Source organism: Ambystoma mexicanum, chromosome 13, assembly GCF_040938575.1.
Source record: "Ambystoma mexicanum isolate Mex_15411 chromosome 13, UKY_AmexF1_1, whole genome shotgun sequence".
In the NCBI taxonomy this organism is placed as follows: Eukaryota; Metazoa; Chordata; class Amphibia; order Caudata; family Ambystomatidae; genus Ambystoma; species Ambystoma mexicanum.
The window spans coordinates 799,039,981-799,328,338 of NC_090938.1; the positions used below are offsets into that span (position 1 = coordinate 799,039,981).

The following is a 288,358-nucleotide window of genomic DNA, read 5'->3' on the forward strand; positions in this document are numbered from 1 at the left end:
CAAAATGTATACCATCAATTTACTCAACAGAAACCATCAATTCACTGGCGATCCCCTCTCAGTTACAGAATCGCAAAAACCAAAATGCATTTCACTCAAGCATCAACACATTTTTCGCATCAATACATTTATTGCACATTCACATATAGCAAAACACTTATAACAGATGCTTGACAGACTAGACAGACACCAGCTGGTCAACATATACCTGCCTTCTAATTATTACCCCGTCATGGGATTTGAACTACCCCTTTATGACGTCTTTAAACGTCATCGTAGCCTAGCGTCCCCCTCTCTGTCGGCTCTGGGTTCAAGTTCCTTCTGACCACTCTTTAAAGCGCAGGAACAAGGCGAATTTACAGTTTTCTCTCGGGTGCCCCCCCGGTATTCCTTACCGTTTTTAATCTCGGGTGCCCCCCCGGTATACTTTTACGTCTTTACCTTTCTCAGGTGCCCCCCTGGTATTCTATTACATTTTAGCTCAGGTGCCCCCCCGGAATCCTATTATATATGTCTTCCTTTTATGCTCGAGTCATTAATCCACTATATACATATATACCGTCTTCTCTACCTCTAACTAATTTATCTTTCTTCGCCACCCTCCGTTACCTTTCCCCCACTTGCTCTAATGCCTATGAGTCATTTGCCAAGGTAACGAGTTTCGTTGTTTCACTCACTGATCGTCTCTTTTCCTCTCTGGATCTCTGGGATCACCGCCCCTTCCTCTTCCCGCTTTATGGTTTTCGTCTGATCCGCTTCCCGTGGGAATGAAAAGGGTTATGCTTGGAAAAGGGGGTTCCTTCAGACCCACTGCAGATTTTGTGGGAGTATATACACTATCACTGTCCACGGGAAGCTTCTCGGCCTACTTAGCCGGAATAGCGAAAGGACTTGCGATGTAACCGAAGATCCAGATTTACATTGCGCCGTTGGTTTAAAGGTGTCTTGTGACTATATTAATCGATTATCAATAATCGATGGGCGAAACCATCCTCTGCTACCAAGTGTTGACGAGGAGAGGTAATTACTGACGGGTCCATTGGTCAGCACTCACCCTCGAAAACTTGTAATACAAGATAGCTGCACCGTGTGAGGACAGGGTGCAGGACTTACATACTCCAGCACAAATCAATACTAGGGACTCAGTAAGTTGGCAAAGGGAAGTCCGTTTAATGATACATATATCAGCTTATGGAAACCAGCAGCATCGCGAACACCTGTCTCGCCCCGACTTCATCGAACTTCAGTACAATAGCCTCTTTTATGGGCAAACTTCGTCATCAATGACGTACACTTCTATAAAAAACCATCATGCAATATAATTGGTTGGGAAAGGTAACTTAAGTATAGGTGTAATATCTGTATATGAAAATAAGGCATACGGATTGGATAACTCTTATCGGGTGGGCGTCTATGCTCATCCCTCTACACCACACGTGATTGATGTCACAAGTACGATGTCTCATTGGTTACAATGTCTATAGGACCCTAGATTACATGGTCCCTTGTGATTGGGCGAGTTACACCCCTAAACATAAGTCTCCACTTTTAATTAGCAGCATGCAGAATAGACACCCTGGTGCCTGGTGTCCTAAGGTTCACCCTGCCTCCCTTCCATCAATCAGTGGTTTAGGGCTATGTGTCAATTAGTTGGCTGGGTATGGCCTCGGATCTGTAGTCTCTTATCGGGAAAAGTTATGGCACCCTCTGGTTCTGAATGACATCAGGCGGTGGTACATCTTCGCGCCTGTCTGGTCACGTGTTGGTCCACCGTGAATCTGCTTCAGTTCTCAGTCTTTTCGTGCATTTGATTCTGTGTTCGCTTGGCCACCTGCATGGGCCTCTCTTATCTTGACCTTCACGGGCGGGCTGGCGTGCTCTGAAGTTGGAGCCTCATGAGCTCATGCTCACCTCCCCTTCTCTGGTTGACCTCGATTTCCCCGGCATGAGCCATCCTTTGTTAAGTTTCGATCCCGCTCTTTTCCTCAGCTTGGACCTAGATGTGAAACTCAGCCAGTTGGGCCTGGGCCGCCTGGGCTTTCTTCTGCTCAAACAAAATGGAGTCGCACATGTACATTGTGCTGTATTGAGATAGACATATATAGTTGGCGCATGCCGCTCTATTCTTCTACTTAAGCATTGCAGGCGGTGTCGATTACTTAGCATCTTGCGTTTCAAGCTTATTTACACACGTTCAATAAGGCGGTTGCTTCCGTCTTGTCTCATGGCACCATTCTCATACGTTTTTACAGTGTCTCTCCCCTTCGTCCATTACAATTCTCCTCGCAATTGTCAATACTGTCATGCATAGCTTTCAGTAGCCACTTCTGGTTGTTTTCGGGGCTGCCTAGGCCCTTAGTCTATTTCCATTGGCCTTCCATTAAGGCCTTCGGGGTCTCCTCGTGGACAGTCTGTAAATACTTGTTGTTTCGTACCAATGGCAGGTACGGTTGTCTGATTGGGTCCCGTGCTGCCCAGGGTTGCCTGGTTATGGGCATTTCAACAGGTATTGATCTTCTAATGTACACAGGGCAGCGGCCCAATGCCGCCCTTTGTTGGTTCAGCTGTTCCTCGTACGTCACATACCACGGCGAGTACCTTACTGGCAACTCGCACTGGGGGGCAGGGGTGCAGGTCATATCTGGGACCTCCTCTACACCCCAGTCTGCAGCCTCCTTTGCAAACCCAGGAAGGTACTTGGTCGACTCTAAGGGCAGGTCCTCTTTATACGTGAAGTCAGGAGGATATGACAATGTCCCAAGAGGGGTTCCACCGGAGGAGGAAGGATTAGGAAAGAAGCAACCAAGAATCGATCAGATGGAAGGCAGCAGAAGAGGGAAACAGATGAGGTAAGTGCTTAAATAGGAAGAGGTGAATGAGGTAAGAACAGCAGAGAAAGAATTGAAGCAACAACATAAGGAGGAAGGAAGCTTGAGGTACGGATCACGGAAGTGAGCCATAGCAGTAAATCAATCCGGGGCTGACCACAGTAAGGAGCACAAGACGCTCCGAGAATAGATGAAGCGTAGGGTAGACCAAGCTAGAGATATACAGGTCACATAACTTCATAGAATGAAAAGGCGCGAGGAACGCAGATCAAAGGGCAGAGAGAGAGAACAGGAGCACCGAGCAAGAAGCACGGGAGGCAAATGATAAGAAAGTGAAAGTAAACTAGAAAGATAGGATATAGAAAGCTTACGGATATAACAGAAGAGGTGCCGAGGAAGACGTGAGGCGAGAAGCAGCGAAGGCAACAGAGACTGAATAAGAACCAGGAACACAGAAAGGGCAAAACTGGGGAGTCACAGAGAAGCGGAGCAGCAAGTAATACTGTGAAAGCACAGCGGCGAAGTCCAGGAAGTGACGGATACAACGCACCGTTCCTACGTAACGGCACGTTGATAAACCGTGGGCGGCCATGTTTGAGGACTAGACTGCGCTGTTAAAGGCGTCCTGTCTGCAATCTCCACCGATGCCACATCTTCCAAGGGCAGCGCCTGACAGTATACCCCCTTTCCTTCGGGGGGGGCCCCGGTTTGCCCGGATGAAGTCTATGGAATCGACTGACCAGCTGTGGTGCGTGAATGTGTCTTCTCTGTTCCCACGTCCTCTCAGACTCATAATACCCTTTCCAATGTACCAAATACTGAACGGTGCCCTTCCGATATCTGGAATCCACCAGGTAGGCGACCTCATATTCTTCAGGTTCATGGGGTCTTCTCGCAGTCTTCCTCGGCATCTGTCTCTGGTACGGATCCTTCCTACATTCCTTGAGTAACGATGCATGGAATACCGGATGCACTCTGCTAAGATTCTTTGGGAGTTGCAACTTGAAAGTGGCTGGGATATAATGGGATACGGTCCAATGTATCTGGGTGCAAACTTACCAGCATCAACCCATCGAGGAAGGAACTTAGTTGATACCCACTCTAAAGTACTGGTCTTCCAGTCTGGGTTAGGTTTCCTCTTGAGATCCCCCCATTTCTTGTAACCCTGTCTGCTGGCTTCCAAAGATCTTACTTTTTAGTACAGGTGGTAGTCCTGACCTCATACATTTAAACTACAGTAGTTTGCTGTAGTGAAAAATTCTAACACATCTCCATATTATGTTTAATCCATCTTCATAAGTATGCATTATAGGAGGAAAGTACAAATCCAAATTCTGGAAAAACTGAAAAAACAGTTGTTGAGACATTTATTTACTTAGGTCGCATATTTCAGCATACATAATTCAATATTGATGGCTGAGAAAATTACACATAGAAAGAATAAACAATCACCAATTAACCTGATCACCAGCTCGGTGAGTTTTGTAAACAATACAGGACATATATGTTAACAATGTTTAGTGCATCTTTGAATAGCATTACATGTCCACTGGTGACTGGAGGTCACTAAATTAAGCCTGTTATAGTCCATACAGTGCAGAATTCAAAAGTGTCTTTGACAAGACATTATTAGCTTAACAAATATGAAGTAATATTTGGTAACACTACACACAGTCAATATAACACAGTACCAGTATAGGAGTGTGGAGGTAACACCCTATACTAATCTTACAAACGTGCCGTTTTGGAAACGTAGGCACATTGTTAAAAAGTCACTTTTGAATTCTGCACTGTATGGACTATAACAGGCTTAATTTAGTGACCTCCTGTCACCAGTGGACATGTAATGCTATTCAAAGATGCACTAAGCATTGTTAACATATACGTCCTGTATTGTTTACAAAACTCACCGAGCTAGTGATCAGGTTAATTGGTGATTGTTTATTCTTTCTATGTGTAATTTTTTCAGCCATCAATATTGAATTATCTATGCTGAAATATGCAACCTAAGTGAATAAAGGTCTCAACAACTGTTTTTACAGTTTTTACAGAATTTGGATTTGTACTTTCCTCCTATGATGCATACTTATGAAGATGGATTAAACATAATATGGAGATGTGTTGGAATTGTTCACTACAGCAAACTACTGTAGTTTAAATGTATGAGGTTAGGACTACCCCCCTGTACTAAATATCATTCCAGCCTTTACGTCCTGCCTGACCACAGGCTATCCTAAGGTTACAAAAATTCCAAAGATCTTACAGCATCTGCTTGTATCTGCTTTAATTCCGAGAGAAGACTATCAATGGCCGGGGTGCATGTAGTTGACGGAGCGGCCCAAGGTATGTGTTGCGGATGGTACCCATAGGTACAGTAGAACGGACTCATCTTGATAGCTGAAAGCAAGGTGTTATATGCAAACTCAGCCTGTGAAAGGAGAGAGGCCCAATTGTCCTGTTCTCTATTACAGAAACATCTGAGATATTGCTGCAGATTGGCATTCAGCCTCTCGGTCTGTCCGTTGCTCTGGGGATGATACCCCAATGACAGGGCCTGTTTCACACCCAATTGTTGACATAGTACAGACCAGAATTTGGAGGTACATTGGGTTCCCCTGTCGGACACTATCGTCCTTGGTAGACCATGTAGTCTCACAATATCACGTAAAAACGTCCTTGCCATTTCTGGAGCTGAAGCCGGTCCGGGAAGTGCAGAGAAGTGAGCCAGCTTACTATAAGTGTCAACAGTGACCATGATAGTGTTCATCTCTTCTGACACGGGTAGGTCTTCTATAAAGTCTGCAGAGATTTGTTCCCATGGCCGAGAAGGCAGCGTGTCTTGTTGAAGAAGCCCAATGGGTCTTCCCATGGTCGATTTGTTTGCAGCACAAACCAGACAAGTTTCCACATATCTCGTGATGTCCTTTCTCAAGGTTGGCCACCAAAAGTGCCTGCTTACCAGCTCCAGTGTCTTCTTTATTCCCTTGTGACCCACCAAGGGCATATCGTGACACCACGAGATTGATTGTGCTCTCAGCGGCTCTGTGGGAAGATACAATGCCTTGTGATGGAAATAAAGACCGTCTTTATTGCTGCACTGTGTTCTCAACTCTGCAGAATTCTTCATCCTTCGCTTTTCTGCCCGGAGTTCTTGTAAGAAGTTGTGACGGTTGAAATTATCCATACCCTCGGCAGGAGTTTTTCCTTATTTTGGTGCAGACCGGTCTCCTCTCCGTAACTCCTTGATAATACATCTGCAACTACATTCTCGCTATCTGGTATATGGGTTATGTGAAAGTCATATTGGGAAAAATAATATGCCCAACAGGCGTGACGAGAGTTGGAGCATTCCATCTGTTGCAGAACTCTAAGGTTCCTATGGTCGGTTCGGATCAGAAAAGGATGGTTGGTTCCCAGAAGTAGGTGTCTCCACTCCTTGCATGCATGTTCTATGGTGAGGAGTTCCTTCTCCAGAACAGAGTAATTTTGTTCGCTGGAAGGCAAGGTTCTCGAGGAATAGGCCACAGGAGGTTCCAACCCATCAGCCGCCTTCTGTAATAATACTGCCCCCAGTGCCCCTCCTGAGGCATCTGTCTACATGATAAAAGGTCTGCCTTGGTTGGGCTGAGCCAGCAGAGGCACCGAGGTGAGCAAACTCTTGAGAGTGTCAAAAGACTCTTGTGCCTTCTGATCAAAGTTGAAGTGGACTCCCTTCTTAAGCAGGGCAGTCATGGGTAACACCAGATTGGAGAAATTGGGAATAAAACGTCTGCTAGTCCCAAAAACCTCTATACCTCCTTGACATTCCGAGGTTCTTTCCATTGGATAATTGCTCTTACTTTCCCCGGGTCCATGCTTATTCCATCCTTGGACAAGATATAACCTAAATATGAGACAGAACTGACTTACAATTGGCACTTCTCGAGCTTGATCGGCAACTGTTCTGTTGAAGGCGACTAAGAACCTCCTTAACCTGTCTGCGGTGTTCAGGTATTGAAGATGAAAACACTAGAATATCGTCTAGGTACACTACAACAGACAGATAGAGTAGATCTGAGAAGATCTTGTCGATGAATCGCTGGAATATCGCTGGGGCATTAACCAGAACGAATGGCATTACCTTGTACTCGAATAGTCCTAACGGAGTGCAGAAGGCTGTCTTCCACTCGTCCCCATCTCTTATCCTCAGGAGGTGATATTCCCCCCTGAGGTCCAACTTTGTGAAAATCTCAGCGCCTTTCACTGCTTCCAGGATATCCCTTATGAGTGGCATAGGATACCTATCTTTCTTGGTCAGACTATTCAATCCACGATAGTCTATATATGGTCATAATTCAGCCGTGTCTTTCTTGGGTATGAAGAGTAGAGACGCACCCGCAGATGATTTGGATTCTTGAATTAGAACTTCCTGCATATTAATGTCCAAGTATTCCTTGAGGGCTCTCCGTTCAGGTAAGGAAAGGGGGTACATGCGCCCAAAGGGTAGGACCGCATCTGGTACCAGATCTATCGCACAATCTTCAGCCCTGTGTGGTGGTAACTGCCTAGGCACCTTGTCCTTGAAGATTTCAGCAAACTCCTGGTACTGCATGGGCACAGCAGAAACCGTCCTCTTGTGAGGGGAATCCTGTTCCTGTGTCTGTATCGGGTCCTTAGCATCGATGCGCTTCATTTGACAGTATGGGGACTCAAAGCTTATTCTATTGGAAGACCAGTCTATTCTGGGATTGTGCTTCCGCAGCCAGGGAATCCCAAGTATTATTGGGAAATGAGCAGCCTTGATCATATCAGACAAAATAGCCTCCTGGTGTTCACCCCAAGAGGACCTGTAAGGGGTACGTCTCCATGGTAATGGGTCCACTTCTTCCACTGGAATCAGAATGTGTTTGGTACGTAAAGGCAGTTGATGTTCTCGGGCCCAATCGATATCTACAAAGTTACCGGCTGCTCCACAGTCCAACATGGCCAGTACTTCTACTTGGGCTTCTGTACATTGCCGTATTTGAACCCTGAATACCATTAATCGACAGTCCTCCGATTTTCCTGTTCGGCTGGCGTGGTTGCAAGGACTGCTGCGGATTCCCCCGACACCTCCCTGCATAAGTGCGGGAGTTGAAGTTTCCCTTACGCCTGGGAGGTACCTCCGGACAATTCCTCAAAAGATGTTTTGATGATCCACAGTACATACAGAGTCCTGCGTCTCTGGCGCTCTACTGGGGTAAGAGGTCCACGGGTTGACCCAATCTGCATTGGTTCTTCTGAGGCTGGAATGTCCTTAATTGGGGGTAAGGAGGGACTCAAAAGCTCTCGTCTAGCTAGGGTCAAAAGAGGGTATGATAGGTACTTCCTTCGCTCTTGCCGTCCCTCACTAATCCGGAACTCAATTTGTAAGGCCAAAGTCACTAACTCTTGAAAGGAGGCGGGCTGGCTACTCGGGCCAACTCATCCTTGATCTCTTCGTGTAAGCCCCGTATAAATATAGTCTGCTGAGCAGAATCTGGCCATCCTGAGTTTGTTGGCCGCTTTTGGAAGCGGGACGCATACGATTGAACATCTGTGGTTCCCTGTCTTACATCCAACATAGCCTCAAAGGAGGAGAACTGTACCTCTGGGAGATCGAACCGATTCTTAAATAGCTCGATAAAACGATCAAAATCATTTAGGGCTGGGTCATTTGCAGTCACCAAAGGCGTGGCCCATGCTAAGGCGTTACTCGTGAGATTGGACACCAGAAATCCTACTCGTGATTGTGCAGACTCAAAGGTACGTAGTCTGAAGGTGAAGTATACGCGACAGGCGTCAAAGAATTCTTTCAACTGGCGGGGGTTGCCATCATATTTCCCACAAGGAAGGGCCATATGGGGTAGATCTCCCCTATGTTCATCACGAGCCACCACATGTTGACGTAGAGCTACATTCTCAGCACGCAGAGACTGTACTTCGGCCGTCAGTCTCTGTATGGCTCCTACCATCTCTTGATACTGTTCCAGAGATGCCATTGTGGAGGTTGGGCGTTGTATTCTGTCATGCAAAGGAGTACCCTCCCGAGCCTCCCCCTCACCTTGCTCCTCAGAGATGCTGTCCCTTGAGTCTGTAGTCTTCTTCCTGCTTGTTCTTCTTGGACGGAGTTCCTCTTCTTCTTTAGGCTTCCGCTCCTTTTTCTCGTGTAAATAGGGTCTAGCTTCCTTAGATGCCACTGTGACCGGATTGGGAATCTGGTCACGGGGAACTCCAGGGAGCCGATCTTTGAACCCAGGGAAAAAGCCAAAGGCACCAAAAAACCCTGGTAGATGGTAAAGCTGGTAGTAGCAGATCGGTATGGAGTAGATGCTGGCAAGCCTTGCACCGATCCCAGATGAACAGTACCCAAGTCCGCAGCCTCCTATGCAAACCCAAGAAGGTACTTGGTCGGCTCTAAGGGCAGATCCTCTTTATACGTGAAGTCAGGAGGATATGAAAATGTCCCAAGAGAGTGTTCCAACGGAGGAGGAAGGATTAGGAAAGAAGCAACCAAGAATCGATCAGATGGAAGGCAGCAGAAGAGGGAAACAGATGAGGTAAGTGCTTTAATAAGAAGAGGTGAATGAGGTAATAATAGCAGTGAAAGAATTGAAGCAACAACAGAAGGAGGAAGGAAGCTTGAGGTAAGGATCACGGAAGTGAGCCGTAGCATTAAGTCAATCCGGGGCTGACCAAGGTAAGGAGCACAAGATGATCAGAGAATAGATGAAGCGCAGAGAAGACCAAGCTAGAGATAAGCAGGTCATATAACTTCATAGAATGAAAAGGCGTGAGGAGCGCAGAACAAAGGGCAGAGAGAGGAGTACAGGAGCGCCGAGCAAGAAGCACGGGAGGCAAATGATAAGAAAGTGAAGGTAAACTAGAAAGATAGGATATAGAAAGCTTACGGATATAACAGAAGAGGTGCCGAGGAAGAAGTGAGGAGAGAAGCAGCTAAGGCAACAGAGACTGAATAAGAACCAGGAACACACAAAGGGCAAAACTTAGGAGTCACGGAGACGCAGGGCAGCAAGTAATACTGTGAAAGCACACCGGCGAAGTCCAGGAAGTGACAGATACAATGCACCGTTCCTACGTAACAGCGCGTTGATAAACAGTGGGTGGCCATGTTTCTTGAGGACTAGACTGTGCTGTTAAAGGCGTCCTGTGTGCAATCTCCACCGATGCCACATCCTCCAAGGGCAGCGCCTGACACCTTCTCATGTGGCCAGGGAAAGTCAGACGATTCCCGATCCTGGGGGTGGTGTTCTGCAGAAGGACCACATTAGGGTGAAGGAGGTCAGGAGGAATGGGAAACCCCCTTGTTCAACTTAAACCCCAACCATCTAATGTCTTATTTAAAAACAGAAGATGTAAGAAAAACTAATTTTACCATTAGGGACTTAAAGTCCCATAATTCCCTAAGTACTGAGACCAAGAACAATATTGCAGGAGTGGTCAGATTGTTAACTCAAATGACCCATGCCTGAGGGAGACTGGAAGTCTTAAAAGGCCCCCTCAGGTGCAGGTCATGACCGAGCAGAGTAAGCTTGAAGAGCAGTGTGAGTCGAGTATGCAGCCGACGCAGAAAATGGAGGACGGAGAAGACGCTGGGACCACTGTTAGGCAGAAAAGAGTGGCCGGTCCTGAGAGGGTCTGTGCCTCCAGAAGCCTAAAGTGCTGAGGTCATGCAGAGGGAAGCATACAGGAGGGAAGCTTATCCTCTGGGGACCTGTTTTGCAGAGGTTTTAGCGAAGGCGAGAGAAGCTTTCCTTCCCAAAAGGCTGTCTCTGGTGGCTGGCGTGCACCAGAGAGCCTCTGGAGCAAAGGAAGCTCCTTTTCCAAGTGGCGCAGGCGATGGCAGACCAGGAGTAGCAGTTTGCTGGGTCGTGAGGAGCCACTGAACCAGAACACCTTCGAGCAGCGAGGGGATCGGACTTGCACGCCTTACCGTGTGAGTTCTCAAACTGCTAGTGACCCCAGAGCGCTCCGAAACCGCTTTCGTGGTCCAGGCAGGCATTTATCAAGTAGCAAGCACTTGCGTATGAGTGAAAGTAATATTAGTTATTGGCCCTCAATTATTGACTTATGTATTGCCTCATATATTTACGCATGTATTGCCAACACGCGGTTCGACCTATCCGGTCTTTCTCAAGGCAAATAGTTTCTCTAAGTGCAGAGACAATATGTACAGTATAACATCAGGGCATTACCACAATAAACATGATCAATTATACACAAACTGTACAGGATTCAATAATCATCCACTAATTGGGAAAGGCAAGATGAAAAAAATGCAAATAGTGAAGAAAACAGTAATCAACATGACAATAAAACCGGCAGACAAGGGAGGCGGGATCATGATCCTTGACACTATTGCATATGAAAAAGAGTGTTTGCGTCTGCTGGGAGACAGGAACGCATTTAAAAAATTGGATCACGATCCGACTACCAGGTTACAAAAGGAGATAAAAAGCCTAACTAGTCATGCGACCACTGAAGAGTGGATCAGCAAAGAAGAAGCTATTTTTCTAAACAAAAAATGGCCGTAAAAATCTGCATTTTATATCCTACCAAAATTCCACAAGGATAAAAAAGTACCACCGGGCAGATCCATTGTGTCTGTGATAGACTCTCTCCTAGAGCCCTTATCTGTATATGCTGAAGTCTTTTTAAAACCTTTTGTACTACTTACTCAATCATATGTCCGGGATTCACCAGACATGATCCGAATCTTACAGGATTTGCGAATCCAAGAGGGGGACTTACTTGTGATGATGGACGTAGAGTCCCTATACACCTCCATACCCCAGATGAATTGTCTGGGTGTGTTGGGAGATGTCCTGGACAGACGGCCAATCCCCCATCAACCTCCGACGGGTTTTGTATTGGAATGCATACGTCTTGCCATGACGGAGAATTTTTTCCTCTATAAAAAACAACTATACAAACAGGAGAGGGGTTTTAGCATGGGGGCAACATTTTCCCCGGATATTGCCAACTTGTACATGGCAGACTGAGGATAAGTATATATCGGGCATTGACAATGCTCTCATTAAGCATCATATACTCCGTCATTACCTGGTGGTATGGCGGAGATATATTGATGACTTATTTCTGATCTGGAAGGGGGGTGAGACCCTCCTAAAAGAATTTCAAGAATGGTTGAACATGCGCGACACGAACATCAAGTTCACTATGGAATACAATCGCAAACAAGTGAGTTTTTTAGACTTAATGATAGTTAAATCTGAGGGCAGACTTATTACTACTCTTCACAGGAAGCCCACGGATAAGAATTCTTTGCTTCATTTTCAAAGCTTTCACCCAGCAGGAAGGCGTCAGAATTTGCCCTACGGACAATTCTTACGCATTAGATGTAATTGCACAGAAAGAGGAGAATTGTTGAAACATGCAGATCAACTCAAGGGCAGACTGTGTGATAGAGGTTATCCCAAGAAATTGGTGAAAGACCAAATGTAAAGGGCCCTAAACACTGATAGGGAGATATGTCTGACAGCACGAGAAAAAAGATCTAATGACAGGATTGTCTGTGTTACAACTTTCAATCCAGTTAGCTGCGACATTAAGAAAATCATCAATAGAAATTGGAATCTCACTAAACAACCAGGGACTCTAGCCAAAAAACCACTATTTGCATTCAGAAAGAGTCAGAATTTGAGGCAAGGACTTGTGCATACGTATAGAGATGTACCTAAGAACGTGACAATTCTGAATCAGTGGGGTTTACCACCAATCACTGGACACCACAAATGTGTGAACTGTGTGGTGTGCCCCCTTACAGAAAAAATGCATGAGTTTAAGTGGGGGAGCAATATATGGAAAATGAAACACCACACAAATTGCTTATCCAAAAATGTGATATATATTATCAAGTGCCCATGCTCATTATTGTATGTGGGTAAAACTACCAGAGAGGTGCGCCAACGTATCTCAGAACACAGGTCGTGTATAAGAAACAAACTGGCGGACAAACCACTGGTGGAACATTATATAAAATTGAACCATAGTGATGTAGATCTAAGATGGTTTGTGCTACAACAAGTAGTGGCGAATAAAAGAGGAGGAGACATGGGTACCTTATTACACCAAATCGAACAACGATGGATTTATAATCTAGATACGGTACACCATGGTCTCAATTTATGAGTAGAGTGGAACACCTTAGTAACAAGTTAATAGCACTAAGAGGTGTGCAAAACCAGAAAGGACCGCGGCAGTCCGGCCGTTATGCACAGTGAATAAACATTTATCAGTAATAGTAGTGCCAGCTTTAAGCACGTGAGTGGAAACACAAAACAGTCCTGTTTCTATGATTAAAGAACATAGTATGGATGGCGGTAATATATGGGCCCAGTGCCCAGACGCCGACAAATGTATGCATAGAATGGACACCACGAGGGTCACATTTGGTTGCAATATAGGAGTGAGAAAACGCTGAGATATGTATGCACATTATGGACACAATTTGTTGGCATGTGGTGGGAATACAGGAATGGGAAAACAAGGGTATAAGAAAAATATTTTCTTGTTTTCTCTAGACAAATGCCGATATTTGATGACAGGAAAATGATGTCCAGTTACAGTGCATGAAAAGCAGGACTGTTAAATAAGAGCACGCTCTGGAGGCCGATGAGACTGTGGTGAGTTACTGAAAACAAAGGCCTAGTAATATTGCTAAGAAGAGACACAGGTGATTGATACAGTTTCTATGTTCCCAGTCAGATAACCAAAGTAAAGAGGGAGACATACCTGGTGGAAGTCGGGAGAAAGCCAGAAGTAGAAGCAAGTTATCTACACAGTGCTGATAAAACTACAGGTACTGAAGGATAGAGACTAGTGAGAGCTTGTGGTTACTAGAAGGTAACATGATATGAGTGAACATTGTGGTTAATGCAACGTACTGATACACTGTGTTCTATTATTTTATAGGCCCAGGTGAAGAAATCACCAGTGTGGTTCTAGTGACGGATTTACTTCAATTTACGCCTTCAAGCATCTCCTACAATAGATGTGGAGGTGATTGAAGGTGAAAACAACTAAGTTATAATGTTGTGGCATACAAATAAAATAGAAAAAAAAATTTGGATGACAAGATACATAGGTAGTTTTTTAAAATAGTGTCTATATGGTTTTATTTAGGTGAAGGAACCCATATCAGTCGATTTGAGGCAAAGGCCCTCATTAGAAGTCAGGCGGTGGACCATGGTGCTATTAGCACCATGGTTCATGCCGGATTCCGCCATGGTGGATGGCGGAATTACCGCCCCATTCCAAGGTGAGTGGGGCGGTAATTCCCCATTCACCTTTTGCCCTTCCCCATTCCCATTTTTGCCCCATAGGGCATAATGGGGATGGGGAAGGCGCTAATTACGGCACCGTAAATTATGGTGCCGTAATTAGCACCAAGGTCGCTTAGCGCTTTGGACTTTAACGCCTGCAAAAAGCAGGTGTTAAAGTGTGAATCAGACGTTAAGGGTAAGCGGCGACGACGGCGCCGTTAAACCCTTAACGCCTGACTTGTAATGAGGGCCAAAGAGTCAACAAGTTCTTTGAAAAACCGTCCTGAAGAAGGTCGAGAACGAGGGGGCGAATATGAAAACCCCAAAAAGACCTAAACATATGTCAACGAGTACAAAACTGTTCTAAAGTAACACGAACAGAAAAACACTTGTATTAATATTCGGGTTGAAAAACTGATAAAAATTAGTGTGATAGCGGTATATGAACTCTAATATCGCAAAGTACTGAAGAGAGAGCTTTTGTTGCCATTATAGACATTAGGGAAGAATGAGTGACTGAGAGAGATATGCATGGATGAGTGTGTTTTTGGGTCAGAAGTAGATGAATTATGTTATTGATTAGTAGAAATTGTTTAAATATCATGTATTGTTTTAAACACGTATAGATTCTTTTGTATTAAAGAAATAAAATGTTGTTTTAGAAGTGAATAATAGTTGTCCTTGTCATCCTATTCACTCTGGTTAAACCCCTTTATATCTCATGTAGATTTTACCTGATGAACCAGAGAGATTAACAGGTACCTCTTATATTTTTGTACGGCTATTGTTGCCTGTCATAGGGCCTCATTACACGGAAGGCGGTGAGCCATGGCGCTATTAGCGCCATGTTTCATGCCGGTAAAATACCGGCACCGCCTTGGCGGAAAGGGGATTTACCGCCCCATTTCAAGGTTGGAGGGGCGGTAAATCCCCCTTCCGCCATTGCCCTTCCCCATTCCCATTTCTGCCCCATAGGGCTCTATGGGAATGGGGAAGGCGCTAATTACGGCACCGCAATTTTGCGGTGCCGTAATTAGCTCCGAGGTCCCTTAGCGGGTTGGTTTTTAACGCCTGCAAAAAGCAGGCGTTAAATCACCAACCCGCAAAGGGACCTCGTAGTAAGGCGGTAAGGGTTAACGGTCACCGTTGCCATTAACGGTGACCGTTAACTCTTACCGCCGTCCGTGTAATGAGGCCCATAGTCACCATCTATCGATATTCACATCCTTGTATACATTTTACCACAATTAATCTTAAACACTGGTCAGATACTCATAAAAGTGAGAAGTATGTTAATTAGTGGATCATACTTTCTCCTTTTAGTCCCATAGGAATGCTCACGGCACTTGTACCGAAATAAGGATCACAGACGCACCACGTTTATCCATTCCTACTAGAAATTAGCTTACTTCACAACTCACGCCAAAGGTGGGCTACCTAGACAACAACTATAGGTCTAAGACCCTTGTTTATATCGAAAAGCGATTTAGTCCACAATATCGTGCTAAATCCTATTTCCTTCACTTGTAGAACCACTTGGTCTAATTTTGCATCCATTTAACCACTCATTGGCCAATCTACATGGCAGCACATTAATCAAGCTAAGGGTAAGTGGCTTTACTAACAGGGTCTGACAGCTTTGTGAACATTATCACCCAAGCAATTTGGCACTCTCGCCAGGAGGCACATGGATATTCAACGTCCCGAGTGTAATAAATATTGTTCTCCCAGTTAATGAGTTAGTTCTAGTTATAGAATCATACTGCACAGATAAACAGGTGGGCAACTATGATGACCAGATGACAGAAATTATCTGACCAGTGATCAGGATACATTGTGAAAAATTTCAACAAGGATTTGAAAATCTATAGAGGGTGACTATGACAGGCAACACTAATAGGCTCTATGTCATAGTGAATGTGAACTTATATTGGGAACATATTGTTGAACAATTTTGAGCTATGATCCAATACTCTTAAGCAGAGATTCTTGTTAAACAACACCTGGAGGGCTTATGAACGGATGTGTGTTTTATTCATTTATTTATTTATTTTGGATTTGTAGAGTGCACTACAGACCTTAGGCATTGAGGCGCTACAAAGGAGATTTACGAAGGCTTGCTTGAGTGTTACAATAAGCTGCCCATGGATAGATGCTTAAAGACAGTTTCATAGGTTACAGTTGCTCATAAGTTACATTACATAGTACAGTGAGTGCATGACATAGTGTGGCATACTCATCCATAATACAGTCAATGGGTGATGGGAGGTTACATATGCAATACAACGCTCTTTGGGACAAACCCTTTCAGACAAACAGCCTAGTTCTTAAGGCCATACGGAAGGCTGCATGAGAGTCGATTGAACTGATCTGGGCTGGGAGGTTGTTCCAGAGGGTAGCAGCCATGGTTGGGAAGCTGGAGCCTCCAGCACACACTCTGCGCGTGTCAGGAAAGTGATACGGTTGGCAAAGGCTGACCTTGAGGGTCTGGATGCTGTTTGTTTGGTGATCCTCTGTGCTAGGTACATAGGTGTCAGACCGTGAAGACATTTATGCGTGAGGGCAAGTGTTTTGAAGACAACCCTTTCCTTGATGAGTGGCCAGTGCACCTGCCTCCTGACCCATGAAATGTGCTCCCTGCGTGAGATGCCTGTTGCGGCCCTTAAGGCATTATTCTGTGCTATCTGGAGTTTAGCCAGATTTTTTTGGGAGGTTCCAATAAAGGGGGCATTGCAATAATCCAATCTATAGCCACTGTTGGCCCTGGCTATAGTGATACAGTTCTGTTGAGACAAAAATGGCCTAACAACATTGATCAATTTAGAGTGCTATGCTGCAGAGGAGGCAATGGCATTGGCCTGCCTGTCCATGATAAGGCTAGGTTCAAGGTACACGGCCAATGTCTTGATCACTTGGGAAACTGTGATAGGAATGTTGTCAATGGTGAATGAGTGATACTTCTTGTCGAGTTTACCCAGTGTGGAGGGGGATCCAACACAAGTTCAGTTTTCTCACTATTTAGGCAGAGCCAATTATCTGCCATCCATGATTGAATTGTGGAGTAAATGAAGTTGAGGGTGTTCATATCAGTTGGATAGTCACCAGAGAGTGGGATGAGCACCTGGGTGTCATCTGCATAATTGGTATAGGAGATGCACAGGGCATCAAGGATTCTGAACAGGGACCTGGTGAAGAGGTTAGAAAAGGGTGGGGGCTATGCAGGAGCCCTGTGGGACGCCACATGTGATAGGACTGGGGATGGCCTTAGAGGAGTCCGAGAAAACCTTCAATACTCTCTCCTAAAGGAACCAGGTTATCCATTCACACCGCTTCAGGGATAAATTGGCTGTGGAGGAGAGATGGTGGCATAGGGTTTTATGATCTACCAGATCAAAGGCCGCTGAGAGGTCTAGGAGGAGGAGGAGCGCCAGTTTGCCTGTGTCTCTCAGATCATCATTTGATTTTTTAGGTGAAGTAGTGCCGTTTCGGTGCCATGACAAGGACGAAAGCCGGACTGGTGTAGTCCAAGAAGGGGGTTGTCCTCAATGCATTTTTGAACTTGCAGGTAAGCTGCTTTGTCCAAGATCTTTAGTTGATGATGTGAGCCAGGCATGTGTTACCCTTACAATTGGATGACTTTATGAAGGCAATGACGTCAGATTCGCTCATGTCAGCGAATTCAAACTTTGGTACTTGGTTGGAGGTGTTACCAATTGGGGGTGCCGTGGGACAGGCTAACAGCGAGAATAGAGCTTTTTGGTGAGCTAGAATTTTGGTATGCAAGGAGTCGAGTTTGTCTAGTATGGCCGCTTGAATTTGGTTGCACCAAGCCTCGTCCTTGATGGGGGTGGATGGGGGAGCTGAGGGCGACTCCAGCTCCCTGAAAATAGCAAAGATCTCGTTTGTCTCAGAGTTGCCATTGTTAATCCTTGTGTTGTATGATGCAGCTTTAGCCTGTGTAATGGCTGTTTTATATTCTCTAGCAATGGCCTTAAAGGCAGTTTTGGAGGTTTCAGTAGGGTTTCTCTTCCATGTGGCAAGCAATGCCCTCTTTTTGGTGCGAAGGTCCATGAGTTCTTGTGAGAACCAGGCATTGGAGTGCTTAGTTTTCTTTGCTTTTTTGGAGGTGAGGGGGGCAATGGTATCTACTGCCGTAGTTATGACCTGGTTCAAAGTACTGGCTGGGAGGACGGGATCATTGGGGAATGGTGGTTGCAGAGCTGGAACAAGCAGGTGGGGAAGGAGAGTATCTTTAGTCAACTTCTTTGAGCGTCCAGAGAGTGCGACAGGGAGAAAGATGGTAGGTTTAGCTGGTCCCGTGGAGGTGTCGATGTGAAAGTTGATACAGAAGTGGTTGGACCAAGGGATAGGGGATTTGGTGGGGAGGAGAATGGGGCAATTATGTTGTGCGACCCAGTCAAGGGTATGTCCTTTAATATGTGTAGGCTTGGTGATGGCTTGGAAATGCCCCAGTGTGGCTAGTGCTTTTTGCAAGGCGGAGGCGTTAGCATCGTTGGTGTCGTCTAGCCCCAGATTGAGATCACCCAGTAATACTACTTTGGTCGTTTTTTTCAGGTTGTCTGAAAGTGTGTGGACGAGGACCTCTTGGAAGTCAGTGGGGGGGGGGCCTGGCAGGCCATACACAAGATGGAATGCAATGGTGGGGTTTGGTGAAATTTCGAGTTTGATGAGGATGATGAGGAGGTATTCTGAATTGGGTCCTAGTTCACCTTGAGTTCTTCTGATGTCGAGTGTCCTTAGCTATAAACCCCCCCCCCCCCCTTTGGCCTACCCGATCCTGCCTAAATATGGTGTAACCAGTATTAACGGCAAGGGAGAGAGCAGGCTCAGAGGTGTCTTGTAGCCAGGCCTCACAAAGAAAGAGAAGGTCGAGCTTATCCTTAACGATAAGGTCATGCACATCAAGAGTGTGAGCTGGGATCGAGCGGGAGTGCACCAGGGTGCAGTTAAGCTGTGTAGAAGAGATGCTAGATGGGGTGGCTGATGATGAGGGTTGCGAGGTCCCTTGGTCAATGGCTGTGGTGGGTGGGGCAACACTAGTATCAACAACATCATTGACCAACATAGCATCAATAGCATCATAGACCAACATAGCATCAGCAGCATGATTGACCATCATTAGTGAGGGGGCAACAGGCAGTGTAGCATCAAAATCATCAACAGCATCAATGATTAACATAGTATCAGCAACATCATTGACCAGCATTAGTGCGGGGGCGGCAGGCCATGTAACAACAGCACAATCAGGCAGTGTGATGACATTAGTACAGATAGAATTTACATGGTGAGCTGTAGTTAATGAGTCAGCAAATGCATCGGTGGGATTTGCATAGCAGGTGGCTCTTTGGATGGCTGTGGATTAGACAATGACAGAAAGTATCTGACCAATGTTTAAAATTAATTGTGGTAAAATGTATACAAGGATGTGAATAACTATAGAGGGTGACTCATACAGGCAACCCTAATGGGCACTACGATATAATGAATTTATCACTGAGTGCGAACCGCTGTTCGGGCAGGGGAGTATCCCCGAGTGGCAAACCTCTGAAGCAGTAGGCCTGGCCTGGGAGTAAACCAGGTGTGATTGAGGGAGTAGTCCTGGCACGGAAATAAACCAGGTAAATGTTGAAGTGCTATAAAGTGGTACTGATAAAGACAATTTAGATTGCTGACAAAAGAACTGTATAACACTGCTGTAGAGGAGTTATATTTCTTCAGAAATACTCAGTTGTGGCTAAACACCCTGACAAAGACAATTATTGTTGCTGTTGATGAACTAATAAACAATTCTTTATGTGAAAAGGATGATTCAGAATCTTACTCTTGCTCAAGGAAGAGAAAGGAACTTTTATTTGTTCTTTGTTGAATTACTGGAGTGCTGGAACTTTCTGTTGTAAAGTTGGAGTCACAAAGAGCTGTGGTGGAACTTTATTACAAACCAAGATTTCCTTGTTTCGTTTAGGAACTGTGGAGCAAAATCCTGCTTGAATCTGGGGAAGGGGAATTCACCCAGATTGCAAGGAGAGACTGTTGTCATATTGCAAATTCAATTGTTATATTTGTGTTCCCTTTGAACTGCCATGCATTACCTTATTGAATTACTGTATGTATAAGTCTGAGGGACAGATATCCTTTGTTAGAGTGTTTCCTTTAGTTTATTTTAGGCAGGAAAATCCTCGTCATGGTAGGGATAGTGAGGCGTGTATCCAACCTTTTTATTTAATAAAATTGCATCTTTTGAAAACCACTCACAAAGTTGTCCGCCTCACATTTCAGACCCCTCACACCTAGTTACTACTTACTTGTTTCCAGATAGTGGCAAAATCAGACTTGTTGCAAGTGGAAAACCCCTGAAATAAAGCTCCAAGACATGTGGCTAAAAGGAAGGTGCCAGAAGACATAGATACTGGCAATCTTTAGTTATTAGTTTTAGTGGCAGGGTCAGATAAAAATAGGTTTTGGACTGAGGACATTTTTCTTTGGACTTTTGATGACTGACGAGCACCCTTAGCTAGTTTTGTTAGGGCAGTGTAAGGGTGTCAAAGAAGGATTCTGACACAAAGGTGGCATGATTTTGGTTATAGACTTTGATTTTGAAGTAAAAAGGGATCATTACTATCCCTAACTTCTAAGAGTGGTTTCCCTGCCTCAAAACTAATACTAAAAGTGTCTGTCAGAACATCCCTCAAAGTAAATTCCACTGGCTTGTGTCAAAAACCTACTTCTGTCCCTCACACTACAACTAAAAAGATAACTAACAGGAAGTTCCTTCTTTAAGGAGAATGGCTCCCTTTTCCTGCTTCTTGGCTGGGGTTCAATGAAATGTTCCTTCAAAACAAATATACCTTGAGGAATGACTCCCTTCCCCGGGCATGCATGTTTCAAACAGTCTTTACACAATGCTCTCTTCCAGCTGAATGGCTCCCTTCTCCTGGTGTGGCTCTGTACAACTGCCAATAGAACCAGGGGGGAATGACTCCCTTACCCTGGTGTGGTTTGGTACAATTCACACCAAGGCCAGAGGAAACGACTACATTCCCCTGGCTTCTTCAGCTTAACTCTCAGTTCAAGACATCTTCTCCTGGTACAGCTTGATACAGTTCCTTCTTACTGCTTTCCGCTTGATATTCACTTTGCCTCTGTGACTTGTTTTCAACAATGTCCCAAAACGTGTTAGTATCCCAGACCCTTCTGTCTTAACTAGTGGATTTATCTCCACCACTATAATGCAGAAGATGTCCTCTATGCTTTGGTTTACTTCTGATGGGGTCCCAGACCCTTCTTGTATGGCAAGTGGTTTCCTCTTTTCCACTGTTATGGTGGACAGGGTCCCAGACCAGTGGGCTTCTCATTCTCACTGTTATGGTGGTCAGGGTCCCAGACCATTCCCTGGTGGCCAGTGGGCTTCTCTTCCCCACTGTTGTGGTGGACAGGGTCCCAGACCATTCCCTGGTGGCCCGTGGGCTTCTATTCCCAACTGGTATGAGAAGGAGGTGGTTGGATGCACTATTTACCCTTCAGGAGTATATCAGTGGTATGCCTTGTGGTAAGGCATGTAGGGATTGCCCGACTTCTTGCCCGTAGCATTGTGCACAGGTCCTCTCCTGCAGAACCCTGTGAGGACTCACACGGCCGACCACTGGTGTCCTCTGTCCTTCTTCTCCTCGGGTCTGCAACCAGATTTAGAATTTCCTGTGCCGAACAGTCACTGCGTATGTTGCTTCTCCCAGCAGGTGCTGCAGCTGAGCTTCGGGCTGGGGTTGACGACTTTACTAGTCCATTGTTATACAATGCCCGTTCTCGAGGGGTGGACTGTCAAAAATCCCTTGTTACTTTTGACAGGTTGATTGCTATGCCTCCACTTGGTCACTTTGTCTTAGTACCTGTATTGAAAGCAGTCTTTGTGTTCTCTGTGTTCTTCCTCATCTTGGTGTTTTCAAGACCATTTGTTTCTTTTGAATCACAGTAATATATGGTTCTGCTTTCAACAAGAAGGTTGGGGGTGGAAGGATGGGATGGAAGGATGGGCTAGGGAACATGGAGGTGTTTTATTATTCTCTGGGCTAACCCAAAGATGGCTGTCCTTGTCCCCAAAGAGGGAGTGCCTCCCCACTAGGTCCTCCCACATTAACCCACCCATAAGGGGACTATCGGGTAGCAGCCTCACCTCTCTAGCCTAATAAGAAGGGGCTCCCCCTTGAGGAGAAGTGCTGACACATTGCAAATCATCACAGTGAGTGGGGCATTTTTCTTATTTAAATAAACGAGTTAAAAATGTCCAACGTGAGTCTGACTCCTTCTGCTATGCCACAGCACCTTGCTGCATTTTCATGCACAGTTTCCAACAGGACCTAGTCTTGATCACCAATTAGAACTACTGCAAGCCATCGTGTCACAGACTCACTCAGCCCAGCGGAACCATTGTCTCAACTGCCAACTCGAACTTGAGGGACACATTGATTGTCTCAAGCACTGATGCTAACAGCACAGAGCCCTTGTCGATGCTGACTCAGCATTAGATCAACAGAAGTCACATCAACATGAAGACAATTCAACCACCAGAAAACCGCAGAGAAGCTCAGTTCAATGTTGTCGAGCCACCCAAGACAAAGGATAAGGTACTACCAAGAGGCCCTGCCTCCCTGATCCACTTTCTGGGACCATAGTGACTTTCTTTTTTTTTCTTTTTTTTTAATTTGTTTTAGTTGCCAGAGCAACTTTTCAAATATTTTAATAGATACATCGTTCCACCATTCGAACTACTAAATACAAAATAAAAACAAAAACTAAAAACACATGTTAAGGAACAAGTACAACAGAGTCAATTTACAAGTCTAAAACTAAGCGACTACAAATCAATGACTTATATTACCACAATGACATGAAAACACATAAAATTCCACGAGACATACAGAAAAGGAAACCCAATAATAACCAAACATCTGCACAGTTACAACAGCTACTGTTCTCAACCATTGCTTACTGAACTGATTGCACTTTACATTTCCTTCACTCGTGGTAGTATCATTCGTAAAAATTGTACTAACGCTATTTGTACCCTTACAAGTGTGTTTGAAAACAGCAGTTGCCATATTTGAATGAATTGAAATCACTTTATCAAAACATCTTGCTCTCACTCCACTTAACGCTTTACATTCCACCAACAAATGTTGTAATGTTTCTCTTTGTTGAAAAACAAGGCAATATCTACAGTAGTTTTGTTCAATTGGCAACAATTTCCTTTTGCAGAGAACCTCTCGAGTGCTCCACAAGTTGACTCTAACCCTTAGATAATCCGAACAGACCTTAGGCGAAGGGCATTTCACTAAATAAGACGCCATAGTTCCATATCGCTTCATTGCAAAGGTAAAGATATTGAAGTCTTTATATTGGGTGCATCTTGTTACATTCATTGCCCAATCTGTTAAAAAATGTTTAACTTTTGCTCGATCAGGATTCAATAACAATTCTGTGGACACATCCGCCTCCACCAGCTTATCCATCACATGGTTCTGCCATATCCTAGGGAATGCACTTCCAGATTTAAGCAGATTGTAGGCTATTACCTCCAAGATGCTTCCACTCTTTAATCCCAACAAACATTTATGGAAAAACGTGCACTGTTTCCACAATGCCTGGGAATAGAGTGATAACAATCCAAATTTGTGGCGTATAACCACTATAAGGACACTATTTGCGAGAGATAATATCTGCTTCCAATACATTGATTCCAGTGCATCCCAATACTCTTGTTTTTCTGGCAACCATCCCTCCACATCATAAAGCATAATCGGCAACACCTTCATTTTGTAAAACAACACAGTATGTTTCAGAGAAAATTTCCCATGCTTATTAATTAAAATTTGTGACTGGGAAATTAGGTGCTGCAGTTTGTTCCGGGCTGCTAACTCGTCGTCTCTCCTAATCTTCCTATTATTAATTGCTAACCCTAAATATTTATACTGGGTAACGCTTAATGACTTGGTGTCCTGAAGCGTCCATGAGAGTGACTGCCTCTTTGCTCCAAAACAGGTGCTAAACCTTATTATTTGGGATTTTGCTATATTAATCACCAATTTGTTTGCATGCACATATTCCACCAAACGTAGAAGCATACGCCAGAGGCCCTGCAGCGGTTGTGAAAACAAAACAAGGTCATCCGCATATAGCAGGCATGGTATTTTCTGAACTCCTAATCTGGGGGTGTCTCCATCACAGTTAATAAATTCACAACCCAGATCTATAATAAAGAAGTTGAATAGAAAGGCTGCCAATGCACACCCCTGTTTTAGGCCACGCTGTGTCACAATTTCCGGTGATAATTTACCATCCAAGGTAGTATGAACTCTCATTGTTGTATTTGTATGGAAGAGAATTATTAGTGACATGAGAGAGTGTGGACAATCATACAGTTTTAACTTTTGGTACAGCAAGGTTCTATCTACGGAGTCGAAAGCAGCTCTGAAGTCAATAAACCCCATATAAAGGGGCTGCCTTTGATCCGCCTGCTGAGCCTGGATCATGTTCAGGGTAATTATATTAGGAATGGTTCCAATGCCCTTTACAAAGCCTGATTGCAAAGGGTTGGTTAGTTGTTTACTCCTCACCCATGATTGTAACTTTCCCAAAATTAAACGACAGGACAGTTTTCAGACACATCCAAAAGTGAAATGGCCCATAAACTACTCGGGTCCTGTCTATCACCCTTTTTATATATTGGAATCTTAATTGCCTGGATCCATAGTGACTTTCCCTTTCCCATCTTTTTCTTCAGGAAAATATCCTTTGAAGGGTGATATTGCTGCAATTTCTTGTCTGATCAACCCTGCTCGTGTACCCATAGTGCCATAGCAAACCAGTCTACATTTTCTGTGCTCTTCATAGAGGTGCTTTTTGCTGGGGTTTTGAGTTAGTTGATTGTATTTTTGTTGTTTTATTAGGGTATATATACATTTGTAGAACCTTCACTGGACATTCTTTTATTTTTGAGTCCTTGTGCTATTGCTTTTTGGGTTGCTATTGTTATCACCTCACTCCTGAGAGTACAGCCTGCCCTTGGTTAACGCTACCACAAAAGGCAAAGGAGGTATACACGTTGGACTGTTTACCTTTATGACTGGAATCACTGCTGGTTTAGTAGTAGCGCAATGCTGAGTAGGCTGTTTAGCCACTACTCATCCCTATACTCCTGCAGAGCATTAGTCCTTTTGTCACAGTCAGGGAGTTGTGAGGGGTCAGAAATGCGAGACGGACACAAAGGTAATTTCTCAAGATTTGCCATTTATTCCAATAAAAAGGGGTCTGATAAATGCCTCACTTTCCCTATCCTAATAAAGGGGTCCCTGTCTAGCAAACTAATATTACCTAGTGTCCAAAATATCTCTGACCCTCACACTAATACACACAACAAAATAATACAAGGAAAATATGACTAACTTCAGTTCAACAAAACAATTTGGTAATTCAAACTTAAAAGTTTGTTAAAGCAATCCTTGCAACCAGGGTTGGACTCCCTTCCCCAGGATCAATTCAGAAATACTTTGATTACAATTCTGATCAAGGTAATACAAAAGTCTTTGTGAACCACTGCATCTTTTTCTGGGATACAACAAATGTCCTTTCCACCACGATTAGTTGAAAATTCAAAACAATTTGATTTTTCCACAATATCCCTCTGGAAAGGATAACTGATTTTCCTTGACAAACACAAGGTCAAACAAATGCAATTTCTCTGTTACCATGTAACATCTTCTTCAAAGGAACTACTTTTTGTCAAGATAGCACTTCAATCTTTCTTAATACATTCAAAAATGAAATACTTTTGTCAGGATAGCAAATCAACTTGTCTTAGTAATGCAACTGCTTGTCAAACAAATGATAAAGTGAATGGATTATCTTAATTCAACAGAGGTTCTTTCAACACAAATATATTTTATCAAACCACCATCTTCTTTCCTGGTCTACTCGCCTGCCAGGACTAACCACTATAAGCCCTTTACTGGTATAGTCAGTCGCCTGGAAGGAAGAAAAACACCTACAACTACTTTCAAACTTGATGGCAATATTAATTCTAATATCCTCCACACAAATCTCTATTGGAAGGAGAGTTGAACAAGCACTCCCTTTTCTAATAGTCTCTTGACAATTTGTGCTCCAGTTTTCCCCAAACTGAGAACTACATATGGAAGAATTATTCTCAAAGGGTCTCTCAACAGCTTCTAGATAGCCTCTTGACGGATATCGGTTTGCGTTACAAGTCTCCTCCAGCTGAGATCTCAAAAAGGTAGAGTACCACCCGTTTTGGCGCTATTATCACCAGAGATAATAGCGCCCCCCCTAACCCCATTGGGTCTATGGACCCAATGGGGAATTGGAGCTTACACTCATGATCTGACACTAATATCGCTGGACCGAGTAGCGGTAACGCTCTTTGCACTGGCGGTATCCCAGCAGTATCATCACCTGGATATCGCCAGACTCCTGGGGAGGGACTTAATCACTTAAAAAGGGAACTTTATCTACTTATTTGATATTCAGAAAATAGTTTCTGCTTTGATTTGTCAATTGTTCGTTATTCAAAATTGTTATATTGTAACAGTTTTCTTGTATGGAGCACCGCAGGGTCAACATTCACATTCAGCCAACTCACCGGTCCTCTGCGGCGGCTCCCTCTTGTTATCAGGCTTCACAGCGATCCTTCAGTGTTCAGTCTGCTTTCTCTCCCGATTCTACGAACCTCTGGTAAGTTGCGCATCGGTCTGGGAGCATGTGTCCTCTTCAGCTGGGCATCTTCTCAGTACTTTTTAACACAGAGAAGGAGGGCAACACACAACTGAATGTAGTTCAAGAAAGGCAGTGGGGAAATCCCATTTACACAAGAAATTTGCGCTAAAAGACAATGACCAAGGAGATGCAGAGTCGGTGTAGAAGACAGAAGGATAGATGGAAAACAACTTCCTGTCCCTGTCCCGTCCCCAAGATTTGGGAAAACTTTCCTTAGGGAGCGCTGGTGTGACGCTTACAAAAAAGGGGACAGAAAAAGAAGGCAAAGAGAAGCCATTTTTGAAAAACCGTAACAACTTAAAGGTTGTTAGACTCCTGTATGTCCCAGGTCACTGTTAAACCTCACAGAGGAATGTAAGCAAATGGGTATAAAAATAGAGTTTGCACCTTGGACTGAAAAAACAACAACAGATCCGAACTGTCTATTATGGGTACACAATGCTTTACTATCCCGTAGACAGGTCGAGACATCCCAGGGTGGCTCTAAGATTAAGATCTGAAAAAGAGGCTCAAAGTAAAGTTGTACTGCTGAGACTCAAATAATTATTTTCTAACAACACATTCTCCCTGGTGGGGATGAGCCAGATTTCACTGAAGACAAACATATAGCCCAAGTTAGCCTTCCAGCAGAGTATTATATAGTAGGACGGGACGTGAGGCCATAATAAAGGACATCTTCTCAGCACGCCGCTTCCCGCTGCACGTACTTTACAATTGTCTGCTCACTTTCACCCTTCATGGTGACTTCTGCTGGAAAGAGTTTGTAATTCAACATTAGAGTGAGGATTACTCATTGAGGCAGAATTATGACAATTCAAGGTCTTCAGCTTTAATTCCTGAAACTTTGAGGGACCAACTTTGTTCTGTTTAGATTACTTCTTATGAAAGGTTCTTTGGGCATTGATGTTGGAGGGACTGATAGCAAAAAAAATGTCAATGCACGGTTGTGATTCTCATCATCTTTTTCTTTTGTAACAGCAATAAAGTATATGACAAAGCTGATCCAACCAAGTTATGGAAATTTAAAGCCCAAAGTAAGATGGCCGCTGCACTGTGCGAAAGGGATGACGCGATCGCTTGACGGTTCAAAATCACATATCTTTTTTTGTCTTACTTGAATTATCATGCATATAAAAAGAGCTAGCGTTTGTTCATACAGCCTGTACTTGCATACTAGGTATAGGCCAACACTGCTGGTTGTAGCAATGGTGAAGAGCTCTGTATATGACCAACTACACTGTTGAATCAAGATACTTCACAATGTTGTTGAGCAAAGTTAATGTTCTGGTAGTGAATGTTCTCAAATGTTATGTCTTCACAAGACTTGTTCTCTATTCAAGAGGAGTTACTGTTAATCTATTTCTTATTTACTTATTCCGATCACCAGCATTGTTAACAGCTGTCAATTCGATTGTATTATGATCACTAATTATCAATTTGTTTCTTGCAGTTCCTTATAATTTAATGCTGTGGGGCTCCTAGACCTTTTTTGTGTATTTTTAGGAGCATGGGGATTCACCCTCTGTTACCCAGGGTAATCCAGACGTGGACCCCTTACTCACTGTGCTTAGAGAGGCCTGACTAGGCTGAAAAACATGTCTGGGGTTGCAGTTGGTACCCTTGTTCATAGGAGAATTGCCTAGCATTTTGGTGCTGGACTGCCTACATGGGTGGAACCAGACTAATATGCAAATTGATATTTCTCCTCTGTGAAAGGTACAGTGAGCTAAAACGTAGTTGTGGGCCCTCCCAAGTCTGCACCTTTCCATAGAACATGTTATTTGGCTGTTTTCATTCTCGATAGTGGCGCTCATAGACCTTTTTGTGAACTTATAATGTAATGCTTTTATGTTGGTTTATATTCTACTGAACTCTAGCTCGATTGCTGCACTGTATTCTGTTCTGCAACTAATCATTTAATTGATAAATGTTTACAATTCTATCTCACACCAAAGTAACAATGTACTTGATTTAAGTTATCTTTCAGTAGCGATCCAGTGTCCTCCAACTGGGGTGATTCAAATTCATTAATTAGCTACACACGATGGGCAAGATCATTTTGCTACTAAGAGAACACCAAATGCCAACTAGGAAAGATAGGAAACAAATTATTATCAATGGCATTGTATAGGATCCCACCTGGACTATCTGGAACTATTTCACAGACAATGGGTCCTGATCCAGGTCTAGAAGTTGACTGAACCCCTCACAAATTCCTATGTTGGATACAAAAACACATGTACCTACTCACACAGCAGTTAGATGCATCCATGGCATTTTACTGACCTCATCACAAATGAGCCCCCTACTTTAATTGTGGCAAGTATACGGAATGTGGAATATGCCACACTTAGATAGGATTGTGAATGTTAGCAAGTGCCACACTTAGATAGAATTGTGAATATTAGCAAGTGCAACACTTAGATAGAATTGTGAATGTTAGCAAGTGCCACACTTAGATAGAATTGCGAAGGTTAGCAAGTGCCACACTTAGATAGAATTGCGATGGTTAGCAAGTGCCACACTTAGATAGAATTGTGAATATTAGCAAGTGCCACACTTAGATAGAATTATGAACATTAGCATGCGTCACATCGAGATAGGATTGTGAATGTTAGCAAGTGCCACACTTAGATAGAATTGTGATGGTCAGCAAATGCCACACTTAGGGCCTCATTACACGGATGGCGGTGGACCAAGGTGCTATTAGCACCTTGGTCCATGCTGGTAAAATACCGGCACCGCCTTGGTGGAAAGGGGAATTACCGCCCTATTCCAAGGTTGGTGGGGCGGTAATTCCCCCTTCCCCCATTGCCCTTCCCCATTCTTGCCCCATAGGGCATAATGGGAATGTGGAAGGTGCTAATTACGGCACCGCAAATTGCGGTACAGTAATTAGCTCCCTGGTCCCTTTGCGGGTTGGTTTTTAACGCCTGCAAAAAGCAGGCGTTAAATTCCCCAACCTGCAAAGGGACCTCGTAGTAAGGCGTTAAGGGTTTACCGGTACCAGTAAAATACTGGTACCGGTAAACCCTTAGCACCTACCGTGTAATGAGGCCCTTAGATAGAATTGTGAAGGTTAGCAATTGCCAAACTTAGATATAATTGTGAATGTTTGCAAGTGCCATACTTAGATAGAATTATGAACATTAGCCTACGTTGCATCTAGATAGGATTGTAAATGTTAGCAAGTGCCACACTTAGATAGAATTGTGAATGTTTGCAAGTGCCACACTTAGATAGAATTATGAACATTAGCATGCGTCACATCGAGATAGGATTGTGAATGTTAGCAAGTGTCACACTTAGATAGAATTGCGAATGTTAGCAAGTGCCACACTTAGAACTGTGAATGTTAGCAAGTGCCACACTTAGAACTGTGAATGTTAGCAAGTGCCACACTTAGATAGAATTGTGAACATTAGCCTGTGTCGCATCTAGATAGGATTGTGAATGTTAGCAAGTGCCACAATTAGATAGAATTTTGAACATTAGCCTGTGTCGCATCTAGATAGGATTGTGAATGTCAGCCAGCGCCACATCTTGATAGAATAGCGAATATTAGCCATTGCCACATCTAGACTACACAGGGAATATTACCAATGGCACATTTAGGCAGAATTGTGAATGCTAGCTTGCTTCGCATCTAGACAGGATTTCGAAGGTGGGCCAGTGCCACATTTGGATATCATTGTGAATATTGGCGTGCGTCATATATAGATAGGATTGTGAATATTAGCCAGTGCCAGATCCAGATAGAAATGCAGAGATATTCAAGCGCCATATCTAGAAAGTATGTGAAAATTTAGGACATATCACTTCTAGATAGCGAGGCCAATAACCAACCCACTTTCAATTTCACCCCTCTGTATACACCTCTCAAACTAACCAAACACAACCACAACCCTAAAGCACAACAAATCGCACAAACGTCACTACACTGCAACAAAACAACCCACTACAGCACACGGCGGCTACTGACCGGAAAGCACCCCCAAGCTCAGCGAACAGTGTTAACCGAACTGAAGCTGTCAACAGCACATCACTGGTTTCTTGCACATATCCCGCTCCTTCCCGCTAACCAGTGCTTTAAGTGGGGTAAGAAATTGAGGGGGGGCCCTCGTTTGGGGGCGTGGCTTTCATTGTGGGCGTGGCCTAAAAGTGCACAAATCATAGTAAGGTGCGCAAACAAATATATAAATGTATGTGAGCATTTATATGTTTGTATGCGTACTACTATGGTGTGTGTACTTTTCAAGCCATATTTTATAAACATAGCAATGTTACATATTTCTATGTTTATAAAAGGTGGCTTGAAAAGTGCACAAACCATAGTAAGTTACGCACACTTGTGTGCTTACCTTACTATGGTTTGTGTACTTTTCAAGCCACCTTTTATAAACATAGATATTTGTAACATGTTTCTATGTTTCTAAAAGATGGCTTGACACGTAAACAATTCAAGGCATCTTTTATAAAGCGTTGATGACGGACAAAACAAACTGCAAGGTGGCTTTGTCCGTCGACAAAGCTTTATAAAAGATGCCTTGAATTGTGCACGTTTCAAGCCGTCTTTTATAAACATAGAAATATTTCTACCTTTATAAAAGATGGCTTGAAACGTACACAGTTCAAGGCATCTTTTATAAAGCTTTGTCGACGGAGAAAGGCACCTCGGGCTCTGTGATCTATCTGCTCAGAGCACATAGATCACTGAGCCCGAGGCGTCTTTCACCCTCTGCGAACCCGCGGGCTCCGTGATCTAATCTGCATATTAGATCACGGAGCCCGCGGGGGTCAGTGACCTGGGGAGGGAAAACAAAGGGACAGTAACTTCCTCTGATGACCCTGATGAGGGGTCATCAGAGGGAGTTACACTGACAGAAGTGCCGCCAGCCTCAGCGTAGCTGTGGCTGGCTGGCACTTCTGTCTGCTTGGCCGACATAATGACGGGCGCATTTCCCGTCGCGGCTTCGGCCGCGGCGGGATAATGCATCCCGCCAATGTTGTGTGGGACGGGGGCCCCGGCTGGGCCCCGGCTCAGCCCCACTTTCTGGAGACTGCCGGGGCCCGGCCCCGGCAGGCCCCGGCCCACTTAAAGCACTGCCGCTAACTCCCGCCCACCCCCTTTCCTTTTCAGATCCGCCAAAGCACCAGGGGACCACTCCGGTGGTGATAGTGCACGGTACAAATATCCTTTAACATTAACATTAACAAATACCACCCAGCGCCCCCCCCCCCCATAACTGTATCTCAAACACTTCTGGTTTACTTAACAGCCCCACATTAATCACATTTGCTTATTCCGCCCCCTTTGTGTCTGCATCATCAATTTACATCAAAATGTAACTCCTGATATTTTCGAGTTTCTTTAAATGTGTATAATCAAACAATAGTGATATACATTCACGTTCTTACTTTAAAATGTTTTGTATCACTTTGAAATAAAATATTTTAACAAAAAGACATACTTTCTGTGTAAAAAAAAGATTAGGTGACAAAAATGCCCAAACTAACCCTAAAGTCTTGGCGCGCGCACAAATGAATGTTTCGGTTGTGTCTTGTGTGTGAGGGGAAATGGCCCGGTCATGATAAAGCGGCGGCCTCTTCTTCCTTCAGAGTAAACAACTTTCACTGCGTTTGAGGCGTGCTTCCCGCCTTTCCGCGAGTCACAGTGTAACGTCATTTCCGGCTCCCGGCGTACGGACCAATGAGAAAGCTCACCGCGTGGTCCAACGGCAGCCGGCCGTGCCCGCGCCTCTCTCTTGGTGTGAGGCGCTGTGGTCCGTTTACTGTTTTCATGATTGCCTCTGACAATGCACGTAACCCTTACGTGTTGACGTCGGAAAAGAACCATTGCAGGTAAGCGTCAGTGCAATGAGAATGTCTGCGCTCTGATGCTGGGGAGCGAAGCTAACGCGCGTAGACCACTCTGGGGGGCGCGGGGCTGGGGTGGCAGCCTGTGCGTGCAGCTCCTACCTTATCACCGCAGTGCAGCACCTTCCCTCACTGTAAAGAGAAAGTCCCAGTGTAAAGTCCTGAAATAGCCTCCTAGGGTACAATGCACGACCCCATCATGTCCCATAAAGCACGATGCAGGACGAGCCTTCAGTGTATTTCCCAGTATAGAGTGCTGCAATTGCCCCATAGGGCAAAATGCAGGGTTTTATCCTGCTCCATAAAGCATACAGCATGACACTTCAGTGTAACATGAGTGCCTGGCGTAGAGTCCTGTAACATCCCCGCAGAGCACTGTGCAGGTCCGTGTAACACGAGTGCCTGGGGTAGAGTCCTGTAACATCCCCACAGGGCAGGTCAGTGTAACACTAGTGCCTGGGGTAGAGTCCTATAACATCCCCGCAGGGCACTGTGCAGGTCCGTGTAACACGAGTGCCTGGGGTAGAGTCCTGTAACATCCCCACAGGGCAGGTCAGTGTAACACTAGTGCCTGGGGTAGAGTCCTGTAACATCCCCGCAGGGCACTGTGCAGGTCAGTGTAACACGAGTGCCTGGGGTAGAGTCCTGTAACATCCCCGCAGGGCACTGTGCAGGTCAGTGTAACACGAGTGCCTGGGGTAGAGTCCTGTAACATCCCCGCAGAGCACTGTGCAGGTCAGTGTAACACGAGTGCCTGGGGTAGAGTCCTGTAACATCCCCACAGGGCAGGTCAGTGTAACACTAGTGCCTGGGGTAGAGTCCTGTAACATCCCCGCAGGGCACTGTGCAGGTCAGTGTAACACGAGTGCCTGGGGTAGAGTCCTGTAACATCCCCGCAGGGCACTGTGCAGGTCAGTGTAACACGAGTGCCTGGGGTAGAGTCCTGTAACATCCCCACAGGGCAGGTCAGTGTAACACTAGTGCCTGGGGTAGAGTCCTGTAACATCCCCGCAGTACACTGTGCAGGTCCGTGTAACACGAGTGCCTGGGGTAGAGTCCTGTAACATCCCCGCAGGGCACTGTGCAGGTCTGTAACACGAGTGCCTGGGGTAGAGTCCTGTAACATCCCGCAGGGCACTGTGCAGGTCAGTGTAACACGAGTGCCTGGGGTAGAGTCCTGTAACATCCCCACAGGGCAGGTCAGTGTAACACTAGTGCCTGGGGTAGAGTCCTGTAACATCCCCGCAGAGCACTGTGCAGGTCAGTGTAACACGAGTGCCTGGGGTAGAGTCCTGTAACATCCCCGCAGTACACTGTGCAGGTCAGTGTAACACTAGTGCCTGGGGTAGAGTCCTGTAACATCCCCGCAGTACACTGTGCAGGTCAGTGTAACACTAGTGCCTGGGGTAGAGTCCTGTAACATCCCCGCAGAGCACTGTGCAGGTCAGTGTAACACGAGTGCCTGGGGTAGAGTCCTGTAACATCCCCACAGGGCAGGTCAGTATAACACTAGTGCCTGGGGTAGAGTCCTGTAACATCCCCGCAGGGCACTGTGCAGGTCAGTGTAACACGAGTGCCTGGGGTAGAGTCCTGTAACATCCCCACAGGGCACTGTAACACGAGTGCCTGGGGTAGAGTCCTGTAACATCCCATAGCTCTCAACTCACACGCTTTTGGCTGGTGTCACCCGCTTTGTAAAAGCCTGACTCACCCGCCAAGCATCCAGCACTCCCATTCATTTCAATGGGCGTCTCACCCGCCGAAAACAAAATGGGGTGATTTCACCCGCCTTTGCAACACAAATGGTTGAGAGCTATGACATCCCCACAGGGCACTGTGCAGGTCAGTGTAACGAGAGTGCCTGCGGTAGAGTCCTGTAACATCCCCACAGGGCACTGTGCAGGTCAGTGTAACACGAGTGCCTGGGGTAGAGTCCTGTAACATCCCCACAGGGCAGGTCAGTGTAACACTAGTGCCTGGGGTAGAGTCCTGTAACATCCCCGCAGAGCACTGTGCAGGTCAGTGTAACACGAGTGCCTGGGGTAGAGTCCTGTAACATCCCCACAGGGCACTGTGCAGGTCAGTGTAACGAGAGTGCTTAGGGTAGAGTCCTGTAACATCCCCACAGGGCACTGTGCAGGTCAGTGTAACACGAGTGCCTGGGGTAGAGTCCTGTAACATCCCCACAGGGCAGGTCAGTGTAACACTAGTGCCTGGGGTAGAGTCCTGTAACATCCCCGCAGAGCACTGTGCAGGTCAGTGTAACACGAGTGCCTGGGGTAGAGTCCTGTAACATCCCCACAGGGCAGGTCAGTATAACACTAGTGCCTGGGGTAGAGTCCTGTAACATCCCCGCAGGGCACTGTGCAGGTCAGTGTAACACGAGTGCCTGGGGTAGAGTCCTGTAACATCCCCACAGGGCACTGGGCAGGTCAGTGTAACGAGAGTGCTTAGGGTAGAGTCCTATAACATCCCCACAGGGCACTGTGCAGGTCAGTGTAACACGAGTGCCTGGGGTAGAGTCCTGTAACATCCCCACAGGGCAGGTCAGTGTAACACTAGTGCCTGGGGTAGAGTCCTGTAACATCCCCGCAGAGCACTGTGCAGGTCAGTGTAACACGAGTGCCTGGGGTAGAGTCCTGTAACATCCCCACAGGGCAGGTCAGTGTAACACTAGTGCCTAGGGTAGAGTCCTGTAACTTCCCCGCAGTACACTGCAGGTCAGTGTAACACGAGTGCCTGGGGTAGAGTCCTGTAACATCCCCGCAGGGCACTGTGCAGGTCAGTGTAACACGAGTGCCTGGGGTAGAGTCCTGTAACATCCCGTAGGGCACTGTGCAGGCCAGTGTAACACGAGTGCCTGGGGTAGAGTCCTGTAACATCCCTGCATGGCACTGTGCAGGTCAGTGTAACTAGAGTGCTTAGGGTAGAGTCCTGTAACATCCTTGCAGGGCACTGTGCAGGTCAGTGTAACACGAGTGCCTAGGGTAGAGTCCTGTAACATCCCGTAGGGCACTGTGCAGGTCAGTGTAACACAAGTGCTTCTAGTGTAACACAAGTGCCTGGGGTAGAGTCCTGTAACATCCCCGCAGATCACTCGGGGCACTATGCAGGTCAGTGTAACACGAGTGCCTGGGGTAGAGTCCTGTAACATCCCCGCAGGGCACTGTGCAGGTCAGTGTAACACAAGTGCCTAGGGTAGAGTCCTGGAACATCCCCGCAGGGCACTGTGCAGGTCAGTGTAACACGAGTGCCTGGGGTAGAGTCCTGTAACATCCCCGCAGGGCACTGTGCAGGTCAGTGTAACACGAGTGCCTGGGGTAGAGTCCTGGAACATCCCCACAGGGCACTGTGCAGGTCAGTGTAACACGAGTGCCTGGGGTAGAGTCCTGTAACATCCCCACAGGGCAGGTCAGTGTAACACTAGTGCCTGGGGTAGAGTCCTGTAACATCCCCGCAGGGCACTGTGCAGGTCAGTGTAACACGAGTGCCTGGGGTAGAGTCCTGTAACATCCCCGCAGGGCACTGTGCAGGTCAGTGTAACACGAGTGCCTGGGGTAGAGTCCTGTAACATCCCCACAGGGCAGGTCAGTGTAACACTAGTGCCTGGGGTAGAGTCCTGTAACATCCCCGCAGTACACTGTGCAGGTCCGTGTAACACGAGTGCCTGGGGTAGAGTCCTGTAACATCCCCGCAGGGCACTGTGCAGGTCTGTAACACGAGTGCCTGGGGTAGAGTCCTGTAACATCCCGCAGGGCACTGTGCAGGTCAGTGTAACACGAGTGCCTGGGGTAGAGTCCTGTAACATCCCCACAGGGCAGGTCAGTGTAACACTAGTGCCTGGGGTAGAGTCCTGTAACATCCCCGCAGAGCACTGTGCAGGTCAGTGTAACACGAGTGCCTGGGGTAGAGTCCTGTAACATCCCCGCAGTACACTGTGCAGGTCAGTGTAACACTAGTGCCTGGGGTAGAGTCCTGTAACATCCCCGCAGTACACTGTGCAGGTCAGTGTAACACTAGTGCCTGGGGTAGAGTCCTGTAACATCCCCGCAGAGCACTGTGCAGGTCAGTGTAACACGAGTGCCTGGGGTAGAGTCCTGTAACATCCCCACAGGGCAGGTCAGTATAACACTAGTGCCTGGGGTAGAGTCCTGTAACATCCCCGCAGGGCACTGTGCAGGTCAGTGTAACACGAGTGCCTGGGGTAGAGTCCTGTAACATCCCCACAGGGCACTGTAACACGAGTGCCTGGGGTAGAGTCCTGTAACATCCCATAGCTCTCAACTCACACGCTTTTGGCTGGTGTCACCCGCTTTGTAAAAGCCTGACTCACCCGCCAAGCATCCAGCACTCCCATTCATTTCAATGGGCGTCTCACCCGCCGAAAACAAAATGGGGTGATTTCACCCGCCTTTGCAACACAAATGGTTGAGAGCTATGACATCCCCACAGGGCACTGTGCAGGTCAGTGTAACGAGAGTGCCTGCGGTAGAGTCCTGTAACATCCCCACAGGGCACTGTGCAGGTCAGTGTAACACGAGTGCCTGGGGTAGAGTCCTGTAACATCCCCACAGGGCAGGTCAGTGTAACACTAGTGCCTGGGGTAGAGTCCTGTAACATCCCCGCAGAGCACTGTGCAGGTCAGTGTAACACGAGTGCCTGGGGTAGAGTCCTGTAACATCCCCACAGGGCACTGTGCAGGTCAGTGTAACGAGAGTGCTTAGGGTAGAGTCCTGTAACATCCCCACAGGGCACTGTGCAGGTCAGTGTAACACGAGTGCCTGGGGTAGAGTCCTGTAACATCCCCACAGGGCAGGTCAGTGTAACACTAGTGCCTGGGGTAGAGTCCTGTAACATCCCCGCAGAGCACTGTGCAGGTCAGTGTAACACGAGTGCCTGGGGTAGAGTCCTGTAACATCCCCACAGGGCAGGTCAGTATAACACTAGTGCCTGGGGTAGAGTCCTGTAACATCCCCGCAGGGCACTGTGCAGGTCAGTGTAACACGAGTGCCTGGGGTAGAGTCCTGTAACATCCCCACAGGGCACTGGGCAGGTCAGTGTAACGAGAGTGCTTAGGGTAGAGTCCTATAACATCCCCACAGGGCACTGTGCAGGTCAGTGTAACACGAGTGCCTGGGGTAGAGTCCTGTAACATCCCCACAGGGCAGGTCAGTGTAACACTAGTGCCTGGGGTAGAGTCCTGTAACATCCCCGCAGAGCACTGTGCAGGTCAGTGTAACACGAGTGCCTGGGGTAGAGTCCTGTAACATCCCCACAGGGCAGGTCAGTGTAACACTAGTGCCTAGGGTAGAGTCCTGTAACTTCCCCGCAGTACACTGCAGGTCAGTGTAACACGAGTGCCTGGGGTAGAGTCCTGTAACATCCCCGCAGGGCACTGTGCAGGTCAGTGTAACACGAGTGCCTGGGGTAGAGTCCTGTAACATCCCGTAGGGCACTGTGCAGGCCAGTGTAACACGAGTGCCTGGGGTAGAGTCCTGTAACATCCCTGCATGGCACTGTGCAGGTCAGTGTAACTAGAGTGCTTAGGGTAGAGTCCTGTAACATCCTTGCAGGGCACTGTGCAGGTCAGTGTAACACGAGTGCCTAGGGTAGAGTCCTGTAACATCCCGTAGGGCACTGTGCAGGTCAGTGTAACACAAGTGCTTCTAGTGTAACACAAGTGCCTGGGGTAGAGTCCTGTAACATCCCCGCAGATCACTCGGGGCACTATGCAGGTCAGTGTAACACGAGTGCCTGGGGTAGAGTCCTGTAACATCCCCGCAGGGCACTGTGCAGGTCAGTGTAACACAAGTGCCTAGGGTAGAGTCCTGGAACATCCCCGCAGGGCACTGTGCAGGTCAGTGTAACACGAGTGCCTGGGGTAGAGTCCTGTAACATCCCCGCAGGGCACTGTGCAGGTCAGTGTAACACGAGTGCCTGGGGTAGAGTCCTGGAACATCCCCACAGGGCACTGTGCAGGTCAGTGTAACACGAGTGCCTGGGGTAGAGTCCTGGAACATCACTGCAGAGCACTGTGCAGGTCAGTGTAACACGAGTGCCTGGGGTAGAGTCCTGGAACGTCCCTGCAGGGCACTGTGCAGGTCTTCTACTTAATTATCGGGTGTGTGGGCGGACCCACGCAGGCGCTTCCCCATCCTAAAGGATGATGTGCACCAGACCCACCAATCAATACTTGTCTCACATAAAGTCACAACTCCTCCCACTGCCGCGTCTGCCTCACAAAATCCAACATCACACTGTTCCTCCTCCTGCCCCTCACCCCGTCACCTCCCAGCAAAGCCTTCCCACTCAGCTCAGCCACACCCAGCGCAGATAACCAAACCCTCATCAATTCTCTCTCCTCAACATGTCTCTCACATCTAAGCAGAAAATGTCCCGCAGTCTCGGGCACCCCACACACCGCACAATCCCTCGTCTCAAGCTTCCCCACTCGATACAGACAGTCATTCAGCCCCACATGCCCTATCCTCAATCGATTCAGCATCACCTCCTTCCCCCCTCCTCCATTCCAGACTCCCCGCATCCACCTTCACCGACACTTTCCCACGAACACCAAACATCCACCTGCCCTTCACCCCACTCACCCACCTCTCCTGCCACTCATCCATGACCCGTCTCACCACCACAGCCTTCACCTCATCCACACTCAAAGGCAGCCTCACATCAACCGCTCCCCTTCTCATACCCTCACCCGCCGCCAGATCCAACAACTCATTACCCAAAATGCCACTGTGACTGGGACCCACGCCAACTCCAAATCCATTCCCCCACGCACACACCGATCAATCTTCCTCCCGATGTCCAAAATCACATCCTTCCTGTCGCCATCCCCTGCCACAATCGCCTGCAACCCACTCAATGAATCTGAAAACATCACCACCTTCTCTAACCCCAACTCGCACTTCCTATCAATCGCCACCAACTCAGCCGTACAAATTGACACATCATTCGTCAATCGTCCCACTTTATACTCCCCAGTGCTTTCCAGATAATACGCCGTACCCACTCTCCCAGACACAGGGTCTTTTGAACCCTCCGTGAACACTGTGCATCCTTCCTTTCCTGCCACATACGCCTGACCCAAATCTTTGATCTCGCCCCACAATCCTCTCTTCTTCGACACCACATTCGCCAACCCCAAACACACCTTTGGAGACCCCATCATCCACCTCGGCCATCTCTCCAAATCCATACCCGTCACAGTCATCAAATCGCCCACACCCCACTCCCTTCTCCCACATGTGAAACCCAAAAGTGCCCCCCTTCCTCCTCCACCGGTCCCTATAATAGTCAAACCTCCAATTATACTTCAAACATTCACCCACCGTATGAGCCACACTCTTCGCACTGCACTTCACCCACCATCTCATATTCAACGCATCCCTCCTCAACCCCAACGGCATCTCCCCCCACAAGCACCTGAACTGCATTCACTGGAGAGGACCTCATCACACCCGAACACACCCTCAATGCCCTCGCCTGTACCCTATCCAACCGCAACTTCTGACTCGCCGTGAAACCCACTGACACCTGGCATCCAAAATCCATCCCACTCAGAATCAACCCCTTATACAACATTCGTAGACACTTCTGCTGCGCACCCCACTCTTCCCCAGTCACCGCCCGCAGCAAATTCAACCTACGTTTACACTTATCCACCATACCATTCACCTGCAAATTCCAGTTTAACTTCCTATCCAAAATTACCCCTAAATACCGAAACTCTTCCACGCTTTTAACCCTCTCACCTTTCAAAACTAAGTCCAATCCTTGCTGCACTCTTCTCCTTGAGAAAACCATACTCACACTTTTATTCACAGACACCGAAAAGCCCCATTTCCCACACCACTCCTCCATACGCACTATCGCAGCTTGCAGCCGACTCTGCACCAACAACAAACTCCGCTCTCTTACCCATACCACATCATCATCTGCAAAGAAATCCACCTGACACCCGATTCCCGCCAAAGCCCGAATCAACCCATCCACCATCACATTAAACAGCATCGCACTAATCACACTCCCCTGCGGCGTCTCCTTCTCCATCTTCCAAACCTCAGACAGCACCCCCCTCACTCTCACCTGAAAGGTCCTGTCAGCCAAAAACGCCTTAATCCATCGAAACATCCTCCCCTTCACACCCATCTCCATCAATCTCACCAGCAACCCAGTCCTCCACACCATATCATACGCCTTCTCCAAATCCAAAAAGAACACCCCCACCAGCTCCCCATCACACAACGCCTCCTCCACACCAGTCACCAACCTCACTAACGGATCTGCCACCGACCGTTTCTTCCTGAACCCACTCTGAAAATCACTCAAACACCTATTCGACTCCATATAAAACCCCAAACGCTCAACTACCATCCGTTCCATAACTTTACACAACACAACAGTCAGTGGAATCTGTCTATACCACTTACACTCCGTCGGGACCTTGCCACTCTTCAAAATCGCCACCACAATTGCTCTCTTCCACAACCTCGGTAAAACTCCACTCTTCCAGATCACATTGAACAATGCTAACACCTCCAACTTACATTCCACTGACAACTTCTCCAAAAATACATACATGACCCCATCCACCCCTGGACTAGACCACTTCCCCTTCCGAATCGCCCCATCCAACTCCACCATAGAAAACAGAACCTCATACTGCTCTTCCCAAGGCCCAACATTTGCCAACAACTCCCGCATCTCCTCCTCAACCACTCCCGTACTTAGTCTCACCGCCTCTGGGAAGTTCCCTGAACTGTGCACTCCCGCAAAATGCTCCCCCAACAAATTCGCCTTCTCCCCATCTTCACTGACCACCTCCAGCCCTTTCAACAACACAGACATACCACCCTGCGGCCTCATCAACCCGGACATCCGCTTGAACTGCTTCCAAACCTCACCCACGCCATAATTACTCCCCAGAGACCCACAATAGCCCCTCCAATATCCGCGCTTTCTTTCCCTAATCACCCTCTGCACCACCTTCGCTTTCTTGTATGCCACCAAATCCTCCAACATTCCCGTTCTCACCGCCCTGGCCCTCGCCTTCTTACGCGCTGCCACAGCCCGTGAACATTCCACCAACCACCAAGGAACCTCAACCTTCCCACCCTTCCCCTTCTCAACCTCCGGAACTGCCGCCACCGACGCCGCTCTCATTCCCTGCGCCAAATGCTCATTCCATTCATCCACCCCCCATCCCTATCCCGAGGAACAATCAATTCCTGACACAATCTCTTATACAACTCCCAATCAGCCTTCCTAAAGTTCAACCGGCTCCCAGACATCCGTGGCCTGATCCCTAACTCACCCCTCACTGTCGCCAAAATACCAGAATGGTCACTCCCCATAGCCCCATCCTCACGCACCTCCCAATCACATTCTCCTGCAATCCCAGCAGACACCCAGGTCAAATCCAAACACGACAACTTTCCAGTCCTCGCATCCAACCGCGTACCCGAACCATCATTCAGCAAAAACGGACACAATTCATCCGCCATGTCCTCCAATATTTCCCCATTCGCATCTGTCCAATCACTACCCCACAACGTGTTGGCACTGTTAAAATCGCCACACAAAACACAAGGTCCCACATGCCCCCTTATCACTCCAAACAGTACATCCACCTCCACCACCTCACACGGATTATAATAATTTAACACCAAGACTTCCGATCCCCCTACCCGAATCCCCGCCCCAATAGCCTCCACTGCTCCATCCACCACAATCTCTCTTACAACCAACCCCTTCCGAACTGCCAGAGCCACACACCCCCTCTCCCCTCCAACCTATCCTTACGAAACAACTCAAAACCCGGAATCACAAACCTCAGATCACCCCTTAACCACGTCTCCTGAACACAAACCACATCAACATTCGATTCCCCACACAGCGCCGCTTTCAACTCCTGCCCATTCCTCAACAAACGCCTCGCATTCCACTGCAAAATCCTCAGGCCGACACCCCACTCTGCTTCCGCACTTTAGTAACCATCCTGAACACATCCTTTTCCAACACATCCACAACATTCAAAAACCTCCTCCCTGCTTCCACCACTCATTTCATAAGATCTGACACACTGACTGACAAATTCCCCTGAACCCGCTCCAGCACTCTCACTATAAAGCACATAAACACTGTTTTCGGGATAACCATCATTTCTACGCCTTTCACCTCTCCCACCACTCTCTTCCTTCCCGCAGCCTCATCCACCACCGGCTCTCTCCCACACACCTCATTCACTACTCGTACCAGTTTCACCTTTGCCACTGCCTCCGCATAAGACAAACCTGCCGCCCTCACCTGGACCACCTCTCACCACCCTATGGCTCTCACCCCCCCTAAACGCAGTAGAGTGCCCCCCCCACAATTCACACACTTCTCTGGGGTCTCCACCTTGCATTCCTTAATATCATGATCTCCTCCACACCTCCCACAATGCCTCTCATTCCTGCACACTCTCGCCACATGTCCAAACTGCTGACACTTATAACACCTCAACGGCATCGCCACATTAACTTTCACACGGAACCTCTGATAACCCATCTCCACCACCTCCGGACACTCCGTTCTCGCAAACCTCACTGCCACAGTCGTTGCCACCACATCCCCTTGTGCATCTCTCCTCCCCAGCCTCCACACCTCCACTACCCCCAAATCCGCCAGCTGCTCCTCCACTTCAGACATATTCATGGACACCGGCACACCATACAACACCCCCTTACACGACACACCACTTTGATCAAACACTCGCACCGCATGTCTACCCAGACAACCCACCTCCAGAATCTTAGCCTTACTGCCAGCATCCGTCCCCTCCACCAACAACCGGCCCCCAGTCACCACTTGCACCCGAGTGACATCTCCCACAGCCTCTTTCACCCATCCAGCAATCACCATCGGATTCTCCCTCTGAAACGTCTTCACACGACTATCAGGCTTCAACACCACCTTCCACACACTGTTACACTGCATCTTCTCCTCCCCAGACACACCACTCCCTGAGGCTTCCAGCCCCTCCAAAGCGCACTTTTCTTGGGTCCCCGACCCTGAGATGCCCCGGACCAGCCCCCCTCCATCATCCCTCTGTGGAGATCTGCTGCGATGCCGTCCCTCACTTCCCTCCCTTCTCCCCTCCACAGGTGTAGATTTCACAGACTGCGTCTTCCCCCTCTTCTCCCCTTCCTCCGCCCCCCCTTCTTTTCAGCCTTCCCACCCCCCTTTGCCATCCTTACCTCCTTCTCCAGGCACACTCCCCCCCCTGCACCCGCCTAGAGAGACCGCTCCGCCTCCTCAAGCCCAGCACCCTCCTCCCAGACACCGCTCTGCCCTGCCTGAGTCCGCCCGGATCTAGTTCCCATCTGAGGAACAGACCCTAGCAACGCAGTGTGAGCACACGTCAAGAGTGCCTGCAACTAGTTCCCATCACAGCACTGTGCAGGTCAGTGTAGCACGAGTGCCTGGGGTAGAGTCCTGTAACATCCCCACAGGGCACTGTGCAGGTCAGTGTAACACGAGTGCCTGGGGTAGAGTCCTGTAACATCCCTGCAGGGCACTGTGCAGGTCAGTGTAACACGAGTGCCTGGGGTAGAGTCCTGTAACATCCCTGCAGGGCACTGTGCAGGTCAGTGTAACACGAGTGCCTGGGGTAGAGTCCTGTAACATCCCCATAGGGCACTGTGCCTGTCACACTAGCAGCTGCACCTCCTCCGAGGTATTCTTCCTTTCCTCTCCTTCCCTCCAGAAGCTCACTGTCTCCAGAGCCCTGGTTCTCTCTAAGCTGGACTACTGTAACAGCTTCTATCTAAATCTGCCTGCCTCTACTCTCTGCCCTCTGCATCTCATCCAGAACAGGACTGTGAGACTTGTCCTTGGCCCCACTGTGCAGGTCAGTGTAACACGCGTGCCTGGGGTAGAGTCCTCTAACATCCCCGTAGGGCACTGTGCAGGTCAGTGTAACGAGAGTGCTTAGGGTAGAGTCCTGTAACATCACCGCAGGGCACTGTGCAGGTCCGTGTAACACTAGTGCTTAGGGTAGAGTCCTGTAACATCGCCGCAGGGCACTGTGCAGGTCAGTGTAACAAGATGAGATGGTTGCCTGAAATAGGCGAATCATCACTGTGGTTGTAGAAGGACAGGACAAAGCTTATTTTGAGCGTTGCAATGCAAGGAACACATTTCTTTGTCCCAAAACCACATTTCAAGGTCCTAGGACGCACCGTCTCCCACATATTTGCACTGCAATGCATGAGGGCATGGCGACAGGTGGGCAGAGCGCACAGAAGGTCCTATTATGCTGCAGCACGCCGACTCTCGCCTCCCCTCCATGTCTGTTCTGGGGTAGATCAGCCAGCCACACGTACCCATTCTCAGTGCAGTTTAATTCAGATTGCAAAGCACATCAAGCGATAAGCGACTTGGAGCAGTGACCTACATGATCTTTTATTTTCAACAATTGATGAGTGTTATGTTTCTACAGAACCGTGCAAAGTATGGGTAGGTTTTTGCTAGTATCCCATAAAGCACAATGTACCATGACCCTTCATGGTTACCAGAGTACCCGGGGTAGTGTCCTGTAGTATCCTGAAACAGCACAGTGCAGTGTGTTGTAATGTAATCCAAGAGCCCAGTGTAGGGCCCTGGAATATTCCCATAGAATGCAGCGTCCTATACTATCGCCAAAGAGCCGTGCAGAGTAAGTGGCGAGCCCTTGGTCATGTATATAATGATACCCTAGGGCACTGAGGAGGGTCCAGAAAGCCCAGCAGTGGCGGGCTGGCCTCAAAAAATAGGCCCGGGAAAAAATGCAGTCAACAGTCCCCAATATGGCATAAAAACATTTGGCACTGAATTGTTAGGCATGCCGCTTGAATACATTTTGGAATATTGGCTATTCCAGCACATCTGTGATCTATTGATTGAGACTGATAATATGAATATCAGCATCAGATACTAACCATAAATCCATGGCAACTCCATAGGAGAACTTAACACGAGCACACTTAGTACCAGATTAACTTCTGATTCTCTCTTTACAACCTAGTAATGCCACAACCAGGAATGGCTTATTACGATATACGTGCTGCTGCCAGACCAAGGCATTCAGTTATTATGTTTGGAAACAGAAGTGCAGAAGATTAAAAAGCTGTCTCTACCAGCAGGAACTTTGTGTTGCAGCTGCTGTTAGGAATACACACATGACCTTTTACCCTGCAGGGCTCATAACAACCTATTTCCATAGTCCTGATTGTATGATGTTTTGAGTGCCATTTGCTGATACTGGACCTGATTGTTGAGTATGTTTAGAAAGTTCTTTGCCATTAATGACAAAGAAGTTTCACTATTTCTGGCTGCCCTCTGGGTGGCAGCATTGCACCAAATATGAAGTGAGCGTATGGTTCTATGCACCATTTTATATAAAGCACTGCTATATTTTGTGCCACCCATCACTATGAGGCAGGTCCATTTCTCTTGGGTGAAGTTTGTAAACTAAGGAACTCAACCTGCATGTATAATGAGATTTTTAGGAATTTGAAAGGTCTGACAAGTCTTGCATTCCAAACCAACAAGATTCTTCCCTTGCCTCTTAACATAGAAAGAATTAATTCTTGATGCAGGATTAGCCCAAGCCTCAATTTCTTCCGAGTCCATATATAATGAAGTGAAGGGGCCAATACATGCAATAACATCACCAGCTTTCAAAACGCAATTGCAAGAGCTATCATCCCTATCTGGGTTAGCTACTAAAAGCAATATAAATGTTCTTCAAATCGTTAATGAATATGTTATTATGAGCATCATTATAGAAATTTTAAAATCAGATATTCACTTCCATTAATGAACAGCCTGATCGCATGTCTCTGTGACAGCCTGGGAAGCACAGGTCAGGCTCGGCCGTGGTTAATCTCCTTCCTTTCCGACGCCCATCCCAGGTGGAACTTGGGTCCTTCCTCTCTACTATCACTCTTTCAACCTGTGGCTTCCCCCAGGGTTCTGACCTATCCCCCTGGTTCTCCAATGTCTACATGGCTGCCCTGACACGTGTGAATGCCACTTTCTCCTCTGACTTCCAGTGTAATGCAGATGACACACAACTCTCCTTCAGGCTCCCCTCAGCCACCTCCTCTACCTCATTCATATCTCGGTGTCTGTCCGCTATTCAGTCATGGGGTGCTGCAAACGACCTCTGCCTCAATGCCAGTAATACTGAGATCGTTTGCATTGGGACTCCTGCACCCGCTTTCCCGCTCTCACTCTTGGCAGCCTCCCTTGGCTCTGCGCCCGCACCCACCTGCAAGGCAAAAATCCTTGGGGTCATCTACGACTCTGATCTTTATCCTCAGCGGGTGCCTCTCTCTGTAACAGCCGCAATACGTCTTCAGCCTGATCTCCTTAAGACATTCCTTTTCTCCTCTTCCGTCTCACGCCCTCTACCCTGCTTTCCCCCATGCACTTGTTTCTCCCCCTCCCGTCTCCTGTACCGTCTGTTCACTTGCACGATCTGAACATCCCATGCCTTTGAAGATTGTCTATCTATCTCCCCTGTCTCCCCTACTTGCATGGTCGTGCCTAAATGCACTTGGAAAAACTGCAGAATCGTCATCGGACCTATTGCTGTTATCTACACTGTCAACTGTACTAGATTCACTTACTCTTCCTTGGAAGACTGTATCATTCAGAAATTCTAAGGCTCTGAATGACTGTTCCCTCCCTCCTTGAGCACTTTGAAAATGCTTGCCTTGTGTATAGGCTCTTTACAAATAAACATTACCATACCATACTGAAATAACAGGGTCTGTGGCTGTCTTGGATTTGAGAGTCTCCAAAATCTTTGACGAGGGCACCCTAGCTGGAGTGTCATATCCCTACAAAAGTATGTTCTTTTGTATCAGAAACTCTGACTTGCACTTAAGATCGCTGAGTTCAAGCTTCTGGCACCAAGAAGGTGCCAATTTCTATGAGCAGTAATCGATTCAGGCTCGCATGATCACAGTGTCTGCAATTTTCAGTCAAAGGGGAGGCCCAACATAAGGGCATCTCTCGGAGGAAGAGGTTATCAGAATGAGAACCTCCTTCACCGGGAAATGAGTTGGAACCTAATCCCCTGAGATGGGGATGCGTAGAGTTCAAGCCCACAGATCAATGAGATCTCGGAATCCATGTGCCCCAGGCTGTGAAGGTTTGATTTAGAGCCGTCTAAAATATGAAGGCCAGCGTATTTAAGGTCTTCAAATTAGCAGAGTCTCTCCATCCCTCAAACAAAGGGGATAGCAAGGTCAGTGTCCCCAATAGCACGAGGGTGTAGGAGAGTAAGGGCCCGTCAAAGTGTGTGTACACACAGTGGTTTCAGTCAGCACCTCACAAACTTGTCGAGTGTGAGAATCCGAGTCGCCCTGATTAGATGGGTGTCAGACACCCTCCAAGGGTGTTTTAGTAGAAATTCACCCCAGCACATTTGCAAGCGAAAGAAAGGCCACATGTGTAGAAATAACTGATGCAGGAGGCCTATAATTCATCAAGGAAACTGTTAAACATGTTCTCTAGTGTTAGAAACAAAACAGATTTTTCAAGAATTGGTCACATTCATTTTAATATTAAATTGTCCATCAGACACACAGCTTGTTGCAAATTGAACCAGTTGACACAGCTGGTTCTAAAAAAAAATGTGCCTACCATATACCACCTTTCTCTAGAATCCCCCCAACAAGCAAAGTTAAAGGCCCTTATAAAAACTGGTGCTGCGTGTGTGTTTTTAACAACTATTGGCAGAGAACACAAACAACCCTGTAATACCTATGTGTGACGGGGCGCATAGCCTCTTGACACACTGGGGGAAGAAAGCAGAGATTAGGGGCCCTATAACGCCCATAGGGCAGGGTGCTTGGCCCATTAATACCCAAAGGGCTGATCCCAATTAAACCACACATGCCTGTGAACCTGTAATACCTGGAGTGCAGTTATTGTTGGCCAACCTTATGGGCTTAAGATGCTTTTGGGACAGGAAACCTTGGTGGAGAAGATTCAACATCTCAAGAGCTTGAGCACACTTTTCAGGCCACTAAAGTGAAGCGCTCCAAGCACTGTACAGCGGCGAGAGTAAGAGTTTGGTGCAAGTGCATAAAAGAGTACACCTTTATCAGGCCCCTGAGGATGAGAGCCCAGAACACGGTCCTTCAATAAATCTCTGGAGAGCCAGGACGCGGGGGGCTTTAATACATCCCAGGAGAGTAAAGTACAGGTCATTTTAACAAACCACCAGACAGGCTTTTTGAGTAAATTAGCTCCCAGTGTAGTAAGTCATGTTGCAGAGTGCCAGCCTCTTACCACTGTTCTCTTGTCTTCCACCTTGTAGACAGAGGTGCTCCACGCCTGCCGGGCTATCCATGCCCCGACTCCAATCTCCTGCCATCTCCATGCAGCCGTGGCCTCTGACTGCCATCTGCTCTGTGAGTAACTCTAGTTTATTAACCGGAGAGCCCTTGAATGTGACCCACACTTGCTCTGTCACTTAGCAGAATGGCATGAGTTGCTTTTAGTTAGTCCAGAGGGATGCACAACACCCACAACCTCCCTTTTATATTAAGTTACTGCTGGTCCTTCAGTCCATTTATCTTACCAGCAAACCTTTTGGGTGCTGGAGGGTGCCTTTACACCAAGATCTAACCTATTTTTCAACTAACGCACCTTAAACTGGCTGGTCTGGCTATCCTTCTAGTTTCTTACAATTTTTTATTCCGTATTTGTAGTAGAACATTGTTTTTGATAAGTAGCACTTGACGACTGACATGACTGCAGTGAGAGAATGCTGCCACTCGTTGCCTTCCAATAGAACTAAATCAATAATGGGCCATGAGCCAAGCATTGAAAGATGAACAGAAGTTTAGGAACTGGGAACAGGGCTGCAAGACTTGTCCTTGGCCTCAAACCCAGGGACCGTATCCCTCCAGCCCTGCAATCTCTCCACGGGCTCCCAGTGGCTGCAAGGATCAAGTTCAGGACCCTCTGCATCGTCCACAAGGCTTTCCAGGGCCAGCACTACATCCAACTCTCTCTTCCAAAATGCCTTCCTTCTCGAGCCCTTTGATCAGCTTGCTCCAGGGTCAGATGCTTCTCCAGGCACAGAGTGGGGGTAGATCTCTCTCCTCTGCAAGTGCCTCCCTCTTGAATGGCCTCCCTGCCCTCTCAAACTTGAGCCAGACCACCTCAAGTTCTGGAAGCAGCTCAAGGCCTTCCTTATCTCCTCTGCTTTCTTTCTCTCTCCCCTGCTGACCTACCTGTCTGCTGCGCCGACAGAGCCTCACTGGGTACCAATCTCCTCCATGATCAGTCTCTCCCTGCACTGCCTCCGGTCCTACCGTGCACTCAGGGCTGTAACTGTAACCTCTACAGTCCCCTGCCTCCTTGCACTTACCCAGAGCCGCCATGCCCTGGTTGCACTTATTCAGAGCAATGCTGCCCTGATTGCACTTCCCCCTTCCCTCTCCCTGGCACTTACCCATCTCCCTTCCCCTTGCACTTTGCGTTGTCGCATTTGCACGATCTGAATGACACAAGGCCTAGTAAGATTTTGTCTTGTCTTCCCTCCCTTGTTCTATCGCGCCTAGAAACAATTGTGTACAGGCGTGTTATATATGACATGACATATATATAGGGTGGTTGCCCCTTCAAAGTGTGAGTACCAGAGTTTATACAGGGTAAACGTTTGAAGTTGAAAGCTACTAGCCAGGCATAAAAAGTCACTTGCCCCCTCAGTTCTACTGATGCGCACAGCACAACATGTATTACTTGCCAAGAGTCAATTATCACTAGACAATGGCTAGTGGCAAGAGCAAATTATTTGGGGCCTGGTTCATACCTTTTAATGCTACAAGTACTACTTTTCCTCTGTAACTCTTGTAAAATATGATCTTTGTTCAGTGCATTGCAGTGGAAAGTAAAGTTTCAAGCCGCTCTCTAATTAGAGATGACCCTGATCGCAGTTCTGAATCGATGGTATCTTTGAGTATGACATAAGGGTGATGCACTGCTTGCACTCTTATATTCTCCTCCTTCCATGCCCAAACAGTTTTTTTCTGGGTTTAAATACATACGTCCTTCCCTATTTTACCTTTTTAATCCCCTCCCTCCTACCCCCAGCCTACTTCTGCAGGACTCTGTCCTGATACATTCTGGTTTCACCATCACCGTCTTGTGGCCAATGCTGGATTTGACCTTTATGGACTTCATTGATTCACGGTGCGTCACCCTTTCTCATGGTGGCCCTGAATCATGCTGTTCCCATCTTCATCTTGTATCCTGGCTTGCAACATTATGTCTTACTAATGAATTCTGCAATTGTATTCACTCACCCCTCTTGCTTCTCCACTCTTTTTGACTGCTTACTCTCTGTTCACTCCTCCTCTCCCTTGCTCCCTTTTCCTATCCTCTCCCCTCGTCCCCTTACTTTCTTCTATGCACTTACTCTATCAGAATTATCCCTGGACCTAGTATGATAGCAACCTCGTCTGTCTCTTCCCTCCTCCCCTTGTTTTTTTTCCCTCCACCCTAACCCCCTCCAGCACTATCTGAAATGTTGTCAGGCCTAGTAAGATAGTCGCTTGTTTTGCTCCTCCCCTCCCTTTCTGCACCCCTCTCCCTCACCTTTTGTTTTTCTCCAGCTCTACCAGAAATGTTGTCAGGTCTAGTACGGTAGTCGCCTCTCTGTTTCCATTTCCTTCCCACTCTCCTCCCTTCCTTATCTATGTCTTATCTCTTGCACTATCTGAAATGTCGTCAGGCCGAGTGCGATAGTTAATTTCACATCCTTAATGTTCATGGTCTGTAAGAATGTCATTGTATTTTCCCTTGTTCCCTCCCTTGCCTTGAGCGCTTGTAGGCGCTATATAAATAACTATCATATCAATTGTGAATTGCGACCACCGAGAGACCCTGCTTCCCTGTGTTAATCTGATGCTTGTTGACCTCACACATGTAGTGTACAAAAAATGAAATGCTAAGTATTACAGCACCACAGGGTCCCACAGCTCTTCTGTTTCTAAATGTTTTGTAGTTATTCCTGTTGGAGGCAGGCCTCACAGGTGGCAGATCATATAGAGAAGAAAGTGGCAAGTGACTACCAGTACAGCCTTTGCCCACAAGTGTTCACTTTTCTGTGTACAGGTATATAGTCGGCCACCTCGGCTCTCTTACATTTTCCCCTCCCACCTCCCTCACCCATCAGGTGGCTAAGAGATGTAAAACCAGAACCATTGTTGTGGCTTTAAGTAAAGGCCATAAAGCTTTATGCAGTGGAAATGTAGTGGAAATCGGGTTCTACAAAGTACGGGTTGAGTTTGGACAGGGAGTGCACAGGTCAAGGGTGTGTAGACTTTTCCCCTCTGGCATGTACCCATTCACTACAAAAGAACTGCGATCTCCTGCAATGAAAGGGCTTGCGCTTCCTCCACCTGCCCCCTTGCGATCCTTACCTTTCTCCCTGGTGCTGACATAACCCTATGCTTTCTTTTTTTCTTCCAACCTTCCCCACCACTCCAGGTGCTGCTGGTGTCCTTGCTGATGTACACACCCCTGGGGCTTGTGGGATTGCGTCTGTTCTCCATGGCGAGTGAGGTGTACGTGTCGGGCACACACTCCGCTGCCTTCGTCACCTGTCCCAATGAGAAGGTAGCTAAAGACATTGCACGGTAAGATTTGTGGGACGGTATCATGGGTGGAAGCCCTGACCTGGTGGCAAACAGCAAAAGCATATCTTTGTATGTGAGGGGGGGAGGGGCAGTTATTGCTACTCATTTATGAAAGAGAACCTTGAAGACTGTTCAGTGAAGCTGGCTTTTGTGGATACCCCCCATGTTTATACGAAGGCTTCCCTCCGGGATTAGGCCTCTGTAACTAATCCGCATTGAGGATTCCTGCCCGCTGCCATCCGTGGAATGGATCTCATTGACGGCCAACTTTGGCGCGTGTGGACCAGTGGCTACCACCCCACTTTTCCCAACCCCTTCCCTGGACAGCTAGGTCAGTTTGAACACTAGCTGCGAGCGCTCTGTCATTTTCCTGCATGTGTGAGTCAGGAGCTCATTGCCAAACTTGTTGTTTTTGTGCGTGCCACGTGCTGCCAAAACGATTGTCCTACGAGAGTTGCATGTAGGCACTTGGAGATGGGATATGGGGATGGAAACACGCTTCAGGTATTCTTTCCCCCTCACCTATTGACTACCCAATGCAATGCTAATCCCATTAGTACCCGCCCCTCTCTACTGTCGCAGATGGCATCCATAATTCCACAATTCACTAAATTAAGTTTCAAGAATGTTTTGCCAACTTGTAATACTTCTTCAAACTCGATTGCGGGAGACACCATGCGATGGGGATTCACTATGATAGGCTTCGGCCTCCTATGGTCGCCCTCCACCCTAGCCCGCCTGGACTTGGAGCGTTGGCACTAGATAGGAAATCCCTACTGTCTATTTCTAATTTGGGTAAATAATGAGGGCTAAAGGCCTAAGCCTTCTCTGCCTCACTCCCTTTCTAATGTCAACATACTCTGGGCATCCCAAAGATGATGTTAATCAGGGTGTGTCTTCTGTGACACTCATTCAGTCTCTCGCTCTCCTCACTAGTCTTTCTCTCCCTTCCCTTTCATCTACTATCTCTTTTTTTCTTTTTTGCCCAAACTACTCCCCTCTCTATCCTAAACTTCCTTCTCACCCTCTACTCATATTCTCGTCCCTCTCTTGCCTTCCTCTTCCTTGTCTGTCTTCCTCTTACTACTTCATCCTCGTCTCCAACTACTCAAATTCTCCGCCCGTCCCTCTTGCCTTCCTCTTCCTTGTCTATTTCCCGCTTACTGCTCCCTCCTTGACTCTAACTACTCATATTCTCCTCCCAGTCCCTCTCTTTCCTTCCTCTTCCTTGTCTCCTTGTCTGTCTTCCCCTTACTACTCCCTCGTAGTCTCCAACTTCTCCCTTCTATGCCCTTCTTCCTCTTTCTTTCTATTTCTGTTTCTCTGTCTCTCACGCAATCTCTCCCTCTACTCTCACTGCCTCCAATCTTCATCTCTTTATCACACATTCCAGCACTCACTTCCACAACAACTACTCCATTCTCTCACACATTACCTCACCTGCACGCTATTGCACAGTCTCCAACACGTCCTCAGCATTCTGCTCCTGTCCACACCCTACTCATTCAGTCCACCACCTCTCCTCCTGACCTCCCCTGGATTCCCTTCATCGATCTCTGGCCGCTCGGGTCTTTTAGACCATACCTTCCCTTCTGACCATTTACTCTCCCTTCCCATTGATCCCTGTTTGCACCTGACCTCTCAGTCTAATCTATTGCTTCCTTTTAACCCTGGGGTCGGGTCAGCATGTCCCATGCTTTTACAAACCAAAAAGAGGGAACGTCTGCCAGGTACAAGGCAGAAAGGCATGGTCTGACAGACAGGGACACCAAGGTTACAGGTATATCCTGCACAAGTAGGGGGTTGCCTTCAGCTGGTGGATTTATAAACATGTGTATTCTTTCATTGAATTCCTGTTAATAAAGAAGCATTGGTAAATCTAACTGTTTTTACCCATTTATAGTGATTATGCATTTGCTACACATGTCATCATATGCCCAGGTACTCGCAGCATTTGCCAGATAATAAAATTATGCCAGTGCCTGGCATTCCATGCCTACATAAAAACCAAAGTTGTTCGTTTTGCCAATGCTTGTTGGGAGCTATTTTTGCCTAAACCTGTGGGCCTCCTAAACATTTTGCTTACTTCCAACTACTTTCTTTGTGTAACTAGAGGGTCTTCCACTGTAGTTCCCGTGCCACTGCAAGCCTTTTTTGATGTGCTGCTCTTATTTAGCCCACATGGCTACCATGGCACTTGTGCTTTTTAAGCCTTCCATTTCGTCCAAGTTGATTCCATCACCATGAAAGTATGTTGCAGAGGTAGACTGGTGGCAGCTTTATTTTATCTTTGACTATACCTGGACTGTAGACACCTTTACTGCATTAGTAGCCCAGTGCACCTACATAATGTAGGTGCACTGGGCTACTAATGCATGGTAGCCATTGGGGTACCAACGTATTTAAGTCCTGCTCCAGGAAATGTTTTGTGGTCTTCCTTTGTATGTGTTATGCACAATAGTCATTTTGGTCATCTTGAGCCCACAAAGGCACCACCAGTTTAAGTTGAATTGAGTGCAATCTGGTTTATAGTCCCCCAGAGATCCCAGACTGCATCCTTTGTGGGAGTGTCTGTGTGGTGGTGAAGGTTAATGCTCAACATGCATGTAATATCCAATAGACCCCAACCCTCCCCCCCCACTAGGGAATGAGACCAGGAGATAAATTGCAAGCAAAACAAATTTATATAAGATATGAAATGCAAGCAAAGAACTCTGCTGCTCGAGAGCGCTCTTCCAAACAGTACACGGGCAGCACATTATGAAGCCCAAAATAACGTCACGAATGATGCAACGACATACAGTATGAAATAAGTTTCAATTGGTTGGCCCACATGGTACAGCATGCATTATAGGTGATGTCACGTTTCAATTGGCTGCTGTGTCCGAGTCGATCAGATGACACGTGGGTCAGCTGGGCTCATCTCCGCAGTGTGAAAGTCGAGCATAGTTCAAGAAAAGTTAAATTTCTGACTAATCTAAACTAAACAATGGATATTGGCATACAGAGAATAATGGTGGATATAATCCATTACATGGATGGGGTGGGCCTATGTAAAGTATAGACAGATATATTGGCAATCCGACCCTTGTATTTATGGGGGTATGGTGGCACAGGGACCCTCTCCCAGGTGCCTTATCTGTGAGTTTTGATCTATAATGCATGCTCCCTGGTGCCTCACGATTCAAACGAATATATAGACAGATAGTTTAGGGGAGAATATACTGCTGCACAGGATTAAGTATATGGTGGGCACTCTGGTGTGGTTCTTGGGAGGGGTCCTGCAGGTAGTTACTTTCAAAGAGAGTGGAGGGCAGGGGGCCAGTGGACCATGGCTTGGCAGGGAGTGGGTAGAGGGGGCACGAGTAGGTCAGCAGAGATGGATGGGCACAGGTTTGGAGCTTGCCGCGGTCTCTCACTCTGCAGTGAGCACATTCTGTCAGTACTCAATACTAACTAATTGCAACAATAAATGGCTCGACTTCTGTGAAAACAAGGCTTGCGCAGAGCTGAGAGGGGGTGGAGGCGTGGTGGGCTGTCTGTGTGCGGTGTCGGAGAAGGGAGAGCTGACATCTTAGTGGAATGAATTTGGGCCTAGTAAAAGATGGCAGTTGGCAGGACACAAAAGGGAGTCTCTAAACACATGGATACATTAGGTTATTGGCATACTAGTCAATGTTGTATTGTGCGAATATGTACGGAAGGGGTGGAGGTGTCTCCCCCCTTTGCTTAAACGTGGTCTACTTGGTGCAGGAATGCTAAAGGGGGTGGGGCGGTGCCACCTCTCCCCAACATTCCCCCCTTTCGTTACTACTAATGTAACAAATACGTTGTCCCATTACGTCCACATTCCTCTGCGACCATTACTGCCTTGTCCCAGGCGGGGGTACCTTTTATTGGCAACCAAGCTCTGCACACATTTCTTAAGCTTTGCCCGCGGCAGGCATACTCTTCAGGAGTGCATGACATATATATACAATCCCCATCCCTGTCTAAGTCCACCCACACCTCCCTGTGATTTTCAAGATCTTGGGGCTGTTTGATTATAGTGTGGTAAAGGTTGTCCACTGTATCCCCTGTTTGGTATATTGCCACCATATGATATTTGGGCTCGTCACTTTCTCCTGTTTGTACTTAGGCTTCTCTGGGATCGTGCGGCACCTTACCATTACTATTTTGGCTTCCAATACTCACCATCATCATCGCACTATTAGGAATCGCTTTAGCACAGCATCGGACCCCTAACTGGTACACCCAAAAGATCAGCAGAAGGAAGACAATGATGGGGACCAGCATTTTCATTCCCAAGCCATGATGGTACCCATTTGAATGCTGTACTGAACCAGTCGTTCTGCTGCGTGCCCCCTTCTTTCTTCATTCTTACTCCGAGTTCATGCACTGCTGTTATTACATGTGAAAGTGTCCCGTTCTCAGCATCTGAAGAAGGTACGAAAGTGCAACATGCACTCCCTTTTTTTTTGGCAAACACCGCCCTCCATAGCTGTGAGGAGGTGAGCATGTACTGGTTCTGCATTGTCATTAGTCTCAGTGCTGTTAGTTCCACCTTGGTGACGTTGAATCCCTCCTCAGTGTTGTTTGCCAGCTGGATCAGCTCCCAGCGCACGATCTGGAGCCATGTGGCGTTTGCTTGAGTCTGGATACTGGGGGATCAGTGATGCAAAGAATGTCTCTGCAGAGTTGAAAAGTTTATATTCATTGGGGATCTATGCCAAAAGGTCAGAAGAGTCTTTAGAGAGGTAGTTGGATGCTCTCTTTTTTGTGACACTTGATCCTTCATTTTGTCTTCAGATAGTATGTTGAAGATGGGGTGGGTGTTCCATTCGTTGGTTGGGGTGCCAGTGGCTGTCTGTTGGGCACCACTTCCCCCATTCTCTTCCGGAATCGCCAGCAGTGAAGCGTTGCCAGAGCACACGTTATGATGGGAGGTGCAAGTATGCCTGTTCGCATATTGGGGATGACAAGGGTTCTGTTGCAGCGGGTGGGTACTCTTCCTTTCCTTGAAAGCACAGTTCATATTTTTCTTCATGCTGGATCTGGATCGGTTTTTCGAGTGCGGTGACCCATGTCCGCTTTGTGATGTGATGTGATGTGTTGAGCCCATGTCTGGGCACATGTGTCTTCCATCCATTGCAAACTCTTATCTGACAAACCACGCCGTGCTTCTGCTTTTCACATGACGGTTGTATCTTGCCATTTTTTTTAAAGCTTTATTTAAACATTTAATATTACACATTGACAACAAAATATGTAATACAATAACACAATGTTCAAAGAATACTTATGCAATTCCATCATATTAGCTTTATCTATAAAGAACAATCAAGAATTGAAATTAAAATGAGAGAGAAAGGAAGAAAAGAAGAAAAAAATAAAATTAAAATAAAAATAAAAAAATGATAATTATTGTTAAACCGCTCCTAGACTACAATAGATAACTAAGCATAGAGATCATTAAATGCTCCCCAAATCCTCTCATATTTGTCAAGTTGCTCCTTTGCTTTAAAGGACACCCTCTCTCTCCTGGATAGCAGGCACAAACCTTGCAACCAATCCTCAGTATTCGGAGAAGCATCACTTTTCCAAAATTTTTAAATTTGCTTTTTAGCCAGGAGAAGGGTTCTATATAACCGGAACATTTTGCTGTTAGACAATCCAATACCCAATGGAATCAAACCTAGCACACCAAGGAGAGGCTCTCTAGATATAGGTAAGCCCAAGACTAATTCCATCCTCTGGAAAACACTATCCCAAAATATCTGTATTTTTCGACATAACCACAACATATGGAGCGTGCTACCCACCTCTCTATTACAGTTCCAATAGGTGTTTACAGCACTCAACTTGCAAGATTTCATTCTCAACGGTGACCAGTATAGGTAGTGATTAATTCTTTGTTGTGTATACCTCAAATCCAAATCCACCTTATACTTAACAGGACCCGCACACACACGATTCCATTCAGAATCTGATAATGAATTATTCAAATCAGAGTCCCAGTTTGCCCTACCACATTGTGGAACCACCTGGGACGCAGAAGGTGTAATAAGCTTATACAAGGTAGACGCAGATAAAGGTACAGACTTAGAAAGAAGGAAAATCGCCGGCGGTGCATGTATAGCAGCATTCAACGGCGAAAACAATAAACCAAAAAGCTCCTTCAAAGCATTATAGCGACAAATCTCAGTTGCTTTGAGCTTATATTTAAAGCGTAGAAACTCAAAGTCAACCATATTCTGACCATTAAATACCTGCCCAATTCTCCAAATACCTGCATTTTGCCCCGTGGCCCATGATATAACCTTATTATTCTGCTTAACAGCCTGATTTGTCCATAGACACAAATCTTCACACAATAAAAACTTGTCACCCCGGATCTCATTACCTTTATGCCATTCCTTCACAACGTGTTTTATCAAAGGTGGAGTGGTATCAATCAGTAATCTTTTATCCATGAACAAAAGCATGTCTAGTGGCGTGTGAGAGGTAGATTCCTTTTCAATTTTAATCCAAACCATGCCATTAATCTCTGCATCCGCCAACCAACGATGCAGTGCACGCAAAGTAAAAGCCGAATGATAACGCCTTATATCAGGAAAACCAAACCCACCCAGATGTACTGGTTTATGTAAAATATCTTTCGGAATTCGCGCCCTATTTCCTTCACCCCATAGAAACCTGCTCATAGACTTACTAATACCCATTAACACACTATTTGAAAGTGGCAGGGGAAGCATGCTAAAAACATAGAATAATTTCAGAAGAAGTGAAATTTTAACTACACTAACTTTACCCCATAGAGGCAGTTTCAACTTCTCTAATTTGCAACAAAGCTTATCTATTTCTGTAATCTTCAAGCGAATATTGGTACTAGGCAGGGATGCCCTTTGTCCCCACTATTTTTTTATTTGTTTATTGAGCCCCTCGCCATTATGCTTAGAAATAACCCTAATATAATGGGTATTCCTTTTGGAGAATATGTATCGAAAGTCCTTTTATATGCAGATGATCTCCTAGTTCTGGTCTCAAACCCTGAACGGTCTTACCCTGAGCTCTTACTGACATTGCAGGAATTTGGTAGATTTTCTAATTACAGTTAATATTGCCAAAACATTGATTTATCCAATTTCTGCGGCATGTCATAGGGGGTTGTTTGATATTGCTTGGGAGATGTGGGCTGATTCGGGTCTTAAATATTTGGGAATTCATGTAAATAGGGATATTGAGCCATTTATTTTCTGCAAACATTATCCCTTTTATTGCAAAAAACGGCTCCTTCAAGAACGTTGCACCTTCAGGCTTGTTGTTTTCTCATCTGGAGGAAGCAGCTGTAGTCTTACTGTGTGTGCCTGGAAGGTGCTCCTGATTCTACATAGTGCCAGATGAACGAGACATTGGGCTTCCACTATTGGGGTCTCCTGAGGTACTAAAAACGTAGGCGTACCTGACGCATGAGGAATCAGTGCACATACATAGCAGCTACCATCCGCGGCCTGCCTTCCAGTGGCACTCATGTCGGAGTACCACTTGTTAGACTGGTCAGGAAGGCGGAGGTCTTCTACCGTGTCCAGCTCCTATCCATGATAGGCGTCATACTGCTTTCCTCTTACAGTGATTTACACCCGGGTGCGCCTGCTGCTTGACTTCAAGGAGGTGTTATTTTGGCGGACTCTACTTCAACCTGGCTTCTCAACTAGCAGCAACATAAGGTATATTCAACCTAGAGATCTTTGTGTGTTGCAGGTTTTGCTCTATATGTCCCTTTATAATCAAACATCAGCCCATAAATATTGCATCGTAGCGGCCGTTCCTATGCAGTGCATTTAAATCTACATTGATATTGTTTCCTCTAGTCGCTGCCTTTTGAGTGGTCTGCATTTATTGCAGCTCACCTTTCCACGCTACAGCACGTTTGTACCACTGCGCAAAGATTGACAGACCCCACAACCTTCAGCAGAATTGTAAGAAAGATTGAGACAGTGCTCACACATGAACTAATCTCTATGAGAGATTTAATCTCAGGCCCTACAACAAAAACAATTGAATAATTTCTTTTTGTTATTGTGGGAAGTTTTCAACTCTCAACATCAATGTTCCCTCTAAGCTGTGCGCATGTGCGCTTGCCCAGCTTCCTTCTGGGTGCCGCTCAGAAGAATTTTAGCAGCGCACACAGACAATTCCTACCTGTTCAAATAAGATTTAATAAGGCACAATCCACAGCAGGTACCTTAGATTTGTTTTCTCTCAAAATGAAGCTAAATTATACGAACTATTCTTGATACTCTGGTGTAACCTATTGACATTGCCCTACTATGCAAGCTTGGCCTTAAAAACCTAAAAACTCTAAACATAGAATACACCCACACGAGGTTAAAAATGAATATGAAAAAGTGGCTCCATGAACAGAAGATATAAGTAAGATATACCTGCATACATCAACTAAATGTTCTTCCCTCCCCACCCAGGATTCTATGCTTGAATCTACCACACTTATACCGTATGACTCCAACTCCGCCCCAAGCCACAATCAGATGTTACCAGACAACCTTGACTCTGCCTACGTTAGCTCAGCAAAAGGTTACAGACTTAGATACAAGTCTTGGTTTATGTTATAATATGAATGACTTTGAAGCACACACATTTCTGTTACTCATGTTGGCTTAGTAAAAGCATTCCCACATTATGTCACCCGAGTGTCAGCTCAAATATCGGGTACTGATTCTAAGTAAGCAGGCTACTAGGATATTTAACCTCATCCCAATGCTTCCTATTCTTTGTACATATGTCACACAAGCTCTTTGAAGAGTTCCCTTTGCAAGTTAACACATTTGAAAACTCAAATATTAATTTTTGCCAATATTACCCTATGATTGGGGAGCAACAGCTGCTGAGGACTTTTCAATATGTTCATGGGGTTGCATTTATTTCTTCTAGCATCCCCATGCATCTTGTTCAATGAATTTCAGAAGAGGGGTCCACAGTTATGGAAGAAGGTAACTCAATATGTTGTAACTGTGAGCATTACTGTAATTGACTCAAAGGGAAAATATATGTGATTTTCTTCAACGAGCGCCAGAAGAAACCTTGTTGATTTTTGTCTAACCTGTGGTGATCAAGGGTGGGAAAAACTATAGGCTGTATTATGTGCCCTGTAATTTCGCTTCCTATATCAGGGTTACAATCAGGGCTCCGATACGATTTTACTCCATATTTGGAATCAACATTTTTTTTCAGGGAGTAAGAAAGTAATTGGCTTTGCCATTACGGATATTTCATGCTTATTGAAATATTTTCTTTCCCCTTCAAATTCCTCTTGGGATCATGCAGTAATATTATTAAAGTTCCTACCAATGACACTGCTCTGATGGTCACTGATTAGAAAATAGATCAGTGGAACTTTGTGGGTAGAAGCAGGGGGTAGATTCCTATATGTTCATGTTTTCCCGTTTTTGTTGGGTACATTGCCCTGTTTTTAATAAAAATAGTATATGCCTCCTAGCTGTAAGGCTGGTTTTGACTAAATGTCACAATTCACAGAACAACATCATAATGTGGATAGTAAGCAGCTGCCCAGGAATTCAGATCATCATATTCTGTGGTGCAGTTATTTTGATGCAATTATCATCCTTACATAGATTATGAGGCATTTTCTCCTGGCCCTTGAATTACTCAATTAAAGTGTCACATGAACTCCTATTGGCATGTTTTCTGACACATTCCTTTCAGTGGCAATTATTCCATTTGCAAACATTGCATAATGTCCGAATTTGTTGACAACCACATCAGTGATTAGCAATACTTGTTTTTTGTAATAAACATGCGTTTTTTTCCCCAATGGCATTAAACACTTTCTGCATTGTCTCTGAGTAGTGTTGACAAATGATAGACACAACTAAACATATTGTTTATCCTGAGCATGCAAAGCTTTTTTGTGCATACACGTTTTTCTCTATGTGCAGGAGTACTTTTGGTAGGTACTATGGCATATCTTGAAGTCTTGGACTGGTTAATGAGCTCTCCTTATAATCACATATTTGATTTTGTAGCCTATGTTTGGAAAAAGAGTTTTAAGATGCTCCTTTTACAACTGATATGTAAAGAAGTGGTTGGGAAGGGGAAATCTCCTTCCAAACTCTTCAGAGATAGTAGCTCACTAACTACGCAAGCTCACAAAGTGGCTTACATCGTTATTCAGTTGCGCACATGGAAAATAATGTGCGCACAAAGGCTAATCATTTCCGCACTTAGAGAAAAATAATTAGAGGGAACATTGCTCAACATTGATGTTGAGTTGCATTAGTTACCAAGGGTATGGAAATTGGATGGTCTTTTTTGGAAAGAAATGTATCTGCTTTAGTTACTTTCTAGCACTCCTCACTGTAGGATGCTAATGTAATTCCTATGATTATTATTGAATTTTCATGCATATTGGAAAGTTTCCTTTTTTAACTTGTGTTTTTCTGCTTTATTTGTTGATATCCAATTATTATTGACAATTTTGTCCGATTTAGATGATTTTTTTTTTTTCCTTTTGTAATATGTTTAAAGTTGAGTTTGTTTTAAATAATATCGTCACATGTTCTGTAAAATTCTGTGAGTTTTTGTATAAAGGATTGATATAAGCATTGTAATAAATCATGAAAAGCCCTTTTGAGTTTGTTAAATTTCATGCTCAGTGAAGGTCTTCATAAAAAAAAAACTGACTCAAATGGCTCAGATTAAGGTACAAATTGTGGGCCTCTACACACACGTGACATTATCTTAAATATACAGAGAACATTAGGACACTATCTGTAAAATATTGATTAGCACATCCAGAGAGGAGTGATCCTTGATCTTTCACTTTTTGTGATGTTTGCGTTCAGAGAAAATGGTGGGGGTGTAGGTAATTTATATACCACATTACCCTTATATCACTTCCTGTGGGGACAAACTTTGCTGTTCCTTGGGCCGCTTTGGCTGCGATCTTCCCCCAAAACCCTTGTATAACCAGACACCCCATAACATATGTGTAAGTCCTGGCTCCTCCTCCCTGCATTTGGGACACTCTCTTGCTTCCCAGCTCCTTTGAATGTAGAAATGACAGCAAGTGTGAGGTATGCCCTTTGCACTATGTACATTTGTATTAACTGTAGTCTGGCGTTCTGGGATACCGACTTGTGATGTTGCTTTATCTCCCCCCCCCCCCCACGCCTTCTCTTCGCATGTCTTCCCCAATTCCCACTCCCATTTGCTGCTACAATTCAGCTCAGCCCGTGAACTGCAGTTCAACAAAATTTCATAGAGATTCTGGACACTGCGTGTCCGCTTCTGCCACTGTAAGCAACATCTCGATGTCATAGTTTTCAATATCCCCCTCCACAACATTTGGCCACCTTCTGCGCAGCACCCCCAGAACCGTGTTATGCAATAAGAACTATCCTGCTTGTATCCTGGCCTCCTCTCGTAACTCCTCAGACATTTTCCACCTTCCTTAATTTCTCAAATCCCCCACCGTAGCCACTCCACGTATCTCCCACCTTGTTTCTATCATGGTCCTATCCCCTTCCCTACCCTCCAGAACCGTGACTATCCGTGTCTGTGGAGCGAGCGGGTCCACTATCCCCATGATCCTAAAGGCCCTGTGCCAGAGTTGAGTGCCAAGTTTCACCAGGTAGTGACTCTGTTGCCGCTCCTTCGTGGGATCCCAGAGGAGGTCTCTCAGGTGACGCTGCAGAAGTGCCGTCTCTATTGTGGGTTCATCTGCCATCCATTTCACCATGTGCTGCATTTGGCACGCCAGGAACTACAGCTCAAAGTTCTGTACCTCTGAAGTGTACTCAGGGCTACCCTGTTGCGCCCGTCCTGCCACAGGAACCCCCTCCACAACTTCTCCAGCTCCCGAAAGAAACCCCCCAGAATTTCATATGGGATGTTTGCAAAGCAGTGCACAAGTCGTGGATATGCCACCATTTTTAATAATGCCGCTCTCCCCACCATTGACAGTGGCAGTTTACACCAGAATCCCCTGAAAGCGACTAGTCACATCTTTACGCGCACTGTGTTATCCACATGCTCTCGATAGGGGTCCCTGTTAATGTTAATACCCAGATATCTAAGGGAGGTCCTGCAGCAGGGCAGGGGGAGATCAGGCAGGTCTCCCTCCTCTTTCTTTGCTGTGGCTGCCAGAGGGAGCAAACAGGACGACTTCTTGTTTATTCTAATACCGGTGAACTTTCTAGAGTTGTCTAGTATATCCAATATATATGGCAAATTCCCCTCCGGGTCTCTCACATATAACAGTATCTGTTGTCTGTTGTTGTCTGCATCGATAGATATCACGTTCCCTATTCCGTCTAGGTCTATGCCCATGTCTCGGTATTCCTGCCTCAGGTATGCTGCCATGGGCTCTGCTGCCAAAATATATAACATCCGGGACAGTAGCTGCCATGCCCTTGAGCACATACCTCCCGTCTTGACCCTGGCCATTGGTTCCGTGTATATCAAGCGCACCCACCTCATAAACTGCAGGCCAATCCCCATCTTCGTCATTGTGGCATAAAAGCAGTCCCAATGCACTGAATCAAATGCCTTTGTGGCATCCAGAGAGGTGACTGCACCCTGCGAAGGCCTATCTGCTGTGCTGTAAATCACATGGTGAAGCTATCTTATGTTCTCAGAGATGTTATTTCCGGGCACATGCCCTGTCTGATCCGGGATGATCATCGCGTTTGGATCAGCGTGTGTATTACCCATCGGAGTCTACCCGCCAAGATTGCTTTAAGGATCTTGCTATCCTGTTTAATAAGGGCAGCGGCCTGTAAGAACCACAGTCCATGCCTACCTTACCTGGTTTGAGCAGTGGTACTATCTGGGCGCCTCTCATACTTGCGGGTAAGATGCTATCTGCAAACGACTCATTGTACACCTTAGTTAACAGTGGCCCCAGTATATCAACGTATGCCTTATAAAACTCACTTGGGAGCCCTTCCATCCTCTGTGCCTTCCCCGTCGGCAGGGATCTGATGGTGGCCACCACCTCTTCCGGTGTTATGGGTGCCTCCAATAGCTCCGCCTGAGGGCCGTCTAATTTGGGCAGGTATATTTGGTCCAGGACGTCCTCTCCTCGTACCACCCTCTGGGCCCGTACAATGCCTTTATAATACTCGGAGAATACCTAATTTATTCTCTTCTGCGTGCACACCACCTCCAGTTTCGTGTTTTTGACTGAGCAAATCGGAGACCGGGCAGTCTCCCACCTGCACAGCCACACTAGCCTCCTCCCCGGCTTATCACCCTGCACATGGCTCCTCTCAAGATGCTTAGCTTAAACTTCCCAAGCCTATCCCATTATGCTAGGCCCGTTTGTTTTAGCACAATGATCTCATCCAGATGTTCTTTACTTGTCGAGGCCTCCCCCTCCCGCCTCCTCAATTCTCTCTCTGTCTCCTCCAATTCCCTCATGAGGACCTTCTGTACCCCTCCTCATTCTGCTATCATCACTCCCATGATCACTACTTTGTATGCTTCCCAGACTGTGCCCGCCTTTTGTACACTCCCCTCATTTACTTCAATATATTCAACAGTGCTTTTTCTGACGTGCGCAGCAAATGAAGTATCTTGCAGTGCCTCCCTCCTCAGTTTCCACGTTGCAATTGGTGGCCTTGGAGCAGACACTCTCTATCTCACCACTAGGGGGGAGTGATCCAACAGTATCCTGTCCACGTACTCTGATAAAGAAAATGTGGATCCGTTTTCCCTACCTGCAAACACATACTCTATTCTGTCATATACTCTGTGTGGCGCTGAGTAATGGGAATATCCCCTCGTTTCTCCGTGCTCTGCCCTCCATAAATCGCGCAATTCAAAATGGTCCACTAATGAATTCAATACCTTGGCCGGGGAGGGCTGCTTGTGCTTGGCGTCAGACCTTTCCAAAGCTGGGTCTCTTGTGCAATTTAAGTCCCCTCCCCAAATCAAGGTACAGGTCCTGTATGGACCACACCTTGCGTACAGTTTTCTAAAGAACACTGTGGCGTCATGATTAGGGGCGTAGGTGTTCACCACACAAATCTCACGGTTTTCTAGCAGTCCGTGCACTATGGTCATCCTACCCTCATTGTCAGTTTTCGCTGGCAGTAATTTGAATGGTATGTTGGGGGCTATCCAGATAAGGGCCCCCATCGCATATGTCGAGTAAGTAGAGCCTACCACCACGCCCCCGCCACACCCTTTCCAGGCTCTTCTGCTTCTTCCCATCTAGGTGTGTTTCTTGTAATACTGCTATGACAATATAGTTTTTACGGATATACGTGCTCACTCTCTTACGCTTCACATAGTTATTAAGTCCCCTCAAGTCATAATCCTGACCGTGTTTGCCATCATAGCTCATGTTGAAGAGTTAGTGGGGCCACCAGCCTGTGGCCAGCCTAAGTAGGAGTTCGATACAGTTCCCTATTAACTGTGATAGGCTCCTCGTTGTCCCGCCCCCCCTCCCCTCTCACACAAACCCCACTTCAAATCTAACTTGTCCTGCTATGCTATGCATGCTGGGATAACCCTGTTACGCTCCATTCCTCCTGCTCGTGAGACTAGTTTCCTGGTGCCCTACAGGCGGGCCCTAAACTTGGCCCTCAACTACCTAAGGGGTGGTGTAAGAACTATGTTCGCGTTCCCGAATGTCCATGATTCCCATACTGCTCTTGCAATGTTGATCTATCATATCTAGCATTACTTGTAAGTGTCTTTGTATGCAGCATCCCGACTCTTTGCATCACTGCTCGGCTGCTTGAATTCTGCGTTGCGTCTCCACCTTGAGCCCCATCTGTCAAGTTCATCCAGGTCCTTGTCCTGACTCCGGCAACTGTGTCCTGTCCATCCATTCTTGCGCTTCCTCAGGTGATTCAAAGAATCGGGATTTGCCTTTGCAAATCACTTTTAGCCGCGCACGGTAAATAAGCATCTATTTGAGTCCCGCTTTTCGTAGTCTCTCCTTTGTGGCGATGAACTATGCCCTCCGTCTCTGAACTTGAAATGTATAGTCTGGGTCACAGCCACTTTAGCGGAGTCTCTTTGTATCGTCCCCCCAACCCTGGAGAAGGCCAGTATCTTTTCTCGATCTCTGTAGTAGAGCACCTTGGCTTTCATTGGCCTGGTACGGAGTGCCAGGGGGCGGTCTGTTGTAAAGCCTTGAGAGAGTTTTCCCACTCCGATTTCCTGTAGCAATAGGTTTTCCCATATGTAGTGGAGTCTGCTCCCTCATTCCCTTCTGGCAAGCCGACGATACGTATTTTGTTCATGCCAGCTCGCCCTTCTGCTTCCTCTGCCCTGTCTCCCAGTAGATTCACTTTTTGCATGAGGACGTCCACATCTTTCGTCGTCTGCGCCCTAGCTTCAGTGTTTTCCTTCACTTGTTCTTCTAACTTGCTTGTGCCTTCCGCAATTGCCCGGACATCTTGGCGCAGCAGTGCCAGATCGATTGCCACCGCGTCATATCTTGCCCTCCAACGTTGTTTGCAGGACCGCATATAATCTGTAATCTGTCGATTACCTGCTTCTGAGTCCTCCGAAGTCAGTGATTGCTCCTTCATTTTGTCCTCTGCTTTGTCTCGCCCGAGCGTTAGGCTGGATGTGAATGTTTCAAGCGTGGTTTGCTTATTTTCTGTTTTGCCCCCTTTATTTGACATTAACCTTCGGGGTCTTTTAGTGTTTGCATTTGCTCCGAGTGTTGCGAGTTCCCTTGCGCAGGGATCTGTTGAGTCAATCTCGGCACTGACCCACAGGCATGTGGCTCAATTGTGACTTAACCTGCTGTGCAACTTCCTGTGGTGCTCCAACCGAAAGCGCTCTTGCCTGCCCAGTCGCTTGAGATCACACCTCCTTGTCTCTGGTGGTCGATGTTTACGCTGGGATCGAAGTCCACTTCTCAGCGTCCCAGCCCTGCTATCTCACCCACAGTGATGTCATCAGTTGCTGCGCCGCACTGTCTCCATCTGCCTCCTTTTTTTCTTTTTTTTGGGGGGGTCTTGGTATTTATATGTGGGCTCAGTCATTAAGTTGTGCCCCAGCTTGGCTTTGCATAGGTGGGAATGGCAGGGGGGAGCCCACCCTCTGTGCGGGCGTTCACTTGCCCAGTCGAGGCTCCCTCCCACCAACTCCTTACCTGCTTTCTTTTCCACCACCTCAGTGTCCTGTCTCTTCTTATCCTGCCGGCGTCCCGCTGTCCGCAAAAATGATCCTGAAGCTTGGTGATCCCCACCCGCCTGCAGGTCGCGCTGACCGTGTACTTTGTGTGCTGGCTCAGCTGCTGAAGAAGACCCGGGCCTGATTGCACTTAGGGGGGGACCGGGCACCCCCACACAGGCTCAGGGGGCGGTAGTGGGGGAGGATTGCTCTGCGTCCAAGTGTGCGCTCGTACGACACACTGAACACTCTATAGGTGCTCCTAAGGCATGCTTTGCTGACATCTGAACTTGGTCTCACTCCCAGCCTTGTTCCATTTCAGGCCGTCTGCGCACATCAAGATGCCCTGTTACTCGTGTGCATTAGGTCTTTGCCGTGCCAGTTCCTTCTGCTTGCCCTGTGCTATGTGTGCCAGGTGCCTGTGCACTACAAAGTCCCCACGTTGGAATAGGCTGAGTAGTGTGGGTTCACTTTGCTTCTCTTACCAGATCCCTACCTAAGCAATAAAACTACAGACAACTTATGTGTATGGAAAAGTTGTAGGCTGTAGGCATTTTATTTTCTTACAGAAAATACAACACAACAAAAATAATTACACAGCCATATGCTTTTGGGCACATTGTGTCCAGTTCCGAAGCTGCCCAAGGCTCCTCCTGAGTCCTTGTTATCCCTGAGCCTTCGTTCCTGGGCACATGCCGCCACACCTGAGTGGGTGTTCCTTACGCCCGCTCAGGTCCCCCCCAAAAGCACCCTTCCTACAACCCCGTTCCTGGAATGCCCTAAAAATGTTGTCGGAAAAAACCCCCATCCCTTCCTTTGATAGGTGCACCCCATCCTGGTGAAACATGTCCGGATTGCTCCGGTGTAAGCCATGTCTTATGAAATGCAGCCCTGTGCTCTTGCAGTACTTTTCTACTGATTTATTTAGTTTCTTTCTGGCTGTCTCAATTGCGTGCCTCTTCTGTGCCCCATACCAGACCCTTCTTGGTATTATCTCTGACATAAAAATCTCGGTTTTCCACCAGCTGCGGGCTATGCTATGCAGTGACTCGCAGATGTTCCTTTGTAATTTACCCCTGTTTGTGCTCACCAGGTCGTTCCCCCCCCTAGATGTTTAACCAGGTACGCAGGGGGGGGGGGGGGTCCGATAGCCTGTCGTGGATGTCCTCCCAGTGCATCCCCGGGAGGCCCCACCATGACGTAATTGTGTTCCTGAAATGTAGCCCTTGCTTCACCTCTTCCAGCCACCTGCCTGCCCGGGTCACAAAACAGTGCCCCACTGTCCATGCCGATTTGTATGGTCCGGCCTCTGTAGAGACGGGGGAGATAAGTGTCATATCAGTTCCTCCCTTATGTATTTCTTAAAACATTGCGACTTCCATCCCCCAATTCGTCTCACCCCCTTTGCTCCCAGGCCCCCCGCCCACGCAGAGGTTGCTGCCCCTATCCTAAAAGAGTGTGTCCCAAAATCGGCTGGATCCCATCCCGCTTTCGCCACCGCCTGTTTTAATACTGCCTGAAACTGGTACCTGCTGAGCGCACTGCCGTCCCTATGGATCAATAACTGTCCGTCGACCTCTGATCGCAGCGCCAGGAATTCTTGGGTGATGCATCTGGGACAGTGGTCCTTTTCTCTGATGCAATTGTGATCTATTGCTCTCCCCTTCCCTATTTGGTCTGTCTTAGATTTCCTTAGCATTATCGACATCCCCTTGATACCCATACTAAAGTCTTTTCTTGCCAGGCCGTCTCCTGCCACCGTATTCCTGGCCACCAGTTCCCCTACTCTGAAAGCCCCATAGTATGCTAGCGCAAATGCTGCCCTGAACAGCGCGGTTTCGTACGTGCTGCTGCACGTGTCTTGCAGCACCTTTAGCAGAATTATCAATTTCCCAAAATTTACCGGCTTTCTGCTACCTGGTTTCTTCCCCTCTAATTTTCCCATCCCCTCATAGCGTATTTTATCTTAGCACTGTCAGTCGGGTCCGGTATGCCCGCCACTTTTGTGGTATATGCCACCGCCGCCAGGTGCGCTGCTGCCCAGCTTTTCTTTTTCCCTTTGGCAAATGCCCCTTCAAGAAATTCACAATTTTTTCTGTTGAAATTTTTTCCACCTCTTTTACACCTGTTTCCATCAACACATTTTTTACATGCTTTTCGTACTGCTTACCCGTCTTGTATGTCAGGGCATTTCTGGTCAGCTTGTCGATGACCCTTTCCTTTCTCCGTTCTTCTTCCACCTCTTTTGAGTCGACCTTGTGGCCAACCGTGCTTTCCTCTCTAGTGCCTCCAACGGGACCCATGCCTTTCGTGGCGTGGGCGTTCTTTCCTTGTCGGCGTCCGGTCTCTGCTCCCTGAATTTCTCCCACTGAAAGCGAGAGATTGCATCAGCCACCACATTTTCTTCCCCAGCGATATGCCTCGCCTCTATGCATGTATTCATTTTTAGACTTTCCAGTGTGATTGCCCTCATTAATTCCAATACTGTTATGCATGGCGCACTTCCTTTGTTTAACACGTGCACCACCGCCATGTTATCTGACCATACTGCCAACTCCTTGTTCCCTAGCTCTTCCCTCCATGCGCATAATGCGACCCATATCGGAAAGAGCTCCAGCAGCGTTATGTTCTTTGTCCATTCCGCCACTTGCTATGATTTTGGACCACTTGCCTGCACACCATTTTATCCCCAGTATTGCGCCAAAACCAAAGCCACCGGCTGCATCGGTGAACAACACCCTTTTACCTTCATCGTTCACCGGTGAGCGCCATATTACCGCCCCCTTGAAGTTTTTCAGAAATTCTGCCCATACTTGCAGATCTCTCTTGATTCCTCCCCCTAGCCTGACCCTGTGGTGCCCTTTGGTAGCACCTCTCGTTTTCAGCTTGATCCTTCTCTGGAACACCTTCCCCTGAGGTATGACTCTTCCTGCGAAGTTCAGTTTACCTGCCAGCGCTTGCAATTCTCTCACTGTTGCTTTGTTACTTCCTTGTAGTTCCTTTATTGTCTTCAGCAGCTCCGTCACCTTGTCCTCCGGGATCCGACACTTCCCCTTGTTTGAGTCGATTTCTATACCTAGGAATTGGATAACCTGTGTTGGCCCAATAGTTTTCTCCTCCGCTAGAGCAAAACCCCACTCGCTCGTTATTTCTACGAATTTGTCCAGTGTTGCCCTGCATATATCCGCACCTTTGGGGCCGACGAATAAGAAATTGTCCAGGTAATGCACCATCATGGACTCCCTCATTTCCTGTGCTACTGCCCATTGTAAGAATGAACTCACCCTCTCGAAATATGCGCATGAGATGGCGCACCCCATCGGAAGGCATTTGTCGATAAAGTATTCCCCCGCCCAATGCCTGCATAACCATCTTTGTGAACTGCTGTTGACTGGCAACAGGCGAAATGCCGATTTAATGTCTGCTTTCGCCATCCATGCCCCTTCCCCCGCTTTCCTGACCAGTTCCACCGCCTCCTCGAAGTCTGAATATGATACCGTCGCCTCGCTCTGGGCGATGCCGTCGTTCACCGAGGCCCCCGCGGGGGGTAGGATAGGTGGTGTATCAGCCTGTATTCCCCTTCGTCTTTTTTCGGCACCAGTCCTAATGGTGAACATAAAAATTCTTCGAATGGTAGGGCTGTGAAGGGGCCCTCTACCCTCCCTAGTTCTACTTCCTTCCTGATCTTACTGGTCACTATCTCCCTGTTTTCGCTTGCTGATTTTAGATTCCTAGGAATGTCATGTGCTCCCTGCCCGGTAAACAGGATGTTGAAACCCTCTCTAAAGCCTTGCCTGATCTGTTCTGCCGCTTCTTGGTCGGGGTATTTCCGGAGCCACCTTACCATCTTCCCGATTTTTACCGGCGTGGCCCCTTTCCTGTCCCAGTTTTCATTTCCGCATCTCATCTCTTCTGCCGCTTGGCGCCGCGGCCCTTGTGCACTTGGAGCTGCTGTGGTCACCCTTGCATCTCTCGCACTTGTGGCTGAATTTGCACCTCCATCCCCAGCTGCATGGTACCCCCTTTTCAAAGCTCCTGCACTGCCCTGGTTCAGCTCGTGCCGTCCCCGTGTTCCCACTGCCCCCACTCGGTGTTGTCGGGGGCAGGCTGCTCTGCCATCCTCTCTGTGACCTGTAATTTCTGCTCCGAAAACTCTGGTCTCTATTCCTGTCATAGCTGGATTTGTGCGTTCTGCCACTCGATCTATAATCCGTTTTGTAATCATTCTGCCAGTACTGCCTTCTCTGCTGTCCCCCTGTGCTCCGCTCCTTGGAATCCCATTTCTCTTTTAGCACGTTAAAAATGTAGAGGTTAAAGTTTTCTTCGTCCCAGCCCATATCCGGAAAGCAGTCCATCTCCTTTCTGAACTCATGGTCATACTCCAGCCATGCATCCCCTCCAAATGCTGCGTGGACCTTCAGCACCCTCAGTTGATATGCCACTAACGCTACCCCGTCTTCTGGGAATTTTTGTAATATGATTGTAGACATTATGGTGAAGGCCGACATCCAATTGTCAAAGTTCCTTACTACTGGCCCCTTTTTTAGTAAGCTTTTTTCATCCTCTTTCATGTCGTCCAGTGCCACATTCATCCCCCTCTTTTGACAATCTAATAATGTAAATATATCGATCAATTCTTTTCTCCAGATTTTTTCCTTTACTTTGTCATTTATGTACCAAGCCATCGCTTTCATTGACCTGCCCTGTGCGTCTTTACCCATGGTTGGCCTGCCATATTTCGTCATGAGCGGCGCCTCGTTTTCCGCCGCTGCCACCGGCGGTACTGCCCCCGGTGGTGTGGCCCCTGCCCCTATGTTTGGCCCTACCGGTGCACCTTGTGGTGTCGATAAAATTGGTGCTCCTTGCGGCACCGGGACTACTGGTGCCCCTTGTGGTGCCGGGACCGGGGCTTCCCTGGGCTCAGCTGGTGCCCCCTGTGGTGCAGGGACCGGGGCCTCTCTGGGTTCTGCCCCTGCCCCCCCACCCCACTCCACCTTTCTTTGCTCACCACTCCTCTCCATTTAACCCAAGGCTTTAGGTGATCCCTTTCTTCGTCGTCACTGCTTGATTCGTCTGATGAACTCCCCTGCCACTCTTCCCTGCTTTTCTTCCCCCGTCTGCTCTTCCTGTCATTGGTTCTGGGCGACTTACCCGAAACCGTGACACAATTTTTTAACATTTTTACTATTTTATTCCCCACATTATTATTCACAGTACCTTTCTTTTTTCTTTCTCTTGGTCGGTGCCTCCGTCCGTTCCTCTGATCTTTTAGACTCCGCTCTCCCCCTTTTCTGTCCTTGCGGTACCTCGTCTTCTCCTTCGCTGCTGCTGGGCTCTATGAACAGCAGAGGTGATGTTGCCTTCGCTCTTTCTTCTTTCTGCATTACTTCTAGCACCCATTGTGCTCCATACTCCTTCTCTGCCTTTCTTGCCCATTCTGAGAATTCTCGGGCCCTCTTCGCTCTTCCTTCCGCCATCCTTCTCGTCTGAATTCTGTCGGTCGCGCTTCTGTTTGGCCACTGCGAAAGTATCCTTCGCTCCTGCTCCGGTACTGTTGTAGCCACCGCGATAGTATAAACTTCTGGAGAGGTAGAAAATGCGTGAGCCCGCAAGAGCAAACGTTTTTCCTTCCCCTTCTCCAGGTACCAAGAGCCTACCCGAGAGAGGTGAGCTCTTACCTGGTTTGTGCCGCCTCTCCTTTTTCAGGCTTACTTATACCCCCTCGGCCTTTTGTTCCTTCCTGGGGGCGGCCGGGTTACCCCCCTAACCCCTTGCTGTTACAATTCGCACCTACCCAGGTGCTGTTTCCTGCCCTTCCTGGGCTTTTGTTTCCTGTGGCGCCATTCGGACGCCCCTCCTTACGCTTTCGCGCCGTTTTCCCCCACCCCGCCCCTAAACTCCCAGACCCTCTATCGTCCCGCATTTCATGCGGCCCGGGGCCTGGGTCATATTTTGTCCCCTTTGTATCGCTGGAGGCTCGGGCTGGGCCTCTCACTGAGTGCTGCTGCGCTTCGCTGCACCAAATGGAACACCTGCTTCGCACGCTAAGTTTCCTGTGGCCTGCCGCGGTTTCCACGGGTCTGTTTCCTGTTGGTAGCGGTCTTCTGATCTTGCATTCTGATTAGCTAACTGCACAGTGTAAACGTCGGTGCCAGGCAGCTTTTCGTTTCGGCATGCCCGCTCTCTATTCCATAAGGTCAGGTGCTGAGCCGGCCGCCTAGTTGGAGTGCGCCGCCAGTTCTCCGTGCCCTCAGCCGCCTGCTTGAGCTCGCATCAGGGACAGGTATGCTTCTGTTATAGTAACGCTCCCCCGGCAGCCGTAGGCACTCTCCCAGGTTGCGAGCTGCTCTCTGCCTCCCTCAGCCTCTCAATGCCATCGCCGTCTCGGGGACACATGCAGTGGGCAGGAATCACTCTTCCACACAGCCGCTGCGTCCGCAGCTCGGCGAGTAGGCCTCGCGTCTATCTGTTATTAACTTGCATTTGCTTGGCCACATTGTAGTATTTCCATCTGCCGGTTGCGCTTCACCCTGCTTGGGCAGCCCCTCGCACATCAGATGCCTTTATTCCACGCTTCTGTTACTCTTCCGTGACCTACACACGTTGCACCGGGTCTGCTTCCGTGAAGAGCAAGCTCCTCTTCATTCCTCCTGCGCATCTACGAGGAGCCTTTGTCTGACTCGCGGGTGAGTGCCATCTTGGTTCTTCAATACCCTGAGTCTTCCAAACCTCTCCAACCGCTAATACTTGATTGCAGAAGCGGTTCACGTTGGACACTTCGCCGCCGCCTGCCCACCGCGTTCATAGATGAATGGTTTCAGTTCTGCATCTCCTAGCATGTGATGCACACGCCTATTTTCACCGGGTCAATATCTGTTCAGCAAGAGCTCTCGGGGTACACTTCTTAGTATGGTTTTATCCTTAAACATCGGTTTGCTGCTCCTGGCTTTGGCCAGCCCCTAAATGCACGTGTTTATCTCTGGGAGAACCCAAGCATTCCTGAGATCTGTTCCCAGACTCGCCTGAAGACTGCTGCTGTGGTCATACTGGCTGAGCCCTGGGTGCTTTGCTCTTTGCTCGTCAAATCCTTTGCTGGGCCTTCCTTTGCTTCTTGCAGTCATCTTGCTTGCTGGACTGGCCTTCATTTCTGGACTCGCTGGCAGTTGATGTGCCCCAGCTAATATCCTTCTAGCCCAAGTGCCAAAAACTTGGGTGTCTCTTGCTCACCTGTCTGGAAATCGGAGTGTTTGATGGCTGTACCAACGCACCTCCATTGTGGCACATCCTGCATTATCCCAGCCGTTGTCTTCACCATGGAACTGTTTCCTTGCAGCTGGGCTGACCTGTGACCCTTGCTGCAGAGTGCTCCCATCAATGCTGCAAAATTGTTCTTCTTGTGGGTCGTCACTCCAGGTGTCCTCATTGGGCTTACCTCTTCCGGTTCCTTGCTGGGGGATGGGATCAAGTCACACCAACCACAGCCCCCAACTGCTGCTAGCCCAACCTGAACTAAAACTCCCCCGTGCACCTGCCGCCGTTCCCGGGTTGAACTTGCTGCAGCCAGCCCCATGAGACCCTGTCCCTGGGCCCTGATCCCGTAGGGTGTCCTTGTCTCAAGAGTCCTCTGAATGCAAGAGCAATGAGCCTTTGCACCCCCCCCTCTGCTACCGTTGATCTCCATTGTAGAGAGCGGGCAATGGGCTCCCTCTGCAGCCTTCTTCAGCCTGGCCGGTTGCTTCTCTGATCCTGAGCTGGGACTCTTCTGGTCTCCCTCATGGTGCTCCCTCATGCGGCCTATCAGGCTTGTTTCCCCTCCTGCCTTTTCCCCTTAACCCTGCAGAGCCTCTTGCATTTTCATGTGGATGCCCTATGGAACTCCTGAAAGGCAGTTACCTGGACTTTGAAACGGTTTCCTGCAACATCCCCCCCATGGCACTTCCCTGAATGGAAATCATGCATATACATGGAACCGCAGATTTCTTACAGTTTGTTTGCATAGGCAATAATGGTGTTTCATGAACAGATTGTTATATGTTTTCTACTCATTTATGGAGTTGATCGGTACTGTTTCGGGATTTTCTTGTTGGTTGCCTCCCACAGCTCCCGCGCCTATTTCATACCCAGTTTAACATGTGTACCCCCTGTTAGGGTGGCACCTTACCGTGTGATCTGTGGGCATAGGTGGCATCCATGTTTACATCCATTACTTTTGTACTTTTTTTGTTGGTATAGTTTCTACAAAGCTGTGCTTAAGAGTTTTGGATATTATGTTTCACTTTAGCGCCAACTCTGAGACACAAATATTGCATTAGGTTACAGATGGGGGAGAGAGAGATGCTTCTGGGTGCTGTTTGGCGTTTTACCCACCTGTTGACTGTGCACAGCCATGCTAATCTCTTAGCCCATTCCGACCCTCTGCCTGCCCCTCTCCAACCAAAACACACCATCCTGCGATCTCTTTGAGCCATCTTTGTGTCTCAGCAAAATCCAACTTTGTGCTGCATACGGCTGCCAGTGTTGTTCCTAAGCAATCTTCGGAGTTAATGGTTTGATTGCAGATGTAAAGGAGCTTCTGTTGTAATTAAAATGTCTTGACTAGGTTTACCTTCAGAGGGTTGATTTAAAAGCAACGTTTGCGTTGTCAGATCTGTTCCTTGCACTGCGGCCCTGTTAAAAATAAATATTAGCAAAACCAACAGTTTTCGCTTGTGCATGGCTAATAGATATGCATTTTTTAGGCACAGACATTATATGTCTTGGTAATATGGCTAGGTAGCCCCATTAAGGCAGTTGTGGCAACAGCCTATCCCATGCTTACACCAAAGCTCAAACGGTTGGTTTTTCCAATGCTTGTTGCACTATATTATGTATTGTACTTAATTGTGTGTATATCTGGGGCTAATTGTGCTCTTGTAGCAACACGTCCCACTCACAGGGTAAAGCCTGACTGCTCAGCCACGCTACCAATTGACTTAGCTGGCCACTCTCCCATCCCTTTGATTTGAGAAGCATGTGACTGGGCTGCCCACGCTGGATGCTTTTATTCACTTCAGGAAGTTGCGCTCATTGCGTGCACGCGAGTCATTCACATACAGATATCGGGGAACCGGATATAAATATCCTCCCTATCCTGGAAGAAGCTTGTGCTTTTGGGAAAAAAGCTGGCTTTATTATTATCCATTCAAAAATAAACTGTTCCCACCCTATTACACAGGGCATTTCCTTAGCAGTTACCTGTACAGGTTTACAGTTGTGTCCATGCTCAGTCTGCTACTTGGGAACACCTGGGCCCACACTCAGGATGGGTCCGTCATCCGTATGGTAACATTACCCATGCTTCTGTATTTATCATTATTACATTTCAACTCCCAAACTCTATCCCCGCGTCTTAGGCTATCGTCTAGTAAGATAGCTTGGGGCACACTAAACCCAAGGGTCAGTAGGGACATACTGCAGGGACCTTTGGAATCTGGGGAATGCCGCATCTGGAAATGGATTCTCTAATTGCCCAACACGTTTTGCTTGTTAGTGGTTCACCGCCTCTAATGTTCACCACCCATCCGCTTAGAGAGAGCTATCCAAAATCCACATTCCCCTCTAGGGCCTTGATGCAACGCCCTGAGGGTGGACTTCTGATATTGATACAGTTGAAACTATAATAATGGCTTGCTGGAGAGCATGTGAATGTCTGGGAGTACCCAGATGTTGCTCTTCACACTCCTTTTTAGATCACATGGGTGGTCTTCCAGTAGCGGTGAACCCAGATTTGAGTTGGGTGCTTCGCTACCTTGGGGCTGACCATTTTCAAGTTGACTTTTTCTCACTCGTGATGAGTTCTGTGAGTTGGGCAGAACATCAGCTATACATATGCTCCGGTGTCTCAGGTTGAAAACATTTTTAAGATGTCTTTTGCCAAATTTCCCAAGAATTTCTTGGATGGTTGTGCCAGACGCCTTTCTGTGTTCTACAAACTGTCTGTTTATTGGGCACACCTTCCGTGTTGGCTAGACCTTATTGGGTATCTAGCCTGGGGTCTACCCTTCTGGATGATAAATGGTAACTCACTACTAATCATGCTAAATGGGTCTATGTTTGATCTTCTTGCAGCAGTATTGCTCTACTCCTTCAACACGGTTTCGTTCTGGCTCTAGGTGATTTCCCCAGATGTCATTCACTCTAGCCTACATGTTTGCCTATGGCTTTAGCTTGCCCCCAGACACACTCCTTCTGGAGTGAAGTTTGGAGAGAAATCACTGACATGTGCCTTTTAAGATGTGTACAGCATCTGTAGAAGAAACTAGGTAGCTTTATTGGCACGGCTTGTCTGATCGTGAACCTTTGAATTGCAGAATTTGGATGAAGTGCCATCCTCCTACAGTTAGTCAGTGGTTGCGCACCCTAACATGGCCCAAGGAGCCTAATGCGACTTATCGACCGAGGGATTTTTGCTCATTTTATTTGTCCTTACTTCGGATACATCTCCTTCGCACTCCAACTGATAAATTGTTTTTTCTTGTGACCTCTAATGCTTACTTTTATTCCTCATTAGATTATTCAATGCTTAGCAACTGAAATATGTATGTTCACAATATTCGTTGCCATGTGTGGTGGCCAAGCTCGGGCCCCTTTGCAAAGGCCCCCTCGGCATCAGCCTCAGTTTGCAGCAAATAAGGAGATCAGACACAGACTGTGGTAAACCAAGCTTCTTGTATTAGGAAGCATATACACAGCATACAGAGTGACCAGCTGTTCAGCAGGACACACAGCAGGACAAGTGTCCAGGCAGTCAGCACACAGAGCTCTCCTGGGACCACCGCTTTAGCGCAGGTTACATAGCATAGCATATAAGCAATCACTAATATATTATAGCACTTTCACAAATGGGGGTGTTACTTGGCACGGTATTGCAGACATTTGGCAAGAACTGTCAACCTCTCTTGTGGGACATCGTGTTGAATTCTGGATAAGAGACATTTGCAGAAACCCTACTGTTATCTCCCATATATGGTGCTAATGCTATACTTGTAGAGAGTAAGTGAAAGAGAAGGTCTGATGTGTCGTCTGCCCCAGGAGGGGTTTGGGCAAACATTGGTGCTGCTTGCAGAGGGCAGATCTGATGTTCATAATACTTGCCATGTGTGGTGGCCAAGATCGGGCCCTTTGCCAAGGGCCCCCTTGGCATCAACCTCAGTTTGCAGCAAATAAGGAGATCAGACACAGACTGGTGGTAAACCAATCTTCTTGTATTAGATAGCAAACACACAGCATACAGAGTGATCAGCAGTATCCAGCTAGTCGTAAATGTATGAGCGAGCCTAATGTACTGTATGTATGTTTTAACGTTCTGCTAAGTAAATCTTCTGTAACAGCACCTCGATGCCCAAGGGCAGTTTGTGCGCTTTATAAATGGAAATATATTAAAAAAAATTAAATAAAAATGTAGTATGACATAGCATAGTATAGCATAACAATCCTAGCATAAAATAGCATTGCATAACACTCCTAGCATAACATAGCATCGCATAAGAATCCTGCCACATCACATGCTTCCCTCATAGAAATTACAATGTTGTGATGCTATGCCTCTTTATTATCGATTTAAAAAGAAGTAGAAATAAGTAACTTGATGGGCCCCCTGCTAATCTCAGAAAGCCATCCTGCAGCCCTCCCGAGAGGGCTGTGGAATTGCTGCCTTATCACTATTGATTGTTCTTGCTTCAGAAAGAGGCGAGTACCTCAGTGTTAAGTCACCTCTCTTTTGTGGCTTTGGGCTATAAAGGGGCATTGAACTTGGGGCCCTTGTTTCTCCCCCAATCATTTTCTGTTTTCTTATGCTCCATTCACAGGTCTATCGTGGAAAAGAAGTTGGCCGCCTGTGTGAATGTTGTGCCTCAGATAACATCCATGTAAGTGAAATCATTGCAGATTGGCAATTGAAGATTTTTTCCTCCATTTGGTTAATATTGCGCTCATCTCATTTTTGCTCTCTGGTTCTTGTATGTAGGGTCTGCCTACTGTTTCTTTGTCACTGTGTTGTGGTCGAGACTTCCCTCTGGGTTCTTAGTGTTGTGTCATTCTTCCTGTTTATTGTTTGGAATTGCCTTTTCCTCTTTGTGTTATGAATGCAAGTCTGTGTGTGTTGTGTTTGGATGTCTGTCCTATTGTTGGGAATGATTCCTTTCGCTGTGCTCCCTTTCAGGAAGTCTTTGTCTGTATCCTGTTTGATCTTTTAGTAGCTGCACCCATGTTTGTGTGTGTTTCGGTTCTGGTTTGTCCTGCTTACTTGTTTTACTGGACTGGAAAGAAAAGGAACATAGCCTCGCATGTTTTTGTATGTGAGCCTTGTTTTGATCAGAGTGGGTGATGAGAGCAAGTCCATCCTTTCATGGTAGAACGGAGCCTAATCAATGCATTTCAAGGCATGGATTTCTAAAAAGAAAATCGTGGCATAATTCAATAATTCTAGGTTTTATCACAGTAACTAAGAGCAGAAAATGGCTAAATTTGACCATCAGAAATTGTGCGCCCGGTACAGTCACTGTAGGCCAAAGTTTGCCACAGGGGAAATAGTACCCAATACATGTTTTTCATTTGGGAAAACATGTCCAGAAAAAATATTATCAGGTTAAAATGCTGTGGCACACTTCCCAAGGCAGCTCCTTGTCAGTGAACATTCCATTAGAATTGACATTACTAAAAATAAATAGCAGCCCTTTCTATAGTTAGGGTCCCGAAAATATATAGTTGGGTGCACCTCAAATATTGGACAGTCCTCCCAACTAATATCCGGATGCTGATCCGTATGTTGCGCTTGGATCCCTGCACCCGTGTCCTGTACTTGGATCCCTGTGCTGCCCTTGGATGCCTGCACCCGGCTGCTGCCCTTGGATGCCTACGCTGGCCTGCTAGGCCTGGATCCTTGTGTCCCTGTTTTTTTATTATTGGTCCTTCTCGGCATCAAGAAATTCAGTCTGTGCTCCAAGTGGGTCTGTATTATGAGGCACCCTTTGGATTTGTGGGTTGTGGTGGATTTCTGCAACAGTGAGTTGCAGTGGGTCCTGTATCCTAGTAGTTCTTCTAGTCCCTCCATGCTATGTTAGGAAATATTTATAGGGTTTTATCCTAAATGTCAGGTAAGTAGAAATTGTTCTCAGTTAAAGTCAATTGTTCCATGGTACTGTGGAAGTTCAGAGATAGGAGACGGACAACTGGACAGGTTAATAAACTTTAAGGTTTATTAAAGTACAAGAAAATCCCTCACCTAGGCCTATCACTATGTCAGAGGTTCACAATCTAATAAATTAACACAATAAAAGGTGCTCGTCAGGACATCAAACATAAATCGATTCTGTCCTAAGCAATCTAACTGACTCTACCACTATTAAAGGAAAACATATTCAAACAAGTGTTCAGATTTATGATGGCTGGCACATTACCTCCTCCTAACAAATATCTCTAGATAATGCCCTTCTTGGTTTCCCAGGATTTTCGTTTCTCTCACGGTTCTGAAAAAATCACAAAGTTCCTGTACAAAAATATGAAATGTTCCCCATGTCTTCCTCAGACTTTGCCGTCTTTCAGAGTCTTGATAAACCATGTTGTTCCTCAATTTGCCTCAGAGCAAAAATGGCAAACACCTGTGTCCCTCAACACAATTCTGAACCAGCTTTACTAGTTTTTCCCTGCATATAGAACTTGTTTTAGAATGTGCTTCAATTGTTCAAATGTTAGCTTTGGCTCGCACCTTTGAGTCAGTCCTTTTCTATTCTTCACGTGTATAGGCTTCTCGTTCACCCCTTTGAGAGATGCCTTTATTTCCTGGTTTCTAGTAATCCCATTCTCTATATCAGATTCCTGTATCCCTTCTTTGGATGTTATTTTCCCTTTTTCGCTAGTCTCGTGGGGCCTGTGAGATACTTCAACAGTTCAGGAATTCTGAGTCTCTTGCAGGATGCCCTACTTGGAGCATACCAGGTAACTGCTGTTCTGCGGTCGTCTTCCCAGGGGTAGACAGTCTCTCCGTCTGCTGCAGATCCCTCTTACATGGGACGCTGGTACCTTGCTCTCAGTTGCGGGTGCATTCTCTCTGGCCCGCCGGTCTTCCGCATTGATTGCAGTTTGATCTCTTGCCGGCAGAGATTTCTGGCACTTTTGGGCTCGGCAGTGCTGTGCGGGCTCTCCTCCCACCATATAGATGCTGTGGTCCTGCCTCCAGGCAGCATTGCCTCTGCACTGTAACTGTTCTTTCGATTTGACTGAATTGGCGTCAGCTTTTTTTCTTTTCTCTTTCTCTCTCTCGACACAATCTACATGCTCTTGTTCTTCCCTTTTCGTTGTTCAACTGAGAAACAAAAGCGTTGCAGGACTAAAATCCACTTCGTGACTCTAGCATTGGATTTTTTTCTGAGGCTCATCCAAATTAGAGATTGATCGGTGACCAATTGGAATTTCTATCCGATTAAATTGTACCGTAGGTTGGTAACGGCCTATTTGATGGCAATAGCCATTAGTTCAACAGTAGCATAGGCTTGCTCTCTAGGAAACATCTTCCTACTTATATATATTGGATGGGGTGTTTTAATCCGCCATGTAGTTGGGGAACGTGCTGCCCCAAGCCCACTTTGGATACATCTGTTAATAAGATGAATTCCCGATTGAGTCGAGCATCTTCAAGACCAGTTCATCATGTTTCAGCTCCTCAAATCTGGCCTGATCTTGACGGGTCCAATTGAGTGTAACTTAATCTTTTATATGGTGAAATATTATTGGAAATGTGCTACAATTTTAAAATCGTTATGCTGCTGATTCACACTAATTTATACTTGTAATTTTACACTTTTGCAGCCATGTTTTAACTTTTTCTATGATGTTTGTGATTTTATGCTTTGATAGCTTATCTCATTGTTTTTATGACGATATACTGTTTTATGTACTGTGTTTAATATGTAATCATGTATTGTGTTGTATATGCAAATCCATTTGGCTGAGAGTATATGTCACGACCCTCGCCCAAAACCCCCTCTGGCAAACCCATTGGCCAGATGGAGTCAGGACTTGGGCCTCTAGAGCCTGGCATCCTCTTCAAAAGCCCTCACGGGGCCAGTCCTGGCGCATACACCATGAAAAACAATGTGCTTGGGAACTACTTTATTGTATTGTCAGCCAACATGGAGGCATCCATATAGCTTGGTTCCTAAGAACCAAGCTATGCGGTCTAGTGTTTTGGGTGTGGTAGCCTAGGGACTACTTTACCTGGACTATTTTGTTGGGGCTATTTAAACCACACCGAGCAAGATAACACGCTTTGCGTTACCTTGCTGCTTGCAACGTGTCACGCTCACCGTGTCCAGCTATTCCCTCGAACCTCGGAGAAGCAGAACCTGCAAGGAGACAAAAGGAACATCATTAGCAGCAGCATCTTACCTGCAGTCTTCATCTTTAAACACTTGCAGCTACTGAGAACAGCTTCCTCGAATCTGCACGCCTCCCGGACAGAACGGCCTGAAAGAGGAAGATAGAGGCAACATTATAGAAAGCAGTAGAGACATTTACAAATTATGAACTGCTCAAAAGGCTTACCTGGCTGGTCGCCTCTCGGCTGGCACCACTCCGGACATTCCACTCGCGCTGAAGAACACCGCGACCTACAAGGAAGGAAAACGCAGGTTAGCAAAGGCAAGACTTCGCAGCGCTGCGCATAGCGCTTACTTATCGCATCATAGCGCTCTTAATGCGCCATCATTTACCAGCAGGTCTCAACCAAGCCAGTTTGCCGCGCTGAAGCTCCGCATACCTAAGGGAGAAAAAAAGAGACATTTTAAACAAAGAAAGGCATGCAGGATAGCAAAAAAACTAATAAGACCTACCTGAACAATATCAAACGGGCCGGCGTCAGTAAAGTAACTGGACCGCACTCGCCCATGAAAGACAACGCGCCCCTGCAAAGAAGGCAGGACGGAGAGCACGCCTAATTCTACCACAAGCTGGGGAGAGGGCGCCAGAGGGACTGAAATATACGGGGGTGGAGGGAGGATATTTACCCCAGTCGGTCAGTCTTGAACACAGTCCACCTGTATTTTCAGGCAGAACCTTCCCCGCAGACCACATCAGGGCAAAGCTGAGAAGCATACCAGTGAGTAACCCGGCTGGGTGGCGTCCCTGTGGATACCAGGTGAGCGTAACAGTATATTAAAAATACCATTTATTTTTTAAATTGAGTTTATTGGGCTGGGTCACCAGGAGCTACTTCTCACTCCTCATGCCAACTGATGCCATGCACACACATCTAGCTGGCATTATCTCTGTGTGTTTGGGAATGTGTACAAAGAAGCATCAGGACACATGCAGGAGACCTTTAAATCATATCTCGTCATATATAATAGACGAAAGATCATACTGTGTAAGTTAGATTTGCGACCCTCCATTTACTATCCCTTGTTCACGAGAGGTAGCTCTTGCTTACTGGTTGATACCCAGGAGCTGCTCATCAAATCTCTATTTTGACTCCTTGGTGATATGCCACTGACGAAGCCAATATTCTGTCAAGCTGAGAGTAAGTGCTATGTTGACTGCATTTTTCTAGATATTCGCATTTGAAGTCTAATCGATTCTTTCAAGGTCAATGAGCGCTGTGAGAGTGGCCACAATCCCCTGCTGCTATTAATAACATTGGCAGTGTGGGTCATATGATGTCATAATATGGATAAAGAATTGTGTGGTCAAAATTGGTTCGTAGCGTTAAATAACCAAGGGACTTTCTATCAGATTGTTTCCACTGGTTGTGCCCTGCACTAGAAATTCCCATCACTGGGGAGGCCTGGTTCTTGGTTGCTACTAAACTTTGTTTCTGGTAGGAAAGTCCAGGGTATTTACCAACCTTTGGAATTTAACTGGGGTCTCCCCCTTTACTGAGAAGGATATACCCATTGCCCTTGCCACACAAACACTCGGTAAAGCAACACTGCTTGATAAGCTACCCATGAATTTTTATACATCATTCTCCAGCATTGGATCTTTCATGGATTCACATGCTTAGAATATTCCCCGTCGTCAGGCTGGGAATCCCCGGTACATTATATAGACCCTTTCCCGTAGGAACATTTTTTCGACGCTTATGCGTCCTATCCACCTCGTTTTGTATCATGCGTGCCCGTACCGTCAGGACGTCATGATATAAATACAGGCCCCGCCCCCGCGCTCCCTCAGATTTCAACCGTCTTTCAAAGTAGTGGGATCCTCGTGATTACTACTAGTGGAAACTAGGTTGTTTTTTCTGTTTCGCTTCGGCGACGCTCAAATTCTGGTGAATTATGTCTGGAAAAGCGTTATTTCGCCCTTGTGCAACATGTGGCCTCAAAAAAGTTTATGAAGGAGATGGCCACATGGACTGTATCTACTGTCTCCACCCGCACCACACGGCGGATACATGTGAGATATGCCAGGGTTTCTCCCAAAAAACCTTTAAGGACCGTAAAAGAAGGCTGGTCGACGGCTTAATGACGGAGCGGGTGCCTACCCGGCTTCGGAAGTTGGCTCCACGGCCTCTAGGAGCAAGTCGGAGCCTCCATCGAAAAAGGTACGGCCAGCGGAAATTCGCACTGAGGACAAGCATAAGGGGAAGCACGCTGGATCTTCCTCATCACATAAAAAGCCCTCCTCCTCCTCATCATCTAAGACGGAGAGGCAGGCGCTGTCAAAATCCTCCTCAGGGGACCGTCCCAGGTCTTCCATGAGTCGAGATGCTTCAGCCAGGAAGTCGGCATCGAAATCGCCGACGAAGTCTAAGGGCTCGACGACGACCACTTGCTCGTCGACCCCGGTGTCATTGACGATGCCTATTACCGCTCAGGCAGCAGCGGTTGGGATTCCTTCGTCGACAGAGACTCAGTCTATGGCTTGGCTGCCAGAGGTCTATGACCCGATCCCCCCTGAGGTCTTACTGCAGCCAGACACGGCCTGCTCGGCGGAAGTTGAAGGTGACACGGTTCTGCAGCCATCGGATTTAGGCTTACGGCCTTCCACGTCGGCGACGACGAGTGCGAGTGGGGGTATGGTACCTATGTCATCCACGTTACTGACCCCCCAGACGGTTTTGTCTCTGGATGTGCTTAATACTCTTCAGAAGCTCCTGCAGCGGCTGGATACGCAGATCCCTCAACCTGGGACGTCATCGTCACTTTTTTCTGTACCTTCCGTCGACGAGCAAACTTGTACGGCTCGCTCGACGACTAAACACCCATCGGCTCCCCAGGCGGTAAAAGATCGTCCTCGAGCTCAGGAGGAGGGTGAGTTGTCGGAGTCCGACTCTATACTGGGTGACTCGGGGTCAGACATCTCCCTGTCACCGTCGAGGGACCCAACATGGAGTTCGGATGTAGAGGTAGAGTCTACGAGGAGCCAGACACAGCCATCTCCCCCGGATGATGTGGGAGCCTTCCATGCAATGATGGGAAAAGCTTGTTCAGAGTTCGGCTTGATTCCTGAGGAGCAGAAGAAAGACTGTTTCCTTTTTGACCATATGGGTCAAAGGAGAAAATCGGTTTTTGCCATCCCAATTCTGGACCACGTGTGGCAAGAAGGTCTCAAGACGATGCGCCATCCGTTCTCGGAGCCAGCTATAAAGGGACGGATTGAGAAAAAGTTTAAAGCTCCGGAGTCCACTCCAAAATGTCTAACATCACAGCCTCTGTCTGACTCGGTGGTGTCGGCGGCAGCGGCTAGGAAGGCCAGGGTACAGCAAAAATGTTCAACGCCACCGGAAAGCGAGGCTAGGAGGCAGGACGCCTTTGGGAAAAAGGTGCTCTCGGTCGGAGCGACGACAGTAAGAGCAGCCAATTCCTTAGCGATCGTGTCACGATATGATAGAGAAATGTGGCACAAACTGGCCCCTATCCTAGAACACCTGCCAGACGAACACCGAAAAGCAGCTATGTTACTGGTGAGGGATGGCGAAGAGGCCTCGAACCACGCAATTAATATCGCAGTTGACCTAGCAGAGTCTGGCTTCAAACAAATCAACCATGGAGTAGTGCTTCGTCGACAAGCGTGGCTCAAATGTACTACTTTCCGTCCTGAAGTCCAGTACAAAGTCCTTGACATGCCATGTGAAGGGGAACACCTGTTTGGCGAAAAGGTTGATGAAGCGTTGAAGGGGATGAAAGAAGACACGGATACTGCTAGGTCCCTCGGCGCCCTTCAAACGGGTAGAAACTTTCGCTCTTTTCGCCCCCTTAGGGGTGCTTCTGGAAACTCCCGCTTTGGAGCCTCGAGGGACCGTGGATTTAACAGGCCCTCGTACTCTTCACAAGGGTTCAGACGAGCGTCCCAGTCGGCACGTAGAAACAGGGACTATCAAGCCTCCAGGCGGCGAGGCTCGGGTCCGTCGTCGACAAAGAACAAGCAAACCAGCAACCAATGACGGCCTTCGGAACGTCCTAGGGGGTCGAGTCTCTCATCACTTCGACCGATGGAAATGCATCACCACAGATTGATGGGTTCTAGACACGATTCGCATGGGTCATGCGCTACAATTCAAAGACAAGCCTCCGCGTCTTCCGCCTATATTCTCGACACAGCCCCACCTCCTAATCCTACGACAAGAGGCGGCGCTTATGTTGTGAAAAGGGGCGGTAGAGAGAGTTCCTGTGGCACAGGAAGGACAAGGGGTTTATTCCCGGTTCTTCGTTGTCAAGAAGCCAAACGGCAAATGGAGGCCCATTCTCGACCTGAGGGTACTCAACAAGTGGCTAAAGAGCCTAAAATTCAAAATGCTAAAGCTCCAAGAGGTTATCAGGTCGGTGCAACCCATGGATTATCTATCGTCACTAGACCTTCAAGATGCTTATTTTCACATCCCAATACGCCCACGACACAGGAGATATTTAAGGTTCCTCGTCGGGAGAAAGCATTTTCAGTTCAAGGTCCTCCCGTTCGGGCTCAAGTCCTCCCCCAGGACGTTCACCAAGTGCTTGGCCCCTATAGCGGCCCATTTAAGGAAGGATGGTCACCATGTCTATCCATATCTAGACGACTGGCTGGTCAGAGGTTCGTCCAGGGAACAAACACGAGACAGTCTAAGGGCCACAATGTCCCTCTTACAGGAACTGGGCTTCGCAATAAACTTCAACAAGTCCTCCGTAGAGCCTTCGAGGACCTTGGTCTTTCTAGGAGCGGAGTTTCATACACACACAAGCCTGGTGAGACCATCCAGCGAAAGAATTCAGAAACTTCAAAGCAAGGCGTCGGAATGGAGAGGCGGTACCAAGGTTTCAGTGCGCAAGTACATGTCTCTGCTAGGGACCATGTCGTCCTGCATTCCGTTGATAAACAATTGCCGTCTGTTTATGAGACCTTGCCAGGAATTTCTAGCGGACCGTTGGGCGCAGAGCCGAGGTCGCTGGTCCGACAGACTGGTCGTCGACGAACAACTAGTTCAAGCACTCTGCTGGTGGAGGGTGTCTACTCATCTAACGAAAGGAATGCCTCTACTGGAACCAGAGTTCCAAAAGACGGTGGTGACGGATGCATCGCTGAGCGGATGGGGAGCCCATCTGGATACGTTACAGGTACAAGGCCAGTGGTCGTTGGAGGAGTCCTCCCTGCATATCAACCTGCTAGAACTGAGAGCAGTGCGATGAGCTCTGAAATCTTTTCTTCCCCAACTGAGGGACTCGGTGGTGCGTGTCATGACGGACAACACCACTACGATGTTCTACTTGAGGAAACAAGGAGGGACACGTTCCAGGTCCCTATCGACGGAGGCACAGAAAATCTGGCATTGGGCCCTGCAACACAACATGCAAATCTTAGCGTTCCACCTGCCAGGAGTGAGAAACGTGGAAGCCGATGCCCTCAGCAGAGAAATGAACGAAGTTCACGAATGAGTGCTGAACGACCAACAACTACAACAAGTATTGAAGAAATGGGGACACCCTTCCATAGACTTGTTTGCGACGAAGAACAACAGGAAATGCCATCAGTACGCAAGCAGATGGCCTCAGCAGGGCTCGCTGGGGGATGCGTTCTCCTTCCCATGGACGAACAAATTCCTGTACGCATTCCCTCCAGTTCCCCTTGTCCGGAGGACGTTGCAATGGATCCTCAGGTACCCATGTCGGGGCTAATTCTGGTGGCCCCGTATTGGGCCAGACAGGTGTGGTTTTCAGACCTGCTACACTTAGCGGTGGCGGAACCGATAAGATTCCAGAAGACCCCCGACCTTCTGTCTCGACAGGAGGGTGTCGTTTGGCATCACGACCCGGACAGCCTCAAGTTGACGGCCTGGCTCCTGACTTCGCCGAATTTGGTCGGCTAACGATTCCGGAGGACTGTCGGCGTATCCTGCAAGCGGCAAGAGCACCTTCCACAAACGCCTCATACGCGTACAAATGGAGAAGTTTCTGTCAATGGTGCGAGGATCAACCAGGTTTGGCCCCGCAATCGATTAAGCCGGAACAGCTTCTTCCATACTTGCTGTTCTTAGCTCAAAAGGGCCTGTCGGTATCGTCAATAAAAGTACACCTAGCAGCCATTTCCAGGTTTACTCGTCAACGGCATTCGGCACCATTGTTCAGCGACCGCCTGATTAAACACTTCCTTAAAGGCCTCTTTCGGAGTTTCCCTCCAGAGAAGAAATTTCCGCCGGAATGGAGCCTCAATCTGGTCTTAACGTCTCTTATGAAGCCTCCTTTTGAGCCAATGTCATCATCGTCTCTAAAGTTTCTGTCGTGGAAATTGGCCTTCCTGGTGGCCATCACCTCAGCCCGACGTATTTCAGAAGTTCAGGCTCTAATGGTAGACCCACCATACTTACGATTTTTCAAGAACAAGGTAGTCCTAGCCACTAACCCACAGTTCATACCAAAAGCTCCTTCGGTGTTCCATAAACACTCCTCTATTGTGTTGCCTACGTTTTTTCCGGAGCCATGCTCGGGAGCGGAGCGCATGTTGCACACATTGGATGTAAAAAGGGCTCTCAAGTTTTATCTTCATCGTACGCAACCGTTCAGAGAAACGAGACAGCTGTTCGTGGCCTATGGTTTTGGTGCTAGAGGAAAAGCCATTTCAAAGCAAGGACTGTCAAGATGGGTGTCATCTACCATTTCGTACTGCCATTCCAAGGCAGGGAAACCTCTTCTACGACGGCCAAGAGCTCATTGAACTAGAGCAGCGGCATCGTCGACGGCACTGTGGGCCGGAGTCCCTCTGGGGGACATCTGCATGGCGGCTACCTGGGCGGCTACACACACCTTTACCCGCCATTACTGCCTGTCGCAGCAACATGCCGAAGATACCCGGATGGGACAGGCGGTGCTCTGACACCTATTCCAATAAGGTAAGCCCCGGCTGAGGGGTTGCATCCTGTGGAATTTAAGACTGTATGTGGTTCGTTTTCCTATGTTAACGTTTTCTAATGTATACATGATTATAAGGAACGGGCTTTGCGAAGAAAGTATATGGGTTTGCATGCACGCCTCCTCTTTGGGGGTGATACTGCTATGTAATCTATTCTAAGCATGTGAATCCATGAAAGATCCAATGCTGGAGAAGGGAATAGTTTCTTACCTGTAACTCCATTTCTCCAGCATTGGTATCTTTCATGGATTCACATGCGCCCGCCTGCCTCCCCTGAACATGCAAACCGGTTCCCCCACTACTTTGGGGGCCGAAATCTGAGGGAGCGCGGGGGCGGGGCCTGTATTTATATCATGACGTCCTGACGGTACGGGCACGCATGATACAAAACGAGGTGGATAGGACGCATAAGCGTCGAAAAAAATTTCCTACGGGAAAGGGTCTATATAATGTACCGGGGATTCCCAGCCTGACGACGGGGAATATTCTAAGCATGTGAATCCATGAAAGATACCAATGCTGGAGAAATGGAGTTACAGGTAAGAAACTATTCCCATCTATTGTATTGTTTCCATATTTAGCTACTTTTTAATGCAGTTGTCATTACCGGCATTGTCCCACACACATGGTGAGGGGCAGAGATGGCCCTGTATATAAAAAGGGTAGTAGGAACGATCTGAGATCTATCGTTCCATTTCTGAGATAGGTGAACTATGGAAACCTTTATTTACTAAGGTTCCTGGATTGGTGTAATGCCTGGCTGGCCCTAAGACTAAAGGGATGGTTCCTTAACTGATGTTTCTAAGGTCTGTCAAAGTCTAAAAGTGCAAAATAAAAATCCATCTATGTCTAAACCTATGCTTGCCCTCACTCTTTGACAAAATGTGTTAGGAAGTCTGATGAAAGAAAAATATAGTGGTTCAACAGAAAATAAGAAACCAAGGTGGTCTTCCCACCAGGTGTAGATTGGTCAGTATCACAAGAGTTCAATCTCACAAAAAAACTGTTCATAAGACCTTCTCCACAGTTCTTGCAGTAGTCTCAAACACTTTCAATGTCTTAAGTTCCTTGGGATTCCCTTCCCCAAGCTTTAACTCTCCCAAGTTCAAAGCATAACCAAAAGAAATATATACAGTTCCTCTTCAAGCTTCTCGGGGATCCCTTCCCCAGGCTTTAACTCCTTTAGCATCAAAAACCAATAAGTATTCAACTTTGTCAGGCCTCTCAGGGTTCCCTTCCCCAAGCTTAGGCCCTTCTTGGTGGATTCAAACACAAGTTCAGCTTAAGCCTCTCCGGGTTCCCTTCCCCGAGGTTAGGCCCATTGTAGTCTAAAACACAAGTTCAGTTTGTACCTTTCTCTCATATACAGTTCTTTCACATATAATCCATTCAGGGGGTAGCATCAGAGACTTTTAAAAACACCAGGTTCCTTGTTCCACCTTGGGGCGACCATTCTGATCTTTAAACCCTCTCTTAATTCCTCGCTCTTTCTTTTTTAACCTTTCACCTTCAGGTGCTTCCTGCACCCCCTCTTGTTCTCTTTGTTTCCTTTGCTTCTTTCTCGTGAATACTTTCACCTTCCTTGCCTTCACATGCACACTTGCGCCTCCTCAATGTCTTTCCTTTCTGTTAGCGCCGCTAGCGCCTTTTCCTTTCTTGCTTTCCTTATCTATATCTTGCGCTTTCTGTCTTTCTCAGGTCCTTTCACTTTTCCACTTTTTGCCGCTCTACAAGATTTCTCTCACTTCTTTCACTTTTCCGCTCTACAAGCTTTCTCTCGCTTCTTTCACTTGTTCCCTCTGTGTCGCTTTACTAACTGTGTCTTTCTCCTGCTCTGCCCCAATCAATCGCATGCTCCCAAGCTTCTCTCACTGACATGAAGCTCACTGGCCAGCGCAGCGTTGACCAGCTGTCCCTCTGGATACACAGGGTTGTGGTCAGGGTCTCACCACCTGCCCCTCAGACACCCTTGGGACAGGCACAAGTCCCAAGGGAATGAGCATTTTTCTGACCACCAACAGCAGGACGCAGGGTTCCTCGCTCCCGCTCCTTGGGGGCACGGCTCCCTAGCCAAGCAGCAGCCTCTTACAAACACAGTGCCAGTGTCTCGGCACGCCATTCTCCTCCAGGCGTTCGGTCCTGCCGCTCTCTGCGCCTTGGCCTCTCTAGTCCAGAGAACATCCCCAACTCGCTCATTCTTTGAAAAAAGACCCCACCTTTTTATAGTTCTGAAAATAGTCAAGTGGGGTCAGGTGTGAGTGATAATTAGTAAATGCCTGACTCTGCCTGACTCTATCAGTGGGACAGTTTGAGTTCTTTCTATAGCCGGTTTCCCTTACACTCCCCAATGTCTTCCTACGGGAAATCTTCATTGCTCTTAGTTGCTTCTTCCTCGTCTCCGTGTTTGTTGGAAATGTGGAGGGGGAGATAGATGGGATTGTGAAAGCTGAGGGAGAGGGATATGAAGTGTAATGGGATTGGAGACTAGATTGAGTTCCTGTTACTTTTTTAGGGCGTTGAAATTGAATATAGGAACATCTTCTAATCTTGTCTTTACTTAAGGGAATCGTTGCCCCTTTCATTGTTTGCGGGTTGATTATAAAAACAGGGGTCTTGATGGTATTCGCTGTAACTTGGACTGGTAGTGGATGAATGGATCTCAACACAAGAACTTTGTCCTCATTTCATTTGGGTCCTCTTCCTTCCACCTCTTGGGTCATAAATGAGAGGATTAGAATCAAAGGTCGTGACACCTGGATAAGAGTTGTGGGAATCAACATATCCCACTAAGGCATCCGGGACATCCTCTTCCTCCTCTATTGTCACGTCAGAATACTGTCTTGCTTGGGGTACCACTAAGGCAGGGGCGTTGCTAGGGGGGGCTAAGGGGGCTATAGCCCCTGATCTTTTGGTTGTAGCCCCGGATAGAATCTCAGGCGCTACAGCCAAAAGACTAGCTAGCCCCCAGTCCCAACAGTTCCGACATGAGCTTAGCCCCGTATCTTTTCCAGACCTAGCAACTCCCCTGCACTAAGGCAACCCTGGACTCCCCTACCCAGGTTATCCTCCCTCGCTCGTCCATTCCCAGGGTTGGGATCCAAGCGCGATGGCCCTCCCCTGGCCACCTGAATAGAGGACTCTCTACACACCCAAGGTTTTTCACACAAGGCATTATTCAATCATTTGGAATAATGGATGTATGGCAAATTATTCCTCCCCTATTTCCAAGCAGGCTTTCAGAACAGTAATGATATTGTGAACCAGGTGAACAGACTTGACCTCCTATTTTAGAAATGTATTGGCGTACAAGGTTAAGCGCTGTGCATCCTGTTCCTCGATCTTAAAACTGCATTTCTTTCTGTCCCAAGACCGTCTCTGGGATATCGTATTACAAATTAGAGTACCATTTGATTTACTGTAGGCCATTGTGGATTTATACTGTGATCACTTTACTGGGGTGCGTAGTGTATAAGGAGGGGCGCTTACAGAGTCTCTTCCAGTGGAGGTGCCTTTGCTTTGATTTAGGCCCTTAGGTAACCTGACTCGCCTCCCTAGCCTGGGGGCGGAGATAAGATAAACATTTTGTTTACAGATGATGCTGCCCTTTATCAAAAACTCCAATGGGCGGACGGAAACCCCTGGATACATTTGTTGAATTATGATTCAGAGTGCCTTGTGATTAATGCAAAGAAAACAATGCATACGATCCGCTCCCAGAAATGACAGTTGAAGGTAAATGTAACTGTTTCAGAGGCAACATTTGAGAGTCAGCACCTTTGACTACCCAAGTGCCTGCTTCCAGAGAAATGGGAGGTGGAACACCAAAAGGACAAGTGTGAACTGTACTTGGTTGGAATTCACTCAGCTATCAAGGTCTACAAAAGGCATGCTTGTTTGGTCCCTGCCTGCCCTCGCCGCAGATTCGTTGGGTATTGAGTAAAGCTACAGACCATACCAGAGCTACATGACTATGAAGATTCTTTGATTGAACTGATTGATACCCCAGGTGCTTGGAGCCTGTAGAGGCATCTAGTTTGCCATGTGCATGCAGGTGCCATGTGCATGCAAACCGTTCCGATTTGTTAAAAGCTCATCAGGACTGGCTGATCCAACATGCAACAAGTGTAATTCTTTTTTTAAGATTGTTTTTAATGAACGTGCTAGTTTGTATTCTTTGGTCGTGATGAACGTCCAGAATTGGATGATCGTAGTGACTAACTTCCAGTTTTTGCCGGAAATGATCTGAAACCACATATCCTCATCTCCATGGCTTTTTCTCTGTTAATTCAGCATGTTAGTGTACTGGTTCCTTCGTTCAGATAGTGAGGGGCATTTCATCAGGATGTGGTGGATCGTCTCAGCTTCATTGTTTTTTTTTACAAAATCTGCAGACGTTTTCTTCATCTGTTATTTGTTTGGTTGCTGCTACGTATTCTTTTGTGGGTAAAATATTGAGGCGGAGTCTGAAGTACAGGTCCGGGATTGTTCTGGATGGAAATCTTTCTAAATATGAAGGTATTTCATTGAGATCTCTGGATTCTAGTTCAGAGGTTGTAATCATTTTTATAGGAGGCCTTGTCCTGGTTTGTTTTTATCCATTCGTTCTCCTTAATTTTTGTGTTTCACCTTCATAGGTCTATTTATTAACATCTCTATTGTGGTATCATTTTGAATGATGAGTAATAAACATGCTTCTTTCCATAATTCCAAGGTAGTCGAAGTCAGTGTTTCCGTCACATGGGTCAAGATCTTGATTGCCGGGATGTCGTCATTATTGAGGATCTTTCGGTAGACATCCAATTGCTTCCAACTTCTAATGGAGGCTAGTGATTGTAGTCCCAATTCATGTTGTATTCTCGACGTTGGAAAGGATGGAGCTAAGGAGAGTATTTTACACCAGAATAGGCCTTCCACCAAGGGCCAGATATTGCTGGGTATGTTGAGTAGTGTTTCACTCCCATATAATAATACTGCACTGACTTTCTGTTTGTAGAAGGCTATGACAGGTTTCATAGTGTATTGGCCATATTTCCTATGGATGATCAGGCCTTGTCTGGCTAAGGTAAGGGGTCTGTTCCTTAAGTAGGTGGTCTAGGCTTGTTCGACATGAGATTGGCTGAGCCAAACGCCGAGATATTTGATCTCCTTGGTTACTTCGAGTTTTTGTCCGGCTAAATTTAATCGTAGCTGGAATTTTGCTTGTTGGAGCAATGACCCAGAGACATGACTTGAGTTGTTTCCGAGTTGATTTTCATGTCATTTTTCTTTATACATTTTTCGAGGTTGTTCAGCCTTTTTTGGAGACCGACTTGGGTCTTGTACATAATTACAATGTCACCTGCATATAGTATGTAGGGGACAGATGTTGTATTAATTCTCGGTGGGTTGGATGTGGAAATTTGGTTTTTACCAATGTCAAGCAGGTAGAAGTTGAAAAGGGTGGCAGCCAATGGACATCCTTGTTTAAGACAGTTAGTCGTGTTGATCACAGAAGATAGGACTCCGTCGTTGATCAGTCAGACTCGGATAGTGGTGTCACTGTAGAGTGCTTTGATGGTTTCCAGCAACTCATTAGGACAGTTCTGTTGCTGAAGTTTTTTCCACGGCTTTTCTCTATTAATGCTGTCGAACGCCATTTGGAGATCGACAAAGATGGCATGGATGTTAGTCCGAGTTCTAGGTGATTCTTCTTTCAATATATCATTAGTAAATTGATGTTAGTGCCAACACTCCTGGCGAATCCAGTTTGACAAGGGTCTTGTTTGTTATTTTTTTTGTCCATTCGTTAAATCTTTTGACCAAAATTGAGGCAAAGATTTTTCCTATCGGGTCGAGCATCGCCAGTGGACGTAATTTTGGAGCTGGTTTCTTTCACCTTTCTTAAGACAGGAATGATGATCGCAGTTTTCCAGGTGTTGGTTATTTAGTTGTTTTCCGAGATGAGTGTGAAGATTTTCACACATAGTTTTGCCCTGGCTTCAGGCTGGCTTTTAATGGTGTTATTGCTTAAGCCATCAGGCCGGGGGGCTCTTGAGGTGTTTAACCGTCTGCTTTGTAGAAGAATTTCATTGTAGTCCCATTGTTTGTACCAGGCTTTCTTGCCAGAGTAGTTGGTGTTGTTATCACACACTTGATCCATGGTGGTGGTGTTGTATAAGGATCGAAAATGTTTTACCAAACAACTTCAGACACATCCATGATTAATCACTGTTGGATAGGTTGAGTAGGGTTGAGTGTTGACCACAGCTCCTTGGCGTTTCTCTTGTTCAGTGCCTTCAGCATGGACTCTGTGTCATTTTGGGCAATTGTTGCTCTGATGTTTTTTAAGCCAATTTCTATATTTTTGGTTGATGCTTTTCATTGGTTGCATTTTGTCTATTGAATCTGTTTTCTTAGCTGTTCTTAACGATCTCCTAAGTTGCTTCTTGGCAAGGGCGATTACTTCGTAATACGCATGTGTGTGAGTCATCATCTGTGGGCAGCCCTGGGCATTTCTTTGGAGGTATGGGTGTCAGTAGCCATTTATAGATAATTTTCTCCTTCTTGCCTCTTTTGAATGTGTCTTCTAGTCCTTCCATCTTATGTTATGGTATGCATAGTCGATTAAGTCTAGAGTTGATGGCTATTTTCGGATTTTTCATCTTATCCAAGTATCGATGTGGGGCGTTCCACGTCATTGAAAGTTTGGCGAGGTTGCTATGTTCATCAGTCTTGACTTTGAAATTCAGATTGTTGAAATGTAGATTAGGAGAGATGTAGTCGAGATAACCACTGGAATTACCGCTGTGCTAGGTCAACCTAGCTGGTATGTCTCCTTTGGTGTTCCCGTTGAGGAGTATGAGATTTCGTCTGCGTAAGGCGGCTGACCACAGTTTGGCTTTGGGACTCAGGTTGGTGTCGGTAATTTTGATCCCGCATTCCTGGAACAAATGGATATTGAGGTCCCTGCAAATGATTAATTGCAGTTGTTTGTACTTTGTGTAAAGGTTATTGATGTGAGTCAATATCTCATCTTGGAATCCTGCGTCTGATGGAAGAGACGGGCTCCAGTAGATTTTTAGGATTTTAGGATGGCCAATAAGCACAGGTCTTTCGCTCTAGGCGTTTGGAAGTTCTCTAAAGTAATTTTGTTTGAGGATGGTTATTTGGAATCAGTAATTAGGGGACAGCATCTGAATTAGTTCGTAATTGGCCTCGATTTTCCAGAGCGTGAGCAGGCCAGCTTGAGATCGGCCTTTTATTCCTATTTTAGCTGGAGTCATATGGCTCAAATATTCATTGCATATTGGAGGTTTGGAGAGCCAAGTCTCTTGGAGACAGACTATTTCGTGGTTTGTGAGGTCACTGCGTACGTTTCCAAACAAGTGCGCTAAACCTCTGGTGTTCCAGGAGCAAAGGCTAGAGGTCTGAATTTGTTCCGTCTGTTGGCTTTATAGATAGGTAGTTATTACCTTTCTTCTGGGTTTCTCTGTTGCAACATGTCTAAAATATACATTAGCACATCTCAAGGTTATGCCAAGTCGTGGCTCGAAGTGTTTCTGGATTTCACCGAAACAAATTGTGTCCAATTGTCTGCCGATTTAACATTTGCGTGGACAGCCACAAACTGAGATTTACTCCCTTACTGCCTGTCCATAAAAGAAAACCTTCCTCCGCCCCCAGTATCACAGCCCCCAAACGTAAGATTAAGCCTCTTTTAAATAACCATGGCATCCACTAAATACACAAGCCTTATGTGTTTCCTTCTGTCATGCCATTCCCATGTCATTTTTGTAGTGGTTATTTTGTACGAGCAGCTATGTCGAAAAGAAAAACGTGTAAGCACCCTCTTTCTTTTTCTTAGCTGGTTATTGCGCTGTGTACCAGGTCTTGAACCATTTGACCTAGAGCCTTTTGCCAGGGTCTTATTCTCTTCCTATAGAGCAGAGCTTATCATGGTCCTCAAATCATGGCAATGTGTGGTTGCAGCATTCTGGCTTGGTCCACCCCGCGCTCTCAATGTCAGACAGGCCCCCTTCTCTGAACCTTTGACTCCTTGGTGTCCCTGCTGGACATTCTTTGCTGCTGATAAGGGCTGTTCAGCTTTGTCCAGGCAGTTATGGAGCTGCCTCAACACAGAGTGAGTGAGAGCACCATGTAAAGGGGGAGAGTCCTTTGCCTGTATTTGGCACGTGAGGAGCATGTGCTTTTGCACAGGGCACCTTCGGTGTGCTTCATTCCTGTTGGAGACACTGGGGTGAATTTCTGGGGCAAACTGACAGGCTCCCAGCTACCATCACCAAATAATTATTATTTGCACTTATAGTGCGCCGAAGGCCCACAGACATCAGGGTGCAAATTAATGCTAACCACCTCTTGTTCTTTGGCCGATTTGGGGTTGCCTTGATAGGTGAAAGTTCTAGAAGGCCCCTCGGAGCGCCGCACCTGAGAGAACTAGGGAAAGGTTTGGCACCGCTCTCTGCCCGTCACCAACATACTAAGAAGGCTGCAGTGAACCACAACCTGGACAGCTCTTTCTTTGAACCAAAAGTCCATACTTTACAGAACCTAGTGTCATGAGCGGAGTACCCAAGCAATGTCACTTCCTTATGCTGCCATTTTCTGGTGCCATACTATAGAGAACCTAGTGTCATGAGCAGAGTACCCAAGCAATCCCACTTCTTATGCTGCCATTCTCTGGTGCCATACTATAGAGAACCTAGTGTCATGAGCAGAGTACCCAAGCAATCCCACTTCCTTATGCTGCCATTATCCGGTGCCATACTATACAGAACCTAGTGTCATGAGCAGAGTACCCAAGTAATCAAACTTCCCTATGCTGCCATTCTCTGGTGCCATACTATACAGAACCTAGTGTCATGAGCAGAGTACCCAAGCAATGTCACTTCCTTATGCTGCCATTATCTGGTGGCATACTATAAAGAACCTAGTGTCATGAGCAGAGTACCCAAGTAATCAAACTTCCCTATGCTGCCATTCTCTGGTGCCATACTATAGAGAATTTAGTGTCATGAGCAGAGTACCCAAGTAATCAAACTTCCCTATGCTGCCATTCTCTGGTGCCATACTATACAGAACCTAGTGTCATGAGCAGAGTACCCAAGCAATGTCACTTCCTTATGCTGCCATTATCTGGTGGCATACTATAAAGAACCTAGTGTCATGAGCAGAGTACCCAAGTAATCAAACTTCCCTATGCTGCCATTCTCTGGTGCCATACTATAGAGAATTTAGTGTCATGAGCAGAGTACCCAAGTAATCAAACTTCCCTATGCTGCCATTCTCTGGTGCTTGCTGCACACTGTGTGCAATGTATGCATTTAAGCGAGCCAGTCATTTGTGGCAAAGTGAGTTAGTGAAAGTGGGAGCTCTCTGCAGATGTCAGGGGGTGGCAGCCATGGTGTGCCTTGTTAAAGCTTTTAAAGCTCTGTTTTGCATTTTAGGCTTTGTGGTGCCTGTTCATGCCTTGTTATGCCATTTCTATGACTTCTCACCTTGCTATCCCTTAGTAGGCTATACTATGCAATGTTTGCCTCAATCACCCTATGTCTTGTTGTAAATGCAGGGCCCCCAGATGTTAGTCATATAGCCCCGGCCTCCCTTCATCTGCCCACTAACACCTCCGCTTTTCCAACCACAGCGCCACTCAACCCTTCATAGGGAATGACCCAGCTTGTCCGGATCCACACTTGCATGTGCTTGCTGGTACCGGTAAATTACAACCTGCTATAGCCTGCCCACTTGGCATGCCATTCTGCGGGCCATATTATGTTAATTGCAATCTGCCAATAATATATGTGCCAAATGACTACCATTCTGCAATGTCTTGCTCAGTGGCACTTATATTGTGCATCCAGTTGTCACCTGCCTGACTGTGCACCTCCATCCCATTTTCCTCTCACTCCGGTCCCACTGACACACGGCACTGCACCCCTTGAAGGAGATGGGAATGGCCTGTTCGGTCTCTTACCCCGTTGCCAGGACCACACACACACCCCTCAGGTAATGGGAAGGACTCTGGGTTCTATGCCCCTTGCAGGATCATCCTCTCGCCAGCCCTCATACACACACGACTGGCCAACACAGGGCATGGTTTGAATTCAGAGCTCACACAGGGAGATGGTTGGCCCCACAAGTTTAGGTTAATGACCGATGTGCGCTATAGAAATCCCACACAACATCACCTCTCCTATACTTCATGTTGGGAGGCAAGGGACACACTGCAGATAGCCATAGTTCTTTGGGGAGTTGGCAGGGGAGCTATAAAGAGAGGGCTCAGGGCTGGGCTTCCCCCCACTTGAGCGTAGGTGATCCTGTACAAATTAATATACCCAAAGGCCTGTTTTCATTGGCTGTAAACACTGGAATCTGCTAGAAGTAATTGTGTGAAGTGTGCACTACACCCACAGCCCCACACACCCATAGTTCAATGTTCAGGGACTTGAATGCAGTGACCAAGACTGATGCCTCTTCCATTGCCAAGGACAGATGAACTGGTGGACAGACTTGGTTCAGCCAAGTTCCTCAGTACATTTGACTTGACCTCTGGCTATTGCCGTTTTCCCACTACAGTGTAGGTTTTGAATCTAGGTGCATTTTCCCATTACAATGTATGCTTTGAATCTAGGTGAACCTTCCCTCCCCAGTGTAGGTTCTGGATCTAGGAACATCGTCCCACCGCAGTGTAGGTTCTGGATCTAGGTACATCCTCCCACCGCAGTGTAGGTTCTGGATTTAGGTGCATCCTCCCACCGCAGTGTGGGTTCTGGATCTAGGTGCATCCTCCCACCGCAGTGTGGGTTCTGGATCTAGGTGCATCCTCCCACCGCAGTGTGGGTTCTGGATCTAGGTGCATCCTCCCACCGCAGTGTGGGTTCTGGATCTAGGTGCATCCTCCCACCGCAGTGTAGGTTCTGGATCTAGGTGCATCCTCCCACTGCAATGTGGGTTCTGAATCTATGTGCATCTTCCCACTACAGTGTATTTTGAATCCAAGTACATTTGTGCACACCATATTGTGTTTTCATATCTATATGCAGTTCTCTTCACATTGTATGTTGGAATCTAGGTGCATTAGTTCCACACAGTGTATTTTTTAATTTTGTCAATTTTTCAGGAATTACCCTTGGTCTGAAATTACTCAATGTTCAGGCTCTGCTCACGTTTAATCTAGAAAAACTTCCAGGCATAGCCTAGCTACGGAACTTAGGCAATCTTGCAAGCATTGTTCTGGTCTCTGAATCAAACTACCGTCATCTTTGTTGTAACAGATTTTGACTACTAGTCGTGCGTATACATTTAAAACAGCTTCATATATCACCCAGGCTCATACTCAATCCTTTCATCACTTCAGACTGATGGCATAACATCACTTTGCTAACCACAACTTCCCCTCTCCAAACTTTCCCCCGCCACCATGCCACATGCTGCCCATTTTAGAGCTGCTTGTTGGCGCTCCAGAAATTGAAATAATGCCCCACCCAACCAACATGCCCCACTCCTCCCCCTTTCATACACGCAGGCCCCTCGCCACCACACCCAATTAAACGCGTGTTTGCCCTGCAACTTCCCGCACCCCTTCCAACCACCCTCCATGCAGATCTCCAGCCTCCCAGGACAGAGCTCTGCACGCTAGTGCTCTAGAATCAAACATCCGGCCCTACAGCTGCCCCCCATCGCCCCTCTTCACCCCCTGTATTATGAAGGTTGTGAGCTCATTTCTGGGACCAGCCCAAATACACCCCCGTCCCCTCTCCACAAATGTGATGTGCTTGCATTTATTTAATAATAAGCAAACTATACAAATGAGCAGTCATTTTAGTAAAATGGGACAGAATACAAGTTATGAATCACAGGTCTTATGTTCCTAGGTATTGGGGACAATAACACAGTCACATCTGGGACCAATCCAGTCTCACGCGTAGCACCATTTCTCTGTGGGACTGGTCTTGCCCCTCTCTGGAGCCAGCACAAAGGTGGGATATGACTGACTAGGAACCTTTGCCCTGCAGTAGCTGTTAGTTCCGGGGGCTTAGGGCGCGCACACAGCAAAAGCCCATCGGACGAGTCCCACCCGATTAATTTGTGTACACATTTTTATGAGGTAGGTCTGTCAATCAGAGTGACGCAAGTTTCGTGCTCTGAAACACTTGTGTACGAGCGCGATAGAAATAAAATATATCATATACGTTTCCAGAAACCTTGTGCTGTGCAAAACATGTTTTGATAGAAACTCCAATTCTGCACTGCCCCAACCCTCTCTCATCCCTCCCTCCATGGTTGGGTTAGCGATTCTTAGGAATACAGTTTTCTCAGCACTTGCTTGGGCCATCATGCCTTCAATGTTATTGTTATGTGAAACCCAGTGTCTGTTTACAGTGAAGCCAGTGAACAATGAAGCCTCTTGCGAAAGTGGAAGCTGAATACAAGTATTGCGATTAACCCTCTGCAAGCAACTTCATGAGGGCTCATGTTCTCTGAGTTGAATATAGCTCACTATGTGCTAAGTGTTTAAGCTCTTCTTAAGCATTGCTAAGCCATTTTTATAAGTAAATGACTGTCAGCGTTCAGTACACTCTTCAAATAAGTTATCAGTACTGCTTCCTAATGCAGCAGGCTATAGGCCGAATATGCAATGTGGTTAGCTCAGTGGGCTTATGTACCTATGCATTTATTTGCTCATTACACTCCACCCCCTCCACCCCTTCCCAACTCCCCTCCCACAAACCTACCCCAACCATTTCTTCATTTCGCCTTCTCTCCACATCATCCTTACAACCTCTTCTCCCCCTCACCAACTCACATTCCCCATCCTTAAGCGCAGCAAGGGCCACCCTGGCTAACACACCAATTTCAACCGCCTCCCCCAACACTTGCATTCCTTTGCCTCTTCCCCCCCCCCCCTGCCCCAACTCACCCATAGGGGCTCTGGACTTATTCACTTCAGGACCTTCCACACTCATTCTTCTCTGCAGCTCCATCTGAGATCCCACTCTTTATCCCCACCCTATTCCACTGATTACCCTCCTCCAACCCTGTCCTAGCTCTCTTCTCCTTTTCCCCCAAATCCCCTAGCCCTACCACCTGCCCACCAATTCCCCCCAACAATCCCCCCATGCACCACTCTGAACTCCCCCACCCCTCCCATCCTTTCCACTGCCACCTCAACCCCCTCAGGTCCTACACCAACGGTTCTACGTTATTTCGCCACGGTATTTTTCATCGCTGTTTTTTTTCGAAAACGTTTTTTTTTTTTGGGTGGGGGGGAATACCACCCCCAAACCCCCCTTTTTTATTTATTTTTTTATTTCCCTTACACCCACAAACATATATTTATATATTTAATTTTTTAACCCCCCTCCTCCCCCAAAAACGAGTTTTTTTTTTAAATAAAAATGGCTATGAAAAAACAGGCGGTGAAAAATACAGCGGTGAAATGCATGTATACCACACCAACACCCCTCTCCATCCACACCCAGTCAGACCCTCCCACTCGCCACCCTTCTCCACAAGTGCACACGCCAACCCCAATACACTCCTCACCCAGAAACCAAACGTGCTCTCTTCTGCGTTTATCGACGCCAGGTCAGTCTCCAAAAACAAATATAACATCTCAGATGAAAACTCAGACATCCCCTACATCACAGAATCCTGGTTTGATGACTACAAACCTATCGCACACAAGATGTTCCTCCCCCATCCCCTAACCCCCCCCCCCCCCAGGATACAGCCTGATTGTACAGAATAGATCCAGCAGAGGAGGGGGGGCTGGGCATCCTCCTCAAACACAACCTCTCAGTTCTACTCAAGGATAACCTAACTTGCAGCACTGACTGTGACTCAAGGCTAGTAAAGTTACAACTCTTCCCCTCTGCCACCCACAGCTTCCTACTCCTGTACAGACCGTGCGGCTACAACAGGAACTTTGCAGAATCCCTTAGTGACACCCTATCGGCCACTTTAATTCAGCACCCATCACTCAGCATATTAGGAGACCTCAACATCTGATTTGACACTCTCTCAAACCCCATGACCCGCTCTCCCTCCCTCTCGTTCTCTGATAACCTAAAAGGCCTCAATTTGACCCAACTAATACCTCGCCCCACTCACTCCGCAGGACACACCCTCGGCGCTGTATTCAGCTCCACAAACTTGATATCCACCCTGACTCCCCCCACCCCCTTCACCCAAACCTCTCTTGCAAGACTGACCAGGGCAGACGGTCAGAAATTAGAAAAGCCAAAAAAAAACTTCTATGGGAACCAAATCTCCAACTCCTGTAACCCTAGCCAAGATTGCATGGAATCATCACAGAATTCAAAATGCCACGCTGTTCAGACCCCCCCCCCCCCCTCAACTCCCATTCACAATGCTCTGTCCGACCACTTTCACAATATCGCCGTTTCATCCTATGCTCTACTCCTTGTTTGCCGGTCCTCTCTTCTTTCACCCTCATCTCACAACTGAGTTCGTTAAACCTCTAGCACAAAGACCACCTGCAGGCTATCCCGAGTCCCTTCCCCCCCCCCCCGCCTTCTTAAGAACATCCTAACCACAACATGTGCAGGTAGCATTGCACGGTCCATTATTAGCCAATCCTTCACTTCAGGTATCTTCCCGGAGGCCTTCAAAACTTCTTATACCTCCTCATAAACCCTCTCCTTCCTACCAATTATCGCCCTATCTCCACCACCTGCTTCATTGTCAAACTCTTGGACCGCACTGCGTACAAACCGCTTTGCCTCTTCACAGAAACCAACAACCTCCTTGACCCAGCCCAAACGGGCTTCAGACCCCTCTGAGGAACTGAGTCCTCACTTGTGTCGGTTTGGGATCACTTAAAAAGAACAGCAGACTCGAAGGATGTGCTGCGCTCATCCTCCATCGGCTGTCGTCCACACCTCAGACAGGCTCCGTTCTTTAGAGATCAAACACTGCCCTAACATGGATCTCCTTCGTTTTTAACCATTTGCAAATTATGCTCCTACCTCTTTATCCTCCTGCTCTCGCCCTGTTCCGAAAGGGGTGCCACAGGGGACCTCCCTGTCTCCCCCCCTCTTCCACAACTACCATAGCCCACTCCCTACACTCATCCGCTCTTATAACCTTACATGGTATAAATATGCGGATGACACTCAGATCATTAAGAAGATCCTTAAGACGCCGGCCTCCCCCCGCCCTGACCTCTCCGCAATCGACCACTGGATGACAGCCAACCACCTCTTCCTCAACCATGGCAAAACGGAAATCCTAATATGTGTCAAATCCTCATTCCTTCCCCAGCCTATCCCTGGGCACACTCCCTAGGACCCGTTCCTGCAACATCCACTTCTGTAAAAATTCTCAGATGCACGCTGGACTCGGATCTATCACTTTCCCGAAGGGGGGTGCTGTTCCGTGGCTGGAAAATGGCAGCTGCCTGAGATGGCTCTGATGAAGGCAAATGCATCCTGTCCATTAATCCTGCTTTTCAGTGGTCTCTACAATCCCAGAACTGGGGTGTGACTCCCTGAAGTGGGTGACTGTGGCATGCTGTGATCTGGGGTCCGTGCGCAGAATCTCGACTTCGTGGCGCGGCCCTCCCCACCCTGGCGCCGGCACTCTGAAGCGTGCTCTGCTGGAGCTCACCGCGCGGGTACGTCTGGGGATTCTGCTGAGCCCCATACATATGTGGTGGACGAGGGGGACATACTTGCAGTATTCGAACAGGCCTGCAGACCACACAACCCCGGGCGAGGGGCCCCGACGTCCAGAGTGCTCCAGGCCTTCCACACCTACTTCATCAACGGGCAGCCGAGTCCGGCACGACTTGCAGGGGGCTCAATGAGGTGTCACGGCACACAGTCTAGGTGTGTAAGGCCCCGTTGCTATCAGATTTTCCTCGATCAGGTGGGGACCTTTCTCAGCTATTTTACTGAGCCCTGCTTCCTTGGGCCAATTACTATCCCCTCCCCTCCTGGCTCCTGTTAACATCTGTGACTACAAACGACTGCAATCCTGCCCCCACTACGTTGTAGAACATATGAGGCCCTGGGTGAACTGATTGTGCCTGGGTGAACTGCTTGGGCCTGCACCTGGGTCCTTATATAAAATAGGAAATGCAGTGACTTACCGCCTGGGAATCTTGGGTCCCCCGAAACGGATTCCTTCTAAACACCATCCAACATCTTGCTGTGGGGACTGGAGCTCTGCTCAGTGAGGGTGTGCTTGACCCTGTTCCTCGTGCTGTGCGCTCTGGTGTTTTCCTTGACCACCAGAGCGGGGGTCGTGCTGGACGTTTACGAGGAGTGCTGTAGGGCCCATGAATTGGATGCTGCATGGCCCATGAATTGAATGCAAACAGCCTTTGGGAAGCTGCAGTATTATCGAGCGGAGAAATCTCTGGCCCCTGCTGGACTTGTGTTATAACTGTGCACTGTCCAAACGTACAAACACATACTGTGCCCGGACCCGAGCTGGTTGTGTGGCTGTCTGTAGTTTGGGGTGATATTCGCAGCATACAATTGATTTGGTTACAGCCTGGCTCCCCAGTATGGGCAATGCTTAAAAAAAAAAGATGGACCAGTTCGCTAAAGCAGATCAGACGCCACTCCTTCCTGTTAGGATGCCTGGCTCATCTCAGTTGGACATATCAGCCTTGAATCAGACATTACTGGCCCTGAAGAACAGTACCAACAACCTTGGAGCCAAAATAGATGCTCTAACTTGTAAAGCGGATGTATCTGCAGTTCAAATTAATAAGCTCTGCGGCAGCATGGCCGATGCGGTGGAGAGGATTGGAGATGATGAGGTGGCAGTTTTGCAGTGCGAAGTAGCTACTCTCCAGTAAGCAATCAAGAAAGTGGTAGCGAAAAATGATGACCTGGAGGGTAGATCTAGAAGTTACAATATCTCTATAATGGTAGTGTCTGAATCCACACCCGTGGACAACATGGAAAAATTTGTGGAAAAATTGTTCGTGGAGGGCCTGTAAAATCCGACTGTCACAAACATGTTTATGGTGGAGCGTGCAAAAAGATCTCTGGCGGCTAGGCTAATGTTCAGCTACTAAGACAGACGCATCCTGCCCCATGCGGCAAAAGATAAGGAGTTACGTTATTGATATTTTATTTCTATCGCGCTCGTACACAAATGTTTCAGAGTCCGACAAGGCAAGGGAGGGGAACAGGGGAGAACAAAACAACAATCTTACTAGGCCCAGTGACATTGAGAATGTGCAAGTGCATGGGAGAGTGGGAGGGGAAAAGTACATGGAAGGGGAGAGAAGTGGAAAGTGTGACGCAAAGGAGAAAGAGATAAAAAATAATAAATAAATAATAAAGGCAACAGTGGTAGTGCAGCCAGCAATTGGCAAGTACTAGGTTTAAAGCAGCAGACAGGGTAGGTCTGTGCAGGAAGAAAAAGAGGTGGAGGCTGTATGGGTACAGATACAGACCCCAGTGCAAGGGGTGGCCCGGAGGCAGTGCGGGAGGGTGGCAGGGTGAGCAGGTACCTGGGCCAGGAGGACAGAGGGTGGCCAGGTGCACAGTGCCAAGAGAGAACAGATCAGCAGGGGAGAGGCAGAAGAAAAGAGGAAGGTCTTGAGGTGCTTCCGGAACCGGAGATGGTTCTCCTCAAGTTCTAGAGTGGCAGGGAGGCTGTTCCAGAGGGAGACACCAGCCGAAGACCGAGATCTACCCCCAGCTTGTTTCTTCGAAAAACGACTGACCCTGAGGGAGTTGGAGGTAGAGGATCGAAGAGCTCGAGAGGGGACGCATTTGCAGAGGGATAGCTGAAGGTGTTTTGGACCGAGGCCCCAGAAAGGCTTGTGGACAATGCAGAGGGTTTTGAATGTAATCCTTGAATCCTCTGGGAGCCAATGGAGGGATATCAGAGCTGGAGAGATACAATCCCAGGGCTTGAGGCCAAGGACAAGTCTTGCAGTCCTGTTCTGGATGAGTTGCAGAGGGCGGAGAGTAGAGGCAGGTAGATTTAGAAAGAGGCTGTTACAATAGTCCAACCTAGGGCGAACCAGAGCTTGGGAGACCATGAGCCTCTGGGGGAAGGAGAGGAAAGGCAGAGTACCTCTGAGGAGATGCAGTAGGAAGTTTGACTTTTTGGAAACATCAGAGATGGTGGGTATCGTCGATCATCAGTCTCTTCCAGGACTTCAGCCCACAAGTGCAGAATCAAAGAAAAACTTTTCAAACTGTTAAAAACATCATGCGAAGAAAGGAGGTACGCTACTCAATGTTATTCCCAGCCAAACTCAAGAGTGGTGCACGACGGTAGGTCTGGGAAACCTAATGGTATTCTCCCATTTACTCCCCCCATTTTACCAATCACCATACCCAGTTCCTCCCATCTCAGCCAGGAAATATAAAGGAGTATACAAACTCTCTGGGAATTACCTGTCCCACAATGCCTTAGATACTGACAAAGAGCAGGGAAATGGGAGGGAAGTTCCCAGGCTTGAGACTCGAGATTCTCCCCTTTCACCAACTCAAGCCAGAGCCCTCTCTTCAGCCAGGGGTTACTTACCTTCATACGCCATATTCCCCCTCCCCAATCACTGGGACGAAGAAGAGCAAGCAAAGAGGAAGGAACATTTCCCATAGGGATAAACAGGGGATCAACAGGGAACAGCTTGCTGTGGAGAACGGCCATGTAATCACCTTAATGAAGTCAGGCAATTCATTTCAATCATCCACACCTGACTTCACAATATGCAAAGTATAAAAGGTGTGGCTCTAAACAGCACAGTGAGCGAGCTGGGAACCTGTTTCACACTGAGGAGATTGCAAGGCAGAGGACTGCTGGACCAGAAGCAAGGAGGAGCATGGCGTGCCAGATCGCCGACCCACTGAATGGGAATGGCTGCAGCACGGCAAGGGAGCCATGCCTCCGGAGAGCTAGAACCATGCAAAGAACTTGCTACGGACATTGTATGAACAAGTGCTCGTTCCCATGGGGTAAAGACAGCCTAGGTGTCGGAGGGTCCTTGAGAGTGAGCCCTGACTCCAAGGCTGAAGGAAGGAAATTGTTACAGTAGCACACAGCAACCGGTGAGTGTCCAAAGCTCAGAGGAGACCAGTGTGCGTGAGGATTAAGTAAACACAGTGAAAGAAACCTTTTGGTACATATATGTGAAGTACTTTATGAGAGCATGAATGCTGAAAGCTAAGTAAGAGGAAGAACAGTATAAAAAGGGTGCAGAAGCAATACATTCTGGAAGCTTAAAGTATATGAATATAAAGAGAAAGAGGCAAGGGGTGGCCCGGAGACAGTGCAGGAGGGTGGCAGGGTGAGCAGGTACAAAGTCTAATGGGACTTGTGGTCCGAAAGTGAACTAAAAATACCGGAGACACAAGCCACAGCTATGATATCGGGGGGCGGGGGGTGCCGCACAGGGCTGGGGAAAAAGGTACTGTGCGTTTCGAAAAGGCCCGGATATTGGGAAGTAAGAAGGAAATAAAGGTACTTACTTGAACTGTGAAATCAAAGGTCCGAGCCCGATCGAGGGAGACCCGTGGTCCAAGCCCGACTGAGCGAGACCAATTGAGAACATTGTGTTAAAGTGGGTCTGAGCCCGTTGTATGGGGACCTCGGGTGAACAGTGAATCACCAGAGAAACTGTGCATGTGAAATAGAGGCTGAATGGCACAGAGATTTTTGGCACAGAAGACCCTGATGCTGAGGTTTTGAACTGCATCCTAGTACTAGAGAAGCCAGAGACTGTGCTAAACTCGAATGTGCTGCCTTGTCCCGTGCTGAAAACGTGGCAGGGGAAGCCAGCGGCTCATATATCCTGACATATCATTTCTTGAGCACTTTTCTTTTGCATAACATTGTTTCCCACAGTATTTATATTTAGAAGTAAGGATTGACAATAGATTTATTAGTACAAGCCCTTTTTTATTTTAACAGACTCGACTAGGACTGCGTTATTTGATGGTCGTAGTTTCCTCCCATCTTTAGATTTAGGATTAGATAGGCGTTTTTCAAACCCAATTGAAGTTCAATAAACACCCTTGAACTGTGATCACTTGTGGCTCTCTTACTGTTTCATACCATGCCTTCCTTAGATAGGGTAACTTTTTTTTCTCACATCCGCGGAGGTCATGGGACGCTTTGCGCTGGACCTTCCTGACCCGAGGAGCTCACGACAACAATCACTTTGATAATCAGCTGAGGGTATCCTGCTCAGTTTAAATCACTATGGTACTCTATAGGAGACTATGTGCCCCTCCACAGGTGGACCAAGGAGTGAGTCCCATTTAAAATTGCTAACAAAGCACAACATGTTGTAATATGCCTTTCGTCACAAGGAGCTAAACCAGCACCCGCTATCTCCCCATGCCAGGTGGCACGGAAATCCTTGTTTGGGGTTATTTGTTGGGGATGTTTAGGGTGGGTGGGGGTGGGGTCATGGTGCTGGTAAGTTGTGTTTCTGGTGTGGGTGGGCTTAAGGTTGGTTGGGAGTGGTAAGTTGATATGCAAAGGTGTTCATGTTTAGGGTGTGTCGAGCCACAGCACTGGCGTGTGCTACTAACCCCTGCAGGGAGCATAAGCTACCTGCCCCTCCAGATGCATGTCTCTGGGGTCCAAGGGTCGCTTATGAGTCCCGAGTGAAATTTACTGACTGGTCACAATATGTGAATCCCTAGAGTCGATAAAGGGTCTGGCGAGAATATTTCATTGTTGACCTCGAACATACGGGGGTTCACCAATTGCAAGAAAGTATGCTTGATTGCACATTATGCAAAGAATCACAGCGTAAATATTTTATGTTTGCAAGAAACACACCTGGCATGGGATAGTTAGATTCCCAGTCTCACAGGGTGGGGTATACATTGGTACCGCTCCTCCTTTACCTCGCAATCATGCTGGGTGGATACGTACATCCGCCAGTCGTTGGAATTTAAACTCAATGATCAAATTGGGAACGAGGAGGGATGTTACCTATTGTTGGAAGGTGAGATTGCAGGGTTGCGGGTTCTTATAATTAATATATATGCTGCAAATAATGACTGCCCAGACTTCTTCCAACGTTGTGCCAATCACCTACATACATTTTTGAAGTATGAGGTTGTGTGTGTGCAGGCGATTTTAAAGTTGCAGTCTCCTTGGTCTTGGATAGGTCCTCTACAGCCCAGAAGTGGGCACCCATAGCTGAATACCACAGTCTCTAAGCCTGGTGCTTAGTACATCCCACCGCAAGGGAATATATTCCTTCTATACAGGGGTACACAGAAGCACCTCCAGGATAGACTCTGTTAAGATGGATGTCTGAACTCTGACATGTTGGGCAGAGCGGTTCAGAAGGCCAGCCTAGTTTCTTGGAACAGAGTAACCTTCTGTACAAGCCAGACCAATTAAGGTAGCATTGGCGGCGGTCAAGACTAGGTCTCAGGAGGGGTGAGGGTGACTGAAAGACCTCAACGAACACACAGAGTAAAGGACACTTAAAAATCACACCTAGTATATATATATATATATATATATATATCTATATCCCAGTCAGGTGTGTGTGTGTATATGTGTATATTTATTTATTTATTTATTTCAAGGCCTTTGCGATTCAACACAATAAGAAAATCACAGTTATACTTATATATACAAGTCCAAGGGGGCGTGAAGGGTGAATGCACAAAATGGGTCCACAACCTAAAAAGGGAAGGAAGCAGGTAGTGCAAATAGTCATTGGGCAGTTCTGCATCAAACACAATCCTAACTGAAAGGCAGTCCAATCCCTAAAATGAGGGGAGCCTTGTGCTCAAATGTACTTGCGATGCTGGCACATGCTCTCTCATTAAGTGCTTGTGTCTTGGTTGTCATGTATAGACCACACGCTAATCACTTGTCACTAAGGTGATGGTTTCACAGTGTTTCTTCTTAAACACTTCTTTGGCATGTTTTGAAAATTTACCTTGTTGTAAACAGATGTTAAAGGAAAAATCAAGACTAATAATTACTCCCCTTAAAAAACTCTGTATTTTTGAAATGAACTTTTTGTGTATGTTTCTGAATATGTTTCCTTAACAAAGGTTATTTTCCCTCCTCTTTTCTTTTTTATTTTTAAAACAACTATTGGTGCAGTATTATTAATTGCATCTAGCAGCAAAATAAATTAAAAAGCTGTAAAATTACTATCTATTTGTGTCTGATACTTCCTCTGGTACATTCTCACATTTATAGTGCTTGTGTACCTTTTCTGACATAATAAAAACAACCTAGGCCTACTTAAATCATACAATAGGCCCCCTAAAAAAGTTATACGGCAGAACAGCCCCCCTACTGTTGATCTACATGCAGCAGTGCAGCTGGGTGAAACAGGGTCTTTTGTAGGGGCTGTAGCAGCTCAGGAAGGCAGGTGAGGTGATGCAGAATAGGTTTCCACTATTCGAGGAGGGTCGCCCCTTGAGGGCAGCGCATGTTCCAAGAGTTGGGAATAGTCTGCTAGTTTGCACTAGCAGTGGAAAGGAGAGGGGCACTCAGGGGCCACTTGTGCGTAAAAATGAATGGCTGCACTAGGGGTCAATGGTAAGGGTTGCAATTACTCACCGACCCCTATCGCACCCCAGACCAAACTTCAGCAGTTGAGTCCACTTCTGTTGCAGGTTCAAATGCAGCAATCACGCGGCTCTGCGGCTTTCAGCGACAAAGTTACATCGTTGATTCCCAAGGACAGTGGCGATTTCTCCACTCCTGGTGGATGGATAAGGCCAGTTCCGCTGTAGCAGGCTTCAGGGCGCAGAGGGGCACATCTGCAATGAATTCACAAAGTTCGTCACCACAGCTGGGCGACATGGTAACTGCGTATGCTCCGGGTGCTCTCTCTTTACTCCAGACTTGGGAACGGCAAGTGTACGAAATTCGGTGTGAGAGTGCCGTGAACAATGAGCTTGCGATGTACCAAGTTTGAAGGGCCTCCTCGAAACGGCGGCTGAATCAGGGCAACGGTCCTGCGCAAGCTGGTCAGCCCACTGGTTGGCCCAGGGACACTTCCAAAAAGGCTTACTTGCAGGTTTTGATGAAGGTGCCGAGAATAGTTGGTCCCACTATTTCAATGGGTCGAAGCATCTTCGCAGTTCTTTTAGGACGACCAGATGCAGAGGGGTCCAGCGGGACGGCAGCGGGCTCAGGGTGCCAAACCTTCCAGCGGGTCACCAGTGGTTCCTCGACTCGGCTTCTTAGTTTCAGGATACTTGGATCCTATCCTTCGTTCAGTGAGAACTCCAGAGATCGACATGGTATGGGTGTTTGGAGCCTTCTCTTAATCAAAAACTCCTGGGAGATCTGCTCACGTACAGGCATAGCATACGTGGATCAATCATGGACCACAGTGGTCCAAGGCATTCCCAGCACACCAGACTCTCTGGCCCCCAGGATGTGTATTGGAACTTGACAGTCCAGCCCACATCCTGGAAGCACACACACACAAGGCATGCATAAGCCCGCAAAATCTTGGCGTTTCGCCAGAGAATGCATGCCCAAATAAGGACTTACCCGGGTTGGCTTGACCTGGGGAAAGTGAAGGGGCAAGATGGCCAAAGGACAGGACAAAGAACCTTGTGGCATGGCTATTTTGGAGCTAGGCCACCTATCCGTGCCAAACGCGGTAACCACGGTTTACCTGGCAGGAAAGGGCTAAAAATACACAAATAGAAAAGCTGCCACCAGCCCTGTCCACGGCACATCTGAACTTCTCCTAAAAGAATCCTTGGAGAGTATCTAGGGCCTTTAGCAATGACAGGAAGACCCAAGTGCACTATACTGGAAGGTACATTGTGCACTTGCAACATGTTGCAGAAAACATTGGAAAGGACTAAGGGAAACAAAGTCTCCCAGTACTGACTGTCTTTAAGGGCATGTCAGTTTCACCATAACAAAGTGAGCGAAAAGCCCAGGGGAGTGCAGCTCAGGGCTGTGCTCCTCTGGTAAACTCAGACTATGGTGTTTAAACAAAGCAAAAAGTTGGGGCGTACACAACTGGAGGGGAAATTACACATGAAATGAAAATCTTTCCTAACAGACTCATAGCATCATCAAACTTGTCTTGAGATATAGTGGGGACTGCGATACTCCCCGGACATTCTCTGACCACTCCCCGGTGTTCATTCACTTCTCAGGCCCGATCCGCTCCCCGTAGGCAATTGCGCTAGCGTTTCAGGCCCGTTTGGTGGAAGACGCGGTTTTCCGGGAAGAAATAAGACAAGACATACAGACCTATTTTCAGGTCAAAGTGGGCTTGGTGCTGGATCCCGGGGTTCTATGGGAAGCCTTTAAGGTGTGTGTGTGTATATATGTGTGTATATATATATATATGTATATATATATATATAGGGATGCTGCATGGCTAAGGAATGTGGGGTCTTGAAGGCCTTGCGTAGATCCATATTTACACTTGAGCAGGAGATCAAGGCCCTAGAGGTACATCAGGGGCTCCTTGACTCCCCAGATATTTAGACTCGGTTAAGGGTGAAGCGGGAAGAAATGGCTCTTCTGGCAGCTAGAGAACGGTTTCTTGGGGATCCCATAGCGGCAGCAGCATTTGGCGAGGCGGACTGTCCCAGCCAAAGGTTGGCCTGGGCTATTAAACATTAACATTGGACGCTATAGTAGGAATTGAGGATGCAGCGTGGAACCCTAGTAAACACTGAGAAAATTAAGAAAGTATTCCGTGACATTTACGAGCAGCTATATACTTCCTGCTGGTCATGACTGTATCAGGCAATATTTAGATGGGGTAGCTCTGAGATGGTTAGACTTGGGGTGAGTATTCAAACAAACAGGGTTAGCTTATAGAAGCAATCGGACATGGACAAGCCGTCGCCTTCCTTTTAACCATTCACAAAGTACAATGCAGTAGCACAAAAACAAAGTTTTTTTAGGCGGATGTTGATTCAAACACATTCAAAAAATGAGAAACTAGGTATAAGAACGTTCAGACTCAAGAAAGGGAGGAGGGCCACCCGGCTAAGTGTAAACTCACCCTCAGGAAGAACACCCTGTCCCTATTGGGGGTGCCTGTCCCTAGGTGGTGCATGGTGTATCGCCTATCTAAAAGTAATAGAGGATAGGGCTCTCCCTAACCTTCTATACTGGTGGCATTTGTCTGGTAGTGGTCACAGATAGCAAAAATAATAAATATTGTGTGGGATTTCCAAATGGGTTTTTCAGCAGTGGACAGAAATGTGAATTAGATTCTGTTGCTGCTTGATCCAAGTGGAGACAACCTGAATATTTTCTTACGCGGAAGCCACTCGAATGGAGATTTAACCCTTTTCACAAGATTGCTACTTGACAATTACAAAGGCGACCAGCAGTATGTACGGATAAACTATTTTGTCATTATCAAGTTTTCGACTCACTGTACATAATGACCATTCCATGCCTTGAAAACGACATCATTGTCGAAACACGTGTCTGCTGAGCTTTCAGTATAATAAACACTTCTAACCTGGAATGGATGTTTTCGCCAGTATATTGGACCATATATTCAAGATGGATTTTGGCTATTGAAACAACATTTTTTCTTAACTCAACGTCTCTGTTCTAACTTTGAAATAATCAATTTAGCGTTGAAACTTTGAAACTTTAAGGGAGAGCGCGTATATGCACTGGTCATTCACCTTTTGCTTATGTTTTCTATATGCTGGGTGCAAACAGACCTGCCCATCTTATGACCAGAATACGCAGCTGGATTCCCTCCAGTTCTAAGTAGATTTGTGTCTAGCGCATGCACCAGGCTTTGGTCTGTTACCCTTGATTTCTCTCTGACAACCTGAATATAGGTCAACTGTTTGTATTCCATACTAAGTTTCAACTTTAATCTATCCTGTGGGTCACAATAATTGGAATTCAAAATGTACAAATCGAAATCCAACTGGCAAACAATGGTTAAAACAGCTGAGAAGCTGAAAGGCTAGAAAAGCTCTTATAAAACCAGCTCACTCTGTATATATGTGTGTGCAAGCAGCTCACTGGTAAGGCAGTATCTCACTATGGGAGATATCAAAGATGGGTCATGAGAGCCCTCATGACCACAGGGGTCGACTGGTTTCAATGGCGTTGGTGGGTGAAGCCATCTTCTTCAGGACCGTGATTCAAACTGCAAAATAGATTGAGTAGTTCAGGTTTACTGAACTAAGGGTGCCATTGGGAGGTACAAGCGTCTCCTGTAAGGAGACAAAAACAGGGGGGGGGGAGTTAGGAGACATTGGGCAACTAATTCATGCCTCCGGGGGCGTGGTGGTCATCCTTCATCTGATGGAGCTAAAAGAGAACCAAATAGTTTGGCATGAAGTTACAGGACTGGTTTAAGGTGCCTGATCACCAGTGAAATGGGGCTCACCGTCAAGGGTAAGACGGGGTGTGGAGATGTGGGTTGTGCGAAGGAGTGAACCCAGGTCCCCATACAGTGGTGCAGAGGCACACTGCTCTGGCAAGCATTAACAGGAGTGGGGGGGTGGCGGTGCAGTGGCTGCTCAATGCAGGTCGGACATACTGGGCAATCTGGTTGATCAAAAGAAATACCTCTACAATGGTACACAGGTAACGGGGGAGCCGCTCTTGTTAAGTAGTGTTGCATCAAAGGCTGCAGAAACAGGAATAATTGGAGGTCAATAATGATCTGGTGTGGGTAGATAACAGGGAGTCTAGTGCGAGCAGACTCAACAAGGATTACCTTATTTTTATAGCTACTGGCTCCGTGGGCGCCAGGTGCTGTACTGCGAAGTACAGCTCAGGAGGCGTACATGCATTGGTGTGCCCGATAGCCTAAAAAACAAAACAGCAGCGCGGTCGCGCTGGCGTCCCTTTGATGCGAGCGGGTGTCTAGCTAACGCCCTGTGTGAGTGGTGTGCTCGTTCTCTGAGAAAGAGCCCGATCGCCTCCAGAAACAGGCCTAGAGCACGGTCGTGCTCCTGGCCCTAGGAACGGCATCCTGGACACGGGATGAATGCGTGTACCATGTTGTATCGGTATATGGACAGCCAAGGTGGGATGGGGGGGGGGAGAAAAAGTTAGATCACAAGGGAGCCCCAGTAGGGGCATAAAGAGGACAAACCCAAAACATGGCAAAAGACCAGTGTAGAACCCAGCAGGCTGGATGGGGGCCCTACTTGTACAAGTGTCCAGCGAGGCACCTGGGCACCTCATGTCCAAGCTGTAGAAGAGGAAGAAAAAGGCCAGTGTAGCACTGCAACATGGGTGCTGGATGGGGAACACAAAAGACTGCCAAGGTTGAAAATAGGGGGAGGGGGGTTGTTCACAAGGGGAACGCAAGTGTAAGCCAAAGGGGGACACCGCCGGAACATGGCAAGTGGGCAGTGTTGCGCCCCATAGGCTGGATGGGAGCCCTAGATTTGCCCGTACCCAAAAAAATGGCTGACAGGGCATCTCTTGTAAAAACTGGTGTAGAGAAGATGCAGCAAAAAAGCCATGTAGCCCCCTACAAGGGTGCTAGATGGAAAACACAAATGGCTAGCAGGGGTCTGGACTAGGTGAAGGGTGCTATCCCAACACCGCTAGGTCATGCCACTGGATGTTTTTGTTGAGGCCTTGGGAAGCACGTTTGAAGGTGGAAAATCCACATCTGTTCACGCCTGAACAAGAGGTTGTGGAAGTTACCCCCTCTTAGGGGTGGGGTGATTTTCTCTATGACGGTTCATTTGAATTGGTCCGCGTATGACCCTTGGCTGCAAAATGTGGTACTAAGGGAGCAGTCAGCTTGTTGGTTCTAATGCATGATCGATGCTCGATCATGCGTGTACGGGCTGGCCTAGTGGTCATGCCTATGTACCTTAGATTGCAAGATCACACCCTTTGTGTTGCAGTTAGTGAAGGTATTCTGTCTCCAGGGGGTCTTCCAACCTATGTCTATCTCTGTGGTTCTGGAGATCTGGGCACACATAGAACAATTGCCACATGGTGCATGTCCCTTGACAGGGGAGGTGTTCCATAGAGTATGTTTGCTAGGGTCTCCTCTTGGTGTGGAGGGTATCAGGAGTTTTCACAACCTTGTCTCTTATTTTAAGTCATCTTTTAAGTGCGAAACGCGGGTATGCTGCTGTTACCTGTATTCAAAATGGGCCATAGTCTCTTCACTTCCCTTTTGATTTTATTAAGGAGGGGCGAGTAGCTAAAGACTGTTGTGAAGCCTGTATAGTTTTCACTTTTGGTGTGCTGTTATAGCGTGACTGCCCTGGGGATGTTCCTGGCTCTTTTATAAATATCCTTGATGATTCTCTTAGGGTAGCCTCTTTTCGCCAGTTGGTTTTGGAGTTGTTTGGATTGTCTGGTGTAAACAGAGGTCTGTGTTCACTGCCTCCGATACCGTAGAAACTGTCCGAATGGGAGTTTGTCTTTCAGTGCTTTTGGGTGGTAACTAGAGTAGCAGAGCAAGGAATTCCTATCCGTGTTTTTTTTTTGTAGACACACGAGGCAAGGTTCCCATTGTCGGCCGAGATGGCCAGGCCGAGAAAATGGGTACTGTGTCTGTCTTTGTCCAAAGTGAACTTTAGATGCGGGTTCAGTGAGTTCAGCCAAGCATGGAAGGAAGCTATTTCCTGGTCTGACCCTTTGAAGATCACAAAAATGTCATCTATATACCTGCGCCACATGGTCAGTTGGGCAAGGTCAGGGTTGGTGTCTGAATAGATGTGCTGGTGTTCAAAAAGAACAACATAAAAGTTGGCAAGCTTGGGGGCAAAGGTGCCCCCCATTGCCATTCCTGAGATCTGTTGATAGAATGTGTCTTCGAACAGAAAATAGTTTCTGGTCAGGGCTATTTCAGCTAGTTGTAGGATGAAGCCGGGTGGTACTCCATGGAGCTCCATTCCTGAGTGTAATAGACCACTAAGCATGTCTAACGTCTCCTGGTGGGGTATTCGTGTATATAATGACTCTATATCGATTGTCACAAGCCATTCCTCTTCTGGATTGTATTGGAGTGTGTCTAGTACAGTAAGAATCTGATTCTTGTTGAAGAAATCCACAAACTGTGACAGGGGTTCCAGAACAGAGCTAATTCCAGAGACGATGGGGCGCCCTGGTGGTGGGACAATGCCTTTGTGGATCTTGGGTAATGCATACATGGCCGGAATACGGGGGTGGGGCGGGGACAAGAAAGATGCCTCGCGTGCACTAATGTATTCCTCTGCCTCATGGACGATTGGGGCTATGAGAGCCTGTAGAGACGATGTAGGGCCTCTGGGTAAAATGCGGTAGCTGTCGTCACTAAGGAGGACCTTGACCATTGTGATGTAGTTGGTGGTGTCCATGATGACAATGGCCCCGCCTTTGTCGGCTGGTTTGATCGTGATGGCTGGGTTGTTTGCTAGATCTGTCAAGACTAAAAGTTGGGGCTTTGTGCAATTCTTATTGATGAATGGAATACTGGTTTCAAATTCCGTGATCATCTTGAGCAGTGCTTGCTCGAAAGTGACCGATTCGGCAGTGTTGGCACAATGTGGTGGAAAAAACTGTGATTTAGGGCGTAACCCTGTGACATCTGTCTTCATAGGTCTGGTTGGCAAAATACTGCTTATGTCTTATTTTGCCCATGAGTTGCATGCATTAGACCCGTGTTTGGAAGGAGTCATACCGAGCTGTGGGGATGCATGATAGACCTTTTTGTAGGATCTCGTGTTCTGGTCTGGTCAGGGTATGTTCTGATTGATTAACGATCAGTGAGGGAGGAGCAATGGTATTGCTCCTTGTCCCCGACTGCGTGTAACCACCGTTGGTTGAGGGTGGTTCCGCCATCGGGATCGGTTTTATCCTCTCCCGCGCTGCCCTAAAAAAGGGACCGCAGGTGGGGTACCTTGGTTGGTGCCGCTGAACTGCACACACCTATTCTGCCAACTGTTGTTGCCTGAACTATTGCTGGAGTTGCTGCTAGAGCTATTCCAAGATCTGTTGGAGCTGCCCCTTTGAAGATTCTGAAAACGTAATTGGACGGCGTCGCGTCTGGCTTGTTTAACCTCTTCAGTGAAGTACACTTCGCCCACGTAGGGGTATACCTTCACATGCGTAAAGGCTGAAAGGTCTTTCTTAAGCTTGATGATCTTTCTGTTCAGGTTGTTGTCTTTAAACTCTTTCAGTGTGGCTTCTAGGATAAGTGTGGCCAAATAGATGTCGGCAGCGATTTTTGTTTTTAGGGCCTCACTTTTTTTCGTTCAGTTCTCGTAACAATTGGTCTGTTACTGTTTTGGCGGTGTTGATAATGAGTACAAGCCAATCTCTGGTGCACTTGTTGGCAATGAAGGACCAGTCTTTCCTGAATTTCAGATTGTCCAGAAAAATGCGTGGTTCTATTTGGATGATCAGACCATTGGGTGCGGCATGCGCCCTTAGGTACTTGGGGTGAGCCTGAATGAACCCCCTTCTGACGAGGAGTTTCATAGAGTGAACCTTTCTCCTACTAATGGTAAAGCACCGGGTTTGGATGGGATTACAGCAGAACTGTACATATCCCAATCTTTAAATCCTACACCTTCGTAATATGTACGAAGTAGCCAGAGCTTCAGGCGTCCTCCCTGAATCCACAAGGACGGCCTTTGTAACAGTATTGTTGAAACCTACTAAGGATCCTCGGTCATGCTCCTCGTTCAGGCCGTTATGCCTTATAAATACGGACAATAAGATCCTAGCCAAGAAACTTGCTGACACTCATACCTTACATGCCTGCTCTAGTTCTCCCTGACTAAGCAGGCTTTATCCCTGGAGGATCTACCCAGAAAAACTTCTTAGACGTCTGTTTGCACTCATGCACATTGTGAACCCTGAGATCCCGATTGCTGTGGTCGCCGAGAAGGCCTTCGACTCTGTGGAATGGCCTTTCCCGTTTGAGGTTCTTCAGGGTCTGGGTATTGGACTATCCTATCTCCAATGGGTTTGGCTATTGTACACAGTGCCCAGGGCAGTGGTGTGTACTAATCGTATGCTGTCTAATTATATCCATCCAACACTGGGTACGAGGCAGGGATGCCCTCTGTCGCCCATCCTCTTTGCTCTGGCGGTTGAACCATTGGCCTGCCTGCACCCTACTGGAGTAATCTGGCTCATAGGGGGTAAAGATCTATTCCCATCTCTCCATAATCTCTCTGTACGCAGACAATATGTTGTATGTGAAGCATCCAGGACCTCTCTGGGTTGACGATTAACTGGGCTAAATAGGAGGTGCTCGCATTGACTGCCGGAGTAGTTTGGTTTGACATTGGACAGGCCTTCGGTTGGTGCCCACATGGTATCCGATATTTAGGTATTCTGGTGTCCCTGTCCCCGGCAGATTTATACAGTAAAAAATATGTGACGGCGCTTGAGAAACTGGAACATACGGCCGAGGCGTGGATCCTCCTCCTCATTTCCTAAGCTGCCCGAGTATCCCAAAAATGGCGATCCTTCGAAAGCTTTTATACATATTTAATAATGTCCCGTCCTGGCCCCCAGTGGGTTTTTGGTCCTGGTTTAAAAGTTTGATGGTCCAGATAGTCTGTGCTTTTAAGAAAGCCAGGATATCATATAATACCTTGACCTTGACATATGAGCGTGGGGACCTGGAATACCCAGATCTGTATATTTATTTGTTAGCGGCACAGATACAATATTCTGTTTGTTGGTGGTGCCCTTCTGCTGAACTCCCACACATTCTGCTTGGAAAAGTAACTATGTATCCGAATGACATAAGAGGGTTGTTTTGGGATGGCCCAGGAAGAGGGAAACAGATTTATTTATTTGCATTTTTAAAGTGCTCACACAACCCGGGGGCAGCGAGGCGCTGTTACAGAAATATGTCTTAGTTGCGTATTTATAACGTGCTTAATACCCAGAGGTTTCTAAGTGCGGACCCATGAATCAAACCTGTGTTGCTTCCTGTCGTCTTGTTTCCAAGGCAAACCCATTGCTGATTAGCTATCATCCCGGGACAGTGGCAATCACTTGCAGAGCTTGGGGTCAGCTACGACGAGTGGTGTGGCAGGAGGTTCATCACTTCCCCAGCGCTAGCCATAATATCAGGTTTGCTGAAATACCACCTGCTCAGGAAAAATATTTCAGAATCACTTTGAAAGGTTGGAGGTCCACACCCAGGGGGATCTGATTCATGATTGGAGGTTCATTACCTGGGAAGATTTGAAGGACGGGGGAATGGACGGCAGTCACCATGCTGTTGTATATCTGTTTGAGAGAGGTAAGTCCAAATGGCCAAACTATTCACATGCACCTACAACTTCTCCAATACGTCACTGCACCACCGACCATTAAGAAGCTGGTGTCCTCTATTTATAAAGTTATTAGATCACAGAAGGTAACCCAAACGGGTAACTACAAAGTCAAATGGGAGTTGGGTCTGGGAAAGGTATTGACAAATGAACAATGGGGGGGGGGGTGGGGTTATCGGTATGCAGAAGCGCAACTTGTCCTCAAACAATCGGCTCTGATTGATATATTTTAAATTTCTGCATCAAGTGTACTATTCCCCTGCATGCCTACATGGATGGATTTTAGCCCGATTAACCCCACTCCCCCCCACCCGGCCTCCCAGTGCATTAGGTGTGGGTTTGCCCCGGATGATTTCTGAGGCTGCCTGCAGATAGGATCATTTTGGGTTACAATAGAGGAGACTGTGTCCCAGATGCTATATGCTCAAAGGCAATATTCCCCAGAGCTGTGTTTATTAGCTCTAATTGAGTGTGGGTCTCGGGCTGAGAGGAAATTGGTGGGGATGGCGTCAGCAGTAGCCAGATCCCTAATGATCACAGCATGGGGGAGGCGATGGGCTCTGTGTTTTCAGTAACGGGTGAACAGTACGAGTATTTGTGAGAAGAGGGAAACACAATATACGTCGTCTCTACCGGGCCGCAGCAGGCCACTGGATTATTGGGGCCCATTCATAACTTATATCACTACGGATGCAGAGGACTTGTCTTCCCTCCTTCCCAGAAGGAGATGCTGGGCGGGTGAGGCGGCCTTTGATTTCTGCTCAGGAATAGTGGGGTTGGGAAGATCCCAGCCGACATTTGCCAAATGTTGGTTCTCCTATTGTATTTTTGCTGTGGAGTTGTGACGTTCAGGGTGTATGGTGCATTGACCAGGTTGCTCTCATTGTACAATGTATGTCCAGGATGTCGCTTTCGCTCACAAATGTCTATTCATTGTTTATGACTTGATCAGAAGTACTGTGCTGTCTCGGTTTGAATGGGGGTGTTGTTAACTGTTCTTTCAGGGGTGTTTGTTTCTCTGAGTGTTGTGAAAAATAATAGCCATATTGAAAAAGAAATGTATAACTCTCCGATCACATCAATTCCATGTCCAGATCCTGCCTCTTCCACCTAAGCATTCTCAGGTGAATATTCCCATAACGCTCCTACCAACACAGAGTCTCGGCAATCCTTGCCATCATCCTCTCACGCATAGACTATGCAAACTCCCTTTACTTAGGCGCTCTGTCATACCAGCACTGGAATCTCCAAAGAATCCAAAACTTGCTGCCGATTCCTCATTGCCCTCTCACCAAGAGAACATATTAGCCCTGCACTGAGTACTACACTGTCTCTCTATCGGCTGACGGACTACCTTCAAAGCCATGTGCATCACTCACTGGGCCTTCCATAATACCGTACCAGAATTCCTCCAGGATAAGCACATATGCTATCAACCCACCAGAAACCTCGAATCTTGTCCTGCTCTTCTCGTTACCCCCCATCGCAACTCCACCAGATTGGGAGGATCATTGTAGAGATGCAGAAAAAATACAACCACTAGGGAAAAATGCCCAGCACGTCTTGCAAGGAGTACAAATTTTTATTCTCATAAAAAACAAGCACACGATAGCAAAGAACTCTGCTGCCACGTAGCACTCAGACGAAACCAACATGGACGGCAGCCTTTAAGGACAAAAAGCGGCACAACTGACAGACATCACATAAGGTACAAATCCACATAGCTGGTTGGTGCGACCCTATACATAGGCGGCCTACTCCATATGGGATACCAGGTCATTGGTCCCAGCTTCCCCTTTTCATCTTCTTCCATGCGTTACCATGTGCATTATCTGGTGTTGGCTCGATAATGAGCAATTAAGTGTACAACTCATAACATTCCCTAGTCGAGGCCTGATGTGCACCTGGTACGGCAGACTTTGGTGCAGAGGCTACATTTGAGGTCATCTTATCTTGGCAAATTCCACCCTGATCCCAGTAGTGTCAGCACCGTTCCAGGCCTTCTCGCCCTGAGTGCTCCATGTTTTAGTTTCCCTCCCTGGCACCTTGCAGCATAAATCACAGGGGCCTTCAATATTCTGTTTGTGATCTTTGTAAGGAATGGGTACTCAAATAAATTTATGTCTGGGGTCTTGGGCTGGCTGGTGCCTTGAAATGTTGATGTCTTGGGATAGGGGCATCTGGTCACTGTAAATTAGGTTTTGGGCCTGACTGGGTCAGGGGCTTGTGCCCACCTTCTCATGGGATAACTGCTCGCTTGGAGTTCTCTGTCCCCTCATGGCCTTGCAGGGCGAATTCTTTCTGAGTTACATGTGTTAACAATACGAGACAGTGAGAGATTTATGGATCTGTGTGAGCCTGGCCTGTCCCCCCTCCCGCCCCGGTCTGTGTTCTGTTCTCGGGCCTACTGTCCTGGTTGCGATGCAGTACAAGGCCTCGATTTGAAAATGGCTGCTGTTTTCGAAGTGGACGTTTTATGTCTAGTGCATTCTACATCTATTCTCTTTATATCTTATTTCCACATACAGCTCCTACCGACACCCCCTATGCACTCCCCATGTATCTACAACACCGCCTTGGGCCTTTGATGCATTCGAAACCTCTTGGGGGCCTGGGACGATCGCCCCAGCTTTCCACATCATCTTTCTCAGTCCAAGCCCCCTCCATCTGGAACTTCCTTCCATTCCACATCTGCCGCATTGACAACTATCCCCCCTTCTAGAAAGGCCTTCAAAACCTATTCCCCACAGCAACCTGAAACCCCTTCCCGACCCCTATTTCAATTCACCATGACATCATTCCATGCAACTATCTCACCCAGATCAAAACACCAACAAGTCTTGTGTACATACACCTACAGGCGGATGCTGGCCGTTGTCGCAGCGGCCTGCCCTGCACACTCGATCCACACAACACTCAGTGTACACTAACCCACAACAGCCCACCTAACCCCCTTTCTCTCAGCCTGGTGTGCACGTGCATCCTGTACATAGCTCCTGTCCATTTGAGGGTAGGCGGTATATTACTCAAGAACTCTATTAGGATAGCCTGCCTAGGGCATGAAATAAGTACTAGCTTCTCCCGTCTTTTCTTTGCACCCAGCCTTGACCACACTCCTATGCTGTTAGCCTGTCTACTGTCCAAAGATTTATGGAGATTGTTGACAAATGCAGTCGGAAGATGCATGAATTAAGTACTGGGGGGGGACATGGCCAGGTGGTGGACCGCCAAGACGGGTAACCCATGAGCTCCGGGGGAAGCTTCCCCGCGGGCCCAATAAATGCCGATACGTGAAGCGTTTTTCCCAGAAGCCACCGCAGGCTGCGTGGGAGAGGCTGATGCACACGCGGATTGTATTGCAAACAGAAACTGCGACGGCTGTGGTGAACAGGAGGGTTGGGCCCAGGGCGGTCTTCCCCAAATAGGCACTTAAAGGGCTACTGTGTCAGAACCATATCAAGTCCATGTGTCAGAATTGGCTGGGAAAAGCGAAGAGGGGCTAGCCACGAAGTCCCACATGCAACTCCTGTTTGCGGAGCTTAAACAAGAAATCCAGAACTGGGGAGAAGGCTCTCAAAGTCCATAGCAGACCTGGACCTGGTGCGCTCAGTGGTTGAAGTGTATAAAAAGTAGTAGTGGAACTATGGTCCCTGCTGGCCTGCAGCCACACCCCACAAACCCCATTACCACGCCCCCTCCCACACACAATACAAACCCCCAAACACATGCGCCTGCTGTTTAAGCATTGAGTGTAGTGCACTGAAAGTGCAAGTTTCAAATTCTTCCTATGCTTTTATTTTAAAACAAAACCATTCCGGAACAGTTTCTTTTTAAAATCAAAGTATAGGAACAGTAAAACTTCATTAAAAAAAGTAGAGGAGCACCGCTCCCGCTCAATTCGACCACTGGGTGCGCTCGGCAGAACAGAGACTGGAAAACCTGAAAATGGCACATTGTGAGCAAGCACAGGAGCAAATGGAACTCCTGCAATCCCTCCTCACAGTTGAGAGCAGTTGGAACAACTCTGGTTCAGGCAGAAGGATATGGAGAACCGTTTGAGGCATAACAATGTCCGCATGTGAGGGATCCCCTGGCAGGTGAAACGGGACCTTGAGGACTATGTGAAAGCACTCTTCAGCAAGTTCCTGGCCTCAGAGGGGACCGAGGAAGCAACCCTGGACAGGGCGCATGTAAATGTCTGCTCAGATTGAGGAATCTCCTCCCCGATGTTTTGAGGGTCACTTTCTTCAAGCAGAAAGAATGTAGCCTGGCAGCGGCGAGGGACCCAGGGGCCCCTTTACTTTAGCGGGGCGAGCCTCCAACTGTTCAGAACATCGCCCCGGGGACCCTGGCCAGACGGAGGAAACTCGCCTCCCTCACAGCCTGGTTGCGGAAACGGGAGACCCGCTACAAATGGGGATTTTGCTTTTAAGTTACACTTAGAGCAACAATATTTATTTTATTTGTCTATAAAGTTCTAAAAGCCTGCAGCCATCGAAGCGCTATGACAAGACAACTACCAACATAAAGTGCATCATAACAAAAACAGTAAACAACAAATCGAGACTGATCATAATAAGGGTAATTCTAAGCAGGAAATTAGGCCTACGTCTAATCAACTATGCAACTTAAATTCGAAGAACCTTTAGGCAAATATTGACAAAAAGTAAGGAAATATGGCAGGTTACTGATCCCACATCCTACCACAACACAAACCCTATTCTACTGGGCACACCGGTCATTAATCTCAAGCCTATGTAGGACCTTTAGGTCAGAACTTTTAACCACTCCTGGCCCAGTTCTTTGGTGAAGCCAAGCCAATACTTTATTCCGTAAAGCCTCTCTCGGCTCTTTCCCACATGGTTTCTCAATGTTTGTGATAATGAAGTTCCTGTGGTTCATCATAAAAATCTCTTGTGGACTTGTCCATAAGCACCGGCATTAGTGATTTTCTTATTCGCAAACTTTTGGAAGTGACTTTGGATGTACAAACTTTCACAGATCGACGTAAACACATAGGGCCCAACTTGGATTTCTTTGCATCAAGAGTTCTAATATTAGGCACCAGCAATCGCTCGCTTTCTTCGGGAGATGGGAGAGATGACATCATAATAGAATGAGAAGTGACTTCAAGACCCAAACAATCAGGTATTTTCTGTATAGTTTGTGAATACTGTGAGAAACCTGAAGGTGTCTCACTTATTAGTCCCCAGGGATCTGTCATTCCCGATTGAGGGAACTGTGAGACGGGCGTTTGCGCCCGGCTGAAGGAACGCTGTGCAAATTGTTTTTTGTAAATAACGACGCCCTTGCCATAGGCTAACAAAGTGACCCAGCGAGACATGATCGCCCTTCGGAAGTCTTTCTGTAAAGTTGTCAAGTGCAGTGGAAGGTCTAATGCCGGAAGAGGGGGACCTAACAAAAGGTGGTTGTTTAAAAAGATATTGAGACTTTTGAATATTAAGAATAAGGAACTTGAGTGAAAGATGATGGTGAACCCGACTGAGGGACGTCAAGAGAAAAGTGTAAAGAAGCTAACTGAATAACATTGTGTATGAACCCGATTAAGGGATGTTCACAATGAATGGTTAGTCTTAGCCAGATTGAGGGAGGCTAACCGCTAAGAGGAGGGTCGGAGCCCGGCTGAGAGGGATCCAAGGGTGATGAGTAATCGCCCGAAGTGAAGGTTACCAGAAGGAACTGTTTTGTTGATTTTTGACATATCAGGCACTCTGAAGCAAGAAACTTTGCATGACAAGAGACTTGGGCACAGAAGGCCCTGATATAGTGGAAAGGAACTGTGAGCTTGTGCCAAAGAAGCCCAGGAGTGTGCTGTGCTCACGAGTCCTAACTTGTCCCGTGAGAAAAAATGTGAGGAAGGGAGACCCCATAACATCCTGACTTATCATTTTGTGAACACTTCTTTCCTTTCTTGTGAACATTATCCCACACTATTTTGTAGCATAGCGGTAAGGATTGGCAATAGATGTTCTTAGTATAGGCCCTTTTGATTTGAGAAGACGCCACTGGGACTGTATTATTATTATTATTTGATGGTCTTAACTTGCTCCCATCTTAGATTTAGGTTTAGATTAGGCGTTTATCTGACCCATTTTACAGTTTAATAAACACACTTGAACTGTGATCACTTGTGTTCGTCTTACTTTGATGCAATGCCTTTCTTACGATACTCATCCTTTTGACCAGGTTAACAATTTAACAGCAATTATCAATTTTACCCAAAAACTGATGTACCACAGGGGGAATGAACGGGTTTGTTTGGCAGGATTTATCTGTATTAACCGGACAATATTTCTGCACACATTTATACAAAGGGTCTATACATGTACAAAAGTCTGGAAAACTATTAAACATATTCAGCTCCCTGGACATGTTGACCTTTACCAGCGTCCATTGTTCAGAAGTAATATGCTTCTGAGGGCTGTCCACTATGTCAGACAATAGTTGTACTGTGGAATGTATCTGTGGCTCTAAAGTAGCATTAAGCACATTAACTCTGATAGGGTATGTTATAGTAGGAGAAGATGCCATTACATACTTTTTGTTTGTTGAAGAAATATCAGAATTCACGATCCCTACGGTTACCAAGTTATTAATTTGGTGGGCCAAATCTTTACTTCCATTATGCGTGTCAAAAACATCACTAGCATCCGGGGACGTGTCCAATTCTCCCAATGCTTAATCTCTGCCTCCTATGTGAGCTCAACGCCATGACCTCGAACAGACGGTCCCTGTTGGAAACTGGAGAAATAGCCACAGGGATAGCAGCTGTGTCTTCAGGGCCATACTTTGGGAAAGACAAAACATATGTTTTACTTGTCGGAAGAATCGATGACTTTTTTCACGCAGGATTTATTCGCGTTGCAGGCATGATACACTAAGAGCCGCATACACTTTTAATATCCTAGATTTTGAAGGTGCAGTAAAACACAACACTCGGTTATTGATAGGAACCAATACCTGAAGAACACAATTGCTTGCGCTCTCATATAGCTGCTCTCTGAAATCGCAGACTCACCAAGCCGGAAACGCGAGGACCCCAAACATGGCGTGAGCACACAGGAAACACTGGGACGCCACAGTTTCAGCCATTGGAGCTGACTCTCTGTCAAACAGCGTATGGGCGAAGTAAAGGAGTTGAGGAAAGAGGGGATAGAGGAAAGGACCCACAGGTCTGTGTAAGGACGTCAAGCTGTACTGAAACAGAGTTACAGCTGCTTCTGACATTGAGCAGAAGAATCAACAACGCTTCTCCACAAGTTTTGCAGGGTATCTGGGTGGACCAAAAAGGAGGTGGAGGAGTTCCTCGGCTGGTGGAATGTAAGCAGCGAGATCCCACACCCGGGGGGACCACTCCATTTACGACTCACAGTTTAAATTTTGGGTCAGTTTGGGTGGGCTGTGTGTTCCATCAGTGCGGAATTACTTCCTGGCAGCGCAAATCGGCACGATGTTAGACTGACCACCAAGCATGAGGGACCTGAAATGGAAGGACATCGAGAGCAGGGGATGGACAACCCCGTTACACCACCTCCTGCTTCTCTCCACCAAAACTAGAGGCCGGGTAAAGGGTGGGGTGTCTTGCCCACGAGGACAGCCACCTTGCGGCATTGGGATAGGGCGGTCCGCCTAATGGGGATTCCGAGTGGTCCAGGCCCACTCAAGCCGGTGATAAACAATCCAGAGTTTACTCCTGGTATGAGCAAAGGGAAGTTTGCAGCATGGGCAGGGACGTAGTGTTTGGACTCGGGGTCCTATTTAAAGAGGGAGAACCCCTAACCTTTCTCGAATGCAAAGTAAAATTTGGTTTTGGTGAAGCAGAGTGCTTTAGATATAGTCAAATTAGGCACAGAATCACAAACCCAGCTATCAAAAGGGCAGCTGTTTGAACTGCCCTCCCCCCCCCCCCCAGAGGAATGGAACTTATGGCACAGGAGGGGAGGAGGTCCAGGCGGGTTTCCCATTTATCCAGACTCCTGGGAGGGGCCGGAGATGTGGGCGAGAACTTCCTTACATGATTAAATGGGAGCAGGACATTGGCCAGGGCATCTCTGAAGAATCCTGGGACAGGATCTGGCGTCGTACACACAACAGCTCAAGAAGCACACAAATCAATGAGGGGTCCATCAAGCTTTGCTTTAGGTGGTGCCTTACGCCAGCAAGACCCCAAAAGATATTGCCTGATATTTCAGATCGCTGTCAGCAGGGATGTGGGGGAGAGGGAAGTCTGATACATATGTAGTGGTGCTGCCCAGTGATACAAATATATTGGAAGGAAGTGTTGGCGCAGATTAGAGAAATTACTGGTAATCAAGTCCCACTAAGCCCCTTGGTAGTTTCGCTGAGGCATACCCTGCAAGAGTGTTAGTTCCTGCATTCAGTGCCGCAAGCTGCTCACATCACACAACTGCTGCTCGCTGCGAAGATAACCAGAGCCTGCTTTTGTAAGACGCAGGCGGGTCCCTTTTGGCTCACTAGTGTATGAGAGACACCTGAAGGTGTCTCACTTACTAGTCCCCAGGGATCTGTCATCCAGGTGGCCAGGACCCGGCCATCGTTATTGGATCCACTTCCTGGGGGTGGACCAGTGAGGGAGGATCACCTTGATGGGGGGGGGGGTGCACGGGGAGTGGAAGTGGGACACATGAGGGAAACGCGGTATCCCCCTTCTTATAACACCTTTTCCCCATCCTACCCCATAGAATATACAAACACTCGTTCCCCCCCGCGCTTTTTACCAACTCTAACACTTTCGCACATCATGAAAGACGACAAACACCAGAGCCGTTTACCTGACGTGTCCCAACACAAGGGTCAGGCAAAGTCAGGAAATTGACCAAAATCACACACGCCTGACGGCCCTTTCCCTTCCCCACAGGCATAAAAGGTGGAGCACGAGTGCACCATACGAGCAAGGCAGACCACACGACAAGACTGCTATCCAGGCACGGCAGTTCAAAAGGAGGAAAAAGACGGCAGGAACCGAGACGGAGACAAGGAGAGAAGCAACCTTGCCCTTTCCGACCAAGGCCCATGAAACCTCAGTGGAAGGAATTGTAAGACCGCAAACAATAGCCCAAGTGTGTTGCTGCAGATGTTAACGGTACACGGAATGTGCACATGCTGATAAGCAGGTCAGAGGGAGATGCCTGCTACCGTGGTACCAGCCTTGACTCCCGATACAAAGAAAGCCAAGCGTTTCATCAAAGCCGGTGAGTCGAGGGGAGAACCAATAAAGAAAACCGAACTGTGTTGAACAAAAGTAGCAAACGGCTGACTGCAGAATGAACAAAGAACTGTTGATGAAAGCCAGCTGCAAATGAGCCAGACACCACGTGGGTGTTCACTCGAGAAACTCTGAGTGATTACCCGATTATTTAAACTACTAATACCAGAAGGCCTTCGGAAAGTTGAGAAGAGGATACAAGTGGTCATACGGGGGTCTAGTAAAATCCTCTGTACAGTCGAAAAAATTTGACCGGCAGATGATCGTGAATAAGGGAAGTGAATCCCACATCGTAGGAAAGCAGAATGAACTGTGAAATTGGCAAGAGTGAACCGAAGGAGGGATGCCGATGGAAAGGGGCAAAGTCTAAAGTCCCAAAGAACAGTGTGTTTGCAAGAGTCAACCCGGCAGAGGGTTGTCCACCTTGAACTGTTTAAAAAGACATTACGATTCGTGAATAACAAGGGTGAAAACGCATCACCCAACGTACAAGCAGAAATTACATTTTGTTGTTATTTTGAATGCATCAGGCCCTCGAAGGCAATTTACAGAGCAAGAGACTTGGCCATTGAAGATTCTGATAGCTGAAAACAGAAGTGTTGTCTCATACCGGGAAAGCTTGAGCGTGTCCCGCCTTGTCCCCTTCCCAAAACGTGGGGAAAGGAGACCACAAATATTGCATCCTGACTTATTATTTGTGAACACTTCTTCATTTCTTGTGAGCCCTATCCCACACTTCTTTTTGTATTTAGCGTAAGTATTGGCAATAGGTTTTTCTTAGTTTTGGTCTTTTTATTTGACGTGACGCCACTAGGACTGCCTTATTTTTGATTTGATGGTCGTAGCTTGCTCCCATCTTAGGTTTAGACTAGGCGTTTTTCCACCCTACCTATACAGTTTAATAAACACCCTTGAACTGTGATCAGTTGTGTCTGTCTACTCTTGATACCATACCTTCCTTACAGGTATGAGAGATGTCATCTATGGAGAGAATCACAACACTCTTATCCAGCACGATACCCAAATACACACAGACCTGGGATCCTTTTATAGAACATGTTAGAGAAAGGGAGGCTGCAGTATTTAGACCTGGAATGATACAGAGTCTCCTGTGATGGACCAGCGGGAGTCGGGTTGCTGGGGGAGCTGCGCTTGTGAGGCAGGGCTGGACAGAGGAAAGCTATTTTTGCCTGTGATAGGTTAAGCGGCAGCATGGACTATGAGAGGCATAGTTTTAATCCGATATTGATGCACCACTGCGAGATGTTGATTCCTCATTTTTCTTTTCTTCTTCTCATTGTTGGTATGGGAGGGAGGAGGTGGGGAAAAATGTCACATGAGCTGTTAAGGTTGTTCTCTTGCTTTGATTTTGCAATTCTGTATGGCGACGCCAGCTAAAAATGAAAGCTTGTTTAAAAAAAAAAAGAAATAAGTAATGGGTTCTCCGTTTTTGCACCGAGCCTTGACTGCACACCTAGAGGATCTATGCTATTAACCTGTCTACTGTCAAAAGATTTATGGGGATTGTTGACAAATACACTCTGAAGATATTTTGGATTGGAATTGTAAGGTCCAGGATCATGGCCTGTTTATTACGCTTAGAAGAGGTATTGGGCCAGCATGTTCTATTCCACCCAGAGATAACATAGCCTTTTGCAGATGACATTAGCCCCCAACTATTTCAAAGACAAGCTCTGTCCGAGCCTCAAGGTACGTAGGCACGCACCTCTTCTCTGAACTTCGGCCACAGGCATGTGTGAGAAACCTGAATGTATTCTCCCATCCCCTCCCTCGTGATCTTCCTTTCAGGTGGCCAAGTGCCATCGCTTTTGGATCCTGACCCTGGTGGACAACTGAGGGAGGATCACCTGAGTGGAGATTTACGGGGGATTGGGAGGAGAATACCCAGCCAGACCAAGGGCGCAGGAGTTTGCTGAGCTGGATTTGGAGTACTACTCGGCTATCCCTGCCACTTCCTGACATCGCCTGCTGCCTTTAAGATCTTTAGAAACCACCCGCAGGGCAAAAGCGTGTCGGACCAAGGGCGCAGGAGTTTGCTGAGCTGGATTTGGAGTGCTGCTTGTGTGTCCCTGCCACCTCCCGACATCCCCAGCTGCCTTATTTTTGGCAAACACCCGCAGGGCCAAAGCCAGCGGCATCAAGATTTCGGGAGTTTTGCTCTCGCTGGGAGTTCTGCAAGGGGTGGGAGTGGCTGTCTGTGACTTTTGGTCTGGTTTGCACTTTTATTTATGCTTCCGCATTGGTTTTCGAGTCGTGATGGGATTTATCCTGAGCTGAATTGAACTGAAAGATGTGATGAGGAGAGCGTGGTAAGATTACAGAATCATCATACTGTGGCAATGCAAGGATGACGGAGTCTGTGATTTTTAAAGTCCTAGGAGTGGTTAAGGGCAACTTCTGGGTACGGAAACCCCCACCGTATCTACTGGACTTAGCATCCATAGCATCTAGCATTTATTTTTTGAAGGAAAAGTTTGGTTATTGACTCAATCATTTTACATGTTGTAGGGAGGACTATTGGGGAACCACTGTTTATTGGTCCTGTACGCCCATAGGCACTTGTAGGAGCGAGGAGGGGGAGTCAGACTTTGGCAGCCCTCTAAAGCTATCGGGCATGCCTCACTCTACGTTGCGCATCTTCATCTTTCCTGCAGCCTAAGTTGGATCCGTTGGACCTGGTAGAAATGGGTTGATTGCAAGGGAAGTGAGTTGAAGCAGGCTTCTCCCATCGTCATTATAGTTGCTATCTTTGGACCGTTTTATTTTTTTGTCATTAGCCCTGTTTGTGGGCTTTGAGGAGGTTACCAGTGAACTTTGTCTTAATTCCTTGTTTTATTTTTTGTTTTTATCTTGATTGCTTGTTCAGTTTTATCATCTTATTTCTGCTGTGTTTTGGCTTATTTGGTTCATAAGTGTGGGACGAGTATCTTTTTTGACATGTCCAAAAGGAAGGCCTTGAGCCCCTTGCCCAATGGCTCTGCTAGAAAGCTCACATCTAAGTTTGTGGAAAAGATTGATGAAGCTAAGGCCATGATAGAGTTAATAGCTGGGTTTCTGAGCGAAATTGACCCCACAAGTAGGAGCCATGTAATGGCAAAGAAAAATAAAGCAAAGGTGACAAGGGGGAGAACCTTGTGCTGAAGGAAAATTTCTTATTGTAGTACAATGGGCACAGAGGGCATTGATAAAATAAGTATGGTTAGTGACGAGGAGGTACCCGAGGTACAAAAGAATAGGGGAGGGGGGGCCATAAACGAAAGCCCAGCTTGAAAGAGATGCAGGTACTGGACAAAGATAGTCTGGGCCTGCATAAGAACTCTTTAGGCACTCTTGTAGATGTGGGCAAGATACTCCCAGGATAACAGTTGGAAAGTGCACAGAGAGGATCGGAAGTGTTGCACTACAAAATCCCAGTAGAGGTCGCAGCTCTCTTGTTTGAGGAGTCTAGGGAGGTTCTGCCGGGAAGTGTGGGCTGCCAGGGGACATTCCATTCTACCTGTTGGGTCATGTTTGAGGTCCTGGCTACTCCTACTCCTGTTGCTACCTCCCTTACCGTCTGATATGCCTGTAACCACTCTTCTTTCAGCCACGCTGCCTCCCATCTCAAGGGGAGGAGGTGGCAGCCAAGGGCAAGGCCCAGGTAATACTAGGGCCCTGGACAAGAGGGGTTGAGGGATGTAGGTGTGCTTCTCAGTTTTTAGTGCAGATGCGGAAGGAAAATGAGGAACTTTAAAAGTGACATCCGTAGGTTGGCAAATTTGGTTGAGAATGCGATGTCCTGGGCTCCATTCTCACCAGGAATGGGGATGCACTTGGTGGTTGAGAGGGGACATATGGATGGAGTGGTTAATTTCAAAGGGCTCAGTACTGTAAGAGGTTTGTTAGAGCAGACAGCCCCACCAGCGGACCACTCCCTTGTCCACTCATCTAGGGGGGGTGCAAGTGGTCGATGAGGTAGACAGGGACGAGGTTGGGTTTGCTCAATCTCCATCTTTGCCTGGCAGTGGCCATGGAAACAACCCAAGGATTATTTTTATCTTGTGAATGTCCCCAAAAGTCAGGTTAGCAGATACACGCATTGAGGCAGCCTGATAAATAAGGTTGCTCATTGGTTAAGGTCCAGGAGGAGCTGTCTCTCAGTAATCCATAGCGACATTCTGTCATGTGAAAGATAGCAGGGCCCTTAGGCAAGGTCACAATAAAAATTGTCCTGAAAGAACCTAACCTGGTAAGGGGTATTTTAGAAATGAAACAGCAATCGCTTCCTCCCGCTGACTGTCGATAAAAATTAAGATAACCCCCCCACCCCTAGAATGGCATTCTGCACTGTGGCAAGCAAGCTTGGGGTATACTCAGGGTTGAGGTGGTAAGCCACATGGTATGTGAGCATGCACCACTAGCCGCCTTTGCCTTGCCGTAAGTGGGTTAGCACAGCAAGCTTCCCTACAGGCAATGTTAGCCTAGAGTGGGGCCTGCAACGCATTATCCCAGCGGAGGGGTGGGGGATGAGGGGGCCAGCACAGGCTGTTACAGCTTAGTGGAAGTGCGGAGCTGGTCCCCAGGAACTGAAGGCTCAGGCGCCCTGGGCACGGACAGAGTCCTGTTCCACCTGCTCTCACCCCGGCAACTGAGTTTGGGGTGCTGCAAGCAACTATGAACACTCAACTAGTAGAGAGTTCGGCTTAGATTTTGCCTGGGGCGCTGATTGCATTGTTGAATATTGCTGGGGTAGATGAGTACCTCTCTGATACTGACTGGCTCACTTTTGTTCAGGATTCTGGGGTGATTTGTCTTCAGGAATCTTGGGCTCTGCAACTCCCACATATTCAAGGGTATGCTTCCTTTTTTAAACCAGCGAGTAAAGGGGCGAGAGGTTGCCCGAGTGGGGGCCTGGTGACTTGAGTGAATGTTGTCCTGTTTAAATCTGTTACCCAAATAGATATGGATTCCCCAGATGCCCTAGTGATTTGTCTGAAATTATGGGACAATTCACTAATCCTGATCATTCATTTCTACAACAGGATCTCATTGGTTCCTGGACCTTAGAGAGGATCACGAATAGAAAGCTAGATTGGGGACTGTGCTCGCCTAGACCTTTGAAGATTCTAGTTATGGGGGATCTTGATCTCCAGATTGAGCCTCTTCATGGTCTGGTTGACATTACGTTCGAAGAGGATATTCATTCGGATTGTGCCCGCTGAATTCGGCTTTCCTGCTGTGACAACACAAACATGCAGAAGATACCGCTGTTTTGCTTATGTCTGCCAACCTGAGGGCATGCAATGGTCGATTTACGGGTGACTCCACAGCAGTCCCTACTTTTGGTATCACTTGGCTGCAAGCAAAATTGACTACATCTTTGTGAATTTAGAGGCCTGGGACTTAGTGAAAGCATGTTCTGTTTATGAGAGAATTGAGAGCGACCACAACCCCCTTCTTCTAGAGCTGAGGGAGCGCTCCTGGGTAGTACCCAGAGGTTAGGCTGGCTGGCCGGCCCAGGGGAAGGTGCAGTTCCTTTGGAAATCATGGTGCATGCCAGGAGAAATATTAGATGTGGGGGGGGATTGGTTTAGGGGCAGTTTTGCCACCGGTTTATGATGATATCATTCAATCCCTGGAGGATCAGGCAAGGGCAGATCTCTGCGACGCTGTCTCCCTAATATCCGTGTATGAGCAAATTATGGCTCTTGTCGGACAGCGATTCTCTAAACCAGTGAAGGCTGTGCGAAATCTTGCAGAAACAGCAACCCCCTGGTACGATAAGGACTTCAGGCAGGCAAGCGGCGGCTTATAGCAGTTGTGAAGTGCCCCCGGTTACAAACTGGAGGGGGAAGTCAGGCTAGCTAGAAGGGAGTACCGGAAGATGCTGAAGGACAAAAAGAAGGTGTGGCACGAAGATGTTTGGGGAAAACGATTGCAAACCATAGGGAGTGGGGATTCAAAAGGTTTTTGGGCCATGATGGTGGCAGTTAAAGAACAGGCTGCAATCTTTTGCAAGGATGCATCCCAGAACAGCGTTGGGTTGCACACTACAGGAATCTTTATCAGCCCAGCTTGCATGGAAATTAGTGATTCCGAGATGGGTGTGGGGTGGGTGTGAGTGTTGGGGGTGTATACAACTGTCTCCCGCTGGTACTTAAAATAAAATGGTAGAGAAAAGTGCTCCTGAATCAAAAATTGGGCAAAGCCCCAGGACGGGATACCTATCTCACAAAATTGTTTAATGCCATCTTGAGTAAAGATGTGGTGCCCGTGTCATGTACCACTCCGGAAATCGTCCCCATTTATGAAAAGGGCACTCGGGACAACCCCGCTAACTTTAAAACAATTTCATTATTGCAACGCAGGAGGGAAAACATTTGCTCGGGCACTATTCTACCACCTCCTAGAAGATGAGAACAACAGGATCTTTGACCACCGGCAGCTGGGATTTTGTGAAGGCTTGAGTACGGTCGATCAAAGCCTCTGCTTACGGTTGGTATGTAATAAATATGCAGTTCTCAGAAACGTTAGTGTTTATGCCATTTTTGTGGATTTATGCACCGCCTTTGAAACCGTACTGAGATATCGGCTGTGGGAGGTGTTAAGGGATTTGGGCATCCCCAAGGCATTAGTATCTGCTATCCAGAGCCTATACACTGGAAATACTGCGGGTGTCTGGTGCGGAACTGACTGGAGTACGACTGGTAGTATAGACATAAAAAGGGTGTAAGGCAGGGGTGTGCGTCCTGGCCTCGAAACTGTTTTGTATTTTTATTAACAGACTCATTAAGGAGCTTTTGGGCACCCAAACTGATGCTCCATCTTTGGCTTGTGATAGTTTTCCAGCCTTGATTTTTGTGGATTATGCAGTGCTTTTATCCCCGACACCTGCTGGTGCTCGTAAGCAGCTGGAAATCTTTGTTGCCTTTTGCAAGAGAAATGGGCTCTCAATCAACGTGAGTAAAATCAAGTCCATGATTTTGAATACTAATGTGAGGAGAAGGCAAAGGGTTTTCAGGCTGGCTTTGGGCAAAGGAGAAATCGAGCAGGTCTCCAACTACGATTACTTCAGGGTGAGAGTTATGGTGTCGTGTCATTACACCTAGAGAAGGCAACGCTAATTTTGGCGAGGTATGGTGGTGCTCTTGCCCGGTTCACCCACGAATGGCAATGGGGTGATCTCTGTCACTGGAGGCATATAAAGCGGAGGCACGGCAAACGGCATTGTATGGGGGCGGAACTGTGGGGCAAAATGAATGTCAACATTTTTGCTGTGGAGAACAATTTCCTGAAAAATATTTTCGGTTTACCAAATAGTGTGCCAAATGCACCAGTGTTGTTCAAGACCGGTTTGCAGGGAATCGAATCGATTTGCCAGTCACGACGAGTGCTATACTAGGTTCGCTTGTGGACAAATAAAAAGCTACACAAATACAGAGAGGCGATGATGGAGGTTTTGTCACAGCAAGGGGGCTCCTCATTGAAATTGGCTACCCATGTTAAAAGTTTGTTGGGGGATTTCAAGATGGCCGCCGCACTCTGAAGACGTATGTGCGGTGTGCTTCACCTGCATCACAGAAGTGGTCTCCCCCCTCCCGCTGGAATAATGTATGGCGGAAAGAAGCTAAGGAGACCATACATGCCTGGGAGCAGCTGTGTGTCGGGCATCTGGCTTCCGACGAGTGCTTACCTACAGAGATTCGCATCGAACACACACAACTCGCCTTAACTGGGTGTGGCCCTTCAGTGACCGGCAGTGAATGTAGCAGGCCCGGGATTCTGCAGAATATATCGCCCCTTGGAGTAGCTCTGCAGTGTCAACTTTCACAAAAAGGTGTCAGCAACAGAAGTCGGCTGAAAACTGCAAAGCGCAAGTTTAAATGCTTATAACACTACCAGGGCTGTGATCAGAGCTTGCACTATCCCTGTAGAAACTTGCTGGAACAAGTAACTCTTCTGGTACGTGCGTGACTTGTAGGTAGCCTGCTGTGACCTTTGTGCGCAGATGGCAGCAGAAGTTAGAATCCCACATGCGCTCACGTCCATAGGTCTGATCTGGACCTCTAGTGTATCTATATCAGTGCCCTTGCAGGCAGATAACTGGAGGGGGAAACTACGTCAAGGTTACAAGCAACATTGCACTTTGCATAAGAAGTATCCGGAGACACAGCGCGATAAACGGAAACTGCTGCTCCCTCAAACTGTAAATGTGACCACGTGAAAGCTACATGAACTTCAACAGTTGAATTGTGGGCAGGGAGACAGTCGCACACTGGCCTAGCTGGCTCCTTCTAGGGACAACAAGCACTCAGGGCTCGATTGGTAATAAATATCATCAAGACGATTTTGCGTATTCAACTATATTGATGTGGCATTTTGATGTCAAAATGGGGAGAATTAAAACAAAAAGGAGGAAAGGACACATGGTGGTGTTGCTGGTAAATCCTTCTATTCCTAAGTAACTACACTCCCTGTGGCATAGGCACTCTTCAACAGGTGCCCGTTTTAACTGGGTAGCGAGGGGCCACCCCCGTAGACTACAGACCATCTCCCTTATCTTTCCAATAAAGAAACTCGGGAGGAACGCAGTAGGCGTGCAGTAACCAAGCAGCAAGACATGTAGACCTGAACAAATACAATAGGGTCTGGTTACTGGCTGTTGGTAGCCTCCTGCCATCCTCTACACTAGAGCACAGTTCTCTATGCAATCTCTAGTTTACTCACAGTCCTTTAGCATTACTCTGCTCCATCATATGCCAGGGGGGAAAAAGAAGCACATCAAAGTGGGGGATACTAGGGACATCCTGGCTAAACAGAATCCAATACAAAAGCTTTGGCATGTGACGACCCAGGCGACAGCAGCAACCGGAGACACAGGGAAAGCTACTCAGCCAGGAAAATCTGATCCCCCGACAACAAAGATGGCAGCCTCAAAGGAAGATTTTGCAGCGAGCTTCCAGTAATTCCAAGACAAATTTACAGACTTATTTCAATTACAATTCTCCTCCTTCAAGTCACAAATCAGACAATCGCTATTAGACTTTAGCAAGGAAATTGCTACTCTCGGAGAGCGTACATAAGTCAACGAAAGGGCTATCCAGGAACTGAAAATGGGAGAGCAAGCAAGCAGATAATGCGCATGAAGAACTGGCCAGAGACACGCGCAACTCAAACTACAATGTGAGGATTTAGTAAACAGATCCAACGCTTAAATATTCTGATAAGAAATCTTCCGGAAACCATTCCAGATTCGGATTTGATGCAGTGACTCTTTTCAGATCTAATTACGGGGGAAGAGCCCTCCACAATCTCTCTAGATCGCTTACATCGTACGGGCCGAAAAATAAATGATCCGGGGGGCCCGCCCACAAGATGTACTTGCAGCATGTACGTCGTACCCACAGAAGGAGCACATTTTGAGGAAGGGCCACAACCAATCCTCAATCACCTACAATGGGTCAGAGATCCAACTTTTTCAGTTTCTCCCCCAGATCACACTTCAAAAAAGACAAGTATTGCAAACACGAGGGATTAAATATAGGTGGACATTTCCCTTCGGATTGGTTTTCTCTCTAGAAAGCAGACCACACAGGATTACATCATGAGAGTAGGGTATGGCCGTACTGAAAATCGAGGAGGAGGATGCAGAAGCTTCATCTGAGCCAGAGGCCCATCCTTCGGCTCATCAGCTGAAACCCTGGGAGTGGTCAATAGCAACACGCCGCGGGAGGAAACAAAAGAATCAACAACGAGAGGACTGGAAAATGTGACTTAGAGGCCCTAATACCAAGCTACCAGAATAACGATTTGCCAATCAAGACTGTCTACAACAAATGGTCTGAATCAGGCAGTAACTGCTACAGCTGGAGGATGAGATGGAACATAACATCTTGGGACATTTCTGTTCAGGTAACAGATGGGGTTACTAGGTTGCCCCGGTAATACTGTTGACTCGCAGCCGGGGACGGTTGCCACGGATAATGTTAGGTACCGTGGCTCACACCAAGGGACATTGTTTGGGGATTATAGTGGGAAGGTTGGGATTAGGGGGGGAAATACGGGGGAGGGGGAAGCTGGACGGGGGGGGAGTGCATGGTATATCTTGGAAAAAAGAAAACAACAGTATCAACATATTCTGAGGTTTAAATGCACCGGCCACACACAGAAAGCTGAAGGCTCTATTGGGGGGTCACCAACAGAACTTGGTGGCGCTCCAAGAGACTCATATTAGCTCCACGGATAGGCATACATTTTGCATCCATACATATCCAGTGCTGATTCAGGCAAATGCGCAGGGTAAGGTGGGAGGGGTGATGATTCGCACCAAAATCCACAAAGAAGGTTGCTATGTTCTTACGATCCTGGGAATAGACCTTACCAGAATAACAGTGGCTTCAATCTATGCCGCAAATACAGGTCAAGAGGGGTTCTTAGAATAAGTCATCACACAATTGGAAACTTTTAGCAAAGGGGAAATCATTTTATTAGGGGACTTCAATTTGGCTTGGGATCCTCTCCGGGATCGAAGCAAGGCCACCCGTTGGGGGCAATCGTCACCATCTAAATATCTTAAAATAAAATGTGTAAACTTAACACTGATGGATGTTTGACTATCATTAAAGGGGGAACTGAAAGGCTACACGTATTACTCACATGTACATGGGTCATTCTACCGCATTGACTATGCCTGGGTTTCTAAACCACTGCTAGGTAGGGTTTCCCGAATTACGTCCCACCCAGTTACACTTTCAGACCATGCACCCTTGAGTATAGACATCAATGTTATGGGGGCTAGGCAGAAGATATGGTCTTGGCGATTCCCTTCTGAGATACTACAGGACTCATTAATGAAAGCTAAAATAGATGGTAAAATTGTAGAATTCTTTGAAATTAATCAATCACAGGATATTTCCGCCAATATAACCTGGGACGCATTTAAAGCGACTATTCGTGGAACCTATATTGTAGAGGTGGCCCTGAAACGGAAACAAAAATTGGCGTTGGAAATAGAATTAGAGCAAGATATCCAAGACAAGCTAAAACCCTATCACCCTCTACGTCCTCTAAGATCAAGCTCAGCCGGCCTCCTAGTCATACCCAGATTAGGCGGATCATCATTCTCAGCCTTGGCCCCCACGCTGTGGAACACTCTCCCACCCCACATCCGCCTAACAGAAGATCTAATGTCCTTCCGCAAACTGCTGAAAACTTGGCTCGTCCCCTAAAACTAACCCGTACGCAAACTAACCAAAACGGAATAACTGCAGCTCAATGACATCAATCCAACAAACTACTAGTTCCTGAATAACAATAAGACAAATAACAATACAACATCAAGATCCATGTGAGAAATCGACAACTAATAACCGCTAATGTAAACTAAAAGGACAAACTGAAAAGAACGAGTAAAGCAGACCAAAGCAGTAAAGTAGATAAAAAGAATAAGTTGTACGGAAACAGTAATGAAGTTTAAACTCGTGGAACGGATGAGCGCGCTGAGCAGATGAACGCATTGAGCAAATGAGTGCGTAGATCGGATGAGTGTACAGAACGGATGAGTGTACAGAACGGATGAGTGTGCTGAGCGGACTATTGTGTAGAACGGATGAGTGCGTAAGTATGGAGGAGTGTGTAGAACACAGGAGTACATTGAACAGATGAATGTGTAGAGCGGATGCGTATAGAGCGGATGAGTGTATAGAGCGGACGTGGCTGCTGAGCGGATGAGTGCAGAAGTGCGGAGGAGCGTGTAGAACGCAAGAGCAGATGAATGTGCTGACCGGATGGGTCTCTAGAGCGGATGAGTGTCTAGAGCGGATGAGTGCATATAGCAGATGAGTGCGTGGAAAGAACAACTGCGCAGAGCGGAAGAGTGCGCAGAGCGGAAGAGTTTATAAGAGAGGAGGGGTGAGTATGAGCGGAGGGGTGCATGAGAGTGAGTGAGCCCATAGAGCGGGTGAGTTGCGTAGAGCGGATCGGTTGCGTAGTACGGATGAGTTGCATAGAGCGGATGGAACGGGTGAAGTATGTGTTGCGCTACCCAATCCAGTTAGCAAAGTAAAGAATCTTGGAGTTATTCTGTCTGCCTCCCTGTCGCTGTCCAACCAGGTCACGGCCGTGTGCCAGTCCACCCATCACCAGATTGGAATCCTCAAGCGGGTCATGCCCCTGATCCCGGAAGCCCTCCGCCCCCCTGTGGTGGTTGCGTTAGTCCTTACACGACTGGACTATTGTAATTCGCTTTATCTGTCTCAACCGAGTGGCCTTGTACACCGCCTTCAGCGTATGCAGAATCTTGCTGCTAGGCTGGCCACCGGCTCCCCTTACGGTGCCCACATCACGCCAGTGCTCCGCCAATTGCACTGGCTCCCGGTTAACGAGCGAATTCATTTTAAATCTCTGTGCATTGTTCACCGGGCAATTCATTGCCAGGGAGCTGAATTTCTGCAGCTCAAATTCACCCGATATTGTCTGGTCTGGGACCTACGCTCTGCCACCTCTAACCTGCTTACTGTTCCTAGGTTTAACTGGGCAAGGCTCGGAGGTAGAGCCTTTTCTGTCACCGCGGCCATTCTCTGGAACAGCCTCCCTGCATCTCTCAGGGCTATGGCTAACCATCTTGGATTCAGAAGAGCGCTGAAAACTAATTTGTTTTAAGCCTGTCCTCTCCACTGGTCTTCTCCGATTGTGTAGCTTCCTTTCCAGCGCCATGATGCCTTTGGGCGAACGTGCGCTTTATAAATTCTAATAACATAACGTAGAGCGGATGCGTTGCATAGAGCGGACGGAACAGGAAAAGTATGTGGAGGAATGGGTGACGTATATAGATAGAACGGGTGACGTATGTTGATAGAACGGGTGACATATGTTGATAGAACGGGTGACATATGTTGATAGAACGGGTGACATATGTTGATAGAACGGGTGACGTATGTGGATGGAACGGGTGACGTATGTGGATGGAACGGGTGACATATGTGGATGGAACGGGTGACGTATGTGTCTGGAACGGGTGACGTATGTGTCTGGAACGGGTGACGTATGTGTCTGGAACGGGTGACGTATGTGTCTGGAACGGGTGACGTATGTGGATGGAACAAGTGACGTATGTGGATGGAACGGATGGTGTATGTAGATGGAACGGATGACGAATATGGATGGAAAGGGGACGTAAGTGGATGGAATGGAGACGTATGTGGATTGAACAGATAAAGTAAGTGGAAGGTACGGAAGTAACATGTGAAAAGTACGGGTGAAATATGTGAAAGGGACAGATGAAAATATGGACGGGGTGCATAAAACAACTTAGAATTCACAGAAACGATCGAAGTACATGATCAGATCTGGGGGCATGAAACGGACTGGAGTGCGTGGAAAGGACTGGACGCGGAGTGCGTGGAATGGACTAGATCGCATAGAAGTGCGCAACATACATGAATGGTTTGGAAGACATGTAACGTTTGAAAGAGCAAGTAAACCATCTTATCACATCACTATGCTTACTCTCCTCTTTACACTACCACTCAACTAGAACACAGAGATACTATGACACCATTCGGTATAGCTGTTCTCATACCAACATCCGCCTCATACTCCACATCACTCTAACTAATCACTGCTGGTTTCACACCCCCCTGCCAGGCGTTCTCCTCAGGCCTAACGCAGCCAGAACCGATCTGGATAAAACCTGCCAGACCAAACACATACCCTGATCTCTCAAGCAACACACCTACCGCTATGAAGCAGCTATTTCACAAATGCCACACCAGCTGCACACATATCCGGTGCTCACAAGCACCTTTGACTCTCTACTCTCTCTACTGACCTGAACTTCGGTTCCCGAGGGCGTTCAACCTACCAGCGCCTTCAGACCATACCAATGGTACATAAGGCGCTATATAAATGCAAAATAACATAAAGAACTTCAAGAAATAATGGGGAAAATGGAATTAAATACAGGCCACTCTATCCAGAAGGTGTATAGAATGATGAAGGGTAAATTGAATCTACTTCAGGCTAAGAGAGCAGAAAAATCTCTTCTATATTTACGCCAGACATATTATGTTAAAGCGAATAGGGCTGACCGGTCATTGGCAAGACAACTGCGTCAAAAAACAGCATTGCAAAGTATTCAATCAATCCAGCTACCTGAAGGAAGTATAGTAACAGAAACCCCACAAATGATCTCACATTTTTATACAATCTACTAAAATCTCTAGCGCTCTGAAAACCCAGATGAACAGTCTCAGCAGAGGTATTTAGGAACAATTGTCCTTCCAGCAGAGGTGTTTAGAAACAATTGTCCTTCCCCGGATAGCAGTTGGGGACAGGCGATCTCTTGAAAAGGACAGAACTTCAGACTCTCTCCCTCTTAATAAATCCCCAGGGCCGGATGGATTTCCTGTGTTGTTCTTTAAAACACATCAAGAAGTATTAATACCGAAACTCGTCAATCTTTACAACACATTTATAAAATCCGACAGTATATCTCCAACTATGGAGGAAGCGAAGATAGTATTGTTCCCAAAGCCGGGTAAGGACCCTAGTAGATGTGGATCTTATTGTCCCATAGCACTTATAAATTTGGACGCAAAAATATACACTTAAGTTTTAATGGTAAGCTTACTTCCAACTATCATACAACCAGACCAATCGGGCTTTATACAAAACCGACAAACTCTTGACAATATTAGGCGTACCTGCCACATTTTGGAAAAGGTGGAGAAAAAAAAGATGCCCCTGCTATCTTATTGTCACTAGATGCCGAAAAGGCTTGTGATCTTGTCGAGTGGTCATTCCTTTTTCAGGCCTTGGTCAAGATGGGTTTTGGCCCTCAATTTATAGATAGAATAAAAGATGATTATAAATTTCCAGTAGCACATCTACTAATCAATGGACAACTCTTATCTCCCATCGCTCTCTGAAGGGGAACGAAACAAGGATGTCCGATGTCACCACTCCTATATGCGATACGATTGGAACCCTGCTTGGCCAAAGTTGACAAAAGATATCTATGGTATACAATTCGGGAGGGGGGCATAAAATCATGGCCTTTGCGGATGATATGTTGCTAGCTATATCTGAACTGGCTTCTTCTTTGCCAGTAATAGAACGTGAGCTCGGGGCGATACAGAGCGGTAGCGGGCTTAAAAATTAATCTGGAAAAGTCCGAAATGTTGAATTTATATCTTCCTTATAAGGAAGTATTAATGCTGCGTGCCCAAACACAATTTGGCTGGGCAAAATCTCAAATGAGGCTGCTGGGGGTCAACATATTTCCTGACATAACTGGTTTATATGAGGCAAATTATCCTCTTCTATTGGAAACTATAACAAGACAATAAGCGAATTGGGGCCCATTGACAACATATTGGTTGGGGCGCAACAACGTAATCAAAATGTCCATCCTCCCCAAAGCACTTTCCTACCTTGTTCTTCAAAAATAAATATGAAGATATGTCTGGAACAATAAAACCCCAAGGATGCCGTATGAGGTTTTAATTACTTTTATTAGCAAAGGAGGCAAGGGCCTACCAGATTTCAATAAAGTCTACCAAGCAGCGCAAATTCGAATAGTGAAAGATTGGTGGGAGTTAGAGGGGGAGAAATGATGGGTGCACATGAAACTTGCATTGTGAGGTCCACAATTAGGTGAAATTTTATGGCTCCCTAAAAAAGATTGCCCCCGCCACCCAAATATTCATAAGAGTACATTTACGACTTTTAGTGGAAGAGATTTGGGACTCTGCAGCCAAACAATATGGCCTGACAACCTTTGCTTCTCCCCGTATGCCACTTTTTTTTTTAACCCAGTCTTCTTACCAGGTATGGACTCCCGTGCTTTTATTAAGTGAAAACGAGCGATCTGTACGAAATTTGCGAGATGTGTTCTTTGGCAGAGACCCTAAGCCTTTTGCTCAATGTAAATTAGAACTGAGCATTTTCAATATTTTCAGGTCCGCCATTGGATACGTGCCCCGTCAATTAAACAAGCGGCTATCAGGGAATTGACCCCATTTAAAAAATTTGCAACCACAAATTCAGGGAAAAGGCTCTATTATCCAACATATGTAAAATATTAAACAATACTCCCCCAAACACTCCCCATCACTACAGGGCATGATTTCAACTGACGCTAGCAGAATGTATTATGGAAACGGAATGGGAGGGGCTATGGAAAGACATTCCCAGATGTACACGCTCTATACAAATAAGGGAATTCTGGTTTAAACTGGTAACACAATGGCATTATACTCAAGCCTATTTGCATAACATGAAAGCATCAAAATCTGAGCAGTGCTGGAGACAATGTGGTGCATTGGGGAATTGGGGGGCATATGGTGGAATTGCTCAGGCTTCGCGGGATACTGGGCGGAAATTGATGTCTGTATGAAACAAATATTTGGAGTGTTGAAACCCAGTTCAATGAAATCAAACTTATTGTTTTTTTTTTTTAGAACTTTATTTAATGGTTGTGGTACACAACATTGCAACAACATGACATTTCATACATATCCATATCGGACAGGTTCAGTTCAGTAATATAACATAATGAGTGGTATTACAGAATAGACGTACTACTGGGCCCCGCCGGGCTACTGTTGGTCGAGTCCGCTTCACTTAGATACACTCTGAATGGGGCCCAGATGTCCTTTGGTTTACATGAGTTCGGGAGTGACATTACATAGTGTTCCTCACATTCATTAACATACATTAGTTCCTTGAGAAAATGAAATGGTTCGCTTGTGGTGCCTGTGCGCTCTTCCACTTCTGCAGAATGCACTTTTTCGCCACCGCGCATGTAATAATAAAGAGCCTTCTGATTACTTCTGACCGTTAACCTATATCCCCAAACAAATATTTTTGCGGTGTGAGGTCTACCGGTATCTGGGTAACTTCTTCAAGAATTTTCGCCGCCTCCCCCCAGAACACACATATGTGTGGGCAGCTCCAGTACATATGTATCGAGTCTACCTGCTCCGCCCCATATTTCTGACACCTGCCGGGATCATTTTTTGTGAATTTCGCAATTTTTTGGGGGGTATAGTGCAACTTATTCAACACCTTAAATTGGGTCAGCCGGAGGCCCGCGTTCATGGACACCCTCTTAGTCAGTTCACAGTATCTCTCCCAGGATCTGTCAGTCATGGTAGCACCCAGATCCGTTTCCCAGGAGATCCTTATCATGTTTACCGTTGGAGTGTTGGCCTGCACAGCCGTGTAAAGCCCCGAGACACTGGTTCCCGACCGGGTTGACAAAGTCACCAGGCACGGGTGTGGTGGAGGCTCATCTGGGAACATTGGCCACCTGGCCTTAAATGCTATTCTCATTCTATGGTATTGTAATATCATCAATTGGTCCCTTCCCATCCCTGTTTTGAACTCTTCCAGTGTTATAAATTTGCCGTTAGGGAATATGTCTTTGATTTTAAATTCTTCCTCCGTGTCCCATGTCTTTTGTACATCTGGATCATATGTGGTTGCTATACCGGGGAAGTTCCAGAATGGGGCCTCAGAGTAGTATGGTGTCTCCAACCCGAGCCGACGGTTAATCTTGGACCATGCATGCACTGTTGTGCTGACTGGGTCGAATGGACACTCGTCTCTGTGTTTTCCTTTAAAGATGACTGACCTTAAATCGGTTCGGCGTGCAGCGTGTTTTTCTAAACAAATGTGGGGTGAGGTGTCCTGCTCGTCATACCAGTGTTTAACAAACTGAGCCTGTGCCACTAGATAATATAATTCAAAGTCTGGAGCTGCTATGCCACCTTTGTTGTAGGGTTCCACCATTTTTTCCTACTTCATTCTGGCCGCCCCGCCCCTGACAAACTCTACAGCCACGGATCTAAGAGTATCAAAGAACTGCCTACCAGGCCATATCGGGATATTAGTAAATATATATAGCAGCTTGGGGAGAATGACCATTTTCAATATGGCGACCTGGCCGATAAGTGAAATGGGAAGTTTGGCCCAGAAGCGGAGTTTAGTAGAGATCGTGTTCAACAAAGAGTCATGATTATTCGAGAATAGGGCTGCTCTGTCTCCTGACACAATAACTCCCAGGTATCTTATCTTAACAGGGGCCATTGTAGGCTGTGTGTGTTTGGACGTCTAGTGGCAGGGGTCAGGGGGAAGATTTCAGATTTGGAGCGGTTGGTTTTGTATCCTGAGTATTCTGCGAATTCATGCACGGTCTCCATTGCTGGTCCTAGGTGTGTGTCTGGCTCTCGGATGTATAAAGGGTGTCATCTGCATATAGTGAAATTGATTCGGTCAGGCCCGACATCCTTATACCCCTCTGTCCCTGGTGTTCCCTAATTGCTGCCGCAACTGGTTCCATAGTAAGGGCGAACAGTATAGGGGAGAACGGGCAGCCTTGTCTCGTACCCCTTCCCAGCTCAAACCATTCTGACATGGTGCGATTAGTCAACACCCTGGCTCCCGGGTTAGTGTTATAGTACCTTGATGCATTTTAGGAAGTATGGGCCTAGTCTGAATTTCTCGAGCACCATGAACAAGTATGTCCATGACACTGAATCAAACGCCTTTTCGGCATCTAAAGATACAGCCACCGCCTGGGCTTCTGGCTTGATCTGGGCCATGATACCAAACAACCTGTGCAGATTCAGTGCCGTCGATCTAGTAGGGATAAATCCGCATTGGTCTGGATGCACCAACACGGGCATGTTGGGCAAGAGCCTCATGGCCAGAATCTTTGCAAATACCTTGGCGTCACAGTTTATAAGGGATAGGGGCCGATACGAGGACCTCTCATTCGGCGGGCGCCTGGGCTTGAGGAGCACCGTTATTATGGCTTCTCGCATGGACCTTGGAAGTGTCCCCAACTACATGGCTTCCTCCCACACAGACAGTAGTATCGGGGCCAGCTCTTCAAGGAGGTCCTTATATAACTCAGCCCCCAGTCCGTCTGAGCCGGGTGCTTTCCCGTTGGCTAGCGATTTTATCGCTTCCTTTATTTCATCGACCGTTAGGGGCTGGTCTAGCAACAGTCTGTGTTCTATTGGCAACGTCGGGAGCGTGATGTTGTCTAAGTATTCTCTAATGTCATTGGGAGTTTTCAGGTCATGATTGGCATACAGGTCTGTGTAGAAACGGGAGAATTCTCTGTTTATGCCCTCCTCACTTGTGGTTACCGTGCCTTCCCCCGCGACTATGCTGGAGATCATTGTATGGTGTCTCTCGGCCTTCAGCAGGTTGGCCAGGTGCGACACACCTTGTTTCCCTCGCCATACCGGCGTGCTCTGACTGGAGTCGCCATATACAGCAGTTCCCTGGTAGCTAGTTTATTGAATTCTTGTAGATTACTATTGATATCTGCTAGGATATTGTCTTCATGTGCGGCTGTATATCGCCTCTCCAACTCACCCAACCGTTTCTCCATTTCCGCCAGTTCCACCCTGACCGCCTTCAACAACCCTGTGGATTTGGAGATCAGGATCCCCCTCACCCATACCTTAAATGTCTCCCAGAGAGTTGCAGAGCTATTGCCACAGTAGGATCCTTAAGGATATCGGATGGCATTCTCCACCTTCTGACCGGGGGAGTGTCATGCCTAATTGGTCCGACAGGGTACGGGGAAGTATTTCACTATTATCGGTTTGGTTCATAAGAGGTGCGGACATCAGCCAGTAATCTATGCGGGATTCAGTATCCTGCACCGAGGAGTAAAATGAATACTGTCTTTTATGGGGATGTAGTGTTCTCCAGGCATCTACTAATGTTAGTTGTGACATGATATGTTGCAGAATACCAGCTGTTTTTTATGGGATTCCTGTGTTTGGAGGTGGAGTGGTCTAGGGTAGTGTCCAAGATGGGATTGAAATCCCTTCCCCCCCCACCCCCACAATATTTGCTCGCTTCCAGTGAGGCTCAACTCTTGCATTACATTTGTGTAAAAGTCAGGGTCGTCCACGTTCGGACCATATGTATTTATTAATATCAGTTCTTCTCCAGCAATGCTGCCCCATATTATTACATAGCGATCCAGAGGGTCTATCTTAATTTTCCCAAATTGAAACCCAACGGAGGGGTGAATCAGGATAAGTACTCCTCTTGCTTGTGAAGAGTATTCGGTATAGTATCTATGTTGACCCCACCCCTTCAAGAGCTCAGTGTTGACTTTCTGGAGTGCATGAGTTTCTTGCAACATGATTATCTGGGGATGGTGGCGAGTAACATAGGCTCCCAGCTTGTTCAACTTGGCTCGGTTGTTCAGCCCACGGACGTTCCATGTAAGAAGATTTAATTTCAGCCCTCGGGCCGTCACAATGGGATTAGCCATATCTGTATACCGTTGTTGCCTCTCTTGTTTTGCTGTTACTCAGGAGAGTTTCATGTGTTGCAATGTCACCACGGTTTTCAACTTGTAGGACTCCTCCAACTGAGTCCCAAACCCTCAACATCCCCCGCCCATCCCCGACTTGCTCAACAGAACTTAACATCCTGTGATACTTTGGCCCCCCCCACCCACATCATCTCCCCCAACTTGACGATGCTGCCCTGTAATTTTCATTCCCTTAAACTGTTGGAGCTTTCCTGAAAGTCGCCGTTGCAGTCACTTGGCTGCCCCGACGGAGGCTCACAGCTCGGTCAATCTCAAGTCTTCATTCAGTCCGTCCATATTACAGAGTTCTCCTTTCTTTGGGCGGTAGGCCATTGGTTATCCATTTTCTTTTTTTTCCCCTTGTGACGGGAGTGGATGGTTTACTCTGGTCAGTCGGCTGGGTCTAGCATCTCATCTCCGGGTTGTGGTCTGGCGTTCTGGTCGATTACCCGGGCTCTGGGAGGTAGCAGGATAGAGGCCTCCATGTATGTCATGGCTTGTGGGGTTTTCGAAAAAGTGAGCTCTTCCACCATGTTGGATTCTCCTTTTCGCTGGGAGGATGAGGGCATATGGTACGTTATGTATCCGTAGTTGTTTTTTCACCAGTTCGCAGGATCGCCTCTGTGCCTGTATACCCGGGGAAAAATCTGGGTATATGTAAAGTGCCTTTCTCTCTGGACAGTCTAAGTATCACATCCCTGTCCCTGTAGTTAAGGAGACGTGCTATTATGGTGCGGGGAGGTGCCCCAGGTTTCGGTAGAAGTGCCAGAGTGCGGTGGGCCCTTTCCACAAGGAAATGTTCAGAGAAAGATTCTGCTCCCAGGATATCTCTCAACAAGTTTTCCACTTGTCTCTCCATGTCGCTCTTGCCAAAGGTTTCTGCAATTCCAACAATCCGGATGTTATTCCTTCGAGATCTTGATTCTAAATCCTCGCACTTATTCTGAGTTTTCCGTAGCTCAGTCTGGAGGTGGGCTATGTCGTGGCCATGCTGTGAAATTGTGTCTTCATTTGTGCTTATCCTGCTCTCCGCTTCTGTGATACGCGTGCTCTCCTCCACTCGTGCCTTCAGGGATCCAATCGTTGCAACTATGTCATCAAGTTTGACATTGACTTCCATCAATCCATTGTGGGCTAGTGTTGCTAGGTGGTCTAAAGGATCTTCCACTTGTTTGTCAGGCTCCTGTGACGCCCCGTCAGCCGCCCTGTGGCTGAGAGCTGGCGAATGAGTCCATCGGACCAGTCTTTTTCACTCCCGTGCCTTTCCTCTCAGTACGTCCCATGTGTTGCAGCATACGGCCCTAGAGTGGACTGTGTTCTCCCACGTATTATAGAGAGCCGTGTAATTGTTCAGAGAAGAGAAAAAAGGCGTATAACGTGGAAGCGTTTGGTCCTCTTCGCACCCTCCCTCCTCAGGGTGTCCTCGTACTTATTCGTGCTTTCGGTGGAGTCAGGCTCTTTGCCGGGTGTACCCCGAAAGTCCGATCAAAAATAATGCCCCCCCGTGGTTCTCAGTGGGGCGCCTCTTGCACCACTTCGGGATCGATGTGGTTCCACTCGATGGTAGCCGCCCAGCTCAGCCCTTGTATTCCAGGATGTTTGTAGTGCATCGGTAGCCACACTACGTCAAGGTGTATCGTTATCTTGATCGGCGAGCACCTGGGGGGGGGAAAGCAGCCCCTCACGTCCTCCCAGTCGTAACAGCCACCACAACCCCTCGGGGGCTCCTTCAGTGATTCCCCCCCCGCGTTTCATACGCTGTGTAACCAGGGCACTGTAATGATTCAATTCTTGTACCGGCAACAGTTTATGGGGTGTGTTACTGAGCCCTCCCCGTGGTTCCACCCGGTGGGCTATGCCGCAGCACTGGTGTTTGTCATCGCAGAGGGGGGGGCCTTCCCTCTCTGTTTCACTTACTTGGTGCGAGGGGTGCACCACGACCCCCCCGTGTGTCTGCTCTGCTCCTCCGTGCCCCCCCCAGTCGCCAACTCGGGGGAAGAAGGGCTATCTCACCGGCGGCGACCGCGGTGCTGCGAGGGCCGTATGACACTCCTTCGGCTGCTCTGCTGGCCTTCTGCCTTCCTCTCCTTGTAGTTAATGAGCTTCAGTTGTCTGCACTCTCACCAGCGGCTTCTCACCGTCCCAGGCTCGGGACGGCTGTACTTCTCTTCGCTTTTTCGGGCGACGCGGTGTGAGAGTCACCGCCGCGCCCCTCCCCTACTGCGGCCCGCTCCTCCCAGCGCACCTCCGGCACACAGTAGATTTGTTGTGGAGCCGACGGGCGGCCGCGTCAGCTCCCTCTGTCTGCCAAAATGCTTCGAGCCGTATAGTATGACTTTCCCTGCACGTTTTCGCTCAATACATAAGGGGCTTGTTCAGGAGACCTTCTGCCTCAAGAATCTTCTTCTTAGTGTTTGGAGCGGCACTGAGAGGATTTATTAGGTTTAGGAACTATGTACGAGCCAGAGCTCTCCCCTCAGGCAGCCATGTTCGTTGCGCGCAACAGCGCCCCCCCCAAATCAAACTTATTGTTGATACGAGAATCAAACTTGCGACACAGTTCGAAATAACCTTTTGTAATGTTACAATTGGCAGCACTTCTAGGTGTTGCACAGAAGTGGAAATCTAGAGATCCGCTGCAAATAACAGAATGGTTCTCTAGAATATGGAATTCTGTTGCACTTTAATGGCTCGCATACACAATCCAAGGAGACGAGTCAAAGTTCTTCAAGAATGGGCGGAAATATTATTGTTCTTGCAAACAGACATTGATGTTCGATACTGCCCACAGCACCTTGGTTTTCTTGCTATTCAGTGACTCTCTGGTGACTCAATTGGCTCCATGCATGGACTAAGGAGGTGTGGGGGGATATTCAGTGGGGATAGTGGGGAGGGGAAAGATGGGGAACTATGTTGTGTTACTGTAAACTTGAAAAATAAACAAAAAAGTTTGGGGATTTTTGGTTGAACCCAACTGCTATGGTTCCTCATTCTAAGGTTGCGGTAAAGAGGGTGGTGTTGATCAAGGTGGATCGGGATGTAGTCCAGAAGTCTTGAGTCTCTGATTCCTTGGCTCGTTATCTTACCATAAAAAAACTGGTAGGTTGCCAAAGACCATTTCAACTAGATTACCCCCAAACAAGAAGAATCTATGTATTTAAAGTTACGTTTAGGAATATTGCCTATTGCAGCACATTTACATAAATGGAACACTGGAGCTTCTGCAAAGTGTATTTTATGTAATGAATCTGATGAAGACCTCTGCCACTTAATGTTCTTATGCCCTGTCACAAACCCATTGAGGAAACCTTTCCTGACACTGCTCTTTTATTGTGCTTAGAGTCAGCTGAGGTTCCTGTTGTCTTTGCAACTAGTAGCTACCTTAAGTGGCTATAGAGGGTTCACTCGAAGAAGCAGAGAGAGCCCCCCACCCCCTATAGCTCTGTTAGGAAGACAGTGTTGCTTTAGTTTGTGAAGGAGGTATGTATTAGCTATTTTCATGATGAATTGATTAATTGATGTGTTATATTGTATTGGTGTTAAGCATGTTTTATGTCATTGTTATATGCAGTGTTGCTTTCATGACATGTCGAAATAAAGCTACTGAACTGAAACCAAGGGCGAGACATGGTATTTCTGCAATCCCAAAACTACTTTGACCTACTCTCCCTCCGCCTTTATGGGGTATTTCCAATCTCTTCCCATCTCCCCCTCCCCATTTCCAACAAATGCCGGAGACGAGGAAGAGGCAATTAAGATCAGTAAAGATTACCCATAGGACTAACGTCGGGAAAATAAGGGCAACCTACCCTAGGAAGAATCCAAACTGTCCCACTAATAAAGTGAGGCATGGTCCAGTATTCACTAGTAACTATTCACACCTGACTTGACTTGACTGGTCCTTTTGCTATAAAAGGTGTGGTCTCGCACAAAATTATGAGGGGGTAGGAGAGCAAGCAGAAGAGCGAGTTGGGAGGAGAGCCGAGATGCCAAAGCTGCACAGGACCAAAGGCCAGAGACCTAGTCGCTGAGGAGCTGAATTTCACAAGTGCAGAAGCGTGGCAAGGGAGCCGTGTCTCCAGGGTGCCCAAGAGAGTCCGCAGATGGGAGCCGAGGGTCGTGCTTGTCTCCTGTAGCAAGCGCTTGTTCTGCTGAGCCGATGAGATAGGCCCAGGAGAGTCTGCCGCCAGGCAGCCCAGTGAGTCGGAAAGCATTGCAGGGTCGGATTGTGAAGAGCGTGCTACAAAGTAGCATATTAAACACGTAAGAAAGAGGACCGCGATTGTTAAAGTATTTGAGTGAAGTTAAAGGGAAGACTTCAAAGGTGTGAACGTAAAAGTGTCCGCGCGAAACTGGAGAGACGCTTGTGTGTGATGTAATAGGTGAAATAAAAGCAGACATTGAAGTGATAAGTGTAAAAGGGGCCAGAAGCCCACGGAAAAGGTGCAAGAGGCACGAAAGCAAAAGAAAGTGGAAAAGGGGCCAGAAGCCTGTGGAGAAGTGTGCAAGAGGCACGGCCAAGAAGAGGATAAAAAGGATTGTGCAAGTGTGCACAGCAAGAGGAAAGAGAGGCATGAAAGTGGTGCAGGAAGCAGCGGAAGATAAAAAGTGTAAGAAGTAAGAAATCAAGAGATGGGCAAAAGGGTCAGAGTGGTAGCGCTGAGAAAAACCAAAGAGCCAGGTGTTTTCGAAAGTCTCTGATTCTACCCCATGACGGTGATGTGAAAGAGGGACTATATATAAAGTAAAGGCATATCCTGACCAGCAGAATTGGTGTATGGAACTAGAGGGGCCTAAGCGTGAGGAAACCAAAAAGGACTGGTTATTTGGTGTTTTTGTTTTGAATGCTGGAAGAGGCCCGAGCTTGGGGAAGTTAACCCCGAGAGGCCTATTGAGGAATCATACTTGTGACATTGACCCAATTGAACCTGGTGCGAACACCAACCGGAATCTACTGTTTTGTCATTTATTTGTTGAACCACAATTTTTCCTTTTGAAAAGACTTCCTATCAAATTTTTGTTCAGCATGACGGCCATTAGAAATATCAGTTAATAAAAAAAAAGATTTTAAAAAAAAGAAGTTAAAGGACCTTTCCCTTTAGAGATAGGGGTAGTCAGGCATTCTACCAACCCAGCAACCTTAGTAAATACAGGTTTTAAAATGAATGCTTTTGAGTCTGTGTCTCTTGATACCATGCCTGTCTCACACATGGCATCCAACCAACCCGCATGCATTAGAATGCAGTGATGACTATGACAAAACCCTGGTCTTGATGGACACAACGATCCCCCCCCAAGCTTAAACACAGCTCACAACACCTTTTTCCATCAGACTGCAGCGCCAATTTACAACAACATTCCGTCTCTCTGGCCACTTGACAACCCTCTCCTGCCATCACATATATTCCCCCTCCACCCAGCACCCATCCACATGCCTGAACTCATGGGTAGCTTTTCGGATCCCGGCCAGCCCGCATAACTACTTATCCTGGCCAAATGCATACACGCATTCTAGCCTTCACACAATTTCCCATACCTTGGACTTCGGACTCCCGAAGGCGTTCCCACCACAAGCGTGTTGAGGCTATACTAATGGGATAAAGGTGCTGTACAAATGACAACTACTACTACTATAGTGTTGCTACATGTATACTACTAATAATAGGATTTATCACCTGTGTAAGGTGCACCTCTGGCAGAATTGTTCCTGAGCTCGCTTATTGCAGCGTTGCGTGTCGTCTATAGTTCTTGCCTCACAGACCCACAGAATGATTGACAGCATTTATTGGGCCATTCCCCTTGTTTCGGGCTTGGGCCTTCCCTCTCTGTGTATTGTTTTGTTTCATAATTAAATATAGGTGCTGGATTCACTAGAATACATCCTTCGCACTTCTACCATGTGTATTTTCTCATCTTCGCTTACACGTGTGGTATTCAAACCCTTTTTCAAACAGTGAGTTCTGAAAGTTGTAGTCTTTGTTAATTTCAATCAAGTACATTTGAATTAAGGCAATTGATACCAATGACTTGTGCAATCAAAGCTTAGGACTGGAAGAGTGAAGTCACAGATGCATGTAATTTAGTAGGACACATTGTTATGGTTCTGTGCATACCTCAAAGCGCTCAGTGGGCTGTTTAGTAGCAAACCTTCTAATTTAACACCTAAGACCTCTCATGTCTTGTTGGCGTGGTCAGAGGATCTCATCTTCAGGAAGGTGATGGACCTGGAACAGTATGCAAAGCATTCAAGGGTGCTGGGGCACATGGGTGGCCACAACCCCACCTGGGACCTCCGTTTTGTGTGTTCCTGGATCCACCCAGCAAATCATTCATCTGCCTGATGGCATAATCTACTCTTATTAACAGGGATGGGGGGTGCTGTATGAAGGCAAGAGGACGATGGACGAGCAGTACAGTTGTCGCCGCAGTGCTTGGTTTGTCTTTACTTCGTTCCGTCCCCGTTACTCTATATTTAGGGGAGACTATAAATCTCCCTAACGGAAGGCAGGTTGGGCAAAATACAGAAGACTATGTGGAACGGCATAAGAGGCTGTCCAACCAAACATTGTGTAGAATCATCTGACATTGAGCTGCTATACATACAGCAGTGTTTATAAAAAGAATGCAGCTTTACAGATGTCCTGCAAGGGCTCATGTCTTGGAAAGCGACAGAGGCTCTCTTGGATTTCCGTTGAGGAGGAGAAAGGACCTCTGTTCAAGAGACTATTTCTAGGCTGATCCTAGCTTAAGAAGCTCCTTATCCGGGACCAATATCCCCTTAGGTGACACAAAGTTGTTTAGAAGACCTAATTGCTTTTGTCCGAGAAGGTAAAATATAAGACCTTTGCATAAATCAAGGACATAAACAGACCCCTCAGGCTGGCAGATCATTGATGCTGGTTTAAAGGTAGTCCCTCATGACCTTTGGCAAAAACAATTGGTGGGTTTGCAGCACAACCTTAATCCTATGGAGCCGCCAGCATGGTTCGTTTAAAGAAAGTGCCTCAATTTTGCTCATCGTACGAGCCAACGTGAAAGCCACTAGGAAAGCTGTTTTCTATGAGGCGTGCTTAAAATCTACTGTTGCCATGTGTTCAAACTGTTCCTGGACTGAGGTATATGACTCTGAGGCTTTCCCTACTGGGAGAGGGGAATCGCAGGTAAATGCTAGTGAGGGTTTTAATAGGCTTACTGACTATGAAATAGTTTGCCTTTGAATTCAAATATACCCCCAAAGCCGAAAGGTAGATTCTGTAGGATTCCGTCGCCATTCATGACTGGGCCAAATCAGAAGCATCACGTGAAGAAATCAAAGCATGCGTTCCCCCTCTGGTGCGGTGTCTGCTTGCTGCGAGGCAGCATATTCTACGGGACCCTCGATTGAAACATCTAACTTGGTACAAAGCCCTATGGATGTGCTTGAATCGGCACACGATTACAAGTTTTTGGGTCTTGGAGCATGAAAGGCTGTGCTAGAGAGCTCATTTAGCATCTTTTCCAGTAGGTAGAAGTCTGCGGGGCCCTGTTTTATTTGGCGTTCTACCCAGAACTCGTGGTAAGATTTTGAAGTGGGAGTATTCTACTCTCTATGTTTTGAAGTTTCAAGATTTTTTTTTTTTGGGTAAAACATTAATTTCCTAGTCTAACGTAAGTGTAGTGGTGTAAAAATGCAGGATCAAAATTTCAAGTTGCAAGCTCCTAGCCAAGCATAAAAGGTCACCGACTGTGCCATGTGACTGTGCCATGTGAAGGCATCATGAAGCAAGACACAGACAACAGATTCACTTTTCTTAAGAAAAAGAATGTATTGGTATTTAGTTGTCAGGATGGATTCATTCCTAACTTGCCCTAAAGCTAAGGTGGGATATCGCTACCTAAAGAAACTAAGGTTTGTATAGTTATGTGTAGGGATGTCCGCACTAAAAAGAAACCGTATTCAAAGTAAAGTTCTGATCTTTTTCCAGCTCTGGCTTGTTTTCAGCTTCACCTTTTCCAAGTTCAACACAATGCACAGAAACCTCTGGGTTCCCTTCCCCAAGTGTAACACAGTTCACAAAGTCTTGGGGTTTACTTCCCCAAGCAGGCAGCTCATCCACTATAACTGCTGCAAGGCACTGGACTTGTAAGAATGCTTTCAATTTAACTTTGGAATCCTCTAGGCTCTTAAAATGGCCCCAACAAAAGCTTTTTCACTTTAGCAATCGTCATGTACCATAGCCTTTATATCGTAGCTTTCTTTGGTTCTTCTTCCAGCAGCACTACTCGGTCTAGGCGCCATTGTCGGACCGCATGGTGCACCATTACATGTCGGGCAACCGATGACCCATGGCACTATGTGATGCACTTGTTTTTCTTTGGTTCTTTCTGAGTGAATCAGGGCGATGGGGGGGGGTAATTCGGTCTAGGCGCAGTTATCGAACCAGACTGTTCACCTACTACAGGTCATGCAACCGATGACGCGTGATAGTTGACACTCGCGACTACTTGGATGCTCCTCTGAGTGTTTCCACAGTCTTCATCTGCCTTCCACTTTCTCCCCGGGTAAGCGTCGGGAGCTCTATTGAGCAGCGCTCGCTATCGGGTCAACCTTGCTACAGTGGTCCACAGCATTCATAAGTTTTTCGTGTTCCCCAGCTCCAGCTGGGAACACGCGGCTCAGGTAGTTGCTGAGGTTCTGGTCCCCTCACAGCCCGCTTGGGTCGTAGCACCTCTCACCCCCCTGGCAACACACAGCGTCCTCTCTGCCAGCCCTGCTCCAGCCTGCTGCTCGCCTCACAGCTGTCACATTCTCACCAGGCAGGTTCCCCCTTCTCCTTTCTCATTCTACCATTTTATGCACCTGTGGCCTGTCAATTGGTTGCAGGTGCAAGTCCTTTGCCTGACCATAATTATAGTAATTAACAGGACATGTCTCACCTTCCACAGTCCTCTTCCTCGTCTCAGTTCCGTAGTGGTGAAATGCGTGGGCTTTTGACCCTTGGTTTCACGGGGGCTGCCGGATGCTGCGGGACATGGTTGGTTGGGGGTGAAGTTAAACAGTTTGAGCAATGTAAGAGGGACTTCGGCATAGGGAAGGGGCAGAGATATTCCTACCTCCAGATCAGGCATTGGGTTTCACAGCCGGAGGTTAGGCAAGGGGGGGGTCTCATCCTCTTCCCCCCGTTCGCAAAGTACTTAGATACGGACATGGGGGACAAGGGCGTTGTAGCTTCCATCTATAAACGTATTAAATCGGGGGAAACCCTGCTGGCCAGAAAATATATGGTCAAATGTGAGCAGGACGTGGGGACAACCATAGAGGAACAGGCATGGGTGAGTCTGTGGTCTCAGATTCCGAAACGTACAAGATCTATTCAGATCTGCGAGATGTGGCTGAAACTGATGCTACGATGGCACCTGACCGCAGCCAAGCTAAATAAATATACCCCAATGTCTCAAGGGAGTGTTGGAGGGAGTGCAGTGGGTTCTTGGGCTCACATATGGTGGGAGTGTCCAAAAGTTGATCAGTTCTGGTCTCCGGTTCAGCAGGCGGTTGCCCAGGTGTTGGGTGTCAGGGTGGGTCAAAACAGAGGGCTGGACATACTGGGCCTCAACGGGGTTCTGGCTTCTCTTGCGAGCAAGGCGGACCGCAAACTATATGTGATGATGAAAGTAGCTTAACAAACTGGTTTAGCAGCCCTGCCGGCCAAGCGTGTAATGTGCTACTATTTTATATCCCTATGCCTAATACTATGAAGGGAACTCTTGGATCTGGGGGGGGTGGGAGGGGCGGGGGGATGTTGGGGCAGGGGCAATGTTTGCTAGTTTTATGTTCTCTGAAAAATGTTAATAAAAACTTTGGAAAAAAGAAAGAAAGAACAGGTCTTGGAAAAAAAACTCATATGTTGCTATTTCAAGTATCTTTGATGCCCTAAAAGCACCCACACCCATACCTAAAGCGATTATCTCTTCTGCTTCTTCTGTCCGTTCTCCCTCTACTGAAATTCACAACAATTTGTTCCTCAAAATGGTGGTGGGAATGCAAAGAGCATCGCTGGGCGGTGAGTCTGTGCTACCATATTACCATTGCGATGGTGATAATCTTTGATATTAATCTTTCCTATTCTCCTGACCTCACTGCTCTTGCTTCTGCCTCGCAAGATTCCTATATATCTGCTACACCCTCTAATACTGGTGATGAAAATACCCTCGCTGATGAAGCTGACTCTTTAACTAATGACAAGTTTTCTAAGGAGGCTCTTTATTCCCTTACGGCTAAGGTTGATTCTAGTATTGATTCTGTATTGATGATTGATTCTGCAGTACTCTTAGCCTCCATTGCAAAGGACCAAGGTGTCATTAAAGAGGCATTGCTTTTTTTTGCTAAAAGTGGCCTCCTTTAAACCTACTTCTAACGTGTCTCTCTTGGCTGAAACAAAAGTTTTGAATCCTAAAACATCCGGGAATCCTTTACTTGTTCCCTCGGTTTCGGCTTCTGCCTTACCCTGTATTGCACCTTGTCCTTTTATAAAGTCATCGGAAAATGCTGACTGTATGGATCCTTGGGATTTTGAGGAGGTATTTATACCATCTAGTACTGCCCACATAGCCAAAGAAATTTAGATGTACCGAATACCAAAGCTACAAAAAGTGTAACATTTGGTTTAAATAGTACCATCCTCTCCAAAGGGGCAAAGATCTCTTCTAAACCTGCTACCTCCAGGCTTGAACCGCCTATCGCAAAAATACTCCCGACCAGGGACAAGAGAACATTGATAACCGACATCCTCCCTGATGGATCCTCACGTCAGATTCTTCTTAATGGCCCGCAAGTTGCCCCTATTTTTTACTAAAGCAAATATTTCTTCATTGCCCCCTGTTAGCCAATCTTATTTACAAAATAAGCGATTCACTGATCAACCATCTACGTCCTCTTGTTGCTGTCTTAATCCAGACTGTTTCTGGTTTAAAAATCCCACTGTTCCGAAGGATATTGATTACTTGAAACCAGATGCAAAAGCTGTTTGCTTAAAAAATCTTGAATATAAACCGACCACGTTACTAAACACTAACAGAGTGCAGTAAGAACTGAATACCACAGCGTTTAGCCCCTTCCTCAACCATTCCTTTTACTCTCATTTTTAAAACCGCTTCCTAACATTGCGATGATAACATTGTCCGGTATCTTATGTATTGAACTTCCTAGAGTGGGAAGTATATCTAACTGGGCTTTGACTGAGTTTTCTTCAGTTTTGTCAGTCAATTTATTAGTGGCAAATATCACTAAATTGCATGAGTTGGGTTTTGTTCTCACACTCTATCGTAAAATACATTTGAGGGGATTGGGTCCTCCAACGTATTCCATATCTATGACAGTAATCACCACAGCTGCGCTGCTTCGGAAAATCTTTCGGCGTCTGCGTCGATGACGTCGATACACCATCCTCGAGGGCCTCCTCCGACGGCCGACGTCACTGGATGTTATAAGTAGGACCCACAACGCCCATAGCCTCAGTTCAGTTTTTTCCGTGAGCGTGTTCGCTTCGGAGATCCCGGTGCGCCTCGACTCTTTGGAGTTTCTGTTCTTTCGGTTCTTCGAACCTGTTAGTTTGTGAAGTATTTATCGGGATGTCTTCCTCTTTTTCCACCCCGTGTCTGGGCTTCAAGAAATGTGGGGACTGCGGGTCCAAGATGTCGGTGAGGTACTCACACGACGCCTGCCTCTGGTGCCTCGGGGAGGCCCACGACACGGATGATTGTGTTGACTGCCATTCGCTTACGTCCAAGGCCTTGCGGGAACGTAAGAAGAAGCTGTCGGCCGGTAAGGTGTCCAAGCCCCATAAGGCGAGGTCTACTGGGCTTTCGACGGACGATTCGAGGGGTGACTCTCCGCATCATAGTCGTAAGTCTAGGGGGTCTCGGTCACGGAGTGGGTCCCGCCACTGCTGTGCCTCTTCGAGGCACTCCTGGAAGCGCCGTTATCGGTCGCCTTCCCCGTCCTCATCCGAGGACTCCGCCCGTCGGTGGGTTTCTTATCCCACCAAGCATTCGTCTCCTGAGGAATGGGCTTCCTTCGGGAAGAAAATGTTGGCGATTCTTGAATCGCAGGGCACCGGTCCGTCCGCGCCTCCAAGTGGGGTCGGCCGTGACCGTACTAGAGACACCGCTCGTACACCTTCGGGCTCGGGTGGTCGGCACGATTCGCGGGAGAGGTCCCGCTCGGACAAGGGGAATCGTTCTAGTCATGCCCATTCCCGGTCCTCGATGTGCTCGAGCCCGTGTGCACCTGTGAAGTCTTCGAAGAAGACGTCGACGCCATCGGCGCCCAGGCTGTCGAAGGACACGCTCGGGGCCCCTCCCTCGAGGCCTATGTCGAAGCCGTCGATGCTGTCGGCACCACGCTCGACATCTACGCCGTTTCACTCGACGCCTTTCGAGGCTGTGGTGTCGGAGGTACCCCGTGGCACAGGGGGACCCCCTAGAAAGGCTCTGGCCAAGGCAAAACATGTCTTTCTCCCTTATTCAATGCCCACTTTCCAGCCTATGGAGTATATTTCCGAGGTGGAAGAGGGTTCTGAAGATGGTTCTGAAGATGGGTTGGTTCTTGACACGGTACCAGATGAGATTCTTTCAGGTCACAGCCAGATTGAGGACCTGCGTCAGTCACTGCATGATGCTAGTGGTCTGGACACCTCTCCGGAGGTGGAGGTCTGTCGGCCTGTGCCTGGCACCCATGCCGAGTCATCGTACCAGCGCCTTATGTCGAGGATCACGGACTACTTGGGGTGGTCGGCGCCCCCAGTTGATTTTGTGCAGGATGACCTGACGGATATCCTCGACCAAGGTCCACCCACTGACCCGGTACTGCCATTCCATATGGCTCTGCAAAGAAGGGTGGCAGCGGCTTGGACTGCTCCGGAGAGTCTCCCGGGAGTGGGCAAGTCTTTGCCGCGAAAATACCGCCCAGCCAGTAGTGACCCCTGCTACTTGACCATGCACCCCACTCCGGAGAGTTAGGTGGTGCAGGTGGCTACGGCCCCAGCAAAGCAGGCGTTGTATCATACCATCCCTCCTGATAAGGACGACAAGCGTTTTGATGGCTGGGCGAAGAAAGTGTTTTCTTCAGGGGGTATGGCTCTTCGGGCGGCCAACTCCGTATGTGCCTTGTCACGTGTCACGCACACTCTGTGGAATTGTATTTCCTTGGCGGCTGAACATATTCCCGAAGGGGACGAACGGGATGGTTTTCTTGCTATTATTCAGGACGGCAAGGATGCCATGTGTGAGTCAGTTCAGTTGGGTTTGGACATGGCAGACTGTGTCAGCCGGTCCAGGGCGGCGGGTACCGTGATACGCAGGTTTGCGTGGTTGAGGAAGTCGGGGTTTGCTCCTGATGTGCAAGCCAGGCTCCTCAACATGCCCTTTGATGGTGAACATCTTTTTGGCAGCAAGGCTGACGAGAGCCTCGAGAGGTTGCAGACCTCCAAAGCTGCAGCAAAGTTGTTGGGCGCTGCAGTCTGTCAACCTCCGCCTTTTCGTCCTAGGCGACAGCAATGGAGGGGAGGTTCCTTTCGTTATTACTCATCCTTTAGTAAAGCGAGAGGAGCTGGAAGTCAAAAGGGCAACTGTAGGAGTGCCAGAAGTGGTAAACAAGGTACTTGAGGTGCCAAGGCCGCGCGAGCAGTTGCCTCTTTGCACTCAGGCAACGCCGCAGCCGCTTCTGCTCAGTCATGAGGCCCATGCTTCGCCGGTTGGGTGAAGGCTGGCGCAGCATCTTGTAGAATGGCGTGCCATTACTTCAGATGTGTGGGTTCTGGAGATCATAGCCCACGGCTACTGTCTTCCTTTCCGGCAGAGGCCTCACGAACAGTCCGGATCCACTCCTTGCGCAGGAAATTCAATCCCTGCTGGAGAAAGGTGCCATAGAACTGGTGCCTGTAGCGGAGAGGAACAAGGGATGGCATTCCCCTTATTTTTTGATTTCAAAGAAAGACGGGGGATTGAGACCCATCATGGACTTGCGCGGTTTGAACAAACTCCTCAGGAAGGACAAGTTCAAGATGGTTACTCTTTCTCAAGTCCTCTAGGCCCTTCAACTTCAGGACTGGTTGGTGTCTCTCGACCGCAAGGACGCTTATTTTCATTTGCCGATCCATCCCAAGCACAAGAAGTACCTGAGGTTCGCGGTTGGCGACTCGCACTTTCAGTTTTGTGTCCTGCCGTTCGGATTGACCTCCGCCCGAGGGTCTTCACCAAGCTCATGGTTGTGGTGGCAGCGCATCTCAGGAAAGGGGGGATTCACGTCTACCCCTACCTGGACGATTGGTTGATCAGGGCGCGCTCTCCCGAGTGAGTCCTGGATCATCTGTCCGTCACCTACCACTTGCCAACTCAGAGGCTCCTGTACATCGGAGCAGAGCTCGACACGTCCCTGGGGCAGTGTCTTCCTCCCCAGGTGAGGGCTCATCACATTCAGCAGATGGTGCACAAGTTCCAACATGCCCAGAGTCTCCCTGCGTTCGAGTTCTTGAGATTGCTCGGCCTAATGGCATCCTGCATTCTTCTGGTGCCAGAGGCCAGGTTGCGGATGAGATCTTTGCAAATGGGCACTCAAGCTCCAGTGGTCTCAGTCCTCCGGCAGGATGTCAGACCCCGTTCAGGTGCCGCCCTCGGTCGCCCAGGACCTTCTGCGGTGGGACGTCGAAGGCAATGTGATGAGGGGGGCTCCATTTTGGCTACCGTGGCCGGTGGTGACGATCATGACGGATGCATCCCTCATGGGATGGGGAGCTCATGCCAACGAGTTGACAGTCAGCGGTCGTTCGTCTCTGTCGGAGTCCAGACTCCATATCAATCTGTTGGAGCTGAGGGCCGTCAGTGTCCTGATTCTGACAGACAACACAGTTGCCATGCACTACCGCAACAAAAAGGGGGGGGGGCAGGGTCACTTCCTCTGTGCAGGGAGGCGATGCAGCTCTGGTTCTGGGCAATCCAGCAGGAAGTTCCGGTCTCGGCAGTTCATCTGGCTGGAGACGAAAACGAGACGGCGGGCGCTCTGAGCAGGCAGAGCGCGATTTCCCCCAGAGTGGGAGTTGGCTCAGGAGATTCTCCTGGAGATCTTCGCCCTTTGGGGGACCCCTCAAGTGGATCTCTTCGCCTCCAGTGTCAACCGGAAGTGTGAAAGGTTCTGCTCGCGGGAATTTCCTCCAAGAGGAGCTTTGGCAGACGCGTTCATAGTGGAGTGGTCCTTTCCACTGCTGTACGCGTTTCCTCCAGTCCCCGTCATTCCACAAGTGCTACAGAGGTTCGGTTCCTGGATGATCCTCATTGCTCCGGCATGGGCCAGGAGGACGTGGTACCCGGACCTTTTTGACTTGTCCATCTGCCCTCCACGTCGTCTTCCCTACCGAGACGATTTGCTCTCACGGGAGTGGGGTCAGGTTCTCCATCCAGAGGTGAGATCCCTCAACCTTCACGCTTGGCTTCTGAAAGGTTGAGGTATAAGGATTGGGACCTCCCAGAAGACGTGATGGAGGTGTTGCTTTCGGCCAGACGGCCGGCAACAAAGTCCCTGTACCGTTGCCGTTGGAGAAAGTTCTGCGACTTGTGCAGGATTCAGAATGTGGATCCTTTTTCATGTGACATTCCTGTGGTTCTGTCTTTTTTAATTTCTTTGGCCCACAAGGGCGTGCAAGTGGGTACCGTTAAAGGTTACCTGGCGGCGCTGTCCATATTTAAGCGCTCATCTGAAGAGTGTTCTTATTTTAAAATTCCTTTAATTTCTCAGTTTCTAAAAGGGCTCACTAATGTGTTCCCTCCGTCACCTTTCCAGGTGCCCTGTTGGGATTTGAACCTTGTTCTCAAGTTTCTAAAGGGTGCTCCGTTTGAGCCTTTGCATTCCTGCCCTTTGAGTCTGTTAACTCTTAAAACTGTATTTTTAGTTGCGGTCACTTCCGCTCGCAGAGTGAGTGAGTTACAGGCACTTTCAGTTAAGCCACCCTTTACTGTGTTTCACAAGGACAGGTTTGTCCTTAGAGTTCGTCCTTCCTTTCTTCCGAAGGTGGTGTTGGAATTTCATTTAAGCCAGAAGGTTATTCCTCCAGTGTTTTACCCTCCTCCGCACCATGGTAAGGAAGAAGAGAGGCTCCATAGGCTGGATCCTAGGAGAGCTTTAAGCTTCTACATTTCACACATGTCCCGGGTCAGAGTGGACGATCAGCTCTTTATTGGTTGCGCTGGAAGGCGTTTGGGACAAGCTGTTACTAAGCAGTCTTTGTCTCGATGGATCATCTTGGCAATTGCTGAATGTTACTGCTTGGCGGGTAAGGACCCTCTGGTAGGCTTACGGGCCCATTCTACCAGGGGTATGGCTGCCTCTACTGCCCTGCAGAGGGGTGTTCCTATTCGTAACATCTGTGATGCAGCCACCTGGGCTTCGGTCCATACTTTTGTACGTCACTACTCCCTCGATTCTATCCGGCGGTAGGGTCTGGCCTTTGGCAAGGCGGTCCTTTACTCTGCAATTTGATTGGGCATTCTAAATTTGTATATTTTAAACTCTTTTCTCACCTCCTTACGTTGGTACTGCTTTGGGAGTCTGTCATAGATATGGAATACGTCGGAGGACCCAATCCCGTCGAAGAGCAAGTTACTCTCTTACCTGGTAACGTTCTTTCGATGGGATGGTCCGACGACGTATTCCATATAGCTCCCTCCCCGCCTACCCCGCTACTTTCTTATGCGATTGCAGCTTACGTTTCCGCAAGGCTTTCTGTGGTCATACTGGCAGAAGATTGGTGCCACACGTTCTGGGAAAAAACTACAACTGAGGCTACGGGCGTCGTGCGTCCTACTTATAACATCCGGTGACGTCAGCCATCGGAGGAGGTCCTCGTGGGCGGCGTATCAATGTCATCGACAAAAGACGCAGACGCCGAAAGATTTTCCAAAGCAGCACAGCTGTGGTGATTACTGTCATAGATATGGAATACGTCGTCGGACCATCCCATCGAAAGAACGTTACCAGGTAAGAGAGTAACTTGTTCATCTGATACACCTCGCTGCTTAAATCTTGACGCAGCCATACCCATAACACAACGAGGTCTTCCATCTGATAAATTGACTCTCAAATCACTTCTCTTAAAAATAGGAAGCCTTTGACAACACTAGTACCGCTACCTGGGCCCCTGAATACATCACACTTGGGGCCTATTGACAGCTGCCTGGTATTCAGACTGTTGAACTTAGTGATATTTTCTTCCTTCAAGAAAATTGGTGCCCTAAATCCTTCTTTATTGACGGCTTTCAGATTGTTTTTAACTATGCTGTACCTTCCATTAGAGGTCGGGCCTGTGGTGGCTTGGCAATTGTAAACAAGCAAGCAGGATGAGTTAAGGTGCAGCTACCCTTAACTCGAAGGGTAAAAGGTCTTGTTTCTTATTGTTAATAAATGTATATGACCCTCCCGTGGGGCTTTGTAGTAAACAGATCATAGCTGTTATTGATGAAATCTTTATTAAATGGCATGAGAATTCTCCTGACGGATCTATTATGATTGCTGGTGAATTTAACACTGGTAATATTAGCTCCCCACCATCTTCTGGCAGTTCTATGAAACATTTTTGGTCACATTTTGTGGTATCCCATGATCTTACACTCTTACCTTTTGACAAACGCCCTGAGCACAACTCTCATTTTACATGGTCAAATGATTTATATAAATCCTACATCAACTATGTATTGACTGATAGCACACTCTATTCCCGATGTACATTTACTTAAAACCTACTTTACCAATTTGAGCGACCATACTATCCTTAGTTGGGATTTAGACTGTGATATCCGTCATACCAATAGGAAATATGATATTACCATCAATTTAAATCCGCAGGGAAATCGCTTGCGGTGGTCTGAGAGTGACATTCATTTTCTTGACCACTTTTCATACGATCTCCACTCTGCTATGAAGGCATCAAATTGGGCCGTGGAGCTTGACGCAAAAATTGAAATCCTGCAATACATTTCGTAAGCAAAAACTGAGCATTAATCCTTGTAATAAAATAGATGAGGCTCTCTTTGACCACTCAGAAATCAATCTATCGTAAGAAAATTATTCTCATAAAGAGACCCTAGAATGCGACAATCTGAAAAAATGTCTATTCTTAAACTATCTACTGTCTATTCTTAAAAAACTATCTACTGCCTGTAGAAATTGGACCACGATGCACAAATGTTCTGTTTCCATAGCAAATTGGAAACTACTCCTTTGTTGGCTCACATCAAACACCCAAAAATTCTGGTCTAAATTGAATGCCTTCAATAAGAGCTTTCCCCTATTGGGATTAACCCTATTTCTGACACTGCGTGGTGTACATACATTGCTGATCTATACTCTGAACCCATAATTGCTGTAGATTATATCAATCCAGCCCTGCCTGACTGCAAAGCCCTACATTTTGATTTTGATGTTGAAAATCTAACTAGCATCATCTCTTCCCCGAAATCATCTCGTACTCCTGCACCTGACGGTATTCCAAATATAGTAATGAAAGCTAGGCCGTCCCTATGGGCTATTATACTTAACAAATTGTTTACCCAGATATTGAAAACAGGCTTTATCCCTTTGAGCTGGTGTAGATCAGTCCTAGTACCCATTTTCAAAAGTGGAGATAGATTAGACCCTAATAAATATCGCCTCCTGGCAATGAATCGCTGTAGCCAAAATGTTTTCGCCACTGTCCTATTAAAAGAGCTTTCATCTTGGGCGAATAATAAAAAACTGCTCTGTCCTTTTCGGGACGGTTTTCGTAAGGCCGACAACACTACCACTAATATGATATGATTGGTTATTTATAACGCGCTGAATACCCAAAGGTTTCTTAGTGCGGACCTGGGGATCCTGTGTTGCTCTGTGTTGTCTTGCTTCCAAGGCGAGCACGTTGCCCCTAAGCTATCCTCCCAATACTTAATACTAAATTGCTGAACCTAATGGTAAAACCCATACAAACCTTTTTATTGCTGCTTTATTGATTTCAGCAAAGCATTGGACTTGGTCTCCCGTCCTACGCTTTGGAAAAAACTGGGTGACTGGGGCGTTGATAGTGTGTTGCTCTATTTCATTCAAGAACTTTATAGTATTACCTCTATATCAGTTTGTCTAAACTCTGCCTGTATGCTTACAAAATATTGCCCCACTAACAGAGGTCTCAAACAGGGTTGTACACTGGCTCCCATCCTCTATAACTTGTATACTGCTGATCTCTATGATGTTTTTACTAATATCCGTATCTTCCCTCCTAAAATTAATGGCATATCTGTTCCTTGTCTAGCATATACCGGTGATATTATATTGTTTGACCAAACTCCCATTGGGCTTCAGCGCTCCCTGAATGCCTTGGTCGACTGCTGACAGAAACTCGATGATAATTCATATAAATAAAGATCCTTCGCTCAGTCATAAATACCCCTAAAGCTGTACCTGTCAAAGCTCTGACTGGAATACAGCCAGACGTCACTTTTATCTATGTGGCAGATTCAGAGAGTCAATCTTTAAACTAAATTCTTGTAGACAAACCAAATATCTAATCCACTGTTGAAATCGTTGGTTCTGAAGACTGATAAAGTGGAAACAAATGGATTTGTCACTCATTCTTCCTAGACCCATCTAGAGTGTCTGGGCCTTGACAAAGACCTGCGCATTAACAAGCATAATTATGAAAATAATATTAAGAAGAGGACAAAATTGTGGGACATGGAAATTAATATAGATGCATTGCATTATAAAAGAGATATAATTAATTTTTCCATCAGTCTTTTAAAATGTGTACCCCGCAGCTATCTTTTAAGGCTGTGTTCTATTGATCTGTAAAGCTTTTTGTTATATTTACGCATTAATATTTTACCTACCAGGGAATATACTTCTAACAGGCAAAAAATTGATGAAAGAGAGGATGTTTGTCGTCTTTGCCATCTTAGTGTTGAGACATGTTGACATTTATTAACCAACTGCATAACACTATGAAAATGCTATGTTAAAGGTTATTCCAAGTTTCTATAACATATTGAGGATATCAGCAGTGACTAATTCTGGGCGACTCTTGTTGGGGCTCAGTCTATTGTCATGTCTTTATCAGCCTATGGTATATTGAAGGAAGCTCTAAAATATTTATAATCTCTGGGTATGTCAATTTTGATAGTTGATATGTTACCCTTTTAAAATGTTTTCTTTATGCATATTATGATTAATTTTATATTCAATTGATTCTCATGTCGAATTACTTTCTCTTTTTTTATTGTGCCCTTGGTTTATTTTAAACAGCTTTTTGCACATTTAAAAAAATTCACATTTACAGCATAAATTACATGGCAATAAATAACATAAATACCAAAAAAAATCAATTTAAACTAAATTGTTAAGAACAATCCCTTCTAAAACAAAACAAAAATTAATATATGTTCTGCTTTCAAATCTAATATATTCAAAGCATACAGCCTACCTGTTTATACGGCCACCTCAATTATATCCTTCATAGCTCACTTCCAAATATAGAGGGCCGCTGCGTTCATAACCACCGATTTCAGCCCCCATCAATGTAGCTCAGAATTGGTCCCCGCTTATATTTTCTGGAGAGTTGACAAAGCTTCCATACCCTCTTTTGTAAAGGTATGACAGAGCCACATGTGAGGTCAATATATGCCTGCTTGTCTCAACCTCACATAGACAATGCCTGCAAACCATATCCTGTGTTTCTACTTTCCTCCATGTATTGGTAAATTCTTTGATCCACAATATGTTTAGTCGAAGTTGTATTGTATTGTATTGTATTGTAAATCTCCTGTGCTCTGGGCTTGACCAGTCAGTTAAATAACTACGTGGGGTGCCATATCATTTATTAATGTCCATAAACAACTCCAATTCTCATGCTTTTTTCTTTATCATTTTTTCAAAATCAGGGCAGCCCTCAATGATTTCCACATTAAGTCCCAGTTCAATTAAGTATTTTTTTGTGAACATTAATGAAATAATTCTGACGATCCTTCTGCCGTTCTTTACCAAGCAGTTGAAGTAGATTATTCGAAATACAGCTTATTTTACCCAATTTGGAATGTAACATGACCCTTTTGACCGACCATAATGAGGACAGAGATTGAAAACCAGTCTCGGGGCTTCGACTGGATTACCTTTGGACAGGTTAATAATTGTGCGCAATAGTTTTGCCTCAAACTTATCTAGCCAAGTCGCATGTGCAGATGGTAAAACCTCTAAAGGATTGCAGGGACTATACTGGCTTTATAAATTTGTACAAAATCTTCAATATTACATCCACCCCGATGCTCAATATAGGCTTTTATTACCAACCATCTCTTCCAGATTTTTGTATATATGAATTCCTCATAGTGAGATGCCGAGTGTCTAACTGATGTGGGAAAACCCAAATACATGACTTACTTGGTATTCACTAGAGCTATATTTTCCATATACCACGAGGTTTTCTGGACGCAACTTGTGATTCCCCCCCCCCCCCCCCCCCAACACATTGTTCTTATTTTCATTTTTATTTATGACATTAGATTCTCTTTTGCATAAGTAATTAAGGCGTCCAGCGTTCGCTGTAGGCCAATCTGTGTCTGATCGAATATTATGTCATCAGCAAAGGCATTTTGATGATTTTGCACTATTTATGCTAGCGGCAAGTTTCTTATAGATTTCAGTGCCAAATCCGTATCTGCTGTATAAAAGTTGTACAAAACCGGGCCCAGAACGCAGCCCTGTTTTAACCCCTGATGGGTGGGTATATATTCCGAAAGACCACCCTCTGAGCTCAGACATACAGCTACAGATGTATTTGTGTACAGCGATTGAATATGATAGAGCAGCACTGGATCTATGCCCCAATTTTTCAGTCTAGACCAAAGCCTTGTTCTGGACACCAGATCAAAGGCTTTTGAAAAATCAACTTAACAGCAATATAGTCTGTTTTCCCCCGTTGGTCTTGTATCCCTCAGAAACTGCAGCGTAGCAATATTGGACGTAGTGTTATATTTCTTTCCAAGACCTATTTAGAAAATACTCAAGATGTTTTTTGCTCCCAAGCAGGTAGTTGGATAGTCCAGTAAAATGTTAGCAAACAGTTTCTGGCTGGAATCCAATCTGTCTCCCTTCTTAAAAATCGTGACCAATATGGATTGTCATCAACTATCTGGTATTTTACTGGTCTTGATGATATAGCTAAAGTGGATTTCTAACAATCTCGCCCACAGATTCGGATTTTGTCTTTGAATTCTAGGTTAGGGATACCATCAGGCCCGAGAGCACGCAGTGCTTTGGATTTCATTATCAGTCGTTACAAATTAGTCTCATTTATCTGGGCCTCAAGTGCTCCACCTCTAGGATCCCTGTCCTTGCCCCACTCTGAGGGCTCAGATAAATCATACTGCGTAATAAAGTTTACTGGGGGAGAGTACTGATTTTGAATATATAATATCCAACTGTTCTATGAGACCAGGGATTTGCGAAAGTTGTTATAATTGCACCAGAATCTTGCTGTGTTGTGTATTATTAGCCACAAGAATACATTCAGCCAATGAGTGCTTCTTTTAGATGTTTTGTGTATTTTGTTTGCCAAATTGATTGTCATTTTCTGTCTGGTATTTGGAGATATCAGAATGTTCTTTCTTATAGAAGCCCGACCCTACGATATTGTTTCTTCCTTTCCAAGATTTCCAAGATAACGCCATTGAAGGTTTTAGAGCAGTCAATCAAGGTATTCTTTACTCGTTCTTGTGTTACATTTGTGAGAGATGGGATCAACCCTTTGATCATCTTGATCAAATCCCAATCTACGGCCCTTAGTTGACACTCTAATCCGTGGAAGTTATGGATTAGGGTCCTATTCACCTTTTTAATATCCTTATTGTCCCATCGGATTCTATTTCCAAAAAAACCTATTGTTATCTTGGAACATTTCTCTACAGGCTTTGTTGTATTTTTTAACCTCATTGACCAGCATATAATGCACCATGATCGCTGATCTTATTATGCACAATAGTTATTGGGAAACATTCTGCGCTCCGTTCCAAATCTACTATCACATAATCAATGAATGATGATACAATGCCATTAGACCAAGTGTATTGAGGGTTAGTATCACTCCTAGGTGTCATTTTAAGTAAATCTAGATCATAGAAATTAGTCCCAAGAACTATACCTCCCCACCGTGGTGGCTTCAGACAAGAGTAATGATCGCCTATTGAAGTCACCAGCCAACAAAAACGTGACCATGTGATGAAATCTCAGACCAATTAGAGACTGCACTTATTACTGTATTCTGTATAAACATGGTCTGGACAACACCCGGTGGGTCATAAATGTTAATGACTAGAAGTTCCTCGAGTGGGAATGTAGAGATCTGTAATATCCAGATTAATAAATTGGATGACTTCTTCGCATTTGTAAATAGTCTGACTTAATTGCGCCTTTACTCCTATTGCAAGACCACCACTCGCCCTCCATTTCTTAACATGGGTGGCGTTATTTGATATAATTTGGTAGCCGTCTATAGCAATGTGCTTAGTACATCAAGTCTCTTGCAATAGCAAGATAGCAGCATCCTCCAATAGAGCCTGACCTTTTGGATGGTCCAAAAAGGAACAATGGCCTTGTGTGTTCCATGATACCCACGACAGGTTTGAACTTTATTCTCTTGTCAATTAGCTCCATTATGTAAGCACAGTGGCATCCAGAGACCCATATCTGGAGCATTTTCCCGTGCCTGTGTACTCTGGCTTTGTAAAGCTTTTAAGGCAGCTCGCTCTGATATTTGCGTGAGGGTAAGTGATCCCTTTACAGGTGCTTGTTTGTCTGTTACTTGCTTTTGCCAACTAATTTTCAGACATGCTATTAAGGTATGACCTGCATGCAGTAAGATCTCAGAATGAGGTTTCAGCATTGCCACCTTCAAAGGGAGGCAAACTCTACCAGGGCTCAATTCGTATTGCTGTTCCATAACGGCAACTCCATTTTCAAGATGTCAGTTGACTGAATAACTTCCAAATAAGGAAGTTGCTTCAAGATGGATAGGAGCGCTGTTCTATAAAAAAATTTGATATGTGACTTGGGAGCATTCTCTTCCAAAATAATCCAAGTGCCCCTATCTTCAAGGGCGCTTAGATGTATGATGGGCAATGCAGACTTTAATTCAATAGGCTGTAATGGGGTATTATCGGTTTTGCGCTCCTGAGCACTCTCATCAAACCCAGTTGATGGTGGCTCCTTGTCTTTCAATGATTTTCCTTTTTTCCAATTCGTCTCTTACTTGTTTGCTCGTTTGACGGCAATCTATTTTCACCTTTTTCCATGGGACCGTGCAAATATGCCCAGCATATGGTCCCGTCTGCAGCACAATTTTGGAACCAACCGCCTTTACATAAACACTGACTGCTCTCCTTCTGACCTTCTTTTTGGTTTTGCTTTGTTTATAATAAATTCTGGGTTATTCCATATCGGTGATATGTATGGATTCGGAGGTGAGCATTTGTTTTAAGTTCATTTTTAAGTGGGAAGGGCGATATACACTTCTTCAAAGTCCCAACTCGTCGTGGACTTTTTTGCATTCCTTCCAGTTGATGTTGCCTTTTTCACAACCGGTTTTCCTTTCTCAGCAGGTTCCTTTAGCAATATTTGGCCGAGGCCGTTATTAATTGTCCCCTCATCCCCTATTGTGCCTTCTGTGGTTGCTTTGGGTTCAAGGATTTTTAATCAAAGATGTGAGAAGGTCTGACAATTTCAAGGTAAGTGCTTTACTGGCACGGAGTGCCTCCACTATAGTAGCAAGTATTGTGGCTTGAGCATCGATCTTGCTCTCCAAAGCAGCCAGATAGTCTTTGATCCCATCCTGGTCACCCACAGTCGTTTTGCAAGAAATATAGGACTCACTTTCACCGTCTGGCTCCATTGTACTTGAGGAGTCTGAGCATGTGGCGAAAACTCTCATATCCAATGCGTAGGATAGATTAATTACGCCGTTGTCTTCCGGACTTGTTTTTCCAAACAATAAGTGCTCACCCCCCATGGAGGCCCTTTTCAAGTTAGTAACCAAATTCAGCAATGAGTTATTATTGTCCAATGTTTGCACAAGGAGTTTCTCATTCTCCTCCTCAAACGTTATTGAAGAGTTTCAAGGTGCATCGCCATCTGTGGTGCCAAAGAATGCTGTAATTTGGGCTGGTAGAGTGTTTTTAGAACTTTTGCCCAGGGTGTGTGTGGTATGGCTTTGCAGGTTATTTCGTTTATGGTGCGCTCCTGCACTGCGTGGTGTTGCTTTGCGCGTCATTTCCCAATGTAGCAGAGCAAGACAGTGTGATATTGGCTTACCTTATCAAACAGCGTGGTGATCAGGCTTCTCAAATGAGATAGGTCACCTCTTCCACTGCCCCAGGCCACTCAGCACCCACTTGACACGCACGCTGACATGCTCGAGTTGGGGTTTTGAATGCTGAGACTCGAGTCGTTCCCCAGAGAGGTAAGGCACAATGGATAGATGTGAGAGAGCTTGATTGCCTCCAGGCAACAGCAGAGGAGCGCCACATCGTGTCCAGAAGGAAATAATCAGATAGAGCTGTTAATGCTTTCCAATGCGAAAAGACTCGCAGTAGTTTTATCGGCAGTAGAAAATAGTGGCCAAGCACACGAGACACTCAGCACCCACTCGACTCGTTTTTTTAATAAATGATGTACTGTTTTATAATTCTGCATCTTTGTAATATAGCTGCAATTCCTTTTATGCTTTTAATGGAAATGTTTTTTCCTATGGTATACTATCTGTATGTGCTAAAAGTTTCTTATTTAACTATTGGCCAATAAAACATTTTTTTTTAAATGACCAGATTGATGGCCAGCTCTTTTCGCGTAAATGGGAATTAGTTCCACTAAGTGTATTTAAATACAGTGTTTAAGTAGATTGCATTGCAGGTTTATGAAAAGGTTGTTCTCAAAGGCTATTCTGAATGTTAAATGAGAGAGTCCCACAGATTCGAATTGTAGTTCACGTACTAGCACTTTATATGGGGCAGTGGCATCTGTCCCTACGTAATGGCAGCATTATGAACATATGGTGTGGCCTGTGAAGAAACGCTGATACAGAACATAGGCAGCATTTCTTATCATGAAAATAATTAAGAAGTTATCAACTTTAAACTGCACCAGTAATACTGTGGGGTTTCTTTATTACACTGGCAGATGTTATGAGCCCTGTGTGGAAAAGTGTATACACATGTGAGTTTGTCCCTACAGAAACCCCTTAACAAGTCCCTTCCAGTTTTACAGCCGTTGCTGTTCAAGCTGCAGAAACCTTTTGTTAAATCCCAGAAGCCGCTATCAATGGGGCTGGACCTAAATTCCAGTGGCTGCTGTGCAACCTGCATCTTTGGGGGAGGGAAAGTGATTGCAAAGATATGAGAATGTTGGCATCAAAAGAAAGGGAGAGGACGAGAAAAACAGCAATAGATGAGTGATGGAAAGAGTGTAAACTACAGTGTGAAGGAGAAAGGGGGAAGACACTTTTATCCTAGGGGTAATGTTAGCCTACTGAGGTGGTTCACCGATTTGGTCCCGATATTGAACCAGGTCAGACTTTTAGTACATTTGCCAGTACAAGGCCTGCAAGGCACCACAGATCTTGCTCCAGGAGCACGCTCTGTGTGGCTGCATGATGAAGATCTTACTCCAGTAGCACGCCCCGTGCCAGTGCATGCGAAGCTCTTACATTCCATCCCAATTCTGCAGCCTATTGGATATGGATCTTCTGGCTGGGGTGCCTGTGAAAATAAGGCTGCCGATTGACTCTTACATTTGTTCTTGGCAAAGGTCTTGAATTCCTCAAGGTGGCAGAGCAATGACAAAATTGCTGTCCTCCCACTTCAGAGGACTAGCTTGCAGTGCATGTCACAAAAAACTGAGTGCTCGAAGAATTTGCCTATGCACAGACGTACAATTTGGTGCAGTTCGATCTGAAGGATGGGAGGCACTCCTCGAGCGTTGGTTGTGTGTCGGAAGGATCAATGTAGATAAAGTCTTTATGTCCAAAGGACCGGACACTTGCCATGAGTGGCAAGTAAAGATTGACATTCTTGGACTTTGGACCAGTCGGATATACATAGAGAGGGTGATAAAGGGTCAGGCTGTACAGATATTCATGGTGATAAGCTGTAGAGATGAGATGCACTTTTAGGCTTTTCTTGGACTTCAGGAGTCCTGTGGGTCCATGGTTAGTTTGTCCATTGTAGGCTGTGCATATGAATTTAGTGTTCAGGCTTCTGCTGGATTTGGCTTTTTTGGTTTAGTAGTAGAGCCCTCTGTGGAAATATGCCCTGTGTATACAGGGATTTGACCCTAAGTCTTTTATGCCTCATTGAATGGATGGATTATATATTCCGGGATACTATCGAAGGTTCTTCGTTGTGGTATGCCATTGTTTGACTGACCATCTTTTGATCAACTATATTTTGTCAATTTGAAGAGGAAGAGAGAGGGAGAGAGAGGGAGGGGGAGAGAGAAGGAGGGAGAGAGAGGGAGAGAAAAGGAGAGAGAAGGAGAGAGAGAGAGAGAGAGAGAGAGAGAGAGAGAGAGAGAGAGAGAGAACATGCTTGGGGGCATAGTGGAGTAGGTAGGTGGCAGTTTTGCAGGCATTACGGGGGCGACCACCATAACAAAAAAGGTCTAAATTATTAGGTTGACCAAATGTAGTCCAGCAAAGTAGTCTTTTATACATTGTAGATCCCTTTTCTACTTTGTATGAGTGGTAGATATTGGAGAGTTTCTATAGCATTAGACTGCACAATAATTTGTGAACTAGGCACAACAGTTCCAGATGCCAATAGAGGAACTTGAATGCCAAGAAGATATGATTGTGTTGTTGTAGGTTGGGAACATTTCGTAAGTCTTTGGAGTTTAATTGGCATCTTCACTGGGAACCCTGTGTGGATGCCATTTCAATATTCCAGTACAGATATAACCACCACAGCCATTGTGAAATTCCTTTATTTTGTTTTTTAAAAAGTTGACTAGGACCATGTTTGGTCTTGTAAGGGTCAGAATGTGTAGCCTGGGGACAATGAAGGCTGAGAAAGTGAATAGACCAAGCCTGCTTGTTAAGAAGAGCTTTTATTTGGGGATCACCCTGGACACTTATAGATTCATGCTGTTTGAAAGCACCCGGTGAAGGTTTGCTGGTCTGCTAAAATGTCCAGTAAATAAGCGATGAGAAAATTTTGCTTATTGAAAACTTATACTATGAAACAAAATTGTATTAAGTAGACATGCAGTTGTTTGCACAGTATCTTTAAATCATTGTGCATGGACTTGGATCTGTAACTGTCCAACGATCGATTTGCTTTCTTATTACACATGAAAATGTTGCCACTCAGCACTGCTCAAAAATTGAGCTTCCCTGGGTGTAAAACCCTTTACCCAAGCCCCACTATTCCAATAGTTTTTGGAAAGCTCTGGCATCCTGGGCTATTGCTAAAATCCTCTTAACCTGCTTTTCTTCTTGAGGGTTTCTTCTTTCCTTGTAATCCGTTTACGATAATGCAACCCCAATGACCCTCTTTCCCGGTTTTCAGATACGAGTGGAAAGGCAACATTGAGGAGGACAGCGAGGTTCTACTGGTGAGTATTATCCATGACTGATCTCCTTTGGTAGAATGCCTCCTTTTGTGTCATGCCGCCCTTCCTTGCACACAGGACCTCGTCCTTACAGGTTTTGTTGAAATCTCTGCTTACCTTTCAGATGATTAAAACTCGCAGTTCCAAAATACCAGCACTGGCAGAGTTTGTCCGGTAAGTATCCCAGTTGGGTTTGAAGTGTAACAGTACTCTGTGACCCATGTAACGGTGCATGCAATATCACCATGCCTGCTTGTACTCTCTGGTTTGTCTAGGCTATCCCGGCTTCCATCCTTGGCTGTGTTATGTGGTTTGATATGGCCCTTGCCTAGCCTTTGTGGTTACATATGTATCCTTTAGATTTTGTCAGCCCTATCTTTTTCTTCCAATACTGGACCTTTCATGGTATTTGCACTAGTACAGCTTGTTTCTTATTCTCACCTGTGACTGTCATGTATTGATTACTAGGCTGATTCGTGTGGGTGCTTTGCTCTATAAAAGCTGTGCCTTTTGAAGTCCGGGCAGCTGATGAACTTTACTCTCTTTCTCCTGTGCTGTTTTGTAGCTCTGTCCATCCATACGAAGTGTCCGAGGTCATCAGCCTCCCCATCGACCAGGGTAACCCTCCCTATTTGAAATGGCTAAGTGACACAGTACCAGAGTGAACTGGGAGAACAGCACATGGTTTGCCTTTATTGGAGAGCATCTACTCAACATGTCTGTCAAATTTATTGAAGGCTAAAATGTTTGTCAACTTGGAATAAAAAATCTTTTCAGACCATGGCGTGTGGTACTGTTTTTTCTCACAGCTGTACCTCATAATCTGATGAAGCGTGTTCCAGGCTGCACAAGCTTTGTAAGGATTTGGAAGGCTGAGACAATATTTGGTGCCGAGAAACGTTCCATGCTTCATCAAACAGGAGACTGGACATAAGAGCATTTACAAGTCATGTATCTTACTGCACAACTTAGAATCCTTATCAGCCACAATTGCATTAATCCACTGCCACCCGAACATAGCCAGTCCCATCTCAAGCTTGTCAATCTCACATAGCCAACGGTATCCTTATTCAGTATTGAAAGCACACCCACCTCCCAATCATCTGAGAATTATGGATTCCCCTTCCCCTGCCAACTGCAGTACCATGTTTCTGAATATAACTAGGTATTCACGGCCAATCGCACTATGGAAACTCACAATGACTTAAGCCAAGCTCCATCTTCTCCACTAGTACCACCATTAGGCAAACTAACGAGTTATAACTGCTTTCTTCAACTTAATCTCCATTTTGTAGTAAAAACCAACAGACTCCTGCTGCTTGCTGAATTTGTCCTCCGAGATTACTCCCTTGAAGACATAGCACCTGAGTGTGCATTGAGTAATTTAAAGCCTTGGTGATGCACAAGCCATCTGGACAGCACTCCTCTCCCTTGAACCAACCACCAAAGTCCCTCCCCGACCCCTTATCTTCAGTTCTCAGTAACAAGAAATATCTGTGGCTACCACGCTCTGGACTAAAGTAGAACTAGCTTGTAATGGAAACCGATGCTTTGGTGTGCATTTGTTGTGGTTATTGTATTAGGCAGTCCCTTAGGGTGGTTTTTGTGTAGGAGGGGTACTCCCCAACAACAGACCTCTTGTCCAAGTACTTGCTGCTGATGGTACAACTAGAATTTTACCAAGGTTGGCACGGTTGTGAATATGTGTAAGTGGTGCAATGCAAGCCAGAAAGTGTATCCTATCCGCATGCCTCTCCCCACTCAACGCAACAATGACTGATAATATGGATGAAACTATTCCAGTGTCTGATAGCATGTATGTGGCAGACCCAAAGCAAAAGAGTAGATAGTGACTCTGTTATCCATTGTCAAAGAATATGTTAAACCTGGATGCCCGCCCTCAAAGGGGTTGGACAAATTCCTTAAGCCATCTCTATGACTACCCGAGGGATTGTACTTGGAAAGTGAGCTATTAAGGGGTGGTCAGTTTGTGCCACCGTTTAGAGAAACTAGGATTGGTTAGTAATGCTCGTCATGGTCATTTGGGCATGGTCATTATCAAACATGCCATTAGAGAGATTAGGCTGACCAGCGGTTGATCTTGAAGTGGGAAGGTTTGTTTAGAGGAAGTGATTTGTGTTTGATTTGGGATTGGTCTGTGAAGACGTGTATACATGAACAACAGTGGAGATATTGTATGTCATCACATTCATTAATTCTAAATGAAAAAATTGATTGGAATTTACTGGTTACATCTTAATGTTATGTTTCATATATGATGTGACAACTGTACCAAGACTGGAATGACTGTATTGAGGGAATTATTACAAGTTGATTTTCAAAACTGTGTACATTTATCCAGAAGATTTTTGTGTCTTTTAGATTTTTACCACTGTCTTGTTAAGTTTTTATTTCAGCACTGTAACTCATACATTGTTGCACACGTTGTAGCTACCTTTAATTTTTTCCTTTGCTCAGTCCTATGATGGCTACAACCTTAAATAGTTCAATTGAAACAAACTACAGTGAATCTTAAGAGGGAGCTGGCCTACTTCATTGTAAGTAACCATCTGACACACTACCTTCTGTGGCCATTAATTGGCATATATGGTTTTAAATAAAACACTCATCCTTTTTTTAGAGAGGACCTTCGTTAAATCATACTTTGCTCCTTATTAAGGCGTTTCAATGATATTACCGCTGCAACGTAGAGATACATTTACCTTGAACTAATATAACATAGAAAGGACTTCTAAGGTTACAAACCTAAAAGATTAAAACAGTGATGTCCCACTAGGTTTCTAAATATAATGCCTTGGTCGCCTACAGACCATCTAGTCTGCTATATTGTGCCTTTTGGTCGCCCACAGACCATCTAGTCTGCCATATTGTGCCTTTTGGTCGCCCACAGACCATCTAGTCTGCTATATTGTGCCTTTTGGTCGCCTACAGACCATCTAGTCTGCTATATTGTGCCTTTTGGTCGCCTACAGACCATCTAGTCTGCTATATTGTGCCTTTGGTCGCCTACAGACCATCTAGTCTGCTATATTGTGCCTTGGTCGCCTACAGACCATCTAGTCTGCTATATTGTGCCTTGGTCGCCTACAGACCATCTAGTCTGCTATATTGTGCCTTTTGGTCGCCCACAGACCATCTAGTCTGCCATATTGTGCCTTTTGGTCGCCCACAGACCATCTAGTCTGCTATATTGCGCCTTCTGGTCGCCTACAGACCATCTAGACCGCTGTATGGTGCCTTGGTGCATGCATTTAGCATGTACTTTTCCTATGCGCCTCAGTTTAGAATGTGCCTACTTGCTAGCCACCGTGCCTTAGTCGGTTGACCACTGTGCCTCACCTTGAATGTGCCTATCTGCTAGCCTCTGTGCCTAGTCCATTGACCACCGTGCCTGCCCATTGTACCCACTCTGATCTTGACTACCTGCCATCCTGCCTATCCCGACCCAGTCGGCTCCCGCCTCACCTCAAACTACTCTATAACTACCACCTAGTCAACCTCGGCCAACTACACCCGGGTCTTACTCTGACCACCCATGGCAAACTTCTACTTAGCCACGCTCACCTTAACGGCTACACTCGCCCTGCTCCACCACAACAACACCACCCACCACAAACCCCGTCCGCAATCACTCCCAACCCAACATACTATGGGTTTTTTGGAGACCCAACATATTGACAAGCCTGACACCCTCAGTCCTATAGAATGGATCCGCCGATTTGCTGCTCCGCCCACTCCTTGGAACCCATGCACATTGAAAGACAGAAACCTGAGACTCGGCTCTCGGTTCATAACCCCCAAGACACTCGCCAAAAAACACTCCTTTCATCCCACACACATTCAAGCAAACTCCGCTCAAACTTTGAACATCACCCAATCAGCCCCCTTGAGCACATCTGAACAGCCACTAATCAAGGGCGCCCTCGTCAATGCCCGCTCCTTGGTCGCCCATGCGCTAGATATCGCAGACTTCATCTCTATCAACAATCTACACTTCCTGGCTATCACGGAAACCTGGCTGCACCAAGCAGCAGGCCCAGCCTTATCCCTCGCCATCCCAGAAGGTTATTCAATACTAAGGAAAGACCGGGACCTAGGTAAAGGAGGACGAGTAGCCTTCATCGCTAAAACATCCCTTGGACTTAGATTAATCCCTCCGCCCAGCTTCCGATCTGCAGAACTTCTGTCAGCAAAGCTCCAACTCTCTGCCACACAAACCATACTATTACACCTCCTTTACAGACCCCCAGGCCCCATCACCACATTTGAGGAAGAGATATCTGACCTCTTGACCACCAACACCAAAACAGGATCTCAAATTATCCTTCTTGGTGACCTCAACCTCGGTCTCGGCGACCCAAACGATACCAATGCACTCTCCCTGGAAAGCACCATCTCCCAACTAGGGTTCAAGCTCAGAATCACAGACCCTACCCACAACAAAGGCAGGACCTTGGACTGGCTAGCGGATCTCAACTGCTCTACGACCATCACAAAAAACGAGCAAACTGCTTGGTCTGACCACCACGCCATCTCCTTCTCCATCCAAGGGAAATCACAACCAAACTCTCCAACCCCTACCATCCCCCAAACCCTCACCAGAAACAACCGCAACATTACCTTACAAAACCTCTGCCCACTTATAGACAATATCCGTACCCCTACAAACTACGCCAACCTAGATGCGGAGAAACTCGCTGACCTCTACAACAAAACGTTAGAATCAGCAGTAGACACCATCGCCCCACTCAAACTCACCAAAGCCAAACCGGCAGCCCATATGAACAAATGGTTCACACCAGAGCTAAAAATCCTCCGAAACTCCAAACGAGCCGCAGAAGCCACCTGGAGAAAAATGCCCAACCTCTCCAACAAAACTCAACTCTCGATAGCAGCCACCACCTACAAAACTGCTATCCTTAAGGCCAAAAAAGAGACATATGATAACAGAATTGAGAGCGCCAAATCCAAAACAAAAGAGCTTTTCAATATCCTCAGGGAACTCGAATCCCCCCCCACTCTGGCTGAAACCTGCGTGAAAGATGCAGACTGGTGTGAGAGGATTCAAAAAGCCCTAGCAGACAAAATCACCATGTTACAATCCAAAATCGAACAGAAAAAGCTCAGCCTTTCCAAAAAAACAAACCATCCTCCGTCCACCACCCCAAAAACACCTACTTGCCCCCCCTTCTCCTTCTCACCAGTTTCCACTAAAGAAGTAGAAAGCATCATTAAGGGCCTCAAGCCCTCTAGATGCCAAGGGGACTCATGCCCAGCTCCCATCATCCAAGAAGGCGCCAACACTCTGGCCCCCTTCATAACAGCCCTCATCAATGCATCCTTCAAATCAAGCTCAGTGCCCAGCAGCCTCAAGGAGGCCTGGGTCATGCCACTTCTAAAAAAACCTAATCTAGACCCCAATAACCCAACTAATTACAGGCCAATCACCACCGTTCCCTACATCCTAAAGATCCTAGACAGAGTGGCCTACCTGCAAATACAGAAGCACCTGGAAGACAACAACCTCCTGGGTCTCAGACAATCCGGCTTCAGGCCAAGGCATGGAACAGAGTCAGCCCTACTGGACCTAAAAATCCAGATGGACGAGGCAAAGGACAAGGGTAATCTAGCCATTCTCCTACTGCTAGATCTATCAGCTGCCTTCGACCTCGTCGACCATCAGATCCTCACAGAACATCTGATGACCTCAGCGGCCTTCTCTAACCAGGCGACTGCCTGGATCCAGTCCTTCCTAACCAACCGAACCACCCGGGTCTTCTCCCCAGGGGCATCAGCACTCCCTGTCCCCATCACCTGCGGCGTTCCTCAAGGCTCGTGCGTCTCGCCGACCCTATACAATATCTTCACAAAGCTATTGTTTGACCGCCTAGATAACCTAGGTGTCACATACACAAACTATGCTGACGATACCCAGGTTCTCATCACCCTATCAGGGTGCTACGACGAGGACTCCACCAGAATCAACAACCTTTATTTAGAGATCCAAGCTTGGATGGCAGAGCACGGCCTATGCCTCAACGACGAGAAAACTGAGCTCCTCATTGTCGGCTCCCAACATCGACTAAACAAACTAGACCCCCGTTACGCGTCCATCAACATAGACGGTAACCTAATCACAGTAGCCAAAGAAATTAAAACCCTTGGGGTTTATCTAGACTCTACTCTCTCGCTCAAAAGACAGGTGAACGCAACTGCCTCTTCAACAGCTTACACCAATAAGCTCATCAACGCCTGCAAACCTTTCCTATCACCTTCCAGCTGCATTACACTAGCCAGAGCGTTAGTGCTCTCAAAAATTGATTACTGCAATACCCTCTTTCTTGGCTCATCAGAACACAACCTGAACAAACTACAGGTACTTCAAAATAATGCCATCAGAGCCGCCCTCAGTATCCCACGAAACGCCCACATCTCCAGCTTCAGACAAGATGCTCACTGGCTCCCAGTACGAGACAGAATCACCCTCAGATCCCTCGTCATCGTCCATAAATGCCGCTCTAATGACGCACCCAAATACCTGGCAGACAAGTTCCACAACCACACCTCAACTAGACCAACTAGAACACCATACGCACATTGCCTTTCCGTTCCCAAATTCTCCCTAAAAAAAGCAGGTGGCGCCAGCTTCCCGGTCCTAGCTGCCAAACTATGGAACGCTATGCCACCATACCTTAGAGCAGAACCCTCATTTTGGACTTTTAGAGCCAAAACAAAAACATGGCTTTCCAACAAAAACGCTGCTTAATGCACTTCCTCTCTGCATGCCTCTGTTGACCACCTGTAACCCGGTCTGCTACACCGTTGTTGTTTTATCACAGTCTGTATTGTATATTTTTGCCATGCTGTAACTGTTTCTAAGTCTCCGGCGCCCAGCTACCCCAGGGTTCGGTGCGCGGTACAAATAAATAAACTAAACTAAACTAAACTAATAAAAAATAATAAAAAAATTGCACTTGGTTTACATTACTCCTTTATTATTTATGTTTCCCCCTTGTTTCGCATTGTCTGTATATTTTTAGATACGCTGTGAATATTTCAAATTTTCTTTCACTATTCTGTATATGTGTATAAAATTAAGTTTTGAATTTTGATGGCTTAAGTGCTGATATTCAGATACCCTAATCTCAATAATGTTGCATTCAACGAGAATTAATTAACATGGATTAACCTATTCACAAATCCTTGAAATAGTTTTGAGAACAAATATTTTGCACTTCTTTAAAATTTGTTTTCCAGTAGGAGCACCTTTTGTGGTAATAAATGTCTCTGAAGACATGTAAAGCACCCATGGTTCCAGTGAGTTTCCCACTTTGTACACCTACATAAAAAGGGTTATCCAGGTTCAGTGATCCCTTGCAAGTAACAGAAGTGTTTTAGGCATTCCATACATGAGTGAGGGAAGTGTGTGGAATACAAACAAAGTGACAGCTTATTCTGATCCTTATGGTGGTCAGACTTTTAATAGGAGTTGGGTGGATGATTTTGGTGTTTCATATGGCCTTGTGTTCAGAGGATTTTAAGTAAAGGGAACAAGTGGAGGTGACTCATTTGCTTTTGTTTAGAGGAATAGTTGAGAGTAGTTGTAGTGTAAATGCTTTGGTAATACAGGACAGTCTGGGGATCCGTAAAAGATCATGGTAAGGCATACAGCTGCCCATCAAAGATTCCTGAGAGGTTTAGACAATTTGAGGTATGTTTTGTAGAAGGAGGAGGATGTATTCCATGCGGTCTTCTGCGACGATGCCCCAGCGTATGTACTGTGGACTCTCCACCTATGCTACCTGAAATCGAGGCTGACAAACAAAGATACATTTTTAAGTGTTTATTCACAACTATGCATGTAAATATATACTCGAAGTATACATGCCAAGTTAATTCCGTAATGTCTCAGGATGATAAGATGACCTATAGTAAAAACAATTGCATAATGCTTCCAAAAGTCAGTTCCTAAAGCAAGAATTTGGGCCAAATGATTTCCTGATCAAAGCATCCAAAAGAATAAGGCTTCCCCCTCTTGCGCCAAATGGGTTTCCTCACTGCAATGTCTAGTGGTCCAAAAGTCCAACGAAAATCCCAAACTACAATAACCAAAATCCCATTAGCTTAACAAAGGTTGGATGTCTCCGAGAAGGTGCATTTAATGATTCCCTTTTATATACTGCTTTTTTTTTCATATCGGGGATTTTTTTGATATACTGTGGTGTTTCATATCTGTGTGATCGTGTAATAGCGCAATGCGATGTACTCACTTGTAGATATCCTTTGTATGGTAAATTGAGTTCCATTTTGTATACCGTTGACACCCTCATGTAAGACACACCCCACGAAAATAAAATTGTCTGCATCAGCATTTTTAAGTTTCCCAGACATAATCGTATAACACTGCACTGTGGCAATGGGACACCCAAGGAAGGACACATGAATCGGAAGGGAACTAACTCACAGGAGCACAACAAATACTACAAGCAATGCCCAACCTACCACTGTCTGGGTCAGATATACAACACTGAGCAACAACGACCCACATGCCCATGGTAGGACTACAAACCAGATCTAAAACATACTTTGTTTCATGCTACCTCTAGACCTACTACAGCCCCTCCACTGCACACCATTAGAACCAACACAAACAAACAAGGACAAGACCCAAAACTTGGAAACCCCCATCAGCCAACCTTACACGCTACCAGCTTGAGAATATAATTTTAGACCACCAAGAACAATGGCACAGATGCCCAGACCACATGACTAAGAAGAACCCTGAACCTATACAGTCCCTTCAGCCCCAGGGACACCCTGCCCCCCTGACCCCCAAACAGCTACATTCAGATGAAATAAGCAATCTAACCTTCTGGACCTGTTTAACAATAACACCTTGGTTCCTATGCAGCTGGCCACCCTGCAACCAATCAATCCCCTGACAACTCTGACCCTGACTCACACACTGAAACAATAAAGGGCATCCAATGACACCGACATGGGATCCAGAGGCAGGAGACATGATACACTGCAGCCTAGTCAATGTCCGCTGAATCTTTAAACACAGAACTGATATTCATGAAATTCTTAGCGAAGGTTCAACCGACATTCTCTAAATCACATAAATCTGACTGTGAGATGACTACATTGTAATGACACAAGATTCCATCTACACCAACTTCAAATGCATCCATCGCCGTAGCACACAAGGAACCCCCAAAATGTCAACTTCACTCGACAGGGATTTCCCATACTGTGAAGGACTCCTCATCTACCTCTCTCAACCACCAAACCTACCTCTCCTGCCTACTTAATTACAGACCACCATCCTATAACCTGAACTTTGCAGAAAACGTTGCACACACGATCGGTAATCTAGCGATACAATACAAACCTCTAATGGTGCTCAGAGACTTCAACATTTGGTTTGAGGAGAAAACGGACAACACCCAAAAGCTTTATCCCCTACATGGCCGTATTTCACCTCAAACAAATGGTCAAAGGATCAACTCGCACTGCAGGCCTTCCCCTCTATCCAATCTTTCATGAAGAAGACCTAATAACCACCTCCCCCGCCCCATGCAGATACTATGGAGCTATCATCTAATAATTCCTTTCACGGTCATCATGGCACTGTGTCCACTCCTAATCACAAAGCCCAAACAACCACACTGGGTTGGGGAAACTCTAAACCTGGAGGAACTCTCACATCTAATGAAAGATACCAAGCCTAACCCAAATAGTTGGAACTCTTACTAACAGGAGGAATCTTAACAATATTTGAAAACTGGATAACCATAGCACTAGTCATCCTCACCCTGCTAACATGCATCTCCCTCTCCGAAAAAAAGATTTCAGAAAGATGGTTCAAACATCACATACAAACACAGAAGAAATGAATTCAAATACTTGGAAAACGTTACAACCCAACCCACAAGACAAGGTTGTCTACCAAAGAAAGATCTGCCACTACAAAGCAGAAATCCTTAAAGCAAAGTGAAGTTACTATTTCAAACAATTCACTAATGCACCTCATGCAGAGAAAGATGTTTACCAAATTATTATTAAGATGAGAAACCCTAAATCCTGCAGGAAAATTCCTTCCCATGCCCAAAAACTATCCATTGATATCCCCAATTGTTTTAGAAGCAAAGTATTGAACATAAACCAAACAATCAATGGTGCAATAAGGAATCAAATTTGAAGAAACATTGAAACCCAACCCATGATTTTCAGACTATAACCCCTACCGATGAACAGCTTTAAACCAATATCTGAACCAGACTTTAAAAATCTGGTGAAGCCTAGCAACAAAACTGGTTCTCAGATTGACCTTGCGCTACACAAACATCTACAAAGAGATCCTTTACAAGGGAACGCCAGCTTTCTACTTTCACAAATTAATTAATTTTGTCCTCGCTACAGGAATTTTACCACAGGTTTTCAGGACTGCCTACTTCAAATCACTTCTAAAAAAAAAAGCACTGCTTGATATCCAGAAGACCTCTTTAACTTTCATCCTATCACAAATATACCATGCCCAGCCAGAATTATAGAGAGCTAGGTATACAGCCAAATGGTGGAGCATGGTAAAGCCTAATAAGTTGCTACATCACTCACAAGTTGATTTCAGACCTACAAGAGGCAATGAATCGGCACCAGGTTTCGTTTGGCACAACCTCAAAATCAAAGTGAGCTACAATATCTCCTGGGCACTCGTACTCCTCGACATCTCTACAGCCTTCAACACTGTTACACAGTACACTCGTAAGGCTTGAAGAAAACAGGCTCCATTACACAAAACTGCAATGGATGCCATTGTTCCTAATGAGCCAAACAGAAATCACCAGGCAGCCCACTTTCAGTTCAAACCCACAAACCTGCAAAGACTCTCACTGCTCCTTTTTAACCATTGATGAAGATCATAAAACCTTATAGGCTCGGGTCGTGGCCTGGAGACGAAACGAGAAGCATGGCTCCTTGATTGCTCCCGGCCCTAGCCTGACAACCAAGCATATAGCGGCGGAGAAAGTGCCTTGCCCGGCCTGATAACTCTCACCAGCTTGGAGGATGATACAGGGGTTGGTGGGTGAAAGCTAGAGCCGCTGAACCCTGACCACGCCCGATTTTGGTGCTGCTGACTCGGCTGACCCGGGTTCTGAAACAAGAAGACACCCCGGGCCTTGAGATGCGGAGTAGTGAGTGACTGCGGTGGTAAGCAGGCCCAGTCCAGTGGGACTCCGGAACTGGGGGCGTGGAGCCTCCTCCCGCTGGTATCCTGCCGGGGCGGGTCTGCTGCTGGAAGGCAGCCAGAGTTCCAGCCGAGCACCGGAGAGTCAATCAGCAGTACGATACACCATTGGAGTTGGGCGAACAGTGCAATGCCGCAGGAGAGGCTGGGGGCATAAAGCACCACGCCACGAGCTGAGGGCCCCGGAGAGTACCTGGAGCACTTGATTTAATGCCCCCTGGAGAGGGCTACGAAGAGGACACCTGGAGGAGCACTAAGGCCAGTCAGGTTTGGAATACAAGCCCATAAATCAGAAGTGCAGGGACTACGTAACGCATATGCAAAGCGCTGAGTGGGCTGACAGGCGGCCGGGAGGAGGCCTTCGGGCTACAGCGCGAGGCGAGGGCACAAGAGTAAAGAAGCATTGGATAAAATAAGCAAGGATCACCTCTCCACCTCGGTGAAGGGACTGCATGGCACCTTGCGGGAAGGCAGCCCCACATCACCCACTCAGAGGGACCTGCCCCAGGGGGTTGTCTGTACATCGCCCCAGCAAATCTGCCAACTCAGCAGGCAAGAGCTGTCTCCCGAGTAGGGAACTATTACTTCAGAGCAAACCTTATCTTGCGCTACAGGCGAGGGGGGCCGATGTGTGATGACTGGTCAGTGTGGCTGTAGCTGGAGGCGCTGCAATTCCTATGGCGAGATGGCGGAGACCCCTAAAGCAACAAAACAGCCGGACATCTCCACTCTGCTAGCGGTAAGCACCTCAGAGAAGTGAAGAAGAGAGCGTACCAAGGTCATGATCCACACGGAGGATCCTGATCCAGCTCCATCATTGCCAGCGCAAACAGATTTGCAGGAACTCCTGGCGGCGATGACCAGGGAACATCAGAAAAGCACTGAGGAACTTATGAAAAAACAACCAGCCTGTATAAGTGAGTGGAGGAAGTCGAGAACAGAACAGCCGAGGTGCTAGCACAGCTATGAAATCGGCGAGGGAGTGGACCAGATAGCCGCACTAGAGGCAAGCTGTGAAGCCATAGAAATAAAGCGAGAAGTAGAAAACCACTCCCGCCGTAATAACATTCGCCTACGGGGCATCCCATCTGCAGTCCCTGATGCGGACCTGGAGGAATTTGTCTGGGACCTCTTCCACTGCGTCCTGGCCTTTCCTGACAGCGCCCCAATACAACTAGACAGAATGCACCGTACCCAGGTGAGTTAACTGTAAGCCTCCACGTTGGATGTCCTAGTGAGGGTCCACTTCTACAAAATCAAAGTGGAAATAATGAGGGCAGCCAGAGACACACCTCGCACCCAGTTTAGAGACGCCTCAATACCTAGCAATGTACTAGGATCTGGCCACGACCACGCTATTGAAAAGAAAGAGCCTGAAACTATTAACAAGAACGGCGGCGGGAGAGGGAAGATAGTATATCCCTGGGGATTCCCCACGGTACTACTGTTTACTTTTATTTATTTGTATTGATTCATTATGAACCTTTACAAAACAAAGAATATATAGGACACTTAAGATGTATGAACACAAACTGTAGAACATGTATAAACATTTAGACATCTAAAACGTCCAAAATATCTAAGACATAGCATAACCTAAAACATTTGACAGATAGCATTTCATTATCTCCTATTACATGACGACCTTGCCCCTCATCTTTCAGCATATTGCAACTATAGGTAATGGTCTCTGGGTGAATTTTCAACAATTAACTGACATCCTCCTAAGAATAGGTAAAAATAACTAACTGGAAATATATACAAGTTCCAGATTTTAAAATTTAAATTAGTTATAAAACCTTTAAGACATCAATGATTAACTTAAAATTAATTTCATTCCATTTCATATTATTTCTTCAAGCGTTTTCCAGCAGTCTTATTAAATAGCACCTACGGGACAATAACGCAGAATTCTTCCTCAGTTGTATGTACTCATGATGTTTAAACTCTTTGATACATCCCTCCAGATCTTAATTAGTGCTGTGTGAACCGATTGGAGGTTAGAATTTAAACACTCCTGTTTACATCAGAGGGCAAGCACTGGAAGATGCGCACCATGAATGAAGCGGAAAGGCTCCTCAACCCATCTAACCCGGACAACGGAGGCAAAGGTGGTGCTTTGCTGGAATCAGCACCCCAGAAGGGGGGGTTACGGCATCCAGGACCTGGGAAAGCAGGAGGCGGAAGCTCAAGGGTCTGTCCCAAAGGAACAAAAAAGGTGCAAAAGACTGAGGCAGAGAGCATTATCAGAACAATGGAAAATGTATATCCGCCTCACGAGGCGGGTTGGACTGGCTGGAGATCTGAGCCCAGGAGGGGGGCTGTCCTCGGCCGTGGCAAGGGAGCCTGAAGCAGCACCCTGACAGTCGCCTTCACTGGGGACGCTTGCAGGTGCGGTCTTAAATCTGGTAGGCCCCGGGTGCTAATGGGCAGAGAGAGGAGTGGGGTTTGCGAGCAATGGCTGCAGTTGCAAAAGAAGCCAAGTTGGTTGCTGTTGCGACTACGGTTTTGTCTGGGTGGGGCCGGTTGTGCCAGAGAATGTCGGCTAGTCTCATGTATCTTGATCATTTTAGTTGAGTCGGAGCGAGGTAATGTTTCGGGGAGTGTGACGCAGCACATGGCAAGTTAAATATTATCATCTTGCTGCACAGGAAAAGGCTCAATTCCTCAGGGATTTTCAGGGTGAGAGTCTTGTACCAGGGGCGGAATGCATCACACTGGTAGGTACGCATGGAGGCTAACTGCTAGAGAACTCAGCATGGTAACCTGGAATGTGCAGGGTCTTAACTTCCCAGGGAAGCGGAAGTCAGCCATGCACAAGTTAGTGGAACTAACTGCTGGCGTAGTCTGCAGGCGGGAGACGCATCTCCTGGCCTCCGAAGATCGGCAGATAAAATGTAGATGGTTCACTAAGAGCTACTTTGTCACCTCAGGAAAAGAAGAGGGGGGGTTGTGCTGCTCTTCAGTGAGGAGGTTACTCTGACCAAGGTCTCGGTAATGTAGGACCCATTGTTTAGGTACATACTGGTGAAAGGGCGTTTGCACAAACTAACCCTTAGGTTTGCGTCAATCTATTTCAAGTAGCGCACAAGACCAATTCATTCATGCATGCAATCGCCCCAGACGTCTCATTTGCAGAGGGCCGAATCCTGATGGGGGGAGATTTTAACTTGGTCCTGGACCCATAGAGGGACAAAACCCTGCCACCTATAAGGGAGGACTATGCTAGAGCGATAAGGTTGGCTGTGTTTCTTTGAGAGGTGGGGGTAGTGGACGTCTGGTGGCTATCCAAACCAGGTACGCGTGATTATACGTTCTACTCCCTCATTCATAAGGATCTCTCAAGAATAGATTTAATCCTCATCTCCAGTGAGCTTTTCCCATCCTTGGAAGGGGTTAGCATTTTGTCGAGGGTTATATCGGACCACGCCCCGGTGCTAGCCCGCATCTGGGCAATAGGCTTCCCGGCCCGGCCCCAAAGTCCTTGGAAGCTGCAGGACTCCTTGTTACAAGATGCAATCTCCACCGCTATAGATAACTATTTGAAGGAAAACTCTTCTGTGGGTTGCTCCATATCGTCTGTTTGGGACACCATGAACGCAGTAATACTGGGCAACTGATCACACTCGCTGCACTGCCCAGAAGAACTGGTCAGGTACAGCAAGAGCGGCTTGAGGAGGAGATGGAGGAACTAGAAAAGGTGCATAAAGCCAACCAATCTGCAAAGGCATGAAGGGATCTGAAAAAAGCAAAGTCCTTGTGGGCTATGCACCTAGCTGACAGATCTGCCCGGGCCTTAGCATACACCAAACAATTCTACTATGCAAACAGTAACAAAGCAAACCGGTTACTGGTGTATACATTGAAAGAAATACACACTCTGAACAATATCCGAACATTGAGGGTCCCGGACGGCTCCCTATAGGTCTCAAAGGGGGATGTTAAGAGTGTTGATGGATAACCATTGGGAAGTAATGTCCAGGGACCCTATTAATGCTGCACTACCAAATAAGTACATGACCCCTGTCCCCCATGGACCCCAAAAGGGATCCCACTGGATCAGCTTGACCCTCTTGAACTTCCTATCTCCCTTGAAGATGCAACGGAGGCCATTAAAGCCCTGAAAAGCACAGCGACGGGCCCAAGGGATTTACAACTCGGTTTTATAAAGCTTATACTCCAGCTCTAGCCCCTAATTTAGCTGATCTTTTTAACTCCTTCCAAACCACAGGGTGTGTCACTACTTCTATGGAGGAATCTTTAACTGTACTTATTACGAAACCCGGGAAAGACCCAAAGGAATGTTGCTTGTACAGGACTATAACACTAATGAACAACAACGCGAAAATCTTCACCAAAATATTGGCTCGCTAGGGTCATGCTCAAATGAGTGCACCATGATCATACAGGGTTCACCCTAGCCGCACCACCTAAGACCATATCAGGCCCATACTCAAACTAATTAAAAGCGCTCCAAGGGAAGGAGTGGCGATAGCGGTGGTCTTGTTAGATGCCCATAAAGCGTTTGACCTACTCGATTGGGAGTCTTTAAGAAAGACATTGGCCCATTATGGTTTTAACCCAAAGTATGCAAAATGGGTCTTGGCTAATTATCAGCAGCCCAACACATCCTTAAGAATTAACAGGTTTTTTGGACTTGAAGATGGCGGCCGTGGAGGGAAGACGTGCGTGAGCAGGGCTCTGTCTCCCCTCCCGTGCTGCAACAGAAAGCACATCAAATTAGTATGCACTCTCGCTTCGCTTCCCAGGTGATAAAATAGGTCAGAGGAGTAGCAGAGACGACCTGCTTCGGAGGCGGGATCCGGACCGGCTGGAGCGCAGAGCGCCATAGCGGAGGTTGCGCCAGCGAGACGTGGCCCCGACAGAGGGAGGGCCGGTGGAGCCGAAGATCCCAGACAGGGAGACTCCACAGCAGGAGAGAGACGGGCCAACACGGGTGAGGTCCCCAAAAACAGAGGAAGGAGCCGACACACGCCCACGACAGGACTCAGCACCCAGAGAGCAATCGTGAGCGGGCCCCCAGAATGGCATCGGAGGACCGTGGTACGAGGCCCTGAGGACGGGATGAGCCATCAGAAGACACGGCACGGGCAGCAGGAGAGTGAGGCCGCTCGGGAGAGCACCGTGGGTGTACACCAGCAAGGCGGAAGAAGGTAAACCCACAAGGGGCCTTGGATAGACTGAACACTGATCGGTGGAGATATTGGCAGACCCCAGAACAACAGGCAGGCCCCCCCCCCCCTGGACGTTAATCAGAGAGGAGAGACACCACCGGGGAGGCAAAGCCTGACACGCAGCAGAGGGGAGGAGGTTCCAACAGAAGACTCTGAATCGCCCGGGAATTAGCAAACTGGGGTAGGTAAACTCCCACGGGAGGCCCAGGAAGAGGACAGTGACACTGAGCAAGTGAGTCACAGGAGAAAAAACAGGCATGGTGGGGCCCTCCAGATGCCGACACAACAGCGGAACGGCCGTAAAACAGAGGAAGAGGGGCTCCCTCCGACATCGGGAGATGTGCACAGCCACGGCTAGTAAAGCCCCCCCAACTCCCTAGACGGCCCCCCACGAACTAGAAACCCACAAGAAGCAAGGGCTAGGGTTACAAGCCGAAAGGGACAGGGGGCGAACGGAACCACCACACGCAGCGACGAACGGAGACCAGATAAGATACGAGCATAACTCAGAACCCAAGGGCCCCTTCTGCCTGAGCAGGAGCATACAGAGGGGGAGTTGAGGTCTACACTGCACCTCCCCTGCAGGAGAGACAAAAAGGAGAAACCACAGGGCAGCAGGACGTGAGAACCATAAAGATATCCTAAGGCCTTGACCCCCGAACAGAGCGGGCTTACAACCAGTGCCGGCGGCTGGTGCCGCTCTGACAATTCACACATCAGGGAGACGTAGGAGGAAGCAGAAGGCTGGAAATCAACACAAGAGAGGCACTAATGTCAAAATCTAGGGGGAAGCAAAACCAACCACTCCCACAGACCCCGCAAGCTAAGCAAGATCAAAATCTGGTCCACCTTTGGGGAGTCAACAAATGGCTCCCAGAAAGAGTGAAAGCGCACAAAGGACAAAGAAATGAGACGGATACGGAACCCCCTCCGGAAGACATCACAAAAGAGGACATGAAGGCCTGGTTCGGGGAGTTTCAGGCACAATTTATGGCCACAATGAAGGCACAATTTGAGTCAATGAAAAGCGAACTTAAATCGGCGGTACAAGAATTAAAGACTGAGATGGCAGGGCTAGGAGGAAGAACAGACACCCTAGAGAAAGTCGTACAGAACATGGAGGAGGAGACTCAACAAAGCGCAGAAACTCAGGAACATCTAGTCCGCCCAACGCACAATCTGGAACTACAATGCGAAGATTTAGAAAATCGATCACGAACATCAAACATAAGAATAAAAACATGACAGAAACATTTGAAGACAAAGACCTCACAGGAGCGGCGTAGCAGGTATTTAAGGACATATTGGCCTTAGCAGATGAAGTGGACGTCCCAATAGATCGAATACACAGGGTGGGTCCGAGGAGAACTGCAGATCAAGGCATCCGCCCCAGAGATGTATTGGTGGCCCTCACCATATACTCCCAAAAGGAACAAATCCTCAGGAAGGCAAGGTCAATAAACCACATGAACGGGAAGCACATATCCCTGTTCTAAGATTTGGCACAGTCGACACCTCAAAAAAGGTGAGAGATGGCCCAGGTGACGAAGGAATCGACCTCACGCCAGATCAGATACAAGTGGATATTGCCCTTCGGGCTCCTGTTCACGTGGGAAGGGACACATAGAAGAATAACGACAAGAGAAGAATTAACAGGACTCGGTCCCCAAAGGTGTAGATCTCATGGGCACCCATCAGGGCTGCCCCTTGTTGCCCCTGATATTTGCTTCATCAGTGGAGCCGTTCACCAATAGGATACGTGGCAACCTGTGGCTACAGGGCATGCAAGTAGGAGGTTCCAATTACAAGGTCTCCTTTTACACGGACAACAGACGGACACGTCCCTCGTGGCTTTATGGTGTGAAATCTTGGAATTTGGTTTGGCGTCCGGCTTTAGGGTAAATTGCTCTCGAAATCCAATGCTTGGGGTGTAAACATCCCTCAAAGGAGAAGGGAAACATTGGCAGGCAGTGGGCCGATCCCATGGGTTAAGGCCCATATTACCTACTTAGGGGTTCGGATTCCGAACAATATTTGAAAGGTGTACCAGGCCAACTTCCCACAACTCTTTAGAGACCTAAGGAGCGACCTAAACTGATGGCACAAGCAGGTAGTGTCATGGCTAGGAAAGATCACTGCACTTAAAATGAGCCTGTTCCCGAGGTTCCTGTATCATTGCTTTTCTCTTCCCATGGCGATTCCCGAGAGTGAGCTGGGGAAACTACAACCGGGGAATGGCATACATATGGGGCAGGAAAAAGCCACGGGTATCTAGGAGGGTGATGCTCTGGGGAGTCCCCAGTGATGGCCTTGGAGTCCCAGGCATCTCCAGGTATTGCCTGGCAGTGCAATTATCTCACTCCTTTGCATAGCAAAACATCAACAACCCATCCCGCTGGAAGCAAATGGAGGAGGCATGAAGCTCTGCTCGTCTCTCAGCCCTGCCCCACCTCGGGCCGATAGGCTGCACCCCAAAGGCAGGCCCGATGGTGGCCCCTAAAAATACAGTTCATTGTTGGAGGAGGGATGTTAGCTGGTGGGGAATCAGTGGCACCCTGGGCCCTCTAACCCCAGTCTGGGATAATCCAGAATTCTTGATGGGAATTGGCTCAGCAGGCGTCCGCAGATGGAGGGAGTGTCAGGTCCTGTCTCCAAAGTTCCTCTGAAGCTGCTGAACCGCACAGACACACAAAGGTGTCCAGTGCTCAACTGGTCATAAATACAGATGAGTTCAAAACACCCCTTGGGGAAAGGGGAATGGGACAAAATAACAAACTCAGACAATGGATCTTCCTCCTTAGGATGGATATCTGTATGAATGAAAAAAGACACAAGGTAAGCTTATAGCCTGTTATCATCAAACCCCCTCTTCAAGGCCCTGACCCAGGGCCTGGTTTACAAGGTTTCCTTCTGTGAAATCTGGCCACAAGCACTGGAGCATGAACATCATGAACCCCCTCCCAAGAACGTTCTTCGGGACCAAAGCCCTTCCAATCGATTAGGTATTGAAGTTTCCCTCTAATTTTCCTTGAATCAAGAATAGCCTTAGCCTCAAATTCTTCAGATTGATTTTCAAGAATTACTGGACTTGGGGCAACTCCTAATCTAGTCCCTTCCTGCAAAGGTTTCAGTGGACTAACATGGAAGGTCGGATGTACCCTAAGGGTAGAGGGTAACCTTAATTTCACCACTACTGGATTAGTAACCTTTTCAATTTCAAAGGGACCCACAAAGTGTGGATATAATTTATTCCTTCCCTTAATTCTTAAATATTTAGTTGATGACCAGACTTTGTCACTCACTGAGTATTCAGCACCTCGTCTTCGCTTTTCATCTGCACATTTCTTGTAAATGGCCTGATTTACATGAAGCGCCTTAATTGCACGTTCCAAATTACTTTTCATGACCTCTAATCTTTCTTCAACTGCTGGATTGATCACCTCTCCTCCAACCTGTTCTCTCAAAAATCGAGGATGAAAACCTCGAGACAAAAAGAGGGGACATGGAAGTAGAATCCTTCATAGAGTTACTGTAGGCAAACTCTGCAACCCAAATCAAATTCACCCAACTTTCTCCAGTATGTAAATAGCATCTTAAGTATTTTTCTAATTCCTGGTTTACTCACTCTACTTGCCCATTGGTTTCTGGATGATAGCCTGAAGACAACTTCACCTCCACTCCCAGACCATTACACAAAGCTCTACAGAACTTTGATATAAACTGAGACCCTCTACCTGAAATGACTTGACTGGGTAATCCATGCAACCGGACAATACCCTGAGAGAATCCTTACGCCAAACTTTCTGCTGTCACCTCTCCAACCATTGGAATTAAATGTCCCTCTCCCTGAGTACCAGCTAAGACAAAACGTTCTGGGTCAATCGGAGGTTGAGGAGACAATTCCACTACTTGTTCACTGCCTGGAAATTGGCGAGACAGAGCATCTGCCTTTCCATTCAATCTCCCAGGCTTGTAAGTAACAATGAAGTCATAGTCAGCCAAAAAATAGACCATCTCAATTGTCTTGGGGTTAAAGTCTTAGCTGATTTTATAAAAGCAAATTTCTATGATCGGTCAACACAGGTACAGTAAATCTTGCTCTTATGAGATAGTGACATCATTCCTCAAAAGCTGATTTTTTTTGCCAAGAGTTCTTTATCCATGATAGTATAATTAACTAATGCTGGAGAACATTTCTTGGAAAAATATGCAACTGGATGCCCTGAGGTCTCATGTCTCGGAGATAAAACTGCACCCATGGCAAGATTTGAGGCGTCTGCTACTAAAAAAAAAAAAAATCTGGATCTGGATGAAGCAGAATCATTCCTGAAGTAAATCTTTTCTTAAGACTCTGGAAAGCTTCCTCAGCCCCTGGATGCCAAATAAATGTCACCCCCTTCTTCAGAAGTCCAGTGATCGGAGTGATAGTCTGAGAGAAACCCTCTATGAATTTTCTGTAGAAATTGGTGAAGCCTAAGAAACGTTGTACTGCCTTCACCTTGGTTGGAGATGGCCAGTCCACCACTGCCTGAACCTTCATAGAGTCCATCTGCAACCCCTTGGGTGAAATCACAAAACCAAGAAATTCTACAGTCCTAGTATGGAACTGGCTCTTTTCCAGCTTTGCCAACAAATGGTTTTCCCTTAATTTCTGAAGCACTAACATAACATGATCTTGATCTTGTGCCAGACTCAGAGTATATCAAACTATCATCGATATAAACCACTACAAAGATGTCAAAAAATTTGCAAAGCACTTCAATAATCAAATATTGAAATGCTGCTGGAGAGTTGCAGAGGCCGAAGGGCACGACCAGATATTCAAATAAACCAAAATGAGTCTTAAAAGCTGTTTTCCACTCCTCTCTCTCTGTCTCGAACAAGATGATAAGCTCCACATACATCTAGTTTTGAAAAAATGTCTGCTCCCTGGATCTGGTCCAACATTACAGAAATTAAAGGAAGAGGGTATCTGTTCTTAACTGTAATCTTATTGAGTGAGCAATAGGGTGCCTTCCTTCTTAGGAACGAAAAATATAGGAGATGCTACTGGAGTTTGAGAGTGTCTGATAAACCTAGTGGATTTTCAGCCAAATATTCCTTTAGATAATCATTTTATTTCTGTCAAGACATAAACTCTACTACAAGGCAGATTATCTCCTGGCTGTCTTTGTAGCACTCGGGTAACTCCCCAACAACTGCCCCAATACAATGTGGAAGGGAAAAGGGTCCTCCTTGAACTAAACCCAAAACAGCTGAACTCTCAGTTGATATGAGATTCAATAGCTCAGAAATCAGAACAATGCCTCTTACAAAAATCGGAATTGAACTCAATCACCCGCCTACCCCAATCAGTTTGTGGGTTATGAAAAGTAAGCCAAGACATGCCCAGAATTACCTTCAATTGAGAAGCATCAATAAGTTCAAAAGCCAATTCCTCACCATGATCCTCAGCCACAATCATAGTTAATAAAGCTGTCTCATGAGTGATCGTCCCTGAAGTTAAAACTGTTCCATCAACTCCCCGTACTTGTTCAATCAAGGTCTTTTTATTCACAGGAATTCCCAAGGCTTTAGCCAACCCCCAATCCATAAACTTTCCATTTGCCCCTGAATCAATCCTGACAGGACCACTCCCCACCAGGACTTGATTACTATACAAGGACACATTAATCGTGATGTGAGAAACAGCAGACTGGAGATTATTGGCCACCATTTGTGGCACCTTGCTCAAAGGAGTCTGACATCTCTTAGGAGTGTAAGGGCAATTTCCCAGGAAATTATCACTTCTGCCACAGTAAAGACACAAGTTATTTTCCTTTCTTCTTTCCTTCTCTTTTGAAAGGGGCCTCTAACAACCTTGTAACTCTGATGCCCTGGCCTTGAAGTCTTTATTCACAAATTATAACCTAGACCTTTCAAACCTCGGATTTTGCTACCCTTCTCCAAAACCTCTTCTACGTTTGGCTCTCCTCTCATTCTGATGAGTCTAGTTGCAAAACCAAATCAATGAGAGCTTTGCAATAAATTGATCTACTAACCATCACAGATGGAGCATCTTTCAACTCTTCTCTTAAACCCTGATCAAATGGGGAATCTCACTGACCAGTGACTCTTCAACACTAAGGTCTTAAATTGAATGATGTAACTAATAAGATCTCTGTTCCCTGCATTAACTTCAATAACTCCCCATCTACCTGCAATGATATCTGTCGCTTGTCAAACAGTTTACCAAAACTCTCTCTAAAAAGATTAAAATCATGTAAAGCTGGATCCTTCAACGTAACCAGCCCAGCTTGCTGCCTCCCCAGACAGGTAGGACATCATGAAAGTAACCTTTGAAGTGTCAGAAATTAAAACTTCCGGCCTGCTTAGAAAGTGCATCTCACAGTGCATCAGGACATTTTGAAACCTCTTTGACTCCCCACCAAAACGTTCTGAGGGCGCTAAGGTTAATGGAATGATGAAAAACACCAACTGGTTCTGAACCTGATACCCCACTCCCACCTGCCCTTTCTCTAACCAAAACTGGGGGTTCTTGATTAGATTCTGAGCTACTGCTCTGCACCCATGCTCCTGTAACTTCCTGAATCTGTGTGACCTTAATACTAAATTTCTCCACCTTCATCTTTAGGTTGAGATTTTCCCTGTTGGCTACTCTCATTTCCTCCCTCAACTCCTTTATCATATCCCCCAAAACCTCCATTGTGGTCTCAGAGGGATTCATGAAGCTCAGGAGGAACTACCAACTTGGGCCTTTCATTCTGTCAGGTCCTGTCTCCAAAGTTCCTTGGAAGCTGCTGAACCCCACAGACCCACATTGTGGTGGGCAAAATGCTGGGACACAGCAGTGGCATTGAAGATTACAGCAACGCGCCTTTGTTACCTGGGGAGATTCCATAGCACCTGGTTCTCTTTTTTTGGATATGCAGAGCTGTTCCCAGGGGTGGTACATAAACCACCCACCCTCAGATGGTGTTCGAAGAAACTGATCCCCGGATCTGCTGAGAGCTACCCAGTAGAGTGCAGAAGACGTCAGAAAGCCTGAATGACTGAGGGTGCAGTTGAAATTGCAAAGGAGAACATGGCTAACACTTCCATTGTGGTCTCAGAGGGATTCATGAAGCTCAGGAGGAACTAACAACTTGGGCCTTTCATTCTGTCAGGTCCTGTCTCTGTATTGCATGGAGGAAGTCCTAGAGAGAGTAAGATTGGAGAAGTGAGGGGAAGCACAGAAGAAGTGGCTTTAATAGAAAGAAAATCATTAAAGGATAATACCAGCTTGGTGAAAAAATCAAGGTGTTCATGTGGGACATAAGAGAAACAGTAATCCAGGAGTAGTTAAAGCAAGAGGCTGTTTAGGAAGTGTGAAGGCATCATTAAGCAAGACAACAGCTTCAAATTTCTAACAAAACATGTTCATTTACATACATGTCAGGATGGTGTAAGGTCTTACTTGCCCTATGCTAAGGTGGGATTTCCCTACCTAAAGAGACAAAGGATAGTCTGAGTCAGTAAGTTCAACTTAAAGATCTGTCTGTGTCCAAAACCTATACTTGCCTTTACAACTAAAGCTAAACCATGTGTAGGGATGTCAGCAACAAATAAAATTGAGTTCCAAATTAAGTTCTGAACATTGTCCAGCTCTAGGCTTAATTTCCACCTCCCCTTCCTCAAGTTCAAAGCAGTTCCAAAAAGCCCTGGGGTTCCCTTCTCCAAGACGACAACACAGTACCCAAAAGTGCATTTAGGGTTTTCTTCCCCAAGTTCAGAAGTAGTGCCCAGGAGCCTTACATGTCCCAGGCTCCCTGTCATTCTTTTGCACTTGCCTCTGGGCCACTGCTCTATGTTCACCATTACTGCACTTTCAGCTTATGCTCCATGAGTGGAGCAACCTCTCTGCACTTAACCCAGGGCCCTGCTGGACTTGACTCGCAGTTCCCCCTCCACCTCCCTTCCTCTGTACACATGCATGACCTAAATGTACAGGGACTATCAGTTTGTGTGTCCTGCCTCCCCCTTTTTTTTGTCTCCCTCCCTAGCTTGGTCGCTACTGTAACACTTCATGCACTTGCACTAGGAGAAATGTCGTCAGGCCTAGTATTCTAGTTTTCTTTCTCTGTTTTGATCATTCGGAAACTTCAAGGCCTAAGAATGATACCTGTATTCTCTTGTTCCCTTCCCGCTTTGAAGCACTGTATAAATAAACAATAAATAAAAGTGGAGGGCAAGTGGTGTTTGCCGGTGTTGGAACTCCCCTCTGCTTATTCCAGAGACTGTCACTTTAACTCCCTGGAGGCGGGACATTGCAGAAAGGAAATCCTTTCATAAACGCTTCCTGGAGCGAAAGCGTAGTGAAAGTGGAGGGCAAGTGGTGTTTGCCGGTGTTCGACGTGTTTTCGCGGGTTAAACGGCTGTCTTAACCCCCTGCCTTAACCCCTTCGTTTTGCAAGCTTGGCGAAGGAAAAGGATCACCAAGGATCACCAAGGATCACCAAGACCAACGAGAGCGACTGAACCCCGGTAAGACACCTGGCAAACCGATAAACCTTGCCCCCGTATAACACGCTTCCATAAATCACCAATGGTAATTCACAGCTACTGCCTATGAAGACACGTGAGTAGTGCCCAGTAATTTAATATACACCATATTGTTACTGACTCCATACGTACATGCAACTGGTGAAAGCGGCCACCTGAGATAAACCAACGACCCCAGAACAAAACAAAAAAAACGCATCCCCTATTATACCGTTTGGCTGCACCGTCCGGCAAAACCTTTGACTCGGGCGTGAAGACCGCGGGTCCAGCCGGGTCCAGCCTGTCATGGCTGGCAGGCTTGCCGACTCACCTAAGTCTGTGGACCAAGATGTTCTGACCCAGGACCCGAAAGAAGGGCGCCTGTTACGCAGTGCCCGCACGCGTCAAATAGTAGCCCCTGACAAATTGGGAATGCGTTTCCCTGAGAAAAATCGCCAACTGTCAACAAAAACTCAAAAAGACACTCCATCATACCAACAGAAGATAAACTGAAGCCTCCATTCCTACCTTCGCCGGAGATTGTTGCAATGGAGGAACAGCCGGCGGGGGACCGCGGAGGAGCCGAGCAGGAGTCGCGGACCCCCGGTTGGTCACAACGGCTCCAAGAAGCTCTGCCGAGAGCTATGCCAGCCCCCGTTGCCTCCTCCTTCTCGCTCCCTGGTTCCTCCGGAGGGAGGGGCGGGTGTGGTGAGCCTGAGGGGAGGGGCACGAGCGCACCGCCAAGGAGAGCCGAATGTCGGCCAAGTGATGAAGCCGCGAGCGGACTGCAGTGTGGAGAGGCCGGCCCCGGAGATCGAACTTCCCCGACTTCGTCGGCATCCAAAGCCACCGTAGAGACGCTCTCAGTACAAAGGCCCGCCATTGACCTGGAGTCCACAGAGGGCCAGCAGCCCATTGAAATACTTAAAAAAGTGCCCCAAACTGTGCCCCAAACTGAAACCAGATCAGCGCTATGATTCATGCACCCCAGACAAAAAAAATGTGTGCAAAGACACCAGCAAAATTGCACAACCTATCACAGCTCCATGAGGCTGATCCTTTCTTCTCTCAGCAGGGAAAGGAGCAGGAAAAGGCCTTACCTGATACCCCTGTGCTGGAAATCACGATCAACAAAAGGAAACGGCGCCGGAGCCAGACGGCATCACCAAAAAAGGGTAAAAACCCCAGACAAAAGATAAAAGCAAATACAACGTCAAAAACCCAGGAAAAAAATCCGCCGACACATCCGTCTCGGAAAATCGGAAATCCTGGGACAAAAACTCTAAGAAAACTATGGGCACTGGACCAGGGTAAAGCCCCAGTAGCCAACCTGGTAACAGACTTCTTTAACGCCTTTGCTCCGGCAGCAAGGGGCGTCCAAGAAGACCTTACAGATGCAGAGATACTGGAAGCCATAAACTCCTGTCAACCACCTCAGAAATCCAGGAAAACTGACTTCCCTACTAGCACCGTTCCAAAATCCACGTCTCCCACCAATCCAGCAGCTCCAGTATCACCAGAATCGCACGACCAAATGCAGGATTCTCCTCCTCAACCACAAAAAAATGCCCCCTGTGCGGACGCACCTCATCAACAAACATCTCCATGATCCCAAGTGGCTCAAGCTGAAAAGGCCCCAGAGGAGTCCCCCCGGGCTTCCACCAGCTCAGAAACCAACCATGAACTATGCGGTGTGGGGGCCTCAGGCCCAGGCCAAGAGCCAGCATGCTAAATTGCCAACCCCAACAAGGGCCCCTCGTGGACCGACCCCAAAAGTCCACCACCGCCCTCTGAAAATACTCCTAGGACTCCTTTAACACCTAACAATATGGGGTTATACCATAACAACGACCAGAGAAAACGGACGAGCGGACCTCCTCAAGGGGCCGAGTCGACTAAAACACCAAGAGGTATCCAAAGCAGGGTCAGGTTGGACTCCACAGACCCCTTTTCCAACATCTCAGCAAGAAAGTCAATAAACAATGACCAAAATCCAAACAGTCACCCATCAGGGGCCCCAAATGATTCACCAGCAAAAAAGAAACTAGACTTCATCTCAATCATGTCCGCAGTATCAATAGCCTTGGCACCCTTCACAAAGTTATATGAATCAATCAGCGAAAACCTGAAAGATCACACGACCATGCAGGCAATGATGTATACAAAACTGATCTTCCTCGAAGGCTATATAACTGCATTGGATGAACGCCTGAAAACACACACAGCATCTCCAAAAGGAAAACCGAAAGGAGACAATGTGCTGTACCAAGAGAGGTCTATTTCCTCAACGCAAACTCACAACCAACCAACATCTTCACCGATGACCGCTAATGTGACCAACGAACACCACCCAATCACCAAAAATGGTGCCGTGCTGTATGCCCAAAGTGATGTCATTCACATCAGCGAAGAAACTCCTCCAAGATTAAAAGAAACTCAAATTCATTCAAGCGAAAAAGAAGCAGCTTCGAGTCTGAAGGCAAATCAAATGGTAGTGATCGAAAACGACCAGGCTTATCCAATCTTCTGCCCACAAAAAGGTCCATCGCCACGAAGAACAGAAAAGCGAAAATCAGGGCCCCTACTGCAGAAGACAAAGCCGAACCAAAACAAGGACTGTCTATCGACTCCACAACGACCTCCGCTTGTTTTTCAGATCCCGAATAATTCAAGAAAAAGGTTTTCGCCTAAAACAACTGAAGACTTCTTAGAGGACGATCAACTCATGAATCTCAGTGAACACCTGGAGGAGGAACCTACAAGCAGTATGCCCACTAGAAAAGATCAAACAGATACAAAGACACAGTCCAGTTCCTTGCCTGATGAATTACAGAGTCCACCTTTCCGAACTATGGAAGAACGAAGAAATATTCTTCATAAATCATCAAATACAAACCAAATTAAGACAGATCACAGGAAAGTCTCATTCTCCACAAATTCAGAGTCTCCCCTACCAAATCGAGGGACCCCAAAATCCGAACCCCAACATAAACCAAGAGAAAGAGCCAGGAATCCTGCGAGAGAGGATTTGTGCCGCACGGCGGAAAAAAAGAGCCTGAATGACCACCGGCTCAAGACTAAGGACCCCAAAAGGAAAACTCACTATAAATCAAAAACCGAATCTTACCATGACGGCCGAAACTACAACAAAAAAAGCGCTTGGCACCTAAAAATCGAACAGCGGTCAGAAAACCGTGATGAAGTTATCCTCAATAGACGAGGGGTCCTAACCCTGTTTGGCTTCATTCCAGCACTACGTCAGATCAAATCGGAGGACTTGAACTTAGTGGATCCTTACCACTCGAATCGCAGAGCAAAAACATACCTGTACATTTCCTCAAAGAAAATACACTCTCGAATAATCGAAGAAACGGAGAAATTTTATGAACTTGGTTTCAGGGTGACTGAAATTCCATCATCACCCGCAGAACACGGAGAAATACGGACAAACGTGCTAGAAAAACTTGCAAGCTTAGACCACACAAGCAAAAAAATCGAAGACCACTCTTATAAAAAGAAATCGTCTCAAGAGCAAAGAAGAAGCCCCCGCAGAAGAAACCGAAGAGTATTGACAAGTGGGGAAAACAGAGACCGAAGTCCAAGCTTTAACCCACGGAACCAGGGGAACAATGAAAACCGGAATAAACAAACACCTATGGATCCACGACCAAAAAACCCAGAACAACTGAAAGTGCCAGAAACTTTAAAACTGAAAGAAAACTCACAGGGAATCTGGTCCTGGTTGCCAAAAGCACTTTCAAAAACTATGAACAAATAGCAATGCGAAGGTCGGCAGAGTCACGTCAACGACATCTTGCAAGCCGACCAGTCCCAGACTACGCTAAAATTGTGCTCTTGGAATACACGAGGATACACCCACCTGACGACCCAGAATGATGCGGACTTAGCATCATGTGACGTGATCTGCCTTCAGGAAACATGGCTCACCGACAAACCGATTCTAGACGGATATGACCTAGTCTTGGCACCTGCAGAAAAGGGCCCTTTGGGCCGTCCATCTTCGGGTCTGCTTGTGGCCTGCAGAAACGGTGTCGGCATAAAAATGAAAGAAACCTTGTTGACAAATCTATCTATACTAGCAGTTCTTATCGAACTCGAAGAACCTGGAAAGAAGCAAAACTCAGAAATTGCAATCCTAAACTCTTATTGGAATCCTGCAAACATAGACTCGAAGGACTTCATCCAAATGATGGAAGACTCCATCGACGAAATCCAGTCCACTCGCCTGGTCCCATTTCTTATCATCTGTGGAGACCTCAAAATTCCATGCATTCAACCAGGCTCGAGAGAGGGTAAAAACCCAATATCCACACTTGCAGCCCAAAGAAGTAAGCTCTGGAGTAAGCTGATGTCATCACGACATATGTTGAACCTCGACACGTTCTTCAAGGAAAAAGACCGTCTCCCGACATGGGAACAGGGAACGGCAAAAGCAACAATCGACTACATATACGTATCCCGCCCTTTTATTGAGACTATAAAAACTTTCAAGGTCTACAAAACGACGGCTAGTGACCACAATCAATTAACAACAACTTGGACTACTAACTTTCAGAGAACCAAGGACAAATCGTATGGTATGGAAGTAAACAACCAAGGAAACCGCCTAAAACTCTCAACATCAGCAGTGAGGTTGCTTTCAGAAAGATACTCAGAAGAGGGTTTGTCAGAGAAACACCCCAAACCAGACTACGTGCCCCTTCTTGTGGCTTTCGCGACAAAGAAAAGGAACTCTCAAAATTCTGATTCCACACACAAACACAGCTATAATGAACAGCTGGTCCTAAAAAGACGCGAATTTCGAAGAATTAAGCGACAGCTGAAACGAGCATCGCCCAGTAAACAGGAGCAAAAGCTGTCGGAAATTACCAGAAACTACAGAAACTGGATAAAAAACCATCGCGCCCTCCTTTACCAGCAAGACTCAGAAAAAGTCCTGAAAATGATCTGTGGCAACAAAGCCAGAGAATTCTGGTCTCTTATAAAATCCTCAAATCCATCAATCAAAAACTCCATCATCAACTCGATTGGGGAACAGAAATGGATCGATCACTTCCAAACCCTTTTCAAAGCCCCCCCAAATGAAAATGTCGACTACATCGAAAAAGACCTTTCCAGTTGGTCAAATTTCGACGACTACGAAGACATTTTCGAAACCTTGAAAAAACTGAAAAACTCTAGAGCGGTCGGTCCAGACGGAATTTCTAATATGGACCTAAAAAAACCCAACAGAATGGTCAACTCTCTTAAAAAAGATCTTCGAACGCTGTGCAAAAACAAAATCCATTCCATCTTCATGGACTAAAGGGATTATAGTCCCAATCTACAAAAAGGGGGACATGGGCGACCCTCTGAACTTCCGTCCAATCGCACTTTTGGACTGTATTGCAAAAGTTTTGGGGCACTGTTGCTGAAAAGACTCCAAGCCTGGGCTAAACTGGCACCATGCCACGACATATTCCAAACTGGTTTCAAGAAAAATGTCGGCACATCGGCAAATATCCTCGCTATCAGCACCTTAAAGAGCAAAGCAATTGAAGGAAATTCCAGATGCTTCATGGCCTTCGTTGACCTTTCCCAGGCCTTTGACCTGGTAGACAGGTCCCGACTCTGGACAAAACTTGAAAGATGGAACTGCCCAAAGGAAATTCTTTTGCCACTAAAAGCACTGCACACAAACACCTCTTTGCGAGTGCGACTGACTCCCCAAGGCCAAGTCTCTGCAGTAATCCCGACGAGCAGAGGGGTAAAACAGGGTTGCCCTCTTGCCCCTGAATTATTCCTAGCATACATGGGTGACTTTGGAGAAACTGAAGACCTCACAAAAACTTTTCCACCGAAATTGGCCAAAGTACACATCAGCAGGCTCATGTATGCCGACGACCTGGTTCTGTTCGACCAGACTCAAATTGGATTGCAAAGACAATTAACAAATCTTTCTCACTACACAGAGGAAAACAACCTCCTAATTAACAAAGAAAAAACAAAAAAAAACGACAAGTATAAGTGGTACCTAGAAAACACAGAAATCGAGAGAATAAAAGATTTCAAATACTTGGGTGTGAACTTAGACAGTTCCCGCACAGAAAGTGCAATACAAGACAGTCTGAAACTCAAAACCAAAAAGTTGGCGGCTCAAGGAAAAGCGGTAGACCTAAAAAAAATACGGAAATTTTCAATGATTCCAGTTATTGAATTTTACAAAAAAAAGGTGGTGCTTTCAATTACTTACGGCGCAGAAGCCATGCCTGAGATACCGAAAAACCTCTGGCCAAAACTAGAAGGCCTCTTTTGGAAAAAGGTCCTATGCCTGCCAAACTCAACTTCAATGCCGGCAATTCGCCGCAAACTTAACCTTCTCTCATTAGCAGGCACGGTAACCATCAACTCAATATTGCTCTACCGAAAGTGCATTTGCCAGGACGCCCAGAACATCTACACAATGATAGATGAAGAAACAAAATCCCTTTCGGTGAAAATGCTGACAAAATGGAGAGAGGAAAATGTAGCTCTTTTGGACTCAGTCGCATGCTCTGAAGACGACCTCCACTCTAATCCAGTCAGAGTGTGCGAAAAACTCAAAAACCTTGACTGGGCCAATACTCAAATCGAAGCATCAGACAACAAACTGTTAGCCCACCTGCCACAGACCCTGTGCAAAGTAAACGAACTACAGAGGTTTATTAAAAAATGTCCTAATAGACAATCCCAGAATGTTTTAATCAGGATAAGATTGAACCTAATTGAAACCAATGAGATCCACTACATAAGAGGTATCTCAGACTCATATGAATGCTGCTTTTGTGGAGCAGAAAAGGAAACCATACGTCATCTACTAATGACTTGCCCAGGGAACCAAAAGATCAGATCAGCCTACCTCAATCCACTCCGGGCAAATGGGCCTTTCGACATCGACCAGTGGTGGCACAGACTAATCGGAGGCAACAGAACAACATGGCAAATTGCCCCGGTGAAGATCATACAAGAAACATTGAAAATGTTAGGCTGAGGATACTCAAGATTTGAAAACCAGTTGATCAAGAGCTTTGTATAGTTCCATTCGGAACAAACGCAAATAAAAATTAAAAAATAAATAAATAAATAAAACCTCAGGGTTCTCTTCCGCATGAAGATAACACCGTTCCAAAAAGGCCTCAGGGCTGCTTCCCCAAGGCGACAACACAGTTTACAAAGTCTCGGGTTTCCCTTCCCCAGGACATAAGCTCTACCAGCTTGTAAATGTACAATTAGTTCAAGTCTCTTATTTATCACAACCAGTTTCATATCACCTTTGTAATCCTTCAGGTTCATTTGATACAGATTGCAATCTTTCCCATTCACTTCAGCAATCGAAGTCACAAGTGAAGATTCCCTATCTGGGCTTTCCTTGGCTTTTCCAGACAGGTCTCCTCAGTCAAGGTGCAGTTGTTGGACCACACGGTCGACCCATCACAGGTCACGCAACTGAGAACCATAGAATTCTTGCCCACACAGGGTTCTCTTTCACCACACCTGTGCTTTAGTTTGCATTCACTATGAATTCTCCTTGCCAGTCTTTAGGCTTTGCCACTGTGTGTTCTTCAACACAACTTACTCTGTGGTGCTCACTCTCTTCCACCACCTTGCTTCACAAACTTCATAAGTGTTCCTCACTTGCTTTTACCTTTATTCATAACTTGCTTTCCACTTTATGCATAACTTGTCATTCTTTGCCTTTAAATGTTCATTACGTGTGTTTCACACGTGTTCTCATTTCATTCATGGACTTCTTGAAAGGACTTCAATAATACACGCTACTCTTTTAAGTTCCTTCACTTTAAAGGTCAGCGTTTCTTCGTTGTATTTAAAAAAAATACACTGCTTTCTTTGGGTTCACTGTCACTTGCACATTTGTTTCCATTCAACCGCATTTACCATATGCCTTGCAGTAGCACAGAGCACCACGGTACGAGTGTTCCATCTCATTCACTCACCGGTCCCCAGCAGCTTCTCTGTTTTTTTTTCTTTTTCTCTCTCTCTCTCTCTCTCTCTCTCTCTCTCTCTCTCTCTCTCTCTCTCTCTCTCTCTCTCTCTCTCTCTCTCTCTCCTCAGCTCCGCATAGACTTCTCTGCTCACCTGCTACGAATCCTGCTGTGAGTTGCCGGTAGCTCCACCTTTCCCTCGCAGAAGCTACCAGCGGCTTGCAAAACGTGCGAGTCCTCCATGCCCCACAGCGCCGGCTGTGGGCAACAGGCAGAGGGGACTCTGTAAGCCTTGATCCTTTCACGGCCCGCTCAGGCCCTGCTGCCAGTTTCTTTCTGGGAAAAGCCAGCATCCTGGCAGGACCCTCCTCAGCAGCCCTCTTCTTTACTGGAATTCACCCCTCTCAGGCCCGTCTCTCCCAGCCCGGCGTCTCTGTTGCTGGTTTCCCCTTCCTTGCTGTTGGCTCTGTCTTTTATGCACCTGTGACCTATTAATAGGTTGCTGCTGCGAGCCCTTGCGTGTACTTGCCTAACTACAATGACTGGTGTTCGCTGGACATGCCTAACCCTCACAATCGTTTCCAGGCCTCTTCCTCGTCTCAGTACCAGAGTGGTATGACTTAGGGGAAATAAAAGAAAGTGATTGGTGACAACCTATGAAGGTAGGGGGAGGGTAAGGTTTTCTCTCACAAGTGAAACGGGATACCATGCCTCGCCTAAAGACATCCTCTTATTCAACCTCTTCCTATCACTACCTTGATGGTGTTTTCCAGGGTCATCCTGGAAGGAAGAAAAGAGAAAAGGATGACAATAGCCCCTAAAGGCTGCTGGGACTGAGGGTTCATCATGGAATGGAAATCGGGGATACCGCGTCTCACCCAAGGACCTCCCTCTTCCACTCCACAAGTATCCCCTACCCAGGTGTTCCTCCCTCGCATATCCACCCCGAAGGTTGGGATCCAAAAGCCATGGCCCTTCCACAGCCACCTGAGTAGAGGATATCAGGGAGAAGGTAGTGCCCTCAGGTTCCTCACAGAAGGGATTGGGAAAGTTATTGGTTTGGTGAGGGAAACATGAGGTCCCATTTGGGAAGCAGGAAAGAATGTGGAATAGAAGGAAGGGTTTGGAGATAGAAGAGATTGTATTTGAACAGAGTGAGAAGAGTACTGCCTTGGAGAAGCCAGGGGCACAAGCTTGGAAGCAAGAGCGGGTCATATTGAAGAGAGTAAGATTACAACAGACAGAAAGAGTAGTGAAGAGACAATAAAGGAAGACAGAACTGTATTGAAAAAGTGATGTAGAGGTGGAACGACATTACTAGGGTGGGATCTAGAATGATACTAGTAAGAGGGAGAGGTTTGGTGATACGAGAAGATACAGGGAGATTGGCTGGAGAGAAAGGGAACCAATGGTCCAGGATGGACCGGTTGTAAACCCTAGGAAAGTCCAAGATCAGGAAAGGGAGAGCTACTGTAAGGAGGAAGTAGCAAACCGTGAGCAGGGGATAGCACCATGCCATCTGGATACAGGTGAGAGGAAAAGTTTAAAGACTAGGGAAGTTCCTGAGAACCACAATGGTGCAGGGGAGGGTGTAATATTGGTCTCTTTTTATAAACTGTGTCCGAGTGAATGGTTTGGGTTTGTGTGTCGGTGAGTAAGGTGAAGAAAAATTGAGGGTTAGTCAAAAAGTGGAGAGTGTTCTTGGGGTTTCCATAGTGTTTTGTAGTTATTGGTCTTAATGTCAGTTGTGCTATGGTGAGAAGTGTTTAGCTTTAGTGGTTGATGTGCAAGGATGTCCAGTATTGAGGTTTCAATATTATGGGAGACAGGGAAGGTGTTATGATATCGTTTGGCTATGCCTTACTGTCATGTCTTTGAGTCACTACAAGTTCCTGAGTGCTGTGCGTTGTGGTCTAAGCAGATGGTCAGGAGCTGGTATGGGGCTCCCATAAGGTTGTGCCTGTGCATGAAAGTCAAACTATTGAGGAGTGTTTTTGCTGCTTGATTGTTATTGGTTTATATTTCTGTTAATCTTGTAAGAGCCAGATTATTTTACTATTCCTGAATTTGTAGGGTGCGGATTTCCCTTGGGAGGGCATTTCAGTGTTTGGCCAAGAAAGCATAAAAGATGAAATCACCTTATCTTTCGCTTCAAAATCGTTTGGTTTCTAATAGTATGTCTTTCTTCTTTTTTTTACGAGTTTATAATCAACAAAGTGATTTTTACAAGTTAGATGGAAAATTCCCTTAAAAAACACTTTACTGAAGTGTAAAACGAAAAAAATCAATGATATCAACGATAGACTGAGCAGTAGACGAGGAGAGCATAACTTAGATGAACAGAATAGAACAAAACAGAACCGGAACAACCTCTCCGGAAGGATTTGTATTAACTTTAGCGAGCCAACAAATACTCCGGTGCTTTATCTTCAAAGATCTCCAGAATTTTGGTAGCTGCAATTGACCATGAAGGTCTGAGCCCCCCTATTAGTCGATCCCACCAGAGGTCTGCGTCTTTCAAGTATGCTTTCTCCAAGTGATGAAGCAACTAAGGAGTTCTGTAAGAAGATGTTCTTGGGCATAATAGGAGGAGGTGCCGGAGCGTTTCAATGGTTTGAGTATCTTTGCAAAAGCGGCAGGTGTTAGTTGCAGAGAGGCCTCTTATGTGCAGAATCGCATTTGTAGGCAGCAGGTTCAATCTAGCGCGGAGAAGTGTTGATCGTATTTTCCTGTTCGGGTGTCTTATGACAAATGGTTGGATTTCATTTAATTTTCTGTGTGATGGGGGCAGATGTTGGGTCAATTTGTAAGTAGCTGCCTTCTCCAGCGTGTTAATCCAGTCCATTTCATCTAAACGTTTTTTAGTTTTTATCGGATTATCCAGCAATTCTTCCATAGAGCTGCCGCAGACTTCCAGCTGTAATTTACAGGTTGACTCTCAGGTGGTCAGCAGTTTGCATTTGCCAGCAGTCATCTCCTCTTGTACCATGGAGAAAATCGTAGGAGAAGATGAATCCTTGATCTTCCGATATAACATGATCGATGCGCTCATTACTATAGACTCCAAGGATGAGAGTGAGAGTTCCCGTCTGATCAAACCCAATGGTGTCGAAGATGGAAGGTTCAGGACCGAACGCCAAAAAAGGCTCTCCAGTTTGGGCTACAAGGCTTTAGGTAGAGATAGTATGTCTTTATCTATCTTAGTTTTTTGGTTAGTTGGTAGTGTGAGATTTTGTTAGGGAGGAATTCTGCTCTTTGACCTTCTGTGGGTGATGCAGCAGGCCTTAAACTGGATCCTTTTTTTTCATTGACATTTTTATTGGCATTTATAAACAAGTGAACAAACCAACCCTTATCCCCCAACTCCCCCACCCTCTCCCAAACAACCCACCCTTCCCCTCCCCCCCCAACAGGTCGTGGTGCAATTCTGCTTTTTTTCCTTAAGTTCTGTCCTTTGTTAAGCGTCATTACTTTGCTTGGCTCACGCTGCCCCTGTTCCATGCTACTGGGCAGTTCAAGTCCACCATGAGAGGCCATCCAGAACCCTCACCTCCTTCCAAATCCTCTCCCCCATGCCCAATCCCGGTCCCCTATTAGGCCAATCCCAAAATCTTCATGCTACGCTGGTACCTTGCTGCCCTTGAATCTCTTTAGGAAACTGCAACACCAGGTCCCAATCCAAAAGATACTGCTGATGTTCTCCTTTTAGCGCGTACGTCACCTTCTCCAATGCTGCAAGTCTCCAGATCCTTCCCACCCACTCATGTTCCACGGGCGCTTCCTTCACCTTCCATGTCTGTGCTATTAATTGTGACCCAGCCATCACCAAAATTATATATACCTTCTTCTGGGCCCTCGTCCGCATCTCATCCAGAGTACCATCCAGTCCCAAGATGAACAGCCCAGTGTCTATGCCTCCCACAATCTCTATATCCATTGTGTCATGAACCGCCTCACGAACCTTGACCCAGAACGGGACTACTTTTGGTCATTGCCACCAGACATGTGCCCAGGAACCTTCTTGCCGACATCCCCTCCAGCACAGGGCGGTCTTGGATCGCTATATTTTAGCTATCCTGCAGGGAGTGAGGTGCCATTGGTACATCAACTTCACCAAAATTTCCTAAACTTGTAAAGAGTTTGTCAACTTGGGAATAAGTACCCATAGGGATTGCCATTGCACCAGTTCAATTGATTGCCCGGTCTCTTTTTCACACTTGGCCATAAAACTCCTCTTGCCCACCGCCTCCTCCTCCTTTAGTAACCTGTACACATCACCCACTAGGTGTCTGTCCCCAGCATTCGTAGTAACATATTTCTCAAAATGGGTAAGATCCCTTGTAGCCGCACCCTTTATAGATGGGTGCAGGGCCCAATGTCTTAGCTGCATATAACAGAACCGTTCCTCTTCTCCCACCCCAAAGATGTACTTGCTGTCATGATGCCTACCCCCGGAGCACCAGGCCAGGCCCAGCACCCCCGAGAGCAGGCATCATGCCCCCGGGTAAAAGCCCAGCGGCCCCTTATAGGGGCTCTTAGGACTCTGTCCTGGCGCCGTTGGCGCCAGACTCATGTTGGACATCAGTCCTGGTGCCATAGGCGCCAGGCTCATAAAGGAAGGTGTTTTGTGCACTTACCTGATGCAGACCATGCTGCAAGATTCAGGCCTCCCTAAGACCTGAAAGGGACTATTTTTTCATTGGGACTATTTTGCCACTCGGGCGTGGCCAGGGAAGGATACTTACCTGGAACCACTTTGGGGGCTATTTAAGCCACGCCCAGACAGTAGCTCATGCTTTGCGTTGTTCTGCATCCAAGCAGCTGAACGCTCACCATGTCTGCTTCTGCATCTGGTCTCCAGCCACGCCCGCCTCGATCCTGGAACACCTGTAAGCAAAGAAGAGAAGAGAAAGGTGAAAACCAAGAATTTTATCAAACTTCTTACCTGCATCCGGAACCTTCACGCCAGCGTTCCTGAGAAAAGACTTTCATTTAAAAGCACCGCGTTGCTCGCTGCAGCGCCGCGCTTCACTCACCTGTCCTCGGGAGTTCTTCTGGCTCCACCGCGACTGTCTGCTCCGGTCGCCACATCTCTGCGCCTAGGGGAGAGAAGAAGAGACAAAAGGTGAGCAGAAGGAGCATATGAGGAAAGCCTAATTTTCCGCCATAACACTTACCGGTCTTCTGTTGGTGGACCATTCCTCATTTCGTGTCGGCGCCGCTTCGTTGGCAGGTACCGCACCCTGGCCCCTATGGGGAAAGGACAAAAGACATTACTGGAGGAATATAAAGACATTAAGAGGGGTCGCCCCCATCGCTAACTCACCTGAGTTTACCATCGGCAATTCAATCCCTCAACGCATCGCCTTCATTCTACACCTGAAATAAAGGACAGATCACAGGTTAGTAAGGCAACAGAAAAGGAGGCTCAACACTTGAACTTTTGTAATCTTCATACTTACGGCGTTCCGCTCGGAAAAGTCAAGTGGATTTTGCCAGCCCTATTCTGAAAACCAGTGAAGTAAGTGGACAAACACGCGCCCCTGCACCAGAAGCAGGATGGAGAGTTCATCCTTTCAAACCATAAGGTGAGCTTCAACCGGGGATTTCGGAGGAAGTTAGAGAAGAACAAAGGGGGGAAGGGGGGAGCAAGCACACTATTCTGCAGACTGTTAATCCCCTTTCTCATCTGCAGAAGGATATTCCTACGGGACAGACAAGCAAGATTTGAGGGTCCTGTTCAGTCGGTGTTCCGAGTTCTGCGCATCACGCTCGAAGAGGCCACAGCGACCCAGACTAGACCAGCGCCTCCGTGGGAGTCAGGTGAGCGTTACATACTTGCAGGTAGGGAAGTCTCTTACCTGACCTCCCTCGTAGAGGTCCCTTAGACACTTACAGCCCCCCTCCTGCCACGTGACAAAACTGGAGTCAGCCCCCAACCCAGGGGTAAACTGAGGATTAGCACAGATGGGTGTGAGAGGTGAAGGGAAGGTAGTAATCTTTGATCTGCGCACCGCCTCATCCCATGACCTACCTACCAATGCCTCAATTGCGCTGCAGTACATCCTTATGGGCCTGTCCTCCCGAGGAAGCCACAGTACCCCTTCCAGACCATATCCTATTACTGCCCTATCCATTTCCCAACACACCTTCCCCCTATCATCTTTCATCCAATCCCGTAGTACCCTCATCTGAGCTGCCCGATAGTAATTAACCATATCTGGTTCCCCCATGCCCCCCTTGCTTCTGGGCAGTTGCATCAGCCTGCGAGGAACTCTAGGCTTCTTATTCTCCCATACATAGGCCTGTGTAAGCCTGCCTAACTTCCTGAAAAAGGGAGCCGGTACCCTAACCGGTAGTGCCATACACAAAAACAGTAATTTTGGAAGGATAATCATCTTTAAAGCGTTGATCCTACCTAACCAAGACACTGCCAGCGGTCCCCAGCCCAAGAGAAGCTCCTTAATTTTCCCCAACAACGGGGGATAGTTTGCCTCATACATGCGCTCTATCGTCCCCGTAATAACCGTCCCCAGATACTTCATTCCTCCCTATGCCCAAGCAAACTCAGAGCTCTTCTTTAATTCCCTTTCCATCCCAGGGAACATCTGTATACACAGCACCTCTGACTTACTTTTATTGATACGTAGCCCTGCAATTTGGCCAAACTCCCCAAAAACACTCTCAATCGCTTCCAGGGATTCTCGGGGGTTCGTCAGGGTCAACAACATATCGTCTGCAAAGGCGGCTACCTTATGCTCCCTCCCCCCAAACAACACCCCTTTAATCCCCCTGTGAAGTCTAATTCTACTGAGGAGCGGCTCCAAATATATCGCAAACAGTAATGGCGATAGCGGGCAGCCTTGCTTCGTACCTCTAAATACCGCTACCGGATCTGATGCCTCCCCAGTAATCATCAGGCGCAGTGTGGGGCTGCAATAGTTCGCCTCAATCCTGCTCATGAACTTTTCCCCAAATCCCATCCTACGCATGGTGGCAAAGAGAAAGCTCCATTCTACCCTATCAAACGCTTTCTCAGCATCAAGGGCCACTACAATAGCCTCTATCTTGAACTTGTTTACCTTCTCTACTATATGGGCTATCCTTCTGGTGTTGTGTCATGCCTTTGCCTCCGCTGTATAAAGCCAGACTGGTCCGGTTTCACTAAGGATGGAAGGAGAGGTTTGAGCTTGGCCGCCAAAAATCTTAGTAAAGATCTTCGCGCCAAGATTGATTAGCGCGATCGGGCTATAGGCCCCGCATGATGTAGGATCTTTCCCCTGCTTAGGGAGTAATACCACCTTCGCCTCCTCCATAGATTTGGATATCCCTTTCCCACCTCCAAATGCATTGTATAAAGCAACCATTCTCAGGGCCAATACGTCCCTAAGCGTTTTATAAAAGTCCGCAGTGAAGCCGTCCGGTCCCAGAGCCCTATTAAGGGCTTTGCGAATCTCATTTATGGTTAAATCCTTTTCAAGCTCTTCCCTATCCGCTGCCTTAATCTCCTTGAGGTGGCCCTCTTATAGATACTTCACGTGATTCCCCTCCACTGGGCAATCCGACTTATCACCTCCCCGTAGTACCTCGCAAACTCCCTTTTAAGGAGTGAGACAACCAGACTTAATCTATCCTGGAAGCCGATCTGTGTACATGAGAGTAAAAAGTATACCCGCTGTCCTCCCCCCTTTTTTCCCCGCCATGCGTCCACCAAGGGTAGGCTCTCCATTTTAGACTGCAGCTCTTTAGACAGTTTAGTCTGGACTTGAAAAAGTCTCGCACTCCTATCTCTCGCCGGATACCAAGCTAAATTGAAATCCCCTGTGAATATTATTTTGCCCCTAGCAGCCCTCTCCAGTCTACCCAACATTACTTGTATGAAATTATCTTGCCCCGTGTTTGGAGCATAAAGGGATGCCACAAACCACACCTCCTTACCTTGTTGAAGAATCAACACCAGGAACCTGCCCGAACTGTCCCGGGATACGTCTGTGACAACTATATCTAAACCATTTTTCAGGGCTATAAGAATGCCCCCTTTCTTCCCCTGGCCATTGGATTGATAAAGGCGGCTAAACCCCAACAGCCTCACCCTCTGCATGTCCTTTTCTTGTATATGAGTTTCTTGAAAGCTAATGATGTCATGTTTCTCTTTCATCAAGATAAGCTCCACTTTTTTCCTCTTAACTGGCGAATTTAAACCCCTGACATTTAAGGAAAGTATTTTCAGAACTTTACCCAGTGCCCATGGAAACCGAAGAATTCCTCCTGACAGAACTATGACCCATACCCTGGCACCCACCCACCAGACCTATGACCCCCCGTTCACCGAGTGCACACTTCCAGCCTCTTGCCCCTCCCAAACCACTTCCTCTGGGACAGTGCCACTTCCCCACCCCAGTGACCCCATCGGCAGGTCAACCCCGACCCCTAGGTGATCCAACCTAACCCACCTCGTCCCTCCCCCCAGCCCCTATTGCCTCCTATAAGCACCCCTCCCCGGGTACCCCAAAGCATCCATATCCTGGCCAAGATTTCAGTTTGGCGATGAACTCTGTGTCTCTCTCCCCCCCCCTGTGTTTAGGACCCCCCCAACGAGAGGGGAGAGGCGCCCGCTGGACCCTTTCTCCTCTTCACTTTCCTTCTTGGTGCCTCGTCGACCACTCCCTGCGCCTGGGGCTGACTTTCCCCCTGTCCAGTGATTCACCCGAGGAATGCACCACCTCTATTCCCAAGATGAAGGCACCTTCTTCCACTGAGGTAACCCTTCTCTGCCTTTTGTCCAACTCAAACATCAATCCAAATGGAAATGTCCGCTTGTATCTTATGCTCCTCCTCTGTAGCTCCTGCGTAATCGGGCGCATCTGCCTCCTCTTATTCAGAGTGATGGCCGACAGATCTTGGTACAACTGAATGGAGGACCCATTAAAGCTGAGAGGCTCTGCCCCCTTCGCAGCCCGCAAGATTTTCTCCTTTTGCGCATAATCGTGCAACGCCACCACCACATCACGTGGCCGGGCCCCGGGTTCCTCCCTTCAGGGCCCCACTCTGTGAGCCCTGTCCACCCTAATCTCCTCCGGGCTTGAGGCATCCGCCAGGGGAGCGAAGAGCAACTTCACCGTCCGCTGCAGGTCTGAATCCATGACTGATTCCCGCAAAAATTTCACCCTAATGTTGACCCTCCTCAATCTGTTCTCAAGATTCTCAGCCTGCAGCTCTAAATTATGGGTAGCTTTTGCAGGGCTCTCCCCCCATTGCTGTACTTTATGAGAGTCCTCTGCTAAATCCTGGAGAGCCCTTTCGTTAGCGTCCACTCTTGAACCCAGACTGGTCAGATCGGCCTTCACCTCACAGATCGCCCCCGTAAGGTCCTCCTTCATTTTGTCGAGTTGTGTTTGCATCACGTTGACCATTCTGTCGCCAAAAGATTGAAATCAGCCCTCCAGGAGCTTCTTCGTGACTCTTTCCTCTCCTTGGTCATCCACCAGGGCCACCCCCTCCTCGCTGCCATCTCTCTCTCTCCTTCCTTCCCTCCGGCTCCGCTCCCTCTTCCCTTCTCCATAATTTTTGAAACATGCCCTCCGGTAATTTCTTATCTCCTTTCACCGGGGTCCCTGGAGCCTTTCCTTTGCTCTTGGACATCTTACTCAGAAGTGGGACCTCCTGTTACTGCTAGGTTCCTTGTGGGCTTCCCTTTCCTCCACTGACTCGCTCTCACAGAACACCGCAAGCACCTCTTGCCACCGATTCGTGTGTACTCCCCGCTGAAGGACCGGCACTTCAGGGCTCTTCACGGCCTCAGGGCTTTTCGGAGTCGGCCTAGAGGATCCCCTCTCCCACCCCTTGGGGTGAAGCTGGGCTTCCTACTGTTGATGAAGCACCAATCTCTTCACACAGTTCAGCCCCCGAAGCAACTGCCCAAACCCACCTCACCTTCCAGTGCTTGCACTGTCCCAAATTCACATGGGGGGATTGGGGGGAGCAGAGGGGCAGCTCACCAGGCGGGCACTGTAAGAGATGAGGGGAGACCCAGGGGGCAGGCACGTAGCCCAGGATCTTAGTGCCTTATTTTGTCCTTTTTATTGCTGCCTTCATGCCACACTGTCACAGTCCAGGCGTGCCCCCCTCCTGCTCCGCACGCTCACCTGCCGCTCTCTGCCGCCCACTCTGCCTCCTCCAGCTCCAGGCCCACTATCTCTTCACTAAGGTCCGGCAAGTGCGACCCGAGACGGGCCTCTCCAGCGGTGGAGCTCCGGGCCCCTCCCGAGCCGCTCCGCCTCGCCTATACTTGCGGAGAGCCCCTCCTCCTCCTTCCTCCTGCATAGTCCGTGGCCGCTCACACTCCAAACCCAGGGAGGCACCTCCACCTCCGGCAGTGGCCTTCAACCCAGAGAGGTCCCAGGGGCGGAGGCGGACTCAGGCTCCAATCCGCGGGTCCCGCCGGGTCTCCGCCCTCCACCAACAACGCTCCAGCCCAGGCTGCAGAGGATCGGCTCACCAGCACACACCGCCAGCTGGCAGGACCGCGCCGCCCAGCTACTCTGCTCCTCGCATCCAACGCGGCACCTCCCGCTGGGGTGCCCACAGCAGGCCACGATCCACCGTCCGCTCACCAGCCGATCCCCCTCACTCCAGAGCCGGCTCCGCTCCTCCACCGGACCCAAGCGCCACAACCAGCAGGCAAGAGCACCCGGGGAGGGGAAAAGCTCACAAATAACCCACTTTCTGCTGGGGGGCTCTGGGAGCGCTCCTATCACAGGGTCGTCTCCCCGGCGGCCATCTTGAATCCCGCAAACTGGATCCTTTTTAAGACTGGTACCCAGTGAAGTCATCGGCTAGCTGGTGTGATGTGTTCCCTCCTGTTGAGTCTGCCTAGTGATTTAGCTGCAGCATTTTGGATCCATTGAAGATTTGATTTTTTGGGCGGTAGCGTGCCAAACCCAGGCAATGTTGCTTGTGTTGTCAAATCCTGAAAGAATCAGGGAGATGAAGGCCAGCGTTTTGTGCGGAAAGGAGAGGTAGGGCATAATCTGTCGGATAAAGTGGAGATGGTAGAAATACTTTAGACTATTGTGTGGACTTGGGGTTCCAGCTTGAGACAGTTGTCCAGTAATGTTCCTTGGTTTCTCATCAACCTATGTGGTTTAGGGCAGTTACCCATTTCCAAAGGCAATGTCTGATGCAGTGAGACTATCATTGCCTCTATTTTTCTGGGTTGAGTTCTTGGTAGTTGGCAGTCATCCATTTGCTTACCCGCACGAGTTAGTTGCTGTGGGTGATGCTGGAGTTTCCATCATCAGTCATTTTGTATATGATTCATGTTCATCCGCATACTTTTAACAGATGAGCCTGCAAGGTGTTTTTTTTTCTTTTCAATATCTAAAATGTAAACAAACAAACAGAAACACCAATGAAAGTCAAACATATAACGGGCCGGGCAGAGTAAGGTCACAGTAAAAGGAAACATTCCCATTTCTGACACAGGTCCATCTTTAGCATCTAAAACCCTCGGGATAACCCAGTGTCCCAAGTATCATCCCTTCTGGAGTATGTCCAGAGACTCTTGACTCTCGCGGCCAACACCCCCCCCCCCATCCGGGGGATCAGATTCTTTGAACACCACTGGGAACAGCTCTGCATACCCAAAAAAAGGGGGACCAGGTGTTATGGAATCTCCGCAGGTTGCAAAGGTGTGTTGCTGTAATCTTCACTGCTGTGTCCCAGCGTTTTGCCCACCACATTGTGGGTCTGTGGGGTTCAGCAGCTTCCAAGGAACTTTGGAGACAGGACCTGACAGAATGAAAGGCCCAAGTTGTTAGTTCCTCCTGAGCTTCATGAATCCCTCTAAGACCACAATGGAAGTTTTAGCCATGTTCCCCTTTGCAATTTCAACTGCACCCTCAGTCATTCAGGCTTTCTGGGGTTTGCTGCACTCTACTGGGCAGCTCTCAGCAGACTTGCCGGTTCACTCCTTAGTCACCTGATTTGGGGTTTTCAAGGATCTGATTTCAGCCAAGCTCCTTCCCATAGGACTGACAAATGCTGACTGTGCTTGCTTCTTTTTAAATGGTGACTGCTCGTCCCCATGTCTGTGCTACATGGTAATAGATTCTAGCTGTGTAATGGGTTTGTACTGTTTTCTGATTAGGCCATGTTCTCCAGGTCACTTCATCTCTAGGGAGACTAGCTTAAAACTTCATACGGGGCCAGCTGCCATTTTGGATTACATACTACCCTGTACTAACACTGTGTTCCTACCTCCCTTTCCTGAGGCTGCCTTTATGTGCTGTGTCCAGTATGTTTTTTTCTTCTATATGGAAATCCCTCAGCAAGATTGGAGATGCGTTTGTTGCTTTTGCTTGCCTGGCAGCGTTTGAAAGTTAAATAAAAATAGCTGTTTTTAAATCTAGGTCAAGTCGCATGTGCTGCACACCAAAGAGTCCTTTGGTTTATAAGTGTTATACTTCTCAATGTTTTTACATGCTATCCAATTTATTGTGCTGTACAATTTGTTGTGTGAATCCTGTGCCGTGCCAACACGTGTTGCCCCCTCCAGACTTTCTCAAGGCTATTTAAGCAAATTACATTATCAATATGCAATTTTATACAAGTTTGAAGAGGCATAAATAATATTATTAAAACCCAATATTATGAGTTGATAAAGAAAAAAGAAGGGGGGTGGGAAAAGGAGAAAAAACAAGGAAAAGCAGAAAACAATAGCTGTGTTTTTGTCACGTATCAATAGACATTATCTCTTGACTATCAGCGCTGTCATGATATTACTTGAATAAATGTTAGTAATGGATCCAATGTCAGTAGAGGAGTTTCATGTGCATGAGAAATGTCTTTCCTTAAGATTGTGTGTCATCTCATAGCTTGATGGATGACCTGTTTTAATCAAAGTGATCGCATAAGTTCAGCTAAGCAGGTTAGACTAAACCTTTGACTCATAAATTCATAAATATAATGTGGCTTACCTACTGGTTGCCGTTTTAGGTTTTCTGGTACGTACATTCAATGCATATAGGGTTATCCATAAAAGTGGTTCATTCTGCAATTAAAATAATAGTGGTGGTGTAATCTATATAAGTTATTAAAGTGAAGAGAGTGCTATCCTTAATGTCAACTTAAGTATGCGCTCTAAGTAGCGCTGTTTGCTGGAACTCCAATCTGCTTTCCAACCTGCTACTGGACCTTATTGGACATCCTGTGGATACGCCCCTCACTCTTGGACTACCTTTGTGGCCCTGCGCCCACCCCCTCCAACCGGAAAGTCCTCTTAAACGCTGTGCCGCGCGCATTTAAGTACACGCCCTAAGTAGCGCTGTTTGCTGGAACTCCACTCTGCTTTACAACCTGCTACTGGACGTTTATTGGACATCCTGTGGATACGCCCCTCACTCTTGGACTACGTTTGTGGCCCTGCCCCCACCCCCTCCAACCCGAAAGTCCTCTTAAACGCTGTGCCGCGCGCATTTAAGTACACGCTCTAAGTAGCGCTGTTTGCTGGAACTCCACTCTGCTTTCAACCTGCTACTGGACCTTATTGGACATCCTGTGGATACGCCCCTCACTCTTGGACTACCTTGGCACTTATTACAGTTTAATAACTATATATAGTAAATATACCATTACTCTGCAAGTGTATATTACTGATTTACTGTGTTTTCTATGCTTATATAGGTGACCCCACACCCTCCAACCCGGAAGTCCTCAAACGCCGTGCCGCACGCATTTGCCTGCGCGCATTTAAGTACCTGCTCTAAGTAGCGCTGTTTGCTGTTCGCTGGCTCGCGCAGAGAGCGGCATTCTAAATCCATCTTCCTATCTTTCATCTTGGCACTTCCAATTCGAACAGACCCGCATATTTCCTCACATTGAAAGTAAGCATTTATGTCTACAGTAAGCAAGTTGTTAGCATTCTTTAAATTGACCTTCAATGCTGCTCTGCCCCTCGGCAAATCACAACCATATGTAGCCGAGGTTAACTAATCTACTTTATACCGATTAACAGCGACTCCATCAACACCTGTGTGCTTCCTTCTAGTACTCGGGTTTGTTCCACTCTTCTGTCAACTCTTTCATCGCTTGTTGATGCCAAAAGACATCTGAGGTTAAATTTGCTATTTTATCCTTGATAATCATGATCTCTAACTGACCACATCTGTGTGCTATTTCACACTGAAAGTGAATAGTATTGCTTCGCTTACTGCCTGCCCAACACTCTTAATTGTTTTTTGAAACTGTGCTAACGCGCTAACAATCATAAGCGTAGATATCAGAGGCTGATTAATTGACTCTTTACTATCACTCTGAGAGATTAAGTTGTTATAACTGTATGGCGACTAGACTGCGCAGTCGTAAGATGGACATAACACTTCCACCACTCACAAGCACGAGCATTGAGCCGACTGCACCCCCTCCACCTTTACTAGACTTAGCGACCCCAGCTACTTACCAACCCTCTACGCACAGCGCTCAAACACACACAGAACCTGGCCTAAAAATTGATGCTGAAAATGAGGGTAAAACTAAGGAGCGAACTTGAGACTCCTTTAAGGATAGTATGAATAAAATGGCCAATCTTGATGCTAAGGCAGAAAATCAATTGGGATGTTTACTCCATAAGTTCCATGCTCCCCGGAACAGAGACAGTTTCCTACTAAGCAACTATTTAAGACTCCGGTGGAGTCTAAGCATAGAGATGCGGACAATGACATAAACAGGGAATCTCTTCCCATAAATCTTGAGCTCTCCCAGGAGTCTTCCCATCCCCAAAAGAACACCTTTAACTTCGAAGACTCTGTGCACTCCGCTCACCAGGATATCATGGAAGGGAGAGCACCACATACTTTCCCAGTCATAATTAAAATACTTGATCTTTTGGACAAGGCACACAATCTCTCTCACTTGGAATTACGAGAGATAAAATCAACGATGAGGTAGATGTGTTCTAAAATGGATAGGATTGAAGGTTTCATACTGGGATGGGAAATTATGATGATGAACTAAAAAGAACTTGAAAAAAAGAAAAATTACACTAATATTCCTTCTAGTGAGCATAAAGCATCCCAATGTAACTTCCTACCAGGAGAACCTGCTACAATCAACCCATCCACAGCTCCATCTACCTCAATCCCCCTTCCCAATAAATTGAATTATTGTGAATGTTCGGTTAAGGTGGAGTTGGAAAAGTTGAAAACGGCCATAGATGAGCTAAAAGTGGCCTGTAATACAACCATCCCGATGTCTCAAATCGTCGATGACCCTCCAGACAGCCCCTCTATTCTACTAAAAGTTATTGAAGATCAGAAAACAGAGGAGCAGACCCCATGTAAAACTGAAGGAAAAAATGGCTTTCTTTCAAGACGTGCCAAAAAAGTTCACTTGCGTGCTGTAAAACCCTATGCAAAAAGGCGAAAGGAGCCCTTCAGAATAAAAACAAAGCCCAACCTGAAAATAATACCCCAAGTGACACAGACATTACTCCGGCAGGCATTTCTGCTAATGACATTGAAGCCATAGCGATTGAGGATGACCCTTTTAATGTGGAACAGCTCTGTAAAGAGAGCCAGGATATGTTACTACCACCGAAGTGTACTCCAGTTGTACCGCCTGCTGCTAATAAATCAATTTCCTCTAAAAAACACTCAAGTATAGGAAAAATTTCACTAGAACAACCGACTCCTAAACATACCCATAAATCGTGTCTTGAAATTAAACAGCCCAAAACTGACTTGAGCGAACTACCGCTAAAAGCAGCAAATTCAAACTTAAGTGCCTACTTTCCAGTAAGTGGAAGAAGTTGCACTTCACACGATCCCCAGCGAAATGATTTGAATTCGCAAACTCCTCCACCTATAATACCTGTGCAATATCAGTTCAATGCCTGCAACCAAAGAAAACCTATAGTGCAGTTTGCACTAAAGACCCAAAGAAGAACATAATCCCTCCTCTAACTGAAAAGCCTGCTGCACTGGTCATTAATGGAAGAAGTAAGGTCCAATTTCTACCCGATCTGACCCCAATGTTGAAAATGATGATGGAAAATGCAAGCTCTAACGTCTCCACCTTCTGTCCAATGACTGCGGAAATACCTTCCTTGCTTTCGCATGGGACTAGCTTGGCAAGATCACTACCATCGATGGACATAACATGCCCAAAGAATGACGTTGATTAATCAATTATAGTATCCCTGAAATAAAGCAATGGAGAATGAGGAAATCACTGTGGTGGCGATTGCTAAGCTTATAACACCTAAAACCTCTCTGCAAACATTACCAGTTATCTCTCCAGATACCTCTTCATATTCTGCGTTAGAAGCCAATAATCCTTTGTTCTTGAGAGAGGAACTCTTGATGGCACTGAGTAGAGTCATTCGAGATGGTGAAACGGCTACTGGCACGACTAGTCTACCTCTTCCTTTGAAAATGTCTACTCACCGAATCCCTGTAGCTGTTAATTCCACGATTCAGAAAAACAATACTCAACCTAAGGATGCTCCTCAAAGGGAAGGAGAACTCGCCAAATCTTGACATCAAATAGCTCAATTTCGTGAGGAGATACATCACATTATAGCTTAGCGCCGCTCATTCAAGACCCACGTCTACCTCCTCTAAATCGCTGTAATTTGCTGGCACGATTCTCTCATATTCTTCAATCAAGAAACTTGAAATCTGAAGATATTCAGGGTCTCGTTGGCAAAGACAAACCACAATCGTGTAATTTGTTATTTACCTTCTGAACACATACTCAAATTTATTTGGTCATGTAGAGCAGAAATTAAAGATCACAGCCTTATCCTCTCTACCTTCCCGAACGAACTTGGTGCCAAAGAGTACCTCGCCTATATCCCTGTGGATAGTAGGAAAAACACAGAATCCAATAATGCGCTGAATGCAGCCCAGGCTTCTAAAAACGTTCCCACTGATGACTTCCTGACTCTTTAAGACGAAAATAAACACATTCCATGGCTGCAACCCATGTTAAAGTCCCTTTTAGCCACGCAGGTAAACACCAATCAACAATAGCTTCCGAAAACAGGTATTTTAAAAATACTATCGTGGAACTCATGTGGCTTTCAAATTTGTTTTGCTTGGTTTAGCACCTTGTCTGCTGCAGAGTATCCCACCATAATCCTCCTCCAAGAAACAATGAAAGTAGACCCTTTTTTTTATAGAGGGTTTCACCACACACTGCTCTTTAGCGAAACGTTCAACATTCGGACGTCCTTCTGGAGGATTAGCAATCATAATAAATAATGCATATGGAATTCATTTGAAATTAGTATGGGAAACATCGAACATATTAGCAATTTCTTAACACTTTCTAAAAAGGAATGCAAATCGATCTTAGCTATAAGCTAATACTGGAATCCTGCTTATACTGGAATCCTGCAAACATTATGCAGGAAACCATGCTGAATGAGCTAGATTTATGTTTCAAGACAGCAATTACACAATTAGGCGACTGTGAGATTCTCCTAGCTGGGGACTTTAACTCAGACTGTCGCATCGACCTGAAAGAAAAATGTAAAAAAGCTAAACACGAAACGAGAAAGTGGGGTTCCATTTGGAATTCATATTTCGAAGATTGGGACATTGATATAATACATGGCTCTGAGAATGATGCGCGTCCAACTTGGAGTAGAGGAGACATCTCCTCTACGATTGATTTTACATTCCTGTCCCATCATATTATGTAGCTAGCATCCCCCTTGGATACCAGTCCGATTATTTTGGCGACCATGCTCAGCTATCATTCTCACTTAAGTTGGATTGTACACTCTTACCGTTAGATCTATCTATAGCTCACTGATATCCCTCAGATGGAATTCAAACTTATGCTACCAATTTTCTGCATATGTATCGAAACATATAGAAGACACCATAAAAGATCAAACCATATTGACTACTAATATAGAGATAATCTGCGCTGAGATAGTACACTCTGCACTTCAACATTTCTATATTGAGAACAAGCCCAAATCCTACATCCATCCCTTTGATCCGATTATTAAATCTCTAAAACATGATAAAAACAAAGAACTGAGAACCTTAAGGAAAAGGGGTGTTAGCTCAATTAACTATCAAAAATTGCAAAAACTAATTATAGCAAAATATAAAAATAATCTTAGACATCTGAGAATCCTGAGCTACAATAGAGTGAACTGTAACTTAATAAAAGCTATATGTTGACATGACACGAGACAAATCTGGCAAACTATAAAAAGCAAAGACAATGTTGTGATATCTCCTACGATGAATTGTATCTCCGAAGATATTTGGTGTAATTTCATCACACGTAAATTTGAATTGCCAGATACATTTAGGAATTATCCTAATACAGTGCTCTGCTATGAAGACCTTACGCGATATCAATGGTCTAACGCTGATATAACTTGGGCAATAACCAAATTATCTTACACAAAATCTGCTGGACCAGATGGTTTACCACCATGTGTCTATAAGACTGATGTAAACCTATGGACTTCAATCTTACAAAATAAGTTTCATAATATCACTACTAGTGGACAGATCCTGCAATCATGGACCACTTCAATTATTATTCCAATATTAAAAAAAGGCGACCGTTCACTCACTCCCAGAGAACTATCGTCCCATATCGCTCATCAACACTGAAGCTAAGATCTTTGCCAAATTACTCCTATGTGAATTAGAAAAAGAAATTAAGAATTTAGATCTATACTCTAAATCTCAAACAGGCTTTCATAAAGATATGAGTACCATTTTAAATGCCACAATAATGGTTCATATAAAAGCAGGCACAAAACTTAAGAACTCTTATCCGGTATACATGGCCATAATTGACATGTCCGCAGCCTTTGATAGTGTAGGACGGATTCTGCTGTGGTAAAAAATGATAAAAATGGGTATCTCTCCTGATTTAATTTACTGGTTTATACGACTCCATACAGATACATCGTATAAGATTCGTATAACAGCAGAAGGGAGAACAACTGCTCCGATAAATACCTCGTTAAGTTTGAAACAAGGCTGTAACCTGGCTGCCTGCTTCTTCAATCTATACATTGCAGATATGGATGCATCCTGGTCTGAAAGAAGTATCTTCTCGGTAAATTTAGACACATTATGTCTGCAATGGCTCACCTTTGCAGACGATATAATTATTTTTGATCCAACCCCAATAGGTTTACAGAATAAAATCCATCTCTTTGAGATTTTTGTACGGGAGCATCACCTATCTTCTAACCCAGCAAAAATAGCTATCGTGAAATTTGGCACAAATACAAAGTCAAAAATAAAACATTTCAGATGGTACTTGCACCAGACTCTGCTACCATTACTGGACGATACCATATATCTGGGTTACAATATAAATGAGGTGAACTCATTGGAGTATTGGGAAACTTTACTAAAACTTAAAAGCCGCCCCTGCTCTCGCAGTTGAAGGTAATTTATACAAAGTACTGTAAACATTCCCTAATACCGATAATAGACTTTTGGACCTTGTGTCAGAAATGATGATAGTCACAATAATAATTACAAACTTTAACTGCTGGCAGGTTACCACAAAGACTCACCGTTACCTCTCTTCCTATCCTGTGACTGGCACCTTCCAGCAGGGGGAGAATCTCCTTGTTCCAAAAGGGGAGATGAATGTGAAAGCCTTCCAGGTACCTCTTCCCTCACCTAGAAAACCAGATAGGAGAAGAGATCCCAGGGAAACCCTCTGGGGAAGAAAACCCTGTGCCGAAGGTTGCGGGAAAGATGTCTTCAATGCAGCAGAGATTCAGGTGAAGTCCGGAGAACGTTCGTCTTGAAAGAGAAAGAAACTGGTAAGTATAAGCAGGTAAGTGAAATATGGAAATGTAAGAGGTTAGGAATGTAGATTACCCTTAAACAGGAACGATGTGAGGGAAAAGGTGCCAGTCAGAAACTTCAGAGAACCTCTACGATAGTAAGGAAAGGTTGTGATTAGAACTAGTAAGAGAACTAGATAGAATAAGGGAAAGCCACAGGGGAATCTTTACCTGAGAGGCAAGAAGGGCGGAGCTGGGAGTTGTATCGGTAGTGTAAGGTTTTGCGCGGGCGGATGCAGTACCGGTGTAGTATATGCCTGTAGCTATGAGAAGGAAGATGGAATAATGAGTCGGAAAAGGTAAAGAAACGGGAAATCAATATGCCGGTTCTATGAGAGTCCTGAATGAAGTTTACCGTGCTCCGGAACGGAACCGGCGGGCAAACTTAGGTGAGAAAGAGATGGAATCCGTGGAGTCGGGAGACAGAGAAGCGGTGAGGAATGCACTGAAATTGAGACAGGGTAGGAATGTTTAGAATGCCGAAAGGTTAGTGATTAGCAAGACGTATCAGGATTACCTAGATGCGAACTTACGTAGCGTTGTTGTATCGGAGTAGCAACGCATTCGTGTGCTGATCACAGGAACAGATATACCTACACTCGGGTAGGGAGACGGTACTTCCTGGATACCGAGGCGTGCAGAGGCTAGACCCGCATCTCTAGTTGCGGCGGCCATCTTGCTAGTAAAAATGGCTGACACCCGCCGTCCTAAGGTCCATCGATGCCACAAGGACCACCGCCTTCTGAGGGGCGTGACAGTATGCCCCCTCAAATGCCCTGGGCCACCCGGTTTATTCGGATGAGATCGAAAAAACCGGCGGACCAGAGCCGGAGCATGAACAGCTGATGCAGGTTCCCATGAGCGATCAGCCGGAGAGTACCCCTTCCAGTCAATCAAGAACTGCAGACGTCCCCGAAAAAGACGAGAAACGCAAATACCAGCCACTTCATATTCGGGACCCATCGGGGTGATGACAGGAGGGGGTGCACCCATCCGTACTCGGGAAAAGCGATCCACCACGTCTTTCTTCAATTGTGACACATGGAAAACAGGATGAATCCTGGACCAAGATGGAGGGAGTTTGAGCCTGTAAGCAGACAATCCCAATCGTTGCAAAACGGGAAAGGGACCGAAGTTTCTTGGGGACAATTTGACGAGGCTAAAATCGGGAAGCCAACCAAACTAAATCCCCCGGCACCAATCTCGGAGCTGGAGTGCGATGTCTATCAGCAGAGCGTTTGACACGGGCCTGGGCTTCCAGAAGAGAGGTCCAGGCTGTTTGATGTCCCGTCTGAATAGTATTGAGGAGATTGTCCACATCGGGAAACCTGGATGCAGAGATTGGACCACTGGGAAAACACATAGGGTGATATCCGTAGGAGCAAAAGAAAGGGCCGAAACCCAAGGCTGAGTGTCGAGAGTTATTATAGCCAAACTCAGCCAAAGGTAACAAGGGACACCAGTTGTCTTGCGAGGAAGAGATGTAACAACGCAAATAACCTTCCAGAGTCTGATTTAGACGTTCTGTCTGACCATTCGTCAGTGGATGGAATCCTGAACTCAACGCTCGGGAGATATGCAAACTCTTGCATACCTGATGCCAGTATCGAGACGTATATTGTGAACCCCGATCAGAAACGATGGTCTCAGGAAGTCCGTGAAGAGAGAAAATTTGCGAAAGAAAAATCTTTGCCATCTGGGATGTGGTAGGAATTCGTGGAAGTGGAACAAAATGTGCCAATTTTGTAAAGTAATCGATTGTGACCATGATTACTGTGCAACCGTCCGAGATTGGCAGTTCAACAATAAAATCTGTTGAAATCATTTGCCAAGGACGGTTAGGAACTGGCATTACTGAGAGGAGACCTGAAGGGGCAGATCGCGGGCATTTAGTTTGCAAGCATATGGCACAAGCGGAAACATAGTCTATGATGTCTCGAGTCATTTCCGACCACCAGAAATTTCGCTGGATCAATTCCTTAGTATTAGTCACACCTCTGTGACCAGCTAGGTAAGAGTCGTGGCAAAGATTCAGAACCGTTCTTCTTAGTGCACTCGAAGGGAGAAAGAGCTTCTTGTCTTTATAAGCACATCCTTGGACCAAGGTAAGTTTCCAGATTGACAGAAATTTTGGATTCAACTGGATGAATTGCAAAGTCGAGTTAGCCACGTTTTGAAGAAATGTGGTAACTACCTGCTCGAATTTGGCTCGGGGAAACAGAGGCTCTGCTCGGAAGGGCGTAGAGGAGTTATAATCCTTTCTAGACAAAGCATCCGCCTTTAGATTGGCTCTTCCAGGAATAAAGGTGAATACAATCTCATACGGTGAAAAGAAGTGTGCCCAACGTGCCTGTCGGCTATTTCGGGTCTGAGAATATTGTAAGGCGCGTAAATTACTGTGATCTGTTTGGACCTCAATTGGGTGTCTTGCTCCCAATAGCAGGTGTCTCCACTCTTCAAATGCCCTTTTTATAGCCAGTAGTTTTTTCAAGCACTGAATAATTTATTTCAGAGGGAGACAGTGTTTTAGATAGATAGGCTACAGGACATTCTATTCCTTGATCATTTTCTTGAAGCAGAACGGCCCCAAGGGCCTGATGAGATGCGTCTGATTCAACAATGAATCTTTTGGCTTGATCTGGAGTAATCAGGATGGGTCCTGTGAGGAAATGTTTCTTCAGTCTCTCAAATGCTAGTTGTGCCTCTTCTGACCAAAGAAACCGTACATTCTTTTTAAGAAGAGCAGTCAGTGGGAGAATCTCTTGAGAATAATGTGGGATGAAACGGCTATAAAAATTTGCAAATCCCAGAAATCTCTGCAGATCCTTGATGCACATCGGTATAGGCCAGTCAGTAATAGCTGATACTTTCCTAGGGTCCATGGCTACCCCATTTGCCGATATTATGTATCCCAGATAGGCAACCTGGTTCCTGTGAAACTCACATTTCTCCAGTTTGCAACAGAGATGATTGTTAAACAGTCTCCTTAGGACTTCCTTCACATGCTGACGGTGTTCCAATGGGGATGTAGAGAAAACCAGAATATCATCTAAGTAGACAATAACTGTGTGAAGAAGAATATCTGAAAATATGTGGTCCATAAAGCGTTGGAAGACTGCGGGGGCGTTGGACAGACCGAAAGGCATTACTTTATATTTATAATGTCCCAAAGGAGTACGGAACGCCGTCTTCCACTCATCGCCCGCTCGTATACGAATGAGATGGTAAGCCCCGCGGAGATCTAGTTTTGTGAAGATGGTAGCTCCTTTAACGGCTTCAAGTATATCTGGTATGAGGGGCATAGGATAGCGATCAGGGGTAGTGATTTTATTCAAGCCCCGGAAATCTATACACGGTCTGAGTTCCGTAGAATCTTTCATGGGGATGAAGAATAAGGAGGCTCCAGCTGGCGAGGTGGATTCTTGAATAAGTCCATTGCGAAGATTCTTTTGGAGATATTCCTTAAGGACTTCACGTTCTCGTCTTGATAAGACATACATGCGACAGAAAGGAATCGGTGCATCTGGAACTAGTTCCAAGGCACAGTCATCTCTCCGATGTGGGGGTAGTTCGGCATATTCTGAATCGGAAAATACTGTCTGAAATTCCCTGTATTCGAGGGGTAATTCCTGAATATGGTTCAACATAGAGATGGAACCCGTATTTTCTAACACGGAGATTGTAGGACGAAACCCCACAGGTCCGTCCAAGAGACAAACAATGTTCCGAACCCAGAAAGACAGTGCCCACCTTCCAATTGATATAAGGATTATGGGCTCGATGCCAGGGTAACCCTAAAATTACTGGATAGTGTGCTGTACAGATTACAACAAAGACAATGGGTTCTTAATGAGAGGAAATATTCATCCGCAAGGGTATTGTTTGTTCTTTTATGGGTCCTGAAGTTAACGGACTCCCATCCACGACTCAACTGGTATTGCCAAGGTCTTCACTGAACACGGGATGTTATGAGTGGCCTTCCAGAAGGTATTGACAAAATTCCCCGCGGCCCCACAGTCTATTAAGGCCGTGACCAGAATGGAATCCGAATCTCCCCATTTGATTTGGACTTGCAAGGCCAGCATAGTAAGATCGGGGATCTCTGTTACTTGTGATGGTAAAATTTTGGATGAGGAACCTGTTACTGACTCCCTAGCCGCGGTTCCCCTTGCGGTTGGGAAATGGCGTTTCCCTGTCTTTTGACTGGGATGAGAGGACAATCTTGAATGGAGTGTTCCTTGGAACCACAATACATACACAGCCCCTTGACTCGACGTCTATTGCGCTCTTCCGGGGTAAGACGGCCTCTGGTAGTTCCTATCTACATAGGTTCTTCAGTCTGAGTTTTCCCTACACTCGGAGAGTATGTAACAGGTTGTCTCACGGGACGGCCGCAACGTCGTTCCTTTAATCTTTCTTGCAATCGGTAGTCCATCTGCATGACCATGGTTATTAATTCTGCCAGATTTGGAGGTCTGGGTACTCGGGAGATCTCATCTTTTAACTCCTCGTTTAATCCCCTACGGAATTTAGTGATCAGAGCATTGTCAGTCCATGATGTGCCAGCTGCTAACTGCTTGAAAGTGGTGATGTAAGACAACAGATCTTGGGATCCTTGTTTGAAATCCAATAACTGTTCTTGGGCTGAAACCATGATTTCTTGACGGCTAAACATGGCTCTGAGACTGTTCAAAAAGGCGGGGTAAGAATCTAACAAAGCATTATTTGTAGTAACAAGAGGCGTGGCCCATGCTAAAGCAGGACCTGTTAAATTAGCAATCATGTGTCCTACTTTATCACGGTCGCTTTGGAAAAAGGCTGTCTTGAATGAAAATTGAACGGTACAAGCCTCAATAAATGCCTTGAGTTTATGAGGATTACCATCGTATAAACCCCCCGGAATTGGGCCCGGAGGTATCTCAGAACAACTAGGGACTCTGCCTACCTGTTGTCGGAGAAAGGCATTCTCCTGTTTTAAAGCCTGCACTTCAGCCGTCAACGCTTGTACAGCAGTAACTAATTGCTGTTGTTGGGCTGGGTCCATATTCCCTTGTAACACTGAACCCCTGAGATAACCTGCTCAGAACTCCTGATAATTCAGGATAAATTTCAAAACATATGAATTTAGGCGTTGCTAACTGTCAGAAATGATGATAGTCACAATAATAATTACAAACTTTAACTGCTGGCAGGTTACTCCAAAGTCTCACCGTTACCTCTCTTCCTATCCTGTGACTGGCACCTTCCAGCAGGGGGAGAATCTCCTTGTTCCAAAAGGGGAGATGAATGTGAAAGCCTCCCAGGTACCTCTTCCCTCACCTAGAAAACCAGATAGGAGAAGAGATCCCAGGGAAACCCTCTGGGGAAGAAAACCCTGTGTCGAAGGTTGCGGGAAAGATGTCTTCAATGCAGCGGAGATTCAGGTGAAGTCCGGAGAACGTTCGTCTTGAAAGAGAAAGAAACTGGTAAGTATAAGCAGGTAAGTGAAATATGGAAATGTAAGAGGTTAGGAATGTAGATTACCCTTAAACAGGAACGATGTGAGGGAAAAGGTGCCAGTCAGAAACTTCAGAGAACCTCTACGATAGTAAGGAAAGGTTGTGATTAGAACTAGTAAGAGAACTAGATAGAATAAGGGAAAGCCACAGGGGAATCTTTACCTGAGAGGCAAGAAGGGCGGAGCTGGGAGTTGTATCGGTAGTGTAAGGTTTTGCGCGGGCGGATGCAGTACCGGTGTAGTATATGCCTGTAGCTATGAGAAGGAAGATGGAATAATGAGTCGGAAAAGGTAAAGAAACGGGAAATCAATATGCCGGTTCTATGAGAGTCCTGAATGAAGTTTACCGTGCTCCGGAACGGAACCGGCGGGCAAACTTAGGTGAGAAAGAGATGGAATCCGTGGAGTCGGGAGACAGAGAAGCGGTGAGGAATGCACTGAAATTGAGACAGGGTATGAATGTTTAGAATGCCGAAAGGTTAGTGATTAGCAAGACGTATAAGGATTACCTAAATGCGAACTTACGTAGCGTTGTTGTATCGGAGTAGCAACGCATTCGTGTGCTGATCACAGGAACAGATATACCTACACTCGGGTAGGGAGACGGTACTTCCTGGATACCGAGGCGTGCAGAGGCTAGACCCGCATCTCTAGTTGCGGCGGCCATCTTGCTAGTAAAAATGGCTGGCACCCGCCGTCCTAAGGTCCATCGATGCCACAAGGACCACCGCCTTCTGAGGGGCGTGACACCTTGAAAATAGACAGTATTCTTCTGTATACACTGGATAATTGTTTGATGGTGATGGATAAGTGCTTAGACAGCCTTCAAGGATCTTTGCTCAAAAAGGCATTGAAACTTCCACTAGGTCTTCCTAACTGCGTTCTAAGACATGAACTAGGTCTTGTAGCATTGTCATCAAGAAGGAAATGGCATCAACTATGCAACTATTCTAAAATGTGGTTTTCACAACCAAACTCTTAATATTATGATTTCAAAATAAACATTCAACTTTCGAATACGCCATCGATTAATACCTTTCATAGTCAAATGCAACATTCTCTTAATGAAGTAAATATAACAACTGAAGATTTATCGTGTAGACCAGCTTATGTTAAGAAGAAACTGTTTGAAATGGACTGGTGTAAAATGATCACAGTGATGGGAAAGTATAAAATGTATTTGAAGTATTGTAAATATGCAAGGAAACGGACTCCCAGACACGACTACATCAAGACCTTCACGTGACAACACTATAGAAATAAGTATATGTCGTTTAAACTAAACTTGCTTCATACAAGAGAAAGGACAAAGCATTGGAATAAGCAAAGTGAACATGAAGTAATCGAAAAATGTCGTTTCTTCCCATGTGTAGAACAATGTGAAACGTTAAAATATCTGATTTTATACTGTCCCTATTTTACCAGTAGGGGATCTAATTTACTAGCAACATTTTGTAATATAAATTTTGAGCAATGTGAAGAAACACTCTGGGCAAGAATGATGACTCAGGAACATAAACCACTAATAAATGCCCTTGTCCAACTATGTGATTATATTGAGAGTGAAATAAGCCAATATGAGACCAAATGATTTCATCTTATTTTTATAAATGGATTTTAGGATTTTAATTCAATGTTTTAACTCAATGTTTTAACTACTCACCACATGTGATACCTGAGCCAGAATCAGGTCTAAGTACGTTTGTCTGTATTTTGAAAATCCAAATGAAGAAAATATGAATTAATGGAATTAAATATTTTATTCTTTTATCTATATGATGTGTATTTGTAACAATTGTCATGGTTTTATCTATGTGATGTGTATTTGTATCAATTGGCTTTCTTTATTGTAAAGGTTCAGGTTTTCTTGAACCAAATACAATTAATAATAAAAAAAAGTGTCAACTTACTTGTATTAGAGTGCACTGCTCACTGGTTTTCCGTGCCTTGCATTTAATGCAATCCAAGGTCTGTTTATAGTGTGACATCACCATTCGATGACATGTGAGCATGTAACATCATGATGGGCAACGTCTGCATGGTAATGCTGTTCCTACTAATGTTGTTGAATTCAAGGCTGAAAGCCATAATGTGGTTGCCATCATAGTGTGCTACGTGTGCACAGTGATAGTTAAGCAATTGAAAATCACCTAACTCTGTTACATGAACAACTCGCTTGACTAAGTACTGTTGTGTGTGGTTTATTGTGACAAATTGCAACATTCAGTGACTTCTCCCCAGAGGTGAGCCTTTCCCTGTGAGGCCAGGGAGGTGAGCCCGCTACACGAGACCCTCTTTAAGGGTAGACGTAAGCGGGAACTCGCTGGGAGAGACTACCCCTGTAGAGAGATAAGGAGTCCTGTTTCCGATTAGGGACTCCCTAAATTACTCATCTGATATCCTTCACTAAATACTAAAAATTTCTGCCCAAACGAGATCCGAAGAACAAGCTGATGTTTGTTATTGCCATACAGAAAGTCTAAGTCAATCTGAGAAGCAGTATTGGTTTAATACTGAGAAGAAGATGATGTGAGCAATACAGAGTGCTCAGACAACAGAAAAAGGACTGACATTCTGCCAGGGAAGACCCAGCAACACGTCATAAATCAAGTAGGAGTCGTCCTGAATGATAGAGAATCCCGGGAGCTTCAAGTTAACTGTACGAGGAGAGCTGAATGAGACCGGGACACAATTCCTGAGACCGGAGGTAGGTGAAGCGAGAGAAACTGAGGGAAAGAAACCACAGAGAAGGAACAAAGTCCAAGGTGGTGGTGGTGGTGTGACCGAGAGTCGCTGTACTGCTAAGCATAATGATGATGCCAAAACCACTTACCCGACCGCGACTCAGAACTGGTGTAACGAAGGGGAGAAGTACACTCGAAAGGAAGAAGCCAACATGACAAACCGAAGAAAGGTTCCCATTCTGAACGCATGCCCAGTGACGCTGACCCTGGAAGAAAAGGGTAACTGGGAAGGCGAGAGACTCGGGAGGGATAACGAGAATAACAAAGGAGGGTTTCCTTTGTTTCAGTGAGGACCTGATATTAAAGTTACAGAAGAAGAGTGAGAATCTTTGTGAGAGTGCATGCACACTCTTCTTAGCAAAGATGGATTCATGGAGAGAGTTAAGAATCATTATGGGGATAATGATACATGTCCTAATGAAGACGGAATAATAGAGAAAGACGAGAATCATTACTGGAACATTCATGCTCATCCCAATAAAACCCAAGAGGCAGAGAATAGAGAGAATTACTACTGAAACCTTGATACTCATTCCAGGAAAAAAGGAAGAGTTGTTACTGGAAGCCTGATGCTCACACCAGTAACTATCAAGTGGAGGATAGTGAGAAACATTTTGGTAATATTTCTAACTAGCCCTACCAGGGTAAAGAATGGACATTGAGTAGATGAATAATGACAAATTTGATAAAGAAGGAAAGAGAAAAGAAGAAAATCAGAAGGGGGAACCACAGTGTCAAGTAATACCTATGAATAAGATACTAAAAGGAACTTGCTGGGGAGCCGATTACAACAGAAGGGAGTCATTCTGAGCCTTAGTTAGTTTTGATAGTGGCGGGGACAGGTCAGAATAGTTTTGGACAGAGGACTGATCTTCATTTTAGACTACCAACGACTGACAAGCACTCTAGTTAGTTTTAGGTAGTGAAACTCGGAGCATGGAGAAAACTAGAAGTTTCTAAATTTGTGTGTTTAATAAAGAAAGTACCAAAATGGCAGATACAAGTCCTTGTCCTCCTTCTGACTTGCCACATATGGTATCATAGAGTGGGATACGTGACGATATTGAGGGATTCCATCACTTTCCCCAAGGGGGAGCCCCTTTCTGTGAGGCTAGAGACGTGAGCCTGCTATCCAACATTCCCCGTAGCGGTGACAGTAAGTGTGACCTCCCAGGGAGTGACTGCCCTCTTGGGGATAAGACTCCCTTTCCACTGAGGAACTCCAGAGCCTAATGTAACATTGTTACTTTACAAACATCTAGACTCCTCTTACATATGTTACTGTGATATGATAGAGAAAAAGTATCAGTTCAGTATTCTGAACAGTACGACAAAGTGAGTCATAAAGAATACTTATTCGATAAATACTGAGATGAATATGCCAAGAAGAGTTATGATGAACATGGCCCAAACACAAAGGAAGGGCTTTCCGTAGAAGCAGGGAATGCCCCAACATTGCGTCTTAAGAAGAGGAGGGACAAGAGAACAAGGAAGTAAGACCCGGGAGATTTAAACCAGCTGGATTGAGAAGGCTGGGAAACCTCGGAAGACGCTGTTTCACCTGTCGAGGAATAGCTACCAAAGAGAGGTGCCAGCAGGACAACTGGCAGTCTGGAGGAAGCCTGTCAAAGTCCCAGGAGGGCCATGCAAAGAGGGTAAATACTAAACACAATCAGGGTGGGCCCGAATACATTAAGACTCCAGAAGAAGAATTTTGAATGAGTTTTACAAGTAGATTAGTAAGTGAATAGGCATCACAATCTCAAGTCATAATAGTGTAAGACATATATTAGAAAAGGCCCAATCTATCGTCAAATGATTAATCTGTCCCCAGCCTCTATGTATAGAGTACCACTAAATGTAGAAAAATGAAAATTGAGATGTCACCTAAAGCGAGACACTGTGCTAGTATAGATTCAAGGACACTGTACATGAATGTAGGAGCAGTTTTTGAAAAACACAAAAATTTTTGGAGCCACACAATTTTACATTATGAAAAATACTGGTTATAAACAACAAACGCACCAGAAGGGATTCTGTGGTTCATGAAACATATCATAATCAATGTATATGCTGAATTGCAAGGCAAACAATATACACGCAAAGCTTGCTTACTATAGGAATGCAACAAAAATGAGTAGCCATATTGGATAAAATGGACAGCGAAGCCACATTGCAGTGAATGGGCAGCATCGAAGAAGCATTGAAGCTGCAGGGAGATTCAATGTGCTGAAATTAGCTGAAAAACATATCCATGCAGGCCAGACAGTCACTACACAACCCCCTCCAAGGTTACTGCAGTAAAGGGGGTTTGGATAGCTCTGAAGAGAACAGAAGATAATTCCCAAGCGTCAGACACATTTCTCTTAGATTAAGTAAAGGAACAAACAGTGTGTGATAGCCAGGTGCTCAGTAATTGAAGCTTAATACTGGATGAAGAATAGCTCGAACAAGTCTCCAGTGGCCAGAGAGGATAAAGACACACGCATTAATATGGGCTAAAATTTGAATAAATGTCGAGCACAATAATTCAAAATGTAGTCTACTCACACATGACATAAATGGAGAACAGTGTCTATTCATCAACTCCAGACACAGATAAGCCCATGCCTTCACTCCCCTCGAGTTCTCAGAACAAAGATGCCAGGCAAGGCCGGGTGCAAATCTAGAGGTCCTGGCTTGTGGCCTAGGAAATCAGGGATGGTGTCTTATTTAGTTGGAAGAAGCAGCTCCTTGTTGTCTCCTCCTTACCGCTATTTTGCTCAGGTGCTGATTACCTGCCAAAGCATTCAAGGTTGGTGAGACCCCTGCCAACCAATCACAACTCTTTAATTGATGCTGCCTGTAATTGTTGCAGTAGCCAATGACCTGTTGTTATGATGATGTCTTTTTTTACCTTTTTCACTTTACGGGTGGTCCAAGGTCGGGCCATCAGATAGTAGTGACCAATGAAGAAAGTAACACCTATGTAACCTATATGTAGACAATTCCCCTAACCAATCCCAGAACCCTGTAAGTTTTCATATCTAAGATTATGATATGATGTCAAATATGATGTATTTTAAGGTTAAAAGCTGATGTTTGCTATTGAAGAGTTGGAAGAGCTTTGGAGACGCATGTGCTTATTGCTATCCTTGCTTTTTCTGGATTGGTAATAAAGCAGAACTTTGCCATTTACCTTGACTCTTTCCGTTAGTGGGTGCTGGACTTCCCGACCTGTCTGTTCCGCATAGACTGGGGTTTTCCAGTCTACCTGTACATATAGTAGTGGTTTGGATGGTAAGGTCCAGACCCTCGGATTATTGATGTTCCCCGTCACAAGCCTGAGGACTGCAGAGTGGCCTGTGGAGACCAGACCAGAGAATCACGCGTGAACTGAGATGGTCATCCGGAGCCCCTTTGGAATAAATCCTGCCCCAATCCCAGCGGGTTGCCCCACAGGGCTTCTGGCGGGTGGCCGATTGCCGATTGGGGGAGGATTGATACTGAAGGCCCTGGCCGATCAAGGATGTAAGCATAGAGCATCGAATTGGGAAACAAAAGAGGTAGGAATTGGTGTGTGTATATATATATATATATATATATATATAGAGGAATTGTTAGGTGATGGTGTTTATTTATGAGAGGATTCCTATAACAAGGTTATGGAAGGTGACGCACTCAATCTTGGGACGAGGTATTCAAATATTGAAGATAAAGAGATTACCTGCGACAAGGTCATGGAAGAGTGCATCATGCCCCCTCCAGGGTAAATATTAAGCGATAAAGGATATCTTGTCAAGAGGGCAGGAAGATGACTGCAGGGATTTTGTTGTGTTATTTTGAGGGTGCACTCATATGCGTCGTTATTCCTGGTGCCAGCGGGAGGGTGAAAAGTGGTTTAAGTTGTGAAAAACAAGGTGTTGTGGATATTGGTTTATATCGTAGATCACATAGAGTTGTGGTTTGGACCAAAAGGGTGTTATCCTGTGTGTGGGCGGTGTTTGTGGTGCTTGCCAAAACAGTTGTTGCTGACAAGGGGCTTGGAAAGAGGCGTAGAAATTGTTGTTGACAGGAGATTGTGAAGGACGAGTAAAGAGATGGTATGAAGGTTTATTGAGGTTTGGTAAGTCTCAGCAGTCAAGAGCACAAAGTGCCACCATGGGAGGTGATACTTCCCATATGCATTTATGCAAATAACTGCCACGGTACAAGGATAAGATATGCATATACCATTATGAGTGGGTTCAAGGCACAGCAGATAAAATGATTTTGCCCTGGCCCCAGGAGGGTACCCTTTCGAAATATGCAAAACAAGACAACATATTTACACACTGTGTACATTGGGAAGAGAAAAAAAAGAATAGCCATTCTAGAGTTATCGAAGATGTTTGGGGACAAGATAGAGGATCCACCCTGAGGCAGGGGATGCTTAATCAGCTTGAAGGGGAGGAGACAGTGCCCTTGGCTGCTTCTCTCTAGAGCATTGATCTGCCAGAAGAAGGGAAGGGATTCTACCCATTAAAAGAATTAAAAGCAGCAGCAGCAGGGTACACTAACCCTGTGTATGCGCCCTCCCCCGCTTACAGTAGTTAAGATGCTATAAATGGAGCCAAGTTGGATAAACCAAAACCAGTGTCCACGTGAGATAAGTCTGACGAGTGCTGCGAGCTGCAGGCAAAGCTAACCGAGGCTGAGGAAGAGATCCAAAGACAGAAAGGCAGGCAGAGTAACAAGGAGGAGACCACGCTCGCTTCGAACGAGTGGGTGGGAGGACAGATACTGCTTAAATTGGATAGAATAAACATAGACAATACTAAAGATGGAGAGTGGGAAGTTAGGGAAAGATGGGAAGAAGAAGTAAAAGAGGAAAGAAAACAGGAAGAGAAAGAACGACAGAACAAATCAGGAGGAGGAAGAAAGGAAATGGGACAGAATAATTGAGGCAGAGAAGGAAAGGAAAAAGAAACGTGAAGCAGATAAAGAGAAAGAAAGGAAGCAAAAGAAAAGAGAAATGATGCAAGAGAGAGAAGAAAGAAAGAGTGAGAAACCAAAAGGAAGAAAGGGAAAGGCAAAAGGAAGCAGAGAAAGAGAGATTAAAGGAAATGGAGAAAGAAAAAGAGAGGGAGAGCGTGAGATGTAACAAAGATGAGAGAAACAATGAAAAGAAGCAGAGGAGGTGGTCATGGAACACATGCTTTGAGAAAAAGAGAAAGGCAAGGAACAGGAGTGGGAAGGAGTTTGGAAAGACATACTTGTAACGCTTACCTTCAGATGTCCTGTGGAAGCGCCCAGTCTTCAGCCTCCAGCTGTGTGTTGTTGCTCCCTCCCCGTGATCAGGCGTGGTGAATAGTCCAAAACACTCCTTCCCTACCGTATTCGCTAAATGGTGCGTTGGATCAGCACACGATAAAGGGGCAAGTGTTTTGGGGATAGTTTCCAGTCTGGTTGGAATGGTCGTGTTGGCCGCTGAGTGACTGGTGGGCTGGTCGCTGTGTGGTTCTAGGACAACAAGAGGGAACTTCAGTGTTGGCCCAATACTATTCCCCCCCTCCCCCCAACCTCCCTTGATACCCTTTAGAAGGCTGCAGGCTGGCAAGGACTATGGCTCACCTTCTGAGTGCAATGGCGAGCTGCAGCTGCAGGGTGTTGTCATCAACACCAGGTCCAGTGACTTCACTGGTAGCTTGTGGTCCAGTCCTGCTGTGACTCACAAGCTGTTCCTGGTAAGTATTCATCTTGGGATGAGCGGGTAGTAAGCGCGCAGTGAGGCGTTATTGCATGTGTGTCCTTGCTCCTTGCTGGCTCTGTGCACGGCATGCAGGTTGGGCTAAGTAATATTCTTGTTTTCTCTCCCTTTTAAGGTATGTTCACCTCGGTAAGCCGTGGGCGCTGGAAGATGTCACTTGTCCAAAGGGGATCATGGAAGATGAAGGTGAGCAGTTTTCAGTGGGATGGTTCAGAGCTTGATTCAAACAAAGTTCTTACATGTGCTTTCTCTTCTTTTAGATGTCTGGGGTGTGCCGCAGGGTTCTGGCAGCAAGGAACAGGCAGCGGTGACTCAAGCGAGTAACCGAAATGAACGGAGAAGCCCAGCAGGTAGGTATCAGCGGTATGAGGATCCTGGACTGTCCAGAGCTTGCTGTAAAGCCGCGCTCGAGCGGTTGGTAAGCTCTGCACTGCTACTGTGGTCGCAGATGAAACGCTAAGCAAGGGGTGCGGCCCAGGGCATGGTTTTATAGCCCTGGGCTGCACCCTTGAACACTAGACCACCAGGGATCTTCAAGTTCTGGGTTGCCTGGGGCCATCTTTAATAACAGTCTGTGGTATAACTTGCGGCCATCTTGGTGCAGGCCAGCATATTTCAAGTGTTGCCTACACCAGCCAGCAACCCTCAGTCCAAACCATGCGGATATGACTGTGTGACGATGTGCTTAACGATCTGGTTGATGTGACAGCATTACTGTTGTGTGGGAGCACAGCCTGCCCTCTCCTGGGGATCATGACAATACTATAGAGGTGGATGAAATAATAAAACATCTGACTTTTCCAATAAAAAATCTGACTTTCCCAGATGAAGACGGGGGAGCAGCAATGCAAAGGAGGATTGGTAATTTGTACAGAAGTAGGGGTGACAGTGGTGTCATATTTAATATAAACAGGAGTGTAGTGGGGTCATGTAAGGAAGGCATGTCATTAATTGACAGACACAAGTGACCACGGTTTAAGGGTGTTCGTTGAACTTTAACAAGGGTCTGATGAATGCCTATCTAATCCTAAATCTACAGATGGGAGCAAGATACGACCATCAAAAAATAATAAAGAAGTCCTAGTGGAATGTCGTCAAAATAAAACAGCCCATACTAAAAAACCTATTGCCAATCCTTACCTTCTAAATACAAATAGTGTGCAAACCAAATTTCAAGGAACCTGGGATTGGTAACCCTAGGTCTCCTGGGGGCAACCAGACGTGGTCTCCCTCTCACTGTGCTTAGAGAGGCATCAGCTTCACCTCACTGATGATCCCCAACAAGGGTGAAACACGTGTATGGGGTTGCTGGTGGTACTCTCGTTCAGGTTGGAATTGCCATTGCATTTCGGTGCTGGACTGCCTCTGGGCAGGACAAAGACTGATATGCAAATGGATATTTCCCATCTGTGAAAGGCACAGTGAGAAAAAGCAGTGGCTGCGAACTCTCAAGTGGTTAATAACCACTGAACAGGTTATCAAACCTTGTTCTATCGAGAGAGGGGCGCCCGCTACCTTTGCAAAACAAATAGTGTGGGGGTAGTGTTCATGAAAAAGAAAGAAGTGTTCACAAAAAGATATTTCAAGATGTCCGGCCGATTGGCCTCCCCACATTTTCAGCACGGGACCAGGTGGTTCACTCGAGCATAGCACACTCTCGGGCTTCTTCAGCACGAAGGTACAGTTCCACTAACAGCATCAAGGACTTCTGTGCCCAAGTTTCTTTACTTATCAAAGTCTATTGATTCAGAGGGCCTGATGTATCAAAAACAAAACAGTTATTTTCCTTTAGCAGTATTAAATTCCAGTGATTCACTCTTCACCCTGGATCAGCCCTCAGCCGGGCTCAGATCCCTTTTATACAGTAAAAGAAAATTGGCAGGTTAAGTCATAAATGTCCACAGCGCTTGTAATTAGATTTGAGAGGTCGCACCAGGCAGCGGGTGTCTGTGAGGTGTGGGTACAATGCCAATGTACTACCACGGTATGAGTTACAAACAACAAAGGGTCCCAAGACACTCTGCACCAAGAAAGTGCAAAATGAACTGCGGTCTGATGTTTATTTGGAAAGATCAGAACAGCCTGACATGTGTTTTGAGCTCAACCGGCTCTTCCTCCGAGGCTTATAGTTCAATTGAAAGGTGCAACCAAATAAAGGCATAAGTTGCCTTTGATGATGAAAACTCGAATGCTCCGCTTCGCTGACGGTGAACTTAGGTGTAGATACAGACGGCTCGGACGGCCGAGCCGTCTGTATCTACACCTAAGTTCACCGTGCAGAATCTTCTCGCATCAGCAAAGCATTAGACTTTTCATCATCAAAGGCAACGTTTTGCCTTTATTTTGTTGCACCTTTCAATTGAACTATAAGCCTCGGAAGAAGAGCCGGTTGAGTTCGAAACACGTCTCAGGCTGTTCTGATCTTACCTCTTTGACTGCGCTGCTATAGCTGTTCCGTGGATGCATTATAACTAACTCCTTGCAACTTGTTTGCTTCTTTACCCGTGTTTCTTACATGCATCCCGTAACCTATGGATTCTCCATTCAATTCAATCCCCTCCTAATATGGTACTGTGCCGATCTTATTTATCTATTATTTTTTATTATTTTCGTTTGTTGCTATTTGATTTTATCTTAATATATATGCTGTAACTGCTGTTCTTTTTGGCCTACCTGCACTTGTGTTTGCCCTTTTGGTTAAATGTCCTTACTAATGTCCTTATCAATTTTTATTGATTTTTTTCACAATGGACGACTTTCATTCAAACTGTTTATGTTGTGCTGTACTATTTTTGTTCATCATTATGTTTAGCCTCAGATGAAGAGTCGGTGATGACTCGAAACACGTGTCAGGCTACTTTGTTATTAAACTCATTGGACTCATGAGAAATCCCTCCTTCTCTGAATTACTTGGAACACCTGTCACTATTGCACTGTTCAGCGCAGTGAGACTGAGAACTGTCTGTGTTCTTTTACTATCTTGGAACTGCTGCTTCCACATGTGTTTTGCCTTGCTCAGAGTGTACCTTTGTGCTCCGCCTTTTATCCGTGTGGGGAAGTGTGATGGAAGTCAGTTGTGTGTAATTATCAGTAATTGCCTGACTCTGTGTTACGCTCACCTGGTATCCACAGGGACGCCACCCAGCCGGGTTACTCACTGGTATGCTTCTCAGCTTTGCCCATATGTGGTCTGCGGGGAAGGTTCTGCCTGAAAATACAGGAGGACTGTGTTCAAGACTGACCGACTGGGGTAAGTATCCTCCCTCCACCCCCGTATGATTTCAGTCCCTCTGGTGCCCTCTCCTCACCTTGTGATAGAATTAGGTGTGCTCTCCGTCCTACCTTCTTTACAGGGGTGCGTTGTCTTTCATGGGCGAGTGCAGTCCAGTTACTTCACTGACGCCAGCCCGTTTGATATTGTTCAGGTAGGTCTTATTGCTGTTCTTTAGTTTTGTTGCTATCCTGCATGCCTTTCTTTGTTTAAAATGTCTCTTTTTTCTCCCTTAGGTATGCAGAGCTTCAGCGCGGAGAACTGGCTTGGTTGAGCCCCGCTGGTAAATGATGGCGCATTAAGAGCACTATGATGCGGTAAGTAAGCGCTATGTGAAGCGCTGCGAAGTCTTGTCTTTGCTAACCTGTATTTTCCGTCCTTGTAGGTCGCAGTGTTCTTCAGCGTGAGTGGAATGACCGGAGTGGTGCCAGCTGAGAGGCGACCAGCCAGGTAAGCCTTTTGAGCAGTTCGTAATTTGTAAATGTCTCTTCTGCTTTCTTTAATGTTGCCTCTATCTTCCTATTTCAGGTTGTTCTGTCCGGGAGGTGTGCCAATTCGAGGAAGCTGTTCTCAGTAGCTGAGAGTGTTTAAAGATGAAGACTGCAGGTAAGATGCTACTGCTAAAGATGTTCCTTTTGTCTCCTTGCAGGTTCTGCTTCTCTGAGGTTCGAGGGAATAGCTGGACACGGTGAGCGTCATGTTGCAAGCTGCAAAGTAACGCGAAGCGTGTTGTCGTGCTCGGGTGTGGTTTAAATAGTCCCAACAAAATAGTCCAGGTAAAGTAGTGCCTAGGCTGCCACACCCAAAACACTACACCGCATAGCTTGGTTCTTAGGAACCAAGCTATGTGGATGCCTCCATGTTGGCTGACAATACAATAAAGAAGTTCCCAAGCACATTGTTTTTCATGGTGTATGAGCCTGGCGCCATAGGTGCCAGGACTGGCCCCATGAGGGCTTTTGAAGAGGATGCCAGGCTCTAGAGGCCTGAGTCCTGACTCTACCTGGCCAATGGGTTTGCCAGAGGGGGTTTTGGGCGAGGGTCGAGACACTCTGCCTGACCATTGTGTTGGGACATGTCAGGTATACGGCTCGGGTGTTAGTCCATTTTCTTTCAGAGTAAGCTGTCCGTGAGAAGATGTTTGTGTCGGGAAAGGGGCGGGGGTTCATTCTTAAGTATCCTACCTGGTACGATGGGGAAAAGGTGTTGCAGGGAAGGGGATAATGTGTCTCACCATCCGGTGTCCCACTCCCCGAAGACCCCCCATCCAGGCGATCCTCTCGTATTGGTCCACTCCCAGGAACTGGATCCAAAAGCGATGGCCGTGTCCTGTCCACCTGGATGACAGATCCCCAGGGACTAGCGGGTGAGACACCTTCAGTTTTCTCAAAGTCCCCAAAAAGAGAAGAGAGCTTATTGGAAAAAGCACTGAAGGGATTGTATGGAATGAGCCCCCTGAAAAGATAAAAAGATTAGATTTTGAGGAAAGAGAAGACAAAGAAAGTGATGTAAATTGGGGAACTATGCTTTCAGATGAGGAGAAACATGAAAACGAAAATGAGGAAGGGGCTGCGCAAGGCTTCTCTACGGACTTAAACTCAAGGATAGAGATAGTGTGGTCTGATCTGGAAGAACCAGAAGGGAAAAAGCCAGAACGTGTACCATACCCCAAATATCCAAAAGGGTGATTGCATAGTCTGGAGGAGACAACCCCATATGTATAAAGGTTGAGAAGATTACCAGGGTGAAAGAAAGCAAGCATGACAGACAAAGTCATTAAAATAAAGGGCATAGCTGGATGTGGATCTGCGGCAGAATTGACGCAATTCCCATTGTTAGAAAAAGGGGGAGGACAGCTGTAATATATACCATGGCCGCAAATGGACAAGGATAATTTGAGGTGTAAATTACCATTGCTGACATCGGGAACTAGCAAATGGATCTATGAATTAGAGAGAATGATGCAAGGATGACATTAGCAGTGGGTGAGATAAAGAGCTTGCTCAGTGCCAGCATTGGGCAGAGGGCTGACGACATTTAGAAACAAGCAGGGTATTACGGGGTGCCGGCACAGAATACGACTCATGACTAAGCACTATTTAATAATTGTAGGGCAGATGTATGGCGAGCACTCAGAGTGCAATATCCTGATACGTCAGACATGAGTGCAATTATGATGCGCAAAATGCGTGATGACAAAGACCCAGTTGCTTACATTCAAGAGATTCAAGAGAGGTGGCATCTTGAGACGAGGGAACCGTGGGACAAAACAATAGCAATTTTTTATTATCATATATTGTGTCAGGGGTTACCTGCACCAATGCAAAGACAGTTGAATGAATTAGTGGGAATGAAAGTGAAACCATGGCCAGAGATTCAATTAACTATAGTTCACCATTGCCAATTTTTGCAGGAGAAAGTCAGAAAGAAACTTTAGGAAAGAAAGTTTTAGGAAGCGAAGTTGGTTCAGGAAAAGCGGTCTAAGTTTTCAGTGGAAGGAGCTGTGTTGGCGAGTGGAGAGGGAGTGGTCACACAAGACACACAGCAAGCAGAGCCAATGGCTGGAGGGAATTTTTCAGGAAGAGGAGAATACAGTTATTGTCCACAAGGCAGAGGTATGGCACCTAGAGAAAGAGGGGTTGGATTTCAAGCTCCACAAGGAGGAGGGTTTAATCAGGGACAGCCTAGATTGGGAAGACCACCTCAACAGTGTTAGACATGTGGAAGAATGGGACACATCTTTCGAGCATGCAGAAGCAGGGAAGGGATGTAACAGAATTGGCAGGATCCAACCACCTTAATATTACGCCCGAGATCACACACAGTATCAAAAATACAAACACGAGTACAAGCACAGCAAGCCCCCATGCAGACATAACAAGCACAGATGTAACCACAAGCACCGGTACAACAGAATACCATGGCAACATGGAACGCAAGTCCAGGAGCACAGACGCTTACACCCCGAATAGGGAGTGTAACAGTACTGGGAGGGCACCCTTTCACTGGTACATGGATACCCACAATAGGACAGCCCACATACTGACTTGATGTGTTTAATCCTATCCATTACACCTGGCCAACAAGAGGAACCATGGGTTGGAGTGACCATAGGTGACAAGAAATGTTCCTTCCTTGCAGATACAGGGATGACTAGGTTCTGTGTTAGAGAGGGGAAGTACCCAGTGTAAGGTGTTGCCATGAATGCACAAGGTGTTTCTGGGGCTACAAATATGGTTACTTTTACTGATGATTTACCTATTACTATAGGAGAACACAACCTTTCCATGCCACTAACATACTCCCACAAGACACCAGTTAACATAATGGGAAGGGATATGATGAGCAAGCTTAACATGACCATGGGCCTCATCAGGGGTTGGGCAGAGCGGCAAAAATGTGGCGGTAATGGCATTACTGCCTCATAACCGTTCCACCGAATCCTGAGTCTGGGCAGAAATTAACAGATTTACCACCAGCTTTGAGTTGGAGGTAAATCTTGCCACTTTCTGCCTATTTGTGGTGCTATTACCATGGCGCTGGTGGTAATTGCGTGATACTGCCCCATAGAATCCTATGGACTCTTAACAAAATGGGGAGTAGCAGCCTTACCACAACTCGGGATCCAGCGCTAATAGCGCCAGATCGAGTTGCGTTAATGCTATTTGCGTTGGCGGTTTCCCAGTGGATTTACTGCCGGGATACCGCCAAGCTTCTCTAAGGAAGGAAGGGGGGAATTAGCCCCCCATACATTCTACGCGAAATGAACCTCTTGCACTAGTGGGGGATGCCTCCATCGCCCTTCTGCTGCCATGAGGTATAGGCTATTGCAAGACACACTTGGGCTCCATTTTGTGTGCCCTCAACTCCATCTTTGGACTAGGCTGCAATTCAGCACTACAAAGTCTCCTCTCCCCTCTGCAGCGCCGCGCCCAGCGAGCACTAACCGCCCCCACCTTTTCTGCGCGGCCCAAGTCCCTTTCTCACAGATGCTCTGAAGCTAACTGTAACAATTAGAACTATGTATCATATCATTCTTCCTCTGAGAGCACTGTCACTGTCCTGTGTGTGTGAACCGGCCTGAACCATGACTTGTAGGTCATCCATCTCCACAAACCTGCTCCTGCACCCCTCTCCCTCTCTGTTGGAAAATTACTGCTTGTATAACCCCGTTCCCCCACTGTGCTGACCACCCCAGGGTGCCCCCAATAAACCCAGACCCCTGTCACAGTATATCCTGTTCTAAACTAACAAGTGTCACTCCACTCCCCACCTAGCCCTGATGTGCCAGACCAGCCCAGTCCCCAGGTTATCACAGAAGGCAAGACCCCCACACCCTTCACCTTATGAATGACCCAATGTGAGATGATGCAGTTATGTATGTACAATTTATAAGCCTCTAAGATTTACTCAAAGGTGTATTGATGCTCATTGTTTATTACATGTCTAGAATAAGTGTATAGACTAGCTAGTGCGGTCCAGCCGCCTCTCTGACTTGGCCTAAACTTCACCTTGCACGGACCGGCCCAGCTGAATCACGTGATGTCCAACCTCCCACCAAGTCATCGGCCAAACCCGTGGAGCCGGCCCATAAAGAACTATATGTGCACCTCCCTTCTAACCAATGATATTGTAACTTGCTGGCTGTATAGAAATCATCACTGATGCCACTTTAACCTTTTAAAAACACATTGTATGGTATTGTTTGCCAGAGCGCTCTCGAGGCAGCTGAGTTCTCTTGATGCTGAATTTCATATAAATCTTTGACAACTTGCAATCATCTCTTGTGGTCTCATTACCTACTCGGATGTGTCCTTTATTCTGAATTGTATTGGTATTGTGGGGAGTAAGTACTTTCACTTCTGATGAGGCCCCATATCCTTTACTGGCCAGGGGATGGTGTACTCCACTCCAGGGATTCACTATGTAAATGCAGAAGAATTCATATCAGCATTTATTGGTGAGAAGCACAACAAGGAGTGCCAGCGGACCCCTTCAGCATTTCTTTATGTAGTACAACCTTTGCTTGCATGGCTTCCTGCTATAAGGGGTAAAATATTGAGAATGCCTGCAGAATTTTTATCCAGGCCAGAAGTACCTATGGATGAGGAAGGAGGACATGGGTTCACACTGGAACTAGAAGCAGTCATAGGGAGAGAAGAGAGGGTGATTATTCATGGGACTGATGACTAAGGAAAAGCATGGCGAGCAGCGATAACTCTTGAAGAAGGATACAGACTGATTTGACAGATGAGGAACTGTTTAGAGACGATGAAGCAGATTATGAGGTAGTGTTTTTCATAAGCCTCATTTATTGGGTAGAAATGTATAGCAGGGAAGTGCCACAAAGGATGGCATTGGTAAAAAAGACACCATCCTTTTTTCGCGAGGACTTGGCACAGGTACCTAGTATCTTGTGGGCCAGCAGTCCATATGACATTAGCCTGCTGAAATGAGTAGGTACAGTGTAAATCAAGCTGAAGCCAAGAGCAATTTTGCCACGAGTAAGGCAATATCCAATGTAAAAAGAACCAGATGAGGGCATTTATAACACAATTTCCACATTAGTATAGCAGGGAATGTTAGTGCCATCGGAATCCCCATGTAACACAGTGAAGAACCCAGTGAAAAAGGCGATGAGGGTTTGGTGGGTCTTGGAGATTTATTCAGGACCTATGACCCTTAAACAATATTGTCAAAGCTGAATTTCCATTGGTCCCGAACCCAGCCACAATATTGTGTAATATTCCATCTGCAACAAAATATTTTACAGTCAATGAGCTAAAGAATGCTTTCTTTTCATTTCCCATTCAAGAGGATTCACAAGATGTGTCTCCGTTCTCCTATAGAAATCAGAAGTGGAAACAAACTCATTTACCCCAAGGGTACTTTGAGTCCCCACCAATATGCAACAGGGTCCTTCAGGCGGACTTAGGGAATGTACACCTTGACAGTGTAGTGATCCAGTACGCATATGACAGCGCAGAAAAGACTCGATAAAGGTGATGACAGTCTTAGCATAGAAGGGGTACAAAGTGGACAAGGGAAAAACTACAATGTTGGCAGGAAGAGGTCTTGTACATAGGACAGTTGATATCCCAAGAGGGAAGAAAGGTGACCTCTGAGAGAGTGGAAGCAATCATGAAAACACCTTCACCAAAGACAGTGAGGGAGATGTTAATGTTAAAGGTATTTGTACCTCACACTGTGAGTGGTCGCCAGGCGCTCTGGCAGATCGGAAAAAGGGCAGGCGTGGGCTGGTTTATAGGGTGTAGTGGGAATAGGAAAGTGAGAGTTTTTATGTCTTCTTGGCAGCTTCAGTTCGGTTTGCACCGTTCGCTGATGACACAATCGTTGGGCCTTTGCAATTACTGCAGGGCATGGGTCTTTGATTACAGTACATACGTCAGACCCTTTTTAAATGGACTCAAGGAAGCTCAGAAAGATGACAGTGACATAACCTGGACAGGTGAAATGACAGAGGCATTTGATGAATTAAAAAAGGCAATATGCACAGCACCCGTTCTAGGGATCCCTGATTACAGTGCAAAATGTTTTCTATACTCCCATTCAAATGGAGTAGTAATGACAGCAGTGCTCACACAGAAGACTACCCTGGGACACAAACCACCAGCTTATTACAGCGGGATCTTGGATCCAGTCATGCGAGGCCATTATCCTTTTGAACAATCATTGGCAGCAGCAGCTTGCAATTGAGAAATCTTCCAGTATCACAATGAGCTGTTCAGTCACATTATATATGGAGCATGCACTATTCACCATTCTTGAGAAGCCCAAAAGTACATTGACCACACAGAGAGCATCTGGGTACGAGGTGATCGTCTCAAACCATTCAATCAAAATGGTCAGATGCAGAGTAGTGAATTCAGCAATGTTTATAGCTGAGCCGTGGAGGAAGGGGATCACATGCACGATTGCACCAAATGCACTGATCCTCCCCACAATGAGAGACAATAATGGACTCTCCCAAGATGGGAATAAGGCTAAGACAAAGTGCGGGTGAGCTTAAACGGGAGTTTATCAATCAGAATAGGGCATGCAAAGGACTCTGCAAATTCCGAGAGCGCTCTGTCTGACAATAGCAAAGACAGGCGTATATATTTACAAAAAACGTCATAAGAACCTACATACTATAGGGGGCACAAGTTCGTGCAGTAAACGACGGACAGCAGTTCTCTGAAGTCAAGAGGCCTGCTCCCCTTATCCAGTGAAGAAACTGGTTACAGCACCCTGCCTCGAGGCAGATGGAGAGCACGGCGTTCACTTACCTAAGGTGAGAGCGTTAACCTTTGGGGTTCTACAGGAGAAGAGAAAGGGAAGAAGAGAGAGACATTCAATAACCCAGTTCATTAATCCCACATTTTCTATCTGCAGACATCTTACCCTTCGAGCCAGACATACAGTGCACAGAGGTCCAGCCCAAAGAGCCAGCCGTGTGTTACACATCACCTTTGAAGATACGGCATACGCCCAGTCAAGACCGGCGCCTCTACGGGAATCAGGTGAGCGTTACAGAACGCAAAGCCTACCACAAAACTCCCGTCCAGGCGCTATGGAAACCTCCGATACCGACCAGCTAGCCCAGTTACTTGGGGAACTAAGGGCAGAAGTGCATGCAGCCCGTCAGGAAACGAACGCTCTAAGAAGGGAACTGATTATTTCCAAGGAGCGAACAGATGATCTCGCTAGACAATTGCTACAGTCACAAGCCGGACAGACCCCGTTACCCGCATCTGGGGGAAATCTTCCTTCTACATCCTCTATGAATCCAGTGCAGATCAACCTACCTGGGAATGTACCTCTGGCTCCGCCCGAACGATTTTCTGGTGACCCAAAGAGGTTTGCAGTATTTATCAATCAGTGCCGGTTGCATTTCTTATGCCGGCCAGCAGCCTTTCCAACTGATCAAGCTAAAGTAGCTTTCGTGCTTTCGTCCCTTAGTGGCAATGCGGCAGACTGGTCGATCCCTCTAGTAAATCAAGATGATCCGGTCCTCCATGATTTTCAAGCTTTTCAGCTCAGTATGGAAAAAACTGTTCGCAAGACATTCACAGGGGCAGGCCTTGGACAATGAGCTTCTTTCGTGGCGACAAGGTAATCAAGACCTTTTGGCTTATATTGCGTCTTTCAACAGACTGATAGTGGAAACTCACTGGCCCGAGGACAAAAGGATTACGCTGTTTTATAGAGGTCTACACGGAGAGCTCAAAGATGTGTTAGGCCAAGTAGTGAATCCTCCACAAGATTCTTCGGACTATATAGACTTAGTCGTTCAAATAGATCACAGACTGCAGAACAGGAAGGCCGATCGTTCCAAGTTTGATGCTCGAGTATTTTCCAAACCGCCAACTCCTTCCAAAGGAGTAGACTCCGGGGAACCCATGCAAATAGGGGGTCTGAAAGGTCCTCTAACACAAAAGGAGCGGGAAAGGAGAAAACAGTTGCAATTATGCCTCTATTGCGGAAACTCAGGGCACTTTCTTCGAGACTGTCCGGTGAAACCTGCCAAGAAGGCAGTAGGAGCTGCAGTTACCAAAGTTACAAACTCTGAGCAGGGAAACGACCTCGCCCGACAAGAATAGATGTCCTCTTGCCGAGCGTGAAAACCAGTTCCGTGACCTCGCATTTCGTGATACCTATGGTCCTCATCAGCCCTGATAATCCGGATCGATTACATGCAATTGAAGCTTACGTCGACAGCGGTGCCATCGGCAATTATGTGGATCATGAAATGGTTTTGAGGATGAATCTAACTCTTTGTCCCAAGGCTGTAAAGGACGTCATTACTACGGTGGATGGTACGGAGATAGCCTCCGGGCCAGTAGCGCATACCACTCAAGAAGTGACGCTAGTAAGTCAAGATGGACACCATGAGAAGATCGTGTTCGATGTGATCAAGGCCCCTCAGTTTCAGATTATTCTAGGAATACCTTAGTTAGTGAAACACAATCCTCTGATCGATTGGCGAGCAAGAACGGTCCAGTTTCCAGAATGTGTCTCTACTTGTCACCCTCCACCTGGTGTTGCACTGGCAGCAATTTCTTCAGAGACTCCCCAGTTACCTCCCGAATACCTAGAATACCAAGATGTTTTCCGGAAGGATCAGGCTAACTCTCTACCTCCTCGTAGGTCTTATGACTGCCAGATCGACCTGATACCTGGATCTACTCCTCCTTGTAGTAGAATTTATGCCCTCACCGAGCCTGAGAACCTTCACCTTCGACAATACCTGGATCAATACCTGGCAAATGGGTTTATTCGTCCTTCCAAGTCCCCAGCTTCTTCAGCTTTGTTCTTCGTTCCAAAAAAGGAAGGAGACCTTAGAACTTGTATAGATTATCGCTCCCTGAACCAGATCACCGTTAAGAATAGATATCCGTTACCTTTGATCCCTGAACTCCTGGACCAAGTCAGAAAAGCATGCATATATACAAAGCTGGATCTTAGAGGAGCTTACCACTTGGTACGAGTAAAAGAGGGCGATGAATGGAAGACGGCCTTCCGCACCAAGTATGGGCTATTTGAATATCAGGTCATGCCCTTCGGACTTTGTAATGCCCCGGCCGCCTTTCAATATTTTATGAACGATGTCCTCAGAGAGCTCATAGATGTGTGTGTTGTTGTTTACATAGACGACATCCTCGTTTATTCTTCATCGGAATCTGAACATCGGAAACACGTGAAAATGGTCCTCGAAAGATTGCGTCAACACAAACTTTTCGCTAAGTTGGAAAAATGTGTTTTCAACGTGACTGAAGTTGAATTCTTGGGATTCATATTATCACCTGGCGGAGTGCGTATGGATTCAAAGAAGGTCGATGCAGTTCTCAAATGGCCATCACCATCCTCCGTAAAAGGTGTGCAAAGCATGTTAGGCTTCGCTAACTTTTACCGCAGGTTTATCCCCGAATTCTCTCGAATAGTCCAGCCCATCACTGCCTTGTTAAAGAAAAACAAACGTTTTGAATGGTCTACCGAGGCGGAACAAGCTTTCCAGGATTTGAAGACTAAATTTATCTCTGCACCAATCTTAAAACACCCTCGCCCCGAACTCCCCTACATCGTGGAAACTGATGCTTCAAGCCTTGCCATGGGGGCAGTTCTATCACAAAAGGACCCGGTAACCAATCAGTTGCATCCCGTGGCATTTTGGTCCCGCAAATTCTCGCCTCCTGAAATCAATTACACGATTACTGACAAGGAACTTCTGGCTATCAAGTCTGCCTTTAAGGCTTGGCGGCATTATCTGCTGGGGGCCCGACACACCGTTACTGTGATTACGGATCACCGAAACCTGCAATATTTGACAACCGCAAAAGCCCAATCCTCTAGACAACTCCGTTGGGCATTATTCTTTGCCGAGTTTGACTTCATAATTACCTATCGACCTGGTACAAAAAACGGTAAAGCTGATGCCCTTTCTTGGATGGGAGTGGAAGAACACTTGATCAACCCTAAACCTGTACCAATCATTCCCGAACAAAGAATTCTGGGTGTAATTGCCACAGAATCCATAGAGGAAGTTAAGGATAAAGCCAGGCAACTTGTAACTCCAGCAGACATACAGAATTGGCATCTGCAGGGAAGGAACTTTGCAGTAAAGGACAACTTATTGTATTTCCAAGAACGATTATACCTACCCAGCACAGATTTACAGAAAAAAGTAATCTCTTGTTATCACGATTCTTTAATGGAAGGACATCCCGGTATGGCCAAGACCTCAGAAAAGATCAAGCGGTACTTCTGGTGGCCGTCTTGGAAAAAAGATATCAGAGACTTTATAATGTCCTGTGGAGTATGCGCCCAAAACAAGAGTCAAAAGGAAAGACCAGCTGGCCTCTTACGCCCTATTGACATCCCACCTCGCCCTTGGCATACGCTTTCTATGGACTTCATCACCGATCTACCTCCATGCTCCGGATACAATACGATTCTAGTAATCGTGGACTTATTCTCCAAGATGGCGCATATCATTCCGCTCAAAGGCTTGCCAACAGCAGCAACTCTGGCCCGAGAATTTCTCGAAAACATCGTCCGACTGCACGGTTTTCCTTCGGTTCTAATTTCGGATCGAGGTAGTCAATTTATTTCTCATTTTTGGCGAAGTTGCTGTCGGTCGGCTCAAATTGATGTGAGACTATCGACCAGTCACCACCCTCAGACCGACGGACAAACCGAGAGGACCAATCAAACTCTGGAACAGTATTTACGCTGCATGCTGCAACAAACTGAAAAAACTTGGAAAGACATCCTTTGGATAGCCGAATATGCCTACAATAACTCTGTCCATTCGGGAACTGGGAAAACCCCGTTTTTTCTTTTGTACGGCAGTCACCCTCGAACCTCGGAGTTGGATCCCCTCCAAGATCTTGAAACACCAGCAGTAGACTACCTGCATTCTACAATCACCCAAGCCTTTAAGGAAGCTGTTTCTCACCTTCAAAGGGCTAAAGAACAATACAAGAAAGGAGCAGATCAACATCGGAAGGAAGCCCCTCAATATCAAGTAGGGGATCAAGTCTGGTTATCCACCAAATATCTACCTCTAAAAGGGCCACGCACATTCAACCCAAGATACCTTGGTCCCTATTCCATCACTACCATAGTAAACCCAGTAGCGGTCAAGTTGGACTTGCCCCCGCACATGAAGATACATCCGGTCTTCCACGTCTCTCTATTAAAACCCGTGCAACCTCAAACCCGACTAACCAAATCTCCAAAACCTATCCTAGTTGATGGAGAACTCGAGTTTGAAGTCAAAAGCATTCTGGACTCCAAGATCTCCAAATCTAAACTATTCTACCTAATTGACTGGAAAGGCTACGGCCCCCAAGAGAGATCCTGGGAACCTGCTGAATATCTCCACGCTCCTCGCCTAATCAAAAGATTTCACCGAACATTTCCTGACAAGCCAAAACCCCCGGAGAAGCCCGGTTTGGGAGGGGCCTTGAGGGGGGGTACTGTCATGATCTCTGCTTCCAAAAGGTCAGGGTTTTCCCAACTCCCTTGGAAGCAGATCCATAACCCAGGTTCCAAGTGCCAACCAGTCCCAATTGGGACCTTTTGGACCCAGTCCTGGCGCCAGTGGCACCAGGCTCATAAATATGCCCAGTCCCAGCGCTGGAAGCGCCGGGCTCATAATGCTTGGGTGGACTTACCTGCAGCAGACCATGCTGCTTACTTGCCTGCCAGTTGAGTCTCTGATCCTCTTCTGTTTGGAACTACTTTTCCTGTTGGGTGGGGCAGGAGCCACTCCCTAGATTCAGAACACTGGAACTCTTCTGGAAAGCAGGAACTCTTTTCTTACCTAGGCGTGGCTGTGGAAGGAGACACCTAAGCACTACAGGAGGCTATTTAAACCACACCCGATGGATGAATCTTGCTTTGCGTTATTCTGCATCCTCAGCAGCAGAACGCTCATCGTGTCTTCTGCATCTGATCCTGGGCCTAAGGAAAAAGGCTTACCATTCTGAATCCAGTCTTCAGCAACACCTATAAAGACAAGAAAGAACAGGTTAGCATTACGGTCTTCAGTGACAGCTCTTCACTTACCTGGTCCATCGGCTGTCACCAACGCCTCGCGCTGCATTCCGGCATCTGAAAGACAAAGGCTTACCTACTCTTCATGCGCTCCGGAGGTCTTCACACTGCATTCCGGCATCTGAAAGACAAAAGCTTACCAACTCTTCGCACGCTCCGGAGGCCTTCGGCGCTGCATCCCGCATCTGAAAGACAAAACAAGGTGCGTTTAAAGACATTGGGGAACTTTAATACTCACGTGCCATTACTCCTTTCCACATCTAACCCAGTGGGTATTCCGGCACCCTGCAGCCGCCCCGAACTTGTACCTGCAAAATAAAAAGACAGTTAGAGCGCATCGTGAAGCAGGCAACAAGCGCTTACTTACGTGCTTCCAGGCGCTTCTATTCATCACACGGGCCCCATCTTCAACTCACTTCAGCCCGCCATCCGCCATCGCCGGAACCCTGCAAAACAAGAGACATCATTACTAAAGATTTTAAAGACATTAGAATTACTCGAAACTTACCGTTCGTGCAGTAAACGACGGACAGCAGTTCTCTGAAGTCAAGAGGCCTGCTCCCCTTATCCAGTGAAGTAACTGGTTACAGCACCCTGCCTCGAGGCAGATGGAGAGCACGGCGTTCACTTACCTAAGGTGAGAGCGTTAACCTTTGGGGTTCTACAGGAGAAGAGAAAGGGAAGAAGAGAGAGACATTCAATAACCCAGTTTATTAATCCCACATTTTCTATCTGCAGACATCTTACCCTTCGAGCCAGACATACAGTGCACAGAGGTCCAGCCCAAAGAGCCAGCCGTGTGTTACACATCACCTTTGAAGATACGGTATACGCCCAGTCAAGACCGGCGCCTCTACGGGAATCAGGTGAGCGTTACAAATATTGGGTGTCCTAATTTTACAGGGGCCATTAACCTAAGGTGAGCCGGTGGGTCGTGGAGCCTAAGAAAGGGTGCCTTCGGATCTGTGTTTAAGGCCAGGGTTTACTGCTGGGTTGTAAATAATTCAAGTGGCAGGCTGTGGCCTTGGGTGCTGCGGGGGGGGGAATGTGAATGTTTGAAGCGGCTCCAGCCGAATTGGGGGAGGTGGAGCAGAGCAGCACAGGCCTCTGCTTTTTAGTCTGGCAGGCTTCAATGGGGAGGAAGGGGGAATGGCCTTGCATATGCTCACAAAGGTATTTTCCTCGTGTGTTGCAGATTTAAGTGGAAGAGGCATAAACATTCATATAATATACAGTACTCATTGAGTCTTTTCAAAGCTTATGTTTTTGACATCGTTAGTGCCTTTTACATTTCAAATGCGTTACCTATATGCTAAGTATTTAACAACCACAACATTTTGTTATACTTATATACATGTGCGGTAAGCGAGGTAGTAGTAAGGTTGGTGGAGCACGCAGGAACAACCCGCTAATGAGACTGATGGCAGTGACACATGGTGAGCTTGAACATACATATTGTGCATTTTCGTGCACCACTTACATGAGCTCCCAATAGGGCTGTATTTGTCTTCCTTTGCACACTAGCAGCATTAGTTCAGTTATGGCATGGGACCTTGGGGTGCAGTCTTCTCGGCGAAACATATAACATGAAAGCCACGGGATACTTTTACCATTTGCACATAGCTACGGGGATGTGGGTACTTCAACCCGAATGCCATATAAGCACACATTCTGCCATCTTCATGGAGGTTACATGTTTTTAGTCAGAAAGGTCATGGAGAGAAGAGTTTCCTCACATGTAGTTTGCTCATTAGTATTTGGGGGCTCTGCTTTTGTCAGGGGACCATTTTACAGTTCTTTTCCACCCCGGCCCTGCTGGCCGGGTCATACTAGGAACAGTGATACACTGCAGAAGGTGAAATGTTACAGTGTTTGCATCTAACACTAGATCATGTCCGTCTGTTCGTGGGAACGGGCTCTCAGCGGATCTCCCAGGGAGCTGCGGCCGCGCGGACAAGTCAGACTCTCCAATGGTGGGGGCCGCGCTGCGGCGCACAGGGCTCATGCCATTTTGATTTCAGCCATTTTGATTTCACAAGATGGTTTCCAGGGCCTAGCTTAATACAGCATGTTTGGTCGATGTTTTCAGCCAGTGGTCCACCCACCACCTGGGCCCTGGCGGCAGGGGGAACCCCTGACGAGCAATGGACTTCACAGGGGGGAGAGGATGCAGGGGAGGGGGGTCTCTTGGACCAACCCTCCCATACATTTCCCCCCTTTCGTTACTTAAGTAACGAATACTGTAAATCCTCCAAGCTCTTGCATTCTTCCTCTTCAACTACAGCCTCATCCCATGCAGGGGTGCCTTTTATGGGTATCCATGCCCTACACACTCCTCGCAGGCTTTCTCCTCTTCTAGCATATTCGTCCGGGGTGCAGGTCAGATATATACAACCACTGTCCCCTTCTAAGTCCACCCACACCTCCTCATACCATTCAAGTTCACGGGGCTCTTTAAATGTAGTGTGCCATAGCCTAACTACTACATCCCCGCTGTGGTATATGGGCACCATCTGGAATCTTGGCTTGTTATCTGTTCCTGTTTGTACCTGTACTTCCTGCATGTTTTGTATTGTAACGCGGGCGTTGCCCATTGTCACCATCATCATTGCACCATTTGGTACGGCGTTAGCACAACTTCGAAGACCCACCTGGCACATACAAAAAATAAAAAGGAGGAACACTACTGCCGGCATCAAAAATGTAACAGTCATTCCCGGCCATGATGGGACCCAGGAGAAGATGTTGTCGAACCATGTGCTCTCTTCTGCTCCACCTTCCATTTTCATTCTTTTTCCTAGGTTATGTACTGCTTCGATCACATGGGACAAGGAACCATTATCTGCGTCTTCGGAAGGTACGAAAGTGCAGCAGGCACTTCCAATTTTTCGGCAAACACCTCCGTCCATTGCTGTCAGCAGGTCCAAGACGTACCTATTTTGCATGGTCATTAGCCGCAGTGCTCGCAGTTCCACCTTTATTACGTTAAATCCTTCTTCAGTGTCATTCGCCAGCTGGATCAGCTCCCAGCGTGTAATTTGGAGCCATTTAGCATTTGCCCGTGCTTGGATGCTAGGGATGAGTGAGGCAAAGAAGGTTTCTGCAGAGCTGAATAATCGATATCTATCCGGGATCTGTGCCAGTAGCTCTGATGATGCTTTTGATATGTAGTTCGATGATCGTTTGTTTCGTGACAGCACCTCCTCCTTGTTACCGGAAGACAGGACATATACTTGTGACTCTGCAGTTGGCTGGGCCTCATTCTGCTGAGGTCTTTCTCGCATTTTCTTGCTCCCATCAATGTGGCTTTCCGGTATCACCATTAGTGCGGAGTGTAGGGTGGCCAATGAACAGCTGCCACCCCAGGATTGTGGGAGGTGTAGGTATGCCTGGTTGCCACATACCCAATAGGTGTCCATTAGGGCCGCTGTCCCTTTTCTCATATCTGGGATGGTGAGGGTCTTGTTACAGTTCTTGTTTACCCCCATGGTGGTTCTCCCGTCTCCCTTGAAACACAGTTCATAGTTTAGTTCTTTCTGCAGCTTGAAGGGTTTTTCAATGGCCGTTACCCAAGTCAATTTTGAGATGTGCTCCTTCCATACTGGTGTGCAAGTGTTTTCTATCCATTGCAGTTTCTCTGGTGCCACACCTCGCAGCGCTTCAGCTTTGCACATTATCTCTTCATCTTTCCACTATTTTCTGAAAACAGTGTCCCTTGTATTATAAAAAATGGTTCTTCCAAACATATCACTCCTACCGCCTTTGGATAACATGTCTTCTCATTCTGCAGCATTTTAAAAGTTACCTCATGTGCCTGGAAGGTGTTCTTAATTCTGCACAACGTAAGATGAAGGAGACACTGGGCATCGACAATAGGCAATTCTTTGGGCAGCAGTACTTTGGGTGTACCTGAAGCATGGGGAATGAGGGAGCAGACATAACAGTTTTCATTTGTTGTTTGATTAGCTGTTGCACTCATGTCCGCATACCATTTATTTGGTGGGGGTGTCGTGGGTCTTCCATTTTGTCCAGCCCCAACCCGTAATATTCGTCATATTTTCTCCTTCCCGCCTCCCTTTTCCTTCTGTTATTTCTAAGATATTTCCCAGCTTCATGGGAGAGGAACAGTGTGGGCCCCCCTTTCTCCCCTTTGCCCCCCTTTCCCCAGTCATTGTATAATGCTTCATATCTCACTGTCATTTTTTCATTCTCTTTCTTCATACTATCTAGCAGTGTGTGTGTTCTGTTGCGGGAGTGGGCACGCTGGTGGGGGTGTTGTACAACCATGATATAAGAGAGGGGTTACGATCATTTAAACTATGGGCATTGTAATTAGATGCTTTTGGTGTTTTGCATTTTTTCCTACAATCTTTCATTTGGTGAGATAGCAACATTGGGTGGTGTCGTGTAATAACCCCATACAAGTTTAGATCCGTCCCATACCAAAAAATCACCTTCTTTAATATGTACAGTTGTGGTTTCATTTGTCGCATTAATCCCGTTATTCCCTCCCCCCTCGTTCATCTCGATAGAGATTAACGCTATAAACCAATAAGTAACCAAGCCAAACAGTATTGTAAAAAATAATGTAATGCATACAGACAACCCACACTCATACGAATATCTACATCTTTCAGCAAAAACTTCTCAATATCTATTCAATCTATTCGTTGCAGGCTGCCCGTTTGTTGCCATGGTAGTTCCTGTTTGAGATATAAAAGTGCATTAAGTTTGTGCATGTAAACATTTTTGTTGGCACTGTTTGAGCCAGGAGGTCATGGAAGGGAGATGGGTTGGGTAGGGGAGGGGGGAAGGTGGGAGATGTACAGAGAAGGGAGCAGACAATATACATATTTTTCACATTGTTATTTACACTTGAAAGTTTTTTTTTTCTTTTTTCATTTATCTCCATCGATAACCTGTAATATAATTTCTTTCGTTAACGTTTTTATCTGTCAGTTACACTCCTCCATTCACTTGTTCACGTTCACTCATCATTTTCATTATTTTTGTTTGCTGTTGTCTGTGCCTCCTCATCCACCTCTTCCTGTACACTATTATATGCCTTTCGCACATCCATCAAATGTATCCAGTATTTGAGCCCCTTTCCTTTTACAGCTGTAAGGGTACAAAATACCACTTCGTACGGCCCATGGAACCTTGGGGCATTCCACCGGCGCACAAAGCTCCGGACATAAATGAACTCTCCTGGCATTAATTGTGCCTGTGCTTCATTTTCTGCAAGGGACACCGTTGTGTTTCTTTCTTCCCTTGTGAATGGTGGTGAGAGCTGCTTTGAGATCGCACGCGCTGCCCTAGTTAGCTTCTTCAGGTATTCTGTGAATTAATCTCCCAATATCGTGGCGCTTCTGTGTGCGTCTGAGTGTTGGCGTAGTGGGGAATGTGCAGTGTGCATCTGTCTCCGTCACAATTTCATGTGGGGACAGATGGTAGTCCTTGCTCGGCTGATTCCTCAGCTCAAACAGCACAAGGGGTAAACAGTAGATCCAGTTTTTCTTCAACGAAAAACACAATTTAGACAGTCTCCCTTTTAACAGTCCGTTCATCTTTTCGGCAACGCCATTACTTTGAGGATGATAAATCGAGCACAATTTATGTTTTATTCCCAATAACGTGGTCACTTCTTTGAAGAGCTCGTTCACAAAATGAGTGCCGTTGTCTGAGCGAATTACGTCGCAAATTCCCCAACGCGGGAACACTTCCCTTACTAGGAACTTTGCAGCGCCTTTAGCATCAGGTCGCGCACATGGGCCTGCTTCCACCCACAGCGTGCCCCATTACACCTTTCCCCCATATCCGCGTAATCAATGTGCAGTTCTCTGAAGGGCCCTATGGGTTTTGGAATTGTCCCCCTGAGTGTTCGTAGCGTCATTCCAGAGTTATATATTTGGCACGTTGTGCACTCCATTGTCAATCAAGATATGTGCTCCTGGAGACATGGCACGAACCAGTCTTCTTGTATCTCTGCTGCAATGTGTTGCTTAGTGTTGTGCGCTGGAAAATTGTAATTGCTGAAATGCTATCTCTAACAGTTTGATGGGCATTACTACTTTTCCTGAGTTATTTTGGCGCCATAATAAGTCTGTTGCCGATTGGCTGCACCCTCTTTTTTCCCACACCATCTTTTCATCACAACTGGCCTCTTCCTGCAGCTCTAGTATTTGTGATATGGGCATGGCATTGTATCCTTCTGGGAGTTCTTCGTTCGCCTTGTGCTGTAATATGTACTCACCTGTTCCATGTCTTTAAAAATACGAGGCTTCCTTGGCAGCAGTGTCCGCTGCCGCGTTCCCCAAAGACACAACGTCTGTGTTGGACGTATGTGCTTGGCACTTCACTATTGCTACCACTGTCGGATCTTTTAGGGCCTCAATCAATTCTTTCAGTAGTTCAGCATGTTGCACTGGGGTCCCATCTGCCCTTCGAAACCCCCTCCGCCCCCACCGGGCTAGACCTCTGTGTACTGTCGTCGTCATGTAGGCTGAATCTGTATATATTGTTACGGCACAGCCTTTAGCTGCATGTAATGCTTCTATTAGGGCGATAAGTTCCGCTGCTTGGGCTGAGAAATGGGACGGGAGGCGGTACTGTACTAGTACTTCATACTCACCGTCTTCTAGCCTCACTACTGCCAGTCCATGTTTCTCTCCTGTGTCCATGTCAATTGACGCTGACCCATCCACAAAGTACACCTCTCCCTCGCTCAGGGCATTTTCGCACACCACCGTGCCCTCCTCTGTTTCTCCTGTGTAAGTTGCACAATTGTGTTCTTGCATGTCCTCTAGTGTGCATGGTTCTGTGATGAATGTTGCCGGGTTTACTGTCCTGCACCGTACCACGTGAATATTGGCGCTGGACAATATTATTTCATAGGCAGTTGCTCGCTGTGTGGTCAGTGTACTTTTTGATCTTTCAAGTATTGCAAATAATGAGTGTTCCACGAACAACGTAACAGGGCACCCCATTACTATTGTGGCACTTTTCTCAATGGCGAACGCGGCGGCGGCGAGAGATTGCTCGCACGCGAAGTGGCCTTGCATCACCGCATCCAATGTGCCACTATAGTAAGCCAATGGTTTGTGTCGTAGGGAAGTCTTTTGTGTCAGTACAGCTGTCATAAGGGTTCCCTTACAATGTGAGAACAGGTAAAATGTGCGCTCATAATCAGGATTGGCGAGTACTGGAGCACTCGAAATCAGCTCCTTTAGTGACTTAAACGAGTCACTCATCTCTTCTGACCACTCTATTTTCCTGTTCTCTTGCTGGGCCTCCTTGAGTGCTTGCAGTAATGGCCTGGTGTAGGCTGCATAATCTAATATCCACGCTCTAGAATAGTTACACATTCCCAAGAATTTCTGCATCTCCTTCACTGTTGTGGGTTCTCTCACTGACCTTATTGCTTCCACTCTGTCAGGGATTATTCTTTTCCCGTCTCTTGATATCAGCTGTCCCAGGTACAGCACCTCTGTCTGACAGTATTGTAGTTTTCCCTTGTCCACCTTGTACCCTTTATTCGCCAGCAGCGTCAAAAGTGTTACTGAGTCTTTTCTGCACGTCTCTTCACTCTGTGCACAGACGTGCAAATCGTCTACGTACTGAATGATCGTGCTTTCAACTGATAAATTACCCAGGTCTTCGTGTAGTATGCGGTTGAATATGCTTGGACTTTCACAGTATCCCTGAGGTAATTTGCAATGCTCGTATCTCTTTCCCTCTAATGTGAATGCTGTCAGGTATCTGCTTTCTTCTGCCAAGGGGATGGAGAAGAATGCATTTTTCAAATCAACCACTGTGAAATGTGATGCCGTTTTTGGGATGCTGCATAATATTGAAGCAGGGTTCGGAACTAAAGGGAACTCTTTCTGTATGACGTCATTTAGGGGGCGTAAATCCTGGATCATCCTCCAAGCCCCTCCCTTTGCTTTTTTGATCGGGTAGATACAGGTGTTACATGGAGAGTTTATAGGCACTATTATCCCCTGTGCTAACAATGCATTTATGGTCTCTTTTATCCCTTCCACAGCTTCGCGGTACAATGGATATTGTTTCACTCGGGGCAAAATTGCCCCTTGTTTGAGCTTTATTACCACTGGTGTCACTCCATGCAACAAACCTACATCATGGGGGCCTGTTGTCCACAAATTGTTTGGCACCAGTCGCATGTCATCATCAAAAAAGGACGGTGGTGTTCCCACCACTGCCATCAACTGGACAGGAACTTGTCTAGTCTGAATCAAAATGTCACAGGGCATTGCTATTGCCATTATTATCTCGCCATCATTTTCCGCATCAGAAAAGAGATCCTCATCAGATAAGTCCCGTAGGGCAAAATTAGCATTGATGCACAGTACAGTGCGCCATTCACACCCATCTATGTCCATCCCAATCACTGCAATCCTTTTTGCTGATACCTGGACAGCATGCAGGTCTAAGGATACCACTGACCCTGATGCTATGTCTGGGCGCACTATTGGGCGGAAGATGAATTCTGCGGGTATTTTCCACTTCAACTTTTTTAGCTCTGGGACTACTTGGGCCAGCATTTTTAAGCCTTCTATAAACATTCTCTCGTCCACTGGCATGCCACGTATTTCTGGTGCCGTTGTCCGAGCCTGCACTACCAGCATTACACGTAATGGGCATATTCCTGGTGTCGAGCACACTATCCCTCTTTCTGTAAATGATATTGTCATGTTAAGCTTGCTAAGAAGGTCCCTTCCGAGCAGGTTTATTGGCGATTGTTCATAATACAGTAAGGGTGTCTTTACTGTTTTACCCCCCACTGTCACATCCAAATCTTCTGTGTAAGGAACTTCAATTACAGCCCCAGAGAACCCCTGCGTCTCTAACTTCCGGTTAGATAACGGAAACCGGCCCTCACGAAAACATGATTTCTCTGCTCCCGAATCCACTATGAATATGAACTGCTTGTCTCCTATCTGCGCCCCTACCAATGGTTCCTCCGCTGCATCGTAGGTTGTAGATAGAACAGGACACGCAAGTGTTCTCTGTGGGCTGTCCTATGCTGGTTGTCTCGTTGTCCCCCCTTGGCTGAAGACACTTCCTGATACTACTGACACACCACTATAGGGGGCTGGTGCTCCATTGGCATTCGTTGCGAAGGGGTTGCATGGGGTGTAGTGCATAATGTTGTTTTGTGGGTGATTCTGTGTTCTGTAGTGATGCACTTGCCTTTGCTCTGGGTACCCCTGCTCTTGTTCCCCCTGTTGTCGCCCCATTGGAGGACCATATGGGCATCCCGGGTGAGGGTTGCCATAGTGTTCTATCTCTGGAAATCCGTTGTTTGTTCTACTCCTGCACTCTCTGGAAAAGTGCCCCCACCTCCCACAGTTCCAACAGCTTCCCTGCGCACCTCTGGGACCTTGCCATCCACTTCCTCCCATTCCCCGTATCCTTGTCCACCCCCTCTGCGACCCCTGTACCCACCTCGCCCCCCCGAGGGGCCCACTCTTGCCACTGCGGACCTCCACTCTGCTCCTCCTCGTTTTCCCTCTCTTTTATTCGTTTACAGTGGTGAACTATTATGCTCTGTATTTCGGGGCATCCTTTTGCTTCAATACCTGTGATTTTGTCAAGTGCTTTTTGTACCTCTTTAGGGAGCCCCCTCTTTATTATGAAGTAGAATAATGATGTTGATTGATACCAGGGCGTGTCCGTTTCTGCTCTCCACATCTCTTGGACCCGAAAAATGTGATCCATAGCATCTTCCCCGTCGTTCATTGTACATTGCATGACTGACTGCAAATCTGGGGTTTCTGGGAACGTCTCTCTTAAGGCGTCCCACACCCTGGCACGTACTGTGTTAAAAGTGGCGCCATCATGGCGATCGCAGTCTAAAGTTACTCCCGGGAAGCCAGCCTTTACCCATACTCTGTCAGCTTGATCCCTGACTGCTGATACTAGCAGACTCTTCACATCGCCTATTGCTAGCGGTACCCCGGCTGTGTGTTTCTCGAATGCATATATCCACTTGCTTGCCCCTCCTGATAGCGGGGCAATAACTTTAACACATTGGCCTTATCCATCTGAGCCCAGGGTATGTAATTCGGCCTCCCTCCTCCCCTGTGTATTAGTGGGAGTTGTAACTTCCCCTTTGTTGTCTTGTCTGCTCTCACCTTCATTCTGTTTTTTCCTAATGGTGCCATTTTCCCCAACCTATTCCTTAGTCGTCCTGCCCATTCTTCTTCCATGGTTCTCCCGGAACATGCACCATCCAGCCCCTCACTTACTCCTCCCATTGCCATAATTAATCTTTCACTTTCCTCTAAGTCTTCTCCTATATCACACAATAGCTCCTCTCTACCTCCTGTAGTCCTTATCTCATCGTCAGTGCGCTCCTCCCTCTCCTCTAGTTCAATTATTCGGGCCGGTTCTTCTTGTATCCTAAACAATATCTCCCCCTTCTTCCACCCCTCCCCAATAGTTTTATCCTGACTCTGCGCTCCTGATGTGAGCTCTGACCTAGCAGCATTAATTGCAGTCTGTTCACGTATACTTTTTATCCTTGAGAGCTCATCTTTTGCTATAGAGAGCCTGGACTCTAGGTCTTCAGTTAGTTTCTCTATGTTCACTATTGGTGTACTTACCTGCTCTCGCTCTCTATGATTCTCATACGGTGGGGGTGCTGTTGGCCCTTGAGTCGTAGTGACTGTTGTTGGGGGTACATATGTTGGGTCACTGTATCCTTCTGCGGGCACTGGCTTATTTAGTATTGGGTACAACTTAGTTACCTCTACCGGTGACTCCCTTTCTGGCAACACCTTGTCGTCTCTTGGTATCAATAATGGATTGTCAGTGGTAGATGGCAGATCAGTACCTAATTCCCTTTTCTTAGGTGGCAGTACTTCTTCAAACAATCTCCATAGGTCTAATATTTCTCTCCTATGTAGCTGCTTCCCCTTGTATTTCAAACAAATGCATGTAGCTACCATATCTAGGACACTCTTGTCAAATGATCCCCCTTTGGGCCATATTTGGGGTAATCCTTCCCCCTTCAGCTCTGTGATCCACTGATCATGATATTTCTTAATGCGTTCAGCGTACCCAGGTAGATTCTTACAAATATGTGCTAATGGTGTTTCTGCCCCCATAGTTCGTGGTTGCTCGATACTAATGTATATTTATATATATCTTTATATAGATGTATCACCAGATATTTGTGTATCACTGCGCGTGGGGACCTGCGTGTGTTTCCGCCACCTGTACAATACAAGAATGGCCGCACACAGCCTCTATTCTGTATACTTTAGGGGGCACATACAAAAGCAAACCACCCTTCGTACACCATCAATATCTTCAGCAAATTTACACAAATAATCAAAAAGAAACAGTCACTTTACTGCAGTGCGCTCTTCCTTGTAAAATTTCTTCTGGTCACACTTACCATAACCACACCATAATTATGCACTTATGACCACTTTTACACATTCATCGTGACAAATATGTTCTGGCACATACGATGCTTACACACCCATAGGCAACACTCTATTCACAGCTCAATTTGTAATCCCTTTCCTCCCTTGCTAGCTGTCCCTTTCCGTCTTAATCTGATATGAATTTGTCTTGTAGTTTTGATATAAACTCGTCTTTCTACTTAGATTATCTTTTTTTTTGTACTGACCCTGTTTTTCTCCGTAAACCCAGGGAGAAGAATAGAAAGAATAGCAGTCACTAATGTATTCACTGTGTCTTCCTTTACCAGACACCTTTATCTCATTTTCCACTTCTTCATATATTCCCAGTACTAGTCAAGATAGCACTATGCGGCGGCGCCTTCTACCCCCTCGCGGAGCTAGGTTCCCGTCTCTTTATTTCTTTTCACCTCTTAATCCTAATGGCCATATGCAAAGAAAAAGTAAAGAAAGTCTAGAGTGGTTCTTAGTAGTCCCAAAGTGTCCCCTTTCAACCAACCTCGTTCCCTGTCCTATTTTTCCTCCCCTACTCCATTTATGGTCGCTCGCACTTAATACTCACGTGCCCGTCTTGAACCGAGAGTCTCCGAAACTGGGTCCGTCCAGGCAGTGTTGCTGTACGCTTAACGGTCAGCCCCGGCTCCGGCGAGCGGTACTCAAAGGGGATTTTTCAACCGGGATCCCGTACCCTCTCTCTGTTGAGTGCGCACTTCTGAGCGTACCGGTCGCCGTTGGCGGGCAGCCTTCCGGAGCCGGCGCACCATGCGTATCCCTTTTCGACCGGAGATTTCCGTGCCAAAGGGGACGGTAGGGATATATATATGTTAGCAGAAAATAATCATCACGCTGTCGGGGTCACCACTGAAGGCGAGCGTCCCCCAGATAGCACGATCCTCCCCACAATGAGAGACAATAATGGACTCTCCCAAGATGGGAATAAGGCTAAGAAAAAGTGCGGGTGAGCTTAAACGGGAGTTTATCAATCAGAATAGGGCATGCAAAGGACTCTGCAAACTCCGAGAGCGCTCTGTCTGACAATAGCAAAGACAGGCGTATATATTTACAAAAAACGTCATAAGAACCTACATACTATAGGGGGCACAAGTTTGTGAGGATTGGGTGGCGACGACTAACTATAGGTGCTGCTGCGATGTGGTTTGCCGTGGTCGGTGGACGTCACTGGTTACCCTCGTGGGCTGGGCTGGGCCGGGCAGGTCAGCTGGGTTCATCCCGACGGTGTTGTTGTGCCAGCCGTGACCAGTGTCAGTGATGAAGTCTTCCCTGGCTTTCTGCCCTAAGGCCACGCACACCACAGTCATTCAACATTGCAATATTATCTTCCCCGATAAATCTTCCAATAGGTTATTCTACAGGTTAATGCAACACAGGAGGAATGAACCTAGAGTGGGGTCTTTTGGTGATACATCAATACATGGTTACCATTACCATTGTCCTGTGGACCGGGTATCATAGGTCGCGAGGTTGGGTCTCAGGGCAAAGGACGGGCTGCCGGAGTTATCATGTCTCGTTAGAAGTCATTATGAATGTGTTCCTGTATTGTTGCCATAATATTGGGTGTCCTAATTTTACAGGGGCCATTAACCTAAGGTGAGCCGGTGGGTCGTGGAGCCTAAGAAAGGGTGCCTTCGGATCTGTGTTTAAGGCCGGGGTTTACTGCTGGGTTGTAAATAATTCAGATGGCAGGCCGTGGCCTTGGGTGCTGCGGGGGGAGGGGGTGGAATGTGAATGTTTGAAGCGGCTCCAGCCGAATTGGGGGAGGTGGAGCAGAGCAGCACAGGCCTCTGCTTTTTCGTCTGGCAGGCTTCAATGGGGAGGAAGGGGAAATGGCCTTGCATATGCTCACAAAGGTATTTTCCTCGTGTGTTGCAGATTTAAGTGGAAAAGGCATAAACATTCATATAATATACAGTACTCATTGGGCCTCATTACGACCCAGGCGGTCGCAAAAAGCAGGCGTTAAAATCACCATGGCGCTAAGGGACCTTGTAATCAGGCGTTTACGGCGCCGTTAACCCCTTAACGCCTGACTCATAATGAGGCCCATTGAGTCTTTTCAAAGCTTATGTTTTTGACATTGTTAGTGCCTTTTACATGGCCATTTCAAATGTGTTACCTATATGCTAAGTATTTAACAACCACAACATTTTGTTATACTTATATACATGTGCGGTAAGCGAGGTAGTATTAAGGTTGGTGGAGCACGCAGGAACAACCCGCTAATGAGACTGATGGCAGTGACACATGGTGAGCTTGGACATACATATTGTGCATTTTCGTGCACCACTTACATGAGCTCCCAATAGGGCTGTATTTGTCTTCCTTTGCACACTAGCAGCATTAGTTCAGTTATGGCATGGGACCTTGGGGTGCAGTCTTCTCGGCGAAACATATAACATGAAAGCCACGGGATACTTTTACCATTTGCACATAGCTACGGGGATGTGGGTACTTCAACCCGAATGCCATATAAGCACACATTCTGCCATCTTCATGGAGGTTACATGTTTTTAGTCAGAAAGGTCATGGAGAGAAGAGTTTCCTCACAGGTAGTTTTCTCATTAGTATTTGGGGGCTCTGCTTTTGTCAGGGGACCATTTTACAGTTCTTTTCCACCCCGGCCCTGCTGGCCAGGTCATACTGGGAACAGTGATACACTGCGGAAGGTGAAATGTTACAGTGTTTGCATCTAACACTAGCTCATGTCTGTCTGTTCGTGGGAACGGGCTCTCAGCGGATCTGCCAGGGAGCTGCGGCCGCGGGGACAAGAGAGACTCTCCAAGGGTGGGGGCCGCGCTGCGGCGCACAGGGCTCATGCCATTTTGATTTCAGCCATTTTGATTTCACAAGATGGTTTCCAGGGACTAGCTTAATACAGCATGTTTGGTCGATGTTTTCAGCCAGTGGTCCACCCACCACCTGGGCCCTGGTGGCAGGGGGAACCCCTGACGAGCCATGGACTTCACAGGGGGGAGAGGATGCAGGGGAGGGGAGTCTCTTGGACCAACCCTCCCATACACTATATACCCCATGTTAGAGAAAAGTCCTTCGAAGGGGGGCGGTAAATACTCTTCATTGATGGTTCTTCGTCGATTGACCAGAACTCAGGGGAGCGACACACGGGGACTGCAGTGGTAACATTAAAACAAAATGGCAGCTTTGAAGCAGTGGCGAGCACAAGATTGCCTTTACATTTTTCAACGCAAGCAGCAGAATTAGTAGCGCTTATTGTGGCACTTGACATGCATGATGGTGAGGAAATATCAGTATATTCTGACTTCACCTATGTAACATCAACAGCATACGCAGGACTGTCGTGTTGGAAGAGGCGGGAGCTTCCTACACACAGACAGCACACCAATGCAGCATGCACCATTATTGGACAGGCTCATAGACATACTACAACTACCATCGGCTACAGCCATTTATTTATTGGATATTTGTAAGGTGCCTATACAACAAATTATGTTTCAAGGTGCCACAAAACAAGAAAGGGGGGCAACAAGGGAGAGAGAGAACAATGACGTACCTACTAGGCCTTGTGACATTCGGATTGTGCAAGTGCAGTAACAAGAAATGCGAGGAAGAGGTCTGCATGAAATGTGAAGTGCTAGGGTGGGAAGGGAAGTGCCGGGTAAAGAGGAGGGAGCGAAAGTAAGAAAGGGGGTGCAGGATGGGGAGAAGAGGGCCACAGGGGCTAGGCGGGTGCTAAGGGGGTGAGGGTCCACATGCTAAGTGCGAGGAGGGGGTGGACTCGGTGGGGGGTCCAGAGCCCTGTAGAACTCAGAGGGAACCAGGTAGCCAGTCACTGCTGCAGATGGAGGTGTTAGCAGGGGAGGGGGAGAGGGACGAAGAAGAGAAAAGGAGGGTCTTGAGGAGCTTCTGGAACTTAAGGAGATCCAGCTCAAGCCTGAGAGGGGCAGGGAGACCATTCCAGAGGGAGGCTCCTGTGGAGGAGAGAGATCTACCCCCACTCTCTGCTTAGAGAAGCGTCTTATCTGCAGAGAGTTGGAGCTAGAAGACCGAAGGGCTCTAGCAGGGAGGTATATAGGGAGAGAGAGTTGGCTATAGCGCAGTGCCCGGCCCCAGAAATCCTTGTGGATGATGCAGAGAGTCTTGAACTTGAACCTAGCAGCAGCTGGGAGACAGTGGAGAGATTTTAGAGGTGGAGAGATGGGGTCCCTGGGCTTGAGACCAAGGACAAGTCTTGCAGTCCTATTCTGGATTAGTTGAAGGGGCTGAAGGGAGGATAAAGGAAGATTCAAGAAGAGGCTGTTGCAGTAGTCCAGCCTAGAGAGGATCAGAACTCTGGAGACATTGGGCCTCATTCCGAGTAGGGCGGTAAGGGATACCGGGCACCGGTAAGGAGACCAGTGCCGGTAATCCCTTACTGCCCTACTACGAGGTCGCTTAGCGGGTCCCTTCCTTAGCGCCTGGTCTGACCAGGTGTTAAGGACGGGACCCGTTAAGGGACCTGGGTGTAAATAACGGGCTTGGCATACGCCAGCCCGTTATTTGCGCCCTCCCCATTCCCATTGAGCCCTATGGGGGCTCAAATGGGAATGGGGAATGGTTTGGTGAATGGGGACTTACCGGTCCTGCCAAGGTCTGACTAGACCGGTAAGTCCTCATTGCACCAAACCGGACACAGTACTGTTATTGGAGGCAGTCATGGCGCAAATATCGCCATGACTACCACCAATCTCGGAATGAGGCCCATTGAGTTTTTGGGGGAAGGTGAGGAAAGGGACAATGCCTCTGAGCAGGTGCAGCTGATAGTGAGCCTTCTTGGTAAGGTCCATGATGTGAGAAGAGAAGGAGAGAGAGGAGTCAATGCTGACCCCAAGGTTTTTTGCCTCACAAGAAGGTGAGAGGCGGGGACTCATAGAGGGCGGCAAGAGGGACGGAGGGAGCTGGGGTTCCAATGAGAAGGATCTCAGTCTTACTGGCATTAAGGCAGAGATCATTGGCAACACACCATGCTTGAATAGTAGTCAGACAGTCAGGGATGAGAGAGGAGGAAGAGGAGGCAGTGGAGGGAAGCTTGACTGAGAGATGTGCATTGCATCGTCTATTTGAAACACTGGAATTGAGGAGAGAAGGAGGAGATTGGGTGGGCCAGAGGTGCAATGTAGATGTTGAAGAGCCACAGCGAGAGGATAGAGCCTTGAGGGATGCTGCAGGTGGAGAGTGTGATGGGGGAGAGACAAGGGCCCAGTAGAACCTGGGAAGGTTGATCACAGAGGAATGACGTCAACCAGTCCAGTGCCAGGCACATGATGCCAAGGGTGTCACAGAGCCGATATGTCAAGGTGGCATGATTGACCATGCCGAAGGCAGAGGAAATATCCAGAAGGATATAACGGATGGAGAGTTGGAATTGAGATTTGAGAGCAATTCTTAAAAGGTGTTCATTAGAGCAGTTTCTGTGCCTCTGGCTGCTCTGAAATCAGACTGGTGGTAATGGAGATAACCAACAGATTCAGAGTGTTGGATCAGTTAGGAGATGACCAGCTTCTCCAGGAGTCTGTCCATGAAGGGTCTAATGGAGGTGTGGTGGTAGTTAGCCAGGCAGGATGGGTCGGCAGGGGGCTTTTTGTGGAGAGGATGGACAAGGGTGTGCTTGAGGGGTAGTGGGAAGGAGACAGTCGCCTGCAGCCCACCATCCATGTGAGCCACTGTTGTGTGCCTCATTTTCTTCAATTTCAGCCTTTTCTGCATTTTGGGTCTCTCTACATCATGGTCACCACATTTTGCCATCTCACTGTGCCCTTCCTTGCTCCAGCTTGAGGCTGCAGTGATTTGCTTGCCGTGCCTTTTCTTGCAGCCAACCACGAAGCCAGCAGGCAAACGCTGGCCCACCAGCCAAAGGCCCTCACCTTGGCACGTTTGTGTCCTCTCTGCGTTTCCCTTTTCATCTTGTGCAGAGGATGCTGTGCTCCTCATCCACTCATCTGCTGGCAGCTTCCAAACATCACGAGGCTCAGAGACATCATCTGCGACCCCCACCACCACTTCTACAGCAGGTAGGCCTTTGAAGTGCTGTACCTCCGTGATGCACATTTATTTTTGTAATTGCACGCTGCTGCACACCATGATGAAGAAAATCGTCCACAGCCCATCATCCACGTGAGTGTAATTGTAATTGGTTATTTATAACATGCTTAATACCCAGAGGTTTCTAAGCACGGACCCAGGGATTGAACCCGTGTTGCACTGCGTCGTCCTGCTTCCCAGGCGAGCGTGTTGCCCCTGAGCTATCCTCCCAAGACTGAGTGTACTGTTGTGTGCCTCATTTGCTTCAATTTCGGCCTTTACCGCATTGTGGGTCCCTCTACATCATGGCTGCCATGTTTTGCCATCTCACTGTGCCCTTCCTTGCTCCAGCCTGAGGCTGCAGTGATTGGCTTGCCCTGCCTTTTCTTACAGCCAACCACGCAACCGGCACTCACTTAAGGCCCTGTCTGAGCCTGTCCGGGCCTAGCCAGGCTGTGTGGGCTCCTGCACTCTACACCCAACTAGATGAATCTGGTAGCGAAGCACACTTGCCCAATGGGACCCCTCCAGGTATCGCGTAAGGGTTGACCGATGCTCAGTCTGCCTGCAACATTGTCCTGACTCTGTGCTACTCCTGACAATCTCTCTAATCGACCTCTGATGGCACCTTTACCAAGTACCCGGTGTTACATCCTGCTACCGACGATGGTCTCTATGGCATCGCAACAGATATTGTAATTCGCTGCTATTTGCTTCCCCTAAAATGGCGGTGGAATCCTCCTGTTGTTCTGTACCAGGGGGTGCAGTCTTTCCACGTACGTTCCCGACGCCAGAGAGGTGTCACATGACAGCATATAGCGGTCACGTAGCAGCAACTCAATGCGTCGCTACTCCTCAGGTAGACGCTCCGTAAGTTTATGATTCCTAGGGAAATTCTCCTTCTGTTCAACCTACCTGCTAACCTCTTCTTTCTTGATTTAGAACGGATGAACACTTCTCATCACTCTCTAAACTTCACCCTGAATCTTATAGCGGGCCTTTCGCTAACTTCCGCTCCTACTCAATCTGAGAGTCGCCCCTCGGATCTCGGACAAGTCTCTCCCCGGCAGTCACAGAAACTCTGCTTCCCTAAACCGCTCGCATTCTCTACGTAGGAATTTCTTAGTTCATTACTTTAGTTGCCTGAACTCTGTTTCCCGTATTAATCGGTCTTGCTGTCCGGCAGTTCTTGGGTCCGTCCAGTCGCCAGACTGCTGTTCAGGCAGATCATTTCCATACCTCAACCCTTTTTTCAAGCCTCTCCAGTAGGTGACCTTTCGATTTTTACTTTTCTTGTATCTGACCCCATATCGGACCTTATCGTCCTCTTCTTACCAGAGTCCTTTCTCTACCATACCATACATACAGAGGACTTCCTTGTGTTCCTTTAGCCTGCTCATACTCAAACTAATGCTGAACCCTTCCACTTCCTTGTAGGTATGGGGTTCCTAACGTAGACCATTACTTTCTATTTGTCTAGCTTTCAATTGTTTAACTTTTTCTTTCTTATCACTTACCTTTTAATGGGTGGTGCAGACCGTCAACAATCCTCCAATTCATCTGGAAGATAGTGTTTCAACTTCATATCGATTTCGACTCCAAGATCTGAAGATCATCCTACCTCTGAAGCTCTATTCCCATTCCAGTGAAGGGTTTTCTGCCTCTGAGGGTTTCCCTGGGAGTACTCTCCCCTCTTCTTCTGTTTTCTAAGGAAGGAGGGTGGTAGGATTTTCAGGGAAACTCTCACTGTCCTCATTTTCAAAGTCATCAAATCAGGTTAGTGAGTGTCAGCCTTTCTATTGGTTTCACTATCTATGTAAAGTTTACGAATTACAGAAACGTAATACCCGGTCACAAAAGCTAATTTTCCTCTTCCTTCCTGCACCCACACTCCACTGCCTACACCGCTGTGCTGCAACAGCTATTAGCCTTGTTAAATTGTATTTAGGTGTGTTCGCATTCCTGCATTTCTGCTGCCAGTTAAATATTGTATTTAGGCATGTTAACATCCTGCTTTTTGCTGCCAGTTAAAAAATTGTATTTAGGTGTGTTCACATCCTGCTTTTTGCTTCCAGTCAAAGGTTGTACCTAGATGTGTTCATATTGTTCATTGGTGGGAATAGAGTGATTGATTACCCCCTGTGCTCTGGTCTGTTCTGCTCCACCACCCCCCCTCAATTCTCATTTTCTCTCTGTGCTGCTATTCCCTTCTGTTCTACACCTGCTATCCCCTTTCATCTGTGTGTTCACGGTTTTCTGTGCTCACACCTCTCCCCTGCTCCAAGTGTTTTCCCAGTCTTGTGCCCTGTGTCACCCGCCTACCGCTCTCCCCATCCCTCTGTGGCCTCAGGCTGGTTAAGTGTACCTCACTCTCTGCAGTTTGCTATGGCGCTCTCTATCTCGCCTATCTTCTCAAACTGCTTCTCTATCTCCTATCCTTCACCCCTAAATAAGTCTGGTAGGAAGAAACTCAAAAAGGACATATTGGGCTCCAACTAAGGCCTTCCTATTTCAGACACCTACGTCACTGCCTCTGCCAGAGAGACTCTCACCGACATCCTCTTTGTCGTTCCCTAAACCGACCTATGGACCCTCCATATGATTGCTCTTCTCTCTCCTTTCTCTTCCTCAGCCATTAATGGTGGCACCCACTGCAAAGTCCTTCTTGCCCTCTTCTTCACTTGCAGGGTCATCACCAATGTCTATCGCAATTGTACCATCATGGTACAGGATCCTCAACCCAACCTTCTACTCTTTGATCGGCTCCTCCCTTGCCTTATCAACCTTCCTTCTCCTTTTGCACCGGCTCCCTTGCCACCAGCTCCTTTGGTATGCCTGGCTCCCTTGCCAGCTGTGCCCAGCTTGGCTCCCTTGCTGCCTCCTAACCACCCTTCTTCCATCGCCACGGCCTCCTTGCCATCAACCCCCACATTCACAACCTTGTCAGTCTCCGCTTCGTTGGTGAACCTGCCACCCACTAATGCTGTATCAGGGGCTCCCTTGCCCCCTCTGCTCCACCACCACAGTGGCTCCCTGCTCATCCACTGCAGTCCACTGCAGATAGCTCTGCCACAGGTTTAGACACACTTCCCCCGGAAGGCTACAAGATACTCTCTCTGCCTAAACTAAACATACTAGGTGGGGGAGTAGCAAGGATCTTCCCTGAGTGGATTCCTGTGTCTGTCATTCCCACCCAGGCTTACTCATCCTTTGAGAGCCTGGTCCACAGGCTCTCCCTCTCTCCTAGCTCCTCACTCCTGCTGGCCACTTTCTATCGGCCACCTGGTCAGCCCTACCTCTTCTTTTTGGAATGGGCTGACCTGGCCTCCTCACTCCTTTCCTCCTCTTCTGAACTCCTCCTACTGGGTGAACTCAACATCCATCTCGACTCACCTGACTCCTCAGGACCTTTTCTGCAATCTTTGTGACTCTCTCTCTCTCTTTCCATCTTACCCTCCGGCCCAATGCACACCGCTGGCCACACCTCATCTCATACCTCATCTCATCTCAACCGACATTCCTCTACCTATCCCTCTCACTACTTCTCTCTCTCCTGGACTAATCACTCTTTTTTCACTTGATGCTCTCTTCTCCTCTTGCATCGGTAACCCTGGCACTGCCTCCCGTTTACAAGGTCATCCGACCCATGAAAAGAGTGTCAGTGGCTGCCTTTGCCTCTACCTACTCTGCTGATTCTACTCCTGCGGCTGACTTCCACCCTGAAACAGCCCTCTCTAACGTTAACTTCTCTGTTTCCAACACTCTTGATATTCTTGCGCCCCTGTCATGAGGGTACGACTGAAGCCTACCAAAAAGTGGAACTCTTGGGACGACTCCGAACTGGCTGCCCTTAAACGCAAGTGCAGGGCAGCCAAACTGAAATGGGATTCCTCAGGCACACCCTCTGACAAACTGGCCTGCCGCCACCTTCAAAGGCAGTATAGACTCTGCATCCGCTCCAAGAAAAGAGTCTTTATTCAAGCCTGCATCTCTGTGGCATCCAATAACACTGCCGAACATTTCAAAGTCTGCAAGGAACTAGCCAATCCTGCTGGAGCTAGCTTCACCGTTGCACCCACCCAGGCAATTTGCTCTGCCCTGGCTACACACTTCACTTCAAAAACACAGGATATCCTATCCTCTCTCGCTTCCTCACCACCTCATGCACCAACATCTCGTGTACCTCCCTTGGCCACCCCCATCCTTCCCCTTCTTCTCTCTCCCGTGTCATACCTGAGGAGGTCACTAGATAAGTCCGGTCTATGAAAGCCTTCTCCAAACAGGTGGACCCCTGTCCCTCCAAAACCATCAAGGACAACATTGACTCTCTCACCCCAGCCTTGGCCGACCTCTGCAACCTCTCCTTCGCCACAGGAGTTTTCCCCACTGCTCTTAAGCACTCCCGTGTGCGCCCTCTCCTCAAAACACCTTCTGCTGACCCATCCATTCTGGCAAACTATCGCCCGATTTCTATCACTACTTTTCTGGGCAAACCCTTGGAGAAGTTGGCTATTTCTCAGTTTACCCTCCACACTGAACCTTGACCAGTCTGGCTTTAGAGCATCCAGAGGCAGGGAAACTGCCCTTCTGAACACCTGTGAAGATCTGCTCTCAAATCTTGATTCTAACTCTCCCTCTGTCCTCATTCTACTCAACCTCTCCTCTGCCTTTGATACGGTAAAGCACAACAGCCTGATAACATGTCTCAGTGATACCTTCAGCGTCACTGATAAGGCTCGGGCGTGGCTAACCTCCTTTCTCTCTGACCGCCCATCCCAGGCGGAACTGGGGTTCTTTCTTTCTCTTATAACTCTCTATGTGCAGTGTCCCCCAGGATTTAACCTATCCACCTGGCCCATGGGATAGACATGTTCACCTCCAACTTTCATGTTACGTGGATGACACGCAGCTCTTCTTCAGGCTACCCTTGGCCTCTTCCTCTTCCTCACTCATACCTGACTGTCTGCAATTCATTCATGGTGTGCTGCAAACAACCTCTGCCTCAATGCCAATAAGACAGAGATTGTCCTCATCGGGACCCCTGTTCCCGCCTTCCCTCTTTCTCTCTGGCTGGACACCCTTGGCCCTGTGCCTCCACCTACCAACGAGGCAAAACATCTGGGGATCATCTTCGACTCCACTCTAGCCTCGTCTCACATCACGGACACCTCTAAAAAGTTCCACTACCAACTGCACCTTCTCAGAGGTATTCTACCTTTTCTCACTTTCCCCCAGAGGCTCAAAGTCTCCAGAGCCCTGGTCCTCTCTAGACTGGACTACTGCAATAGCCTCTTTCTCAAGCTTCCTTCTTCTGGTCACCGTCCTCTTCAACTCATCCAGAACAGAACCACAAGACTTATCCTTGGTCTCAAGCACAGGGACTGTATCTCTCTGGCGCTGAAATACCTTCACTGGCTCCCAGTGGCTGCAAGGATTAAGTTCAAGACCCTTTGCATTGTCCGCAAGGCTTTCTGGGGCCTGTGCCCACTCTATCTGCAATGCGCTCTTCCTAAATACTCTTCTTCTTGAGCCCTCTGCTCATCTTCCATCAACTCTCCGCGGGTGAGCCGCTTCTCCAAGCAGAGACTTGGGGGAAGATCTTTATCCACTGCAGGTGCCTCCCTCTGGAACATCCTCCCTGCCTCTCTCCGCCTTCAGCCGGATCTCCTTAAGTTCCAGAAACTCCTCAAGACTTTCCTCTTTGCCTTCTCCTTCTCTCGCCCTCTTACCTGCTAACCACCTCTTTCTGCTATCTTGATCTCTCTCTCTACTTCTGCTCAGTTTTGCTGACTGAATGCCTGGTGTACCTTCAGAGCCTTACATGTCCCAAGCTTCCTCGCCAGTCTCCTGACTTGTCTCCGGGCCTTGCACTTGCCGCAGCACTACTGCACTTCAGTTATGACCCATGATAGTGGTATCTCTCTGCACTTCTGTTCTGACGGGACTTGGTGCATCTGGTTCCTATTGCTCCCCCCCCTCGCACTTCCTGTTCTGTGTACTTGCACAATCTGTATGTACTATGCCTAATAAGATTGTTTGGGGGGGGTGCCAGCAGATGCAGAATTTTCAGAGGCCGGAGGACCGGTATCACCCAGGTGAAATCTGGGAGAAAATCGGAGCCCCTATACAGCAGAAACGCTGATTAACGGCTGGGGCAGCTTTGCGCGGGAAGATGGCCATAGTGAGCTCGGCCAGCAACGGTGCGGGAGGACAGCAACTCCCGCGCCAGGGCATCATCGTCATCTGTGAGTGAGCGGCGGGGAGGGAGGACCCGCTGTGGTCCCCGTGGTGCCCAAGGACACGCAAACAGACAGCGGCTGCACAAAACAGAAGTGAATAAGGGTGAAGAAGTGGACCCGCGGATCCCCTCCGGCCACACAGCGTCAAAGAGGGGCCGCAGCAGGACAACACTTCGTGTGCCCACGCCGGACACGGGAGCCGCTGACTCGGCCTCCCACGGCCCCCCAGGCATAATCCCCTCCCATGGTCCTGCGGAGCGGTTGCCGTGTGGAGGAGCTGCAACCGCCTGACGGGACTTCCTGGGGCCCGAGATACGCACCAGTTCGCTCAGGCTGATGGCGCGGGTCCGGATGGGGAAGCCCGAGACCCAACAGAATTAAGGGCAGCAGAGGTAAAGGCGCACAACCGAGTGGCGGCGGCAGCAGAGAGGGGGAGACCACGCAGCAACCGGCATATCCTGCACCGCAGAGGATCCTGAAGGTGATGGCATGCTGGCTCTTTCTGCCTCTGG

General features: G+C 46.8%; 1 protein-coding gene across 2 annotated transcripts; it reads left to right on the top strand.

Annotated features, from left to right (window-relative positions):
* Positions 1-32,673: 32,673 nt before the first annotated feature.
* Positions 32,674-182,270, top strand: CUTA (cutA divalent cation tolerance homolog). 2 transcript variants are annotated; one of them, XM_069635204.1, is made up of 7 exons: positions 32,674-32,797; positions 49,185-49,278; positions 52,367-52,515; positions 80,541-80,600; positions 181,445-181,490; positions 181,612-181,661; positions 182,053-182,270. In XM_069635204.1, the coding sequence occupies exons 1-7, from the start codon at positions 32,736-32,738 to the stop codon at positions 182,150-182,152; spliced, it is 561 nt and encodes a 186-aa protein (XP_069491305.1). In that variant the 5' UTR covers positions 32,674-32,735; the 3' UTR covers positions 182,153-182,270. The 2 variants fall into 2 exon arrangements, with proteins under 2 accessions (XP_069491305.1, XP_069491306.1); XM_069635205.1 differs by lacking the exon at positions 80,541-80,600.
* The last annotated feature ends 106,088 nt before the right edge of the window (positions 182,271-288,358 follow it).

Bases quoted from the DNA above. Each gene is read 5' to 3' on its own strand.
- CUTA (XM_069635204.1), top strand. From the start codon at position 32,736: ATGATTGCCTCTGACAATGCACGTAACCCTTACGTGTTGACGTCGGAA. The intron at 32,798-49,184 runs GTAAGCGTCAGT...TCCACCTTGTAG, and splicing joins TCGGAAAAGAACCATTGCAG to ACAGAGGTGCTCCACGCCTG. The intron at 52,516-80,540 runs GTAAGATTTGTG...CTCCATTCACAG, and splicing joins GTAGCTAAAGACATTGCACG to GTCTATCGTGGAAAAGAAGT.